General features: G+C 33.6%; 2 protein-coding genes across 2 annotated transcripts in view; one reads left to right on the forward strand and one right to left on the reverse strand.

Moving 5' to 3' along the window:
• The first annotated feature begins 18,661 nt into the window (after nt 1-18,661).
• Nucleotides 18,662-203,490, forward strand: VWC2 (von Willebrand factor C domain containing 2). Its single transcript, XM_074283591.1, has 4 exons — nt 18,662-19,247; nt 21,189-21,990; nt 69,452-69,581; nt 200,286-203,490. Exons 2-4 carry the CDS (start codon nt 21,280-21,282, stop codon nt 200,435-200,437), a joined length of 993 nt encoding a protein of 330 aa, XP_074139692.1. The 5' UTR covers nt 18,662-19,247; nt 21,189-21,279; the 3' UTR covers nt 200,438-203,490.
• Nucleotides 203,491-228,349: 24,859 nt separating this feature from the next.
• ZPBP (zona pellucida binding protein) overlaps nt 228,350-288,358 on the reverse strand; it is a 103,535-nt gene continuing 43,526 nt past the window's right edge. The window contains exons 7-9 of the mRNA XM_074282743.1: nt 275,381-275,460; nt 247,560-247,737; nt 228,350-228,537 (exon numbers count right to left, since the gene is read on the reverse strand). Of these exons, the coding sequence (XP_074138844.1) occupies nt 228,446-228,537; nt 247,560-247,737; nt 275,381-275,460 (350 nt within the window). The 3' untranslated portion in view covers nt 228,350-228,445. The remainder of the gene's footprint in view (nt 228,538-247,559; nt 247,738-275,380; nt 275,461-288,358) is intronic.

Genomic DNA, 288,358 nt, shown 5'->3' on the forward strand with positions numbered 1-288,358 from the left:
TACCCCAGTCTTTTAAGACTTTGCTAATGCTTCAAGCAGTTTTCAAGCTAGACAAAGATTCAAACTCGTTCCTCTAATCCACAGAATCTGTTGGCTTGAGCATCCGTTTCAGTAAACACCACCCATATAGGAAGCCAGAGTCAAAACAGTAAAGGGAGAATTTTTTTTTTTTTTTTTTTTTTTACTGAGCTCTTCCAACATTTCCCTTTAAACAACTTTTAAAAAGCACATCAAATTGAATTCTAAGCAGCATAACCAAAAACGTCAAGGTGAATTAGTTTTCCAGCAGGATATCTTAGAAGGATGGAAAGAAAAATATGTGACACTGAGGTTAAGGTTGTCCAGGAGCAAAGCATTCAGAAAGTAACACCAGCTATGGACCTTAGGACTGATGGTTTCAGTAGTAGCAGCAGCAGTGAGTATTTGGAGTACTTAGCATACAGAGATAAAATAGATCATTTTGTCAGAAAAATATTATAGAGAATCCTTTATCTTGCATCAGGTACAGAACCAAGTAGCAACTTCATTGCTGATTACCTAGTACTATGTTGCAGTTCCAGGGGAGGGACTAGGATGGAGGTAGTATTTGTAACCTCAAGGGAACAAGGGTCTAACCTGGATAAAGATCAGAGCTCAGACTACAACAACATGATGTTTTGTGATCTCCTTGAATCACATAACCTCAAAGCACAGAAAATTTATAGGCATGGGAATGATCAAAGTCTAAAGCTTGAAAAAGTCACACAGACCCACACAGTCACAGACACAGACACAGACATGCAGACACGGACCCTTCCACATACACACACACACACACACACACACACACACACACACACACACCAGACGCAAATACCACAATCCTACCATAAATGCAAAGTAAAACAACAGGCTGTGAAAATGAGTAAACAACAGCAACAAAAATAACCTGACCATAGAAATGTACTAGTTGTGAAAGAAAAGTTCAAAGCACACTCAGAAGTAGACAATGACTTGAAGACAAAACTTGAAAACATATAAGCAAAGCCTCAAAGAAAAAGCAACTTAAATACAAATCCAACAAGAATTACTACAAGAGCTAAAAAAGAGAAAGAGATTATTTAAAAGCAAAAAAAAATCAAAATCAAATAAGAACAGTAAAGGAAAAAGCTGAAAAATAAATGAGAGCAATGAAAAAAATTTTGAAAGAATTATTAGCTTGATAAAAGAGATACAAAAGATACTGAAGAGAATAACTCCTTAAAATTAGAAATGACCAAATGGTAAAAGAAGTACAGAATTCCTTAAAAATTAAAATTGGTTAAATGGTAGCTGATGATTGCATGAAATAACAAGGAACAATAAAACAAAATCAAATGAAGGGGGAAAATGAGGGGAAATGTGAAATATCTCAGAAAAATAAGAGATCTGTTAACTTGACAGAAATGAAAAATCACAAATGCTATAAATGTTTTGAAAAATAGGTATAATAATGCACTATTGGCGAAGCTGTAAATTTGTTCAATCATTTGGGAGAATAATTTGGAACTCTGACCAAAGGGCTATAAAACTGGGCATACCTTTTGTCCCAGAAATACTGGTACTAGGTCTTTATTCCAAAAGAAATCCAAGAAAAGGGTAAAAGGACTAATATGTCCAAAACTATTTATAGTCGTTCTTCTTCTGGTTACAAAGAACATAAAATTGAGGGGAAGCCTCCATCAAATGGGGAATGGTTGAATAAGTTGTGGTATATATTTGCAGTGGAATACTATACATACATACCATCAAAGGAGCTCTAAACATCTAGAAAAGCATTATGTTACATTCTATACAGTAATCAGTTGAATAATCAAATTTTTATGAGTTAAATTAATTATTATGTTTGGACATAGGTTGATCATATAAAGAGAACAGCATGTAACAGATGTTTGGCTTGAATGTTGCAGTACTAGCAAATAAATATTAAAAAAGGAAGATATCCTTCAAAATACTGTATAGCTTTTCAATGAAAGATTTACAGAATGAAATGGACAGAATTGTACATAACGAGTTGGCATAGATGGGTTATAATCAAGCAAGCAAGAAAGCATTTATTAACTGACTATTATGTGCAAGTCAAGTGATTATGCACAGTGATGAGCTCACATATCCATCAAAGTTTCTTCATATTCAAAGTTTCAGATCACAAGTAGAAAATAGTCATGTTGACCTTTTCATTAGCTACGTTGAACTATTACTATTTTTAAAAGATATGTAATTTGAATGGCATCTTGATAATTAATATTGTATTGTAGTATAGTGTTCAAGATGGCCCTTATTGATCTTGGATAATTGATATAACAAATGTCATAATTAAAGGTAGCCTTACTACCCACGTAGCTTAATCCTCAACTTAATATACTCAACAGCTAGGCTTCGTCTCTATTTAAACTTATCCAGACAGGGAACTATCTACCTTCCAAGGTAGCCCATTCTATTTATAGATAAGTTTAATTCTTAGGAAGTTAATTTTTTTTTCTGAAATCATATCTAAATTTCCCTCTTTGTAGCTTTTGCTCATAGCTCCAGATTCTGTTCTCTGGGTTCAAACAGAAAAAGTGAAATCATTCTTCTACATGATATATTTTTATAGACTTGATGAAATCTGTCATATACTACCCCATCTCACCCCATGAGTATTTTCTAAAGTAAATATTTTTAGTTACTTCAACAAAAAATCATATAGCATAGAATCAAAGATGCTTTATCATACTGGTTACTTTCTTTTTGAAATCGTGGTACACAAACCTAAATATAGTCCAATCAGAACTGTGCTTAGGGGAACGATCAGATTCCTGAAATTTATGCAACTCAATATAGTCCAAGATCACTTTAATTTTTGTTCTTCTACATTATTATATTAAACTCATATTAAAATTACAGCCTACTAAAAATCCAAACAAGAACAGGTGTTTTTTTTTTTTCAAATCATATAGTAATGATTTGTAATCTCTTAGCTGACTTTGATAAGTTTTGCTATAGAATAATGGCCAGTTCTTCTAGGGCAAAAAAATTCTGACCAATAACATTAGAAACAACTCTTTTCAGGAGAAATACAGAGAGGCTTGGAGAGACTTACAGCAACTGATGCTAAGTGAAACGAGCAGAACCAGAAGATCATTATACACTTCAACAATGATACTATACGAGGATGTATGCTGATGGAAGTGGATTTCTTCAACATAGAGAAGAGCTAATCCAATTCCAATTGATTAATGATGGACAGAATCAGCTACATCCAGAAAAGGAACACTGGAAAATGAGTGTAAACTGTTATTTTTACCTTCTGAATCCAATTCTTCCTGTGCAACAAAAAATTCGGTTCTACACACATATATTGTATCTAGAATATACTGTAATATATTTAACATATATAAGACTGCTTGCCATCTGGGGGAGGGGGTTGGGGGAGGAAGGGAAAAAATCTGAATAGAAGTGTAAGGGATAATGTTGTAAAAAATTACCCATGCATATGTACTGTCAAAAAAATGTTATAATTATAAAATAAAATAAAAATTAAAGAAAAAAAAAAAAAAAGAAACAACTCTTTTCTTTCTCCATTATCAAGAGTTGATAGACAACATAGCTCAGTGCACTCTCAGAACGTTTTGGGGCATATTTGACTACTTCAAAGTTTATTCTTTTAAGTTTAATAGCTTTAGTATTACATTAACAATGTTCTAAACATACATTTATGTTTATTTCATTTGCAGAACATCTACTTGTTCTGGGTTCAAAGAGTTAATTTCAGAGGTAGAGAAGTGCTTGGGTTCACATACACATTCACCTACAATTAATAAGTAAATGCTTTCTAAAGGATGACTACTTGACAAATGTAACTACAATGAGACTAAAGAACAAAAGCAGAATTCAATATTCATTAACGTGTAATGTTTGTGTATTCCTCAGCAACTCACGTAATCTTTCTGTTACCCAGGCAACTATCTATGTCATTGCCTCAGAACTCTTAAATTATAGAAAAGAAAAGAAAAAAAAAATACTCTTTGTCTTTAGTAGAAGGAAGTTCCTGCTCTAGGAGTTCCCTGCACCAATGAAATCACAGATCTAGATGTTAATAAAGAATGGAAGGGGAGCAAATCTCAAATCACATTGCCAAAAATCCCCTGCTCTTGTGGAACATCCTTCTAAAGATGAACAAGTGATAAAGATCATTGCTGCCAAGAAGCACTGTTTCTAAAGATTTGCTACTGTTAAAATTCGCGATTGTATTTTTTTCCTAAATGTGGAACCAGATGAAAAATGAAGACTTAGGATAGGCATGAAAGAAAACAACAGAAGCAGTTTCATATCCGAACATTTCTTCATTATCTAGAGACCCAGCCAACTTCCAAAAACATTACTTAATACTTGTAAATTATGGACTCTGCTTTCCCTTTCTTATTCATCTTGTGGCAACTCATGCCTTGAAACTTAGAAACTTGTCACCTCTTCAGGATGAAAATTAACTCCTTCAACTCAGAACAAATAGGTGTTTTCTGAAAATGAAATTAGCATTAAAATATCTTTGAAGATTTGTCAGTGTTATCTCAAGTATGTTCAATTGAAAGAACGAGTAAATTTTCAACCCAAGTTAAGTATATCAAGTAACTGCCCAACTAGCAACTTCACCAAAATCTTCATTTAAGTTGACACTGATTAGTCCCATTGCTAGAAGTAGGTCAGAGCTAAGGCATAGCCATAGGGCATTGTAGAGAATGGAATAGTTACTGCTCCCTGGGTTTGCTTTCTGTAAATAAAAAAGATGTGTTTCTAAAAATGTCCATAGGACAACTATTTTGAGTGTTGCCTTCCCATAAAGTAGTAGACTTGTTAATCACCTAGAAATACATTCTATTGTCTTGTCATGCTCTCTTTAGAAAGTACAGAAAAAAATATTGCTGAATATGAAACATATTTCTTATATCTCAATTGTTTGTCCAGATGGGATGCAATACACAGAGCTTCACTCCTACTACATTAATCACCATGATATGGCCTTTTTTTTCTTACAGGGAATAGAAACAATGTCAGAACAAAATCCATCATTTAAGGGCATTTCCTCATAAATCGGAATAAATATAGAGATTGCATTCTGCAGACCAATGTTTTGGCTAAAGTGCAAACTTGAGTTGTCATTTAGCTGAAACACTTCAATAGCAATAGAATGCAAAGATGCACTTATTATTTTTACTGCTGCTGCTGATGTGAGCAAAACAGTCGCTTCTTCTGCAATGGAGCTTATTTCCTCATCTTTCCATATTCAATTTCTTACACAGATCATTTGTTTTCACATCTCTTCTTTTGGTCTCATTCTTTCTTCATAGTGTATGATTTGATTGCATACATATATGTCCACAGGGCTAAAAGCATTTGACAATCTTTTGATTGGAGTGGGCTATGTGTTAGGCTGAGAATGAGAACAAGCAAGAGTGGTTGGCTATTGAGTTGTCTGTGTCAATCATCCTGAAGCAGAAAATGAGATGAGATATAAAAAAAGGCCTCACAGTCACATAATCTGAGAAGTGGGCAGGGAATAAGCATGAGGAAATATCCTCTACAAGAATGGTAGTGATAATGATCAAAGAACTATGACTGTAGGTGTATATAACCCAATAAATAATTCAATGAAGCTGTTTTGTGGTATTTAAGGAAGCATGACTTTGGTGTTATTTGCATAGGCAAATGTTAAAAGAAATTAAAGTTAGAAGGAAATCCAAAACTAGTATTCTTTTCTCCTATGGCACATAAAATAGAAGATTCACTCCAGGAAAATTTAAGCAAGTGAAGTTCATTATTAGTGACCCCTAGATTTCTTTTCAAAATATTTTCTTACCTCCTGGTTCCACACACAAGTACCCAAAGTCCTCATCCTACTATTAGCTCTTTCTCTGGGCTATCCTTCCTTTGGTGATTTCCTTTATTGTCAAGGGATACAAAATTGTTTCTCCTTTCTACCTGGTCATCAAAATTCCCATTTCCTCTAGCCACCTGTTACTTGTTCTTTCTCTGTTAGCTAAAGAGAAAAGGAACGTATCTGAGTTCAGTCATAATAATTCCCATGATTTTAATTTCAAAACAAAAACCTTGTTAATCCAAATGCCTTTTGATTTGGGAGAATTTCAAAAAGCAAGGGGGAAATATTGGAGGAAAGCAGCTTGCAGGAATTCATTCAGAGAAGTGGAAAAGACCCATAGAATCCAGATGCCTAAAGCACTCAGCTGTAAGTCATTCATGTCTGCAAAGAGACATGGTGCTAAGACTCCTTTTGTGAGAGAAGCCACTTTGAACATGGAGAACATAGAGAGCTAGAGAGCCCAGAGTGCTCAAAAACAAACTAGAAAAGTCTGGGTAGGATCACCTGCAGGTGCCTGTTGATTGCAATCCAAATTCAATGCTAAACTACTGAAGGGACAGAAGTACTAAAAGTAACCAGAATTGTCCAGTTACAGATTTTTAGTAACACATTACAAGATAGGTTACAATCATGGAGAGTAAACAAAGCCAGGACTCTTAGACCAGGTGGTGAAAGTGCTAAGGTGCTACCTTAGGTGGTCTGAAGTGCTAAGGAGACACTTTTCACTACTCAGCTCACATCATCTGGGGTGACAGCATAATGACTGAGTGCTTTAATCAGTACAAAAGGAAACTGTACTGATGACATGATTCCTCAACTGTGGATGCTTCATAGTCCTCACATTCCCCAGAACTATTGTAAAGTTTAGGTACCATCTGCACACTAGACTACAGCAGCCAAGCAAAGGGCAAGCAATGACAATTAAAGTCAGAGAAATACAAGAAAAGGCCATGAACCAGGTGAATGAAAGAAAAATTTTTCTATTTTTATAGGTAAAAACTCACTTAGCTAAAACAAAAGAATATGAAATCAAAAAATCATTTAGTTACAACAAAAAAGGAACCTGAAATTAGTCAGCAAATAGTTTTTAATTAAGCTATTCCCTGTCCTGCCACCCTCTGAGCCAGAATACCTTAGCCTTCTTTCATTCCAAAGACTCAAACAGAAAGAGAAAGAGCAGAAGATGGATGAAGAAAATTTCAGCAGAGAAGATGGAAGTACTGATAACATCCAGGGAAGGACCTTGATCTCAGAAAAGTAGGAGGATTTATTATTTGCTGAGCCTGAAAAAAAGGAGGGAATGAGGCTTTGTGAAGAGGAGAAAAGATTTGGAACAGCTGGTGTGGAAAATATGACAGGAACTCAACTAGAAACCAATAAATGCATTATTGAGCAGCATTGAGGGCACAGGTGAGCTTAGGCAGCAGAATTTGTAAGGAAACTAATCCCATAGTGATGTTACTTTTTCTGCAGCAATGCTTGGCCATCATAGGAGCTACCTGGGATTGGGCCTGGTGAATCAGGTATAATGGAGGGTCTGAGGAACAAGAAAGAGGATAGTTAAAATGCCCAGGAAGGGAAATTAGTGAAATTAGAAAGGAGATGATGAACAGGAAATATAGATAGGAGTCAAAATTAAGCTAGAGAACCACTTTTATAAGAAAATGAGAGTCATATAGATAGGATATAGGAGACTCTGCTTGGAGAGGAAAAGTTCAGATCTTAGATGCTGAGTTATTCACAGGAGTGTCAATGTCCAAAGTGTAGCTATGCTAGTGGTTCTTGAGGGAGAGTAGAGATAAGGGCCATTGGAACTGACTCAATAAAGGAATTATGAGGCTATAACATCTTTCATGTGGTCATTGAAGTCCCCAAGGCAGAATTAGATTCTGAAGACATTAAAGAAAATTTAGAAGTATGCTGAAAGTAGGTATATAACAGGAAAGAGTATAAACAAATGGTTTGTACAACTAAAGAGAAGTGGCCATCAGAACAACTCAGGTGTTCAAAGCATATTCCTTTCAACAACCTTGTGAGATAGATAGTACAAGAATTGTTGCCTCATTTTGCAGATGAGGAAACTGAAGTTTTAACATTTCAAGTGGCTTACCCTTCTCTCCAATCCCAAGCAGCTTAGTACAGTAGATAGACCCCTGGGCCTTGAGTCTGGAATATTCAAGTCCAAATCTGGCTTCAGACACTTAATAACTAGCTTACAATGGTCAAGATACTTATCCTTGGTCTGCCTCAGTTTCCTTTTCTGTAAAATGGGAATAATAGCATCTACCTCCCAGAATTATTGTGAGGATCAAATGAGATAATATTAGAGCACTTATAGTCCCTAGTACATAGTAGGTACTTAATAAATGTTTGCTTCCTTGCTTCTTATTATGCTCTGGGATCAAATCTTATTTCTTTTTGTATTTATCCTAAGTGGTTTAATTCAAAGAAGCCTGCTTTAGTGGACAGACCAGAGGATTTAGAGTCAAAGGAGCTGGATTCAAATGCTATTATCTATATAAGCTTGGAATTAGTATCTGATTTCAAGTTCTACATTCAGTCCTACCACCACAAGCTGGCCTCTTTGATTGCTGATGGAATGATAGTAAAATTTCTAATAAAAGAAAAAATAACCACCTATGTCTGGAGGAGTGAGAGGAGCATTCTTTGTTGGAAATGGAAGCACCAATTGAAAGGCAGGTTTCAGGTAAGACAATGAGGTAGGAAGGGTGAAAGCTTTAGGAAGAGGAGTTTTGTTTTTGTTTTTTTAATAATAGTGTCTTAGAGCAATACAATAATTTACAAAGTATTTGGATATATCAATTCTCCCAATCCTGATCAAAAGGCAGATCAGGTACTCTTATTTCCACTTTACTGTGTTGCCCCAAGTTAGATGTCAGGGATGTGAAATGAAATCTTCAAACCTAGAACTATTCCAGCATCCTTTTTATTCAAGCACACTGACACAGTGGAAAAACAGATAATTTGAAGTTTAAAGATAGGAGTAAGACAGAGCTATACAGAAAGCATGGGATGAAGTATCAACAAGGATGAAAAAACAATTATGGCTAACATCAATGATGAAGAAGGCAGGAAGACAGAAGCTAAGTGGTACAGTAGACAGAATGCTAGACTTGGAGTCAAAAAAACCTGAATTTAAGACTCCTGAGATACTTACTGACTCTTTGATATTAGGCAAGTCATTTAACCTCTTTCTGCTGCAATTTTCTTATCTATAAAATAGCAATAATAATAGCACCTTCCTCTCAGGTTTATATAAAAATAAAGTGTCATATCGACACAATGCTTTGCAAAGCTTAAAACATTATAAAAATTCTGGCTATTATTTTTATTATTATAATCATTATTAGGAAACTGAGAGCTGGTATGCTCTTGATAGTAGAAAAATGGGATAAAGAGAAGGAAGTATATTTAGTAAGCTAACATTTATCACTGGAATCATAGATAGAACCACCAATTAAGAGCCCAACTAAAATGTTTCAATATTGTGAGTAGAGGCAGACAGATGGTCCAGGTATACTTACTGCTTACAGTAACTTGGGAATGGTAGGGGAGTGTAATATGCCTTCCTGGCAGACTATTACCAGTCTGTCCTAGGCCCAACAGAGTACCTTTGACCACTGACCTTTGCAGTGTCACCTGGCTCGCCTCCTCTGAGGCCTTAAAAGGTCTCTGGCCATGATTTCTTGAATCTATAGTTTAATTACCAGTAGTGCACTTCAAGAACAGCCACGTGTAATCTTAAAAGCCTTTATTATACCTACTCACATAATGCCCTGACTTGTCAGCTCCCTAGTGAACACCTGGTCTGAAGACCCACGTGTTCACTACCAAACTCCTTACCTCTCTTGGCTATCCATCAGCTTGGCTTGGCTACCGAAGACTAGGGAGCCAGGTTAAAGAGAGCGACTGCTGTCTGCAGTAGGCTTATAAAGGGCCTGTGAGGTCACACACACAGCCAACCAGAGAGAGAGCCGTCACCCATTACGAAGCTATCTCAATATGGCCAGGATCCCATTTGCAGGGCAGTCCTATATCCACAGAGCTGGGCTACTCAATCTCCTGTTGTGCTGTGGCTGCCCATTTAAAGGACCCTAGGGGAGGTGGAATGGGAGTGTGATGATAGAATGGACTGCTGAAAAATTCATCACTTTGTCATCTGTTATTAGTTTTCTATGATATTATAGATCAGAACTATGGTCTTCACCTTTAGCACCAAAGCTGAGTTTAGCTTCTAAATAATTATTTATAGATTCACTCTCATGTGGACACTTGTCACCTTATATCAGCACAGCTGGTTCAAGGTGCTCTTGGGACTCCTGATAAAGCAAGTCTCCAAAGGCCTGTGCATACATACCTTCTGGTGCTTTTCAAGGCTTATCAGTGTCTTGGAAGCTGATAGCAGAGACCAAATTTTTATTCTTCTTTTATATCACCCTGAATGAGGTTGAGGTAAAGGTGACATGGTAGTGTAAAAAACAAAAATACATCAGCATTGAGATTGAAGATCTGAGTTCAAATCTCAATACCACTACTTCTTATCTAATTGGCCTTGATATGGAACTTCTCTAAACTTCAGTTTCCTTGTGAAAATGTATAGTATTAATTGCAATGATTTAAAATATTTTTTCAGTTCTATATATCTTTCTCTTCTATAGGATTCAGTTTTCTCATCTGAGAAAAAATATTTTGGACAACACAACCCCTCCTTTTATCTGGTGATGGAAATTTGTTCATTGATAATATTAAATAAATGTCTGCCAGAAGAATAAGTGTAAGAGGGGGCCATTCCCTCCCAAATCTATGTTTCATTAATATGTGATCATGTTTCCTTCTTGCCTCACTTATGCACTTTGCTCAGTATGTTTGCTTAATGTGTGTGCTCTATGTGATTTTAATATATCTGTGACAAAGATGTGTTTTCCAATTTTTCTTCCAACATCTATTTGAATTCCTATAGTCATAAAAATAGAGCTTCAGAGACTTTTATAGATCAATTAAGTCCAACCTCCTAATTGGCAGATGAGGAAACTAAGGCCTAAGGATGTAGGCTTGTCCAACTCACAAAGATATGAATCACTATAAGTGAGATTTGAACTTGGGTTTAGTTGAAATTCCCTATTTTATAAGTAAGGGACTGAGACTCAGAGAAGTTTAAAGATACAAAATTCATGCAAAAAGCAACATAGTCAGAATTTGAACTCATCTTCTAATTTCAGAAACTTTTCACTTTGCCAGACTGCCTCCTGTAACATTGGAGCTGAATAGAGACTTTGGATGATAGTAACTGAGGAACATCTGTTTTAATCACCCAAAGTTCTAAGCAATGTTCCCACGGGCAAAAAAAAAAAAAAAAAAAAAGAGAGAGAGAGAGAGAGTAAACTAAATAGAATATAAACTAAACCTATAATTCCTGGCTTTAGTCAAAACACTGTGAGATAGAGGCCCAGAGGGAATTCAATAATTTTTCTATAGACATAAAGGGTAATACTATAAGAAAATTAGAAGAGAAAGAAATAGTTTACCTGTCATATTTATGGAGAAGGGAAAAATGTATAACCAAACAGAAGAGAAAGAATATTGTGAAATTCCAGATGAGTAATTTTTATTACATTAGATTTAAAAGTTTTTGCACAAACAAAATAAATGCAACCAAGATTAGAAGGGAAGCAAAAATTTGTAACAAAGCACAAAAGGGTATAAAACTGGGTACATCCTTTGATCTAGGAGTCTTATTACTGAGTCTATATGCCAAAAAGATCATAAAAACAGCAAAAGGACCCACACATTTAAAAATGTTTGGAGTAATCCTTTTTTGTAATATCAAGGAATTGGAAATTGAGTAAATGCCCAACAACTGGGGAATGCCTGATTAAATTATACTATGTGAATGTAATAAAATATTATTGTTGCATAACAAATAATGAATATTCCAATTTCAGAAAAGCCTGGAAAGACTTACATGAATTGATGCTGAGAAAAGTGAGCAAAATCAAAAGAGCATTGTATATAGTAACAAAAAGATTATGTGATAGTCAACCGTAATGGACTTGGTTCTTCTCAACAATCTGATAATTGAAGGTAATTCCAATAGACTTGGGATAGAAAATGCAATTTTCAACCAAATAGAGAACTATGGAGACTGAATATGTATGAGAGCATACTATTTTCAACTTGTTTGTTTTTCATGTTTCCCCCCCATACTCTGATTTTCTTGTACAAATGACAAAAATGGAAATATGAGTACACATTTAACCTATCCAGATTACTTGCTGTCTTAGGGTGAAGAGAGGTAATGAAAGGAGAAGAAAAAAATTGGAAAATAAAGTCTTACAAAAGTGAGTGCTAAAAACCGTCTTTATATATATTTGAAAAAATAAAATACTATTGATTTTAAAATAGTAAGGGAAGCAGAAATCTGGAAGTCAATTTTTATAGCCAATGTTTCTCATAAAGGCCTCATTTCTAAAATATATAGAGAACTGAGTCAAAATTATAAGAATACAAGTCATTCCCCAATTAATAAATGGTCAAATGGTATAAACAGGCAATTTTCAGATGAAGAAATTAAAGTGGTCTATAGTGATGATAAAATGCTCTAAATCACTATTGATTAGAGAAATGCAAATTAAAACAACTCTGAGGTATTACCTTATACCTCTCAGCTTGGCTAATATGACAGAAAAGGAAAATGATAAATGTTGGAAAAGAAGTGGGAAAATTGGAACACTGATGCATTATTGGTGGAATTGTGGGCTGATTCAACCATTCTGGAGAGCAATTTGGAACTATGCCCCAAAAGCTATAATATTGTATATACCCTTTGACCTAGCAATACCTTTACTAGGTCTTTTCCAAAGAGATAATTTTAAAAAATAGAAAAGGATCCATAATAAGAAAAATGTTTATAGTAGCTCTCTTTGATGACAAAGAATTGGAAAGTAAAGAGACAGCTTCAATTGTAATGGAATACTATCGTTCTATAAGAAATGAGCAGTTGAATTTCGGAAAAAAACCTGCACTTAAATGAACTGATGCTGAGTAAAGTCAGGAGAACATTCTATACAGATAATAACAACATTGTGAAAATGATCAACATTGATATACTTTGGTCTTCTCAGCAATACAATGATTTAGGACAATTCTAAAAGACTAGTGTTGGAAAATCCTATTCATATTTAAAAGAAAGAACTATGGAGTCTAAATGTAGATTGAAGCATACTATTTTCACTTCTTTTTCTGTTTTTCTTTTCTTGTGTTTTTTTTTCCTTTTGTTCTGATTCTTTTTTCAAAACCTGACTAATGTGGAAATATATTTAATATGATTGTACATGGATAACCTATATCAGATTGATCTTGTGAAGGGATGAGGAGGAAGAAAAAAGGTAGAAATCAAAATCTTATAAAAAATAAAGGTCAAAAACTAATAAATAATTGTAAAAGTTTTCCAAAAATATTACAATCCAAATTTATTTTAATCTCAAAAATAAATATAATAAAAACTCTGAATGTTTTGTATTTTGAAGCAGACTAAGGCTGTTAAAAAAAAAAAAAAAAAAAAAAAAAAAAAAAAAGTCCTCATTGTGCTTAGGTAGCGAGCAGGAAGCCCAGTAATTTATATGAGAAAGACCAGGTGGATGAAAATGTTCATTGCCTGTATTATGACATATATTTGGATAGACAATTTATGAAACTCATCTGTCACTGTATATCTGAGGCAGATAGTACAAATGACTTGTAATTTGGACTCAGAGTTGATCAAGCCATAGGAGATAAACTATAGTGCCTTCAGGAAATTGTAAAAATCTTTCAATAATATCAAACTTTCTCTAGAAACAAAGACCCACTTAAAAAATATCACCATCTATCAGTGTTGCTACATAGTAATATTACTACATGAAATGTGACAGTCACTGAAAAATTTAAAATGACAATCACACAGAAAACAATGGAGAAGCTTACTGGGAATGTGAACAACCTGGAAAGACTTACATGAATTGATGCTGAGCAAAGTGAGTAAAACCAAGAGAACATTATACATAGTAACAAAAAGGTTATGTGATAATCAACTGTAAAGGACTTGGTTCTTCTCAACAATCTGACAATTGAAGGCAATTCCAATAGAAGTGGAATAGAAACTGCAGTTTTCATCCAGAAAGAGAACTATGGAGACTGAATATTTATCAAAGTGAAGAGGAAACCCCAAAACTCTGAAAAATCCTTAAAGGAGAAAATCTCCTTCCACTCTGGCTCAGGTAGGGGATTCCACCCCAAGCACAGTTTCATCTTTGTTATATGGGTGGGGACGGCTCAGTCCCAAAACCCATTGAATTCAATTCAAATTCTAACCCTGGCTGAAACCCAGCCAGGAGCCAACCTGGGACTTCACCCACAAGCCCCTTAAGCTTGTAGCCAAAGCCCCCTATTATAAAATAGCCAGACTGGAGCCCTCTCTTTGCAGAGGTCCCAAACATAGAAGCCTTATACCTGGCATGCCAAGGATCTCTATCCACTGGAACACTGTTTCCAGTGCCCTCTTGTCTCTACCTTCAACTTTACTAACTAGACTTTAACTTTATTTCCAAACCCCATAATAAACCTCTTTTATCAATCTAGTTTTTGGGTTCCTTTACAGGGGCCTCTTGTGCCTCCACTAGACCTCATTTAACTCCGTATCCTTGCGCCGAATCCAAAGGGGTTGCAGAGGAGCTCTATTTGGCTCCCTGTACCCTGAAACTGCCATTAGACTTCATTTAAATCCTAATTTCATTTAGATACCCCAATTCTAGGCCTCATCAAAAGCATACTATTTTAAACCCATGAAGAACTCAGAAGAAAGAGGTAAAAGAAGTCATGAGATGTATCAAAGGAAGAAAAGATGAACTGGCAAGTGGTAAAGTTGAGGAATGGAAGACTGATAGCTAGTCTTCCACTGATATTCTCATTAAAAAAAAAAAAAAAAAAAAATCTCTAACATATCCAAAGGACCTCAAAAGGTGAATTCATGAAAAAGAGTTGCACAGATTGGACAGATCTGGAGAAGTTTTAAGTTTCATTCTTAGATGAAATATCCAAATAGATTAGGTCATATATCCTTTTGAGAATATTACTAAGAGTCAGCTACTTATCTCATGTAACCAGAATGGTTTTTAGAAGTCCCGCTGCTGGCTCACAATGGCCTTCACCAACTTTGTAAATCTGAAAATGCTAATTAAATGCATTAGGCATTTTCTTTTGCATTCATTCATTCATCATTAAAGAGATATTTGAATGTCTATTAGTGCAGAGCACTGGATAGGGAGCTTCACAATCTCTGCCTTCATAGAGCTTATAGTTTAGAAGAATGGTGGAGACAGACCCGATTATTATTAATATGTCCTGTTAAATTCAATAACATTGATATTCCTAGACTTTCAAATTAATTTGCATTCAAATATGATCACATTCTTTCTATCTGAGGACAAGTCCATGAAAGAAAGAGAAAATACGAAGGGGTTAGAAGAAGTGTCTATTGGAACATAAAGCATTTTCTGGGAGACCCAGGGTAAAGTAATCTTAGAATTACTTTTGATAACCAAGCACCATCAAAGAGATTTGGATTTCAGGTGAGAGTGTCTCTAAATTTGATTATGGGGATGAAGTGGGATCCAATAGGTGGGAGAATGATGAGTGGGTAGGATAAATATAAGGCTTCAACAATCTGGATTCCAGGAATTTTCATTCCTTTCCTCACAAGAGCCCAACTCTTTGAAACAAGGAAGATGCCTCTCATTTCTTCCTTTCAGAATACCCAGAATTTAGCTTAGGGCCATGTTCATTGTAGGTAGGCACTTAATAAATAAATGCTTATCAAATTGAGTGAAGGTGGGGTGGTGGATGGAAAGACCTAAGATCACCTAAGGGAGAATGCTATTGATTTGTAGTTTTGCCTGGGGCTGCCTCTGGGCCTAACCACCTTCTAGCAGAATTTCAATGAACATATTTTCAGGTAATACTATGGCTAACAGATTTCTCCTATAAAGAAACTGTAATAAATTATATTATAATGGAGTTTGTAATGTAGATGTGCTATATACCACTAGTTAGAAGAAAGCTGAATTGTCATAAAAGGAAAGAAAATAATAAATATGTTGCCACAATGAGAAAGATATTAGAAATGATTTTACATTCAGTTCCACTAATGAATGCAAAAATTGCCTATTTCCCCCAAAATTTCTCAGATAATTATGGCTACATTAAGGCAATGTTTAACATTTATCTTCCAAGATAGAAATATTTCTGAAATGTCTTCCTGGGGTTTTTGCTATACTTTCCTCTCAATCTCTTCTTTTTCCAGTCATGTTGTCCCCAGTTGAATATCTTTCAGAATAAACCTATAGTTGAACATTTGGCAGCATAATTAGTTCCTAATCTTTTTAATTCCTCATTTGCCAGCTATGATACTGATCCATATACATGATTATCTACTGTGACCACTGGGTGGATGGAGCTAAGCATTATTTATTGTATTATTATGAAATACAATCAATAAAGGGGCATCATTTCTATTCTCCTAATTAGAAAATTTACAATTTTTTTTCACTCAAAATATAGCCATAACAAAAACTTGAAAACTTGTATGAACTAGGCTACATAAAGTGGTTTGTAATGATAAAGTGCTCTGTTAACTGTCAGCTCACCATGATAGGGAAGCCTTATGAGGCATTGGAAAACAAAAACCAAACCAAACCAAAAACAAACAAACAAACAAACAAAAAACCAGCAGACCAAGAATCTAAAGGCCAAGGCTAAGCCATGAGTAGGATGTTTAGGAGCTGTCCAACCATGGGTTAGCTATTCTTGGTTTCCTCATCAATAAAACAGAGAGAGCAAAATTTTTACTACTTATCTTACAAGGCTACTGTGAGGAAAACATTTTGTAAAGCTCTATAGAAAAGTGAGTTTTTACTACATAGTTCTTTCTGTTTTATAACATACTTCTCTGATATAATTCTGTGGAAGGGGTTGGGCAGTCTTATATCTTCATTTTACCACTGAGGTAAACAGACTGAGAAAAGTGAATTGACTTGTCCAGGATCACAAAATATGAAAGTGTCCATGTCAGGAATTGAACTAATTTACTGAGACCTCAAGATCCCTTTATAATCTTTTGTCCTTCATATTTTGCATAAGACATTTTGCTTTAATATATAATACTAAGATGAATAGAAATTATCTGTAATCAAAACCAATTGCCCTCCTGTCACCAAGCTCAACAAGTGTGTTTATTAACCTCCTACTATTTTAGGCACAGAGAATCGAAAAGAAAACAAAAGAGTTCCTGCCTTCTGAAAATTTATATTCTACTGCAATAAAGTGAAAGCTAACATTTGAAAATCATATTACAATTATAAACTTATTTGATACAACAACCCTACTGAATAAGTACCATAGGTACTTTTTACTGTTTAACAGATGAAAAAATAGAGTTACAAAGGTTATTTGATTTGCTCTTGGCTACACAAGTACTAGGTTAGTTCAAACCCAGATCTTTCCTGTTTGCCATACATAGTACCCTTATTTTCCTCCACCCCTTCCCTACCCAATGGGGAATGTGACTCAGCAAAGAGAGAGAAACAGAAGATAGTGCTGAAAGGGAGACTTGAAGATCATTTAAATTCTAGTTCATAATATTTTATCCTATCATGACAAAATTAAAATCGTGAAATCTGAATACATTTCTCAGGGAACTTGTTTTCAAAAATTTCTCATTCTAGTCATCTTAATGGAATTCATCTGTATAAAAAGATGTGGAATGCATGAGGAAGCCGCAGCCATAAGGGGTAACTAGCCCTGCTTGTAATAATTTAATTTTTATGAGTGTGTTTGTGCTAAATTGTTTATGCATGGTTGCTTCTTTCTAAGTTATGGAAGTCATGTGACAATCTGAATGAATGTACAACAGGTTCCAAAAACATCTCCAAAACACATTAATGTCAGCAAACAAACTACCCTGCCTACCAAAGTTAACAACAATAAATTAGTCGATTACATGGAATGCTGTGCACAGCTTCCTAAAATACGTCTATGTGTATAGTTTCCTTTCTACAAAGTTTCAGACTCTAACCATGGATCTATAGGAAGGGAGGGATTGGGTTGAGGGAAGGGGAAAGTGCGTAAAAAAAAAACATAAAAATTTAGCCTCCAATCCCATCCCCCACAAGCTCATGTAAGAAAGTCACAGGAACTTACAGATGGATGTAATTTGATCAGGCTTTCCCGCTAAATTGTGAAGGGAATATTAGTGGAAAGGGAAAAGAAGGGAGGGCATTAAGGAATGAGGAAATGAGAAAGAATACATGAGACAAAATTAAGAGAAAAGAAAGAGTAGGGAAAAAGTGATTGACAATAGGAGACAAAATACAAGCATCGGTAGGGATTGGGGGAGTGGGAAGGAGGGTTGTTGAAGAGCAAGAAGTAAAAAGGACAAACAGACGGAGCAACAGGAGAGATGAGGCAGGTGAGTTAAAGAGACACAGAATAAAAGGCAGACGTTAAAACGAAAACTGAAAATGAGAGTTAGTGAAGGGCAGACAGAGAGGAGTCAGACACGTACATACCGAGAAGGGGTGATGAAGGATCAAAGGAGGATGCAAAGAACGCATGAGGGAAGGCTGAGCAAGGATAAGGAGAACAGCTGGAGCGCGCGCATGTGAGGGGGAAGGAGCGACCAGTGTGGTGCAGCCAGATGTGTGGCTGCAGCCCCAGCTTCGGGGGAGAGAGGAGCGCTGCTTGCAGAAGGACTTCAGCTCCCCCTCTGGCCTCTCACTCTGACTTGGCAAGCCCGACTGGTAGCGTTTGCTCTCTGCTGTGCTCTGTCCTAAGCCGCTGAGTGGCTGGACTTGCATCTCCGAGCCTGGGCTTCTGAAGCCATCCCAGAGTCAGTCCGCATCCTGCACCAGGAAGAGTCGCCTAGGGGAGGGCAAGAAGACCACCGCCCAGAGGGAGGGGCTCCCACCGCCACACCAGACGAGGATGGGGCAGGCTGAGAGGCACCCCGCGTTCTGCGTTTAGCGTTGAAGACTCCGGGGACTCTTTCTATTTGGGGGAGGGGGTGTCTGCTACGAGTTTTAGCCAGGATGAAAAACAAATAGAAAGGGGAAGGAAAAAGCCTCCAGAGATGTTTTAGCCTAGCGGATGCTCCAAGAGCTGAGAGGTGGATGTGCTCCCTGTGTGTTTACTCTGCAGGTCCCTGGGGCTGTTGGTCCCCTCTCTGGCCGGAGTATGGGAGCCGAAGCTCGGTGGAAGCTGCTGCCACTTCATCCCAAGAGTCAACGGGGATAAAGGGATCTAGCCCGAGCTCGGAGCCCATGTATGTACGCATGTATGCATGCATGTGTGCATGTGCGCATGCATGCATGTAGAGCTTCGCTTGGTGGGAGAACAGGGAGTGGGTATAGGGACGGGGAAATGTTTTTCTGAGTTACCATTACATTGCACTCCTCTGACTTGGCAATACGTCCACGGCCCTCCCCCCACAGCTTGTAGGAAACTTTGTAAATAAGGGTAGCTTCTCCCAGGATAGACAAGCTTGTGGGGTAGAAAGAGCAGGGGTATAATGGTCTGGCTGGGAACAGAAAGCTAAAGGAAAGCTTCCTGGAAAATCTCAGGGTAGGCGCTTTGGGCTGAATGGGTTAACCAGGTAGACATTGGTTTCCTTCCCATATCCTTTGCCAGGGAGATCCATTTTCGTCGCTTTGTCCATCAAAAGTCACAAACTTTTAGAAGCCCAGGATGAAGTATGGGGAAGATCACAGTTGTTTGCTTTCCCCTCTCCTCTTACTTTTATTTTGTTTGTATGTCCCCTTTCCTCAGAAAGGTGGGGCTCGTGATGCTTTATTGGGTGTTTTTCTTCCCCCTTTTCCATCACCTAACCTTATCTTGCAAAAGATAAGAGAAGCTGATTGGGTTGCCATCAACTCCCTCCAAGCTGATGAGTCTACAGAGCCAGGTATAAAGGGAGGGGCAAGGTTCAGCTGTAGAGGTGGGTCATTTTAGTATTTTTGCCATGGGCTGTTCTAAAACATGAAAAAAGGTCCAGTGACTTCTTCCCAGGGTACTCCCCATTATGGAGGCCGAGTATTTTATTCTTTCCCCATTCCATCCTTCCCCATTCTCCCACAACTCCAATCAGCAACCTTAGTTTTGTTTTTGTTTTTTGTTTTTTTTTTTAATTATCATTTTTAAGTTACTGTATTCATCAAATTATTGGAAGGAGCTCTGCTTTCTATCAACCCCTAATATGATTTGGTTTCTCTGATTTATTCCATACCTAAGTGTGTGTAGCTTTAAATCACAACTACTGCACAATATTCTAAAACAGATAATTTTTGTGAGGAGGGCTGAGTGGTGACAGTATTACTATTGATTTTACTTTCATTTACATCTGACTAGCAACCTCAAATTACTTTTGGTCAGTCTTAGAAATTCAGGTAGGGATAGGGGTTAGGAACCTGGATTGCCATTGCTGCTTTCAATATACATTTTTACAAGTGCTTTCAAACCTACCTACTATCAGATAGTGCTTTTAAAAAAGAAGACCCTTTTTGGATTGCAAAAAAAGATTAATGGAATACATTCTAGACACAAGCCAAGGGAGGGGGAAAGAAAGGGGAGAGGGAGGGAGGAGGAAGAGTGGAAGGGATAGAGGGAGAAGAGAGAGAAAGAGATAAAGAAGAGACAGAGAGAGGGAGAGAGAGAAACAGGAAAGGGAGAGGAAGAAAGAGAGAAAGAGGGAAAGAAAGAGGAAAAGGGAGGAGAGGGAGATAGAAGAGACAGAGAAGAAAGAGCAAGAGGGAGAAAGAATAGTGAGAGGGAGGAGAAAGATTGAGAGAGGAAGAGGAAAGGAAGGAAGGAGAGAGAGAGAGAGAGAGAGAGAGAGAGAGAGAGAGAGAGAGAGAGAGAGAGAGAGAGAGAGAGAGAGAGAGAGAGAGAGAGAAACATCTATTGGCTGTTTACTCTGGACTTTGTTAGGATTTAAAGAGCCACACTTGATTGTAGGAACATTTATTTTGAAAGGCATTACAAGATGGGCTTTACATTCTGCAATAAGCCTATGCCTTATTATTATTATTATTATTATTATTATTATTATTATTATTATTATTATTATTATTATTTTGTCAGTGTTTGTCCTAATATTTAAAGTAATTAACTATGTAGGCAACAGCTTGGCCTTAAAGAGCCTCTGCCATCCTTTGAATGCAGAATGAAACATTGTAGGCTGAAGTGTTTCTAATTGTTTTCTTCCCAGGGACTGTGGATTTACATAGTGATTCCCTTTGATGTTGAATGCAGACGCTCTCCCTCCCTCCCCCCCATTCCCCTTTGGGATGCAGTAGGTGATGCCCAGTTCTACTGCAATGGCAATTGGAGCTCTCTCAAGTTCCCTCCTGGTAACATGCTGTCTAATGGTTGCCCTCTGTAGCCCGACCATACCTCTGGAAAAACTGGCCAAGACTCAGGACAAACAGGAGATTAAAACCAATCAAGAGAAGAGAGACCACGCAGCCCGGGACACTCAGAGCCAAACAGGCCCAGGGAAAATGAATGAAATCACTAGGAATGGGCGGGAGGAGGGCAGCTCCAGGGATGGGAAGAGCAAAGGAAGCCGGAATTATTCCAGCAAAGAGTCTTGGAGCAAACAGAAACAGACTTGGAATAGCCAAGGGATGAGCAGTAAGCCTGGGAATTTGCAAGCTCAAGAGCCAGAGGAGAGTGTTCAGGAAGCTCTGGCTGCAGAAGATGCGTCTCTTTCCGAAGCCCTGGCTACCCCGGAATCCCCGGAGGAGTATGCTTATCCAGACTACCGAGGGAAGGGCTGTGTTGATGAGAGTGGTTTTGTTTATGCTATCGGAGAGAAGTTTACTCCTGGCCCCTCAGCCTGTCCTTGCCTTTGCACTGAGGAGGGACCTCTGTGCATTCAGCCAGAGTGCCCAAGACTCCACCCTCGATGCATCCATGTAGATACCAGCCAGTGTTGTCCTCAGTGCAAAGAGAGGAAGAACTATTGTGAGTTCCGGGGGAAGACGTACCAAACTCTAGAAGAGTTCATGGTAAGAGTTAAAAATCAGTCATGCCGTTGCTAAATAATTTTTGAATTCTAGGATAGATTTAAAAATACAGGATCCTGCTTAATCTAGCATCTTGAAACTATTGAAGAAGATTTTCATAGATATTGCCATCTTTTAAAAAATATCTGTTTGATATGCATTAATTCCTTTACTCTGTGCTGACATTGAACTGAATTGTAAGATATAAACATGTCGATAGAATTAGTCAGATTTTCTACCTTAATCAACTGCTTTTCATTTAAAATTATTACTGCTTAAATGTATTACCCCTTTCTAATATAAGGTGATTTAGAAGGTTATTTGTGACACTTTCTTCAGCCAATAGCTAATGGGACAAAATTCATAAAAATAAATCATTGTGGATTTAGGCTAGAAAAGCAGAGCTTATAGGATAATAATAGCTCACATTTACACAAAGCTTTAGGGGTTGCAAAGTACTTTACATATTGAATCTCACTGGATCTTTACATCAGCTCTATAAGGTTACTATTTTCCATTATTCCTAACTTGGAAATGAGAGGATTGACACGATTGATAAGTGACATGTCCAAGGTAACTTAAGTAGCAAATATTTGAGACATTATTTAAACTTAGGTCTTTCTGATTCCAACACTAGGATGTTGCCCGATAAGTCAAACTGCCCCAGAGATTAAAAAGAAGTAAAACAGACAACTGATTGGATTAAATAACCATTTGCCAAAGTGTTTCAGTGATTTGAGTGATTCAGAATAATTATTTTTAGATGGGCTTAAAAAAAAAAGACAAGGATATTTGAAAAATGTTTTTTGCCTAATTTGATATATTATGTTATTATCTATAGTGAAGATAACCAGGAGATGTGTTATGTAGCCTGAATTACAGTCTGAGAAATTGAATTGTGCTAAATTGTGTGCAAAATTGACAAATCTCTCCTGACAATCTGGTTGACCGGTGTATGGATGAGTATTACACATTTGGGCTCTACTCTTTATTTTTCATGGTCTGGATCATGCAGACTAGCAGGTAACCTACTTTTCCACTTTCTTAGCACCATTGGCAATGGAGGAAAGAAACTGTAGGAACCTAAAGATAGGCAAAGGAAATAGCACTGATTCAACCTAGCTTAATGGCTGCTACCAACTATAGAATACCTCTGCTGGTAGGGGATAAAGTGCTCCTGAATAGTCCCTAGCACCACAGACCAACCAGAGGACTGTAGTGAAAGATACTGATTATTTATACCACAGATGAATACAGAATAGTGAGATACTACAAAAACACTTGGCTGTACTTAGAAACAAAATAGACTTGTCTACAACTTAAATGTTTGCATGCAGCTAGGTTGGTGGATAGAGTTCTGGGGCTAGAATCAAGAAGATCTGAGTTCAAATGTGGCCTCAGATACTTACTATCTGTGTGACCTTGTGCAAATTACTTAATCCTGTTTGCCTCAGTTTCCCCATCTGTAAGATGATCTGGAGAAGGAAATAGCAAACTACTTCAGTATTTTTGCAAAATTAACAACAACTAAAACCCAAATGGAATCATAAAGAGTTAAACGTGCCTGAACAACAACAGTGTAAGTATGGGTATTGTAAGATGTATATGGGGGCCTGTTGCACAAAAAAATCTTGATCATTAGGTTTGCCTAAGTATAACGGACCCAAATAGTATTTTTAATAAGCAGAAATGCCTTTATCTCTATGAAAATTCATAGTTATGATCAAAAAAGCTATTTGAAGAAGTGCAGTTAGGTGCTTAGTGGATAAAGCACCAACCCTGAAGTCAGGAGGACCTGAGTTCAAATATGACCTCAGACATTTCATACTTCCTAACTGTGGGACCCTGGGCAAGTCACTTAACCCCAATTGCCTCAGGGAAAAAAGCTATTTGATCAAAAAATAATATCAAAACACAGCACAGTAATTGTCATATGTTAATTTGGCTTATGGCACAAATGGGTAGTGCAATAGATAAAATGATCTGGAAGAACTGAGCTCAAATATAACCTGGGACAATTAATAGCTGTGTGACCATGACAAGTCATTTAACCCTGTTTGCTTCAGTTTTCTCATCTGTAAAATGAGCGAGAGAAGGAACTTGAAAACCATTCCAGTATCTTTCCCAAGAAAATCCTAAATAGGGCCATGAAGAGTTGAACATCTGAAAAAAACAAAATGATAACAAAATATGAATGTCACTAATCATAACAACAACAATAATAATAAAGCCAAGTGCATTAATTACTATTTAATTTATCCTCCCCAAACCTTGTGAAGTAGGGGGAAAAAAATCCCATTTTAAATATGAGGAAATTTAGAGAGAGATAATACGATAAATCCAAAGTCACATAGCTATGAAGCATTTGAGGTTGAATTGGAACTCCCATTATACAATGCACTGGCATTTGTATCAAAAGTATTAATAAGAAGCAACATTAAGATAGTGTTTTAAAACTTACAAAGGGCTTTATATGCATCATGTCTTTTGAACTTCACAATAACCCTATCAGGTTGGCACTATTAGTTCTATCCTCATTTTACAGATGAAGAAACCGAGGTTCAGTGAGGTCACACAGCTAATGTCAGAGGCAGAATTTGAAACCAGGTAATACTAACTCCAACACCATCACTCTATGTGTTGTCACACTTTTAATATTCATTTTGATATACCATTCTCTATAACATTCCCTTAAATTGGGCTAAGTAGTTTCCTAATCCAAAGAAGTGGCTGAGTAACCAAGTTGTTATATAATCTAAGATAAATAGTAACAGAAAGTGGAGAGAAGAATGGCTAACCCAGTGCTGCTAATCCATTCTTTAGCTAAAGGAACCATGATTAAGGCCTTTAGTGTGTGTGTGTGTGTGTGTGTGTGTGTGTGTGTGTGTGTGTGTATACATATCTATCTATCTATCTATCTATACATATATATGCATTATTGAATAATATTATACAATTTTATTTTTGTACAAAAATTAGTGGAATTTATTTTTTCTTAACCACTAAGATGGGTGTATATACATATACATATATACACATATATACATAGAAATATATATAGGAAGAACATCTCTATATTTTCTACTCCCAGATTATATACATTTGTATATGTTTATTTACATATTTTGGGATAAGGAGAGGGGAGAAAGAGAGAAAGACAGATATACACACAGAGAGAATATACAAGTAGGGAGGCAGATTATAGAACTTCTGAGTGGAAGTGGGAATAGAAATTCAGATAATAAACAAATATGTTGTAAAGGAAATTGATTGGGAGAAGATATAATCAAAAAGAAAATTAAAGATGGCAATATGGTTCTGTGCATGAGGGAATTCCATTGACATAATTATGGAAATCAGAAGGAAGAGCAATGTTAGGGGAAGGACAACAGATTGATCTTTGGATGTGTTTTGTATAAGAAGGCCAGAAAGCTGTTGGAAATGGAGGTTTGCAAGTGAAAGAAACAGGATTGTAGATTTGTAATGGGTAAGGACCTTAGCAATCCAGGTAGACCTTAGCCCAAATTCTTCCCACTCCATCATATTTTAGAGATGTGGAGGAAATTGAGGATCAGAAAAGTTAAATGATTTGCCTAGGACCACTTAGGTAGTAAATATCTGATGCAGGATTTTTCAAAGTCTTCCAGACTCCTAATTCAACAATATATATCCACTGTGCTATATTGCCTACTATATGGGCATTCCATATTCCAATATTACAAATACATTTCTTTTGTCAATCATCTCATTTATATACACTCTTGAATTTTCACATTTATCTTTATAACTTCCATGGGATGAGACTTGTATCATTATGCATAAATCATATATTATATGCATTCTATATTGTTCATATAGAAATACCTTTAATACATATATTTATTTGGGGCTACATATACATACATACATACATATATACATAAGTGGTATTTAAAGTACCTGGTATTTTAGGGCCTTCCAAAACATGCCACAAATTGATTTTCCCAATCAAATCTTACATTGTTCCCTTTTACACACTTGATGTTTAGCCAAACCCTATTACCAGTTTTTCCCTTCGTTTTATTGTCCATCTCTACCCTCCAGGCATTTGCTTGAAATGTACTCCCTTTTCATCTTTGCTTCTCAGAATCCTTCTCTTCCTTTGAGATTCAGCACAGATGAACTCAGCTTAGTTTACCATGCTATGAAACCTTCCTTTTTTTTTTTTTTTTTTTTTCTAATTCTTAGTGCTAACTGTGTCCTCAAATTAATTTCTGTTTACTTGTCTTCAGATGTTTGGTGCCCTCTCAGTAAAATGTGATTGCCTTAATGTCAGAGAACACTCCAGTTTAGTGTTTGTAGCTCTAGCACTCTAGGGTAGATCCTGCATCTGTGATTTCAGTAGGCTGGAGAATCCACAGGTGAACTGCTGGTCAACACCTGCTCTGTCACTTAGTCTTGTGAAGAATCTCATCTAAGATTAAGTGATGTTTGCGGCTCATGCAACCAGTATGTGTCAGAAACAGGACAGTCCTTTTGACTCTAAAGCTTTTTTTTTTTTTCTATTCATTCTGCTTACATCATTTATTACAACATTATAGTCACTATCAAAATGTTCACTTCATTAAATTGAAATATTTCATATTGTGGCCCTAGTAATCTTCCTTGTCTATACATCTCATTTCAGAGCCTTTCAAGAGTTTGGACCTACCTAAGAAATTTTTAAAGAATGGTACTGCCTAACAAATAAAATACAGATTCTTAATTTTACATTCAAAGCTCAATTTACCTTTTGAGTCTAATCTCAATCAAATTGCCTTCATGGATTTAACTCTAGTAAGAGTGAACTACTTATTGCTATTCATATATATCCATGCTTTTTGGTTTCTTTGCTTTTGTTCATGCAATTCTCTTTGTCTGGAATAGCCTTTCCCCATTCTACTTATCATTTTTACCTATTGAAAACTTATCTATTGCTTAAGATTCAGTTCAAATGCCACGTTTTCAATAACACTTTCCTTAATTCCACTGATTAGCAATAGTTCTTTCCTTCTAAGATCTTAAATATTTTTTGATTAGTACTTTGGCATTTATCAAAATTTTTTTTGCATTTAAGTTATATATATATATATTTGTGTTTCCTCCAACACCAGTCACCACTAACGTCTATCATAAATCCTGTTAGTCATTGTGGTATCCAACCATTATTGTCACTTAATAAGCTACTCTGTGCATAGGAGATGGTCAGTAATCTATTTTATTAGAACTGAACTAAGGAGATGAATTAAATATCATCATTTATAAGCAATACATGACTTAAAATATAGTTAAATCTGTGTAAATGAAGGTCTTTGAATGAGTGCTTTGTATCAAAATTGCTTGGGCTTTTGGGAATAATGATACTACATGTAAATGAAAGCATACACATATTGGAACTTTGCTAAAAATCCTCTTTTCTATAGAATATGGTGGAAAGTAAGTCTGTATTGGACCCTATCCAAATGGACTGTGCTATTTAAAATTGCAAAGAAGTTCATTATAAAGTGATCCTTTTATATAGGTTCTTGTTATACCATTTTAGTGAGAGTCCACAATGTTTTAATTGATGGAAGGAATTTCTTAAGCTATGGATTGAACTATTTAATCTTTAACTTCCCTTTCAACTCTTTGATCCTATAAGCTATATTTTTTAAAGACTGGCATAAATTCCAAAGGGGTGAATCTTTAAGGGTTAGATTTAATCTACTTTGGGGCAGAATAAAAACTCATTGTTCAAATTATACAAGTAAGCAGTCCACTGTAAGGCAGCTTTCCATATGGGCATCCATTTTGTGGGTTAATAAGAATATGTTTCTTAAATAGTATGCCAAACTCTATGATTTTCAGTGCATTTTCATTAATGCATCAATCACAGTGAATCAATAATCTTGACTTTTGAAATGATGATATTGAGTGTTTAAGTCTCCTAATAGGGTTGAAAGTTAGAGAATCAGTTTGGAGATTTGTAGCATACAATTTTTAGTAAAAAATAGCTGAAATTTATAATAGTATATTTTAATTACCTTAAAGTAACCTTAAAAAGTAGAGTTCTAACTTGATTACTTTAAAGAACTAAGGAGTTTTAGGAAAGAGCTGAGAAGTACTATAAATGAATGCAGTAGGAGACTTTTCTTTGTTGTAGTAGAATGTTTTGGTGATTGATAATATCCAAAAAGTGCGTTACCCTATGACCAGTCCACTAATGAGACTTGAAATTTAGCTAAACTGACTTTCAGCAGTAAACATTCAGTCTAACACCAGGCACACACTTGAGCCAAAAGGATACCTATGGTCTCCCAGAGCTTATACACACCCAACTAGGACATATCGAGGTAATCTTCCCATTATGATTACCTATCAGTGTAAGACTTTAGTGCAGAGTGTTATAAATATCACATTTTATACTTGGGGATGATATACTAAGCCTGATGATTCTTTGTTCTTCCCCCTGTTCTGAGCCCAGGCTTTTGCTATTCAGCAGTTGTCCAGAAATAAGAAAATGCCATAGCTGTAACATTGGGAAGTTTAAAGTTTGGTCTCACTTAAGTTAACTATTATGCATAGACTTCACATGTTCAGTGAACCTAAGATCTATGACTCTTTCAGCTAAGCATAACTCACCTAAATGTAAGTTGCTAAGCCAATGGCTAGTCTTTTATTGATACAGGCATTTGAAAGATACAGGCAAGTGTTATATTAAAGGAATTATAGCACTGCCATGTTGTGATGGTTCATTTTCTTTCAATTCCTTGATAGGGAATTAATTCATTCCCATCATCAGAAAGTAAACTTCATGAAAATGAACCAAAGACAGAGTTAATAAAAGGTATGAGAAAAGAAAAGAACTCAATACAAAAAAGGAGGGAAAATTGATTCAAATATGACAAAAATAAGGGACACATAATTCTATGAATGTAATATTTATACTAATTCAGGGTTGTATTTTAGGTAATTCTGTAGTGCCTTCTCTGGTCACCCTTTCCCTACTATCACAGTCATTGGCAGTATTTCAAAGGATAATTAACAACAGTTCTTCTTAGTGCTCTAGAAGGTTTGAAAGTTTCTAATGTTCTTGCTCAGGAACCCACATTAGCATTCTTTTTGTTTGTTTTTTTAATCTCATTTTAAAATTTATTTTAACTCACATTGTTTTATGAATCATGTTGGGAGAGAAAAATCAGAGTGAAAGGGGAAAACCATGGGAGAGATTAAAAAAAAAAAAAAAAACAGGAAAAAAAGTGAACATAGTATGTGTTGATTTACATTCAGTCTCCTTAGTTCTTTTCTGGATGCAGGTGGCATTTTCTGTCCAAAGTCTATTGGGATTGCTTTGAATCACTGAATTACTGAGAAGAATCAATCTTTTCATAATTGATCATCTCACATTCTTGCTGTTATTCTGTGCAATGTCCTAATTTGTTTATGATATCATCCTTTATGCCCAAATCATGTACACCTTTTGACCTTATTTTGGTATGCAGTATAAGATGTAGGTCTATGCCAATTTCTGACATATTATTTTATAGTTTTCCCGGTAATTTTTGTCAAATAGTGAGTTATTATTCCAGAAGCTAAAGTTTGGGGGGTTGTCAAGTACTAGATTGCTATAGGCCTTGATTATTGTGTTATGTGCATCTAGTCTATTCCACTGATCCACCACCCTTTTTCTTAGCCAGTACCAAATGGTTTTGGTGACTGATGCCTTATAATATAGTTTTAGGTTTGGTACCATTAAGCCACCATCTTTTGTGTTTTTATTTTCATTATTCCCTTGATATTCTTGACCTTTTCTTCTTCCGGATGAATTTTATATTTATATTATCATTTTTAAAAATGATAATATAAATAAAAATTTAAATTACAAAATATATAAAAATTTTAAAATCTATTTTATAATTTAAAATTATGATTTTAAATATTTTATATTTATTATTTGGGATTATATTTTCTAGGTCTATAAAATAATGTTTTGCCATTTTGATTGTCATGGCACTGAAAAAGTAGATCAATTTAGCTAGAATTGTCATTTTTATTATATTAGCTCAGCACTAATGTTCTTCTGATAAACAGATAACATTCACTTCACTATCAATTAACCTAATTATAGTAATTAGCTTTTACAGAAGGCTGTGTACTAAGAGGGTATTGCAAGGATCCAACTATAACATTCCCCCAAACGGGGAGGTATATTTCTTGTATTCAGTTCCTGAAAATGTATACTCAAACTTAAGATGACTGCTATAAAACATTCCCACTCAACCCAAGGATATGTTCATTAGTTTTTCTCCTTTATGGATTTCCTACCAATGTGTGTGACAATGCCTAAACATAAGTTAAGTCCTTTTATTCAACTGGACTGATTCCTTTGATGGACTGAATCAAGCAGGTCACTCCTTAGGCCTGAAGCATGGTGCCCTCACCTTATTTAGCTACTGCTGCCAAGAGTTTTGGGTTTCCAATTGTCATTGGGACCATGATTGATTTTGATAGCTCTATCAGTATCTTGTGTTGTTCACGGATTGCTCTGGAGTTTTGGAGTTACCTGAGTTTTCCCATCTCTGGCTATCACACTCCTAAGAGTGAGAAGAGAAAAACACAGAAATAGAAGATCTAAGGAAGCAAGGAGATAAAATATAAGCTGACAAAAAACAATCAAAGGGAAGAAAGACCCCTTGATTATGTAGAAGTACACTAGCTGGATCTCCACATGGGTTGGAACTTGGAAGAGGGTATATTGTTTATGTTTTAAGTATCTGTCCATATCCATAGTTCATATTATTGGCACAGATAATTGAAAGTAGATTTTTTTTAATTTTATTTATTTATTAATTTTTTGCTGAGGCAATTGGGGTTAAATGACTTGCCCAGGGTCACACATCAAGGAAGTGTCAAGTGTCTAAGACCAGATTCAAACTCAAGTCCTTTTGGCTTCAAGACTGGTGCTCTATCCACTATACCACCTAGCTGCCCCCTGAAATTAGATTTTAAATGATCCTTTAAAAAAACTAGACTTATAAGGTCATCAGTATTAGGAGCTCCTAGTGAGGAGTTTTTCTTTACACACGTGGATTTTTTGCTGCAATTTATAGGGTTAAGGATTTGTCTGAGGCACTGAGAAATCATGTGATTTGTCCAAATATTCAGCTAATATATGCTAAAAGCAGGAGTTGAATCCAGATCATACTGACTTTGAGGCCAGCCCTCTTTCCAGTACACCAAACTGCTCCTTTTATTTAGTTATGAATTTTAAATTTCTTCATCTTTAAAAAATGTTCTTTAGAGTTGTTGAGTTTAAAAGCAAATTTGTCCCTTGGCAGCTATGTTTTGGCTATCCAGCCTATACCACATTATGATCCAAATTCATTATGGAGGGATGTTTATCAGCATTTCAAAATGAAAAAAAAATTGCTTTTATAATTTGCTTAGTTAAATCTATCCCTCAGCTATCTATTATCTAGTTTGTATTAATCCTTTATAAACTCTCTCATCTCCTCAGATTTTATTAATGAAGAAATCCTTATGAGAACATTGGAATAAATGTACTGGGCAATTAGAAATAATATTATAGACCTTTAGAAGTAGACTGGTCTCTAGAGATAATTTAATCCAACCTCCTTATGTCTCAAATAAAGAAACTATGGTCCAGATAAGGGCCACAGGAAGGAATTTGCCCAAGGTCACCAATAAAAAGTTGAGCTGAGAAGAGACATTAATCCTCTTGCTGCTCAGGCCAGTGCCCTTTTAACTACAAGATGCTAATAATTACAATGATCAGAAAATACCTAGAAACATAAATGTATTATTTATTCATGTGCCCCTACCTAATAGTGCTCATATTTTTCTGGCTGATGTATCTTGCCTGAAAAGAATCAAATAACTGAAAAGAATTAAGGATGAGAGTCTTAAGAGATGCTGGAATGCCTCTCTCCTGAATAAAATGGTTGATTAAATGTTTTCTCATTGATATCTTTTGTTTTGAAGCCAATAAAATGGCAACAATAGAAAAGAATATCAGGGCATGCAAGTTTCCTTGATGGAGCCAGATTTGTGTTTGCCCTAGGATGGGGAAGCCTAGCTCTTTTGGCTGCTTGCTTGCATACTTCTGTGCTATGTTTGATTTACTAGTCTGACCAAATTTGCACCATAACATTTTACTCTTTCAGGAAATTCCTCCTGTTATGTAATGTGTTGACTTTTAAAATACTATCACTGCATACGAATGAGGTGAATTCCGTATGTGGCAGGGAGTGTGTGCCCAGGAACTTGGGGTCATGTCAGGAAAAGATGTTGTAAGCCACAACCTAGCAGTGATTGGTGTGTGTTTACTACACCTTTGGCCCAGATGATCCCGCAGCATTAAATTTGCATGTCCTTCAAATATGAGTGTATTGAGCTCAATAATAATGAGAGTGAATGTGGTTAGCAATAAGAGTTGAAATTCACTGGAGCTCTGCTTAAGTATATGGAATAAAATTATATGCAAAACTGAGAAGGAACTCTGAGGGCACCTAGTACAACAGCTTTCGTTTTAGAAATAAGGAAATTAAAGCCTCAGGAGGATAAATAACATTCCCAACATCACACAGACAATTAATGAGAAGCTGGGGACTTTAACCCAAATCCTCTGAGTCTAGGGTTAATGTTCTTCCTCTTCAGCATTCTTTCTCTGCTAGAAGAGAGGGACTTAGTTGTCAAAATATAGAATCCCGTGTCCTACTTGTTGAGGACAGCTTCCCAAGTTGGCACATGAGGAGGATCCTGGAATAACAATTACCTAAGGGAGGGAAGGATTAGTCTAGAGTACTGGTAATTAAGATGCCCTATAGACATAGCTGGAAATAATCCTTGTTATGGAAGAGCGCTCTTTCAACTCCCCCTCCTATAATGTACCAAATTACATGTTGGTTTCTGATTTTTGCCCCCAATGGATTATTCATTTTTAAGTGCATATCCCATTGGTGTATAATACAGGAGTATGACTTTGAGAAGAAGGGACAATTTCTGGGGCAGGTGTTTTAAGGAAAGAAGAGAAAACCCATCCCTATTACAGGTGTTTTGAATCCAGAAGGAAGTCTTTAATTACTCTTCTATGTCTTACATAGAGTGCCCATTTTTTAGTTTGCATTCCTGACCCTCTGGCTTGAAACACTTCCTTTGCTTATCAGCACCATTTAGGTCTGGCCAAGGTTGAGTTCCAGCCAGCTGGATTTCATTCTTCATTCTATTTCTGTTAGACGCTGGGGTACAGCCAGGACACAGCTTACACTTTCTCAGAGTCTGAGGGAAGGGATGATGTCAGCCACACACTGACTTCACTTTAAAGCCTCAGGTGCTCCTAAAATCACAGGATTTGAAAAAGAGAGATTCTGGATAGGTCCATTTGGGGATCAAAAAAGAATTGCTTTGAGCCCTTACTACAGTCAGAGTGAGTTGTAAGTAAAAGAATGAAATCTGTCTTGTCACTCTCCTGAAGCTTTTTCTTCCCTCTTCTCTCAATTGTCATGTTCCCTTCCTGCCCATGTCTGGTTTCTTAATTGGCCAAGAATCCTGTCTGTGGTATGCCTGCTCTTCTCCACTGCCAAGCACCACCCCTACACTCCAGACCTTTTTTCTCTTGTCTTCTTTACATCTAACTAAAACATATCTATCTATCTATCTATCTATCTATCTATCTATCTATATCTATATTTATCCCTCTAGATATCTATATCTATGTGTATACCCTCTACACATATAGAGATAACTATCTCTCTGTATGTATAGATATATACACATATAGATTTATTTATGTATATATCTTTATATATGTGTGTGTGTTTGTGTATGTAGCTATACATATAGATAGAGAGATCTGGTCAAGTTTATGCAAATGGACATTCTGCTTTATGAAATAAGAGATAACTGGTCTGATGAATTAATAATGCCTGTTAAAAACTAACTTTTGCCTCTAAAAGTAGCAGATAATGTAATCAGGAGCAAGTTTCTCAGCCTCCATTTCCACACCTTCAAAATGTAGATAATAATACCTACAATGAGAAGAAAATAAAATATATACTATAAAATATTTTGTAAGCCTCAGAGTTTTATATAAATACCAGCCAATAAAAGATGTTTATATTTTAAAGGAATCTTTTGGGCATTAAGAGAAAGAAGCTACTAAGATTAGAATTTAAATTCAGAAGGGACCTTAGAACCAAACCCTCATTTTTCAGAGATAGATAGATATAGATATATATGGAAAGGTCACATGATTTGTCTAAAGTCCCATGACTAGAAATTAACAGGAGAGAAGTGTGATGCCAGTTCTTCTGACTTCAGATAAAAGACTTTTTTCCTCTTTGTGGGGATTTAATGAACTTTGGCAGTAGATATGACTTGTTGGGATTCAAAAGTCTAAGATCCTTCTAATCACCTCAACTAGTCAGGACTTCAGTAATTCCATTCAGGTCCCATGATTAGGTTTGCAAGATTTTGTCTTGGAAAATGTCAAGGGTAGATAGATAAAAAATCCACAACAGATTCAGAGTATGTTACTTTTGCCCATAGGACTGCGAAGATCATGCAGAGAGCCATTGTTGCCTAAGGGGATAAGCAGTGTTTGAATTTCTCCAATTATTCAGACATGCACTGACAAGATGCTTCACCTCTTTGCCCTATCCTCTAGAAAACAAAGTAAACAGTAGGATCCTGCCTCTGAATTAAAAGGAAAAATAGTGAGTAAATATAATGGTCTAGTCTTCAAGGTCCAGGAGCAGCTTCATCTTATATTTGTGGGGAAATATACACATCCTCTTATGCTTGAGTAGAGAAATATAGAGAACTCTACATTTTATTTTATTTAACCCATTTAGGTCTCAGTTCAAGTGGACACTTGGCTATCCTTGGTCCTGAAGAGTTCAGTAAAAATGTAGAGTAGAATTGTCCAATTGCAACTTCTGCCTCTTAGAATCACAAGTTTCTTTCAAGGAGAAACTCAGTTGCTACTGCCTCCAAATGTTGGGTCTGCCTTTTCCCCAGTTATTAGAAATGTTTTCCTCTTGAAATTGCTTTGTATTTGTAATACGATACAAAATGCATTATTCCAATGATGTACAATTCTTCATGAGTTCATTTTGGGAAAGATACTGAGAGGGCTTGCCATTTCCTTCTCCAACTCATTTTGCAGATGAAGAAACTGAGACAAACCGGAGTAATTTTAGATAAGTCATAGAGTCACATGACTAGCAAATGTTTGAGGCCAGGTGTGAACTCTAGAGGGGCAAGTCTTTCTTACTCTAGATCTAGCTTTCTGTCTGTTAAGCCTATATTGAGATATAACTGACACTTAGCTGTCCTCAAAAAAAAACAAAACAAAACAAAACAAAAACAACTCCTTCATATTTACTTACTCATATACAAGTGAATGCTCCTCATTAAAATGTAAACTCTTTAATAATAAGGACTTATTTGTGTTTGTTTTTTGTATTCTCAGTTCCTAGTTTAAGGCTTTCAGTGTGATTCATTTACAAGGGAGAAAAACTGAAGAGAAGAGAAAGGGAAGAACTTGGCCAAAAATCACATTCTTCTTACCTCCCCTTACTTTGTTTACACTTCAAAATTTTTATTCATACACACACACACACACACACACACACACACACACACACACACACACACACATGCAAGCTTTCAGTCATGGAATCTAAACGTCTCTATAACTACCTGTTTGATGTTGAGCAAATCACTTAAGTAGTCAGAACCTCAGTTTCCTCATTTGCAAAATGAGATGATTGGATTTAGATGGTCTCTAAAATCCCCTTTGGCTCTAAATCTATTATCCTTCAAGTTTCTTTACCTAAATATTCAACTTTTGGGATAATGAAGGAAAAAAAGTAATTCAGTAAGATTATCGAAAACGGTTTCATTTGAAAGAAATATAATGTTTTATATGCATAGGCTTTTATATTCATACACTTCACTTTTGCAAAAAAAGAGTGAAAGTGCATTTTCTTGTCTTTGGATTCAAGCTCTACCATTATAATAATTCAGTATTCAATTTCTTTTTTATAGTCATCCTTTATATATCTGAAGTCGTGTATATTGTTTTCCTGTTTCTACTTAAATTGAAGTTTATATAACTTTATTTGTATCTCTGAATTCTTTATTTTCATTGTTTCTTATAGCGTATTATTCTATTATATTCATTTATATAATTTGTTATCATTTCTTGATCTATAGGCATCTACTTTGTTTCCAGTTCTTGGCAACTAAATTCAGACAAACTAGCTGACTTGACAATTTCTGTGAAGTGTTCATTTGAGCCCTCTGTGTTACTTCACATATCTTAAATTCTATCAGAAAAAAAAATTACTCAAAGAGTTAAGACTGTGAGAACAGACCCAGCAACTCAGAGAGTGCTAGCTATCAATGATGCTTTGCCCATAGGCATGTTTCAGCATTCTGACTAGGTGGCACCTGACCCACTGTGAAGGAAGCTTTCAGACAACACAAGTTTCTATGGCTAAATTACAACTTTATATCTAGTATTCAAGTTTTTGTCTTCTGATTTGAACATAGCTCTGATTTTCAATGACTCAAATAAAACACTGTGTGTGTGTGTGTGTGTGTGTGTGTGTGTGTGTATGCATGTTTACAGGTGCATATATCCCAGGCCACTAAGTAGAGCTAAGAATGTAAGATCATAAGTATAGTTTGTCTTTTATTATTTCCAACTTTTACTTTATGATTTTCTTTTCCCTTTTTGTTTCCTTCACTTGCACCTTCCCAAATTCTCAATAATATGTGATTTTTTTTCCCCCTTCATGCTCTGTCAAAGTGTAGTCTTTATAAAGATCTGGACAGACTGATTTTATAGTTTAAGGTTAATTTAATGTTTTAAATCTCCAAAAGGTATTTATATTGAAGGCTTCACTCTGAATGTAGAATGAAAAGCTTCTCTCTGTTTAAAGCATTTCAAGCATCAGTGGGAAGGTAGTATGGATAAATTCTGGGCATAGAATCTAGAATCTACCTCTATGCTCTTGTCTATTCTTTGTCCAGGTAAAAGGACTCTGGGTCCTACAAGACTTTGAATTCAATTTATTCCTTTCTTAGGAATAGTTAGTTGACTTTACTTCTGAAAGAGTAGGTAGATATGTTCTGATATGTCAGTCATTTCTCTGAAGTACAGAAAGTAAGTGGATGTGTGAGCATGTCAGGTCATTTAGTTGTTGCTGAAACACTCCCAAGGGCTTGACTGCTTCAGCTCAAAAGATGATAGCCCCCCTGGCTTTTATTTTAGCTGTTCGGAATCTTGATTCCCGTTGAGTAGTTCATCACTTGTCAATATTGCCAACAATTTTCTTTTTAAAATTGACTCTACAAGGGAGGACCATTTTCTCTTTTAAAATGATTCCATAAGCTATAAGTGAAACAGTGGGAAAGGACAGAGAAAGTTTTGAAGGTCCAGTGACTGAACGGCTAGCCTTAAATCATAGGCTTTGTTGTAAAGTGTTTTACAAAATCAAAAGTGACCTATGTTTTGTTTTGCTTATATGTGGTGTTACTTAAACTCTGTGTGTATGTATGTATTTGTGTTTGCATTTGAAGAAAACCATTTTAACTTTTAAAAAGTGGTATAATTTTGATATATGGAAAATAGTTCCGTGCTTTGTTTTCCTTAAAAAGAATCACTGTTTCTGTGCACTCAGATTATCTTCATGCAGGTAAATCGCATATCAGGCAGGAAAGACTAGTACTGGCAAAACTGAGGAAATTCTTTTGAAACAGTGAGTGCTCTTCATCGCCACCAAGTGGTCAAAATGAAAATAGGTCTGAATAACAGGAAATTTAGCATGCACTTTGTTCTTTATTGTTGTTATTATTTATAATCTACTGCAATGTTATAACATAAAACAACATCAGTACCTTTGTCCTTTTTTCCTTACTTCATTTGGACTCATTCAGTCTTCTTGTACACTCTTATCTTTGGGACAAACTAATCTAATTTTTTTTTCTTTTGTGCATAGGATATTTTTAGAAATATTCTTCCTGTGTTTGCAGAGTCCCATTCACAAGCACTGCAGTATCATCTCTCTTTTGAGCCTGATGCTGCCTTTTCCAAAAGTCAGAGAAGATGAGGGTGTTGGGACTGATACAAAAATCTCCTAACTGGTCCATTTGCATCTAGTTAACTCCAACAGTATTTGACAATTGAGGACAATAGTTTGAATCTTGGATCTCTCACATAGTATCTGTATGACCATGGGAAAATTGTCACTGAGCCTGAACCAGAAGATATTTTCCAACTCTGAATCTATAAATGTATTATCTTATGATCTTGTACTGGCCCAAGATCACTATCACCAAAATTCAAAATATGCTACTTTATTGTTTAAAAACTAAAAGATTGGGGCATCTAGATGGCACAATGGATAAAGCACTAGCCCTGAAGTCAGGAGGATATGAATTCAAATCTGGCCTCAGACATTTAACACTTCCTATTGTGTGGCCCTGGACAAGTTATTTAACCCCAATTACCTCAGCAAAAATAAAATAAAATAAAAGATTGCTGATGCTCTCAGGAATGAAAGCAATAACACCAAAACAATAATGACAGTAGCAATGCTAACAATAACACTATCAAAATCTGCCTATATTGTCCATTTTGGAAACTGGATCAGGAGGGAGCAAATGCAAAGTTAAAGTAATGCTAAAAAAAAAAAAGAAAGAAGGAAAGAAAGAAAGAAAGAAAGAAAGAAAGAAAGAAAGAAAGAAAGAAAGAAAGAAAGAAAGAAAGAAAGAAAGAAAGAAAGAAAGAGAAAGAAAGAAAGAAAGAAAGAAAGAAAGAAAGAAAGAAAGAAAGAAAGAAAGAAAGAAAGAAAGAAAGAAAGAAAGAAAGCAATGCAAAGCAGAGTATGATGAGGATTCTATATACAGGAGAGGGAACATAATACTTATAGAGTATATGAGGGCCTTACTGGGATCCTAGAATGCTAGCCAGCTGAGCTTTGGTAATACCACTAGTTGGATCAGCACAATGACCCAAGTGATCAAATTGTGCTTGGGAAGCTAAGTAACAAATGATAGAAAAGTTCTAAAAATTGGCTTCACACAAAATCACAAATGTTATCACTTTGACAAGGAAGACCACATAATATATGGTACCCCCTTCATCTTCCAGTTCCAAAAGAGAACAGGATATATCACAGCAAATCAGAAATACCAATGTAGTGAAGAGAGACTCTGAGCTCATTCTCACAACTCTAAATCTACTGGCAATGCCAGGTCCTGAAAGCAAAGATACTTCTCATCCCTTGAGTTTATAGGGGTGACCCCAGGAAATTACAGCTTGTCTTTTTATGATTGTTCTCAAGCTTCCATGTTCTGTGTTTCCTTCAAAATCATTGCCAGTTAATATTCCCCAATGTCATCTGATTGGTGATTATTGTCTTAGTATCAGTGAACAAATTTTCATATCTCCCAATATCAATTGCTGGTCAGTTTCTATTGAATATCAATAAACTAACATTTGCTGCAAAGATGTAGCTAGAACTGAAATATAAAAGCATTTCCCTGAACTTCAGAGGATGACCTCCCCAAAACTGTTTTTCCCTCTACCTTTATACCTTAATCCCTAGGTAGAATAGACACACATTTAAAGTGAAGATGTAACTGATGGGTGAATCATTCCTTTGTTTCAGGAAACAATGTCTTGGCTTCTAGTTTAATTCACTGTTGGTCCTAGTCACAAATTATTCTTTGGGGTTGTCTTCGCTCACTAGGCTTTACTGCTGCTGCTACTAGAAGATCCTTTATGGAGCCAAATTGTTCAATTACTGATGATTCTTCTAATTTTTGGAAGATTTTAAGTTCCTAACTGAGTCTATTTCATCTCTAAAACCCATTCTCTTCCATCAAAAAAAAAAAAAAAAAAAAACAAATAAAAACAAGGACAAAAGAAACAGGAGGGCTACATGTTCTCAGTCAGAAGAAAATATCCTGAAGCCCTTTCCCCACCTCTTAGAAGCCTATAGCATTTTTTAAAATTTGAAAACTGACAAGAAAAAGAACTTTCATTAATTTATGTCTTTTATATGCATATTCACTTCTGGATCAACAGCCAATTGAATAGATTTTCATCACAACACAGGAGGCTAACAGAACAAAAACACAGAATATTTGTATGTGCTCTGAATCGGGGACAAGCTCCCTCTATTACATGGAATTCCAGTTTCCAGAATCAGAATTTCCAAGTCTCAAATTGAATATATGGAAGACAGAGGAAGAATAGTGAAGATGATTCAAGGAATTGTTAAAATCTAAAGTGGTAAGAAAAGCTGGAGAAGTTGAGGGTGTTACAAATTTATACTTTATGCAGGGGGTCTCAAACTATGGCCCGTGGACCAGATGTGGCTTGTTGAGGATTTTTATGTGGCCCTCCAGGTTATGGTAAATAGGCTGAGGGGCAGAGACAAAGTGTGAGTTTTTGTTTTTACTATAGTCCGGCCCTGCAACAGTCTGAGGGACAGTGAACTGGCCCTCTATTTAAAAAGTTTGAGGACCACTGCTTTATAGTTTTCATAAGTGCTGTCTAATAATGAACGTAAGGAAAAAATAATGTTGGTGTTTCAAGCAAGTGTGGAAAGGAGAAAGGGCATACTTGGATAGAATTTTGAAAATTCCTTTTTGGGTCTATGATGAATGCAGCTAAGAAACTAACTATATCAAACAGAGTAATTAAAAAAGTGATTTCTAATTTCACAGACATTATTAATGAATATATTTTCCCACGATAACTGAAAAAAATAAAAAAGATGTTGTAGTTATTGGTAAGAGCCATGAGAAAGGTGAATCTATGCAAGAATAATTTTAGGGACAAGAATCAATACTGACATGAAAAAAATTACTTGAGAAAATAAATGACTTTTGCAAAGATCCTGGAAGATTATCACTTCAACTACTAACAACTTCAACAACAATTAACACATATGTGTACCAACACATAGTGGAATCAATTAATGGAAACCATTACTATGTGACAAATATTGGAAATAGAGAATGAAAACAAAACCAGTTTGAGTCTGTGTTCTCAAGAGACTTGCATTCTAATGAAAACGTGAACATCATACTCTTTCATAGAAGCCACAAAGTGATAGAATGGATGAGTATGTGTGTGTGTGTGTGTGTGTGTGTGTGTTTAAAGTATATCAGGAAAAATATCAGGAAGCAAAAAGAAAAAAGGAATCAGAGCAGTGCAAAGAACAAAATAAATAATTGATGTGAAATCAATCAAAAATTATTTTTAGAAAAATGTATGCAAGCTTGAAAAGCAAAGGAATTATAGAGGAGATAGAGATAGAAAAAAAGATAGAGATAAAGGCAGAGACAAGGAGATCAATGAAGATAAAGATTGAAACAAAAAGCTTTTGTACCATTAAATTAATAAATGACACCATGGGTTATGTTAAGATTATGTCAAAAGAAGTGACTGAAACTAGCAAATCTATAAAACTAAAAGGTCCAAATAAGATCCATAGTCATTGTCTCTTATATGTTACTACACGCATTAATATATGAACTATTATCAAAGTACCATCTTTTGCACTGATATAGTCCTGAACCCATCATTTTTAATAATATGTATCATACATATTTATATTGTGAACTTAATTATCATTTAAATAGTTCATTATTACAAAAACAAGATAGAGAGCTATATTTTTTAAAACATAAATTTCTATTAATGGATAGTTTATTAGTTCTTTAATATTACTAATAGTTTGATCCCAAGAAGGGAAGGGTCCCATATAGAAATGAATATTTAAAATAGTACTTTTCTTCGCTAGCAAAGAACTAGAAATAAAACAAGTATATCATTTGGGGAAACAAATTATTACATATGAATGAACACAGTCTTATCTCAAAAGATATTATATATATATATGTATATGTGCATCTATAGATACATACATATACATATATAAATATGTATATTTGTTGGACGTTTTTATAAATATATACAATGTATATATGTGTAGCGATACACACACAGAGAAAGATAGAGAGAAGTACATATAGATGTAGATATAGATATAATGTCTCAAATGATGAAAACAGAAATGAATCTCCAAATATAGGGCCATTGCAACTTAAATGACCCCTAAAAATCTATTAATACAAAAAAAAACCATAAATATTGCCCAAGGAATCAAAAATATTTACCAAAATGTCCCCAAGAGATTAAAGAACAATTAATTATTTATTTAATGATTAATGAACAAATTGTCCCAAAGCATCACCACATAAGGTTTTTAATGTACTTTACCATATTATCACATGTGTCTCTTACAACAATCCTGGAAGATTGGTGCTTTTATGATTCTCATTTTATAGATGAAGAAATTGGGGTTAAGTGACTTGCCCATGGTCATAAAGCTACTAAGTAACCAAGGATGGATTTGAACTCAGTCCTTCCTGGCTTATATAGTACTCTGCTTAAGCACCTTCTAAATAATTATCCCAAATTTTTTTTTACTAAATCCCACATTCAGAAATTCATTATATTTTGCAAATATACAAAAAAGATGGAAATATCCAAAGAAAACTAGAGGATTTCATGTCCATATGGAAAAGTCTCTGTAATATTCCAATATGCCAAAACAACAGTGTTGAGAGCAACTTTTATAAAATGGAACATCTTCTAGGAAGACAATTTAAGACCTCTTTGATTAGACCTAGCATTAAATCCATTACCACAATTCCTGAATAGAACTGACTATTGATTTCAAGTCAAAGAGGGTTTCATACCCAAACATCTTGGTAATCACCCGATATGCATGAATAATATCAAGTTGTGTCAGTCTGCTGGAAACCACATTAAACGACTCCTTCTTGTAGAATCTAACTCCAAAAACATTAAAATGTCAATTGGACTCAATAAGTGTAAAATTCTTAATGTGTCCCAAGGAAGAATAGAGACTTAAATCTTTGAGCTTTAATCTAGAGATAAATTGAATCAATCGGTGAAAGCTGTACTGGTCCTTTCTAAGCAAGTCACTGTAAGCATAAGTAAGTCTGCCAAGGAGAAATCCAAGGCTGAGTATGCTAAGAATCCCAAAGTCAAAGCTTAACAGAAAGACGAGATTTACAGCAATTTATATCTACATCATAGGAGGTTTCATGTATACCATTCCCAAAGGGAAATGGAGGACAGTGGTCTGTAGAAGGTATCCAAACACAGTTTTATTTCCTTAAGATGTAAACATATAAACTGAAAAATAACAACATAGATAAAATTTGTATCCATATAGACATAATATTGACCAATGAAAATATACATTTGGGTGGTTAAGGAAACACATTCATACTAAAATATATGTAAAAAGCTCAAAATTTCCTCATTTAAAAGGAAGAGCAATGACAGGTGTTCTCAGACCACATGATGAATAAACTAAAACTGTGGAGAATAATTTTGAAACAAACAGACTTAATTTCACAGAATAGCAAAGATAAGAGAATTTACTTACTGCTAAGCTCTGGCTGATAGAAGTGGCTACATGTTTAAACACTCTTTGAGCCATCTCTATATAAGAACTGATTTAGCTACTAAATATATTTAAGATTAGGAATTCAAGATTAACAAACTATCAGTTTAGCAAACTTCCTGCAATCTAGTTACATAAGGTTAGCAAACACTTCTAATCTCCAGTTTAGTTTAGAATTCCATTAATTGGCTGACCTCATATTTTAAGCAATCTTCATATAGATTCTTAAATTTCCTATGATAATACTAACAGTTGACATTCATTTCTTATTACAGCTCTTGCACCTTTTAGCATATTACTTCATTTGATTCTTAACCACTTACTGAATGAATACTCAGAATTCTTCTAGGCATATGTAAGAGATACTCTAAGGCCTTTAGAAACTTAAAGGTTAAAGATGTATTTTACATAAAATGAAACATATATGGGAATTTGAAAAGTAGAGCAGAAAATTAGCATTATAAAGAGTGAAAAAAAGAGACAAATCATTTTGACCTAATGTGGAAGACAGAAGGCTACATGGAGATCAATGGACTCAATTTAGGCCAATGAAAATACATAGGATTAGGAGATCAGGAAAGGAGTGGTGAATATACATTAGATTTAAATATTTTTTAAAATAATATTTTTTATTTACCAAATATTTGCATGGGTAATTTTACAACATTGACTATTGCCAAAACTTTTTTTTTTCCAATTTTTCCCCTCCTTCCTCCCCCTCTCCCCCGCCCAGATGGCAGGTCGACCAATACATGTTAAATATGTTAGAGTATAAATTAAATACAATATATGTATACATGACCAAACAGTTGTTTTGCTGAACAAAAAGAATCGGACTTTGAATTAGTGTGCATTTAGCCTGTGAAGGAAATCCAAAATGCAGGCAGACAAAATTAGAGGGATTGGGAATTCTATGTAGTGGTTCATAGTCATCTCCCAGAGTTCTTTTGCTGGGTGTAGCTGGTTCAGTTCATTACTGCTCTATTGGAACTGATTTGGTTCATCTCATTGTTGAAGATGTCCACGTCCATCAGAAATGATCATCATATAGTATTGTTGTTGAAGTATATAATGATCTCCTGGTAGGCTTTAATATTTGATGCATATTCTTAAGTTGATATAAATCTTTGTGGAATAGGAACCTACTGGATTTAATGTGGGTGTGGATTTTGAAAGCCTTCTCTAATGGAGTGGAAACTCTAACAGGCCCCAAGAACATAAATAGACTAAGTTGGTTTAGTGAGATGACAAATATAGTTTATGTGGTTTACTCTTTGAGGAGGAGCCTAAGCAAATAGAGAGAGGTTCATTATCAGAAGGTGAACTTCCAGGAAAGATTGATGTTCACAATGACCCATTTAATGGGGCAGAATTGTCATTAGGATAAAGTGACTGATATTTCTCCCTAGGCTACTGAAATTTAGAGGGTACTGATAACACTTACATTCCGCCTGCAGCTAGAAACACCTGAGTTTAGCACCTAATTAGGAAAAATAATGATTACAATGGAAAGATAACAGATAGACTGCTTCTCTTTAGCAATCCCATCACAGGTAAATTCTTTTTTTGAAAATTGCTTAGTCTCCTTTCCTCTCTATTTAGGAACAGTCCCTCCAGTGTGATAAACTATTTGTGATCTTAGAAACTCCAATAAACCACTAAGCATTTTTTTTTGTTGTTATTGTTTAATTTTTTTTATGTTAAACATTTACTAAGAGCCTACTATATACTAAGCAATTATCCCACAGAAGAACGTCCTTAGTCCTCTCCCACTTCCACCTCATATCAAATTTGTCTTAAATGGTAGATTTGGTGCAAGATCCAGATGGCTCATCCTGGAGTAAGTATTGTGAAATTTGCTCCAGGAACAAAAATTATCATTTATATCTCAGAATATACGTAAGAGACCTTGAAAAAGTAAAGAGTAAGTAGAAAGTTACAATGACTTAGAAGTATAGTCAGGAAATTTTATACCAGATTTTATAGATAAACATTTCCCTTCTATGTATATATTAAACATATCTACGAAAGTAACATATCTCATGTGATTTTTCACTATAGTAAATAATATGAAAGAAATCATTCCAATTATATGGGGAAATAATACGAAATTTTCTTAATTCCCCCCAATTTTCTTTTTCCAGCTAAGAAGCCTATGACCCAGCTAAGAGCCTAGCTCCCCAGATGCCAATTACTTGTGACTATGTTATTTGATTTTCATGGCATCCATTTAGCATCGTTTGCTTGGAGAAGCCCATCAGTAGTATGATGATACCTTCTCTACCAAGGAGATAGTGTTCCTGGTGAGAGGGTCAAGCAAGAAGCTCTGATAATTCTGTTCATTACTCAAGCAATCTTTGCAATTCACTATCATGATTATATTTGTCACTTAATCATAAGCATGCATTGGCCCCTAAATATTACTGTCTTGTTAAAGCTAAAATATCTGGTCTTGATATTCAAAATCCTCTTTAAGTTAGAGTCCTATCCACATTTCACTCTTAAGAGCTTCCATTCAAGGATTTGAATCACTTACATTAATCTCTATATGCTGTTCCATTTCTCTCTTCTACTGCTCTCCTTTGCTTCTTTCACATTCTACCACCTATTATATTTGTTTGAGTAATTTGTATTTCTTTTACATAGACTGTAAGTTCCTTGAAGACAGGGGCTTATGCCATGTTTCAGATTTATATTCCTGTCACCTGGATGCTGAGTAATCATTAATCATATGCATTATTAAAAATAATAGAAACAGCTAGGTAGTTCAATAGATAGAACACTGGTTTTGTAGGCAGGAGGATCTGAGTTCAAATTTGAATACAGACACTTACTAGCTTACTTGTTTGTATTTACTAGCTGTTTGACCGTAGGCAAGTCACTTAACTCCAGTTGCCTTGAAAAAACCAAAAACCAAAAAATAAAAATAATAGTAACAATATCTTCTTCCACTTATGTTTTATTTTAATAATCTCATTTAATCATCAAAAAAGCTCTGTGATGCCAGTTGGAAGATCATAGTTTTCCAATGAAAAGTCAGAATTCATGATTTGTCAAAGGGTTCCCCATTTGTAAAGTTTCATTTCTTGAAGAGAGGACTATCTCAGAAAATCTTATGCACGTGACAATTATTAATATCAGCCCAATTTTACCTCTTAGCAAAATGAGCCTAAATGATACTGCCTCATAGTTCCCTTGGACAGTGCAGAGTGGGTGCTTTAACCCTTGTCTTGGAGTTATGCCTGTGCTTTATTGGGGTGAAAGGGGCAAGAAGTGAATAAGGGATTTTGCTCTCCACTTCAAAAGACCAGGTAAAGAAATCAAGGCCATCAATTAATAATAATTAATTATTAGAGCCTTGGTAAAAGAAGCCTGGATCAAAACCAAAACCTTCTTGATTTAGCCATGATCCTCATTCTGGTTTTCAAAATCCAAAAAAATTTCCTTTAAGCATAAGGTGTTTGAATTTATCAGGAACCTTTTTTCCTTGTCCATTCCCACTTTCTCCTCTTCCGCCTCCTCTTCTTCCTCCTTCTTCTCCTTTTCCTCCTCCTCCTTCTCCTTCTTGTTCTTTGCTTCTTTTTCTTTTCTTCTTTGCTTCTTTTTTCTTCACTTCTTATTTCTTTTCTTTTTTCCTTCTTCTCTTCCTCCTCCTCCTTTTCCTCCTCCTCCTCTTCCTCCTGTTCTTCCTCTTCCTCTTCCTCCTCTTTCTTCTTCTTGCATTTAGCTGAGGAAATTTAAGGGAAGGATATTTTCTTTAAAATATAAATTTCACCCAGGAAATTTATAAAGGAACATAAGGGCAACAATAGAAAGACACTTGGAAAGCACCTACCTTCTCTACTGCTGCCACTCAACAACTCCCAATGCTGGGATTAACCTGTCCAAGCAGGTCAAAAGATGGGGTTAGGAAACTTTGGACATAATGACCCTCAGGCCATATCAGGAGGACATTATCTGTACTTGTCTTGCAAGTGATTTATTCCCAGGACTTATTGAACCCATTTCCCATGACTTACAGATATTCTGGGAGCTTAATTATCATGATCCATTTTTATAGGAGTGTCAGTCTGCAAATTGGCTAAGCATATCTGCCCAAGTGAGGAAATTAATTGTGAAAATGAGATATATCATCTGTTAATCAGGTTGCACAAATGCATATTTCTATGACCTTCTTTATATTCTTTCAATATTTCCTATACTGTTAAAAGTTTATATACATGCAGCTACTGTGTGTGTGTTCAGGGGGAGAGGGAAGTCTATTCTTAATCCTGACCATTGATATATTGCCTGATAATTGGTCTTTTTAAAGAGGCATCATAGTATAGTGGAAAGTGATCTAGTTGGGAGGAATAAGGCTTGGCTTTGCCCTTGATTAGCCATGTGCACTTGGGCAAGATACTTTATCTTGGAAAGCTTTCATCTGTAAATCAGCTATATTAATATCTGTTATCAACCTCACAGGGATGTTCATAGAAAAAAATTTTTCAAAATTTTAAATGCTGTAGAAATGTATACAGAGGGAGAGAGAAAAAGTAAATGGAAAATAACCTTATAAAGGTTGGCACTAACTCCTGGGATAAACAGGGAATGTTTTTTGAAGAAGGTGATTCTTGAGATGAGATTTTAAAGAAGCTGTATGTTCTTTTTTAAAAATGGATGTGAGAATGGAGAATATTCCACACATGAGATCCAGCCCATTTGGAAGATGGACGACTATGTGTGAGAAACAGCAGGAAGATTGGTCTGACCGGAGCACAAAGTCAATGGGAGAAAGTAAAATATAAGAAGGCTGGGAATGCATAAAGAATTCAGGTTGTGTAAAATATTTCCAATGCCAAACAATAGAGTTTATATTTGATACTAGAGATAAGGGGGAACCTCTATAGGTTCATGATTGAGGAGGTATGGGGTAAGTCATATGATCAGGTCTATGCTTTAGGAAAATTGCTTTGAGAAGTATATGGAAATGAGACTACATTGGGGAGAGACTTGCAGGAGGGAGAATAGTTAGGAAGCTGTTGCAGCAATTCAGGAAGAGGACAAAAGGAACTTGATGTAGGGTTAGGATTATATAAGTGGAGAGAAGGGGACATGGAGGAGAGGTATTATGAAAATGGAAATAAGACTTGGCAACTAATAGAATATGTGGGATGACAAAGTCAGGAGATAAAGTCAGTATTGAGGTGTTAAGCATATGTGTATGGAAAATGGGGGTACTCTTCAGAGTGATAGGGAAAGTTAGGACATATTTTAATTTGCATAAAACCATATTACATTTCCTTTGGAAAAATTGTGGACAGTAAATGTGTCGGAGGAGAAATGTGGGGAGGAAGAAGCAGGTAACTAGGAAGAATGAGCTCTTTTTCTATGCACCCAGATTCAAATAGGAAGTCATATAATGTTAGAGAACTTCTAAACAAACCCTCTCATTTCACTGATGAGGAAATAGTGACAAAATGGGGAATTTGACTTATCCAAGATCCAGAAAATTAGTAGCAAAGCCAATTTTTAAGCCATTTCTCTCACTTCAACAAATATTTATTAAGTGCTTACTGTGTACCAAGCACTATACTAGGCACTTGCCTCATTTCTTTTCTCTCCACCTATGAAGTCTCCTCAAGTCCTCCCTTATAACTTCTGTCTTTAAAATGTATCAGCTTTCAATTCAGATTTCTTTTTCAAAAGCTCTGCAAAAGAAGCATTCAAAATGGTAACTTGCAAAGGGCCATCTCAGGGACTTGAAAGTGAAGGTTTCTTCTACTTTCAGCTTCCATGATTAGATTACTGTAGCTACTTCCTTTACTGGTGCCATTTGTAATCCCTCCAATTTTTAGTAGACCACCTTCAAATCTTGAAATAGCTATAAATAAAGGAATTAAGTAGACCAGGGACTAGAGCTCTGAATTTAGTGGCAGGAAGAACAGAATTCAAATTTTACTTTTCAGTTAGCTAGATGACAAGAGCAAACTTAAGTTCTCTCCTTCAATATCCTCATCTCTAAAACAGGATAATGAAAGCACCTACTTTCTAGGCTTGTAAGAAGGATAAAATAAGGTACTATTTGTAATGTGCTTTATAAACTTCAAAGCACTATATAAATGCTTACTATTGTTAATAGTATTAAATATTGTAATCCTTTTCAGGCTAGCTGAACCAGCCAGGGCTTGTGTTGCCCTGATAAAGCTTTAGAGCACCCAACCTCCCATTTTAATCAGGGAGAATGCCTTGAATGGAAGACAGGTGCTAGTATATTTCATCAGAAGTAATCCCTACCTGGCTTCAGCTGCTGATAACTAGAGATTTGTATTGAAAAAAGAAAGGGTATTTTTTTTTCTTCTTTTCTTCTTTTTCCTTTTGGAAGAATGGAATATTTGTCATTTTGATTGGAGGCAGGGAAGGCAGACATATGGACTCATGCTGTCAGCATGAAGATGCAGTTGTGTCCTTGTATTGTCTCCTTTTGGGACACAGGGGCTTTAGATGGAATGACAGGTTATCCAAGCTGATGAGTAGACTGTCCTCCTTAATGGGATAAAGTCCATCTAAGTGGATATTCCATTTCCTCAGTGCATTCACACATGCCACTGTCCCTCAGATATGGAAAGCATTCCACTCCCACTTCCCAAAATATTTTTTTTCTTTAATACTCAGTTTTTTGCACTATCTCCTCCATAAAGCCCTCCCTGATACCCTCAATTGCTAATCTTTTTTTCTCTCAAATAATCTTGTATTATTATTATTATTATCATTATTATTATTATTATGCATAATATATACTCCTAAACAGAAAGTCAGCTCTATGAGTTTCTTAAACCAAGTCTGACTGTGTCAGCATCTCACATTCCCCCAAAACCATGGAGACAGGCTGTATATAGAGGGCTTGGTTTGAAGACAGGAAACCTAAGCTGAATTTGGCATCCGACACAACTTGTGTGATCATAGCCAAGTCACTTACTTGCTGTCTGCCTTAGTTTCCTCATCTCTAAAATGGGGGTAATAGTAGTGTCTAACTCCCTTGTTATGAAGAACATATGATATAATTATAAAATGCCTTCCACATAGTAGGTACTTAATAATGGCTTATTGCTTTCCTTTCATGCTCAATAAATTTAATTATTTCCTTATTACCTCCAGGATTAAATATAAAACCCTTTATTTGGTTTTTAAAATCCTTCACAACATGACTCTTTTCTAACTGTCTTGTGTTCTTTTCACTTGACTGTGTATTTTATGATCCAGAAACACTGGCTTTGCTGTTCCTCATATGTGAAACTTTTATCTCTTGATACAGCCTCTATCCACCTTTTCTTTCCCAAATTTCTGCCTTACAACTTCTCTGATTCCTTTTAAGACCTAGTTCATATCCTACCTACCTCAAGAAGCTTTTTCTTAGTTTTTGCACCTAAACTCCCTTTCTCCCCACTAGTAACTTTCCTCTGAGATAGCCTTCCAGTTACACTGTATATATCTTATATCTAAGTATATCTTATACTTGTATCCCTTATTAGCATGTGAGCTGCTTGAGAACATAGTTTTACCTTGTTGTGTATCATCTGTAATTAGTCAGTGAATGATATTAAAAATGAAAATCATGTAAAAATAAAAGCTATCTATAGAAATTATGTAAAATATAAATCCCAAATTCTAATTATTAAAAAGAACCTTAGGTGACATCAAGTTCAGTCTGTACCTCCAGCAATGATCAGCTAACCTCTGCATAAAAACCTCCCCAGGGGCCTGATATATAGTCTGTATTCCATTTTTGGAGAGATCTGATTTTCAGAAAGTGTTTTTTTTTTTTTTTTTTTTTTTTTGTGCATTAATCCTAAATCTGCCTCTGGAATTTCTTCCTATGGGTTATAGTTTTGCTTTCTGGGATTAAGGAAAACAAATATTTTAAACATTTTTTTAAAGTTTTGAGTTCTAAATGTTATCGTTTCTTCCCCTTCTGTGACAGTAATCAATCTGATACAGATTATGTGCAAACATGTAAAGGCCTGGAGTTTGATCAGACTACTAGCTCTATATATATGTGTTTATAGTGTGCTATGGGATAGCATTTTAGAACTAGTATGGTGTTATACAATATTATAAGAGAAATAATGTCCAGTACTAAAGGACTTAAGAGTCTTGCTATATTCTACCCTGGTTAGAGCACATCAATAGTACTTTCTTCAATTCTGGGTATAACATATTTTGAGGGGTATAACATTTTAAAAAGTGATATTGTTAAGTCAAAAAAGTTAAGAGGAAGCCAAATAGGATGATAAAAGCCCTACAGATGATAAGAGGCGGAATAATATCCTATCCCCTTCTGCTCATGCAAGTTAGGGAGTTTTTTCCCTAAAAAGTGTTGAAACTATCCTTGAGACTTTATTGGTTTAGGGGATTAAAGGCTTAGGCTGCTGTCATCCCTTCATGGTTTCTTGAGTGTAAAAAAGTCATGAGGAGCTCTGATACTTTGTCAATCGATCAATTTAACTAGAATTTAGTAATCAACACTCTGTATCCAGGGCACACAGGCCAAGTAATAGCCTGCTACACTACTTATTTAAGTGCCCCGAATCCATTTTTACCATAACCCCTCTGACTTTCATTGCACAATTTTGCATAGTATTAGTGATATTTAGGAACTCATATGTCACATTAAAGCAGAAATAAGGGTAGTGGCAGATGATGGAGGACTTTGAATCCTAAGTTAAGAATGTAAAATATTATTTAGTAAGTTGTGGGAAATCATTGATCAAACCTATGTATAAGGATGAATAATAGTATGACAGTTGAAGTCTTTTCATTCACTTTGACTCAGCATTATTAAAATTCTTACAACAGGTTAAGGACTATGCTAAAAACTGATACAAAGTCAAAAACAAAATAGTCCTTGATATAATTTTCTATTGTAAATATATTAAAACAGATAAACAAATAGAAATTGATTTGATTAGTGAATACATTTTAACAGTTAAGATCAGAAAAATTTTCATAGAACAGGCCCATCTTGAAGGAAGAGAAAGGTATTGGCAGCCAGAAGTAAGGAGAACATACATTTTAGGAATAGAAATCACAAAGAAAGGATGAAGATGAGATGGAATGTCAAGTTCAGAGAATATATTTAGTTGTAAACTTTGGCTGGAAAATAAAACATGAAAGGAAGAAGTAAGAAGAGGTAAGAAAGATAGGGAGCCTTCTATTGAGTGACTTAAGGAAAAATGAAAAAAAAAAACAATAGAAGGGAGTCTCTGAAGGTCTGTGATATGGACATGGTCATTACTGGGGAAAGCCATTTATGAAACTATTGCAATCCTTCTGGCAGATATGTAGTTATTCCCCAAAACAAAGAATGTGTCATGTGTGCCTCAAAGGCAATAACCTTTACCAGCAGGATGTGGAATGAAACCCAATATCAGCTCCTAAGAATACCCATGGGCCATGGAAATTAAGATATAGATTAGTTAGGTAATGATGGCAATAGAAATTTTAGAAAAATGCTAAAGATGTTTTAAAGCTAGAATTAATATGATTTGCCAAGTGATTGGATCTGAAAAAAAAAAACAAAGTTAAAAACAATGTCATAATTTCCAGCATGAGTGAATACCATTGAAATAACATGTGAAAATATGAAGGAAGAAGACATTCATGGAGGAAACATAATAAATCTAGTTTTGGTTGTGTTGAGTTTGGCATTGGGTGGCCAGTAGATAATATGCTGGACTTGGAACTAAGATTCCTTGATATCAAATCTAGCCTTCAGTACTTAATAACCATGTAGAGGCAAGTCATATAGCCTCTCTCTGTCTCTGTTACTTCATTTGTTAAATGGCCATAATTATATATATAGCACCTATTTCCTAGGATTGGCATGAAGTAATATTGTAAACAATATTAAAAACCTTAAGATACTATCTTATTATATTATTCCTGCTAGAATGTTTTATTGTACTGTATTTATTTTAATACACATTGCTTTATGAAAAATGTTGGGAGAGAAAAATCAGAGCAAAAGGGGAAAAACATAGGAGAGAGAAAAAAACAGAAAAAAAAGTGAACATAGTGTGTGTTGATTTACATTCATTCTCTTTTGTTTTGTTTTGTTTTTTCTTTCTGGATGCAGATGGCATTTTCTTTCCAGTCTATTGGAATTGCTTTGGATCACTGAATTATTGGAAACAACCAAGCCTTTCATAGTTGATCCTCACACATTCTTATTCTTAATGTATATAATGTATTCTTGATTCTGCTTGTTTCAGTCAGCATCAGTTTATCCAGGCCTTTCTATAATTAACTTGTTATATAATAACTTGTTCATCACTTTTTAAAGAACAATAATATTCTATTACTTTCATGTACCACAACTTGTTCAGCCATTCCCCAGTTGATGGGGATCCACTCCTTTTCCAATTCTTTGTTACCACAAACATTTTTGCACATGTGGATCCTTGTCTCTCCTTTTTGATTTTCTTGGGATACAGATCCAGTAATGACACTGCTGAGTCAAAAGGTATGCATAATTTGATAGTCCTTTGGACATAGTTCCAAATTGCTCTCCAGAATGGTTGGATTATTTCACAACACCAACAATTCATTAGTGTCCCAGTTTTCCCACATCCCCTTCAACATTTATCATTATCTTTTCCTAATTTTAGCTAATCTGAAATGTGTGAGGTGGTACCTCAGAATTGTTTTGATTTGCATTTCTCTAATCAATAGTGATTTAGAGCATTTTTTCATATAACTATAAATGGCTTTAATTTTATCATCTGAAATTGTCTGTTCATATCATTATCATATCAAATCAATCATATCAAATTTGACCATTTATCAATTGAGAAATGAGTTTTATTCTTATACATTTGACACAGTTCTTTATATATTTTAGAAATGAGACCTGAATCAGAAATACTGGCTGTAAAGATTTTTTCACAGCTTTGAACTTCCCTTTTAACCTTATTTCTGTTGGTTTTGTTTGTACAAAAACCTTTTAATTTAATATAATCAAACTGTCCATTTTACCTTTCATAATGTTCTATAGTTCTTTGGTCATAAATTCTTCCCTTTTCCAAAGATCTGATAAGTAAATTATTACTTGCTCTCCTAATTTATTTATGATGTCCTCCCTTATCCACAAATCATATATCCCTTTTGACCTTATTTTGGGATGGGGTATGAGATGTAGGTCTACTGCTAGAATTTGAGGAATTATTGAGACATTCTGTTGAAAATAAGTAGTGGGCAATTGAAAATGTGGATCTGTAACTCGAAAGAAATGGAAAAAAATATTTATGATATGATAAGTGAGTCCAGCATGACCTTTCCTTATCCATAAACTAAGACTCTTTCTTCATGGAATCAAAGCAAAATAAAAGTTAGTTGTGCCAGATGTTTGTGGACAATACAGTAAATTCAATTTATATTTTTCTTCTGGTCATTGTTTTGTTTAGAGTCAATTTGTAACTTGTAGGAACATAGATTGTATTGGGAATAGGTTAAGAAAGTTTGGATGCTGTCTACTATGTCAATAGTTCTCCAAATGTGGTACAAGGACCCAGGATTCCCGAAATGTCTTTAAGGCATAAAGAAGGCCAAAGCTATTTTCATAATAATATGCAGATTTTAAAATTTCTATTGTAGTGAATATCAATAAATCTAATCTATGTAATTGAAAGCTCTTCGGGAAGGGGTTCTAAGTATTTAAGAGTATAAAGGGGCCCTGACTTTTTCTCAATTCCCCAGTTATTCTTTCTCTTCTCTTGAAATCACTTTGTATTTGGTTATTATTTATGCCCACATTGTATCAAACCTTTTTAAAGGCAAGTTCCTTGAAGAAATGGACTGCTTAATTTTTGTCTTCACATTTTTAAGACCATTATGCTTAGTGCAGTCAACCTTAATTGAATTGAATTCATATTGGACTTAGTTGGATCTATGGACAAAGAAATGTGATCAAAGTAAATCCAAGGAACTAGGGTATTCTCACGTATCAGTGTTATATTGTTGGTTTAGAACCAGATGAGAATGAGAAGGAGCTGAAGTAAGAGGAAGAGGACAATTATTTGCATGTAGAAATTTACAGAGCTTTTCTCTTATAACCATATAAGCTAGATAAATAAGTATTATTTTTCCCATTTTGCATTTGAGAGAACTAGTACTAGAAATTATTAAGTGAGTTGTCTTAGGCCATAAAATATTAAACATCAGGGGTAGGATATAAATCCAGATCTCTATTTCTATCAGAGTTAAGAATGGCACACAAGGCTTGAAGAATTTGAATGGTATGCTATAGTCATAGTAAGCTCAGACTCCTTGGAAATAAAACCTTAGAGGAGCCCATATCAGGACCCTAAGCAATAAAGCTGGGCAATGATCATCAGGAACCCATGCAAAGTTAAGGAGCTATAGTGGTTCCTCTGGAGTAGATTAAAGTGAATTACATGACGGAGCATACTCCGGGGGGAGCATTTCCACTAATTTTTGCCCTGAAGAGATGGGGCAATTGCTTCTTCAGGGTATACTGGGCACACTGTATATGTGCCTCCTTTCTCAGCACCAGTTGCAAGTTCTAAATGCAAGTAATTCTTTGATACCAGATTTAACCTCTTATTTAAATCTTTAAGAACTAATCCTGGTGTGGCCTACAAAATGAATAGGTAATGCTAGAGAACAGATGGTATAGAGCAAGGGAGGGGAACTGGAAGAGGAAGAAGAGGAGGAGGGGAATTGGGGAAAGGAGAATGGAGGGAAAGATACTGGAGAGAGGGAGATGGGGGAGGAAAAGAATTAAAGGCTTTATATAGGCAGATCCTGCCTCATTCTTTGTCTGATTAAAAACAAAAATCTGCTTCAGAGAATCATGAACAATTTTCTGAGTGCATCCTGGCCATGGGAACATTTTAAAATTTTTTGGGTTATAATAACTGCAAAAGTGCTTTTGCAAACATTTTACAAGAGTCACAAAATCATGTGACAGGCTCTTGCCAGAAGAAAAGCTTGCAGCTGGAACATAAGTGGAATCCAGGAAGCCTTTGGACATGTGTAAATGTCTCCTGATTCCACAAACTCTCCAAGACTCACTTAAGGAGTTCATATAAGTGTTTTAAGTTTAGAAACATTTACTAGTCAGGAAAATTTTTTTGCTAAGGAAATGATGGTTTTCAACCTGTATGTGGCTAAGTAAAATCTTTGGCTTCATAAAAATATATTTTATTTATATCTTTCTATCTATCTATCTATCTATATACACACACATATATATAGAAATAAAAAACATGATTTTATTGCCACAGTTTATTCTCTGTACTTTGTTACATTTTTTTAAATTTACCTCTTTCCTTGATAATTGGGATAGTAATCTTTTTGCTATTTTGTTCCTATACCCCACACAACTTAATGTATTAATTTTTATCTGTTGTAATTTATGCAAATACTAAAAAATTATTTCATATATGTATATATATACATATATATATATATGTTATCTTTCCCACTGGGCTATAGATTGCTTGAGAGGAATCCTTTCCTATTCCATTGTAAATTCCTTATGATGTTTGTGTTCCTGAAATTGGATAGAATTAGCCAGGTACTGGCTAGAGGCTAGAGTGTTATATCTTATAACTTATGTCTACAGTAAAAGTAATTATGACCAGATGGTTTCAGTGTTTTGTTACTGAGTTCAAATCAGCAAGTAAATCTTGCTTAGATGCACACAATCATATATACATCAGAAATAAAGCATATTACATTGGAGGGGAAAAAAAACCAACCTTTAATGAATTAATCACCTGCATGATATAAGAATGGCATTTGTGAAACAAATATACACTGTTGTAAATTTTCAATTCAATCATTCCCCCAAAATATGATCCTTTCACAGTAACCAAGGTATCTTTTGCTTGTTTAATCCAATCTTTTTTCTAAAATTATGTAATATATATTATATATATATATGTACATATATATATATATATATGTTCTATATAATTTCTATAATTCTTTCTTTCCCATTATATGGAGTCTGTGTTCTGGTTTTGCAGGCTTTTATTTTTCATCTCCTTTATCCAGGTACTCTTGCCTTTGTTTGATTCATTCATGGTTAAAAAAAAAAACCAAACCAAACGTCATATGCTAAGTGTCCAGGTAAATTTACCTCATTAGCTAAGTTCCAAATGCAGTCCAAGACATGGGTTGTGCGTGTATTAACCAGATGAATTATCATTAAATGGCCAAATGGTAGTGATGGTTTAAAATAGTTTTGATTTTTCTTTTTGTTTTACCCAGAAACATCTTTTCCTCCTACGCTCAGAGCTTTTACCTACCCTAGTTTTTAATCATGGTGAGTTTGATAGTTAATTGTTTCCTATTTGGAACCATGCTCCTTTTCTTTCTGACAATAACTGATTTCATAAAAACCAAGATCTGATATAACTTTTATTTATTTGGTTAGGCCTATGAAAACTAGTCAGTTGAAATTGACAGATTGGGAGGTCTCAACCTTACTCTTCTACTTTCTTTCTTTTTCATTTTCTTTCAAGGCATTTAGGGTTTTTGACTTGCATGAGGTCACACAGCTAGTAAATGTTAAGTGTCTGAGGCCAGATTTGAAGCCTGGTCTTCCTGACTCCAGGGCTGGTGCTCTATCCACTGCACCATGAGCTGCTCCTTCACATTTTCTTGCCAAGCACTCTATCTACCACAAATAGTACTTGACTAAGATATTCTCTGAGGTTTTCTGAATTTTATTTTAAAACACAGGGGAAATAAAAAACAATGTAAGTATGTGGAAATGCATAGAAAATGTTATCAATTTCACAGTTCTTTGAATTAGTACTTTTGACATTTTAATTCCCATTTTATGAATAAAGAAGTAGAGGTTCATTCCCACACTATTAGGATCAGAGGTGAGATTCAGATCCAGATCTTAGAAGATTTCAAATCCAGTGAATTGTCCACTCATTTCATGATGAATATGTCTATGGCTTTGATAGATTATTAGCAAAACAAAACTTTTGATATTTCTTTTATCAATTTGCAAATTTGATTCGTTATTTAAAATCATTTCACATCTCTAGATTGTTCTGTAATGATGAATTATCTGTTTTGTTTCTTAGTCATTGTTCATTTAGTAAATGTTTAGAAGGTTCTTACACTTGTGAGGTACTATACTAGACTCTGGGCAGGCATACAAGGCTGCTCTCTGCTTGCTTACACTCTACTAAGGTGATGCAACACATATAACACATCAAGAACCCTATTAAGTGTGTGACCATAGGCAAGTCATGTGTTACCCTAGGCAAGTCATTTAACCCCAATTGCCTCAAAGAAAAAAAAAAAAAAAAAAAAAAAGAATACTCCTAGGGAGAAGACGAATGGCCTTGTTTAGGACCTAGAACTTAAATTGAGTCCTAATGGAATCTCAGAGGAAGAAGTAGTGTTCCAGATATGCAAGAGTACTTATACAGAGAAATAGAAATAAGAGAAAGTTTTTGAGTTCAGTGTCCTGTTGTTTGGCCTGTTTGAAAAAAAAAATGTGAAAAGTGGATTAATGTGAAATGTTTGGAAACTTATCTAGGAATCAGATTGGATTTTTTAAATTTTGGGTTGAGTAGTTTGTGCCTTTACTTTAGAAGTGATGGAGAGCTATTAATTTTTTTTTAATCAGGAAGGTAACAGTCTGATGAGTCTCATAAATATTAATATTAGCATATAAATTCCTAGAGAAGTTAAGAGAACTGCAAGAACAAATAAACAGCAAAACTATACTGGTAGGGAATCTCAGGACTAGAGAAATAGAATCACAAAATAAATAAAAAAGAATTTAAGAAGGTAAAGAGAATTTTAGAAGTTAGGTATGATAGACCATTAGGTTCTATTGAATGAGGATAGAAAGGAATATGCTTTTTTTTCAGTGGAACTAGGGCATTAAAAAATCAAATGCAAAAAGGTAGAAATAGTAAATGTACTTTTTTCAGATCTTGATGCAGTAAATATTACATGTAATAAAGGGCCAGAGAAAAATAGACTAAAATTACTTGGAAACTAAATAATTTAGTCTTAAAGAATAGATGGGATAAAAAAAATCATAGACACAGACAATAACTTCATCCAAGAAAATGACGGTAATGAGATAACATAAAAAACCTTATGGGGATGCAGCCAAAGCAGTTCTTAGGAGAAGTTTTATATCTTTGAATGCTTACTTGCATAAAATAGAGAAAGAGAAGATCAATGAAAAAGTGAGAAAAAGAACAAATTAAAATAAACAAATAATTTTAAATTCTAAAAATTAACAATTAATAAAATTGAAAGTAAGAAAGCTAGTGAACTAATAAACAAAATTGGTTTTATGAAAAAAACAACAAAATAAACTTTAAGTCAATTTGATTAGAAAAAGGAAAAAAGAAAATCAAATTGTTAGTAACAAAAATGAAAAGGGTGAACTTTCCACCAATGAAGAGGTAATTAGAGCAATAATAAGGTGCTATTTTGCCCAAGTGTCTGCCAATAAATCTGATAATTTAAGTGAAATAAATGAATACTTACAAAAATATACATTGCCCAGATTAACAGAGGAGGAAATAAATTACTTAAATAATGCTATTTTAGAAAAAGAAATTGAGCAAGCTATTAATTGATTTTCTAAGAAAAAAATCTCTAGGGCCAGATGGATTTACAAGTGAATTCAATCAAATATTTAAAGAACAATTAATCATAATATTCTGCAAAATGTTTGGAAAAATAGGAAAAGAAGGAGTCATGCCAAATTAGTTTTATGCAGTGCTGGTACCTAAACCAGTTAAGGTCAAAATGGAGAGAAAAAATATAGACCAATTACCTTAATGAATATTGATGCAAAAATCTTAAATAAAATATTAGCTGTTAGGATTACCAGATGAGTTCTCACCTTGTCACTGTCCAGACACAAGAACTCAGGTTGTCTGGACAGTGACAAGGTGAGAACTCATCTGGTAATCCTAACAATTAACAAAGATATTATATCAAGTTATCTCAAGGATAATATGCTATGACCAAGTAGGATTTATACCAGAAATGCAGAGCTGGTTCAATGTGAGAAAACCTATTAGCATAATTCACTATATCAATAACCAAACTAACAGAAACCATATGATAATCCTATGATTATTTCAATAAATGCAGAAAAAGCATTTGCCAAAATCCAACACCCATTTCTACTAAAAATACTAGAGAGCATAGGAATAAATGGAACTTTCCCCAAAATGATCAGTAGCATCTATTTAAAACCATCTGTAAACCTCATATATAATGGGGACAAACTATAACCATTCCCAATAAGATCAGGAGTAAAACAAGGTTGCCCACTATCACTATTACTATTCAATATTTTGTCAGAAATGTTAGCTTTAGCAATGCAAAGGAAAAGAAATTAAAGCAATTAGAGTAGATAATGAGGCAAAAATTTAGTACTCTTTCCAGATGATACAATGGTATACTTAGAGAATCCTAGAGAATAAGCCAAAAAACTATTATAATTAAGAACTTTAGTAAAATTGCAAGAAATAAAATAAATCCACATAAATTATCAGCATTTTTATATGTTGCCAACAAAGTCCAACAACAAGATATACAAAGAGAAAATACATTTAAAATAACTATAGATAATATAAAATACTTTGGATTCTTCGTAACAAGGCAAAGTCAGAAAATATATAAACACAATTACAAAGTACTTTGTACACAAATAAATTCAGATCTAAACAATTGGAAGAATACCAAGTCTTCATAAGTAGGCTGAGCTAATATAATAAAAATAACATTTCTACCTAAATTAATCTACTTAGTCGGTTCCATAATAATCAAACTGCCAAGAAATTACAGAGCTAGAAAAAATAATAATAAATTTCATCTGGAAGAAGAAAAGGTCAAGAATTCCAAGGGAATTAGTGGGAAAAAGTGCAAATGAAGGTCACCCAACTGTACCAGATCTAAACTACTTTATAAAGAAGTGGTCAACAGAACCATTTGGTAATGGCTAAGAAAAAGAGTAGTCAATCAGTGGAATAGATTATGTTCCCAAGACACAATAGTCAATGAGTATAGTAATGTAATGTTTGATAAAGCCAAAGACTCCAGCTTCTTGGATAAGAACTCATTATTTGAAAAAAAATTTCTGGACAATTTGGAAAATAGTATGACAGAAACTAGGCATTGACCCACATCTAACACCCTATATGAAGATAAATTCAAAATGGGTTCACAATTTAGACATAAAGAGTGATATTATAAGCAAAATAGAACAACAAAGGATAGTTTACCTCTGAGATCTGTGGAGAAAGAAGGAATTTGTGGCCAAAGAACTAGAATGCCTTATGGAATGCAGAATGGATAATTTTTTTATTATATTAAGTTGAAAAGGTTTTTTTAATTTATTTTTTATTAAAGCTTTTTTTATTGACAAAACATATGCTTGGGTAATTTTTCAACATTGACCCTTGCTAAACCTTCTGTTCCAAATTTTCCCCTCCTTCCCCCCACCCCCTTCCCTAGATGGCAGATAGTCTATGTTACAATATATGTTAAATCCAATATATCTATACATATTTATACAGTTATCTTGCTGCACAAGAAAAATCAGATCAAGAAGGAAGGAAAAAAACGGAGAAAGAAAACAAAATGCAACAAACAACAACAGAAAGAGTGAGAATACTATGTTGTAGTCCACACTCGGTTCCCACAGTCCTCTCCTTGGGTGTAGATGACTATCGCTAAAAAGTTGAAAATAGTTTGAATCATCTCATCGTTGAAGAGAGCCATGTCCATCAGAATTGATCATCATATAGTATTGTTGTTGAAGTGTATAATGGTCTCCTGGTTCTGTTTATTTCACTCAGCATCAGTCCATGTAAGTCTCTCCAGGCCTCTCTGAAATCATCCTGTTGGTTGTTTCTCACAGAAAAATAATATTCCATAACATTCATATACCATATTTATTCAGCATTCTCCACCTGATGAGCATCCTTCAGTTTCCAGTTTCTTGCCACTACAAAAAGGGCTGCCACAAACATTTTTGCACATGTGGGTCCCTTTCCCCCTTTAAGATCTCCCGGGGATATCAGCCCAGCAGAAACACTGCTAGATCAAAGGGCATGCACAGTTTGATAATTTTTTGAACTTAGTTTCAGATTGCTCTCTAGAATAATTATTCCAACAACAATGTATCAGTGTCCCTGGGATATTTTCTTTTCTTTTTTCATTTTTTGTTTTTGTTTTTGTTTGACTGATTCTTGAAGTCTTATTGAGTCATTCACTTCCATTTGTTCAATTGTAATTTTCAATGTATTATTTTCTTCAGTTATCTTTTTTTTTTTAGCTCCTTCTGCAATTGGTCAAAAAAGTTGATAGTTGTGGAGTTGATATTTGATAGGAGTGGAATCTGAAACCCTCATATGTTAAAATATTTCTAGTCCCTGGGCATGGACATCTGACTTTTATATAGAGTATTTAAGATCTTTATACATAGAACTCTATGGACCAGGGATGTCTCCTATACGTCAAAAAAAATCTCCTTATCTATCAAATGCCAGTAATAATGAATCAATAATCAATGGAACATCTGTTCTCTGGCTAATTTATTTCAAAACTATAACCCATCCTGAATCTCTTTCCTGTGCTCAATGTTTTGAGGTATTTTGCCTTTATAGTCATGAGGTGGCAACTTGAACTGGAAGCTACTCTTTCTATTTGGGAGTTCATTGTGACATAATGAAAAATATATTCTTTCTGTAATTAGGAGATACATGTTCAAGCACTGTTTCTAATACTACTTAGTTGGGTGAACATGGGCAATTCATTAATTCATCTAACTTCTCTGATCCTCAGATTATTTCCCCCCCTCTGGAAATACTTATATAAGCTACTTAATGTTTGTTGTGAGGAATATGCTTTGCAAAGTACTCTGTAATGTGAGCTTTTATTTATTTATTTTTGTCTAACTGTCTATCTACCCCATCAGTGCAGCTCACTGCTTTATAAAAGCTATGTAGTAAGAGATCTTAGCAACCATACCATGCTTAAAAATACTTTAAAATAAACAAACAAAAAAAAAACCTACAACATATCTAAGAAAAGTAGACATTGCACCTTAGATCTCTAGTAAGGGGAAGGGTACTACTTCTTGAAGGAAGTTGGTTCTACTTTGGAGCAACTCAACTTTTAGGAAATCTTTCCTCCTTTTTATAAATTGCTTTTAAAATTATGACCTAACTTAAACTTTACAACAACCTTAAATTTTCCTTTTTTTCAACTTTTATGCAGTGATCTCAATCAAGTAGAGTCAAGTAGAACAAATCGAACCATAGGAGAGCTCTTTAGATTTTTTAAAATGGCTTTTATGTCTCCCTAAACCTTCTCTTCTACAACCCAAGTATCTCCAGTTTCTTTTAATCAGTTCTTTCTTCCTTCATGATATAGCTCAAGCTTTATCTTCTTTATGAGTCTTTCCTGATTCATCTCTCCCTATCTGCTAGTGCCTTTGCTCCCAAACAGTTTTATATTGAACCACTATGTTGTATAGATATAAATATAGATAGGTAGATATGTAAGATATTCACACATATATTTGTATTTATTTATATTGTGTTAATATTTCATATATTAAGTAACATACTTCTTTCCATTATCTGACATTCTAAAGGAGAAGAAAAAAATTAGATTAGATATATAGATAGATAGATAGATAGATAGAAACTTAATAATTCTTATTGATTGATTAATTTCAACATCTTTCACAATCCTCATTTCACTCCTCTGGCTTTCTCCAGTTTACCAATTATATCCCTCATAAAATGGGGCTTTCAAAATGAAATAGAAGATTGCAGGTAGGATCTAACTAGGGTGAGAACAGAAAGATAATTTTTTCCATAGTTCAGGACACTACATTTCAGTGTCGCCTAAGAGCTCATTACCTTTATTAGGTGTTCTATAACACTATTAACTCACATTGATTTTTCAGTATACTAACCACTTCCCAAACTAGATCATTTTTTCAGTGCTGTCTAGCTTTGTCCTACCCATATTATACTTGCAAAGTTGAATTTTGAACCTGATTATCATTGTTTTCCCTATTACATATAATTTCATTAGACTGAGACTATTTTAAAGCCTTATTCTTCTTGTTTAGTATATTAATTATCTCTCCCATCTTTATAGGAGGAAGGGGAAAAATTTATATATCACCTATTATGTGTTGGGTACCATGCAGACATTTTACAAATATTATACTATTTGATCTTCACAACAATTCTGGAAGATAGGTCCTGTTATTATCTCCATTTTATGATTGAGGAAACTGGGGTACAGCTTAACTGACTAGTCTGGGGTCACACAGCTAGGAAGTGCTTGAGGCTAGATTTGAACTCATCTTCCTCACTTTAAGTACATTGTGGCTCTATTTACTATGTCACCTGTTTCCTTTGTCATATCTTTGAATTTGATGTGAGCTTTACTATATGACCTTTACTATATGACTAAATTTTTTCATAATGTTAAAGAGCACAATATGAAGAGCAGATCGCTGGATAATTCCTTGGAAGACAGTCTTCTTTGTTGACAGTGACTAAGTAATTGATAATTCTTCGGTTCTAGCCATATGGCCAGTGTGTAATCTGTTGAAATCTATCATTCTCCATTTTACATATCTCCTTCTCATCTTTTATTTCCATTTTATTATTTTTATTTTATTTTCTTGTTTTTAATTTATTTATTGTATTAAATACAAAATAAGAAAAAAACCAGAATGGAAAAAGACAGAAAAAGAAAAAGAAAAAAACAGAACACTGTCATGTGCCCAGCAGAACATCAAGGGAGATTCAAAATATATAACAATAAATTTCAAGAAAGCATATATAATAATAGAAAAAAAAAAATCATTTTCATGAGTATCTGATTTTTCTTTGCTTCTTTATACATTGTTCTTTTGTTCTCTGGGATGCACTTTTTTTACTTTATTCTCTTGTTTCCTTTTTTTTCTCTTTCTTCCCTCTCAAGCAGTCTACAATTAAGCATAGATAAACTTACATATACATAATGACATGTACACAAACCTACACATATATTCACACCCACACACATATGCATATATCTACATATACAATTCATAGAGCTACATGTATATATGTGTATATATATAGTCAGATATATACAAACGTACACACTCATTTATCCATTTGTAAATGTGCGTGTAAAATTAATAATATTTTGGTTTTCTTATAATGTAGATTTCTCACTTGATTGAATCTTTAAGTTTGACTTTAAGATAAAAGATTACTTTTTTTCTAATAAATTCTACTTTTGATCTTTGTTGTAGTATTTGTATATATCTCTTCTTCCTATGCCTGCTCTTGTACTTTAATTCTAATACTTAATTTGCCATATTATTACTAAACCTCCCCCCACCTATATATCTCTCCCTTATCTTTTCCCCCATCTTTTGCTTCTCCTTCTCCTCATGTCTTCTCCCTAACTACTTTACAGAATTTGAAGGGTACTATAACCTTCATGGTATATACATAGTGTTGCCTATTTAACCCATTCTTGGTGTAAGTAGGTTTTTACAAGTTTATTTTTTCCCTCTAATGCTTCTGGGTCTATTCTTCCTCGCACCTGATTTGTATTAGATTAATTATTATTTTTACTTTTTCTTAGATGATTTTGCTTTTTAAGAGTCAGATCATGCCCCAATCTTTTGAGCTATCCAATACTGATGTTTACATTAAATATATAGTTTATATTTCCATGAAAAAACAAATAATTTTTCCATGTTAAGTTCTTTGGAATTAATATTTGATATTACTCTAATGTATTATATTTTCTATTGAGTTTGGGTTTCATTGAAAGAAAATCCTTAAAATCTTTAGGATTTAGAAATCCTAAAAAGTTTGTCTAATGTCCATTTTTTTTCTTAATTTGCCATATTATTACTAAACCTCCCCCCACCTATATATCTCTCCCTTATCTTTTCCCCCATCTTTTGCTTCTCCTTCTCCTCATGTCTTCTCCCTAACTACTTTACAGAATTTGAAGGGTACTATAACCTTCATGGTATATACATAGTGTTGCCTATTTAACCCATTCTTGGTGTAAGTAGGTTTTTACAAGTTTATTTTTTCCCTCTAATGCTTCTGGGTCTATTCTTCCTCGCACCTGATTTGTATTAGATTAATTATTATTTTTACTTTTTCTTAGATGATTTTGCTTTTTAAGAGTCAGATCATGCCCCAATCTTTTGAGCTATCCAATACTGATGTTTACATTAAATATATAGTTTATATTTCCATGAAAAAACAAATAATTTTTCCATGTTAAGTTCTTTGGAATTAATATTTGATATTACTCTAATGTATTATATTTTCTATTGAGTTTGGGTTTCATTGAAAGAAAATCCTTAAAATCTTTAGGATTTAGAAATCCTAAAAAGTTTGTCTAATGTCCATTTTTTTTCATTAAACATTATAGATAATTTTGCTAGATATGATATTTTTGCCCACAGGCCTAGTTTTTGTTTGTTTGTTTGTTTGTTTGTTTTATTTCTGGTATATGAGATTCCAGTATTTATGGTCTTTTATTTTGGCTGTTGCTCGGTACTATTCAATTGTAGCACCAGCATATTTTAATTTTTTTCTTGTTTCTTGCAAAATGTTCTCTTTGATCTGGGAGTTTTGAAATTTGGCAATAATATTCCTTTGTGTTTTCCACAAAGGATTTCTTTGATGTGATGATTGGTGATCTTTTAAAAATATTTCTACTTTTGTTTGAATTTTTTTCTTTGCCTGTTTTTTTTTTTTTATTTTGAATGAGAAGTATTAGTGTAAGCATCTCTAATCCTAGGGTAAGAGGAATGGTACATCTAGTTTCATTGAGCTCTCCTCTCTGATCTAGAACCCCAAATCAAAAGTACAGGCAGCTTGCACCCTCCCTACCCTACTGCATCTGCACTCACCTGTGTGCTTGGCTTCCTCTCAGCAGCTCAGCTGGACCTGTTCCTAATCTGCAGACCCACTTGTCCCCAAGTAATCAAAGAGCTGAAAGTTTCTGTGATTCTTTTTGAGGCTCCAGCCAAACCCAGATAGCCCAAGGGTCACCACTTGGTTTCTGCAGAGCCAACTCAAAAGTTTTGCATTTCACTTTGGTTAAATCTTATTCTGGGATTTTTCTTCCTATCTTGGGCTGTCCCAAGAAACTCCCTTTTCAGCCCCAAGTCTTCTTGGTTTTTCACCAATCTATGTTAACTCTGAGACACAAATTTGTTCTGTTTATAGAGGAAATTTGGAGAGCTTGAAATTTACTGACTTAACTCTATTTTCCCAGAATTCTCCCTCTCCAGCTCATCTTTGAGAGTAGCATGAGAGATTTTCTCAAATGTCTTCCTAAAATTTTAGTGAATCATGTATTCCACATTCTCTTAATCTAATAGGCTAATAATCCTTTTTTCCTCCCTAGGCAATTGTGGTTAAGTGACTTACCCAGGGTCACATAGCTAGGAAATGTTACATGTCTGAGACCAGATTTGAACTCAGGTTCTCCTAACTTCAGGGCTGATGCTCAATCCACTGTGCCATCTAGCTGCCCCACTAAGAATCCTTTTAAAAGGAATTTTTAGATAGCCTGGCATTATCTGATATTGATGAATAGATTCTACCTCAAAGTTATGACTTCAGTTTCTAAATGGTCACTAACTATTCTTTAAAAACACATTCTAGATTTCTGCCAGAAACTAAATTCAAGCTCTCTGTTCTATAGTCTGCATACTTCAGAAAGAAAAAAGAATGCAGTACAGTGGAAAGCATATTGGACTTGGGATTGAGAGGGGCATGGGTCCAAATGTGTGCTGTCATCAATAGTCATTAGCTTTATTTTTGTTGCTCAGTTGTTCAGTTGTGTTCACTTCTCTGTGATCCCATGGGGTTTTCTTGGCAAAGATTTTGTAGTTGTTCAGGTTTTTTTTTTTCAGTTGGATCTGATCCTTTGGGGGATTTCTTGGCAAAAACAGTGAAGACGTTTGCCATTTTCTTCTCCAGCTCATTTTACAGATGAAGAAACTGAGGCAAATATAATTAAATTACTTGCTTAGGGTCACATATCTAGTGTAGGAAGTCCGATTTGAATTCAATAAAAGAAGTTTCTTCATCCCTCACCAGGTTCTCTATCTGTTGTGTCACCTAACTGCTCCCTTGGCAAAAAGTACTTTCTTTTGTGTGTTAATGCAAACAAATTAAGTGACTTACCCAGGATCACACAGTTAGTAAGGGTCTAAAGCAAAATTTCAACATATTTCTTATTGATTCCAAGCTCATGTCCATTGAGTCACTTTACTGCTTCTTAAGTCTATGTTATTATTAATTTGTTTCAGTCACGTCTGACTCTCTATGACCTCATTTCAGGTTTTCTTGGCAAAGATAATAAAGGGGTTTATCATTTTTCTCCCCAGGTCTTTTTACACATGAGAAAATTGAAACAAACAGAGTTCAATGTCTTGCCTAGGGTCACAGTGAAATTAAGATTTGGATTCATGTTTTCCTGACTCCAGGACTGGGGCTGTGTCCATGGTGCCACTTAGTTGCTCTATTAGCTTTATAGTCATGATTAAATTTAACTTTTTTCTAAGATTTGCTTTTCTCATATGCAAAAATAATTTGATTGCTATACTCACCTCCTAGAGTTATTGTGAGGAACAAATGAGACTAAATGAGCTTTGCAAACCTTAAAATGCATTAAAAAATACAGCTATTATTATTTTTGTTATTATTATTGTTATTAGGGCCCTGGCTTTTTCTGGAGGTTAACCACTTCATTGAATGAAGAATAAATCTGCAGAAAACATGGAGTCTAGGCTTATTCAGAATCAAACAGCATTTGTTGAAGGAGTAACTTGAATGAATGGGTTTGTGTTGCAGGTCTCTCCCTGTGAGAAATGCCACTGTGAAGCCAATGGTGAAGTACTGTGCACAGTGTCAGCTTGTCCTCAGACAGAATGTGTGGACCCTGTGTATGAGCCAGATCAGTGTTGTCCCATCTGCAAAAATGGTAAGTTCAACAATGATTTACAAATTCTCTTTTAGTGGACTAGTATAGCTTCTACATGTGTGCATATATGCACATGCTCATGGGTATGTGAATACAGTCATTTAGAAAAAAGATCTTTTACTTTTAATTAATCTGATGATATCCCATGGAAGACAAAACCTTCTATAAATTGGAGCAAGATTCTCCTGATCAAGGCTCTTTTCTTAACTGTGTTCTACCTTTAAATCCATTCCTGTAGATCAATCCTTCTTCTTCTGAGACAAATCAAACATGCTATTTGATCTCATTTCCTTTTCATTACTAAATGAATTAAACTTGGGATATAATTGAATATTTTTCATAACCAAATTATTCAGGATTCAAGCTTCTTTTTCCCCACTGAGACATCAGAGTAGAACAAAAGCCTTTTCCACTCTTCTAAAAAAGAAATGACAGCATATTCTTAATCTTAGCGTATAAGGGAAAAGTAATTATGGTCCTAAATCTCAGCTGACATTACTTTTGAATGAAAACTGAAACCCTCTTGGTTAGGCTTTGTGACCAGGCAACCAGAGACATTCTGATTTCTCCATAGGAAAGCATAAAACTACATGAAATAAACACACTGAACCTTCAAGAACTTCTCTCTCATCCCCCAATCAAAATACCATAATAAATAGTGCCATTATTGTGGGATTGTCACTAGAAAATATGGAGATTCTTCTAATGTAGATTTTCCATTTTATATGACATGCATTTACATACTTTTTTACTTAAGTAGGCAATCTACTCAGATCTGTGTCTTTCAAAAAATAATGTCTCATTCTTTCACTGTCCTTTCTGTGTACTGTTTGGCAAAAATGTGAGTGACTTGACCACTTTATAAGACGAGGAGGTGGTGATAATATATGTATGCAAGACATGAATGGAAGTGCTCTGAATTTAGACTCTCAATAATATGATTACAGATCTTATTATTCCTACAATCATTAGTGACCTCTTTGGGCCTTTCTTCATTTCTAAAATGAAGAAATTTGAACAGATGATAACTAAGATTTCTTCTAGCTCTAAATTTGTGACCTGAGAAATAAATGATAGCAGGAGGGAGAAGATTGTGAAATACATTAGATCAGGGTGAATTCTCATTTCAGTGTCTATAGAAGCTGAGAAGGCTTATTATTTTTCCAATATAGAGTAGCCTTAAGGACATAAGCTGTGTTTTCTATTTCAATTTTAATTTTTTTAATACTTCACAGTGCTTACTAAGCATGGTTCTGGGCACAGTATAAGTGCTCATTACTTCTCGACTGAAGTGGAAGGATCAAGTAAGCTCTTGAGTTGTATATTGACACATGGTGAGAAAACTCCATGTCGCTTGGTATGTCCATTAGAATTTTACCTCTTGTAATACTCATTATGCATGCTTTTCTGTAAACAGATCAGTCTCTTCATATTTGCTCCTTGGTGTGTTAATCATCAAGCAAAAAAAAAAAAAAAAAAAAAAAAAAGGAATTAAATGCCTTTCCTTTGAAACGAGGGGTAACTTTTATTTTCTAGAATTTTCTGTTTTCAAAAGTTTTTTGAAGTATATAGAGAAAATATACTTTGCATCAAACCAGTGATATGTCTTATCTTTGACATATACAAATTACTCTTTTAAATAAGTTCAGTCTAATTCAATAAGGATTCATTAAACACCTACTATGTTTGGCTGAGTTGACTCTTTTGTTAGCAATTATTTCCCACAAATGTTAATTATCCAGAGATGTTTCTTGTACATGTGTCAGCTGTCATTGTACTTAAGCCACAGAGGTTTACCCACCTGCTATTCCTGGGTATCATTACCACCAACATTTTATACACACACACACACACAAATACCATTAACTCACTTGCTCAATGTATATATTATTGATGGCCCTCTCAAAAAAGAATCACTGTCACTTTTCAATAGCTCACTCTATCCCCAAAGAACACTAAGTTACAACAAAAAGAATAGTGAAGCAAAATAACCAATACACTTAATAAGTAAAAAATGTATGTCTCACTCTGCATTCATAGTTTACCTCCTCTCTACCAAGAGATAAGAGACTCACTGCTCTAAAGTTAGATGGGCAGTTATCCTGAGGAGATTTCTTAAGTCTATAGGTATTACTAGAAAGAACTATTTAAACATAATTTATGTACATGTATAAATATATACATATATAGTGAAATTTTCTTCAAAGCTCATCATATAAAAGAAACCATAACTTTCTAGGTAAACTCATATACTTTGAAGGAAACATAAAATCATGAAATTCTCTAAAGATTTTTTGGAGAAGGGTTTGTTTATTTTTGCTTTGTTTTATACTGTAAGTTAATAGAAAAGAGTTTAAAAGACAAAGAAAAGAGGGAAATTACAAATGCCTTGTTCTTCCAGAGATAAACTGATGCAGCCTAATGATCAAGCAGACAGAGTCTAGGAGAGTCATTTTTCTCCCAGACAGAAGGATAGATCTGAATGGAAAGTCCAGCAAATATGAACTTAATGGCCAGGCCCAGTCAATAATGGAGTTGCTTCCAAACACTGATTTCTAAGGAGCTGAAAGGAAAGTGGGGAACTGTGGCAAGAGTGGAGATTCATGCAGAAACATCAAGAGGAAAGGAATGTATTAGAAATTGGCCGTCTGTATGATTCAATCTGTTTCTCTAAAGGTTTATTGTCATTGTTGTGTTTATGATTGTTTAAATGGTTTCTGTTTGGTTTCAATACCCGTATCTTCTCCTGAGATGTCATCAGATTTACAGGTGTGGCTAGTAGTTTTCTTTTTGTTTCATTCATATTTGTAACTAGTAGACCTCATTAACAAAATTACAAAGAAGTATTTAAAAGAGAACCCTTGTCTTCATTGAAATTTAAATGGAGTAAGGTATTAATTTTCTTAGCTCACTTTTTTCTTTAGTGGCTTACTTCTGCCTTCTTGTCTATGGAATTAATTTTCACTCAACCCTAATATTTAAAAAAAGTTCTTTCTAACAAATAATAAAAAGGCTTGAGAAATCTTTTCAAGTTAGCTACAAATCCAAACTTCAGAACACTGAGGGTAAAATAAGCCTCTTAGTTCTCAGTAGTGAGGAGGTGAACTATGAGTTCATACTTTTTTTTTTTATTTATTAAGTGTATTGGTTTGTTTTGCTATGCCATTCCTTGTTATAAGTTAGTGTTCTTTTGGAAGTGGAAGTGGGCTATTAGAGGGTAACAGTAATGTTTTTTGTTTTTTTTTTTTTTAAGGGCCATCAATAAAAACTTTTGTAAAAAAAAAAAAAAAAAAACCCTGCTACCAAAAATATTCCATTTCTATTGATTAGTAAATATTATAGAAACTTTTCAATAAAAATTTCATAACCCAATAACACTAAATATTTGACTGTTTCTAGATTAAACTATGCAGATTCTCTAAATTTGACTTGGAACACATCTACCTAACATGACTTAGCTTCAAATCTTGCATAGTATTTAGAAAATACAATTTTAACATATCAGAGCTGAAGAGATCATCTGGTCCAACTCCATCAATATACAGAAAATGAAGACCTGAGAGAATTTTCCAAAGCTCATGAAATTAATCCCTTTGTTCTAGTCAGGCTACTGAGCTAAATGTATCATGTGCATGACATTGCATCTCCCAGTGCCTGACTCAAGTGAAACCTCATTCTTGTAATGCTCTTCTTTCCAGTCCCTGCCCTAACATTTTTCAGAGCTCTTAAAAACCCATTTTTGAGACTTTTCATGATTACTCCTCAGCTATTAGTAATCTCCTTTGCTTTTACCTAATATGTATATTACCTAATTATCATATTATATATATATATATATATATATATATTACCTAATAATATATTCTCTAAAATGAAGGTAATTATCTCAGAAGTTGGGCTTGTTTTGATCTTTGTATCCTTCTTGGCCTTGTATGTAGTAGATATTTTAAAAATACATTAAATTGAATTGAAATGGAAGAACCAAAACTTGAACTCAGACCTTATGTCTCCAAATCTAGGATTCTATCTAATATTTTTTTTAACCTTGACAAAGTGAATATCATTTCAGAGTTTTTGTATATAAATCCCACTTGTCAAACAGCAGATTTGCCATTGTTGATGGATGTTCTGTTTTTAATTGGCTGAGTCTTAAATGTTTCATAATACTCAAATCCTCTCCTGATCCCAGAGGAAATATCAACATTTCAGTTAGGGGGAAAGACTATTAATGATCCATAGAAGATTTATTTGAGGACAAAAATGGTTCCTATGTAAGAAACAGCAAATCTAAGCTATATTTTTCATGTCTTTATAAGATTAACTTGAGTGTGTCTGAACTTTGGAAGTTTTTTTTAACTGGTGACCTTCATAACCTGCCTCCTTGCTCCTTAAATCCTCCACCTTGAGTCTCTATACTTAATATTTACTTCTTACACAGAGGGTAAAATTTGAGTTTCATCACTACTTGCCAAGTCAGTTACTTTCTATGAAGCATCATCAAAGAGGCAAAAGTATGAAGCTGAGTGTCTTGAATATAAATAAAAATGATCACAAATCAAATAAAACTTAATATATTCACTTTGTTGACTTGTATAGATCAATCACTATGGAGTGTTTTTTTGTTTTTTGTTTTAATAAGGTGGATCTGTTTGGAAATATTTTTCTATAGTACAATCTGTGTTATATTGGCTTCCAAGAGCATGGGCTTTCTTAAATGATGGACAGACTTCAAAGCTTCAGAAATTCTGTTTGGATATAGTCAGTCTCAAGCCTAAATGCATATCTGAATATTAAATGGGTTGTAGGACTCCAGGGTCTAGCTGCAAGAGGAGACAAAAGTCTTCTTTCTCCCCATCTGTGCCCGATCTTAATTTGGAGACATTAAGAAAGCAAACAGGTATCAATAGATCTGCTGCAGATTTCTGGCCTCTTTAGCCTCAAGGAATAGACATCCTGTTGTTTTTATGCATTCCATTGATAATTAAAGTTCATATTATTTACATAATCTCTTTGTGGAGGCTGCTTAGAAGCAATAAAAATAGTGAAAGTGGGCTATATTATAATGTATCAGTAGATCAAGAAGGAGATTTACAGTTTTGAACATGATATCTTATTGTTATTTTCTACTTAAAAAACCATCTGGGTTAGTATCCTAGCCCTAAACAAGTCAGTTAACATCTCTGCATTTCAGTTTCCTCATTTTTGTAAAATGAAGAGTTTGTATCAAATGATCTCTAAGTATCTTTTCTGGTATGAAATTCCAAAGCTCTACATTTGAACTCTCTTTATCTTTTGTTTTTGTTCAGTTATCTTGTTTCTATTTGACTCTTCGTGACTTCATTGAGGGTTTTCTTAGAAAAGATGAATGAGTTTGCCATTTCCTTCTCTTAGTTTCCTCATTTGTGAGCCTAATAGCAAAAATAGGAGAAAAATATGATTAGCAAGAAGAAGGGCAATCCTGAGTGAATGGATGAATGGATCAATGAGTAACTAAATGGAGAATGAACAAGTTGTAATATTAAGGAAAATATTTGAAGAATTTTAAAGCAGAAAAAGTCATATGAAAATAGTGAACAGTTTAATAACATTCTAGTGATGTTTTCTGAAGTGTTAAGAGAGGACTATTTGATGACTGACTACATGTGGGACCAAACTTGTAAGAAATACTCTGGCATTGTTATTTGTGGGGAAATATTCCTTAAAAATATCCCACATACCATAACTTTGACAGAAGCTATATCTGTGTCTGCCACATGAATATCAAAGGTACTTATGATAAAGTTTCTATTCCTGTTATAAAACAGGAGTCATAATACAAGGGAAACTGAGATTTTGGGGTTTTGAGGAAAACAGAATTTACAAAAAGCTCTGGGTTCATTCTTGAAGATGAACCAGATAACAGAACATAATAAAAATCTTGATAAAGAAGCAGGCATATATTTTGAAGCAATGTCAATAGAGGAATGAAATAATCTGGGGAAAATGCTTTATGTGTTAATAGTATTGCTATAGGATCATTGCATTAATTTGTTTACATGATATGAAGCTGGGGGTCCCCCAATTTGTCTCCTTTCAAACTTAGCTCTTTCAGGAAGCTGGAGCATGACAACATATCCATATTTTGTCCAGTATCACTTGGCCTGACTTTCACTGCTATCTGACCTCAGTGACAAAGAGGACATCTGTGTATATTTTGATACTTTAGAAAAGACCACCTCAAAAATGTTTCCAAAACAATTGAATGCCTATTTTGTTAAACAAGGCATTTATTTCACTTGAAATCTATGATTGTTAATGTTGGGTGTAATAATGATTTAATGCAAAAGACCATAATTAGAATATAAGCAGCATGGTTTTTAAAATGTAGCCATCCCCAAAAAATAATTCAACAAGCTAAAGAATGAATCAAAATGTGGAATTATATGGACTTAAGGATTGCACTATATAGAAATAATATACATCAAAGAAGAAAAATGTAGCAAAATAAGACTTCAGCTTTTATATTAATATGTGAGTTAATTCTTTTGATAATTATAAAATCACATGAGCCTCTTAAAGGGGATAAGTACCCAAAATGCTTTTTGTCTTCTCCAGTTTAGCATATTTCCCTTTCTTTTCTCTTGAAGAGTTCAAGCTCACCTGTTTCATTTACTGTAGCAATAATATTAGCTTATAAGCATTTTTCCCAGATTCCTCTGTTGACTTGTTCAACAGAAGTAGTCTTTATCGCTTCAAAATATTTGCCTGCTTCTTTTTCATATTTTCTATGATTTCCTATGCTATCTAGTTCATCTTCAAGAATAAACCAAGAACTGTTTCTAAATTGTATGTTCCTCAAAGCTACAAAGCTCTCAGATATGCTTGTATCATGACTCCTGTTATAACAGAAAAGTAAATTCTAACATCAGAGAATGATTATCATTATCCTTTCCTCTACTTGAATTCCTCTAATTTAATTCTACCTGTGGAAAGGACATAGGTTTCCAACTATAACCCTACTCTGATGAGTTTCAGATAAGCTTTTTTTTAATAAAGGTTTTTATTATAGTTACCATTTCTTCTTATTACCAACTAAAGAAGTTTAAAATGCCAAAGAAAAAGGAAAATTATAAAGAAATTATAGATGAGAATCTGGAACATGTTGGCGTTTGACTAGCTAATCTCTTAAGTTCCCTTCCAACTATAATCCTATCTGTTAACCATTAACTGAGGCAGAGCCAAGGTGGCAGAGAGAAGCCTGAGCTCTCCCCACTCACAATCAATGGTAAATCAAGTTTCTGAACAGATTCTGGAGTGACAGAACCAGCAAACATTATGAGTGAAACAATTTTCCAGGTTAAGGTGCTTTGGAAGGACCTTCAGGAAAAGTTATCATTTGTTCAGGGGAGAATGTGGCCCAGCATAGGAACAATGTGGGGAATGTAACTGGAAGTTCTTAGGCAAAATATAAACCAGAAGCATCCTGGCTTCTCCATCCTGGCTCAGATGTCCAGTGGCTCAGCAACTGTGACATCTAAAACCCAAGTACAGAGGGCAAATTGGAACAGGCAGGACTTGGCCAGGACAACCATGTGCAATGAGAAAGCCAGCAGCATTGCCATCCCTAGCAGGAAAAATCAGTGAGAAATTCCTCTAGCCCTGCAAAAGAAACATGGGACAACCTCCCCTATGCACTATGGAGCAGAGCTCAACATTTTAAAAGGAGCAAAAAGAGCCCTGATTTTTTTTAAGCTACTATGGCAACAGAGAAGATCAGAACACAAACCCAGAATAGGACAGCAGTGGTAAAATGCCTACATGTGAAACTTCAAAAGGGGATATGAACTGATTTCAAACTCTGAAGTTTCTCTTGGAAGATTTCTATAGGGATTTTAAAAACCAAGTAAGACAGATAGAAGTAAATTGGGAAAAGAAATGAGAGACATGCAGAAGAATTATGGGGGGAAAATTCAACAGCTTAGAAAAAGAAACAACAGAAATTGACTGAAGAAAACAACTCCTTAAAAATAGATTTGGCAAAATGGCAAGAAAATATACTGAAGAAAACAACTCCTTATAAACACATTTGGTGAAATGGGGAAAAATACACAGAAGATAACAACTCTTTACAAAATTGAATTGGTGAAATGGAACAAAAATCTACTGAACAAAATTGTTTCATTAAAAGTATAATTGGCCAAATAAAAAAGATAAAAGAAGAAAATAATCCATTAAAATTATAATAGGACAAATGAAAGCAAATGACTCAATAATACATTAAAAATAAAAACAAATATTAGTGGATTCTAATCATTTGGGGACTGGCTGAATAAGTTATGGTGAAAGAATATAATAGAATATTATTTTCTGTAACAAATGATTAGCATACTGATTTCAGAAAAGCCTGGAAGACTTAAATGAACTGATGCTGATTAAAGTGAACAGAACCAAGAGAACATTGTACACAGTAATAACAAGATTATGTAAGGATGGATTAGGTTCTTCTCAGAAATGCAATTATCCAAGACAATTTCAATAGATTGTGATAGAAAATGTCATCCTCATCTTGTAAGAGAAATATTGAGACTGAATGTGATTTAAAGCATACTATTTTCACCTTTGTTTTTCATTATTTCTCATGTTTTTGCCTTTTGGTCTGACTTTTCTTGCACAAAATGCTAAATATGGAAATACATTTCAAAATACTGTATAGGTATAACCTATATCAGATTGTTTGCTGTCATGGGGAGGGAAGAGTTAGGAATTGAAATTAAATATTTAGAACATAAAAATCTTACAAAAGTAAATGTTGAAAACTATCTTTACATGTATTTGGGAAAATAAAATATTATTGGGGGGAAGAGCTAACTAAAGTCTTTAATGTCATTTAATGGAGAAATAGTGCCTATCTCTCAGGCCTTCATAAAAGGGGGAATGAAAAGTAAACACTTATAAAGCATTTACTATGTTACAAGAAAAGTGCAAAAATTTTTACATTCAACTTCTCCCTTTAATCTTTCCTAATTCCTCTCTTTTGTAGACTCATTTTTTGTCTGTGCAGAGGGTCTGTATCTGGGGACTGAGAAGGCAAAATTAAAAGCAGTTAGGTCAGCTTTGTTGGATCATATAATATTTGAAGAGGAGCGATAAGTAATAAGTTTGTAATGATAAGCTTTAAATACCAAATAGTGTAATTTGCATTTTATCTTAGAAGTAATAGGGAGAAGTTGGATGTTTTTGAGCAGGAGACTGACTTGGTCAGATCTGTGCTTTAGAAATATCACTTTCATATCCATTTGGGAGATGCATTGAGAAAAAGAAGGTACTTTAGGCAAGAAGGTAAATTAGAATGTTATTGTAGTTACCAAGTGAATTTTGATAAGGGCCCAAACTAGTGTGGTAGGCAGAGGCATGATAGGATACAGATAATTGTGAGGAATATTGTAGAGGCAGAATTGATAAAACTTTACACTGATCAGATTTGGGTAAAAGACAGAAAAAAAAAAAAAAAAAGGCGAGGAGCGGAGCATGATTCCAAAGTTACTAACCTAGGTGACTAGAAGGTTGGTGTTGCCAACAATGGAAGTTTGAACAATAATATTTTTGAAAAACAAAGTTCACCAAAACATTGATGAAAGGATGGAGTAAAAAGAGAGAAGAGGTAAGTATGAATGGGGGGAAATACACAATTGGTAATCATAATTGTGAATGTGAATGGGATGAGGAAATGCACATCAGTCAGGGAATAACTGAACAAGTTGTGGTATATGAATGTAATATTATTGTGCTATTAAAAAAAGTGATGAGCAGACAGATTTCAGAAAAACCTGGAAAGAATTAGATGAACTGATACGGAGGGAAATGAGCAGAACCAGAAAATGTACACAGTAACGGCGAGATTATGATTGACAATTCCAAAAGACTCATAAGAGAAAATGCTATCCACATTCAGAGAAAGGATTATGTAGTCTGGATGCATATTATTTTTATTGTGTGTGTATATTTTTCCCAATTTGTTCTTTTTTTTACAACATGAATAATGTGGAAATATGTTTACATGATTGCAAATGTATAACCTATATCTGATTCCTTGTCATTTTAGGGAAGGAGCATAGGAGAAAGGGAGGGAAAAAAATTTTGAAACTCAAAATCTTATTTTAAAATGAATGTAATTTTTTACATGTAATTGGAAAAAATAAAATATTATTTACCCCGAAAATTAGTTTATTAATCCTATGAGCTAGTCAAACACTCTCATTATATAAAAGCACCATGGTCCATACATTTGTACAGTTATACAAGAATTGAATAGTAGAATTAGGATTTGAATCCAATTCTTTATAACTACAGAATCACAATTCTTGCCACTGCCCTAATTAATATCACAGACAGACTCAAGACGCAATGTGAAATAGTATTTTCTAATGATGAGAGCAGTCTGAAGATGCAATACTTTCCTTATTGAAGAGTGAATTCCTTTGCCAGGAATATTCTCGTATGAATTATTTTGGTAAATGAAAAATTGGATTAGATGACTTCCAAAATCACTTCCAACTAAGAGCATATTATTCTATGAGAAAGATCAAACTAGTTAAGAAATGAACATTAGAGATAGCAGAGAGATTTAAAAGCCTTTGGATTTAAGTTAAAGCTGAGTCTGTAAGATTTAAAGAGAATTTAAGAGTCTCTCCTTTTTTCACTTTTAGAGTTAAAAATCTTATTGTAACCTTTCTTTTCCCCACTAGCCACAAAAGTAGAACCCAAGGATATGTCCTCACTAGTCCATGGCCAAAACGGTTCTGCATTCCTTATTTTCTTATCAAGAATCTAAAAGTTTTTTCTCTTCATGCTTGCCTCCTGAATGGTGCTCAGGCACCAGTTATTAAATTAACTATTCTATACTGAATGACTTTGGTGATTGGAGGACAATTCAGTTTGTTGTGGGAATACAAAAAACAAAAGGACTTAAAATCTTGGCTTTTCCTTTGGAGAAGTTACTCCTTGTCAAAAATAATAATAATAATAATAATAATAATGTGAATTCTCAAATCAATACCCTTGTTACAATATACCAAAACATATGGGATGCAGCCAAAGCAATACTTAGGGAAATATTTATATATCTAAATATTTACATGAATAGAATAGAGAAAGAGGGCATTGATGAATTAGAAAAGCAATTTTAAAACCTAGAAAAAGAACAAATTAAAAATCCCAAATAAACCCCAATTTAGAAATTATGAAAATCAAATGAGAGATTAATAAAACTGAAAGTAAGAAAGCTATTGAACTAGTAAATAAAACTAAGAACTGGTTTTATGGGGAAAATGATACAAGAGAGAAAACTTTGGTTCATTTGTTTTTTTTTTTTTTTTTTTTTTTAAAGAAAGATAAAGGGGCAGCTAGGTTGCGCAGTGGATAGAGCACCAGCCTTGAATTCAGGAGTTCAAATCTGGTCTCAGACACTTAACACTTCCTAGCTGTGAGAGCCTGGGCAAGTCACTTAACCCCAGCCTCAGAAAAAAGAAAAAGAAAAAAAAGAAAGAAAGATAAAAACCAATATTAGAAATTTAAAGAGTATATTCACCACCAATGAAAAGGAAATTAAAGAAATAATTAGGAGCATTTTTGCCGATGAATATTTGCAAAAAATATAAATTGCTCAGATTAATAGAAAAAGATGGGCATTCCCTTTATTTCCAATTCTTTGTCCCAAAGAGAGCTATAATAAATATTTTTATACATTTGGGTCTTTTTCTTTTCCCGTGATTTCTTTGGGATACAGACCTAGTAGTGATATTGCTGGATCAAAGAGGATACACTGTTTTATACCCTTTGAGTATATTTCCAAACTGCTTTCCAGAACAGTTAGACCAGATCACAATTCCATTAATTTTGCTTTAGTGTCTCAATTTTCCCACATCTCCAACATTTATCATTTTCCTTTTCTATTGTGTTAGGTGATAAGTGTTGAGGTCGTACCTCAGAGATGTTTTAATGTACATTTCTCTAATCAACATTTTACTCCTTAAAAAAAAAATTCTGTGCCAGAACATTCTTTAGTAATAATTCATCCTCTTACTTAATAGGCCTACTGATTTCATTATTTGTTTGTTTTGGTTATTTTTGTTGTTGCTGTTGCTGTTTTTCCTTTAGCCTTCTATCTAGATCTCTTTTATTTCCTCCAGTTTTAGCAGGTTTCTACTAGCAAGAGCAGTGACCCATGGGATTTATACAAACAGAAAGACTGTAGATATAGATATATGTGTATAAAGTATATACATATATGTGTGTCTCTTTAGAGATAGATACACAGACACAAATTCACACATATGTATACAGAAATATAAAATATGTATAATATAATTTTTCCTTCAAAATCTTATGTATTTCTTTAATGCATTAAGAACATTACTCTATGGGGTATATAGAATTCATCAAATTGTCAAAGGAGTCAGTTACATTTTTTAAAGTTTAAGAAGCCTTGAATTTGAGGGATGAATGGTCTGATAGTAGAATGGATAATATACTTAAAGATAATCTGCTTAAGACACAAATGACTTAAACATGTTGCAAAGAGCTGGCATTCTGAAGAACTTCAGATCCCATAATGGTATTATCCTGAGGCTGAAATAAGCTTTTAGATATATAATAAGCTATATGAGATTTCTTGAACAACAAATGGAAGATGTGTTGCAAAAAAAGCAAGTTTGGGCTTAAAATAGGAGAAAAAAGTTCCCCAATAATTTCAGCCACACAAAAGCAGAATGTATTGTCTTAGTTCTCCTTCACTATAGGTCTTTGAGCAAAAACTAAATAATCAGTTGTTGGACATAATGGCATATGGTTTCAGTATACTTTGAACTAAATAACTACAAGAGGTCCCTTCCAAATCTGAAATCTTGTGAGTCTGTGAAATGTCGTTGAAAGCCATAGTCATGAAGAAAAACTGAGTTTTTATTTAAAGCCTGACAAAAGGCCATGGGATCATGTTATTAAGAATGAAAAATGTCATAATTCAGAGAGGGCACTGTGACTATAGATAACAATTGAATCTCGATTGATTAAGAAAGCTGTGTTCCTGCCTTCGAGTTCCTGTATCTTCATTGCTCTTTGAATAATGGAGCTTTCTCACCACTGTTCAGTACAGCACTCCTTTCTAGGATAACGAGATAGGCAGATGTCATAGAAACTACACGCTAATGAGAAATGCTAGATTCTTCCTTCAGGGGTTTCTGTGAATTGGCCTCAAGATGGGCTTTTAATGAGCTTTTATGTAACATTTACCTACGCAGTCTAGCAGTAGCTTGAAACCCTGATAGGGAGAAGAGGGTCTTTCTAAGGTAGGCTACTTACTGTATGTAATGAATGATCAGCATAATGAAGGGATAGAAGAGATAATTATAATGAAGACCAAGTACCAAATTAATCATATAGGATGTTATTTGCTCCTTATGCTTGATAGATACTGTGCTATCCCAGACAGAAAATTAATTTTTTACCTGAGATGGCAGCTCACCAGCCTGATAGCGTCCTAATGAACTAATCTGATAGCAGTTGGGCAGCACTATCACTTGGGAATAACTTCAGTAATTTCATGATTATCTTTCAATAAGGACAGAGCTTCAAGTTAGCTTGGACATGAAGGAAAAATGATTTTGCATGCTGAATTGGTAATTATCAGAGCCACTAGGAAAACAGATTAAGATAAAAAAATTTAAATGTCTATTGATTTAGCTCTTTTATTTTAAAATTAATATATATGTGGCTATCACGGAATTTAATCTAAGCTATCTATTTCCTCCTTTATTTTTCTTAGTAGGACTGGAGAAGACTATTTGAAGAGCATTGTGATATCACTTTTATACCATTTTATAAATTTTATAAAATACATTGATAAGACAGCATGACATCATAGATAGTAGTTACTGGACTCAAATACAAAAATACTTGAGAACAAATCTTACCTCTGACATATATAGTCTGTGTGTGTGACCCTGGTTTCTCAGTGATCTCTAGGTAACTCTCTAAAACTATTTAGTATGAGGGAAAATGTCAACCTCTATTAGTAGAGAAGCTTTCTACATTGGGAATTTCCTCACCATCATGAATGAAACTGTTGAGGGCGTAGCCCCTTTAAGATTCCTTGTCTGATCTACCTTTGGGACAAGATATTCCTAAGGGAAAAGATCCGTATCTGATCCAGTTTGGGCTGTACCCAACCCCCAATTGGTTTGGGTTTTCAGCCCCCTTTGATACAAGATGTAGTCAAACTAGTACCCAGCCCCCCCCACCAGATCTGAGCTGGCTTGGATAAAGCCCACCAAAAATCTGGCCTTCAAGGAATTAACCTGAGCTCCGCCGATTACTTCTTCAAGCAGATAAAAAGAGCAAAGCTAGAATCATCTTTGGTTCAGAGATTTGAAAGATGCCAGCTAAGATGCTTGCATCAGAGATTCTCTGTCCCCGCCGCTTTCGGAGTATATCTTCCTCTATCTAATGCCTTTAACTAACCAGACCTTAACCTTGCTTCCAAACCTAGCAATAAACATCTTTTTACCCATCTAGGTTTTCGGCCTGTAAATTCATTTACAGGGGACTCTCGCCGCCACTAGACCTGATTTAACTTTGTATCCTTGCACCGAATCCTAAGGGGGTTGCAGGGGAGCTCCATGTGACTCCCTGTACCCTGAATCCTGTCACTAGACCTCACTTAATCCTATTGAGGTATATACCTCATTATTAGGTATTTACCTCATGATTTGGCTCAAGTTACCTTATCATTTTGAGGTTCCCTATTACCTCATCAAAACCATAGATCCCAGATCTATATTTCTGTTTCTAAGGAGAGCCAGTAAAAGGCTATTTCCCTCCACTTATTTATGTTTGTAGTTTAAGCCAACTGCCAACATGTGGATGAGCAACACAGATTCATTTTTTATGCAAGGCTTCTTGAGAAACAAAAAGAGAATTCTTTTTTTTAAACCTCCTAAGCATAATATTGACTGGAATCACTAGTTTTAAATAGCATAATTAGAAAAAGATTTAAAGAAATACAAATTCTTTGTTACAACTGGGTACTGCATTCATTCCCTTCTATTAAATCCCAAATTTCTGATTTTCTCCAGAGTTCAAATGGCTATAACTCATCTGAATACTTTCATGACTTTTGACCCAAGCTCATCCATAGCTCCAAGATCCTCAGATAGGTTCCAGTAAGAAGGCCATGTGGCATCTATTTACCATAATTATTGTTCTTGTCATTTCTTCTCTCTGGCTTCTCTCCTCTTCTCTCATTTAATACAACACTTGAGCTTTTCCTCTATTTGACAGGAGTCTCATTGCACTTAGAGAGAAAGATCTTCCCATACACCCATTCTTTTTTCCATAATGAATCCCAGAAAATACCTGAAGCAATTCTGTCACATCTCTGTTCAGTCTATTGAAAAATAGGCATACTGGTTTTTTTAACTCCTGCAGAAAAAAAGAAAATATTATAGCCATTTATTTGCCATCCATATCATAGACTTTTTTATATTTGTAAAAAATGTCACATGTGATTTATTTTAGGCAGATATCATGAATTGTGTATGTTAGGTTTTCTTATCAGGGTTTTTTACAGGTTTCCAGTATCACCATAATCTTGGATAAGTTACTTCCTCTTAGGACTCCTGTAAAATGAGGTGGTTGGATTACATCAGTGATCCTTAACTTGAGTTCTCTCTCTCTCTCTCTCTCTCTCTCTCTCTCTCTCTCTCTCTCTCTCTCTCTCTCTCTCTCTCTCTCCTCCTCTCCCCTCTCTCTGTCAATCTTTCTTCTCTGTCTTTATTTCTCTGTCTCTGTCTACGTCTTCTTTGTTTCTGTCTTTGTCTCTCTTTTTGTCTCTCTCCATCTCTCTGTCCCTGTATGTGTTTGTTTTTCTCTGTCTATCTCTCTCTGGCCCTGTATTTGTGTTTCTCTTTATGTGCGTCTCTTTCTGTCTCTGTTTCTCTGTGTATCTCTCTCCCCCTCTGACTTTCTTCTCTCTGTCTGTCTTTGTTTCTCCATCTGTCTGTCTAGCTCTCTCTTCTCCTCCCTCTCTCCTTTTCATATAAATATATACATGTATATAAATATATGTGTGTATACATTTACATTTCAATATATTTACAATTGTATTTAAATATAATTGCTTTCCTTTGTAAACTTATATATTTTATTTTATGTATTTAAAATCATCCTTCTGAATAAGACTTATTATATTCCATTATTTTATTATTATGCTATTTATTTTACATTTATATCATTCATAGTTATGTCATTTTGAATAATAATGTAATACAATCTTGCCTGAAAAATGGATTTTTTTTTTCAATTAAATCTTGGAAAACTTGTATAAACTGATTCAGAATGAAGTAAACAAAATGTGGAGAAAGAATTCTATAAAAACACTGTTAACAACAACTTTGAAAAGACTTCAAGATTCTCATCAATATAATGACCAACCTTAATTCCATAGGTCTCATGATGAAACATCCCACCTATTTTTTAAGATGTGTGATGACATTTATAATTTTTAGACATTGACAAGTGAAGGGATTTGTTTTGCTTGACTATAAGGATAGTCAAACTGATTATAAAGGCTTTCCTTTTCTCTCCTTTTTTTTTTTTGTTAAATGGTAGTAGGAAAGTGAGAGAGAGAAAATTCATTTTTCCTCATTGAAAAGAATATATATATATATATATATATATAACTTAATTTAAAATGATAATATAAAAGAATATGTGGATTTTAACATACTTTCAAGGGGGCCCATAATACAAAAAAGCTAATAATTCCCATAATGATCCCAAAGTTCTCTTTCAGATATTAATTCTACAATCTTATGACGATAACAAGGGGGTCATCATCTTCTTTTTTATGCATTGAGCATTTTGTTTGCTCTTGTGTTGCAGAAATTATTTCATTAATCTTCATTAAACTAATGTGGGAAAAGGGAGCAGAGATTATTTATTCTTATTTATACAAGCAAAGAAAGGTTAAATGACTTGCCCTGAGAAACAGTGTAAGGCATTTACCATGCTACCCCTTAGACACTTCCCTAAGTAATATTAATGTCAGGTTCCCCATCATCCATTTTGGTTTGATTAGCCTAGAATTATCAGTGGATAGCTCTCAGCTCTAGGAGTTCTTTTAAATTCATGGTCTGGCAAAATGAACAGAAAGACCAAGTGGAAAGAGTCTGATTTAATAAATCCAGCAAGAGAATTGAATATAATCAATTCATTAAATCTCAGATACAGGAAATTTTCTTGGTGGATATAAGAATAGCTTAAAACTTTGTTTCAGTCTGGCAATAATAGATTGAGGTCCAATACCAGATTTCTATTTTTCTCTTACATTTTTTAACCATTGAAGTTCTAAATAAATAAAGTGGCTGAATGTCACATCAATGAATGATCAAGTTTTTAACAATTCACTCTTGTCAACCATTTCTATAGCATTTAAGCATTTTAGGCATGCATTTTCTTCCTTAATGAGCAGAATGATACATAAGAAGAGGAAAAGAATAGGGGATACTTTCTACATTTAGGGACCTAAGTTGTTGAGAAGTGAACTAAGAACAATAGTGGTCAAAATATGAACAAAAATCAGAAGATTAAACCACAATACTGTGTGCTTAAGGACTACCAAGGTCCCAAGAAGACAAAATTATACCTATGTGCAAATAATCAAGCTATCAACCAAGAAGCATTTGTTAAGCAATATAGAGAAGGACTATACTAGGTCTTAGGGATACAAGAGCAAAAATATGACATAGTCCCTGCCTTCAAGGAACTTATATTCAATCAAGTGAGATTATGGGTAGTTATAAAAATAAATACGAAGTAATTGTTTAGGGAGGAAAGTGTGGGAGAGTATAAAGGTTTTAGCATTTAAGGAATTCAAGAACCATATTTAGCAGGTGGAGCTGAACCTTGAAGGAGATTAGCAATTCTAAGAGGTAGAGAAAAAATGAGCAGGAAGTACACCACAGCATACAAAGGAACAGAGATAAACAAAGGAATGCCCTAGGAAAGGAAGCAAGAAAGCCCCTATGATTGAACTATTTGCCTTCATAGTAGAAAGTTATGTAGAAATCTAAAAAGGTAGATTGGAACCAGGCTGTGAAGGGCTTTAAATGCCAAACAGAGGATTTTGCATTTGAATCTAGAAACCTCCATCGAGGTTGCCAAAGGCAATAGAACCCATAGGTACCATATACAACTCCCCTAATTACTATGAGCTTTAGGGGGACATGTCAAAAGAAGATAGAAACTTGCCTGCATAAGGAAAGATTCCTGGGGAACCCAGGTAAGCTCTTCCCAAACTCCAGATATTTACTTATGTCTGAGTCTTTCTCTACAAATAAATGAATCTTTCACAAAGCTGCATTGGAGTATCCAATTATGCCACCACTGGCAGTAGACCATTTTCATTTTCCTCTTTAAAACATATTATTACACAACACCTTCATATGCCCACAGTGGTAGCATAACAGCTTTGCTAGGAGCAATTTGTTTCTCTTCCTTGCCATATTGATTGCTTATAGCTCCTAGCATCCTTTCTACTATTGAACATGTTGCTAAAATTCAGTGCTGCTGTGTTGTCACTTACCCCCATGACTATCTGCAAGTCTGAACTGAAGTTATTGTAGAATGTGCTATTGATTTAGAATATGAAATAGTGCTATCAAAGAGCGAGCATGACTTTATAAAGAAGCAGGCTTTTAAAATCATGGTTACTAGACTGATTGATCAGGAGAAGGGAAGAAGCCTTTATTTAAGCACCTTCTGTGTGCTAAGCTACACACTATTGTAAGCACATTACAGATATTATTTCATCCATCCTATAATAATCTTAGGAATTAGGTGCTATTATTATCACCATTTTACAGATGAAGCAATTTAGGCAGGCAAAATTAGCTGATTTGCTCAAGATCAAATAGTTTGGAAGTATGAGTTTTTAATTTTGGTCTAGCACTCTTATGTATTGTATCACCTAACTGCCTCTCTGCTGTGTATATGTTTTTACCTATATATATAAAGAAAGCCTGTGGACAGAGTTTCTCTTGGTTTTCTGATAGAAAACTTGGAGAAGTGTGGGCTAGTATACAGGAATAAGAAGGTGATCTATTCAGACCGTATTCTGAAGTAATGTGGTCCATCCTAGAAAGTGTCAAAAGGGGTTCAACTGGAAGATAAAGAGTTTCTAGTATATTCAGTATAAAATCTGTGGAAAGATGTAGGAATTTTAGAGTAGAGGGGGGAAAGACTACTGAGGTGGGGGAAAGTATATATGATAGTTTTTTTGTTGTTTTGGGTTTTTTTTTGAGCCATTTGGATCAGGGTCACACAGGTAGTAAGTATCTGAGGCTAGATTTGAACTCAGGAGCCAATGTTTTATTCACTTTGTCACCCCCCTGCCCCAGTAGATGTCTTAAGAGACTGACTCACCTGTGTTTATTGAGCATCTATTCCTTGGAGGTGCTAAAACCACCAATTGATTTTCTCTTCTCCAAAACTCCCACACTCCAGGAATACTGAAACTATTCCCAACTTCTATTATTCCTAGCACTGCTGTGCATTTCTAGGGTTTCTCATCCCATTTTAACAATACCATATTTTCCCTGTTACTCCTTGGCTGAGATATGCACAATCAGTCATTTCTCATTCTTAGGAGCCTTTGGACACAAAGCTAAGGAAAAAGTGAAAACAGAAGGTGGTCAACTTAGCTTGGAGGCAGGAGTGTGTATACGAAAAGGATGTCAGAGGAAGGCCAAAAAATGAACATTAAAAACACAGAAACTCACAAAGACCATCTACTAAGACACAGAGAAGTTATGATCTGTGTTGGTAGAGGGAATCCTCAGAGTGATAAAGATCATAGTTCTCTGAAATATTTATGTGTGTGTACATATATATACATATATTTAAACACACAAACACACATATATTTAAACATACATGTATATGTGTGTATAAACATATAATTTGTTGCTCCTTGTCTTTCACCCACAAAAAAGGAATTAGAAGCAACATTTTGGAATCAGAAGATCTAAATCAGATCTTAGTGAGCTCCAAATGGCAAGGGCATTGAACAATGTAGGTAAATCTAGAATAGCTCAGCCCAAGTCTAGAGCAGATTGAAGACATTTATAGTCAGTCCATCTGAGGCTAATTGTCCCCTTTCCTGCAGTTGATATCACCAAGCAATTAAAGATCCATGATTTTTAGAATCTTTGATGGGACTCAAGTTCTTAGGCTGGGTGAATTGATGTCCTTACAGACCATAAAGTGACTTTCAAGGTCCTTTTAGGATTCCCTGTATACTTCAGGGAGTGAGATAGTTCAGAATCTTTTTCTGAGCCAGTGAGGGGAGCTCAAGGTCATTTTCTATTTTTGAATACCTTGTTCATGATGGAAGACAAAATTCCAAAATAGATGAGTTTTGTCACCATAGAATGGTATAGGATCTTGTACTCCCCATAGGGTAAACATTAGTTTTAGGAAGAGACCAGTTGTTTTGGTAAAAAGCATTTATTTCTTCAGTTATCTATTTCAAAGAACAAATTGCTTGATTTTGTCTCTTCCCTCCAAGCACAGGGAGATTTTAATTCTATACCTTTGGGTTTGACTACTTTCATACACCTTACACATGATGGAAAAACAACAACAAAACAACAACAAATAACCAGCAAAATAAATGGAAAAGAGTGGCTGCCTGAAAGTAGTGGCTTATTCAGCACTGACAATTTATTTTAGATGTCTTTATTGATTCTGAGAAAAAAAGGAGAAGTGGTTAGAGGTAAAAGAGAGGTGACTCAAAATGTGGCCCATGAGCAAGAAATTCTATTGTGCTTTAAGAAATTTCCCATTAGAAGAACACAAAGATATATGGAGTAAATCATATGAAGAAACAGAGAGTATGGAAAGAATGAAAGCAGTAATACATACAGTGACTTTAAGTATATAAGCAATCAATCAAAGAGCATTTGAATGCCTACTAAAATAATAACACCAACACAAATAGGAAGGATACATTTAAAAGACATTCAGAAGGGGACCCAGATGAAAGATCATATTTTTGTTATGATTTTGTTAAAGTTAATGTTCCTTTCCTTAACAGTTGAAATTTTTTAAGTATGCTTTTTGTTCTTTTTTATAATGATAAGTTTTCATTTTTCATAATGTGTAGGAATGTTTTTTCCTGTGTTTTTCTCTTCAATTGAGCAAGTAGACTGTGCAGTGGATAGAAAGTCAGACCTGGAATCAGGAAGATTCATCTTATTGAGTTCAATTCTGGCCTTAAACATTTACTAGCTATGTGACTCTGGACAAAACATTTAACCTTGCTTGCCTCAGTTTCCTCATCTGTAAAATGAGCCGGGGAAGGAACAGACAAACAACTGCATTATCTTTGCCAAGAAAACCACAAATGGAGTCACAAAGAGTTGAATATGACTGAAAAGATTGAGCAATAACAATTCTCCTAAAATGGCATTGTATTTTTTCTATCAGTATTTTTTGTTAGTCTGTTTTATTTATTTTTTTATTTCCATGTGAACTATAAGTTCCTCGAGAACTAATTACTTTTTTGTTTGGTTTTGTATTTTCAGAGACTACAACATTCATGGCATGTCATAGGTTTTATATACATATATATATATATACTTTTCTTACATTAAATGAAATTAATGTATCTGAAAATGGAAAAGAAGGAAGTTGCAAGAAGGGTAGGGTCTTGTAGGCATTCCCACCAAGAGGTACAAATATGTCCTAATTAAATACAGGCTGAATCTTAGAGCTAAAACAGAAGCTTTGTCCAGATTCTCACTCTTCAGTTTCTTACTTTTCCTGACTCTTTTTTTTAAAAAACATAGTAGGGATTGTTGAGTTAACCTCACTTATCAAGTCCTCCAACTGTATGGTGCTGATATTCCAATAATTGACCTAGCTTTTTAGAAAAAGGAAATTTTTCTTCCAATGTCTCAGACCAACAAGACAATAGAGTTAACATTTCCTTTATCTGGAACTTTTAAAGAAATCAATGTTCTAGGTAACTAAATTTTCCAGATAAAGTAACAGAATCCCAGGGACTTTATAAGAATCTTGCCACACAATGCAGGAACCTCCTTGAAAGGTGGTTATTAAGCCCTAGTTTGAACACTTCTGGGATCAAGGAGCTCACTACCTAAGGTGACAGCTAATTCCATTGTCAGGAAGCTCTGGTTGTTTTGCTATTGAGCTGAATTCAATGTTTCTTTATATAAATTTCACCTACTGGTCAAAGCTCCCCATTGTAAAGACACAGAAAGCTAAATTTAATCCTTCTTCCACATGACAGTCCCACACGTATTTGAACACAGCTGTCCTAATTCATCTGGATCTTGTCTTTTCTAGACTAAGCTTCTTTATTTCCTTCAACTTCTCCTCATCAGTGTGTTTTTTGGGATACTTACTTTAAAAAAAAAGTACCTTAAAAAACTGATGTTTAAAAAATAGAAGAAAACCAAGACTGTATTTCAAACATCCTAGTCTTCATAAGCAGAGTGTATGTAACATGATTTATTCTTAATGATTCATCATGGTTCTGAAAAGAAATAATTGTACCTTATAATCAAGTGATACTTTTGAAGACTATGAGTATCTTTAGCTTTGTTTGCTCTTGCATTAAAAGATCCCTATCTCCTATGCCTTTTGTTCCTAATTTTTATCATTTTTCCTTCCTGCCTGTCAGATGTCACTGTTCACTGCTTCAGTATGCATACCAATAACAGTCTCTCTCTAACCTTTTTATAGTTTGCTGCTTCTACTCCACTCTGTAGACTTGGAAATTAGCTATCACTGCTTATTCAAATTGTCTAAAAAATAACAATATATTGTCTCTGAGTTGAGGGTATAATATTTTTTCATGAGAATGAAGTACTGGACCTTTAGGGCATGGATCCTTCTTTTTCTTTTTTAACATCAGTGTTGTCTGCTTATAATTCATTTTTGTTTGATTATTTCCTTGTTTTTAGCTATATACATCTTGAGGACATTCCTTGGTATGCTGTGTTGTTGTTATGTTTACCAGCTTGTCATTATGATTAGAGTATTAGACTCAAAACCAGGAACACTTGAGTTAAAATCTGACTCAGATATTTAAAATTTGTGTAGATCATAGATAAGTCATTTAACTTTTCGATGCCTCTATTTCCTCATCTGTAAAAGGGGATAAGAATAGCAGCAATCAGGATGTTGTCAAATGAAATCAACCAACATCTATTAATTGCATACTGTGCATTAAACACCTTGCTAAATGATATGAGCATCAAATGCTATGTAAAGTATTTGCAAACTATAAAGTACTATTAAAAGTAAAATCTTTATAAGTTGAATTTTAATAGGCGAAATATAAGCAAAGATATAGAGATGGAAAGAATTGTAGAGATAACATAACTTATTCCATTTTACTAATGGGAAAACAGATCTAAAATGCAAAACTGCTCTACTCAAGGTTCATAGAAGTAGCAGATCAGGGAAGTGAACCAAGGTCCTCTCTGTCTATGAATCCAGTGTTGTTAGGATCGTGATGTTGGTTATGATTTTAGTTGTGTTTTTCCGTTATTTCCTCTTAGAAAAAAGCCACTTCATTTCAGGGTTTGAAAGGAACTTTTCAAACTTAACAGAATGTTGCAAAGGCCCTTTAGTACAAACAGCAGTGTGCTTAGATATATGTGCTTTATGTAGAAAGATTTAAATGGAACCCTAAACTTGTAGGGATTTTTTGTACTGTTACTTTATTTTGTAAGAAGCTAGAATATCCCATCTCTCATCTTCAGGCATTTTTACTGGCTTTCTCTCATATTCACCTTTCTGTCTTTCCTAGCTTCCTTCAATTCTCACCTAATATCCCACAATTTGCAAGAGACCTCACTTGATTTCTCTTAAGCCAGTGCCTTCCTCATGAATCTATTTCCAATTTATCCTGTATATATCTTGTTTGTGCATAGCAATTTTATGTCATTTTCCCTATTAATCTCTCCTTGAGAGTATGGATTGCCTTTTAACTTTAATTGTTATCCTAAGTGCTTAGTACACAGTAGGAACGTAATAAATACTAGTGGACTGATAGAATGACTCCTGCTGTTGAGAAAATGCCTGCATGGTTAGCACTTAACTGGTGAGATCTGTCCCTACATCTTTTCCCAATATCTGTGGAAACCCCAGAGATCTACTGTATGTTTATAACACATCATATCTAGCTGCAGCAGGTTTACTTATATGGCCAGAGATCAGGCTAATGGTCCAGCTGTATTTAGAATTCTAGACCCTTTATCTTTCAGCCATGCTCCATCCCCAACAGTCAGTTGTTAATTATGGCTTGATACCCAACAAATGGTCTGGGACAGATCCCAAATGCATCCCCAGCAAATCAGAAATTACTTTCTACAAAGTAAGACTATCCATCCAGATACAGAGGGTTTTAAAATAATACCTACATAATCAATAACAAAATCAGTAGTGTAACGCTGAATTGTATCTCAAACCTTTTCTTGTAAAGTATGGAAGAGAAATTCTCTCCAACCTTTGCTGGTGTTGCTAAGACTAATGGCAGCCTGAAAACCATGCTCCTCTCCATTTCCTCTGCCATGGAGCTTTTCAATAAATATTCTATGCACAGAGTTTCTGGCAGTGCTTAGCATGAATGTAAAATATGCAATAGAAAACCTCTGTAGCAATCCAGGGACAAATTCTACTCTTCTATCAGTAGCAAAAACCGAGACCCTTCATTTCCCTTTCAGGAATATAAACTTCAGTTATAAAAGAGTCCATTACACCAGGAAGGAACCATAAACCTCTAATTCTGTGAATTACATCTCATCTTTACTAAAACAAATGCCATCACTTAAGCAGAGATGCAGTTGTCTGATCCTATCAGCTGTGAATAGCATTCCTCTTCAATAATATGTTTGCTGAACCATATATTGAAAGGACATCAGTTAACATTGGTCAGAGTATTAATTCAAGAAAGAGAAATCACAAAATAGTTGTTTCCTAATATAGGCCCGTATAAATCTTGTGATAGCAATATTTTCTGTTTGGCTTAAAATGCAATCTCTTATCCCCTCATATCTATTTTGTTCTAATTTAATATTCACTCAACAACCAATCCTGTCCAATCCAAGTAGCATTTATTAAGTCCTTATTGTATGCAGGGCACTACACAGAAATATCTGGGGAGGTAATGACAAAACCAAAAATCATACTCTTGTCAAGGAACATATTGTCTTTTTAGGTGGTGGGGAGAGGGGATTGGAACATGTCAACTAAGGAGTCTAATTTGAGAGGAGACAGAGAACATTAGAAACTAAAGGGTTCAGAAGAGGTTTCCCATGAGAAATGGTACATGTGCTATGTGAAGGACATTGTGGCTTTTTGGAGGGAGGGATACAATCGGTATTAAGTGACTTGTCCAGGGTCATGCAGCTATTAAAGATTTAACTTAGGTCCTCCTAATTCCATGGCTGGTACTCTATTCACTGTGCCACCTAACTGCCTCTGAAATTATTGATTTTAAAAGACAGAAGGGAGAATTGAGTTCATTACAAAACATGGGTGACAGCCTGTGAAAAGACAGAAAAGTAGGTAATAAAAGGCAAAGTTTGGGAAGGACAAAATAACGCAGTCTACCTGAGACATAATGTGCCTAAAAGAAAATAATGTTTGCCAAAAGTAGTCTTCCTACAATACAGGTTTAAATGTATTACCCCAAGAAACTTCAACAGATTCCCAACACCTCTGGATAAAATACAAACTCCTCAATTGAATAAATATAGAACATGGAAGGAATTAAGGCATTGACTCTATTCTTCATAATCTTAGTTTTAAAATACACTAAAGTAACAGACAATAATCATTATTAAAGTCAAATGGATCAAGAGCATGGTCATAAGAAGGTGAGAAGTCAGAAAATCATTTCATGTTAGTAATACTTCACATGAAGAAACTGGCATTTTTTTAGCCCAAAGAAACATTATCTGATCCAAACTAATACAATAATTGATTTCCCTGTGTTGATCAGCATGTACACTGATGGCAAAAGTAATCTTCCTTATGCACAGAATCAAACCATGTGACTCTCCTCATCAAAAACCTTCAGTGGCTCCCCATTGCTTCTATAAATTATTTAGTCTAGCATCTCTGATGTGGTTCCATTCTTGTATTTTCCATATAAATTCATATTATCCTCTTTCGTGCACTCTACAATCCAGACAAACTGGACTACTATTTATTGCTTGAATTCAGCGTGCCATCTTCCATTTCCTTGCATTAGCTCAAATCATCCCTAATGCTTAATATGCACTCCTTTCTTATCACTATCATTTAGAAACCATGACTTCCTTTGAGATAAAACTTAGGGATAATCTCTGTAAAGCCATCACAGATCTCAGTTCTTGATGCTATTTTCTACTTCAAATTAATTCATTGACTTTTTAATTTATATGTTATGTCTCTAAGTAGAATGTAAACTCCTTTGGGGTTATGACTATTTTATATTTGCTTTTACTTTACATACCAGTGCATAGCACATAGAAGATGCTTATTAAATTTTTGTGTTTCTCCTATTATTAGAGAGTTGGAGCATAGTTTCCTATGATTGATCATAGTTTTCTACTCTTATTTTGAGAAGTGTTTGTTCATATCTTTTATGGAACTTATCTGTGCCCAAACTTAATGACTTTGGACAGAATAGCAGAAATAGGACAAATGGCTACAGAGAGACTCTTTGATATAAGGCAGAATGTTCTAATAATTAGACCTACCTGACAATGAATCAGGCTTCTTTTTAAAAGTATGGACTTCTGGTAACTGGATATTTTCAAATAGGAACAGGATGATTTCCTTATTTCCTCCAAGGGCTGTGGTACTACTGCTTGGTACAGGAGGTATGAGGTTGGACTAAATAATCTTTAAGATCCCTCCCAATTCTGAAATTATTATATTTGTGTCTTAGAAATAACACTGTGGAGTTCTACTTTTCATTCATATAAAGTCACATTTTTCTTCTATGTACCTAGCTAGTTTTTTTTTTTTTGCTTTAATCTTATTAGTAAATCACTCCATAAATTAGCAAGAATAAATTTCCCTGAGCTTTAAACTTTAAAGAACAAGTTAAAGAATCTTCACATCATTTTTCTTCAAAGAGAAAAATAAATGTGGTTGTTAGGGAGTCATTGTGAGCTCATGAAAAGAGCATATTGATGAGAGACAAAAGGCCTGGATTTTAAAATAGGTCCTGGCACTAACTCTGTGATCTTGGCAAATCATTTAATATCCTCATGCCTTAATTTCCTTATCTGTAAAATAAAGACTAATGCTTTCTTTCCCTCACAGAGCTTTTAGGAGAATAAAATGAAATAACAGAAGAGACTTAGAAAAAAATTTAAGTATATAAAAGGAAAGGAAATAGCTTGGGGAATAAAATTTTTTCTGACAATAGATTATCTTGTTGGAACAGAGGAAAAAGGGGTCCCTCTCCCAACAAAAGTCCTAGGTGCTTGACCTACATAGAGACCTAGGTTGAGTCCTGGTGACACCTGACCTCTAAAGAAGGGATCATTCATTTCATTTTGTTTCAGGCTCTTTATTCAAATGCTTAGAAGGATTGAGGGAGAGATAGAGAAACAAAGCAGAAGAGATATCTTAGGACCTGAGGATGGGGTTCTCCTGGTTGCGTATGCAAGAACTCACCAGAGCTTCTGAGAAAGGAATCCCTCTCTCTATCTCCCCATGTAAGTTCCAGAAAGATTTCTATACCAGAGGTTCAAGAAAGAGAAAGAAGAAAAGAAGAGCAGAAATAGTCTCTTTTTCATGTTTACTGAGTGGGAAACTTTCTGACCAAAAGAATCATTTTCTGAGGTATCTCCTTCCCACTGATTGCTATCACAAGAACTATGCAATCGTCACATCTATCCCAAAGTACCAATTGCTTTGATACCAATCTAAAATTAATTTTAAAAACCAAATAGTGTTCTGACAAAGGTCTCATTTCCAAAATATATAGAGAACTGACCCAAATTTATAAGAAACCGAACCATTCTCCAATTGATAAATGGTCAAAGGATATAAACAGACAATTCTCAGAGGAAGAAATTGAAACTATATCCACTCACATGAAAGAGTGTTCCAAATCACTACTGATCAGAGAAATGCAAATTAAGACCACTCTGAGATACCACTACACACCTGTCAGATTGGCTAAGATGACAGGAACAAATAATGACAAATGTTGGAGGGGATGTGGGGAAACTGGGACACTAATACATTGCTGGTGGAGTTGTGAAAGAATCCAGCCATTCTGGAGAGCAATCTGGAATTATGCCCAAAAAGTTATCAAACTGTGCATACCCTTTGACCCAGCAGCGCTACTACTGGGCTTATATCCCAAAGAAATACTAAAGAGCGGAAAGAGACATATATGTGCCAAAATGTTTGTGGCAGCTCTTTTTGTTGTAGCTAGAAACTGGAGGATGAATGGATGTCCATCAGTTGGAGAATGGTTGGGTAAATTGTGGTATATGAAGGTTATGGAATATTATTGCTCGGTAAGAAATGACCAGCAGGAGGAATATAGAGAGGCCTGGAGAGACTTAAATCAACTGATGCTGAGTGAAATGAGCAGAACCAGAAGATCACTGTACACTTCAACAACAATGCTGTATGAGGATGTATTCTGATGGAAGTGGAAATCTTCAACATAAAGAAGATCCAACTCACTTCCAGTTGATCAATGATGGACAGAGGTAGCTGCACCCAGAGAAGAAACACTGGGAGGGGAATGAAAATTGTTAGCACTAATATCTGTCTGCCCAGGTTGCATGTACCTTCGGATTCTAATGTTTATTGTGCAACAAGAAAGTGATATTCGCACACATGTATTGTACCTAGACTATATTGTAACACATGTAAAATGTATGGTATTGCCTGTCGTCGGGGGGAGGGAATAGAGGGAGGGGGGGTAAATTGGAAAAATGAATACAAGGGATAATATTATAAAATATATATATATATATATAATAAAAAAAAAAAACCAAATAGTAAAGAATTTTTAAATGTCATTTTTCTAAATCTTCAAAATTCATTAATTCCCAATGAATAGAATTAACTATATAACCATGCTGTTGCTCATGATACTCTCTAATAAGTTAACAAACATTATGTCTCTGTTTTCAATACACTGTGCTGAATGAACATTAGTAATATGAAAAGCAAAAACAAAACAATCACTAGTCTCAAGGATCTTACATTCTACTAAGAATGTAATCTTTGAGACCTCAAAGTTCCATTCTCAACACTGAACATGAGATGATATTAGAGAATTCAGAGAGTATATAGAAGAGAAAATAGAAAAGGAAAATAAATACAGGGTTGTTGATTTTTGTCCTTTATTCTCTAAGAGGACTGACATCAGGAAGGTGATGCCATAACTTAAAAATTAATGGAACTTTAGTGAGGGAAGGCTATACAAAGTCACTGGTGTCACTCTCTTCTCCAGAGGCATCTAGGTCTAATGACCAACTATAGATCAGGAAAACTAGAAATGATCTTTTAAAATTAAATTCTTTAGCAGTTCTTAGTTTTATTGAGGCAGCTCCCATTTAGTGGTTAAAGTTTTGTAAGAAATGAGGCAAAGATGATGTGTGCATTTGTGGGAAACTTCCTAAGGTTTATAGATATTTTATTGAAATTTTTGTATCTTTCTATTTCATTTTTTAAAAGTTTGCTATGAAAATTTTTAAAAAGAATGACTCTTTTATCTAGTTAAAAAAAATCAACCTGGGAGAGGAAGACCTTCAGGATTTCTGATCAACATAGTAATAATAGCTATTTACACTCACTATGAACCATCAGGTCCCAAGCAATGACTGCAACTTGGGTAGGGATCTATTATTGGCCAATTATTGAGAACCAGAATGTGGCATTGGAGTAGTGGGAAGCCTATTGAAGTAGAGTTTACTTTACTATTAACTCTATGACTCTGGTTAATTTTAACTTCCATAGAACTCTTTTTTAAAAAATCAGCTCAGAAATGAGGAGACAGGGATAGGTGATTTTCAAACACTCTAATTCTTTTTTTTTCTTTTTTTAATTTATAATTTTTTTGACAGTATATATGCATGAGTAATTTTTTAAAACATTATCCCTTGTATTCATTTTTCCAAATTATCCCCTCCCTCCCTCTACTCCCTCCCCCCGATGACAGGCAATCCCATACATTTTATATATGTTACAGTATAACCTAGATACAATATATGTGTGTAAATACCATTTTCTTGTTGCGCATTAAGTATTAGATTCCAAATGTATAAGTAACCTGGGTAGATAGACAGTAGTGCTAACAATTTACATTCACTTCCCAGTGTTCCTTCTCTGGGTGTAGCTGTTTCTGTCCATCATTGATCAACTGGCAGTGAGTTGGATCTTTTTTATGTTGAAGATATCCACTTCCATCAGAATACATCTTCATACTGCATTGAAGTGTACAACGATCTTCTGGTTCTGTTCATTTCACTCAGCATCAGTTGATGTAAGTCTCTCCAAGCCTCTCTGTATTCCTCCTGCTGGTCATTTCTTATAGAACAATAATATTCCATAACATTCATATACCATAATTTATCCAACCATTCTCCAATTGATGGACATCCATTCATCTTCCAGCTTCTACCCACTATGAAAAGGGCTGCCACAAACATTTTGGCACATACAGGTCCCTTTCCCCTTCTCAGTATTTCTTTGGGATATAAGCCCAATAGCAGCAATGCTGGATCAAAGGGTATGCACAGTCAAACACTCTAATTCTAAGGCTGTTCTTTTTCTCTTCACATTGTTACTTTCCATCCTCATGTGAGAAGTACATAGACACAACCAATCATCAATATGCATGTTGAACACCCACAATGTGCCTGACACTGAGCTAAGTGCTAGAGAAAGAAAGAAAGAAAGGAATAAAATAGTCCTTGCTCTTGAAATGCTCACAGTTTAATTAGGGATACAACATGCAAACAAGTTATGTAGGAGATAAATTAGAGATAATGAATAGAGAAAAGGGCCAGCATTAAAGGGGAATAGGTAGGAAAGACTTCTCTTTGATGTTGAGATTTTAGCTGGGACCTGAAGGACAACAGAATGGCAGATTATAAATTACTCACGCCCTGGGTTGCCTTGCTGCCCTGTAGTAGTCATCTAGATGAATCAAATTGTCCAGGTAGAGGTATTTACAGATACTACATCAGTATTAGCACTCACAAAGGCCAATTATCCGCTGTCTACCCTGCTTCAGGCTAAATGTAAAAAAAATAATAATAATAAATCTAAAATCTTTTCTTCACATGCCATTATTGCATATAAGATAATAATTCAAAGTTTATTTTGATTGCCTTAGGGAAATTACACAGTTCTTTTAAGACTCTCAAGCACCTTCCTCCAGCTATGGCCCATCTCTTTAATGTCAGTGTTGTTCCAGCAATATATGACTGCAAGCTATCGACACTAACTCTGTAAGGAATTGAAGTTGAAAATCACCGAAAGGGCAATGGAGAGATGCATGGTGGATAGGAGCTAGCTGCAATCTATCACTAACCAAGAGAAGCTGTGTAAAAGATGCCATCGGTGGAATAAATTATCATACAGGAATATGGGCTGGTGATATATTCATCATGATGTCAAGAGAATTCAAGGAAAGTCCCCTTTGGAAAAACTTATGGGACAACAAGGAACAAAAAAGTGGTTTGAGATGAAATGTGAACTGTACCACTGGTGAAAATACCTGTCTAAGGGAGATTACAGACTCAGACGAATATTAAAATAGCTGAAATCACGATTAATGGGTATATTTGGCCAAAGGAAACAAAATGAGGCTCTGTCACACCTTTGATATATTCCTCTCATTCACTCATTGGAGGGGTCATGTCTTCCAAGAGGCGATATGAAGGTATAAGCAGAATCCCATATTCCATAGGGCTTTGCTATCCAGATATCCTACCACTGTGCTGAATGCCATGCCTGAAACATAAATACATTATAAATGCTTATTGATTGATTTACTATTATTTTACCAAATCACCCAGATTGAAATTAAATACCTGGGACAGCTAGATGGAGCAGTGGATGGAGTTCTGGCCCTGAAGTCAGGAGGACCTGAGTTCAAATATGGTCTTAGACACAATACTTCCTAGCTGTGTGACCCTGGGCAAGTCACTTAACCCCAAATACCTCTGCAAAAAATAAACAAATACCCCATATTTTCCCCTTACTTATGACACATTTTGCCTAGTGATCCACAATAATTCACTCTTCTTTACTCCAGATGAGCCTTAATCACAGTATCTTGAGCAGAGAGGATCACCTTGACAAAAAAAAAAAAAAAAAAAAAAAAAAGTGTCTTCAGAAATCAGGAATAAATCATGAATATAAAAATGATTTAGACTTGGGAATGTTGAAAAATAGAACATCAAAATATTAAAAATCTTGGGGAACAATACTGCATTCCTGATTTCCTACACATAATACACTGAGAAAATATAATATTAAATTTTAAATCTAAGACTACTGTTCTGCCATTCTTTACTAGAGAAAGTAGACTACTTAGAACATAACCTTGGAAGTTCAGTCCTGTTGACACTCAGTATAGTTGAGAGTTTTTGTTTTGTTTTGTTGGTGGTGGTTGGTTGGTTGGTTTTATTTTTAACTGAGGGGATACCATAGGAAATTAAGCAGTAAAAATTAGAGCTGGAATCCTGCTCTCCAAAACATTGATTCCTCTTCCTGCCCACTTCTGCTGGTGACTATGTACAGCCATGATCAAGGTACCCATGACATATCCTGACCTTTGTTATACATTACCTACCTTTCCTATCTTCTGAGGTCCAGCCATACTGACTATCTTGCTGTTCCCCATAGACAACATTCTGCTTTTTTCAGTAGCTATCTATCTCCCTTACCTGGAATGAATAATTGCCTTCTTGCTTTTTAGGATCCCATTTTTTTTTCAAAACTTAGCTCATATACTGTCTTTAACATGAAGTACTTTCTCCCCTACCATTTTTTACTTCTCCCCACATCCAAAAATTCCCTTTTATTTATTTTCTATATTTTTGCATACTTAATGTTTCTTTCAGTAGAAACTAGATCTTTAAGGGAAAAAACTGTTTGATTTTTAGCTTTGTTTCTCTAGCACCCAGAAAAATGTCTAGGCATGCTTAATTAGTACTTGTCACAATAGATTGATGGTTCCCTTCAGTTGGCATAAGCACAGAACATTGGAAGATTTTGGGAAAAGAAAGAATCAATTTGAGAGACATGAAGATTCTAGTTTTCTTTTTTTTTTTTCTAGAGCAGATGAATTTTGCACTAAAAAAATTTATAGTCAATTTTGATAAAGATTCTATGCTGATTCTCTCTGCTCAATACATTAGAGTACCATCTGGGACTTTTCTTAAGTAAATGAGAAACAATGGTGTGTAGTTGTGGTACCAACACTCAGTGATGCTGGCAGTAATATACAGCATCTTTATTGTGCAGTTACACTAGGAAATGTAATAGTGTGCATGTGTGTGCATGTGTGTTTCATGCATTGCATATGAATTCAGTGGCTAATGTAATATATCCAGAAAGTCCATCTATTTTTAGAGAAAACTTAATGTGTCAAGCCAATATGAGAAGAGATGCCATCTTCTCAGGATAAATGGCCTTGGGAATGGGTTAGAAAGATCAATATATAAAAATTCAGTAAGTAGAAGGGTCAAAACTATTTGAATATGTAAACTATGAACTTTGATTTTGGATTCAGCTAATCTATGAATTATTACTCTACTGAGATTGAATTTTTGTGTGAGAGGAGGTTTCTGAATGCAGAAAAAAAATGTCTTGAACCCACATTATGGAAACAGAGAAATTCTCACCTATTAATTTATAAAATCCAAAGGCTTAAACCTGTTTAACAAAATCAGCCATTTTAATTCATTAGCAGACTTGTGGTTCTATCTTCTTGAGCCAAGGACACAACTAATAAGAACTACTTTTAATAATTGATATAGAACATTATCTTTTTGCAAGTATTTGCAATTGTCTATAAATTAGCCCTTACCTAATTTCCCAGAGAAAGAACAGCAGGATAATCCTTATTTACAAATGAAAAACTTGGACACAGAAAAATCACTTCCTCCAGATAACAGTGTTAAAAAAGACAGCTAGTATTTAAACCCTTCTGCTCATGTTTTGAGAGAGTGTTAACCCCATTCTTTCTGCAGTATGGAATCAGGAGAAGCAGATGCTATGGGAACCTTGGTGCATTTCTAATAGTCTGCTTAGCAATGTTTTGGTAATCCCCAAATAGCACTTGAGTCCATTCTGAAGAAATGGAAGATAAGGGAAAGAAAATTTTGTGTGTGTGTCTATCTGTCTGTCTCTCCCTCTCTCTTTCCTCCTTTTCCCTTTCTCTCTTTCTCCCTCTTATTCTCTCCCTCTCCCTCTTCACCAAAATTACCCCCCAAAAAAAAAAAGAGAGAGAGAGACTATAACCATGCTGGCTCTCTTTATATCAGAGGTTCTGGGGGATTAGCTCAGCATTCTTCCTAGGTTTCTCTCTTCTTTTCTTTTTTCTTTTTTGTTTGTTTGTGTGTGTATGTGTATAAAATAGCCTTATTTTACTGCAGTTCTTGGAAAATAAAAAAATTTGGATAACTCACTGATGTCATCAAATCTGAATGAGTGTCACTGAAGATACATTCTGGTGGTCTAGCTAGTGCTTCCATTAATACCTGTCACTGAATAAATTCTGCTGCAGGTTCTGGAAACACCCAGAATGACACTGCTTGAAGCCATAGATACCAGGAGAATGCTGACTGAAGCCCTGCATTCATTACCATTAATATGGAGTGAGAATAATAAAGATGTTAAGACTTCTCCCTCTAGGTTCTCAGAGAAATTAAAAGCCTCAAGGAAGTGCTCCTTCATTAAGACTTCATGGGCAGGGTGATGAAGATATTTTGTTTTAAAGCACTGCATTTCCCATCTAATCTTAGAATCTTTGAATAGAATGTGTAATTTTTTTCCAGAAAAAAATGACTGAAAGAAGTTACAAAATTCAGTGCCCACAGAAGGTCCTTTATCTGACACAAAAACAATTTATTACAAATTTTGCATTTAAAGCAAAATGGTAACCCAACTGACAAAAATCTGATTTTTCTTTTCTCTCCAATCAGTGCACACAGGTTTGTATTCGTGTAAAGTACATGCAGAAGAAAGGACATATTGATTTAAAGTGACATTGCATTTTCCCCCTTTCTTAAAGGACAATAGCAAACAACCACTTCTCATCATTATTTTTTGAAGCAGATTGAGGAGAAAGGGGTGCAGACCAAGAAGATGAAAATTGTCCTGAATTCAGGTTGAGAAGAGCAAATTTGCAAGTATGTGAACAGTTAGACTTGCCAGTAGATCTATATTATAACATAGATGGAAATAACTCCATAAGACAAATAGACACAGATAAAATGCCTGGAGAAGTTTGGGCTTTGCATATCCCTCCCCTTGGTGGAGAATGTATAGCATCACATATGATGTCAGATGTAGCAATGGTTGTTTTATTGCTTAATTAGCTTAACTTTGTTATGATATGGAGGGAAAAGACAAAATATTTCAGAAAACAATGCAAAAATGACATCACTGAACATTTGAAAAATAGAAAAGTTTTAGCTGATCACAGTTTGAGTCAGCAGCCTTCTTTTAATAATAATCTTTTTTTAAGATTATTAAGATTTTAATAAAAATACTTTAATAATAAAAATAGGCAAAGTGGTAATAATGGGAATAAAGCTAGCTTAGAAGCCAGATGGATAAGGGGTTCAAGGCTAGCCCCTGATATATACTGATTGTGTGACTAGAGAATTAGTCATCTTATCTTTTAGTGGTCTATGCAGATGTGAAACAAAATATGGACTGGGGTGTAAAGGGAGTCTGCAAGAACTTTCAGGGGATCCCTGAGGTCAAAGTATTTTCATAATAATGCTAAGACATTTTAGTTTGCAATTGATGGCAATAGATACGGTTATTGGTGGTTGTCCTTCATTTTCTTATGTCCATTTATTCTCTATGTTCATTCATCACTATGTGGGGATCAAAGTGTAGCACATTTGACTATGGCTGATCAAACCAATATGAGCTTGGAAGGCCCTGCCACAGGTGGAGTATAAATAGCCCATAAGAACATTAGGAGTGGAGATGGCTCCTAAATTTGCACATCTCATGTTCCCTTTGAACTGTTGCAATTCAGCTTTGCTCATAGCATACAGTTCCTTCTTTGATACAGGAATGCCATACTGAGATGCCAGTTTCTCCCTCATTTCCCAGTCAATTGCAAAGTTTTTCAGACCTTTAGAGTGTCCTTGTATCACTTTTTCTGACTTCCGTGTGAGTGCTTACTTTGTATGAGTTCACCATAAAAAAATCTTTTAAACAAACATATGTTTGGCATTCTAATAATGTGGCCATCACATTAGACTTAAATTCTTTACAGTAGAATTTGAATTCTTAGTAATTCTGCTTAACAAAAGACTTCAATAGTTATAGCCCATAAAACAAAAGTTCTTTTTGTTTCTTGGAGTGGGATGAGGTGTTCCTCAATAATAATAAGGAGTATAAAAGAGTCTTACGACCAATAAGTTTGAAAACTTATGGTCTAAGAATTTTTCTAAGACTATAACTTTCTAGGTGAAAAGGAATAACTAATAAACATTAAAATTTAAATTACTTACATTATTTCAGTCATATTTTATCTACTTAAAATTGCTGTGAATGTACTAGCTTGGGTACTATATTTTTAATTTAATATGATTCTGTTAAGATAAAATAGTACATTAAGGTTCATAGAGCTTTTTATTTCCCTCTATGATCCTGTAAGGTAGACAGTGCTGATATTTTTATACCCATTATGTAGACAACAACATGAAACTCAGAGGGGTTAAGTACCCAGAAACATAGTTATAATATGTCAGTGAGATTTCCATCTGAATCTTTCCTGATTCCCAAGCTTATGCTCTTTCTATGAAAACAAATGACATTCCTCACTTTAATGGTTTATATAATATTCCATCATATGAAATGTCATCCCACCATAAGAGAATTATTGTGAATATCAAATGAGAAAAAATATGTAAAGTGCTTTACAAATCTTAAAATTTTACAAAAATGCTAGCTTATTTCACTGGGAAAGGAGGTGGTTCAGTGGTCAGAACACTGGGCCTGGAGGTGGGTATTTTATTATTCAAGTTTAGTTCTTTCTATCCTGTCTGACTCTTCATGACTTCCTTTTGGGTATTCTTGGTGAAGAAATTGAAATGGTTTGACATTTCTTTCTGCAGCTCATTTTACAGATAAAGAAACTGAGGCAAACAGGATTAAGTGACTTGCCCAGCATCACACAACTTCAAATCCTGCCTCAGACTCTTAAGAACAGCATGACACTGGGCAAGTCACTTAGCCTCTATTTATATCAATTTCCTCATCTTTAAAATAGGGATAAAAACAGGAAAATAGCATACACCTCCTAGGATTATTCTGAGTATCAAATAGCATATATAAAGAGTTTTGTAGATCTTAAAGCTGTATATAGATTGTTTGTTGTCATCATTTAGTCCCTGTATTTAGATCCCAATATAGGTTTTTATGGCAAAGGCCCTGGAGTGATTTATTATTTCCTTCTTGAGTGAATTAAGGTAGAGATTAAATACTTTACCCCAGGGTCACATAGCTAGTGAATTCAGGTTTTCCTGACCCCAGATTCAGCTCTGTATCCACTGAGCCATCTACTTGCCACCAACAAAATGCTACATTTATTACATTCTATAAATATCATTTCTTATTCTTTTGGCCACAGACACAAATAAATCAATCAGCAAGCATTTTTAAGCACTTACCACCTGCCATGCACTAGATTGGGTATTGGGCATACAAAAATAAAAATAAAATAGTACTTGCCTTCACAAAGCTTATATTATAATGGGAAAACTGGCTAATAAGAGAGGGAAGAGATGCAATGAACATTAATTGAAGGAACCTTGAATTTTTGAAGTAAGCAAATGTAATACAGTGTACCTACTGATTCCATGCCTGTTGGGCATTCAGATGATTTCCAATTTTTTTTGTTATAAGTAATGTTGCTACAAACATTTTCTTATAAATGACTTTTTTTTTCTTTTTAGCTTATTTCCTTGGGGTATAGTTGCAAAAGTAGAATTACTGGGTCAAAGGGTGTGAATAGCTTTATAGTTCTTGTTACATATTGCTGAATAGCTCTCTAGAGATTCCGAACCAATTTACAGGGCAATATGCAGTGTATAAATGTGTCTGTTTCTTCACTAACCTGCAGAACCTGGATTTGATCATTTATATTCATTTTCGTTACTTTAATAGGTGTATAATAGTGCCTTAGAGTGGTTTTAATTGCATTTTGCCATGTGATGATTTACCGTCTGTATTTCCTTGTGTGTAAATTGTTCATCTCTTTGCCCATTTATCAATTGAAGTCTGGGCACTGACTTTATGCAATCTTTATTACTTATTTATGTGTTTTGAATAGAGGACTTTTATTAGCTAAAAGCTCCCAATCCATTCCCTTGAATTTCTTGTGAATTTTTTTGGATGATATTATGTATTGATTCACATTCACATTAAAGCTACTTTTCCACCTTTATCAACAGTTTTAGCTTAAAATGTTCTTCACCACACACACATACCCAGCTTTGTTCCTGTCCCCTGGTACAGAACTCTATGATAATTTAACTGGAGCATTGTCCTAAGTTGCTGAGGTCTTGAGATTGGTGGAACAAGATTTTCTCCTCAGCACATCTCCAGAAAGGCATACCCACGCCTTGGGTCCTTCAGCAGCTTTGTCCTATATGGCTGAGGATTCTATCCCCTTCTCCTGGTGCCTGTTTTTCCCACCTTCACTTTCTATCTCAGTTCTTTGGTCTAGTCTAGGAAAGACAGACACAATAAGATAGTTAAAGGTAAAATTTTGATGAGGCACCTCTATTAGTAATGAAAAAAATAAACTAATATTTCCAATATGTACACATGCTTGGAGTTGTTTACTGGTTGTCCGAGCCTTTGTGACCCTATTTGGTGTTTTCTTGACAAAGATTCTGAAGTAGTTTGCCATTTCCTTCTCCAGCTTTTTTTTTTTACAGATGAGGAACTGAGGCAAATAGGGTTAAATGACTTGTCCAGGACCACATAACCAGTAAATGTCTGAGACTGAATTTGAATTCAAGTCTTTCTGACTCTACACCCATGCTATCTAGCTGTCCCATGTATATATCTATTTTTATTTATATATGCAGGCATACATACATGCACACACAAATAAATAAACACATGTATAGGAGAAGTAAATGGTAAATTACACCAGAGTTTTTGCTAAGAAAACTCTAAATGGAGTTACAAAGAATTGAACATGATTTTAAAACAACTAAACAACAACAGGACACATAAAACAATATGCTAATAGTTATAAAGAACAAAAAATAGGATTAAAAAACTGGGATAAACATTATTCTATTTAAACCTGGAGATAATAGAGAACTTCCAGAATTTACAGAACAATAGAATGATGTACTTTAAGACAATTACTTTGTCTGGATTGAAGAGAGGAGAGAATATATGCAAAAAGAAGGTGACTAAAAGGCTATTGTGATCATCCAGATAAGCATTGAGAGCTTGAACCAGCATGATCACTATAAGAATAGACAGAAGGAAATGGATGCAAGAGATGATATAGTGGAAGAAATGATCATAATTGGCAACAAGTTGGATATATAGGATAAAAACAAAGAATTATGGATGAGCAAATGGATGGATGGATGAAAAATCATTTATTAAATTCCTCCTTTGTGTGAAGTATTGTGCTAAATATGAAGCTCTCTCTTCTCAAGAAACTCAGTCTAGCATGTGGAGAAGACATATAGTGGATTTCCACTAAAAATCGAATAGAAAGGTCCACATTCCTAATGTTTTTTTTAATATCATTTCAAAACATAATATCACATCTCTTTCTAATGTTGACCACTTGATAGTGTCAAGGACTTCTCTTAGGTCTTCAGTACTTAGGGCTGAGGAGACTAGGTCTATAGAAAGTTGCTAGGCTGTATCTGTACAAGAATTGTTTACCTAGGCTTGCTAGGGGTAAAGAGGAAGAAAGGTAGATAGGCTGGAAGAAGAATCAATATTGTGAGAGAAGAAGGAGAAGGAGTTGTTGATGTTCTCAGGTCTCTTATGACGGCTGATAATTAGTGTTCTGTATTAGGAGTAGCAAGTTTTTTCTTGACAAAGATTGTTCCTCTAAAAGATGGCTGCAAAGACCAAGTTGGAAGAAGGACTGATGGTCTATGGAGCAATGCCTTTCCTGGGGTCCCTGGGCTCAGAGTTCTTGGATGTCTCTACCTAGAATTGAGGGAAAGTGGTAATCAAGATGATTTGACCTGCCATTGAGAGTAATAGGAAAAAGTGGAAGAATGGCAAGTTTGCAGAGAAAAATAATGTAATGTTGCGTCTCTTTACACACTGATTACTGCCATAGCATGTTCTGCTGAGTGCATCTGTTGCAGTCCTAAATGATGCAATGGAGTAAGATAAGGGATGCTAAGAGAAGCAGAATTGAACCTATACAGTTGCTACTATGTAGCTCAGAAAAGAGGAATTTGGAAGTTTGCAGTAGAAGGATAGGGAGCGCAAAGAATATAAAGGTAGCTATGGTTGTATTGGATAGAAGATCTGGGATTGATTTTTTGGGGAAGGTGAATGAGATCCACTTTCCCATCTTCTCGATAATTGGTCACCCACTTGGAATCAGACCATTGTTCCAAACTTGAAGATCACTACTGTACTGAAAAGGCTGGTGTGACCTTACCCAGATGACTGGAGCTATCTTCTCATGTCCTTATTTGAATCATGTATCAGAATTCCTAATTGTAGCTTTTCCTTAGACATATTAGTAACACCCTGATGTCATAATTTTGTAATTCCATACAGATGAAGTTAACCACTACTTTTCTAAGAGCAGAATTTTATCCTTAAGTCCATTAACTCTCAAAGATACAATCTCCTATCATTTTATCTCTCTAATTTTCTCACTCACATTAATTTTTTAATTATTTAATAGTTTTTATTTACCAGATATATGCATGGGTAATTTTACAACATTGACAATTACCAAACCTTTTGTTCTAATTTTTTCCCTCCTTTCCCCCCCATATGGCAGGTCGACCAATACATGTTAAATATGTTAGAGTATAAATTAAATACAATATATTTATACATGTCCAAACAGTTGTTTTGCTGTACAAAAAGAATCGGACTTTGAAATAATGTACATTTAACCTGATTCACATTAAATTTATTCATAGTCTGTCTCCACAACCATGGCATCATTGACTTTCTTTGCCAGTCTTGACTCCATACTCAGCCACTTTGTTGATTAATTTGCTGCTATTCTAAAACCTTTGCACATTTGATTTTCTGTGTCATTCCTGCTATTGTCTTGTCTTGATCATACTCAACTTTATTCTACCTGCACCATTCTTTCTCTACTTCCTGGATGCTAGATGCTACTAGAAGAAACATTAAATGAGCAAGGAATTGTGAATATTGCAATATAATGCTAGGCATATAGGAAGTGCTTAATAAATGCTTCCTAGTTTTTTCATTCATTCATGGACTTGGAGTCAGGAAATCTTGGGTTCAGATCCTGGCTCTGATATTTACTAGCTATGTGACAATGGGTATGTAACAACTTAACTTAAGAGAGGGGACAAACATTTATTAAGCACCAATTATTTGTCAAGGTAAGCTAAGTGCCTTACAAATATTATTTCATTTGATCCTCATAACAATTCTGTGAATAGATGCCATTGTTATCCCCACTTTACAATTGAAGAAAGTGAGGAAAACACTGATTAAGTGACTCATCCAGGATCACATAATTAGCCAATGTCTGAGACCAGTTTGGAACTGCAGGCACAATGCTCTATCCACTTTGCCAAGTAGCTGAACCCCAGTTTCCTCATCAGCAAAAGGAGGATAATAATAACTGTAATCCCTACCTCATGGGGTTGCTGTTAGGTTCAAATAACATAATGTATTTAATAAAGTGTTTTTCAAACTTTAAATCACTCCATAAATTTTAAATGCAATATATAATAATGATTTTAGTCATTAAACATTTATATTGCATAACTTTGTATGAACCATCACTGGTACTTGACAATCTTTGTACTAAATTATTGATACTATCTTTTTTCTTCTATAGAAACTGTTACAAGCCTTTTCCTCTTTTCTGAAGTCCTTAAGCCCAACTTTCCTGGGAATTTAACTCACCGAGAAGATAGATCATTAGATATAAGCATCTTCAAATCTTCTGTTCCACAATTCAAAAGATTAGTGTTCCCACTATTTTCTGTTTTTGCTTCTTGTGGAGGCTAATCTCTCTATGCATGACTTTGATCTGATCCCCTTCCTGCTTCTTTATTCCAACAAATTCACGAGTTTTCACTCTCTCATCAGTGTCTCCCCATCTGACTTCAAACATGCTGTTCAGATTGCTTTATCTTAAAAATTATTTCCCTTGACCATTATATTCTCTCTCCCTTTCTTTTATTCCCAAAATTCTTGATTCTAATATATACTTTTTAAAAGCTTTCATTTTATAACAATCCACTCACTCATCTTTTTGAAAGCTGTCTTCTATCCCTAAAATTGTGCTGGAATTTATCATTCAGCAGTGACTAATAACTTTATTTACAAATCCAATCCCCTTCTTTCATTCTTCATTTTCCTTAACCTGTCAACAGCATTTCATGTGATTAACCATCTCTTCCTTATTGATACTCTACTTACCCTTGGCTTTTTTTTTCTGTCAGTGTTCCTTTTTTTCTTTTGTGAAACTCATTGTAGTTTTATTGGCATCTCTTGGTTTTACATTAACTCCATTTCCCAAAAAATATGCCCTATCCAGAGTCATGACTTGTAAAAAAAAAAAAAAAAAAAAAAAAAAAAAAAAAAAGACAAAAATAAAGAGAGAAGAAACATTCAGCAATGCTAAACAGCGTATCAACTAAAATAGACTCTATTTATTATATCATATCATCAATCAAAATTTATTAAGTACCAACTAAATTCCAGACATTGTGCTAAGCTCTCTCTCCCTCTCATCAATCAATCAAAATTTATTAACTACCAAGTTCCAGACATTGTGCTAATCTGTGTGTGTGTGTTTGTATGTGTGTGTGTGTATGTGTATTTCAATCTCTATTTCTCTCTATTTCTTCCTTCATTTATCCCACTTGGTTTTATGATTTTCATTAAACAAATCTCTTGTGTCCTGAATTAGGTTATTACCCAGATAATTCATATTTTTGTCATTGCTGTAAATGTAATTTTTCTGTTCATCATATTTTTTAGCTATGTGCCACTAATAGGAATAAAATTAAATTTTGTGAATTTATATTATATCCTGCAATTTCCCTGAATTTATATATTACCTCTAATATTTTCTTAATATCATTATTTTTCTAAGTATGCAGCCATTATCCAAAAAACTGATATTTTTATTTCTTATTTTTCTACATTCTTTTCTGTGATGCTTTTTCCTATTTGGTGACTATTATAACTATTTCCCATATTATATAGAATATGATTAATAGCATGATTTTTTTCCCTTTTTATTAAAAAAAATAACCAGGGATTATCCTGAAATATAGCATTTTGGTTTTAAATATATATTTTGAATCATGTAAAGAAAGTATAATGTAATTAGATTGTAAGAGGTTCTTTTAGAAATTTAATCAAAATGAATGATTTTATCAAATGTCTACCTGGCATTGATTTCCATATCCATAGTCATATTAATTGAGCTAATATTTGATACAGAGAAACAATATAATAATTGGAATTAGGATAGCTGTTTGCAAGTCTTGCTTATGATTCATATTCCTTGTGTGACTCTGGGTAAAATACTTAATTTCTCAGTTCCCATGTGACTCTGAAATTAATTTTCAGTGCTAGTTTGCATTGGTGAAGGAAATTTCCTCATCAAAGTTTCTTATATCTATAAAGTCATAGTTCTTATCTAAAAATAAAGTTTTGACACATTTAGCTTATTTTTCCAAAACATCTGCTATTTGTACATTTATATGTTTTTGTGTTTTATTTTGTTCTTCCATTTTTCTTATTCCTGCATTTAGTTTTATTATGGCCATTTCCTTTCTTTTAATTTCTACCTTGCAAAGATCCTCATGGACCACCATCCCAGTATTATTTCCCCACCCTCCATTCCTGCCATCAAAACCTGATCCCAGTCTGATGTTGATCATCTATCTATCCCTCTGACTGAAGTAACCAAAACCCTGTTCCACTCCAGTATTTGGGAATACCATCTCTTTTCTCATAGTCCTTGTTTGGGAAATATAACAGTCCATTCTCCTGAAATAAGAAGGGAGTTACCGTAGTGGCAAGATTCCCAATTAGCTGGTCAACTTCTGGAGTTTTTTTTCCTATTTTGCCACTATATCCCTTAAATAGGAGTTCATAAACTTTCTTGTCTCATAGCCCCTTCTTAAGCCAAAAAAAATTTACATGAATCCAAGTATATAAGTATATAACACAGTCATACAAATCAAACTTTTACTGATAAGAAATCATAATTTCACAACCCCCACATTCAATTAAAAGAACCCATATGGGGTGCTGAAACACCGTTGAAGAAGCTGGACCATCAGATATTGACATTTGATCTGCCATCATACCCTAATGGCTTCTGGGATTTGTCATGTACCTACCTGGTCAGTTCACTCTACGAACTACTGGACCTTTCCAGCTACCCCAAAATGCCTTCTTGCCTTATTAGAATGAGAATATTTTGAAAAAAAAGTGTCTGTCTTGCTTTTTTGTATAGATCCTTAACACTCACCATAATGCTTGACTTATGGTAAAACCTAATAAATATCTCCCCATTCCTTTCCATTGCCACCTGCTATAAGACTTATGGCACACTGAGTAAAAAATGGGAAGGGAATGTTTGGGTCCTTACCGTCAGCTCAAAAGGCAGCCCCCTCAAGCCAAAAAGCTGAGAGAAACATAAGCCCTAAAGTCCCTGTTCTTTGATCATGAAGCATATACATATGTATGTATTTGACCTGTTTCTTCAAAGTTAGCCTAACCATTACAAATATTTATTAAAGGCATCACTATATTGCAATGTATGATGTAACTTTGTGGGGGAAAAAAAAAGTGTATTCTCTCATCCAAAGTTGTAATTTGATTTGCCTTGGAGGGGAGGTACACTCCAGGATACCATAGTTTCTACTGATGTCTTTGAATTTATTGCATTGTGATAAAATTCTAATTACCCTCATTGAAGTTATGGCCCACAGTTTCCTTTCTGTGTTAGTTCATTCTACTTTTGTCAGCTCTGTTGTTCTTGATGTTGTTATAGGGTTATTTCAGTTATGTCTTACTCTCTGTGACTACATTTGAAATTTTCTTGGCGAACATATTGATTTGCCATTTCCTCCTCCAAGAGATGAGGAAACTGAGGCAAGCAAAGTTTTGACTTGCCCAGGACTACAATGCTAGTAAGTTTCCGAGGACTTATTTGAAGTCAGGTCCTTCTGACTCCAGAGTTGGTGCTCTGTCTACTATACTACCAACCTAGCTTTATTCAGCTCTATACTTTCTTTCTTTATTCTTTGGCTATTTAATCTTTTCATTTTCTCATAGTTGGATCTTAAATTTTCCTAATTAAAATTTCATCTGTTTCCTACATATTGATTTGGCTTTCTTGCTTGTATCTCAGTGGAATGTTGTTTGAGCCACAGAGATTAAGAATTATTCAGGATTCATTGCTTAATGTCCTTTTTACTAATATATAAGAAACTTGTTTATTCCCCTGAATTTGATTTTCTCCAAATCCCCCATTTATGATACAATGATAGTAACCCATGCTTTTCTTATTTTTACATGACTAACCTTAAATGATCTCTCCATGCTTAATCTATTTGTGATGTTGGGTTTTAAATGTGCTCCTTATAACCAAAGGGTTGTTGGAGTTCGGGTTTTTGGTTGTTATTGTTTTTTTTAATTTTCCCAGAATCCGTTTTATCAGGGATTTCACCACACTCACATTTAAAATTCTAATTGATACTCATGTGTTATATTCTCCAATTCTTGTATGTGTATTTTGATCATTGATATTCTTTCCTTATTCCCCTCTCTATTGAGTTTTTATATTTAGGATTTAAATTTATTGGTTTATTAACCTATTTATTTTAGATTTAGAATTATACTATTTCTTTTTATGGATTAGAAATGACATCATCTAGCTTGTCTATTTTTAAACTTTTCAAATCATATTAAAACAATGTTATATATATATGTATGTATATGTATATATATATGATTATTTATTTTATTCTTCTTTTGAGGACTTTTCTAGCATGATTCATCTCTGTTCACTTTTGTAATTAGGCACAGCTGATCTGACATTCTTTACATAATACTCTGTAAACGGTTTGTAGTTCTGATAATTCTGTTTAATATTTGGGTTGATTCTTGATATCTTTATATTATTAACTATGACTTTTATCATTGCTTTAAAAATTCATTCTTTTAGATGTGTCTGGTTCTTTTTTTAATACTTTCTGTAGTTCATGTTCTTTTAGACCATGTATTTTGTGTAGTGATCCATGCAGTTGAGGACCTATATCGACAAATGGCTTCAGATCCTCTCACCTTTGAAATGCTCTTCAGGCTTCAGAGAGTAGCTTGGCACAGGCACTGTCTTGTTGGGAAAATTTATTTTCATCCTTTGTAGAGTTTTTGTTTCCCCCTAGCCCATTCCTCTTACAAATCTGAGAGGTAAAGCAGGTGCAAATGCCATTTTTATCTTGATATCTTTCCTTTTCTTCTGGACAAATTTTAAAATCCCATATCCTTGTCTTCAGAGTTTGAAACTTGATGAGTGGGTGGGTGTCTGGGAATCATTCTTAGAGGACTGCTCTTGAAATCCCCTGTTGCTTTGTTGCTGTAGATTGCCTTTCCTTTCAGTTCAGGAAATTGTCCTTAATTACTTCCCTGATTATAGCTTCGATATTACTGGCCTTTTGTCTCAATTTCCTTCCTATTTTCCACTTTACAGATCAGCAAATTGAGTCTCCCAAAAGTAGAGTGATTTGCCAAAGGTCATACAACTGGTGTCACAACCAGAATCTTTGTCTCACTCCTACTGACTAATCACTCTCTTATGTTAGATGTGAAGCAGTGACAAAGTAGGAGAGAATAGCACTAAGCTTCCTTTATTCTCTCTAGTATCACTGTTGGCAAGTTGAATACTTTTTTCATATGTCAGTTCTTCATTTGTAATTATCATTTACTTCAGTATTTACCTGTGATTTCAGTTTGTGGAGCCAGTGTATCCTCAGCATCCTTGAATCTTTGTTCAAATGTGCTCTTTACATCCTCTGGTGATTTTAATTTCCCTACAGTTTCAGAAGTTTAACATCTGTTCACATTTTGATGTCTTTTACCAAAAAAAAAAGCAAACTTTGAAAATAGTAAGAGAAGATTTATTTGCCCTTGTTTGTGAATCTCTCACAGGAGTTCCTTCAGCCACTGTCGGCAACTTCTCCAGATTCCACTTAGTTTGTTTCTTCCTTTAGGTATTAATAAGTCCCTTCATCTTAGAGTTTTTCTTTTTACATGGATTCCATTCTGGTCTGTTCAATTTAACAAGCATGCATTAAAGTACTTACTATATAAAGCACAAAGTATTTTGAGGATACAAAAGTCAAAAATCATCATCATCATCATCATCATCTCTACTTTCAGAGAACTTATCATCTACTGGAGAGTTGTAACTGTGATCTTCATAACTATTTTCCTGAGCCATCCCAATCACCCTATAGACTTCACCACTACAGACTTTCAATTCCAAGTTCTTATATTCTGAGAAATTCTCTTCTCTGCTATCTCTTGCCCTCCCCCTCTCCAGTTGTCTCACTTCTATATTGGTTTTTGAACTCACTATAAACTTTTAACCTTCAGTAATTATTTTCTCAGTCCATTTTCTCAGTTCTGGTCTCCTACTTACATAACAGCAATCTAGTTGACCAAGATGGTGCTGCTCTATATGTTCCTTTCAGTCCATTACCTTATTTCTTATTGATATCCCTCTCTCCTGATATGTAAACCTGAAGTACTATCTGCCTTCTTTTTACTCCTCTAACTATTGAATGCATTAGAAGGAAGGAGGGGAGCCATCGTAACAATTTTCATTCTACAAATTCAAATCCTCAAATCTAGTTTCTCTTCTCTCATTAAACTCAAACTATCCTCTGACTCTCACTCCTTCAATAAATAATAGAATGATAAAAATGAATATATAGATAAGACAGGCCAGATAGATAATTCCATGGATTAAATAAAAAGATAAGAGAGTAGATAGATAAAGATTAGGAAGAAAGGAACAAAGAAGATAGGAAGAAAGGAAGGGAGGGGTGAAAGGAAGGAAAGAAGAAAGAGAGAGAAGAAAGGAGGAAGGAAAGAAAGAGGGAAGAAAGAATAAAGAAGGGAAGATGGAAGGAAGAAGCTAAAGAAGGAAGGAAAAGAGAAAGTGACTATTTATTAAGCACTTACAATGTACCAAACACTTGCTTTCAGAAAAATCATGAGATCGTGTAATAAGAATACCTTGGAGAGGATATGGAGTTTTAGATATTCTATAACAGATTCTGGTGGGTTAGCCAAATGGTGTAAAAGAGTGACCTATCCTAGCTGTAGCTGAGGCAAGGATTCATCCTGCAGAAATGTCACATATGGAAGTGAATCTATTCTCCATGTTTCCTTCCTCCTTACCAAGCTAACATAAGGAAGTGTATATCTCAGAGTTATTGGGGGAATTATTTATAATTTCCTTCTGCTATATTTTCTATATAAATAACCTTTTATAAAAGTTAACTGATGTTAAGGAATTGAATAGAATTGACCCCTTACAATGGAAGATACAACCACTGGGACAATGAGCTTAGATACTTCAATTTCTCATGGTTATTCTCTTGGGACTCTGAGGGGCAGATGTAAAAGTGGCTCTCAGAGTGTTTCTATCAAATTCAACATCTCACATGATGAAAACTCATTTTTATAATATATTTAATATAAAATTATCTAGACACTCAATATGTCCTGTATGGAATTATGTAAATAACACCCAAGGTTACAAATTTTATTTTAATAGTTGTTAAAAAGCTGAAATATGCATCATAGACAACAATTTACCTAGTTTACTGCTTTCAAACACTGGTCCTAATTCTACATTTCAAAGCTGGATAGCATGATTCTAGCTTTAAGTAATGTCATGCAGCATCAGCCCACAAAATTCTTAGCTCTGCACTTTTGAAGGAGCTCAGAGACTCCTTCTCTCCTGGTAGCCAATAAACAGAATGGAATCATGAGGACGTTCTATATTATAGGCCCTCTAAAGAAAATTGCCATTCCCTTATCCACTTTCCTCATGAGACATAATTATAGACCCCTCATAATCCTAGCCACCCTCTTTTTGAGAGCCATTAAGAAATGTTTTTTTTTTTTTAAATGTGGTAACCAGAAAATAATTTGGAATTATGTGAATGGAAGCAAATGTCCATACCCATTGATCCAGAGATTGAACTCCTTGGAATATTGAGCACTGGGCCTGGAATCAAAAGTATAAAGCTGGCTTCAAAGACTTACTAGATAGATATGTGACTCTGGGTAAGTCACTTAACTTTTGTTTAGTTCAGTTTCCTCAAATATAAAATAGAGATAATATGTTTCTGCTTCTCATAGTTGGTATAAGGATTAAACGAGGGAAATATATATATATATATATATATATTTTTTTTTTTTAAATGTTTAACACAGAGCTTGGTACATATTAGGTGCTACATAAATGCTTATTCCCTTCCACCTTCCTTTTCTATGTCCCAATAAAGGTCAATAATAAGAAGGTACTAAAGATATCCAAACATTTATAGGAACACTTTTCATAGTAGCCAAGAATTATAAACAAAGTAGATGTCCATTGACTGATATAAGGCTAAGAACAAGTTGAAATAAGTACCTATAATGGGACACTACTTCACTACATTAAATAATATAATAAATACAGAGAAGTATGGGGAAACATATGAATAGATTCAAGAAGTAAACATAACATTAACATAATAATTACAACAGTGTAAATGGAAAGAACAACAATCAAAATAAGAAAAACCAGGTGAAATTGAATTCTGTGAAATTATTTCGACCATCTGTCCCCAAAGAGAGAATATAAGAATATAAGGAGATATGAGAATTATCCCTCCATTTATGTGGATGATGATTATATAGAGATTATCAGACTTTTTCATGTATTGATTAGTTTTGCTGAACTTTTTTAAATACCTTTTTAGAGCTTTGTTATAAAAATTGCTTCCCTACATTAGGAAATATAGACACAAAACCAAAAACTAGTACAAAACATTTAAATACAACACATGCCTTTCAGGTACCTCTCAGATTGGCTAAGATGACAGAAAAAAAAAATAATGACAAATGCTGGAAGAGATGTAAGAAACTGGGACACTAATGCATTGTTGGTGGAGTTGTAAAATGAACCAACCATTCCAGAGAACAATCTGGAAATATGCCCAAAGGACTATAAAACTGTGCATAATTTTTGACCCAGCAGTGCCATTACTGAGTCTGTATTTCAAGGAAATCATAAAGAAGAGAAAAATACTCACATGTGCAAAAATATTTGTAGCAGCTTTTTTTTGTAGAAGCAAAGAATTTGAAAATAACTAGATGCCCCTCAATTGGGGAACGGCTGAACAAGTTGTGGTATATGAAGATAATGGAATATTATTGTTCTATAAAAAATAATGAACAAGTTGATTTTAGAAAGACCTGTAAAGATTTACATGAACTGATGCTGAGTGAAGCAAGCAGAACCAGGAATACATTGTACACAATAACAACAAGAATGCGCGACTAATTATGAAAGGCTTGCTTCTTCTCAGTGGTTCAGTGATCCAAAGCAATCTCAATAGACTTGACAGAAAAAGCCATCTACATCCATTAAAAGAATTATGGAGATTGACTTTAAATCAGTACATGCTATATTCACTTCTTTTTTCTGTTTTTTTATCTTCCATGGTTTTCCTCTTTTGTTCTGATTTTTCTTGCCTAACATGATTCATAAAGCAATATGTATTAAAATAAATGAATAAATTTTAAAAGAAAAAAAAACAAAACAAAACATGATATTCTTCCAAAAGATAATACTGTAAAGATGGTCTGAATATGGAGAGTATCATGGGCCTCTTACCTTCTTTGCCGAGAGACAAAGAAAATATAATTCTGTTATTAGAGCCTGATTACATTCCTTTACTGGATTAATAATGAGCATGCACATATCTAAAATCAATTGCAATTAAGACAGGTAGGTCCCCATATCCTGCAACTGGACAATGGATTTTTTTTAAATTTTCGGACGTTTTCTCTGAATTTTCATCTTTTTTCTAGCTGCTTATCATCCATGCATGCCAATATCTTTTTATTTTATTATAAAATAGATTCATGCTAGCTTTATTAGTTATTCATCTGATAAGAGTATCTACTATATCATTTTCTAGATCACTACCACACATGTTGAACCAAGAATAACCATTTTTTGGATAAACTTATTAAATTAAAGATGAAATATGCTTAAACATTGTAATCTGTTCAACAGTCCTCTATTTTCTCCATTGGGGATACAAAGAAAAAGGGCAAAAAATAGTGTTTAATGTCAAGGATCTTATTTTCTAATGAAAGAAAAAAATATGAGCATAAATCAGTACATAACAGAAAAACAAGGAGTTTATAGAAAGGAAAGACTCTTGCAATAGTCATATTGGTGCTCTAAGATTAATAGTTACTTTGCATTATCTGAAAAATATTGGCATCCCCATAAAAAGGGGAAATGGCTTGATAAATAAAATGTAATATTGTAGGTATCTTCTTCCTGTTTGATTTTAGAATTTTGTTGGGATTAGCCTCAATCATACCTTAATCTGAGATTTCCTGTATAAATTTTTTTCTGAGCTTTTAAAAAGTAATAATTTTTTTAAAGATTCATGAAAAATAAAGTATATCAATAAACATTAAAATTAAAAAAAAAAAACTTTTAAAAAGGTAATTAGGCATCCATTTCAAATCATCTGATACATCTCTTCTTCTCCATGATTGTCCATGCTAACTGACAAGAGTTTCAAAGTTTTCATCTTCACATTATTTCATTATTTTTGAGATGTCATTAAAATGGGACAATTATAATAGCTATGCCTCTCTCCCTTCCTTTCTCTTTGTCTCTCTCTTTGTGTGTGTCTCTCTCTCCCTCTGTCTCTTTCTCTGTTTCTCTCTGTCTCTCCCTCTTTGCATATATATTATGTATACATATACATATAACATTCATATATAGATACATAGATACTTGCCTGGATATCTATACATATATACTTCCATATATTTTATATATATATATATACTTACACATATATGCATACATATATACATATCATATAATTTTAAGGTTCAGAAAGTGCTTTATGTGCATTATCTTATTAGATTTCCACAACAACCCTTTGAGGTAGGTGGTACGAATGTTATTTCCACTTTACAGATGAGGAAATTAGGATTAAGAGATTATGATTTGCCAATGATTAAAAAACTGGTAAGTTTTGAAAGGAGGATTTGGACTTTCTGACTCCCAGGTTTAGCATTCTCTCCACTATGTTCTGCTTCTCTTTGAATGTATCCGAACAATATATATAAAAGCACATTTTATATTGTGAAATCCTATAAAATACAATACATTATTATTATTATTATCACTAATTTTTGTGTAGAACAGACCTGTGATTTTATTAATATAGGTAATTATATAAAAAGATCAGTGCCTGCTCTGGAATGTATAGTCTCAGATTTTTTTTTGGAGCATTATAGTCTTAGAAAGAAAGTCACTTGAAAGCTTGCTAGTTTGTCCATAACCAGTGTGTATCTGGAGCAGGATTTAAATTTTTATCTTCTTGGATTCAAGACCAGCTCTGGATACATCACACTGCAATGCCTTTCCCATTAAAGACTCATTAATATAAATAAAAAGTTACCAGGATCTAATGTAATTTACAACAATACCAATACTAATATTTGTATAGTTCTTTAAGTGTCAAAAAGCACATTCCTTGCATTATCCTACTTTATCACTGCAATTATGCAAGTTGGTGATATTACTCACAGTCTGAAAAAGGAATCAGACTCAAGTCTCCCTTATGTCAGGTCCAGCTCTCTATCTACTAGGCCACCAAGCTACATTTAAAGCACCTAATTACCCTAAGTTTCTCACCGAAGTCAGATTCTATTTCCCTTATAAAAGTCTTTGTCATGTTGTGCCTCAGCTCTCTTTTAATGTCCTGACCCAGTTTCCCTAATTGTCCTATTCAGTTACTCTGCCTCAGGTTATAACCATTCCCCTTTAATGTTAGGATAAAGGTTTTATATCTTAGACCTTAGGCTATACTTATTCCCTCTTAATATTTGATGGGATAAAGGTCTTTATCCATTTTAGACATCATTAGAATATCAGGAGCCTCTCCAGTACCTCCTATTATGTCATCCTAAGTTCCTCCCCCCATTAGGTCATTGTTCTTGTTACTTTATAAAAGAATCTTGTATCTGGATTCACCTGGGACCAAACCATAGATCCATTTGGTCCCAGTAAATCTCTCTATTTAATAAATTCTTTATTGGATACTCACTAATCTCTATCTTGCTCAGTTTCTTTGGCATTACAGTCATATCATTTCTAATTTGGAAACCATTGTCTTACCAAGAATTCAGCAGTAGCAAAAATGAGAAGTGTTGTTTCTATTTATACATCTCTAGAGTAAGTTCAGTTTTCTAACTTCAGGCCCTTTCAGAAAGCACTGTTGCATCTGAAAATTGAGTGTCTAATCCCCTGCTTAATGGCTGACAAATGGCTGACAAAGGGCCATTCTATGAGAATAATTAACTTCTGGCTTCAACGGATAAGGTATAAAGATCAACCAAGAGAAGAAAATATGTTTCCTGTATATTATTTGGACGTTTTTTCCCTTTTTCTTTTGAATTCTACAACAGCAGGGGAAACTTACATTGTACTAATTTTGAATGATAGAATGTCACCTCAACCTGTCCATTTAGTTTGAAAATACTGCAAGAACTTAGAAAGTTTAAACCCTTTCAATGATGAAGGTAGAGGTCTAGTCGTACTTTTACTAGCATATGTACCTTATGAGATTTCTTCCACTTTTGTAATCTTGACTATTTTCATTATAAATCACAATTATATATACATATATATTATACATATATCATAATTACATGTAAATCATAATTATAAGAAAGTATTCATTTGATGATTAGTTTTGCTCTGGAAAAGAGCCTTGTTATATTTATGTTGCCAAGTCATTTAATCTCTCTTGGTTTTGATAGTTTAATCAATTAATAAGTATTTACTAAGGGTATACTATAAACCATGTACTGTGCTAGGTACTAGGAATATAGAGTCAAAAAAGGAAACCATCCTTGTTTTCTCAGAGCTAATATTCTAACAAGATAGATACAGGAATGCAGGGGACTTAATATGCACTTTGGCCTCTTATTTCTTTAAAAAAAGTGTTTATTATTAACATTTAAATTCAATAAATTTAATTTTAATGATGTTAAATGTTAAAACATTTATTTTCTAATTTTCTTTCTTCCTCTTCTACTCCACCCAACCCACTGAAAAAGCAGGCACCATGATATCAATAATACATGTGAAATCATGTAAACATAGTTCCATATCAGCAATGTAAGAGAAAGAAAGGAGAAACAGACAAATAGACAGAGAGAAAGAGAAAGGGAGGGAAGGTGAGAGAGAAAGAGAGATAGAAAAAAAAGAAGGAAGAAACAGAAACAAAGAAAGGAGGGATGTAGGGAGGAAGGAAGGATGGTTCCTCATGTTTTCTCTCTGGAAGTACATAGCATTTTTCATCATGAATCCTTTGGAATTGTCTTGGATCATTTTCTTGATCAAAGTAGCTAAATCTTTTATATTTGATCATCCTTATAATACTCTGTATGATGATCTCCTGGTTCTGCTCACTTTACTCTGTATCACTTTTATCCCAGGTTTTTCTGAAACCATCCAGCTTCTCATTTCTTATAGCACAATAGTATTCCATCATGATCATATACCACAACTTGTATAGCAATTTTGTGGTTGGGTTATTGCTGTTCAATAGTTATGTCTTTCTCTTCATGATCACATTTGGGGTTTTCTTGGCAAAGATACCCATTTTACAGATGAGGAAACTGAGGAAAACCAGGTTAAATGATTTGCTCAGGGTCACACAGGTAGAAAGTGTCTCAGACTGAATTTGAACTCAGGTCCAACTGTGTCAATTAGTTGCCCTGCTCTTTGCCACTTTAAAAAGAACTGTAAATATTTTTGTACATATAGGTCCTTTCCCTTTCTCTTTAGACTAAGTTATATTTCTGAGTTAAAGTGCATGCACTGTTTTACAGCCCTTTGGACATAGTTCCAAATTGTCATCTAAGATAGTTGTACCAATTCACAATTCCATCAACAATTCCTTTTCTTCCACATCCCCTTCAACATTTGTCATTTTATTTTTTGTCATATTACCCAATCTGATAAATGTGATTATAACACTCAGGGATGTTTTAATTTATATTTCTTTCATCAATAGTGAATATTAAAAAATCTTCTTTAAGCTGCTTATTCATATAATTTGATAATTTGTCTATTAGGGATTTCTCTCTTTTTACGTGTGTGTGTGTGTGTGTGTATAAAAATCTGATTCAGTTCCCTATGTATTTGAAAAATGAGGCCTTTATCAGTGAAGTTAGCTATAAAAATTATTTTCCAGTTTTCTGCTTTCTTTCTAATTTTGCCTTACATTGGTTTTGTTTGTGCAAAACCCTTTTAATTTCATGTAATCAAATTTATCCATTATATTTCCCACAATTCTCTTTATTACTTGTTTGGTCACAAACTCTTCCCCTATCCATATAGCTAGGAGGTAATATTTTCAATGCTTCTTTATTTGCTTGTGATATCATACTTTATATATAATTTTGACTTTATCTTGGTAGATGAGACGTTGATCTGTGACAAGTTTCTGCCGAACTGCTTTCTAGTTTTCCTAGCTTAGAGCTTTGGTTTTATCAAACACTAGATTACTATAATCATTTCTAACTAGTATTGTGTACTTAATCTATTTGTTCTAGACTCTTCTGGTGGGCATATGTTTTAGTACCTTCACTCTAGTTAGAAAAGTGCTGTATTTTTTTCATAATAAGAGTTTGTTGCTTTAGAATTTTGGATAGGAGTAAAGGAACAGATGAAACACCATAGGTGCCTCAGTGAGGTGTTCCATGTGAATCTTTATTAAATGTATAAATTTTAGCATTTTTTAAAATAATAGGGATCTGAATTTAAATGAAAGATTTTCTTTTATCTATACCCCTAAGGGAACAATCTCTGGCTTTAAGAGCATTATCAACATCTTTTTTTAAAAATATAACAGTTAAGCCTGCCTTTGAAAGTTTTGGTAACTTTGTGATCTTACTGATAAAATAAGAAAAGCTTAAATGAATTATTCATGTGTTCTTTCACCAGAATTTCTCACCTCCAACAAGCATTCCATACTGTCCCTTTATATGAGAAACATGAAAGACTGTAAAACAAGCGTGAAGGCATTTTAGAACTAGCAAGGCCCTTGCAGGGCATGTGGTTTAATAAACTTGATTTACAAATAGATGCACAGATTGTGGCCTATGTGTGGGCCATGCTTCCTCATGGCTTCTATAGTTATAAATAAGTTTCAACTTAAGTGTTGTATCCAGTAGGAAACCTTTCCTTATCCCCCTGTTGATGATGATTCTTTTCTCTAACCAATATTTAAAATTTGTTCTTTAGGATTTTAATGTTTACTTAACTATATAAATCTTGATTCCCCAACCTTTCCCGCTTTCCCCCATAAATACACACATATACTTATCCAGCAATAGAATATAATAGGACAGGGGCTATTTTAATTTGATTTTTGCATCCTCAAGAATTAGCATGTTGCTTGTGCTTAATAAATGCTTATTTAAGTTTTAACTTAATTCAAGTGACTCTTACAATCCCAAACTAGTCACTGTCAGAGTTAGTCAGGGCTCCTGACTGCTAATCTAGTGTTTTTTAACCACATATCTTACAAAAGAGTTTTAAATATGGAAAGAAAAGTACAGATTAAGAGAAAAAAATTCCATTGGTTTTTAATTAATTAATTAAATTAATTTTTACAAAAAATTTATACATAGGTAATTTTCCAGCATTGCCAATTGCAAAACCTTTTGTTTCAACTTTTCCCCTCCTTCCCCCCCACCCCTTTCCCCAGATGGCAGGTTGACCAATACTTGTTAAATATGTTAAAGTATAAGTCAAATACAATATATGTATACATGTTCAAACAGTTATTTTGCTGTACAAAAAGAATCGGACTTTGAAACAGTGTACAATTAGCCTGTGGAGGAAATAAAAAAATGTAGGCAGACAAAAATATAGGGATTGGGAATTCTATGTAGTGGTTCATAGTCATCTCCCAGAGTTCTTTCACTGGGTGTAGCTGGTTCAGTTCATTACTGCTCTATTGGAACTGATTTGGTTCATCTCATTGTTGGAGAAGGCCACATCCATCAGAATTGACCATGATATAGTATTGCTGTTGAAATATATAATGATCTCCTTGTCCTGATCATTTCACTCAGCAGCAGTTCATATAAGTCTCTCCAGGCCTTTCTGAAATCATCCTGTTGGTCATTTCTTACAGAACAATAATACTCATATACCACAATTTATTCAGCCATTCTCCAATTGATGGGCATCCACTCAGTTTCCAGTTTCTGGACACTACAAAGAGGGCTGCCACAAACATTCTTGCACATACAGGTCCCTTTCCCTTCTTTAAGATCTCTTTGGGATATAAGCCCAGTAGTAACACTGCTGGGTCAAAGAGTATGCACAGTTTGATAACTTTTTGAGCATAGTTCCAAATTGCTCTCCAGAATGGCTGGATGGATTCACAATTCCACCAACAATGTATGGTGTCCCAGTTTTCCCACATCCCCTCCAACATTGCACATTATCTTTCTCTGTCATTCTAGCCAATCTGACAGGTGTGTAGTGGTATTTCAAAGTTGTCTTAATTTGCATTTCTCTGATTAATAATGACTTGAAGCATCTTTTCATATAGTTAGAAACCGTTTCAATTTCTTTGTCTGAGAATTGTCTGTTCATATTCTTTGACCATTTATCAATTGGAGAATGGCTTGATTTCTTATAAATTAGAGTCAATTCTCTATATATTTTGAAAATGAGGCCTTTATCAGAACCTTTGATTGTAAAAATCTTTTCCCAGTTTATTGCTTCCCTTCTAATCTTGTCTGCATTATTTTTGTTTATACAAAAACTTTAATTTGATATAATCAAACTTTTCTATTTTGTGATCAATAATGACCCTTAGTTCTTCTTTGGTCATAAATTCCTTCCTTTTCCACAGGTCTGAGAGGTAACCTACCCTATGTTCTTCTAATTTATTTATAATCTCATTCTTTATGCCTAGGTCATGAACCCATTTTGACCTGATCTTAGTGTATTGTGTTAAGTGTGGGTCAATGCCTAGTTTTCTGCCATATTAATTTCCAATTTTCCCAGCAATTTTTGTCAAACAGTGAGTTCTTATCCCAAAAGCTGGGGTCCTTGGGTTTGTCAAACACTAGATTATTAAAGTTATTGGCTGTTTTTTCCTTTGAACTTAACCTATTCCACTGATCAACTAGTCTATTTCTTAGCTAATACCAAATGGTTTTGGTAGTCACTGCTTTATAATATAATTTTAGATCTGCTACAGCTAGGCCACCTTCATTTGATTAAAAAATTCCATTGTTTTAGGTAAACTCTAAAAGGGATCCCACTTACATTCTCAATTATAATTTGTTATGGGCCAGAACTCTGAACTTGAAACAAGGTGCTAAGTCAGTGGAATTGATAGAGATAATAGGTATCTAATTTAGCATGGTGCTTAACAGTTCTCTAGTTTAGTACATGTACTTAGTACTTTAGTTCTATAAGATTCACACTTTTAAGAGAGCATATATAATCTAGGAGCCTCAACCAGGATTCAGTCTGGGAGATTCAGAAGCCACAGAAGGCAGGCGGGAGCTCAAGCTCTGGGTACCAAGACTACATAAGGGCTCTAAGAAAACTAACTGAGCCACAGGAAAGGAGACAATAAAGGATTTAGACTTTAACTCCTGGCTGCACTTGTGATTACTGAACTGAAACTAAGGCTGCCTCCAGATAACCCAAGGAAACCTCAACAGAGAATATTACATTTTAAAGAGAATATTACAATAATTAAATTTCCATACTGTGTTCATGTGATTTATTCAACTATGGGATATATTTATCACTAAACTTCATTTCTTATTAAGATTATCTGAAAATGACTAGATCCATGCAAGGATGGTGTTCTAGAGTTGAAAGGAATCAAGAGGTTGAAACACTGAGGGGCTGAGAAGTAGAAAGTAAGTAAAAGTTATTGTCATATGAGTTGAGCAACTTTAGGGAAGAGGTCAAAGGGAAGGAACATCTACCACTATTTTCCCGCTATCAGATCTGGGAGGGAAGAAATGGAGAGAAACAAGCATCTATTAACTGCTTACTATGTTACTAGACACTATGCTAAATAAGCAAAAAGAAAGTCACTACCCTCAAAAGGCTTATATTCTTAGCTATTTGTTTGTTTTTTCCCCAATTACATTCAAAATAATTTTTTATTTTTTTTTTTATTTTAAAATTTCTGGGTTCTTTCCCTTATTGCCACCCACAATTAAGAAACCCACATGTGAAGTTATGTGAAACATTTCCATAAAACTGGGACACTAATACATTGTTGGTGGAATTATGAACGGGTCTAATCATTCTGGAAAGCTCAAAAGGTTATCAAACTGTGCATACCCTTTGATCCAGCAGTGTTTCTACCAGGCTTATATCCCAAAGAGATATTAAAGAAAGGAAAGGAACCTGTATGTGCCATAATGTTTATAACAGCCCATTTTGTAGTGGCTAGAAACTGGAAATTGAATGGATGCCCATCAATTGGAGAACGGCTGAATAAATTGTGGTATATGAATGTTATGGAATATTATTGTTCTGTAAGAAATGACCAACAGGATGAATTCAGAGAGGCTTGGAGAGACTTACACAAACTGATGCTGAGTGAAATGAGCAGAACCAGATCATTATACACTTCAAAAATAATACAATATGAGGATCAATTCTGATGGACATGGCTCTCTTCAACAATGAGATAATTCAGGCCAGTTCCAATGATCTTGTGATGAAGAGAGACATCTGCACCAAGAGAGACGACTGTGAGAACTGAATGTGGATTACAGCATAGCATTCTCACTCTTTTTGTTGTTGTCTGCTTGCATTTTGTTTTCTTATTCATTTACTTTCCTTTTTGATTTTTCTTGTGCAACAAGAGAATTATATAAAAATGTTTACACATATTTGATTTAACATGGATAACATTTATTGGATTACTTGCCTTATAGGGGAGGGGGTAGAAGGAAGGAGGATAAAATCTGAAACACAAGGTTATGCAAGGGTCAATATTGAAAAATTATTTGTGCATATATTTTGAAAATAAAAAGCTTAAAAAAACATTTCTATAAAAGTCAAGTTATAAAAGAACATAGATCTCCCACCCTAATGAAAATGAAAACCCTCAAGAAAAATTATATGTTTTTTTAAATAGAAGGAGAGAGAGAGAGACAGAGAGAGAGAGAGAGAGAGAGAGAGAGAGAGAGAGAGAGAATGCTTCAATCTGTATCTGTTTCTTCTCGGAGTATGGAGAGGATCCTTCATCATTAAGTCCATCATAAGTCATGGATGATTGTACTACTGAGAATAGCAAAATCATTTATAGCTGACCATCCCAGAACAGTGCTATTACTTTGTATAGTGAGATGTATACATTTCACTTTGCTTGAGTTCATGGAGGACTTTCCAAGTTGTTGTTTGTTTATTTGTTTTTCTGAGTGCATCCTGCTGTCATTTCCCATAGAACAATAATAATCTATCACAAATATATATCACAGTTTATTGTCATTTCCCAATTCATGGTCATTCCTCTCAATTTCCAATTTTTTTTAACTCTGAACAAAGATCTGCTTTGAATATTTTTGTACATATAGGTCATTTTCCTTTTCTTTTAAATCTCTTGATATTTATGTTTAATAATGATGTTGTTAGGCGATCAAAGGATATGCATGAATTTATAGTCTTTGGGCACAGATCAAAAATTGTGATTATTTATCAATTGGAACATGGCTCTTATTTTTTATAATTTTGACTCAGTTCCCTCCATGTTTGAGAAATGACGTCTTATCAGAGAAACTTGCTTTGAAATTCTTTTTTACAATTATTATTGCTAACTATATTCCCCCCATTTATTCTTTCTCTCCTTTCACCCTGTCTCTCTTCAATAATGTTTTGGTACTGTCCATTCTGTCCTCCAATATGCCCTTTCTTTTATCTTTTTATCTTTTATAACACCCTCCTTCCCTTTTCATATCCCATCTTTCTCTCCTATTTTTCTCCAGGGTAAAACAGATTTCTGTACCCATATTGAATTTGCATGTTATTTCTTCTTTGAACCAATTCTAATGAAAGTTAGGTTCATTCACTCATCCTCAAGAAGCTTATATTCTAATGGGGGAAGATAATACACAAAAAAGGGCTAAAATAGAAGAGGGGCATGAAGGTACTCAACATGGGGACATGGTTTGAAATTCAGAAAGTCAAGAACAGGAGCCAGAGGAGAATGAACGCAGACTGAGGCCTTCCACAAAATGGAAGATCCAGGAAGAACTCACCAATGGGACAAAAATGGGTAGGGCTGGGGATGAGCTTTGCAGAGCAATATTAGGGATACTCCAGGCAAAGCAGGCCACATGAACAGTAAGCTGTTCCATAGCCAGAAGATCCTAGGCTCTAAAAGAAGGTATAGAATGGAGGTATAGTAGTAGACAGAGACACAGTTTTGAAGTCCAGAAAATCAAGAACAGAGATGGGAGAAGAAACCTGTCACAGTATTCACAGGTACCAGATGATGGAAAATAAACTGGTAGGTGAGTGATTTGTGAATTCAAAGAGTGGCCATCATAAAGTAGTATACTTCAAATAATGCATTATTTTGTATCCAGGGAATTAGGAGAGGATGCTTGCTGGGTGAGTAACCCAGGACATTGAAAAGTACAAATAGGTGGTATGATATTTTGACTTATTATAGTCAGCATATATTGGTTTAGATCTCAATAATGGTTAGGGACTGTAAAATGGCAAATTATTACCTTTTTTGGCTTCAATTTCCTCAGCTAAAAAAATGGGGAAAATAATATCTTTTAGGACTCATGTCACTGCATTGTGAGAAAAATTCTCAATAATTCTTAAACCCTTCCGCCATCGTGATACCCAGAGTATGGTAATCAGGATGAAGGACCTTAAAATCAACCCCTACAAGAATGAGTTAAAGGAACTGAGTATGAGAAGGAATGAGAAAAGACTAGATAATAGTTCTCTTAAGAGAAGGCTGTGAAGAGATATCACATGATAGGGATTTATTTGTTCTTCTGGGCATCAGGGAGTGGAACCAGAAACAATGGGGAGAAGTTACAAACAGACAGATTAGGTTTGATGTGAGGAGAAATTATCTGTCCTGACCTGAAGTGAACTGAAATAATTGGGGAGGAAAGAATTACCCTTAAAGTAGTCCTTAAGCAAAGACATTATATTATGACTTGCTAATATGTGGTAGAGTGGATTCTGACAGGCTACAAATCAAATTTTGTGATACTTTACAACACTGGCTGAAACTCCAATATCCTTTTGGGTCCAAAACACTTTCTCCAGCATTTGATGGACCATATCCTGAAACTCCCAATTTATTTTTAGGGTTTGGCACTTATTCCTCTTATGCTCCATCAATAACTTGTGTGAAAACTAAAAAAGCAAGGAGTACTAAGAGTTATGATCAGCTCCAGTCTACTCCTGCCTACCCAAACTAGACTAAATGAGCTTCCTTTTCATTTCTTGTCCCAAAAGAAGAAGAATTGGACAACTAAAAGGAGGAGTTTCAAGGCTTTGACTGAAACACAAATCTGTAATTCTCAAACCACTTTCTTGAAATTAATTTCTCTTTTAATGATGCATAAATGGCAGAATATCCACATCAGAAAGGAGAAGGTAATAGTTATTTCATTTTTAAAAATAAGAATAAATGAGAAGACTATGACTTTGGGAAACTCATTCATCTCACAAATGTTATTTGAAAGCCTACTATGTCTTATGCATTGATGACATTTGGAATTGGCAGTAGCAGATGAATAAATGTCAATTCATTACTAACAAAAGAAAGGATTATTCCTCAGACTTACCCTTGATCTCTTCTGACAACTCCCATCTGAGATTCATGTGATTTACAGAAAGATTTCACAAAATGTTTTTATTTATCCTATTCTCCTGCCCAGTTAAGTCAGAATTCTTCCTCCAAATTGGTATCAATATAGTTATTACTAAATTGACATGTGTTTAGATAATTGTAACGATGAGTAATTTCAGTATGGTCTACCCCTTCTTAGTGAGAGCACAGCATCACGATGCTATGAAAGCACCTGGCCTCTTCAGGTCTTATTTATAGCAACATTTATTTGCCTGCAGTTCACAGATCCTCAAGTGTTTCTTTGAATAGATTTCAGGGGACCATGAACTCATATAAGGTAAAACTATATTTATATTTCAGTGTAATTCTTTTCCTTCATAATTCTCTGTACTTCATCTTATATATTTAGGAATATTATTCAGAGAGATGGTCCACATGTTTCACTAGACTGCCAGATCTCTCAATATCTCATTTTCTTCATCAGCAAAAGGAGGACATTGTATTTATGACTTCCTAGATCCCTTTTGGGTCTAAATCCATGATTTTATGACTAAAAGACTTCTATTAGTCTTTCCAGTTCTATATTTATATTACTACTAAACAAACCATACCAATGTTGATTTACTTTAAATAATGTCAGTAGGACCCTTAACCTCATTGATTCCATTTCATCATATTATAAAATAAGAGATTTGAAATACATGGCCTATACATCTGTTCTAATGCAAAAATCTAGGATCCTGGGCTCCTCGGTTTCCCTACCTATAAATGAGGCGTTTCATTAATTCAATAATTATTTATAAGATATTTGGTGTTAATGTGCCAATGATAGGGAAGTTACAAAGATGAAAGACATTCTCAGATCTCCAAGGTCCTTTCTTGCTCTATAAACCTGTAAATTGTGAATACTTATTGAATGCCTCCAGGCAACTGATCACAGTCTATGCACACATGGCTTTAATGGGGAGAGATAAAAGAAAAGCAAGTGATACAGTTAAGCAGTGGTATAAGATAGCTGATAATTAAGAATTAAAATGTAAGTAATTTTAGGAAAGGGAGAAATAAATGTGGTTTGGTATAGTTGCAGAAGACAATGAGAAAGCAGTGAGCTTTGCTGGGCCTTGCAGGAGGGATGATGGACTTGGGTAGGATAGTAGGTCTCCCAGCCAAAAATAATCAGAATTTAAGTTGCTCTATAATCAGGGAGGATCTAAATGCAGTATGCCATGCAGGGTCGAATGAGTTATCAAGGCCATGGAACTAGCTTCAAGGTCGGCATGACACAGTTCATTGTACATGAGCACTTTGAGAATCCCTGAAGCCTAATTCAATCCCTAGGGAACTCTGTGGGAAACCCTTCATCAAACTGTTCAATTACATGGGGAGTGAATCTGGGAAATAAGTAGTTTTACTATACTAAAAATGCGATGCTAGTTTACATAATCTCAGAACACAATGAAGTAAAATTAAACTGCAATCGAAAAAAACAGTCCACATAGCATAAGGAAAAAGATCTAGATTCAAATATCAGTTCTGTTGGATTCAACTTATACAGGTCTCTGTTTCCTCATTTGTAAAGTAAGAAACTTATCCTAGCTGATCTTTATAGGCTCCTAATAAACTGAAAATTGATGAGCTTATGGTTTTATACTTATGACAGAGCTTTGAAGTTGGAAAACAGTAAACTAGTATGAAGTACTTTTCAAATTGACAATGTAGATGTCATATTTCTTGAAATAGGATGGCTTGATTTCCTTCACTGTCTAAATTAAAGCAATCAAGTCAAATTAAGATAGAGTTACTTATCCTTATGGACACATTGATGGTGTTTGCTTTTCAAAAGACAAACCTGGTCAAATGTTTCTTATAAATAATTAATTCAACAAAATTCAAAGGTTTAAAAACTTCATTATTATGACTTATATCTGAACTCGAAGATTAATTTTAAATTTCAGTGACTTTTCTGTTAAACAAATTTTAAAATTCAATTAGCTGTTCAAAAGTGAAGAAACAAATTTTAGAAAAACTCCTTCACGATAAGGGTGAATAAAATACTGAAATGAGATTATAGGATTTTAGGTGTGGTGACTAATTAGGTATAATTTAGTTCACATTTTTCCAACTAATTTTGATAATGTAAGACTGAGGTCCAATAAAAAAAGATATGATCTATCCAAGATCACACAGCTGGTGAGCTGGTCAGGGAAGTCAGGACTCAAACCCAATTCTTCTCCAGAGCATTACTGGTAGCAAAATATTCCACTAATTGAAGATGATTAAATCCCTAGAAGACTTTAAAAAGAAAGCAACCAGTTCATATTAGTGGACACAAGGGGATTAGGCTATGTAATCTTTGAAAACTCTTGTAGCTTTTGGATTTTCCTATTAATGAGGGAATTCATGTAGTATAGGTCTGACCATTTCATCTTTTCAATTGTTTCCATTCATGCCTGACTCTTCATGAACATGGGGATGGATAACAATGAGGTTCTGATTTAAATAATCCAAATCTATCTGCTTTTTCAGTTTTATTATTTCCTAAGAAATAGAGACTGAAGGGCATAGTGATGACATCATAAGGCATTTTAATGAAGTATATTTTGAAAACTGATTGGTATTTAAAATATATATATACACATATGTATATGTGTATATATATATGTATGTATAGATGTACTTGTGTGTGCATATATATATGCACACATATATGTGCAAAAGGTAGACACACAAATATTAGCTTAAATGGTGATCCCAAAAGTAGGGACTCTTTTTTGCCTTTTTATTTATCCTCCATGCTTAACTCAGTGCTTGGCATACAGTGGATACTTGATAGATATTTATTGACTGACTGACAAAGCGCCATACCCATTTTTACAGTCCATTTCCAGTGGACAAATGATCTGCCAATGCTGACTTTTCTTAGGACTTTATTGATGATAGTCAGCCGAAGCTTTTTTGTTATATTTCTATGATGAATTCCCTAACAACTAAAAAAAAAATCTGCCTATAACTGGCTAGAAAACTTGAAAGTCTAGAACTGGAAAGGATGCTAAATGTCACCTGTATCTAAACCAAAATTTCAAAACCAATCGTTCATTCAATACTTAGTTTAGTTAATATTTATTGAATGACTAACAAAACATCGTGTTGAATCAAATGGAAGATACCAAGAAGAATGAAGCATGTTTTTCTATCCTCAATCAATTTAGAAGGAAATTAAGTAGACAAAAGTTGATCTTTGGCTTTCTCTAACCCATCTCTTCTGTTAGACCTTTCTATAATCTTGTGCTCCAAAATTGTCTTTTCCTTCTTCCCTGAAAACTCCTACTCCTTTAGAAGTAATTCCTCTTAACCACTCCTTATTCCTTTAATTAGAAATTATTTTTCTTTTTATGGATATTGTATAGTACTTTTGGAGTTCTTGTAAGTTAATGAATGAAAGAGCATTTATTTAGACTTAATAGGAGCAAAGGATTATAGTAATAAATACAGGGAATTTGTTGTTCACTTGCTTCTGTCATTTGACTTTTCTTGGCAGATACTGAAGTGATTTGCCATTTCCTTCTCCAGCTCATTTTACATATGAGAAAACTGAGGCAAATAAGGTTAATATAGGGTCATACAAGTAAGTGTCTGAGGCTGTATTCAAACTCAGGAAGGGGAGTCTTCCTGATTCCAGACCAACAGGTCACAAAAGGAGCGAAAGCACTAAACTAACTACAAGTGATACAAATAAAAAACCAAGACAGTCTGTTCTTAAGGAGCTTGTATACTAACAGGGGAGATATATCAAGTAACTTTCTATTGCAAATCAGATGGAAAAGCCTAATGGTCCTTTGGGTCCAGCAACAAAGCAGATGGTAATTAATCTTCTTTAGTGTCATATCCAATGACAAAAACATAGCTATTTTGGTATTGAATCATTTGACACATAGTCAAGGATCTGATCTATTTTTCATTGTAATTGTTGCTTAGCTATAGTAAAAATCATTGCATATTTATGCATGTCATAAGCCTCTTGCTGGATTGTAAGCCTGTTTAGAAAATGTTCTTTATCTTATATACTGTTGTGGCTCCTCCAGCATCAAACATGAAACTTTACAAATAGTAAGTACTTAAATGCTTGATTATTTAACGAAGGAATAAGTGTAGTTATGTGTCAAACATCACTTCAGTGCTAACTTTTACATTGTTTTTTTTGCATGTGATCTGTCATTAATAATTGTAAATTATCATAGCCATATCATATCCATTATCCTTTGGGTGTTTAACTCCTGAGAATATGGTAATCTGTGATTCACAGTAAAATAACATCACTGGAAAAATGCTAGTTTTAATATTTGGGGTTTGGGGAAGCTTCAAGGGGGATGGTTTTTTCTTTGGTTTTGTTTTTGGTCTCAAGTTAGAGCTTTGGGGTATTAAAAGTACTGCACAATTTCCCAAATGTAGACAGCCTAGTTTTACCAATTTATGCAATATGGGGCCCTTTTCATTATCCATTTGTCTATCTTCCTCAGATATTAATGATCTCTGTAGACATTTATCCAACTGCCTGTTTGGACACTAGGCAATCTTCATCTACATTTTTATTTTATGGATAGTTAGAATTATTTCCAGTGATTAAGGATCTCATTTAGAAGATTCTGCATTTTGAGGATCTTGATACAGTCAGCATAGTGTTATCTTTAAAAATAATATCTAAAAGATCTCTATACAGAATTCTATACAGAATTACCCCATATACATACCCCTAATACACTATTTATTGCAACTAATTCTTCCTATCTTCTTGCTTAGGGTAAAAGTGCAGTGACCACTAACAGATCCAATTCCAATAGTGATGGTCATGGAAGCTTTGACCTACTTTATTTCTGACATGAGCTAATTCATTCCTCCTTAAGAAACTTGTTTTATTACCTTCCCTGCTAACCAGGAACTCACCATATTAGTGTCAGATTTAGTGCAGACTCCAGGTCTATTTCAACCTATTGAAACTTTGACTTTCTAAGCTCAAGTGATTCATCAGTCTCAGTTTCCTCACTATCAAGGATTTCAGGCATGTGCCACTGTACTTAGCTCAAGAAGCCCTTTTTATTTTGGACTTTTTTATGCATTTTTCATAACAAACAACAAATAGTTTTGGTGAGCATAACCCCTCCTGATTTTTGCCTGGCTCTTAGCCTAAGTAGCTTTATGACCCAATTTCAAATTTCCTTGGGGGTTAAATAAATATAGAAAATGAAGAAGGACTTTAATCAGTAAACCTTTCTTTGTTCTTCTGGTAGACTTGTATATCATAGATTGAGAATAATTTTGAAAGGATCTAATTCATAGAGAGAGAACAAAAGAAAGAAAAGCACTTGGGAAGACTAGAAACAATATCACCCACACAAATCATGTTCCTGATATTCATCATTTTAATTAAATCAATCCCTTTGTTGAATTAAGTGCTTGGCTCATATTCTTGTTCTTTCTTTTACTTCTGCATCTTTTTCTATTTTTTCCCTAATTTTAACTTTGTTTTTATTTTCACAACCCGCATTTTCAAAATAGGCAAAATAAACAGACAATAAATATACCGATGGCACAGTCTTAGTAACAAAGTTGTTGTTGACAAGGCTCTTAAGACAGCCACACAAATTATCAGTATTTTTTTTTCTTTTGGATCCTGTTAAACACTGGAAATTTTAAATATTTAAAATAGATGGTGTGAGGAACTATAAAATGAATACTATATGAGCAGTCAAGAAACTTGCATTCCAAATCTCTCACTGCTACTTCTTAATCATGAGACCATGAGCAAATCAAGATCTTTATGAATCTTAGTTTTCTCCTTTGGAAAATAGGATTGAAATAGTGAGGATGAAATGAAATAAAAGATATGAAAAAAATTTATATCATTTAAGTACCAAATATAAAACATGATTACTATTATTACTATGACCACTGAGAAATATTATTATTTTTCTTGTTATTAACAGTGATCTTTCTGATCTGCAAATTGAAATGAATAATGGGAAAAATAGTATTCCTTATTGCAAGGGCACCTTTTTAACAAAATATCTTAAATCTCTAACTTACTTATGCCATATTTCACACATATGCCTTGCACACTCTAGTCTCTTCTGCTTTTCTTGTAGCATGACATTCTTTAAATTGCCCTATTCCCGCTTTCCTGTTCAATTCTTGCACTAAAAATTCAATCAAAATCTAGCTCAATTCCCATTCCCTCCATTAAGCCAAAGAAAACTTCCTACTTTTTTCCCTGAAAAGGTGTGTAATATTCAATCCTAAAGAGAAAATCAGTCCAAAAAGGAGAACCTATCAGGAATAAAATTCTGAATTGTGCACATTGTAGGCACTTAATACATTTTTTTGACAGTCTGATATGAATACACAAAATTCTGAATAAACTGAGAAATTGTCTAAAGAAACCAATGTAGATGCATAGAAAACTTGTAGACTAGTGGCATTTTTTAGTAGAGAAGGTGGAGGAAAAAAGCAGGAAGTTAATAATGTTTATATAAGAAAGGAAAGTACCTGTAAGTTTGTGCTGAAAGTGACACAAATCATAATAATAAAAGTCTGGTAATAGAGGTTAAGGAAAGGAATTTTTTTTCCCGAGGCAATTGGGGTTAAATGACTTGTCCTGGGTCATACAGCTAGGAAATGTTAAGCATCTGAGGACATATTTGAACTCAGGTCCTCCTGACTTCAGGGCTGGTGTTCTATCCACTGAAGCACATAGCTGCCCCAAGGACTTTTTTTAAAAATAAAAAAATTTAAAAATAAAAATTGGATGAAGATAAAAAAAAAGGGAATGAATGATAATAGTTGAATAAAGTGAGAAGATAGAAATACCCAATTATTTAACTTATCTCTGTTACCTCTTAAAGAATAAAATAAAAATAATTAATAGGAAGAGGAAACCAAAGAAAAGTGAAGAAATTCATAAGAGAGCACCTAATTGTCCCAGTGAATCCAAATCAATGCACCAGGTGAATCATAGAATAAAGTACTGAAAGAACTGGCTTATGTGATTGCTGATTGCTGCTTTGTCTGATTTTTGAAAAATCATATAGCATCTATCTTTGTGTGGCAAAAAACCTGGAAATAGCAGGGATGCCCATCAGTTGAGGAATGGCTGAACAAGTTGTAATATACAGTCACGACAGAACACTACTATGTTGTAAAAAATGATGAATTTGATGATTTTAGAGAATCCTGACAGACTTACATGAAATAATGAAGAGTGAAATGAGTAGAACCAAGAGAATGTTAATTGTAGTAGCAGTAATATTGTTTTAAGAACAACATTAAATAAGTAATTTCAACTCTTATAAATGCCAAAACTAACTACAAAGGACCTGTGAAGACATCTGCTTCCAGAGAAAGAACTATTAAATAGAAATATGTTTCACATACATATTTGTGTCTTATGACAGCCATCTCTAGAGAAAGGAGGGAAGGAATTAAAAAAGGGGGACAACTTTTCATGAAAACTTTATTATGTATTTAAAAGAAGTAGCAAGTTGTACATAATAGATTTGGAGTTTCTGATACAATCTTTTTTTTCTTTTCTAATGTTATGGAAATGTTTATTTCATTTCTTAATCAGAATAGAACAAATATTTTAAAATATAGAGGGAAGATCATAGAGTCTGGAAGAAGTACTATAAGTATAGAGATGAATAAATATTGGCTACATTTTTTTTCTAAAAAGGAACAAGTTGATTTCTTCAAATTATAGGATAATGGAATTGATTTCCATTGCTAGAAAATTCAGCAACCTATTTTTAAAGGGACAATTTGTGAATGGAAAGATAGTGATCACTAAAAGCCAGAATGATTTAATCAAGAAAAGATCAAACCATTTCTTGTATGCTTTTAAGAAGATTATGTCAGCATATATTATTATCAGGATATATGTTGTATAACAGGATAATGATATTGATCTAGTAGTTCTAGATTGTAGGAAATCATTTCACAAGGTTTCAGAGATTATTTTTGTAGAAGAGATGGCCTGGATGATAATATATTTATTTAGATGTAGAATTAGTTGAATAATTGAACCCAGAGTCATTAATGTCATCTTGGAAGGAACATGGCTTACAAGATAGAATTCTAGGCTGAGACCTAGCTTCAGATTTGGCCTCTGACCCTTACACAACCTATTTAATCCTGAGTATTTAATACATGTTACTTACATATTTGAACTTATTTACTAATATATAAACTGCCATCTACATGGGTGGAAGGAATTCTTACAAAAGAATTCTCCCTGCACTCATAAAATTATAAATCTTTTGTATTTTTGCACATTATCTTGAAGGAAGGGTTGATTTGGAATGATCTAGGGATTGATGCAATCCAATATTTTTTATCAGACTGGATGAAAATCTATACAATAGGCTTAGTAGGTACACAGATAATATACAAATCTGGGAGGGACAATTAAGTAAGTGAAGAATTCATGTTGTGAATCATTATAGATTGTCAGTAGATTATTATTGCTTTGTGTTGGCAGAAATTATTTCAGTGATTTCTCTTCATTTTCACTATGAGAAGGAGTCAAAGGCAATTTTCAAAAACTAATTCATTCCATAAATCATTTCTGATAAAAGTAGGATAAAAGAAAAAAAAGTTAATTTATTTATTTAGCAATTAAAAAATATAAAGGGAAAAAAGGGGAAAGATTACCATGTGTAGAGCAGATTATAAGAGAGAAATTTCTATAATTCAAAAAATTTCCATTTCAAGAAAACCTATATAATAAGTATTACACATTTTCTTTTGTTCTCTGCTGTATACTTTTTACTTTATTTTTCCCCTTCTCTCCTTTACCCACCTTAAAAAAGGTTATAATTAAGTATGAATAGGTAGAGATATGGATAGATAGATACCTAGGTAGATAGACAGAAAGGTAGATAGATAGAAATATGTATATATGTATGTATATATACACTCATCTACATTTCCTTTTATCACCTGTTTAATTTGAAAGTGGACAGCCTCTTCTTTCATTAATCCAAGTCTTTACTTGTTTTTTCTAAGTCAGCCAATTTATCATTTCCTACATAAAAGTGAATGTAATTTTTTTCAAAAAGAGCAAATGTATTGAAAAATATATATATTTGCTTATGTCCTCTAACTTGTTTTCCTGAAATTTCTAGTTTAAGAAAAGATTAATAACAAAAAGGAGATGCAAACAAGGACATATGAAGTCTTTTCTCTGATTTGACCAAGGTCCCCGAGTGTTTATTTCATATATATATATATATATACATATATATGTGTATATATATACATATATATATATATATATATATATATATACACACACACACACATATACATGTTGCTGAGGCAATTGGGGTTAAGTGACTTGCTTAGGGTCACACAGCTAGGAAATGTTAAGTGTCTGAGGCCAGATTTGAATTCAGGTCCTCCTTTCTTCAGGGCCCCATGCTCTATCCACTGCACCACCTAGCTGCCCTATACATATATGTGTGTGTATGTGTGTGTGTGTGTGTGTGTGTGTGTATGTGTGTGTATGTATGTATATATGTATAATTTTTTAATTTTAATTTTTTGTCTGTGTTATTTCAATGTAATTAATATGCAGTGTTCACTGATATTAGCTATTATTGAGACTTTAAAGGTCACTTAGAGCTGGAAAAGAACCCAAAAGATCATCTTTTCTAATATATTCATTTTTAAAATAAGGAAACTGAGGAGCAAATAATTTAAGCTACTTGCACAGTCAACAATAGAGCCAAGATTTGAAATAAGGTTCTTTAACATTCATATTGTTTTTCAGGAATTAAAGGGCTGTATATATATTTTGTTTAGTCATAAAAGAGAGACCAAAGAAGATTGATTAAAGGTAAACTTGAATAAAAGAAAACCTTAGGCTTTCTGTCAGAAAAAAAAAATAGAGATTAAAAAAGGGAATCAAATGCCTTGGGAAGTAGAGGGTTCTCTCTCATTGCATATATTCAAGCAAAGGTTTGATAATGAGATTAGCTTAGATAAGGACATTTTATAAGAATGTGTTGATCTAGATAATTCTAAATCTGAAATTTGGTTAGTAATTTCCATCATGGTGCTCAGCTCCTTGTGAGAACTGAGTGTCTTTGAAAAGCAAAAAATTTTAATATAGGATTATCTTTAACTTTGCTTTCATATAAGACTAGAGAAAGGGTGTCAAATGAAACAGTAAATCACCCCACTCTATATAATAATAAAGTAATTTTTAAAATAATCTAGCCCTAATCTCTCATTTGACAGCATCTGTTGAATCTCCCCTTCAGTCAAGGGCATTGAGCTAAATGTGAACAACCTAGATCATCAAATAGTCAAGGAATGGCATGCTTTTAGCAATGGGATAAAATAGAATGATACAATCCAAAAAGTGTTTTGGCATTGCCTAAAGATACAGTTGCTCTTTGTGGATTTTGGATTTTTAAAAAAATAAACCAGTTCAGAATCTGAGAGTTAGGTCCGCAGTTCTAGCCAAGCCTCTGCAACTAAATCACTTGGGGTCAGGAGAAGAACTTCCCTCTCCTCCCTTTCCTTGACCCTAACATGAATTTAGAAACTTCAGGAGATCAGCAGATCTGAATTTTGAATTCTAACAATGTATCTATAACAGTCTAGAGCAATGTCTGCATTAGGAGCTAAGGATAAAGTAGCAAACTGAGGAAATGCATCTTTAAGACTCTTCAAAAAAAAAAAAAAAAAAAAAAGTAGGGTTTTCCCAGCATATGGGAAACTTCATGGAGATTTCATAAAAGAAAAGGACTTTGAGCAAATAGGAGCTCTATTACCTGGTTTGCTAGATCATGTGTTCTAAAAGCTTAAACCCACTTACACATGGACTCTAATTTATTCAGACTGGTTGACTGTTAATCATTGGTAAGCATACTGATGGGGGCTCATAAGCTATAGTATTATAAAATACTATCCTCAGCCTCTCATAGTTCCCAGAATTTTAAAGGAAGAAGTAACAGCCACACTTTGAGTACCTAATATTTAAGTGCAAATAGTAGATAGATAGAATTAGCCCAAGAACATGTGTTATAATCACTCTTTTTAATGAAAAAAAATGTACCAGTGAAAATACTAGACTTTGTTTATATTAATGCTCTTTTTTTATTATAGCTTTTTATTGACAGAACATATGCATGGGTAATTTTTCAACATTAACCCTTGCAAACACTTCTATTCCAGCTTTTCTCTTCCTTCCCTCCACCCCTCCCCTAGATAGCAGGCAGTCTTATACATGTTAAACATGTTAAAGTATATCTTAAATACAACATATGTGTACATATTTATACAGTTCTCTTGTTGCACAAGAAAAGTCAGATTTAGAAAGATAAAAATAACCTGGGAAGAAAACAAAAATGTAAGCAAACAACAACAGAAAGAGTGTAAATGCTATGTGGTCCACATTCATTTCCCAGTGTTCTTTCACTGGGTGTAGCTGCTCTGTTCATCACTGATCAATTGGAATTGAATTGGATCCTCTCATTGTTGAAAATAGCCACTTCCATCTGAATTGATCCTGATACAGTATTGTTGTTGAAGTGTATAATGATCTCCTGGTTCTACTCATTTCACTTAGAATCAATTCATGGAAGTCTCTCTAAGCCTCTCTATTCATCCTGCTGGTCATTTCTTACAGAACAATAATATTTGTATACTATAATTTACTTAGCCATTCTCTATTTGATGATCCATTCAATTTCCAGTTTCTAGCCATTACAAAAAGGGCTGCCACAAACATTTTGGCACATACAGGTCCCTTTCCCTTTCTCAATATCTCTTTGGCATATAAGCCCAGTAGTAACATTTCTGGATCAAAGGGTATGCACCGTTTGGTAACTTTTTGAACAAAGTTCCAAATTGCTCTCCAGAATGGTTGGATCCATTCACAACTCCACCAACAATGTATTAGTGTCCCAGTTTTCCCACATCCCCTCCAAAATTCATCATTATCTTTTCCTGTCATCTTAGCCAATCTGACAGGTGTGTAGTGGTATCTCAGAGTTGTCTTAATTTGCATTTCTCTGACCAATAATGATTTGGAGCATCTTTTCATATGAGTAGAAATAGTTTAAATTTCATCATCTGAAAATTGTCTGTTCATATCCTTTGACCATTTATCAATTGGAGAATGGCTTGATTCTTATAAATTAAAGTCAATTCTCTATATATTTTGGAAATAAGGACTTTATCAAAACCTTTAACTGTAAAAATGTTTTCCCAGTTCACTGCTTCCCTTCTAATCTTGTCTGCATTAGTTTTGTTTGTACAAAAGCTTTTTAACTTGATATAATAAAAATTTTTCACTTTGTGATCAATAATGATCTCTAATTCTTCTTTGGTCACAAATTCCTTCTTCCTCCACATGTCTGAGAGGTAAATCATCCTATGTTCTAATTTATTTGTAATCTCGTTCTTTATTCCTAAATCATGAACCCCTTTTGATTTTATCTTGGTGTATGGTGTTAAATATGGATCAATGCCTAGTTTCTGCCATACTAATTTCAAATTTTCTCAGCAGTTTTTGTCAAATAGTGAATTCTTATCCCAAAAATTGGGGTCTTTGGGTTTGTCAAATACTAGATTGCTATAGTTGTTGACTGTTTTGTCCTGTGAACCTAACCTATTCCACTGATCAACTAGTCTATTTCTTAGCCAATACCAACCAAATGGTTTTGGTGACTGCTGCTTTATAATATAGTTTTAGATCAAGTTGCTATTTATGATCTTAAAGAAATAGGAAGGAGTGAAACGAGCAGGATCAGGAGATCATTATATACTTCAACAGTACTATATAATGATCAATTCTGATGGACGTGGCCATCTTTAACAATAAGATGAACCAAATCAATTCCAATAGAGCAGTAATGAATTGAACCAGCTACACCCAGCGAACGAACTCTGGGAGATGACTATGAATCACTACATAGAATTCCCAATCTCTCTAATTTTGCCCGCCTGCATTTTGGATTTCCTTCACAGGCTAAATGTACACTATTTCAAAGTCCAATTCTTTTTGTACAGCAAAACAACTGTTTGGACATGTATACATATATTGTATTTAATTTATACTTTAACATATTTAACATGTATTGGTCAACCTGCCATGGGGTGGAGGGGAAGGAGGGAAAAAATTAGAACTAAAGGTTTAGCAATTGTCAATGCTGTAAAATTACCTACGCATATATCAGGTAAATAAAATATATATATATATATATATATATATATATATATATATATATATATATATATATACACATATATATAAAGAAATAGCAAGTATACAGTATATATTCTCTGGGAGAATCCTCATATGATGACATTTTGACAATAGGGTGACAATAGATGATTCTTTGTCCCTAAATTAAATTTCTAATAATATGGAGAGTGTTTGCAAAATAAACTCGTAATTCATCCAATCACTGACTTGAAAAGCCACTGAGTAGAAAATTTTAGCCTTTTATGGCATTTTTTTTTAATGCTGTCACTTCTTTAAAGAGATTCTTTAAAAAGTCAATTTTCTAATTCATTTATCTACTAGTACCAGCACTTTCCAACCAAAGTCAGTAACAAAAGCTCTAATGATAATAACCCAATTATTTTCAAGACTTTGTTGTAAACATATTCCATAGAGATCTGAAGTGTTTTAAATGAAAGATTTCAGCTTTTAAATTCAGTAAAAAGCCACTGTAAGTAATGTAAGTACTATAAAATTCCATTGACCAGACAGTCACACTTTAATCATACTTTATTCTGACTTTAACAAGATGAGTTAATTAAATTTCTGGAATCTGGGAATAATTGCTCTCTTATTTTTGCATTCTGCTGACAACTATCAAATTCAAATCCCCACAAAATACTATTGTTAAAGTACATTTTGTCATTTTAAAAAAATCATTTCCTGTTCATTGTTATTAGCATGTACCCTTTAAAATCTATAGCTAGTCTGGTGCTTCCAGTTTGAATAGACTAGATTTTTTATGTTTAAAAGGCAACTAGCAAATGAGGATATTTTTTATTTATTAAAAAGCCTGGGGGCAGCTAGTTGATGTAGAGGATAGAGCATCAGCCCTGAAGTCAGGAGAACCTGAGTTCAAATCTAGTCTCAGGCATTCAACATATCCTGGCCGTGTGATCATAGGCATTTTAAGGAAATGGAGGTTCTAATAAGGTTTGACTAATCAGGGAAAAGGACTATAGGGGAAGAGAGTTCTTTCAAGAGGAGAAGGTTATTAGGGAATGATGGCAAAGAGAAATGTTTCTGGCTGTGATAGGTTGCCCATACTTAATCATTTTCTACCATGATTGTTAGTATAATAAAAAATGAACTCTGGAAAATCAAGAGAGTGAAAAATAAAGAAGAATGAATGAGTGGATCAAAATCATTATTCCTCTCTACAATTGAGGGCTAGTTAATTGTTGTTCAGTCATATCCGACTCTACAAGAATCCATGGACTTAACCCAGTTTCCTTATTTTACAAATAAAGAAACTGAGATTCTGAGAGATTACATGATTTATATATATAAGATACGTGATTTATATATATAAGAAAGTAATGGGGATATTTGAATCTAGGCTTTCTGACCCCTTAAACATAGTGCTCTTTTATTTATACCATAGTTTGGTTACTATCATTTTATATTTCCCTAATTAAATAACATCCACTTCAAATCAATGAAATGAATTTTGCTTGTATTGTCTTTCAGCACATTGATAACTGTTACATAGCTGATTCATTGGTTGTATTCAAGAAATTTGAATAAAAACTCCTCGCAGACCTTTAAGTTTTCAGATATAGAAGATCTTTTATAGTTTTCAATTAAGATAGAACACTTGGATGACTTTACAGTTTTTGTTTCATTTTCTACCATTTAGCCTAGATGCTATATCCTGATTTAAAAGTCAGAGCACAAAAGGAATGTCCCATCTACTTTGACTGAATCAGTTAGAAATTTGTGAATATGGTTGATTTTTGCATAAAATTTCAATTCTTGTACAACACTAATATGGGCACAAGTAAATAAAAAGCATGGTTTTTTTTTTTCTGAAAATGCAGCTGAAAAAATGTGATCTTAATGACAAAAAGTATGTGACTTTTTGCTCACTGGGGCTCATGTTCTTGCTTATTATTGGCAAGAATACAGAAAGGAGATTAATTCTCCATTTCTTATTTTGTCCTATTGTAGGAACAATGTTGATTGTAGCAGAGAGAGTGAAATCCATTAAGTCTTGATATCCCTTGATTGCTATAGAGGCAGAGTGGTAGGTAATAGCAGAAAGAGCATTAGATTTGGAGTTTAAAGGCCTTGGTTCAAATATTATCTCTGCTACTTCTGAATTGTGTGACTTTGGGACAGTCCTTTCACTTTCCCAGATCATGGCTAAGTTATTTAAAAAATAAGGGATGACCTTTTCTATCTCGAAAATCCTATCCTATGAAACCCAATTTCCAAGTCTTCAATTTGTCACGCTTTCTGACAATTTGTTTCTGAGAAAAAAGAAAGTTATTCCTTGTCTCCATTCTGTGTTAGTTGCATAAGATTAACTGTGGATAAGGGAAATAGACAATGAATGTAAAGTTCTGGGATCCTTGAGCTACTATGCAAGCAATATGCTAAAGCAAAGAGAGGTTTGGTATTTTTAGCTGAGAGTCATTACATAAGAACTAAGAGGAAGGGGTGAAACATTGGACTCCAGGGAGAGATAGCAGTAAAATGAATCTATATTCCGTGTTCTATAAAATGAAAAGCCACAGAAAAAAATGAGGAGATGCCAGCCAAGTCTTATGACCATGGCTCAGAGAGCAGGAGTCATGAATACTGTCATGCCCACAATCGAGTAGGGTTGCCAAGCTAGATTCTAGGACTGCAAGAGCCAGGCGCAGATTCCATGGATGGATGCAATGAATCACCCTCCTCTGTCTTTTTTTGTTGTTGTTTCTCTTTTGGGGTGAGAGAAAAAAGTGATATCCATGCTTTTTTTGTTTCAAGACTTATCACCATCACAATTGGTAGTAGTAGTATCAGCTCATCATAATTGGTTCCTTCTTTAAACACCCACCTATACCATACCCCGACTCCCCCCCTCTGTATCTCTCTCTTTTTTTTTCCTATCTCTTTTTGTCTCTCTCTGTCTCTGTCTCTGTCTGTCTGTCTTGCTCTCATATAAGTTCAGTTCTATGCTTACATGGATCTTATTAAGTATATTACCTTAAATAAACAGATAATTGTATAGAATGGGGTGATATAGAGTGAACATTTTTTATTAAACTTAGACATATTATGGGCAAAAATAATTTTACATTATAGTTTTTGTATCAATATGCAAATTTGCCTGCATTTATGTAGAGTCTCTAGTACAGGAACTTGAATTTATAATTGCATCATTAGAATATAAACTCCTAGAGGGCAAGACTTATCTTCTTGTTTATATTTACATCTCATTTACTTAGAAAAGTGCATAACACATAGTAAGTGCTTAATAGGTACTTCTTTCTATAAAATTATGGATCTGTCTATGCATGCATCACTCTGTCTCTTAGTAGTAAGTTAATTGGATAGACCTGGAGTTAAGAAAACCTGCATTCAAATCTAGCTCCAGACATTGACTAGCTGTATCACCCTGGGCAAGTTCATTAATCCCTGTTTGCCTCAGTCTCTTCATCTGCAAAATATAGTCCTAATAGCACTTACCTGCAAGTATGTTATGAGAATCAGCCTTGGGTCACTCTTGCTCTTCCATTACCTTTGCTTCTATACATGTAGTACCAAACAAAGATGGAGAAAACTATTCAGTCTTTCTGACTGGAACCATTCTAGTGTTTGACACTTTTCTTTTTCTGTTTGTCACCTTTACCAGACTAATGAATGTGAAGTAGAATTAGATTTGCTTTGATTTTAATTTCTTTAATTATTGGTACTTTAGAGAATTTTTATATAGTTACTAATAACGTGTTTTATTTGGAAATTGCCCTTTGTTGTTGTTGAGCCATTCAATTGTGTCCAACTCTTTGTAACCCCATATACCCAAAATCACCAGATTCTTCTAATATTCATTATCTCAAGAAATGTGTCCAAGCTCATGTTTATTGCTTCCATAACATTATCTACCTTTCTCTGTCGATATTCTGCCATCCCTTTGTCCTTTAATCTTTCTCAGCATCAGGGTCTTTTCTAATGTGACTTGTAGTCTCATTATATGGTCAAAATATTTAAACTTCTCACAATTCCAATTAACAGTCAGAATTAATTTATTTAAATATTGATTGATTTGATCTCCTTGCTGTACAAAGGACTCTCCATAGTCTTCTCCAGCCCACAATTCAAAAGCCTCAGTTCTGCAACATTCAACGTTCCTTATGACCATAGGATCACAACCATACATTACTATCGGAAACACCGTATGGATCTCTGTTGACAAGACTATGTCTGCTTTTTAGTATGCTGTTCAGATTTGCCGTAGCTTTCCTTCCAAGGAACAAGCATCTTTTAATTTCATGGCTGTAGTCACTGTCTGCAGTGAACTTTGAGCCCAAGAATATAAAATCTGACAATGTTTCATACAGCTAGAAGTCTGAGGCCAGATTTGAACTAGGAAGATGAGACTTCTTGACTCCAATTCCAAACTACTAGCCACTTAACTGCCCCTTTCATATTAGCAGATGGTTTATGTATTAGAAAGTGGCTTTTATTCTTATAAACTTACATCAACTACACACATACACACACAAACAAACAAACATATATATGATAGGGCCTTTATCATAGAAACCTGTTGCAATAGTTTTTTGTTTTTTGTTGTTGTTTGTTTTGTTGTTTTGTTTTGGGGGTTTTTTGCCACTAAACTATTTCCCTTGTTATTTTAAATATATTTGCATTGTTTTTGCAAAATATTTTAAATTTTGTGAGATGAAAATTGTCCACTTTATTTTCTGTAATCCTTTGTTTGGTAATGACTCAGCCCCCATTTTAGAGACATTAGGGGTAGACTTATCTGGGAATACTGGGAAATTAATTCATTCACTCAGAATTATAAGCCAGTATCTGTCAAAATAGGAATTGAACCTGTTTCTTTTTGGCTCCAATGACAGTTCTTTATTTATATATCTTAGCTACTTTTCTTATTTAGTTGTTGATTAGTAAAGACAATAAATTATCAGTACCTAGGTGATCTACTGAAGGGGGTGCTTAAGTTTTGTAACATATCAATATATTTCTTACAGTGAATGTTTACTTAATTTATGCTATGATTTTCACAAAGTATGTAGCATCTTTATTAAAAGGATTCATTCAAATTAATGAATTTAATATTAAAAACAATAAAGTACCATGTAGATATTAATTGTCATTATCTTGTTCTCATTTTTGATGGGATACAAATAGAAATAGGTTTGAGACAAGCACTATTCTGCTGTTTTATATTTAATGCCCTATGTTATGTTATTCACACAGGTGAATAAAATGGTTTTTTTTATTAGAATTACACTAATAGGTTCCTCTCCTAGACTAATGACAAAAGAGTATGAGGTATGAGGGGAAAATTCAAAGAGAGAGCAAATAACCATTTATTAAGAGCCTACTCTGTGTCAGCTACTGGCCTAAGTGCTTTACAAATATTGCATTACAAATATTACATTTGATACAATTTTAGCATCCAATGAGATAACTAGATCATATATATTTCATCATGTTCCCATATAATTTTGATCTCATTTACTGAGGAAATTGAGAGTTTTTCATTCTATTTGGCTTGTAGATGATAAACATTATGTATGAAGACATCTATTAAATTATTATTCTTAAGTAATTTTATACATCGCTGTTATAGCTGTGCAATTGTGGATGAGTTTAGTTTGAAATAATGACGTAGTTTCAATATAGTTTATTGATTTAGTTCTTCAGGATATGCTGACCCATTTATATTTGTAGCACAGGGACTTGTCATTTCATAGTCGATGAAAAGCAGTGAGCTTCTGAAAAAAATTCTAGCCATCAATCCATGACATATTATTTATTGGGAAGTTGTTTAAGATTGGGTTATTTTTTAAAATCTTAAAATGACTTGTTGCATATTTCCTACAGTTTTCTTGAATAATATGCACTGTTCATTAAGTTTGGTCTCTTTAAAGATAACTTTTTTGTAATTTTGGACAGAAATTACTTGTTCCTGAATTATTATTCTAAAGCCCTTCATTACTAAAAAGAAGCTTGTATGACTGACTCAGTCATTTGTTTGACACTTTCTTGTTAATATTATTGGTTTATTTCATATGACACCCATGGAAGGGATTTTGGTTCCATTCTTAAGATCTCAGTCATTTCATAGCCTTGATCCAATGTTAAAAGTTTTGTATTGTATTCAACAAATCCAATAGTGTATACTTTCCAGTCTTTACTATTGCTTAATGACATTAGTTTGTCCCAGAAAATAGTGTCAAGTCAAGATGCATTTATTGAGTACTTAGTATCTGGTACTATGTTAAGCACCCAGGATACAAATAGGGACAAAATTAAAAGACAATTCCTGCCCTCATGGAGTATAATGCTAACCAGACAAGATACCACATAAAAGGAAGCTTAAAAGCAAGGGGATGAGGGAGAAGTTCAGAGAGAAAGGATGAAGGAGTAAAATTGAGGGCCTTTTCTTAAAAAGGATTTTCTGAGATCTTTGGACCTTTGAGAGGAAGGGGGAAACAGGGGCTCAAAGGGTAGAATAGTTTTCTAGGATGAGAAGCTGCTATAGAATGATGGCAAAGGCAGCTCCTGGAAAGGGAGAACTGCTGGGAGATAGTAGAAGTCAAGAGAGACAGGAATGAGATCCATTGTGGAATGAAATTGTTTTTGTTGATGATGATATTGTAGTCAAGCCTATTGTATTAATCCTAGGGAATGAACAGAGACGGATGAGACACAGTACTCTGCCATCAAAAAGCCTGAAATCTAGCAAGTAATTATAGAATGTGTGACATGCATTCTCCCTAAGTTATTCATTTCTGAGGAGCATCAATCTACTGGGCCTTTTCTCATAAATGGATGTCAAAATCTATGACAGCTAATAAAATAATGTGCATAATGACCAAGACAAAACAAGCTGTCCCTACAAGGTTTGTTTCTCAAATCTAACCCTAAGGAGTGATAGAAAATAATATACAAATATTGTTGTTTTGTTGATCATCCATACTAGATCATTTGAAATCATTCTTAACAACTAAAAGTCTGACCATTTCTAAAATGAAATAAATCAGGCCAAGATCATCTTGGCCTTATTCTCTTATTCAACATCATTGTGATAGAGTCCTTAACTTGGAATCAGGGAGATGACTTCAAATCTAACTTGTTCTACAAATAGCTGTATACATGGGCAAAATATTTGGCAAAATATTGTTTCTCTCAGTTTCACTCAGGATTCTTAAGACGATAAATTTTAAGTAAATTATATAATCTATATTGCTCTAAAGATTTTTCACATCCATTAAATTCCAGATCCTTGATTTATTAACTCAGCAACATAAAAATTATGCCCTTTTGTCTGTTTTTAAGAGAATTAAGACTAGTATTGATAATAGTAAAAAAAATTTTCATCTAAGTTCTTTGATTTTATCATTTTGTGAACATGGAATGGTAATGAGTATGACACTCATAAAATCATCATTATAGGATTTTTAAATGGATGGATCATTTAATCTAATCGTTGACTCTATACTTATGTTTTTAGGAGTGTGATTAATAAATAGATGGCCAGTAAAAATCTATTGAATACTAAAATGTAAAGATCAACTTTGAAAAGGGCATTAGGTTCAGGAAGGACTACCCTCTGAGATTGAACTCACTGGAATATATACATAACAGATAAAATTACACCTTTATAAAAGACTATTCCCATGACCCATACTACTGGATGATTTTACTAAGATCATTGTCTCAGTATATAGGTTACCAGGAAACAGTACCTCTAAAATCTGCGATTTCAAAACATGGAACTCAAGTTAAGGAAAAACATAGAAGTTCTATGTTTATTGATAGAAGTTCTATGTTTATTGTCAGGATTTCTTAGAAAAGGAAAAATAGAGTAAAAATGTGTCAGGATATTGTCAAGACTATCCAAGAAAGAGAATTATCTGAACGGTGGACATTTGTATAATCTAGGTAGAGACAATTTGAATTATCAAGATTCAACACTTTAATTTTTAAAAAGCCTTTTAAATATATGTCTCATTTGGAAGGCCATCTTTTTTAAAGAAAATGTATTTTCCTTGGAGGTCAGACCTGAGTTTGTGCCCTTCACCACTGTTTTTCATCTATACAAATATAGGTAAGTCACTTTAACTTCTCTGAATCTCAGTATCCTCATCTTTAAAATGGGAATAACAAGGCTACAATTATTAATTTCAATTTCTCTTTGCATCTCTGGCATCTAGGATTGTGCCTGTCACAAAGTTGTCACTGAAATGCTTACTGAGATGAATTTAATTGGTTTTTGTGACCATAAAAGGTTATCTGACTAATTTCTTCCTTTATAGTTAAATTTGCCTAAATCAGCAATGACAATCCTAATGCTTCTGAATGTTCTTGAGCAGGGGTTTTCAAAAGTCACCTCTAAATGGCTTTTGAAAGTGTTAATAATGCAGATTAAACTTAATGCTGCAGATACAAATTTTCCCAAAAAAAAAAAAGCTACTAATATTCCTCTGTATTGTTTTTCAAGGATTTTTGAATCCTTGTGTGAGCACATTTGAGATTCTCTTGGCAAAGATACTGAAGTTGTTTTCCATTTACTTCTCTAGCTCATTTTACAAATGAGGAAACTAAGACAAAAAGGGCTAAGCAACTTGTCTAGGGTTATACTGTAAGTGTCTGAGGCCAGATTAGTCCCACACTATATCTCCTTTACCACCTTTATATTGCTTTATAAAGCAATGCTGGAAAATAAGCTAAAGAAGGAAATGGCAAATGACTCCAGTATTTTTGCCAAGAAAACCCCAAATAGGGTCATGAAGAGTTGAACATGAATGAAAAACCACTGAATAATAACAGCTTAAACATTGGTTGAGCTCAATAGGACTATAGTACAAAGATCAGAGAATTAAATCTCCCATCTATATGGGAGTCATCAGACTCTAGGCTAATAAGAATAACAATAAATTCTATCCTTTATATAACACTTTAAGGTTTGCAAAATGGTTTACAACCATTATCTCATTAGAGCCCTTACTGTTGGATAGTGTTCTTCATAACAGCCTCAAAATCTACACAAAAATTTATTACCTACAGGAAACAAACAGACCTATTGTGAATACCTTTAGCATGGATATTTGACTTTCTGGGAAGTTAGAGTTTTCAGTTTTTTATTTCTTATTTCCAAATACTCTTGCACTTTTTGAGATAATTAAATGTGACATGAATACTGTATAAAAATATCCTGACATTTAGAACTGGTTGAGATCACCCACTCTTTTCTAGCAAAAGAAATAAAAATATGAGTGACCCATTTTTATTATAGAGATAACAAAACATGTGGTAATGGATAGGTAGAAAGAATGGTAGAATAGTAGCATCAAATTCAATCTGACATTTAGGTCACTAAATCATACTTACAAAATAGTTTTTAAATATAATGTTATTTAGGTTTTCTTGAATTTTTATTTATTTAATTAAACATTTTCCAATTACAACTTAATCTGCCTTGGATTACCCTTGAGAGAGTGTTTTAGGTTATATATTTGACACCTCTGATGTAGAGGAAAGGACATCTTATATATTTTATTTTCACTCATCTGAATATATGTTGTTTATACCAGTAAAACATAAGCTCTTTGAGGTCTAGGGCTAGTTTTTGTTGTTGTTTTTTATATCCTAATCATCTAACACAAAATTAGTGATTAATCAATATAGATCAGATTGGATTGGGTCCTTGAGATTATAAATATAACCAAAAGCTTCACTAATGAATAGACTTTTCTGTATCTTATATTCTATGTATCTTCTCTATTTAAACTTCCTAAGAATTCCTTTTCTTTTCTTCTCTTATTTGAGGACCTTGCCTTCTACTGGACTAAAATCATAGATGTCTTTCATAATCAATTCTCTCTGTTCACATACCAACTTTTGTCTCCATTATCCTCAGTTTTCCTTTTTTTTTCCTTCAATACATGCCAAAGAAGTGGTCCTGTACTTTCCAAGCATGACTCCTTTATTTTTGTCCTTGATCTCATTCCTATTGTATTCCTCTGAAATTTGCTCATTCGGTAACCCCTATATCTCTCCACCACATATCTCTATATCTACTAGATTTTTTTGTCTTGTTGTATATAAGCATGAACAAGTCTCTTCAATAAAAAAAAAGAAACAACTTTTTTTGTGACTCCACAATTCCATAAAGCTTTTTTCCCTTTGTGATTTGTGATTTAATCTATCTGGATTCCAGTTTCATCATATGTAAAACATGAAGAATGTAGACTGAATGGTCTATGAAAAACCTTCCAAACTCAATATCTTACTTTACAGGATAATAGATTTATAGCTAGAAAGGGCCTGGAAGCCATATTATTTTTAAAATGAGGAAACTGAGGTCAAAAAAAGTGAAATGATTTATTCATGGTTACACAGACTACAAATAGCAGAGTTTGGCTTCAAATTCAGATGCTAGTTTCAGCTATCATACTCTTTCCATCATTCCATGGAATTACATATATATATATATATATATATATACACAGAGAGAAAGAAAGAGCTATGTAGTAAAGCATTCTGTTTATTTCTTGTGATAAATAAAAAACCCCAAGAGACAGAGTTTGAATAACTAATCATCAATTTTGATTATACTAACTAATAATAAATTGATGTTCAGTGATTTCTCTCCTATAAAAGACAAAACCATGGAGAGGCTGAAAATCTTAAATACTTTCATAGAATGGAATGCCCCTGACAAGTGAAAGCCAATTCTGATCAGGGAACATTTAATGAAGAAATAGACTAAGAATCTTCACATCCTCCTGCTAAGAATATGGCTTGATCCCAAGATTCTTCCCCCTAGAAAATCATCCCAAAACCTACTTGAAACAATTAATAGCTTTAGCAAAATTATGGGATATAAAATAAACACACACAAATCATCAGCATTTCTATATGTTACTGACAAAACACAGCACCAAGAGATAGAGAAATTTCATTTAAAATAACTGTAGATAATTTTTGGGAATCTGCCTGCCAAGACAGTCAGGAACTACATGAACACAATTACAAAACACACCTCACACAAATAAATTCAAATCTAGACAATTGGAAAAAATCAATTCTTCATGGCTAAGCCAAGCTAATATAATAAAAATGACAATTCTGCCTAAATTAGTCTACTTGTTCAGTGCCATAACAATCAAATTACCAAAAAAAATTATTTTGTAGAACTAGAAAAAATAATAGTGAAAATTCATCTGGAAGAACAAAAGGGAATTAATGAACAAAATACAAAGGATAGTGGCTTAGCAATACCAGATCTAAAACTATATTACAAAGCAGCAGTCATCAAAACTATTTGATACTGACTAAAAAATAGAGTGGTAGATCAATGGAATAGATTGGATAACCAAGACACAATCTAGTATTTGATAAAATCCCAAACTCCAGCTTCTAGATTAAAACTCATTATTTGACAAAAATTACTGAAAAAAACTGGAAACTAATATGTCAGAAATTCAGCATGGACCTACATCTCACATTCCATACTAAAATAAGGTCAAAATTGGTATATGATTTGAGCATAAAGAGTAATATCATAAGCAAATTGAGAGAGCAAGGGAAAAGTTACCTATCAGATCTTTGGAGAAGGGAGGAATTTATGATCAAATAAGAACTAGAGAACATTTTGAAAGGCAAAATGGACAACTTTGGTCATGTTAAATTAAAAAGATTTGCATAAATAAAACAGAAAGAAGATTAAAAGGGAACTACAAAGCTGGCAAAAAAATTTTTCAGCCAGTGTTTCTGATAAAGGCCTCATTTCTAAAATATATAAAGAATTGTGGCAAATGTATAAGAATACAAGTCATTCCCGTATTGATAAATGTTCAAAAGATTTTCAGATGATGAAATTAAAGCCATTTATGGTCATATGAAAAATGCTCTAAATCACTATTAATTAGAAAAATGCAAATTAAAGTAACTCTGAGGTACTACTTAACACCTCTCAGAATTGCTAAGCTGACAGAAAAAGGTAATGATAAATGTTGGAGGGGATGTGGGAAAACTAGGACACTGATGTTGGGTGAAGTTGTGAAATGATCCAACTATTCTGGAGAGCAATATGGAACTATGCCCAAAGGACTATTAGACTATGCATATTCTTTGACCCGGCAGTGCTGCTACTTAGTTTGTATCTCAAGGAAATCATAAAGAAAATAAAAGGACTCACATGTGAAAAAAAAATGGTTGTTGCACTTTTTTTGTGGTAACAAAGAATTGGAAAATGAGTAGATTCCCATCAATTTGGAAATGTCTGAACAAGTTGTGGTATATGAAGGTAATGGAATATTTGTTCTACAAAAAATAAACAAGCTGACTTTAGAAAGTCCTGAAAAGATTTACACGAACTGATGCTGAGGAAACAAGCAAAACCAGAAATACATTGTTCATAACAACAGCAAGAATGTGTGATGATCAACAATGAAAGATTTGGTTCTTCTCAGTGGTTCAAGTGGTTCAGGCAATACTAATAGACTGGATAGAAAATGCCATCTAAATCCAGAAAAAAGAACTGTGGAAATTAATTATGGAAATTTAATGTAAATCAACACATGCTGTGTTCACTTTTTTTTTCTGTTTTTTTTTCCTTTCATGTTTTTTTCTGTTTTGCTCTGATTTTTCTCTCCCAATGTGATCCATAACGCAATGTGTGTTATAAATAAATAGATTTAATAGGCGGGGGGAGGGGAAGAAGAATTCTTCTTCAGCATTCTGGACAGGGAAATCTGACTCTATCCAAACTACTCGGGTTGGTTTTCTCCTTCCTGGGCTATATGATCCTAAATTCTAATAGAGAGATAGAAGAACAGGGGCTGTTCTGTTCTTCTTGAGGCAAGAATTCATGCAAACAAATAAGGTCTCCTAGTTAGATGGGATTTGGCCTAAGATTGAGGAGCATATTGGCAAAGAGTTAAGGCAATCTCATCAATCTGTCTTATCTTTCAGAGGCCAACTGACCTTCTTTGGGGGCTGGGGCCTAAAATGAGGAAATAAAGTTTATTACCTTGAATACTAATTTAATTATTGGTTGTTAATATAATAGAAGATAATTTCTCTCCTTCTAAAGTTTCCATAATAGAAATAAGTTCTCTAAGACAAGATGGAAAGGCTTCCTTTCTTGGATTTGCTTCTGTCATTATAGAATTTACCACAAGTCTTAGTTGCCTATGTCCTTGGAATTTCACTCATTCTCTGGGATCACCTCACTTCTGAACCATAGCAGCCCTCTTCTTCCTTCCAGGGGCCTCTATTTTGTTTTGGGTTTTTTATATTCTTTTGTAATAGCTTTTTATTTTTCAAAAATACATGCAAAGATAAATCTTCAACATTCATTGTCACAAACTTTGTATTCCATATTTTTCTCTTTCTCTTCTTTCCTCCCTGCTCCCCTAAACAGGAAACAATCCAATATATGTCCAATTCTTTTAAACATATTTCCATATTTATCATGTTGCACAAAAAATCAGATGAAAAAGAAAAAAAATGAGAGAAAAAACAACCAACAAGCAAACAAAAGCAAAAAGATGAAAATACTATGTTGTGATTCACATTCAGGCCCCATAATCCTCTCTTTAGATGCAGATGGCTCTCTCCATCCCAAGTCTGTTGAAATTGGCTTGAATTACCTCATTGTTGAAAAGAGCCGACTCCATTAAAGTTGACCATCATCACATAATCTTGTTGCTGTGTAAAAGGTTCTTTTGGTTCTACTCACATCACTTACCATCAGTTCATATAAATCTCTGCAGGACTTTCTGAAATGATCCGGCCCATCCTTTTTTACAGAAAAATAATATTCCATAATATTAATATACTATAATTTATTCAGCCATTCTCCCACTAATGGCATCCACTTAATTTCCAGTTCCTTGCCCCAGGGGCCTCCGTTTTGGAGAGAGGTCCAAAATGTCTCTGCTTCTAACTTTGTGGGCTTTAGATCCTCCCTCCTCTCCCACCACCACTTACATCTGTTAATTTTTTTATGTTGCTCCCTTCATAAGAATATAAGGTCTTGAAAGTATAGACTATTTCTTTGCTTGTATTTCTATCCCAAGTACTAGAATTGGTCCCTGATGCATAAAAATTTATTAAGAAATGTTTGCTGCCTTGTTTTTTTAACTTCTATCCAAGCCAAAGCATCCTAAGGACTCTTGGATTTGCCATCAACCTTGCAGCTAATTCCTTTAGGCCTTTCTAACCATGATAGAACTGAAGTCTACTGGCATATTTTAAAGTATATATCTCATATTCATCCATCAGAAGCTAAATGGTCCATTGAATACCTGACCTGAAGTCAGAAAGACTCAAATCTGCCCTCAGATATTTCCTAACTGTATAACTCTGGACAAACCATTTAACTTTGTTTACCTTAGTTTTCTCACTTGTAAAATGATTTTGAGAAGAAAATGTCAAACTATACCATTATCATTGCCCAAAAAATGGAGAAATTAAGAGTCAAACATGACTGAAAAAAGTGAACAACTAAAACAAAATTTTCCATTTACCTGTCTTTACCACAAGGGAAAGACTAGTATAAAAATGCTCAAGAATAAATATTATAAAATAAACTTTTGTAAACAAGTACAAAAAGATTGATAATATTGTTGGTCACTTACATTGAGGAAAAGTCTTGATAGAGAGGAACAGGTTCTCTTTTGGCACACAGGAGATGGATATTAAATAGTTCTGTCAACTTGATCAGTTGTGACCTCTTTGGACCTGTCTTCACAGTTATAAAATCAATCAAACAATTTCTTTGCTGCATAAATTTCCTTTATGTGGTAAAACTATGGCCTTTTTCATCTTTTTGAACCTTAAGTTTCCTCTTTTGTTTGAGCTAACTCATGCTTTGCCTATCTCACAGGATTGGTGGCTGTGCCAATGAGAGAATATTATAGAAGAACTGTGTTTGAAGTGCCACTTCCCTTTCTATTTCAATCAATCTTGATTATTATTTTCCTCATTCACTAAAAAATAATTATTGCACTACTGCAGTGGAACAAGAGCTGGCTGGCCCTTTATTCAGTTCTCCAGGTATTGAAAAGAAGTCTTTTCATGGTGTGACTATGCCATCAAATGAAACAGTAAACTTTGGGGAATCACCATTATAACAAGATCCTTTTGTTGTCTTTTCTCTCTAGCAGGACTGGCAATCTTACAGAGATATGATATGTTCTAACAATGCAATCTTTTAAAAGCTTGTCAGGAGCAATACCGACAAGCCTTGAAAGAAGGAGGAGGGAGTCCCCTAGCTCCAACAGTATGGTTGAAAAAGCACCAAATCTGAAATCAGAGGATCTCCATTCAATTCTGCCTCCGATGCTTACTATCTATGTAGAACCTATGGGCAAATCACTTAGTTTCCCTAGGATTCCATTTTTCTTATCTATAAAATGAGGAAGTCAGGGGGGGAAATGGCCTTTGTAGTCTTTTCCAGGTGAATATCAATTATCTTTTAATTTGCCTGCTCTCAATCAATAACTTGCTCAATGTGAATTTGCTGTCCTCTGAATCTCCGGCTACAAAGCCTACAATGTTTACATGGATTTAAATGTTTCTTACTTCATCTTGGTTTGTTTTATATGGATCTATGATTTCACTTTAGTAGAGAGCTCCCAATGTAGAAATTCCTTACACTAATACAAATTAGCGATTCCTCTAGAGTCTATAATTAAGGAGAATTACTTGGGTACATTAAGAATTTAAGTGATTTTTCCATGGTCCCACTGTTAATATGTGTCAGGAGTGGAATTTGAGTCCAGTTTTTTTTCCTACAAAGTTGCCTCCGTTAATCTTGGTAAGAAACTTTTATTCATCTATCCTTCTATCCATCTATTATCCATCCATCCATCCATTCATCATTCATTGTTCCTCCATGAATATTTATAAGTCTTATTTCTGCAAACACAAACTTATTGCTGTGCTGTATATTCATAAGTATGATGTGATTGTTGTGATAAAGTAATTTGACAGGAAGAAGAAGGGATTGCCTAATCACTGTGGCAGCTTGGCAATTTCTAATGATAGAAGGTAAAATATTATGATATGAATAAGTATGTGGTTTTCTCTGGAAGAATAACAAACTATTTGATAGATGCCACAAGATACTCTGTGTTTTAAATTCAGGGTGTAACTCTGATTTGTTGTAACTTGGGATGATTCTGTATCATTAAAATTCATTGGTATAGGTGAATCTTAGATACTTTGGGAACAAAAATATAAGGGCTAAATTATACATAGTGGTGATCTCTCCCCCAGGAAAATTCCATTATGAGTCCAACACACAGCTCTTTTCCTCAAGATGCTAACATCTAATTATGGAGATCAGACGAAAATATGTGAATTATTACATAAGTGGAAATAAAAAAGTCCTTGGACACTCTTAATGGAAATTGTCAGTATTCTTACTAAATGAGTAAGTTTTTCTATAGTCAAACAGTAATGATAAAACTATGGGGTTCTAATCCACTAGAAGTGCCTGAGTACCAGCTTATCAAAGAGAATTTAGAAAGTGGACAGGGGTTGCTCCCTCATGGAGCTTAAGGCATGTCAATTTTGCAAACTGAAGACTAGTATTGTCTCTTAGACAGGAAATAGGAACTTAGCACTTCTTGACTTCTTAGTTGATATAATTTTAATTTTTTTTATTTCTCCCATTTAAATTGGAAAGTATTTTTGAGGAGAGGTGGTGTGTTTTATACCTTTTTTCCATCCCTTATGGCATCTATAATAATCCCTTTCAGATAGTAGAGGCTCAATGAATATTTACTTATCAGTTAGGATCATGATGTAGTTAATAAAAGGATATTACACAGAGATTAAAGCAATGGGAAATAAAAAAATATATATATATCCCCAATTAAAGAGAATTTACAGAGAAGGGAGGGATTATAATGAAGGACTAAAGCTTGGGGAAATAAACAAAGTTGGTGAGGAGGCAAAAAGGAAAAGAGGAACGAAGGGAAAGACTATCTTCATTTTCTTGGATTCCAATGGAGAAAAAAGTTTTAAAAATGAGAAAACTTCAAATGTAGATAGAATAATCTTTGAAATTGATAAGAAAAAACTGTCAACTTTTGAGAGCAGTTTCTTTAGAATGATGAGGATAGGGACTAGATTGGATAAAAAACAAATACAAGTTATGATCATGGAAGCAATGTGTATAAACCACTTAGTTGAGATGTTTGGCAGCTAATAGGATAAGAAACTGATTATGGAATTGAGGTTCTATCAGATTTTCATAATTTAATAAATGGTATTTCTAGAAGCATATTCCTAACAAATTTCTACCCTAATTATAGATTATTATATTTGGCCATAACATTGTAATGACACTGTGTTGGATTTGCATAAGCTTAAAATAATAATGGCAACAATAAAAAATGCCCTTGTAATGCATGTTCATTCAATCATTTGATAGTTTTACCTCCTGGCATATGACTAATTAGGAAGCCCTGGGACAGCAGTAGCATATGTGGTTCAGTTAGCTGAATGGGGGTTGGAGTGTGGGGAGATATGGGATCATATTATTAACATTAGATCAGCAGATTTAAAAAAGTGGTTCCCGGAAACAGCGTTTTTTGAAGCCTGTTGCAGCCCAGACTCAGTTAATTGTCCTTTGCTCATTTTATTTAGTTACTGACTTGTTAATTTTCACCTGAATTCTTACTTAGCTTAACTATGCCTCCGTCAAAGGTTCTTAACTTATGGGTTAAATAAATTGATATAATATTCCATAACCATTTTTTTTAAAAAAGCATATAAAACTTTAGAACTCTTCTACCACATAGGCTTCAAAGAGACTCCCTTTTTTAAGTTTTGGCTAATTCTAGAACTTACTGACCTGTTGGTTCTGAAGATGCCAGAGATGTGTTTCTTAATTATCAGTACTTCAGCAAATCTGTGATCTTATCACTGGAGATACTCTGGCCAATGAAAGCTCACAATCCATCATCCATTCATGTAATGTTTCTGGAACACCACTTGCCAAATCATTTATGTTCCTGGCTCTTTAGGAGACATTCATTGATTAGCACAGCTCTGAAATCAGCCTGGGTGTTTGGCAACATCATCAATGGCACCAGAGTGCTCTGAAAAAATAGTTTCACAGCCACAATTGAAGCCAGAAATCTGAAATGGTGCATTCCATGCAAATGGAACAAGGTTAGCTATGAATATGGAGGAGGATGCTTGCCAACATCATTTCAGTCAGCCTCACTGTCACAGATGGTGAGTAGCAGACCAAGTACGAACCAATCACCATGCTTGGCCAACCCCTTAGCCAAGAGTATATATGAGCCTCTTAGGACATTTCTTCCAGCTGTTGTATGTCAGTAAGCCAGATAAGAGTAGCTCCCACTAATTCACAAAATTGTTACAAGCTTTCAGGGCAGGATTAGCCAAATGCTTTCTCCTTCCTAAAGCATTTGCTTCATTGTATGTGACAGTTTAAACTGTGAAGAACCAGGGTAGTAAGTAAAGAAAGCTGCGGGGTGGTGTCTTATCAAATCCAGAGGGAAGATTGAAACTCCAAAGTTCATAAATTATGAAGAACTACAAATGAAATTTAAATCTAGAATCACAGCAGACTAGCTTCAGAAGTGGCTTTGGTGGTATCTGGTCTTGTCCTTTCATTGTACAGATAAGAAAACCAAGGTCCTCAGTCCTAAAGTTGTGATTTGTCCACAGTCACATAGGTAGTTAAAGGCAGCGCCAGGGTTAGAATTCATATTTCCTGACCTTTAGAACAGTGATATGACCATTAAGTAATATTGTCTTCCTTTCAAATTAGATTTAATAAGCCATTATCACCTTCTTATTCCCTAAAAATCCCTTCTAATACTTTGAGGATATATTGAACTTTCATTCTAAAGAATCATTTCAAATGGTAAAGTTCAGTTATGTATTAATCAGGCAATATGAAACTCCTCTGAAAGGAGTTTCCTATTATGGAAAACTATATTAGAAAAATAGACTTCTCTCTCTTCCCCTGGAGAGAACCAGAATTACTGGGTAAGACTACTTCCAAGGTCTAAGCATATGGATTTTATTGAAATTAGGTCTTACATAATGATGCCAAAGAATGATAGTTTATGACATTAAAACAAGTAGGTTAATATCTCTTTGTAATACCCATTAAAAGTTTTCAGATAATTTTTAAAGAACTCCATGGAAGTCATTTTTTTGCAGAGGTGACTTTAGGTTCTGAAAGACTTTACCAGTGACATTTTGCCAAATCCCAAACTAGTATAATACTCCCCCAAAGACTTGATATCCATTGTGAAAGGCAACTAAATTCAGAGATATTCAACAACAGAGGGTTGCTCAGCAAGTGATGATTTTTTTTTCATCCACAGCAGTTCATGAAGACCATTTATTAAGGCATAGAAACTGTGTACTCTTACCAATGAAAGATTGGTAAGATATCTCAAAGTAATTATTTAAAGTATAGTGTCTACAGAAGAGCAAGAAAAAAAATCTTTTTTTATAATTAATTTATGTTTATTTAAATTGCCTAATCCCTCTACAAGCACCCATAATTTTGGAGGCATCATTTTTGTTACTCTTTCTTTAGCAAGCTATGCTACCAATTGTATGTGTTTATGTATATGCAAGATATATGTTTCTATGTGTACATAAAGACATACAAAGACATAGAGACATGAACAAAAGGCAGTTTTAAAAAGACTAGGCTTGAAGAAAGGAAGAGCTGGGTTCAGGTCTCACCCCATGCAACTATGAGTATAAATTTTAAAAATAATAATAATAATTTTATTTTTTCAGTTCCAAATTCTTTCTCTCTTAATTCTCTGAGAAGGCTAGAAAAACAAAGCTCCTTACAAAATATATAGTCAGGCAAAACAAATTTCTGCTTTAGCCATGTCTGAGACTGAATTGCAGACAAATTGCCAATCTGCATAGGTGGAAGGAATTTACACACTAGAACTTCCTTATTTTGATGAAATCATGGGAGAGAAAAGACAAGGGTTCAGTTGGGTAAAGAAATGGATGGAAACTGGAAATAAAAAGGTAGTGAAAGGGAAGAAAGGTAAAGTGAAACAACCTGATATGTGACAAGGAATATACAAGGCTTTAACAGCTTTGTTTTGAATATATTTACATTCCATAGTCTCAGCATTGTAAAAATTCCACAGCGGATCAACATCTTCTTAACTATTTTTTGCAAACTTAAATTCAGCCTTTTTTTCAAAAGGCTTACATTCATTTAAGGGTTTATACTTAGCTGAAAAGATAGTCTTGGAGCACAGAAAAAAAGGACGATGCTCCACTTTAACTAGAATGTGCTGCAAGGGACCAGAATTTGGTAATTTTCTAAAAGGCAATAATACAAAGCTCTGAGCAAAGTAGGATCCCTGCAGTGGTTGAACAATTTAAAGGTTCTTCTCTTCCCAGGTGGCATTTTTGGGGCACTTATCAAAATAGATAATGTGTGGGAAGCCTAAGTCTGTGCAGATCTAAGGTATTATGATAAGGTAAGCTATTTCTTAAAGGATGATTAACTCTTTGGACCAACTATCTGAACTTGGTAAATGAAAGCATAGTTCTTGTTATTTTGGTAGCTTTATTGTGATTTTACCTTATATCCAGCTAATAATAAAACCTAAATGTGACATATGTCTATAGTTTTGTTTTGTTTTTTCTTGAAAGGAGATCTTACTCTAGGGGTTCAGCTTACATGCCTTAAAATCAAACCAAATAAAGCATTTTCACTTCCTTCTGTTTGTCATGGTAGTGGTCCTCCCAAGTTCTTCTCTCCTTTTTTCCTCCTTTTCTTTTCCCTCCCTCCTCCTTGTACTTTCAAAGCCCAACAGAACTGAAAGCAATGCATACTGTCTAAGTAGTTTAAGAATGAAGAGAGCCAGAAAGGGACAAATGGAAATTTACAATACTACTTTTTTTCTACCTAGTTCCCAGTCATTCACTAGGATTTTGGGTTTAATTTCAGTCAAATCCATGTAAATCTTTACTGAAATAAACTCAATTTCATCCATGTTTTTAATTTTTTTAAAGTTGCATTCTTGTTCTCTGAAACCTCAATACACGGTTTTCACAACAAAAACATTGATATAATTTAATTCTTCACAGAATTTCAAAATTAAAAGGGACATAAGTTATCCAGTCCACCCAAAGCTAAACACTTATAAAATACAAAGCCAAGATTTACTTCAGAATTATTTAAAGTGATTTTTTTTTACTTAAAGAAAAATACTTAATTATGACATGGTTATTTTACTTACCAAAACTAAATGAAGGAGAAACTTGGGTGGCATAAGGAATTAGAGTACTAAACCTAGAATAAGGAATATCTGAGTTCAAAACTGGGCTTAGATATATTAGGTGTGTGACCCTGGGAAAATCATGTTAACCTATGTTTGCCTCAGTTTCCCCAACTGTAAAATAGAAATACTAATAGCATTTATCTTTCAGGGTTGTTATGATAATTAAATGAGATATTTGTAAAGTGCTTATAATAAAACTAGAACATTAATAAATGCTTGTTTCCTTTGTATTCCTCTGTATATATTTTATGCACTTAAGAGTATTATTGTAAAAAAGGGTCCATGGGTTTCACCAGAGTGCTAAACTGGTCCATGACAAAAAATTGATTAAGGACCCTTTATTTAGATGGTACTTGAAACTACTTGAACATATCAACCATTATATGTTTATAAAGATTTAAGGTTTTGTGTTTTTTTTTAAGTTCTTTACAAATATCTCATTTGATTCTCACAATGTCCTTGAGAGGTAGGTGCTGTTGTTATTCTCATTTTACAGGTTAGGGAATAGACTAAAAACAAGTTTTGGTGGTATCTCCACTACTGCTAGTTCACAAATGAAGTAATGGTGTGGCGGGAGATAAAGCTTATCTAGCCTTGGATATTGTCCACAGCTAATACCTTGATGTATTTAATTTCAGTCAAATTCACATATTATCTATAAATTTATTTCCTTCATTCTATTTTTGCTGTTGTTTAAACAACAGTTCATTTTTCTTGTTTGATATAATGTTAATATGACTTCTTCATCACTAAAACACAAATGTAGATTTCATTGTTCACAAAATCTCAGACTAACAAGGAACCTCATGATTCACCTAGTCCAACTCAAAAATACATGATTATGCAATTCATAGTCAAGATTTACGTTAGAATTTTTCAAATTACTTTTGCACCTACATCAGAATCCAGACTTAGTTATTTTTTGTTAATGAAGCTAAGTGAAGACACTTAGGAAGTTGCAGATACTGGAAATGGAATTCACTTTAGTTTAATGTATTGAAGAATAGATTTTTGGAAGTATATTTTTGCTAATATACATAAACAACTTTTTTTTTATATTTTTGTCTTAGTCAGAAGTAGCAGGATTTCCTGAAGATAGTTCTTACCTCTTCTATGCATATTATGAATGACCTTGAAATTCTGTATTTCTGAGGAATATCAAGGACTTGACTGAGATCACAAATCTACTGTCAAAAAGTCTATCATTTTTTAAGAAACAAATTTTTAGGAACTAAACATCTGTTCTAAATTTACTCAACACTGATTGTTCCATGGACAACAAAAAATAATGTGTAATCTTATAGAGTATAAGAAGACACCTGGGAATTAATAATGTGTAGAGGGATAGACAATCAGACAAAACACTAGATGTTTAATTAGGCATGGATTTTGAGTAATTCATTGACAGCAGTTTTTAAAAGCAAATTTTCAGTTAGTTTGGGGGTCATTTTCTGATTATAAGTTGGAAGGGGGACAGGAAATGAAAGCAACCCGTAAAAACAACATTGTCATGGAAGCAGAAATGGGACGGCTAGAATTAGTCTTATCAAAATATTAAGAAATATTTATATGAGCTTTTACAATTCCAAGTTCTTTCCTCACAACAACCCTGTAAGGTACAGATGCAGATATTTCTCCTATTTTAAATGTGAGGAAATTGAAACCCAGAAAGATTAATATATTTTAGAAATGAGTAGGCCTTAAAAAGCTAGTAAATGCATGGCATTCACTTATACTTATCACTTCTGTTGGGGAGAGATTTTTACTAAGTGCCAGCCAAGTATCATTATACCTCCTGCAGGTGCTATTGTAAATCTAATGAAGATCCCATAATATTTATAATTTTTCATTTATTTCTCTAATTCATCCTTGGTTCTTTGATCCTTTTTTTTTCATAGAATGAGATTAAATTCCAAGAAAGGCATGCTCTAACTCCAAGATCTAATATCCATGTAATCATGATATACTTATGAATCGATGCAGAATACAAATATTCATCATTGTGAATTTCTGATTGATGAACACATCTGTTGGTCTAATCATAAGAATTGGTTTAAACACATAAGAAAAGTTGCTGGAGTCTTTTTTATGATCTTAGGTGAGAGTCAATCATGTCAGAGGTAATTTGGAGCTCCAATTAAATGCCTTTTTGTAGAAGTAAATGATTGTGCATTAACTGTTGAAAACAGCCCATGGAAGAGAAATTAAAAAGGAGATAAAAGGAGGGTTTTTATTTGTTTTGTTCTTTAAAGGAGAGTTTTTACTGTTGCTTTCAGTAAGCCTTGACATTTTATACTATTTTAAGATTTCCCCTTTTTCTGACAGTCAGTATCTGCATTCAATCATTACCTGTCAACACAGTTTTATTTGGTATGAATAAATATGGCATAATGAGCTAGAAAATGGTCGTCTTAATTATAGTTGTAGAGTGGTTTTATTTGCTCAGGCTTCATATTTAAAGAATATGACACAACATGCCAAGTTGACTTAAAATATAAAATCTAAATTTAACAGTGGGATCATTTAGAGGTGATCAGAGTATGGTGGTTTTGTCCAATTTCCTTTGACAATTTTAGTTCATGTAACACTAGCCAGAGACTCGGATGCCTTGTCATCATGCTTGGTAAGCATAATACTGTAAGCCAACTTTGTTTGCTATTTTGATATAAGGTTTTTCAAAGACTATGCTTATACTTGGAGTTAAACAGAATACCTATGATTTTTCTGGGTTGTGATGAAGAGCTCTTTGAGGACTGTTAAACCAAAAAAGTACCACCTGTTCTGAGCCATTCAAGTAAGAACAAATGAGACCCCCAAAGAATTATGAAGCCTTAGGCAAGAGAAGACTTCAATAGGGCTACGGGCAGTATTTTTTATCACTACTGCCAAATGAAATTTGGGGCTACAGGAAGGCAGAATGCAGATTTTGGAAATAAAAGGTGGTTCAGTAGATGATACATGAGAATAGGGCTTGGATTTTTGGAGAGCCTGCCCAGACCCAGATCTACCATCTCAGAACTGGGCCACTTCCAAGACATACTGTTACACATATGCCATCCTTCTCTACTCCTATCAGTTTTACAACTCTAGCTCTGAGAATAAAATCAGATCAATTCTGTGACATCATCTGCAGTTAATTTCCTGTCTGTGTTGACTTCACCTACTATATTGTAAACTTCGTGAGTGAAATGACTATTTTCCTGTATATGTAGCATCAGCTCTAAACATAGTGCCTAGCACATAAAAAGTACTTAATATATCTTATTTTTTAATCCTCGTCTTTCATTCATTCATTTTTGTATTATAGCTTAAAGTATGGGAATGTAGTCTTGGCAAGGGATAGGCTACACTTAACAAAGATCAACAAAAATATATTTCCATGAAGCATAAGTCCAATTCAAAGGATTTTAAATTGAATTCTGAAGAGAAAACTTTCCACCTAATCAGATACTACAGAAAGTAACAGACATTGCATGGAACATAATTAATAGATGTTACCCAAGAATAAAACTATCCATAAAACCACAAATATAAGTAAAATATATAAAAAGCATAAATAAAACTGTACAAAGTGTGGAAATTAAATATAAAGGGCAACATTCTCCAATCTCTCAGGCTTACAAGTAGGTTCCTCTTTATTTCTCACTTTTATATCCAAGCTACTGCCTGCAGATTTCACCTTTGCAACATCTCCCAAATATGACCTTTTCTCTCTCCTGATACTGTCACCCCTCTGGTGTCCTTATCATTTCACACTGAATCATTGCAATAATCTGTTAGTGGATCTTCGTAACTCAAGCCTCTACTCTTCCCAATTTATTTTTAATTCAACCACTGTAGTGAACTTTTCTCCCTTTAATAAAATCTAGTGGCTTCTTATTGCCTTCAGGATCAAATACAAATGCTATTTGCCATTCAAAACCCATTCTAACCTAGTTCCATTCTGTATTTTTAGTCTTAAGCTTTGCCCCCCCAACATATACTTTTTAATACAGTGATACTGGCTTCCTGGGTGGTCCAAGAACAAGACACTTCATCTCTCAGCTCCAGGCATTTTCTCTGACTGTCCTATATTCTTGGAACATTATCCCTCCTCTGTCCTGACTACTGATCTCTCTAGCTTCCTTAAGTCCCAACTAAAATCCTATCTGTTACAAGAAATCTTTCCTAATCCTTCTTAATTCCAGTGATTTCCTTTTTTTGGTTATTTCCTATTTATCCTATATATAGCTTGCTTTGTATATATTTGTTTGCATGTTGCTTCCCCCATTAGAGTGTAAGCTCCTTTAGAGCAGGGCTGGTCTTTTGCCTCTTTCGTAACCCTAGTACTTAGCACAGTATCTGGTACATAGGAGATGCTTGATAAATATTTATTGACTGGTTTAATGAAAAGTCAAATGCAATCCAGTTGATATTGCTGAGACTCGATGGATTGGGATTTAAATCTGTAACAAAACTATAAAGCAGAAAACTTCTATAGACCCGTGATTTCACTGGTATTAGTATTGCTTCCATTAATGCAAATAATAATCTACCCATAACTTTCCATCCAGTACAATTATGATTCATATTCTTTTGTAGATCTTCACTGACCAATAGTCAGACCAATAGTCTGGGGAAAATTTTACATTTTTTGTGAGTACTCTTCTAGGAATCTGAACATCTACTGGTTTTTCCTTAATCTGGCTAACTCCTTTTCCCCCAACATTCATCAATGATTTGCCATTTCTTGAGTCTAAAACATCTTTGCAAAAATGTGTCAGTTTATTTGTATTGATTGTATGTCTCCAATGCCCACCAGATTACATGTAATTTTATTTCCTTAAGATTGTGGAGTTCCATGATTCATAGTCCTAGAGTATCATGTGGGACAGTGATTTTAAAAAAAGATGATTCTTTTCACTGAGAAAGCTCAGGATCATTAACAGCATCGTATCATCTCACAAAAACAATATACCCCACTCTTTTCTGCCTATTCAATTCTGGTCCCAGTTCACTCTCTGCAGAATACCTGCTGGTCTATACTGACTCAGTGGAGTCACCATTAAACTGTATGTCATAAAGGAGAGATAATTGGGAGGACCCTGAAATAAACTCATCATCATCTGCAAATAGAAACATTTGAAGGAGTTTACTATTTAAAAGGAATCACTCTTTCATTTAAATTTTATTTAATAAACCTTTATGATAATGGTAAATACCTTTGGTAAATCCATAACTCTTTTTTTAGGTCTTAGTTGATAATAATGCTAATATTACTAATAAAGTAATGATGATTTGGATAATACCTAGCATTTATATAGCATCTACTATGTTCCAGGCACTGTGCTGAGTGCTTTAGAAATATTTCATTTCTTTGTCACAAGAAAACTGAGAGGTAGATGCTGACATTATCATCTTTTCATGGTTAAGGAAACTGAGGCAAAAGGTTAACGGAATTGCCCAGTCACATGACTCTTTAAGTATCAGAGGCTGGATTTGAACTCACTGACTTCAGGCTCGGCACTCTTATCTACTTAGTTACTTGCAGGCCTATGGTCAATAAAAAGAAAATGACAAAAAAAAAAAAAAAAAATCTCATGTAATCATAATATGTCAGTAAAATGTTCTTTTGGGGGGCTCCCTGTTGAACAAAAGTCTGCATTTTCTTCTACTGAATCAGTTCTGTAGTTCTTGTATTCTCTTCATCTTTCAGTAAATTGTGTGATTATAAATATGAAAGCTTGTTCATTTTCCTGTCATATATTAATCAAGTAAGCCTTTCTATTACTATAGAGCATTCTCTCTGTCTCTCTCTCTCTCTTTTTTTTTTTTTTTTTCTGAAGCAATTGGGGTTAAGTGACTTGCCCAGAGTCACACAGCTAGGAAGTGTTAAGTGTCTGAGACCAGATTTGAACTCGGGTCCTCCTGATGTCAGGGCTGGCGCTCTATCTACTGCGCCACTTCACTGCTCCACTATAGACCATTCTCAAACATTTTCCAAAGATAATAAATCATATATATGGGTCATTAGTGATGCTCTCAATCTTCTTTTTGTAGTATTAGAAATATCCATTATTCTTCTTTTGATCATTTGGATTTTTTCTTTCTTTCTCTTTCTTCCTTCCCACCCCCAAAAACTGGGACTCTTCAATTCTGTGATCTCTTCTGTACTTCAAGATCTTTTAAAGGGCACTCATAGTGAGTCAAGAATTATATTGATCACTTCTGTTAGTATCTGAATGAGTGTGGTGGCCTGAATTCATCAAAGGTAGCTAATGCATCAAAGGAAGGTGTTTTTTGTTGTTGTTGTTGTTGTTGTTGTTGTTGTTGTTGTTGTTGTTGTTGTTTTTAAAACTTCTATAATTGTTTTGGGTAAATAATTCGTTATTAGCCATTTTTCTTCTATACTTTCCAGACCAAAATACATTCTCCTTTATAGGTAAAATAAAAAGATTAGTTCAACAGCTATATCTTCTCATTGTCCCACATACCCGTCAAATCAATCCTATCCTTTCTTTGATATTCTCATCTACATATTTTCTTATATTAATTTTTCCCTTAAATTTATATATTATGTATTTTTAATTATTCTAAATTAAGATCTGCTTTTTCTCTCTCCTATCCTGCTCCTTTCCATATTGCATTACTTGGAGGCAGCATGATTAAGTATAAATTATGTTTCTTATTGCCTTTGAGCACAAAATGAAGTCAACTCTACCAAGACTATTTCTTTAAAGAAAATCTGTAAGTCATCTTTTCTTGAAATGAAACTTTTGTCTTTTTTTTCATTTCTTATGAAACTATCAGGTTTGATGTGGTTACTTTTCCAATAGTATTCAATCCAGTCCAACTCAACAAGTATTAAATTCCTGCTGTATACTAAGCAATATACTAGGTAGTGGGACAAAGACACAATGAAAAATATTTCATTAGAGGTACTAACATTCAGCTATGGGAATACTTAATGTAGGTAGTTAAATATATGCATGATAATTGAAGAAAGAGCACTGAAGCTTAAGGGAATCAGGAAAGGCTTTCTGTGGGATGTAGCCTTTGAGCAGAACCTTTAATGGACCTAAAAATTCTAAAAGGTAAGTAGTAGAGAAAGGAGATTATTTATCCGGGATAGTCTGTGCTAAGATATAATGACCGAGGGGGCAGTTAGGTGGTGCAGTGGATAGAGCACCAGCCCTGAATTTAGGAGGACCCGAGTTCAAATCTGGTCTCAGACACTTAACACTTCCTAGCTGTGTGATCCTGGCCAAGTCACTTAACCCCAGCCTCAGGGGGAGGGGGGGGAAGATATAATGACAGAGAATAGAATGATAAATATGGATAAGAGAAGTATGCCAGTTGGGTTATTGCACATTAAAGGGAGTAGGTCTTTCAACAGAAACATGGGCATCATATTTAATACTTCTAAGAACAAACTTAACTTTGGGAGAGAAATTTTAGTTGAATGTTGAAGTAGAAGACAGATTAGAATAGAATGGGAAGTGAATGGGTGAGAGGAAGTAGAATAAATAAGTGTAGACAAAATTTTCCCATATTTTGACATGAAAATGGTTGAGATATACAAACAGTAGGGAAGAAGAAAAAATGAAGGGGAGGGATAGGGGAAATAGGGAAAGCAAGAAGAGATAGAAATGATAGGGTCATGTGAACAAAGAACTTGGCAAAGGGAAGGCTTCCTCTTCATTCAAAGTGGAATAAAGGAGAAAATAAGAGTTTTCAACCAAATTTCAAAGAAAGGAGATGAGGGAGCTCATGTTGAATGGCCTCTATTTTCTTAGAAAAGGAAAAAGGAAAAGAAAACTCAACCTGACTTAGATGATCTAATCCCAGCTTACATTGGCTATTAGTAGATGATTCCCTCAACTGTGGGTGAATCTTATTTCAGAATAATAGAAAAGCCAACATCCAAAGACCAATGTCCTTTTTAGAATGTGGTCACTAATTCTAATTGTCCTTTTGATAACCTTTCTGAAAGTTCCCAAGCATGACTCCAAAGATCCCAGAGAGGCTGTAGGCTTCCTTTTATAATCCATATTCCTCATGAAAATCAAAATAATTTGAGTGATTATTGTTGTTATTGTTCAGTTATATATATATTGTTCAGACCACATCTGGGATTTTCTTGACAAAGACACTGGAGTAGTTTCAAATTTCCTTCTCTAGCTCATTTTACAGATTAGCAAACTGAGGCAAACAAAACTATGTGATTTGCCCTGGTAACATAGCTAGCGTCTGAGGCCAAATTTGAACTCAGGAAAATGAATTACTATGAATCCAAGTTCAATACTCTATTCAGTATACCACTAAGCTGTCACAAGTATGTAGTTTCAATCAGTATCCTAGTTGATGCTGTCCCTGGAGCAATTTGGACCCAGCATCTCACCAGATGCCTGGCACTTGGAGTATTTCTCCTTCCCTGGAGAAGGACATGGGCAGAAATGTCTCCAACTAAATCATATTTTCTTATGTCTAATTTCTCTTTACTAGAACCATATTTTTCAAGACTGCAATTGCAAAAGTAAGCAAGGGAGCAGTCCTTTCCATAAACATTCTTTATCAATTAGGGCATCACACATCCTGCCTTTTAAAGTGTCACTACCATTAACATACCATAAACAAAAGAAAAGAGTATTGTACATGGGACCAAGGTGGGGAAGAACTTATCCTGTCACATATGCCTACTAACATAAATAAAGCATCTGTCCAGTGTCTGATGGAAACCATTTATAATTTGATTCTGAAGGGCTATTGTCTCCATTCATGCAGGAAATGGACAGAGTTAGAGTTCACTTCAGCTAAAGAAGCCCTATACTACTTCAAAGTATAATGGAGTCCCTTCCCATATTGTCTTCTTGAGGTCTTTGAATTGATGTAAGAAGGAAATCATATAAAATTAGATGTGTTAAAATATCAAAATTGAAAACCAAAACTAAAAGATCTGAATCACAATACATTTGCAAATTCAAGTGTTCAATATACACAGATAGATAATAGGCTAAATTAAGCTCCTTTTAAATACCTCTAAATATGTATTACAGTAGAAGAAAAGTATGATTGAAATCTATTTAACTTAGCAGTTTTTATTGTAATACAAAAGTATCTTTTTCTTTAGAAATACTGATTTTTAAAAAGACAACTAATTTTTAAATGTTTGACTTGTGTAATTGAACTCAATTCTAAATTTCTGGTTTTTGTATGGGAAGGAAAAAAGCAAAGATGCTAGTCACCAAAGTATTTTGATGGAACACTAGCATTCTCATTTGGCTTTCTGTCTTGAGTGGATTGTAAGTAAGCAAACAACAATCTATTGCTTTTTCTTAGAGGTAACCAGATATCTCAGTGACTAGAGTTCTAAAACTAGTTTGGCATCAGACACTTACTAGCTGTGTGACCTTTAGTGAGTGACTTAACTTTTGCCTATCTCAGTTTCCTAAACTTTAAAATAAGAATAGTAATAGCTAGCACCCACTTTCCATGGTTGTTGTGAATTAAAATAAAATACTTGTAAAAAGCTTTATAAACATTTAAGTACTATTAATGTTTTTATTATTATTATTAGCATTTGTCAAGTAAATTTAATGATTTTCTTTATGCTTTTGACACATAATTGAAGTTATTGTATTTCAAGTATGAATGCTGAAAAGACAAATGCCTTGAAGATGAATTTCCTTGTTTGTTTTTTTTTAAAGCTAATGATAAACAGAAATCTAACTTAATTATTTTTCTCTCAAATATCTTATAGTGTTAATTTGAGTTCATTAAAAGAATAACATTTGCCCTTTTGGTAATACTACTCCATCACAGTATAAGATATGCCCTTTCCACAAGTTGATGCTTTATCAATATTTGTGTAGTGTCTTGAAAGCCATTTGTATTTCCATATGGTTTTCATGTAGCCTACGAGAAAGTAAAAACAGATTTGAGATAAGACTAAGTGCCATCTGTTTTCTTCACAGGGTACCCAGATTCAATATTGCATAGTAGTTCATTTTATGTAGAAAAAAATCTATACTGTATAAATATTTAAGAATATGTTTATAATAATGCTCTAAAATATGGAAACAAACTATTTCACCAAAACATCTGTTCTCTGTCCCTATTATATTGAAGGAAGGGGAGGAGAGAGCAGGTGGCCTTCTTTTCCTGTCACATGGATAACAGCCCAGAATTTGCATCCCTGTAGACTAGTTTCTTGATGTTTTTTTTTTTCAATCATATCTTGGTGGTAAAGAGTTTCAAATGGATTCTATAGGAAGAAACAATCTGAGGGAGAAGAAGACAAGGTCTCAAAGTTATGAGATTACAATTCAAAAAATAATTTAATAATTTTATTTCTTAAGGAAGGAGCAAGTTATTTGAATGACCACACACTATTCTCTTATACAAGGATCCATTTTAAAATACCAATATTCTTCAAGTGAAATCGTACTGAAGTTGAAGATTACCCAAAATGCAATGGGAGGGGTTCATGGCAGCCATGGCTAGGCTATAATTTAGGAATAAAAAATTCTGAAAGAGATGTGTTGTAAAGATTATCTTGAAAGAAATGTATGACTGAAAAAGATGAGATAATCTTATGTCAGGAATGAAGGAAAAATAATAAAGAACCTTTATATTTCATTGGTATCTGAGTGATATAAAGAAAATTCAAGAAATCCTCCTAGCATAGTAGACCCCTTATTATGATAATAATAAAGGATACAATCAGGATTCACATAGAATGGGCAGCCAACATTAAGACAATTATAATCTGTATTGTTGAAGAAATCAATACCCCCCATCAATGAGAGCACAGAACTATCTGAATATTGGACTGCCCTAAGACCCTATCATAGTGCCTTACATGCAATAGACATTTGTAAATGCTTTTTTGAATGAAATTGAATTTCTATCTTTTCAAGTTTTCCTAGAGGACTTTCTGGCTCTCTTTTGCTTCATCATACTCTACTTTTGATCATCCTTGCTTTTATTGCATTTATTTTATCTTCCTACTGTAATGACATAATAGATAGAGAGCTGGCTTTGAAGTTTGGTTCAAATCTCATCTCTGATATATACTGACTAAGTGACCCTGGACAAACTTCAATTCTCTAGGCAACTCTTCAAAAATTTAAATTGCAGAGAAAGTGCAACCTTCTATTGCTAGAGGAAGTTTCATTACCTGTAAAGGATTTCTCCATTGCAATACATTAATAGGGCTATCCTTGTCATATGAGAATGTGAACTTCACAAGAACAAGAATCATTTCTCCTTTTTTCATCTTGACACTGAGATTTAAGGTTCAGATTTAATGTCACAGTTGAAGCTATTTGCAGGTTACAGCACTGGAGGCTGGATGTTCACTTGTGAGGTCTACTGTAAAGGGGATTCCTTCAGTTATACTTTGACCAGATGAAATCCAAGTTTCCTTGCAAATTTGATTATATTATGCTGTTCTGTACTCTCTGCCAACCTAGTGTCCTCATTGTCACTCACTGCTTCTCTACTAGGCAACCAATTACTGGTCAGAGAATAAAGACCTGCAAAAGAGACAACTCTTTATCAACCTGGATTACATTGTCTGACATATTAGGGTGAGTCAGTTGTTTGCAATGTAAGCTGTGCATTTGGCAGATTATGAGTTTTCTCAAAACTGTGGCTCCAGGGAATTTCTATTAACTCTCTGTTAGTTCTTTTTCAGTTACCCATTTTTGAGAGATTTACAGAGGCAAGGAATGTTAGAACTGAAAAAAACTCCAAAAACCATCTCTACTAGAGATTCTGAAATATTCTGGTTTTGGTTTTGATTTGGGGTTGTTTGTTTTTTCAGTGGACAGTCGTTTTGGGGTTTTTTTTATGTGTTTGTTTGTATCATAGACTCTTTTAGCAGTCTAGTAAAAACTATGAACCTCTTCTCAGAATAATGTTTTAAAACGCATCAACTAAAATATATAGGATTACAATGGCAATCAACTATTTAAAATATTATCAGAAATTTCTTAAAACAAGTTACAGATTCCAAGTTAAGGACCTTTGTTCTATTCCAATGCCTTATTCCAAGTCTGGGGTTCTTTCCATTTAAATAGGGGGCTTTTGCACATGGATTATTTAAGAAAATTATGAAGGAAATATCAAAAGAACAAGTTGTTTGAAGGTCAAGTATAAGGGGGAGACTGTTTTTAAGGATTGAGAAGATTATAGTGTCATTCATAGAAAGAACAAATTCAGGAGATCTAAGTTTTAAGAGAATTAGAATAATCTATCATTTAGTTAGAAATATAGGACTAAAACTCAGGAGAAAGCCTTAGAATGTTTGTATCCTGAACTCCAAAGAACCATAGATTCCTAGAAAGCATAGAGAAGAGCAATCTAAATTAACGAGTAATGGCCAGTAAAAATAGAAAGAAGGAAAACAAAAAATTAAAACAAAAAACCATGAACTTCTTGATATATAAAAAGTCAATGATTTTATCAGCCTGGTAAATTCCCAATTTAGGGATCCTCTCCAATAGTGCAGATTGCAACCTGTCTGTAATTTAGTAGAGTAGTCCTAGGAATTCCACCTGGAACAGACCAGGGATCATCCAACTGCTAAGTGTCTCAGGTAAGATTAGAAGGCAGGTCTTCCTGACTGAGCACACTAACAAATTGTTGTTTGTCCTTCATTCTCGAAGATTACCATGAAGTCAGAATGGTGATATCATGACATGCAAGTGAATTGGATTTAAATGAGGGAATTCTGTGCAAAGGCCAGAAGTGTCAGACACAGAGTCTATGGGCCATATTTAGCCCACAACACTCCTGAGTACAGCCCAAACTACATTAACATATAGTTCCTAATTGATTTTAATAAGTTCATATATTCATAAAACAAATATATAAATGTGTTTTGTTTTTGTTTTTAAGTCAGCATACATCCCTTAGGTATCTTTATGTATGATTTAGTGGTCCCTGTTTTTGTTTGAGTTTGATAACACTGCAATAGGCCATACTGTATTTCATCTTGTTTTCTCTTTGTTTTCCTAATACAAAGACTTTGCTCTTTCATGTTTATGATATAATTCAAAACAAACTTCACTCTGCATGTTGATTAATAGCACAGTGAATAATATTTTTAAATAATTTTAAATTCTCTTTGGGTTGAAAAATAAAAGTACATGAAGTTAAAAATCTTTGCACAGGGAAATAGAATTTATGTATTTTTTAGACAGAGTTCCTAATTAATGCAGTTGTTAAAAGCATTCCAAGTTAAAAAAGAGATAATAATCATTCTAGTGTCAAAAGGTTCTGACATTCTGCTCTGCCTCTTATGTCATTTTGTTATCCCTCACGGTGGTTTTTCCATAAGCATCAGTCACAATTAAAATAATCATTCCCGACCTCTTGACTTTCACAGTAAGAAACATAATAGGTCAATGTGATTTTCTACAGACCAACCTCAAGTTGTAAAGGCATTAAGAGAACAGAAGTAGATTTCTACATCAGTGGTGGCTTCCACATTGCAACTAATGTACAGACACAATAAAATTTGGTTTACCTAATAGTCTAATTTATTATTCAATGCCAAATCCAAGCATTACAAATGCAGTTTGTGGTAGAGAGAGTTGAAAATGTAGGGAGGTTATTCAAAGCCAATAATATAGAGAGAAAAAGAGACCTGAAGAATCAATGTTCTGACATCCTAATAAGTGCTTTTGTCAGGAGTCTAAAATAGATTGAGTTCAACTCTTAAAAGATAGCTGAGTTCATATCAGCTTCAGTGGCCAATCTTTCTACTGGAAAACAGATGATGAAACAAACTTTCCCCCAGTTGGTAAAGATGTGGCAGAAAACTGATATAGCATATGGTACATGTTCTTATATACTCTGATGCAAGGTGATTTAGCTTAGCTGCTTTTCTTTGTTCAGAGGTTTGTTTCAGGTGGAATTATGTGTAATTCCACCTGAAACAAACCTCTGAACATGAACCATGATGTGAAGGGCATCATGTTTATGCCATGTGAGATTGTATGAATGTACTAAGCATGCTTAGCATGGACATTAAAAATCTTGTGAGGGGAATGACCAGTATCTTCAAGTAACTTCAAGTAACTAAAGACTAAAACCTGGTATAAAAAACAAATGGTCTTAATAAAACTTCAAAGATATAAAATGAAATAGAGGAAGATTACTGCATACCTAATCAATAAAGTTATATTTATACCATTAGCAGGTCAGGATTTCAGATAGTGGTATGCAAAGGACAAAAGAGAGGAAGTCTAATTGGGCCATTAATTAGCATTGTGATTTTGTGCATGTTATTTAATCATTTTAATGAGTGTTTCATTAACTTTAAATACCTTTAAAATTCTAGTAGCATGTTACAACCTCTCTGACCTTTAGTTTTTTGTCTGTAAAATTAAAGAATTAGGCTATATGATCTTCAAGGACTTTCCAGGTCTAAAAAAAATTGTATTTTTTTAGTCCAAAATATTATATTCTCTTTCCATGTTACTTTAAGCTTTCTGCATCTCATATTCATTCTCTACTGCTAGAAAGGTTGGATAAAGAAGAAAGGAAAGGAAAAAAAAATATTGCTTCCCATTTGGCAAGGGCATTTTGGAACACATTGCTTGTGAATACAGAAGGTATTTTAATAATTCAAGTAGTTGAATAATCTCTGGCCAAGAATCCATCATTTCCATATTTTAGACTACCATACAGAAATACAAATCCCATTATCAGACATAATCTTCTTGACCTGATGTTTTTTTTCCTAAATCTGCCTCTTTCCCAAGCTCTTGCTATTCTTGTTCAATTTTGTTGTTTAGTTTAATTTCAGTTGGTCCAATTTTTGTGATCTCCTTTGAGAGATTTTCTTGGCAAAAATACAAAAATGATTTGCCATTTCCTTCTCCAAATCACTTAACAAATAAGGAAATAGAGACAAGTAGGATTAAAAACCAATCCCAAGATCACACAGCTAGTAATTATCTGAGGTTATATTTGAGCTCAGGTCTTCCTAACTCCAGGTTTAGTATTCTATCCACTGTACCACCTAAAGTGATAAAAATCTGGTTCCATAAGTCTTCATCATCTTACCTAAAACTTTAGAATCCTTATCAATGTTTTCTATATTCCTTTGATTGGTATGCTTAGTCCCCAGATACATCAATAGTAGATAATTCACCATAGCATCCTAAATATATGCTCCAGGAAGACATCAGACTTCTTCTTTGTTAATTGTAGATTAACATTAATGGTCTCTGTATTCATCAATTGGATGTAAGAACAATGACTACTTATCTCAGGATCTGAGCTGGAAAGGCTAAAAAGGCTCTTTGGTCCAACCAGTATCTGAACAAGAATCCCTTCTACAATGTAATGGAAGTATGGTCTTCAAGTTTATGATGGAAAAGTTTCAAGGAAGAGGAGAGTACCTTCTAAAGTAAGCCATTTTACTTTATGTTATCTCTAATCATAGAGAAAGATTTTCAAAAGTTGCCAAAATTTGCCTCCACCCATTGCTCTGATTTCTTCTCTTTAGGGCCAATTAGAAAAATTCTAATCCTTCTTTTACACTAATCCTTCAGTTACTTGAAGATCAATATTATGACCACCACCTCCTTACCCCTGGGGTAAATTTTTTTCTCCATGCTAACCATCCTCATTTCTTTTAAATGAATCTTATATGACATGCTCTCTAGATTCTGCATTCCGATGGTCCTATTGTTGTTCTACAGCTGTTCAATGATACTTCTGAAATGTTGCACACAATGTTGAACCTACTATTTCACATTCAATCCAAATAAGGCAAGGTAAAAGAGGATTCTCATCTTTCTCATGCTGAGATCTACCAGACTCTTGGATTGGGCATTGAATTGAATCCTAACTTGACTTTAGGAACTTAACACACACACTGCCATAGAGTCCAAGTACATCTGTTGAGCCCAGAAGTGAAACATTCTTTAAAATATTTTTATTTCTCCCCACCAACATTTAAATCATGTTTGTATATTTCTTTTTAAAACTTTGAGTTCCAGATTCTCTCCCTTATCCCCACTGCCAGTATAATATAAAGCTATGAAAAACAATTCCTAAGTTATGTTGTAAAATAAAATATAGGTGTCCCCCTAAAAAAAATAAAGTAAAATAAGAAAGAAGCCAGAAGGGGAGGAGGAGGAAGAAGAAGAAAGAAGAAGAAGAAGAAGAAGAAGAAGAAGAAGAAGAAGAAGAAGAAGAAGAAGAAGAAGAAGAAGAAGAAGAAGAAGAAGAAGAAGAAGAAGAAGAAGAAGAAGAAGAAGAAGAAGAAGAAGAAGAAGAAGAAGAAGAAGAAGAAGAAGAAGAAGAAGAAAGAAAGAAAGAATGATTCAGTCTGTTTTCAGAAACAATCAGTTCTTTCTTTGGTTTTAGATAGGAGTCTTCATCATAAGTTCTTCAAGGTAGTCTTGAATTATTGTATTGCTAAGAGTAGCAAAGTTATTCACAAGTGATCACCTCATAACATTTTTATTACTTTGTACAAAGTACATTTCAATTTGCTTGAGTTCATGGAGCACTTTCCAGGTTTTTCTAAGAGCATCCTGCTCATCATTTCCCAGAAAATAATATTCCATCATAATCCTATACTATTTATTTAGCCATTTGCTAATTGATGAGCATCCTCTCAGTTTCCAATTTTTGGAGATTCATGCCTAGTTGTATTGTTAAGTCAAAGAATAAGCATTAGTTTATAGCTCTTTGGACATAATTCATGTCTTGATCATTTATCAACTGAGGAATGGTTCTTTTATGTGTTTTGACACTTTAAAATTTGTTTCGAGTCATTATTTAAAGAAATTTGGGATGGTTTGGAGAAGATAACAACAAATTCCTGACTTTATTCTGTTACCTTAGAAGTGAAACATTCTAGTGATTATATAACATCTCACATTCACATTTTAATGGTTTACAAAATGTTTTATGCATAACTTTATGAAGTAGGAAGAAAAAATGTTTTTTATAATGTGGTAAATTAAGAATGAGTCTTCTCTTTGGGCCTACTGGATGACTCCTCATATGATGGTGCCTTTGGATTCACATGACCCTTCCTTTGAGTGCAAACAGCTGTTTCCTCTTCAGAGGATTCCTTACTGTTCATTATCCTTTCTCCTTCTCCCTACTGTAACACATTCTTCTATCCTATATCTTCAACTCAGTATTCCCCTCTCTGCTTTTTCAGATATCAGGAAATATTATGTTAAAAAAGCATATCCCTCTCCTCAGTAGGGAAAAAAAAAAAAAAAAGAACTAGGAAGCAAGGTGGTACAGCAACAGAGCAATGGTTTGGAGGCAGGAAGCCCTGAAGGCAGCTCCTTCCTCAGAAACTTACTAGCTATGATAGTACAAATCTTGTACCTGGGCAAATCTTGAACCTCTGCTACTTTGAAAATAAAAATCACCCATTATAACAAATTGAACTAAACAAATTCACACGTTGTTTGTATCTAAAAATGCATTCTCATCTCACATGGATAGTCCAGCAATGGTATATATTTGGAGAATGATGAAACTTTTAAATTATACTTTTAACATTTGCTTCTTAAGTAAAAGAGAAACTATTAAATTGCTTAATGTGTTTACATTGAAAATAAATTGTAAAAATATTTTTTAAGGAAGAACTGCAATCATCATCATCATCATTATCATCATCATCATCATCATCATCAAGGAATGGCAAGAATCTCAAATGTAAAGCCCATTTTAAATTGCCCATTGACATTTAAGTGATTGCTTGATAATTTTACAATTACTTATATACCCTTCAACTTAGCATTAGTTGATTGATATATTTTAATTTAGGGAAAAAAAACATTTACAGAGAAATGTTAGTAATAGTTGTCATTTTAATATATGGTTATAAAACATATGATGAGTGCCTAATGCCAAAGCAATATTTAACCTCTTTTTGTCAATAGTCTTCAGTATCGTTCTTCTCTAATACCCCATCATAGCACAAGTAATTTCAGGCACTGCTGAGCTGAAAATAGTTCAAGGTTGTATCTATTGATGGACCCTCCAGTTGTCATGACAAAGTCTGGCATAGCTAAGAGGCTGATAATCATTTGTGGCCATAGCAAGTTATGACAACCAAAACAGGAAATGGTACAATATCGATGAGTGGAAAGAATGCTCATAACAATGAGTTCATCAGTCTTTTGAAGTATTGAAGTGCAGACCCTAAGAAAAACCAAAGAATTGGGGCAGCTAAGTAGATAGAGTACCAGCCCTGAAGTCAGGAGGACCTCAGTGCAAATCTGGTCTCACACACTTAACACTTCCTAGCTGTATGACATTGGGCAAATCACTTAACCCCAGTTGCCTCAAGCAAGAAAAAAAAGAAAACTAAAGAATCTCAGAGATCATTGTATTCAACCCAAACATGGACAAAAATTCACTTTATAACTTCTCTTACAAGTGTTCTTCCAGGATGTTTGAAGACCACCAGTGAGGAGTAACACTACTTTTCAAGACAACCTTTTCCAACTTTGGACAGCTCTTATTGTAAGAAAATATTACTAATATGAAGTTGAAACCTGTCATTCTATAAACTGATATATTCTACCAATTCTGACAATTGGAGCAAAGAGAAAGGACCTGTATTTAGTCTTCTATGTATCAGTGCTTCAAATGCTTGTGGTCAACTATCATCTCCTCCTTCTCCCATCATGCCAAAATCTCCACCTCTCCCAAAAGCTATCTTTTTCTCTAGGTTTACCCATCCCCATTTTCTTCATATAATCCTTCTGGAGCATGATTTAGAATTCTATTACGCCTTTCACTCTGCTTTGGCCACATTTCACCTTGTTAATGTTTTACCTTAAAGAGGGTTCTGAGGATTTAACTCAATGTACTATCTGTGATTTCATTAATACAGAACAAAGTATAACTAAAAGTTCCCTTTTCTGGATCTTAAACTTCTATTAATGCAATCAAAATTATTTTAGCTTTTTTAGCTGGCACTAATAACATGCTGAAATTGTCATCTAAAAGTTTTAACTTATCCTAATATTTAGGTATATATTGACTATATTATACATTTTACAATTGATTTTTTGAATCTAAAAGCAGAATTTTACATTTCTTACTATCATATTTCATCTTGTTAGATTTGTCCTATTGTTCTATTTTGTTGAAATCTTTACTTGGATCTCGATTCTGACATCCACTTCAGTAACTACTTCTAGTTCTGTGTTATCAACAGAATCAATAAATTTATTATTCATCCCTTCATTCAAGCATGGATAAAATATTTAATAGAATGTGTCCAAGAACAGAGCCCTTAGGTATTACACTAAAGAGTTTCCTCTAGGTGTGGCAACCACGTTATCACCCTGGGTATCTTAGAATCAGCCTGAGTCAGGATAAGCAAAAGTCTTAATTCTTGGTCTTTAGCAGTAGAGTGGAGGTGTAGGATCCCTGTGACCTCACCTCCTAGTCTCTCTTGCAGAAGTGACCCTGGCTAGTCTCACTGCACCTCCTAGTCCCTCCCACAATTATCTGTATACACCAAATGATAGGGCCTGGGAAGGACCATTTTCCAAGCATATTCCTAGAGAGTATTGTCCAATCAGTAATTAGCCTGAAGTGCTCTATTGTCTTACCCCAATGCATTGACTCAAGAGTTTCAGCCCTTTACATCTAGGTTGATCTTAATCCATATGTTACCACTTTCTAAGTATGGCCATGCATTTTCCAAGTACACCTAAATTATTATCATTTATCTCACTCTCTATCTTGTCTATAGTCACATCTCCAGCTCATCTATAAAGACATGACAAAAGAAATAAATATGTGAAAATTAATAAATGCTCTGCTGAATTCCAATAATATTATAACTACAGCATTCCCTTGATTTAGTAGTCTAGTAATTCATCAAAAAAGAAATAAAGTTGGTCTGGCATAGCTTACTCTTAATTTCTCTTAAACTCATACTACCTCAGTGCTGTTATTATTTCCATTGCAAAGGGCTTATAAACTATTCATCAATATTTATTTTTTAGCAATGCTTTAAGAAATAGAATCCCATGTTTTGGTGAATCTACCTTTTCCTAAGTCAATATTTATTCAACTCTTAATCCAAAAACGCTTCTGTTCTTTATTTTTTATGGATTTTTGAGTTCTTTCAATATCCTGGGATTCAAATCACCCAGTTCTGTTAATTTGAACTTTTTAAAGAGAGAACAGGAATCAATTCCCTATTAATCATCCAGTCTGCAATATATTTCTTACAAGCCAAACTAGAACCAAACTAAGAGTTAAGTAGCTCTGTCTCCCCTACATCACTTATTATTATCTCAAGTGTTGATCCATCCTTTCTTTGATATTCCTTTACCACTCAAACAACCTTTTGATCATGGATAGGAGCTGAGGACCTGAGTTCAAATCTAGCCTCAGACACTTACTTACTATGTGCCTTATTATCTGTGTGACCCTTGGAAAGTTACTCAAACACTCCCTGCCTCAATTTCCCCAAATGTAAAATGGGGATGATAACTAATCTCATGAGTTATTGAGAAGCAAATGAAATAATATTTATAAAGCACTTTATAAAGCTTTACCACAAAAGCATATTATTATTGTTAATCTCATTTTTAACTTTAGGCTTATTGACATATATTCTTACCTGTCCTTTAAAAATAAAACAACCGGGGGGGGGGGGGGCAGCTAGGTGGCGTAGTGGATAGAGCACCAGCCTTGAATTCAGGAGGACCAGAGTTCAAATCTAGTCTCAGACACTTAACACTTCTTAGCTGTGTGACCTTGGGCAAGTCACTTAACCCCAGCTTCAGGGGGGAAAAAAAATAAAAAATAAAAGAACCTTAATTACCTGTCATTACTTCAATCATTTGTATATGACTTCTAAAAATCTTATATCGATAAATGAGCTGCTCTTTGAGCCATAATGTTGTCTTCTAGGAGTTTTCTTTTTACTTCACTGTAAATTTGTTTGAGAGCATCTCATCTCCCTTGAGCTAACTTCCCCTGCAATCTGAAGCCATGGTATCTTACCTATTCTTTCCTAAAATATTTGAAATCTGGGGCAGCTAGATGGCACAATAGATTCAGCAGTAGCTGTGGAGTCAGTTCAAATCTGGCTGGACAGTTACTATATCTCTGTGACTCTGGGCAAGTCACTCAATCCCAATTGCCCCCCAAAAAAATAATAAAAAGAAACCTTGAGGGGAGTTTGGGGGGAAACTAGAGAGTGAATGGGGAAGAATAAATGTAAGATATGTTTGACTTTCTCCACCTCTGTCATGAAATCAAAAGTAATTACCTTCAAAACCTTTAAGTTGGAGTTTGTTTGTTTTAAGAGGCATTTCTACTTTAATAATCATCTCCTCTTCATTGATCTGAACAAAATAAATTAGTCGTTCTTGTAAGTCATATTAATTCTTTCATACCTCCAAAAGAGTTAGTTAATATTATAAAATCTAGAGCTTTATAGAACCCAAAAGCACTTTTTTGGGTCTTTTCAAAATCTTGTGCAGAATTTGAAAATTGAAAGGGACTTTAGTAGCCATCTAGTCCCACCCAACTACAAAATTATAAAAACAGACCTGGACAAGTAATTTGAAGCAGCTCATTCCACTTTTAGGATGACTCTGGTTGTTAGCAAGGTTTTTTTTTTGTTGTTTTTTTTTTCCCTGACATCAATGTAAATTTCATTTCTTGCAAATTCTATCCATAGCTCTGGGTTCTTCCATCTGGCATCCTCCTCTTCCTGAATGTTTTTCAAATATTTGGTCAATCATCCTGCCCCCCTTGAGTCTTCCAGTTCTTCATTTCAAAGATGTCCAGATGCTAACTACTCAAATCATTCACTCTGTTATAAACACTCCAGGTTATCAATGTCATCCATCCAGAGTGGCACTCAGAATATGAGCACTGTATTCCGGAGGAGATCTGAAGGGAACATCATACAGTGGAACTATTATCTTCCTGTCCCTGGATGCTCTGCTTTTCTCAGTAAAGCCCCAAAATTGTATTAGCTTCTTTGGCTGCTAAATCATATTGCTGATTTATATGGGGTCTACCATTCACTAAAACTCCCAGATCTTTGCAGAGCAACTGACATCTAACCATGCTTTTTCTGCTTTGTTTTTGTGAAGTGGATCTTTTGTACTCAAAATTTAGACATTATATTTATCCCTGTTTATTTCATCTTATTAGCTCCAGTTTATTTTTCTCATATCTCTCAAAGTCCTCTGGGAATCTGTAGTTATCTTGTGTGCTAGTCATTTCACTCAGTATTGTCTGCAGCCCTTATAAAGTATTTTATGTGTTCCATTTAGAAATGATATATGATAGAAGAAAAAGATTACTTTTCCAATTTTTTTCTTATAGTCCTCAATACTACTAATGGAGCATCTGAACTATCCACTATCTATATCTATCTATATGTATATCTCTGTAGCTCTATATAGGTATGCATGTATACACTCACACAGTATCTACACATATTTACATATACCTGTGTATATGTGGTATGTGTGATATATACATTCCTATATTTGGACTGAGCCACATTAAATCCATATTCTGAATATTTATGATGTAATAATGGAAGTTCATAATAGTAATGAAGATTACATCTAAAAGATTATGAATTGGCCTCTGACTCACTATTATTTTTAATACTAAATAAACTTAATTGTAGTCTCATTGTTTATAAACTGGTAATTGATATATGGTATGTGTATTGGTGTAAATAATGTATATGTGTGCATGTATATATGCAGCTAGGTGGCACAGTAGAGTTATAGGCCTGGAGCAAAAGACATTCTCCTAAATTCAAATCAAACCTCAGACACTTACCAGCTGTGTGATCCTGAACAAATCACTTAACCTTTTTTGCCTCAGTTCCTCATCTATGAAATGAGCTGGAGAAGGAAATGGCAAATCACTGTAGTATCTTTGCCAAGAAAACTCTAAAATGGGGTCACAAAGAGTCAAATACAACTGAAAGACAATAACAACAACAACAGAGTAGGAAATGCATGTCCATGTGCGTATATGTATGCACATACATATAAATAACTATTGAGAAAGAGATAGAGAGAAAGGAGGAGGAAGAGGAGAAGGAGGAAGAAGAGGAGAAAGGGAGGGTGAGAGAGAGAGAGAGAGAGAGAGAGAGAGAGAGAGAGAGAGAGAGAGAGAGAGAGAGAGAGAGAGAGAGAAGAAAAAAATTTTTCTTTGTGAGCCATAAATGTTGCTTGACTGGAAGATCAATTTCTGGATGAAGACTTTTTGTAGTAGACAAGGCACTGGTCTTAGCTTGGACTTGGATCCTGGAGGTAGCAAATTTGGATTAAAAAAACTAGTTCTGATACTTTCTACCTATGCAGTCATAAAGAAGTCAACCACTGCCTACTAAGTGACATAACCTTTTTCTAAATCTGTTTTCTTCTCTTTAAAAATCACATAGTCTGTTCAATCTTTGTATGCTCTGTAAACAGAATTTCAATCTTCATAAGATGATGCTCATAAAAGAATAACTACTATAATATGGAATATATATGGGACACAAAATATTTGCTAAATCTTATGGTCTCCCAAAAAAGGTTAAATTTAGTCCATCAAGGTAACCTGATTTATTAATTTCAAAGAACTATACTGTAGTAAAATTAAAGGCATTTTTTATTAAGAAAGATACATTATTGTTGATGGGGAGGATAAATGGAAATCTCTATGGTTGCCAGTATTACCAGAAATTCTTTTCATAAAGGGAGAACCTTAGATAGTTTTTCTTGATAATTGGAAATCAGCTGTTTTCTACTGTGGATAACAAATTTACATTTTAATTAAATCTCTTTGCATTTATCTATATTGGAACATATACTAATCATAATTTACTAGAAGGTTTTTGTGATATCCCCTCAAAATGGAACTCATAAGATACCTTATAAGAGGAATATATTTCATTAACAAAATTATCACTAAGTATCTGAAGCAGCAATAAAAACCATCCAGAACAAGTTAATTCTACTTCAAAGCTTTCCAATGTGATTTCTGGGTCTGAATAAAATAATTTTTGGAGACGAAGTGCTTATTGGTTAAAAACGCAATCATTGTAAATATATAAGCATACACATTACATTTACATAAGTTCATATTATATATGTGTGTGTTTGTACAGTTACATATATATGATAAATATGTGTGCATATATGCATTTAATATATGTTGAACATACGATTACATGCATGTATAATATATATATACATACACTCAATTTTTATTGGAAAACAAAAGTGTCTCCCTAACCAGTGTTAAGACCTGGAATCCATAAGAAACCCATATGGTTCTATAATTAAAGAAGAAATTATTAAGAAACCAGGGCTTTGTTGAAAACATTTCTTCCCCATTTGAAAAATACGTAATGGAAATTGGTAACATACTTCTACTTGTTGTTAGACAGAAAACGGTATTTCATCTTCATTTATAGCTATCATGTTGAGCTCCAAATAATCTTAAGATACAAGTTAACTCTTGGTAAGTTTAACTGAGTTATAGTAACTTAAGATAATTAACATGCATAATTTTCTTTTTCCTTCTGAATGCATACACAATTCATTTATAGTATAGATGATTCAAAATATATCAAAATGCATTTAAAAGTAAGCTTTTCAAGCACTTACCTTGACAAATATATTCTCCTTTTCTGTAATTTAGATTTAGTCTCTTTCCCTTTACTCTCTCTAGTAGTGTTTAAAATAATTCCTATTCATTCTTGCCACTTCAGCTTTTATCTTTTCCTATGGAATGAGCAATTCAATGGAACTGCTCATGATATTCAATTCAACAAACATTTAATAAAGTCAATTTTTTTTATTTATAAGGCAAAATGAAACACAGTTGATTAAGACCTAGATACTGCCCTCAAGAAGCTTGTAGTCTGGTAGGAAAGATGATGTAGACTGGGATAGCTACAATGCAAACTATATCATGTGATACTATACTTGAATAACAGATGATCTAATTCTGTGATGAAAAAATGCTATTGATCTTTTAGTTAAAATTCCTCAAAGTGACATTTATCTTCAAAAAAAAAAAAAAAAGTTAGGAAAAAAAGGGGGGGTGGTTTGAGAGAAGACCAAAATAATTGTCAATTAGAAAACTTTCAGGGCAGAAAGAAAAGTCATTTTATATAACATTCTTTAAAATGCATAAAGAAATTAAAGGACTTATCAATTCTATATTGTTTGATAATATTGTGAATATATATTTGTGCCAAAATAAATTCCAGAATATTTCAGAATACTGTAGAAGAATCATTCCAAATTCAGTTAAACAAAACTAGTCTTTTATATTATGGTTGTTAATACAATATAACCCTTCATTTTTAGGAGTTGTTAGGGAATAAAACATTCTGAATAACTTAATTTTCCAGATTTCTCAAGGTCAGCCCCATTTAATATGTTGAAGTGGTTTTTAAGATCTGTACTTTAGATTATTACACACTTTCCTACCTTAGTAATACAATAGACTTAATACAATTTTACTTTTTGTGTTCAGATGTTCTACTAACTATAAAGATACCACATTGTATCCAGGATATGGTCTGGAAGTTAGCAATTTGACTAATACCTTCAAAGTTTGTTTTCCTATGATTTCCACAATAAAAGTGGAATGAAGAATATGTGTCCATAAAATATTTTAACAAGGGAAATGGACAGTCCTTTATAGGAATAATTGGCTCAAAAGCCAAAACATTGCTGTAATTTTTTATCTTGCTCACTGTCTTCATCATTGTATTTTAACTTTTCAGCAATATTTAAGGGTGTTTTTTTGGGGGTAATGATTTCTGCATCTTTGTCGACTTCAATACATTCTTTGGCTCCTTTTCATCAACTTCCTGCTCTGGAAATTATTACATCATTTTTTTTGAGAGCCAAAATCTTCTTTCATTGGGAAATATCTCCTCCTTGTGAATTTTTAGTAAATTACCACTAGAACATTAAACCACGAATTTTCACAACTCCAAAGAGACAAAAATGAATTTTAAGTAGTAATGCACTGTGGGAAAAGGAGTAAGTTGGTGCCACTGGAGTAAGATGCAAAAGATCATGCATTTGGGTGTAATGGAAAATTGTTATACAGCTGTTCAATGCTCTTGCAACTGTATCCTACCTTTGTTTCTCTTCTTCCCCTTTTGTGACCAGTATGGCCTAGACATGTTTTTTGGGGATTTGCAGAACTGGGGAATGGGAAAAATGAAAGAAGACAGTATATCTTGTATGTCCCCACACCCCATCATCTTTATCTTTCCCTCCTGCCTTCCCTGTTTATATGGAGACTGGTAGATCTGCTTTTCAAGGAGCAAGGATCATTTCAGAGCTTCACTCTCAGGGAAAGCTAAATGGGATATATACCCTACAGTTCCAGAAAGTTGGTTGGGAAATGTTGGGAATTGTCATGGGCTTTTGTTAGTCAAACTGGCCAAGGAGGAGAAAATATTTCCTGAGGCCCAAGGAGCAAGGGAGGCTGGAACCAATAGGAAGGAACTAGAACAAATTCAGCCCAAAGCTCTAAAGGAAAAGGACACTGCTATTATGTTTTTCTATTCTGACAACATATTCTGGCCCTAATTAAGGACCAACATCAAAATGAACTGATCAAAGAACCAGACCTACAAATCACTGTATCACAAAATGTTTTCAAGCATTTAAAAAATAATAGAATTGTGCCCTCAAAATACTATAACTGTATTTCAATGAGAAAAAGTTTTTGTACCATTTATAAATAAAATAAAATTTATTTTAAAATGTTTTTAACTCTTAGTTTTGTGAAAATTCCTGGTATAGTCATATTAAAATTTATAATATAAATATAATACATATAATATAAAATTTATAATATATGTGTGTATGTATGTATATATATATATACATATATACACATATATACTTATTGGGAACATATGCTCAATTTTTTTCTACTAATGGAGTATGTGATCAAAAAATTTTAGAGGACACTGAGACAGGCTGTCAGAAGACTTGGATTTAAGTCTTTGCTTTGCCAGAGGACCTAGGTCCAAATCCTAGCTCTGTTCCTTATTACCACTTATAACCTTGAGCAAGGAATTTCACTTCTCCAACCTTTCTTTTCCTCATTCAATCAACTTCAGTGAAGCAAAATATAATAAATTTCTACTGTGTGAAAGACAGCATTGTTTTGGCAATTCAAGCTGGCCCCTTTCTACCTTTCCAGTCTTTTTTATACTTTGTTCTCTTCACAACCTCCTTAGTCTGGTTATACTGCCCTGCTTGCTCTTCCCCAAATATAACATTACATCTCTTGCTTCTTTGCCTTTGTACTAGGAATTGTCCCCCAATCCCAACTGGGCAATACTGCTATTTCTTCTCATCCTCCTTCTCCTTCCCTTCACTACCTGTCCACATGGGGAGTGATATCCTTACAAGTGGGTGTTCTGTCCAAATGAATATAAATTTGGATCATTTTTGGTATCTTGGGTTTCAGGGCTAGATTTTTTTCTTCCCTACTTATTCTGTCATTGTTTTGTGTTGAGGTTCTTTTTGGGGATGGGGTTCAGAATAACTGGGAAAATTAACTCTTTTGTTTCATTTGTTTTTCATTTTTGATTTCTTACAAAATAATTCTGGAAAACTAGTCTTTTGCTAAAACCCATTGACATTCAAATGGAGCTGTCTTTAATTCTATGTCTGTAAACCCAAATCACCCTGACTTCCACAGGTTGGACAATAATAGTTCCCAAATCAAGCTCACTTGCTCATTTTTTAGGTTTTGATGGCTCAGAGTGAGTGTAAATAAATGGCAATTATTTCTTTTTTGGCTAGAAACTCCGAGGCTCTTCTACTCCCAGATTTATTCTTTTGCAAAGGCAGAGTAGATCACCTTTTGTCTCTATTCTTATCTAACCCTTTAACCCTATTGACTGAGTGTTGCCTCTGACAAACTGAAACCTGAGAAAAGCCTAGATTATAAAGGCCTTCATCAAGGTTTCCCACTTTATCTTAGACCTTCTCCAGTCATTGTAGGATATGTCTTGCTACTGGACTTAGAGACTCAGATGACTCTGGAGGAGAGAGGGAGACTGATGACTTTACACAGATCTGCCTCAATCAAATCCATTTCACCTGCAAGTTGAGACATCACCCTCCTGATAGCATTGGTCCTCTTAAAGGTCAACCATGTAGCTGTCCCCAAGCTCCAAACTGCAATGAACTTGTTCCTCTCCTCCTCTTAGAATCTTGTCTTCAAGACTCAACTCAAAGCCTACTTTCTGAAAAGCTTTTTTCTTGTCTCTGTACTTACTAATGCAGACTATTCTCTGAAATGAAATAAAAATATTCAATATTATGGGAAGAAAAGTTTTTCTTCTTGTGCTCTTTGAACACAATCATTCAGAACAATATAATAAAAATAATTTATATTTACTTAGCAAATATTAAGGTTGGCAACATAATTATTTTACTGCCTTAATAAATATGTGAAAACAGAAATTTTATGTTTTGCATTTGTAATAGGTTACATTTAACAGAATTCACTTTAAGAGTTAAAAAAGTACAGTGTAAGATTAGGAAATATGGCAATAATAATTTAAATTTAAATGATTCAAAAGTAATAATGATAATGATGATAAAAGAGTATATCAATGCTTCATCATGCCTAGAGGTAAGCCTGGACTTTGAATTTGTACCAGTAGAAACCAATCTTTAGCAGGTCCCAGGAAACTGTAAAAAAAAATTTTTAGCTTAAATACTTAGTAAAGACTACATACAATCCTATTGTTTAAGCATTCCCTTTTTCCTACTAAATATACCTGGTTCTTTTAATCTGTTCTTCTATGCTTTGTTTTCCAGTGCCCATGTCCTTCTTCTAAATATGTTCCAGCTAATTTCTGTCCATACTCAAGTATACTGACCTGAATCAAACAGAATCCTCTAGGTCCTGCCTTGAATCTTGTTTCCAATCTCTCTGATAAACTAATCTCTCTGAATTTATGTTAGCCTATCCCCATAAGCATTAATAATTATATTTATGTTACAATATAATTATAGTTAATACAATATAATTACCATAAATAATTATAGAAATAATTTTGTATAGTTCTATAATTATACTTAATTAAAACCATTATAAGTATTATAATAAATCATGATTTTAATCTTAATAATTATTATAATAGCTAGTATTTACATGGCTCTTTAAAACTGGCAATACACTTTACATATGTTATCTCAGTTAATCTCACAATGATTTCTTAGCTAGAAAAGTTCAATACTTTTGGTCATCAGTGTTTCAGATATACAATCTTCTAAAGACTATCTACCATTAGTGATTTCAAAGATAAACTCTGATTCTTGAAACCATGGTGCAACATCATACTACTTTTATGGTATTTGTATTAAAGTTGACATAGATTTTTCCCATATATTATTAAATTTGATCTGTGACTTGTATATTTGGGTTTACAAAATCAAACTACACATATTCCAATTATTTGACACAGAAAACTACAATCTAACAAATTGTTTAGCAGATTTACATGAAGACTCTTGGGGAGAAAGTATAATAAAAGTGAATTTATTTTTGCAATTGTCAGTAGGGAAATCAATGGTTAAGATACTGGTGCTTTGGTTACAAATGAAGTGATATGCCTCCATCTACCTTTCTCATTATGAGAATATTGTGTTATTGAAGAAATCATACTTAGAAGACAGATACACTTGATTTGTCTTCTTTAAATTTCTATCAGGAAGTAAAGGGTTTACTTAGTTTTTCTTCTCCTGACAAAACAGAAAGTATTAAGGTTCAAAGGCAAGATGAACCACATCCTGTACAGGGACCAATGATAAAACTGAAGCAAAGGTAGAGCCACTTCTATGCTAAACTATTCATGCTGAGCTTTTCTTTCTCTTTGATTCCTTTGATTCCTCATCCATGAGTTGACTTACAGTGATATATTGATTTGTTTGAATTCACAAAGAAAAGCTGAATGAAAACAGTTTACCTGAACAAGCTTGAAATGGCAAATTATGGTTAAGGTATCAATGATCTAGATCTGGAAGACATCTCCGAGATCATTAAGATCAATCCCCTCTTTTTACAGATAAGGAAAGAGAAACTCCAGAATGAAAATTACTTTCTCAATGTTAAATAGATAGTATTGAAAACTGGATTTTATGTTTGTGGCAGCTCTTTTCGTAGTGGCTAGAAACTGGAAGATGAATAGATGTCCATCAATTGGAGAATGGTTGGGTAAATTATGGTATATGAAAGTTATGGAATACTATTGCTCTGTAAGAAATGACCAGCAGGAGGAATACAGAGAGGCTTGGAGAGACTTAAATCAACTGATGCTGAGTGAAACGAGCAGAACCAGAAGATCGCTGTACACTTCAATGTTGTATGAAGAGGTATTCTGATGGAAGTGGATATCTTCAACATAAAGAAGATCCAACTCACTTCCAGTTGATCAATGATGGACAGAAACAATTACACCCAGAGAAGGAACACTGGGAAGTGAATGTAAATTGTTAGCATTACTGTCTATCTACCCAGGTTACTTATACCTTCGGAAACTAATAATGTGCAACAAGAAAATGGTATTTACACACATATATTGTATCTAGGTTATATTGTAACACATGTAAAATGTATGGGATTGCCTGTCATCTAGGGGAGGGTGTAGAGAGAGGAGGGGATAATTTGGAAAAATGAATACAAGGGATAATGTTATAAAAAATTACTCATGCATATATACTGTCAAAAAAATTATAATTATAAAAAAATATAGTTAATTAATTAATTAATTTTTTTTTAAAAGAAAGAAAGAAAACTGGATTTTAATCAAGGTGTTCTGAATCAATCAATAAGCATGTACTAAACACTTAAGTCAGGTACTTGGGATTCAAATATATTCCTTACACTAAATAAAATAATCCCTATACTGACTTCATGGCCAGGTGTTTGCCCTGTTGTATCTTGGTGACTCTGCAACTACTAGGCTTGACTTTTTTTTAATGAACTTTTTGCATAGCCCTAAATAGTCCCAAAATAAGTAAACATATTATAATAGATTTTTAAGGGGAGAAAGATTAAAACAATATGAGAAACAGTGTCTCCAGTTTTGAAATTTGGAAATACTGTATGATGTAGAATCCTGAAATTTAGGCTTCCATTCTTCCCTCAAAATTCATCAATTATATGACATCACATTTTATTTTTATGTGTATTAGATCCGTATTTGAACTTCCAGGCCTATCTTGTATTCTTGCCCAATACTTTCAACCCCCAATATGATATCTTCATGGAAGGCAAAGTTATTATGTCCAGTTTTTAATTTAGCATCTTCTTTTCATCTCCTAGCTATGTGTTTTCTTTTTGTGTTAGCATCATTCTATTAATCTCCTAACCTAGACATCATATAATTATCTTAATTCCTTTTCCTAACTAATCCATTTCCAAGTTGTTCCTTAAAAATCACTCTTCAATTTAGAATAAATTGATTAGCAATTCATACTTACCATACTATGGAAGACCCTTAGCTTTATATTTCTTTGTCTTCAACTCTGCCTCCTCTCCATAATCCATCTTTCATGTTGCTGCTAGATGAGTTTCCTTAAAATAACATGCCTATTGTGTCATTCCCCAACTTTGTAATATATGGTGATTCAGATTTCTTCATATCTAGACATATCCACTATCAAAGTTTTTCTATAATCTGGCCCAATCATACCTATTGATTTCTTCATTTTTCCCTCATAAATATCCTCCACTTCAGTCAGATTAGCAGTTTTAATCATAACATGATAAGTTCATTCTGATTAATTTGCTTTAATGAGTATAATTAAATGTTATTAATAACAATTGATTATTATAACTAGTGTACATGTGCATATATATGTACATATATATATGTGTGTGTGTATATATATATATATACATATATATATACGTATATATATATATATATATATATATATAAAATCAAGGTCAGTTTTTCTTATTGTAAAGAAATTATCTACTCATGCAGACTATTAACTATTCTTTATCACCCTCTTCATTTTTGAGCCTGTACTTGATCCATTATCCTAGCAAGAGGCTGTACAGTTTTAGAATGAAGGTTTATAAAGACTTTTTAATGGGTTTAAATCCCACTTTGGCCACTTGATTTGGACAAGTCATTTCAACTCTTCTGTCCTCATTTTTCCTCATCTGAAAAATGAAGGATTTTCACTAGATAATTGCTGAGGTTCATTATAATTATTGTAAAAAACAACTTTTCTCATGTTTCCATAGTGTAGGGACTCCCCCTGCCTACAGCAAAACACTTCTGCATTTATGTGCTCCACTGAATCCTCCAGAAGGGATAGTAGATATTACATATAAATGTGTATGCTGCATCACTATAACCTATAATTGCTTTGCTGTATTTCAGGCCCAAACTGTTTTGCAGAAACTACTGTCATCCCTGCTGGAAGAGAAGTGAAGACAGATGAGTGCACTATTTGTCACTGTACTTATGAAGAAGGCACTTGGAGAATTGAACGGCAAGCAATGTGTACTAGACATGAATGCAAGCAAATGTAGAAAATCTACAAATTCAAGTACTCTAATGTTTTGGAGTTTGATATTTGTTTTGTTTTGTTTTGTTTTTTTACCAAAAATTTCATTTCCGATGACCCTGGGAAATATGAATAAAAATGAGAAGATTTTTGATGAGAAATAATGGAAAAACACTGGTACTTTGGTTTACATAGTAACATAATTACTGCAGATCAAAGAAATGAAGATATTTAAAAGGAAAAAAAAACTTTTGACATATAATTCCTGTCTAAATAAATGTGCTATTTTCACAGTGAGTACACTGAAGTACACTATTAAATATTAATGTATTTCTATAATCCCATTAGAGAGCTTATATTAAATGTTTTCTATATATACAGATTAAAAAGCGGTATTGTCAACTGTCCCTACTGTGCATCTGCATAGATGTTTCTGTTCTGATTTGATCAAATGGACATCTTTGTTACTGATAACATTCCAACACCTGTGGTGATTTGGGAATCAGAAAATGACAATTTATCAGTACTTTGAATTAATCAGTTGCAAATCTATTCTAAAATAAGCAACTACATCCTTTGTTTTAACATTCATATTTCTAATGTTTATCTTCTAAAGAGCAATTTTCAATCACATACATGAAACATTTCCCTCTTAAAATATTTCACTGCTTTTAATATGTTTTTTCTCTATTTTTTGGAAAATTGAGGTACAGAAATTACAAAATGCTATTCAAGTTCAAGACATCTGAAAACTTTCACAGTCTCAGAACTCTTAAAGGGACTTTTAATCTCGAGAACACATTTTATTTTTAAGCATAAACAGAATTTCTATTAACTTAAAAGCATCAACTAAGATTGAACAAGTGGGGCTCGAATCCTTTTATTACAGATTTATAGTGCCAAGACTTGCAGAATCACAGGGGAGAAATCAACAGTCTTTAATTCAATGACAGGCATTTATTAAACACTTACTATATGCTAGGTCCTGTGCCAGGTACAGCTATATAAAATAAAAATTAAACTATCCTTGTCATCTTCTTTTAATATTTAAATTAAGTTACTCATATGAAATAATTTTATTGAATAAAAGAAAAATAATAATCCTTCCTTACTTGATTTATAGCTTAGTTGAAAGCAAAACATAGCCTAATTATGCCTTGTTATAAAAAATAAGGAGAATTAGACCACGTCTTCCAAAAATACTTACAAACTGACATAATTATATCTTATAACATAAATATTAATCTTGTCCATCAACATTCATTACAAAGCTGTTCTACTGTTCCCTTGGCTCAATTATGCTAAACTCAATTTTTAAAAGAGCTGTAAAATAAGTTCACTCTAAAAGTTACAGTTGAATCCAAGTATCAGTTGTAATTTTGTCCCATAACACTCCCTATGGAGAAAGGAGCCAATGTACAAATTCATTCCAAAATAAGAAACATTTATTAAGTGCCTCCTATGCTAAAGGCACTATGGTAAATGAACGACAAAGAAAAACAACAATAAAAAACAAATAGCCCTGTTTTGAGAAAACTTGCATTTCCCTGAAACACATGGAAAGGGACCAAAGTGTATTTTAGGAGAAAATTCCATACTATGTAGACTCATGTTAATCCTACTGAGAGTTGGGAATAGATTATCTCTAAGTTATTTTTCAACTGAGTGTTTCTACAAGATTTTCAAAATGGTTACAAAATCTATGACCCTAGGACAGAGCAGATCAGATTGGAGCGACTTTTCATGCTTTTCATCAATTTTTCTAGAGCACATAATTTTTGGAATAAGAAACTCCCCTGATGAAATTTCAAGTGGGATTTTAAGTTGATTCATGGTCAGAGGTTGTTAAGTGTAAGCCAGATTGATGCTCACACCTGACTCCTGCAGGAGAGGAAGTTGGACAGATCTGATTAAACCACAGAAGAATTTTCCCTTTCCCCTTTAGAATTTAACATTGGATTTTCTTCTTCCTTTTTTTCTTAAATATCCTCAAGCTGCAGAGTTCTCCTTTTTAGTTACAGAGGAGCTATATGTAAACCAGAATTGAAGGTAGGGCTTGGATTAAAGTTTGAGAATACTTGCCTTAATGTAAAATAGTATTGTTTGCATTTGTACAGTTAAAGCCTCTGTTATTTTTTGATGGTTAATTCTTGATATTGGCTTGAATATTTCTATATAAAATAAATACACATGCAAACATAGGCAGTATATGCACTGATCACTCAGTAATTTTGTTTTTTAAAAAGCTATAGTTGCTTCAACAGTGAAATTTATTCTTTTTTCCAAAGGTATTACACTTATCAAACACATTCAGAAACTAGAAGTTTAGGTTGGTTTTTATTGGATTTGAAGCTACCTGACTCCATAAACTGATTTAAGCTAGCTCTTGATCTTCATGACTAAGATGTAGAATTTCTAGATTTCAGAAAAAAATCTTATTTCTTGAAGAGTTCTTCATATCTCAAAAAACTCCTAAAAGCTCTACTTTTGAAAAAAAATCTTAAATTTCAAATGGCCCTATAGATAAGTGCCTTTTTAATAATATCTGAAATTATGTTCAATGAATTTATTTCATTTTGATAAATATGAAAAGAGTTGAAGGCTTTAAACAATTTATTTGAATGATTAATTGCCTTCTTGATCCATACCCAACAAGAATGCCTTAGTTGGATAAAAATTTGCAAGTTTTGAAAGTTTACTTATGAATGAGCACAGAAGCTTTCAGTATTAAATTTTTTAAATTCTCATCAGAGTTTACACCTTCATTTCTGAGATGCTGTAAAGAACAATGGTTTGCTATTTTATCATTAACAATTTGAAAAGTATTTATTAAGTACTTATTATGCTCAAGGCACTGTGCCATTATGAACATACTACATAGACTTTGTACTTTATAGTTGAATCATATTCTCTTGACATTTCCAAGTATCCCAAGGACTTCCTTGCCAAGATTTCATATTGAGCTGTGAACCACCTGCAAATCCCTAACCTTGACATGTCACACTCATTTTTCTTTTAACATTAAAACAACTTGTAACTTCACTAAAAACTTCCATTAAAACTGAGGATTTATGTGTAGACTAAATAACTGTTAAAATAAAGTTTTCACTTTTTTAACCAATTTTTAAAATTTTTCACTTTTTAACCAATTATTTTAGTATCTTGCAGAGAAAGTGCAAGACTAATAATAACTGAACTCATATTTAAGTTTCATTACTTCTGCCATGATTTTTTAAAAAATAAATAAATAATTTAAATCATCAGCTTTTACCCATGGGGAAACAGCTTTACAGAAGGAAATGGCAAGATCATGTATTGGTAGAAGAGCTGGAAGGTAGAAGAAGGCTTTGCAACTTTATGATTTGATCTTCTTATATATATTTTACTCTTTTCTCAATTGGCAATAATATCTAACATCTTTCTGCTTCCTAAAAAGGGCATAGATAATCACATTTCTATAAATTACAAATGAACAATTAGATCTATAACTAGATGGTAGATGGATAGATAGAAAGATACATGATAGCTAATAAGATATATGTACATATGTACATATACATATATTTACCACAATGATAGACAAATTTCCATAGCTGAAGAATGTCTCTCCTCCCCTCTCTCCTCTCCCTCTCCCTCTTCATGTTTCTCTCCCTCTTTCTCATTTTTTCTCTGTTTCTGTGTGTGTGTGTGTCTGTCTGTCTGTTTCTTTCTCTCTCTCTGAACAGATTCCTTCTATCTCTTTCTATACATATACAAGATAGATCTTATTATTTTACATACATATATAGAAGGAGAAGAGATATATTTTCCACAGGGAATTTAGATAGAAAATTCTTGAGTGGGGATTGGGAGAGAGATAAATCCTGGTATATAGAAATTCTCTCTCTCTCTCACTCTCTCTCTCTCTCTCTCTCTCTCTCTCTCTGTATATATATGTATTCATACATACATATATTTATACATACATACATACATACACATGTGTATATGTATATGATTTATAAATCACTATATATTAAATAATTATATGATATATTATTTGATAAGTAACATACAATCCAGCATATAATTACATAATATATAATTAGACATATTATAATCATATGTAATTTTTTATATAATCACATATATTTGTGTGTATATGTATTATATAAATTTTTAGAATTGATTATATGACATGGAAGAAACTGGCATAGAACCCCCATCATGGCATGCCCTCAGCAGAAAAGGTGCTGTGTTCTATGAGCAAAGCATAATTGAATTAGCCAAAAGGGAAACACGAAATATTCAGAATTATAGAAGCCACCCCAAATGTTTATATGTTCTATTTGTGTTCAACTTGTGGCAGAGAACTCCGAGCTCATATTGGTCTGATCATCCATGGGAGGACACACTGTAACTTGACTTTAAAATAATGGTGTTATTTTGGTCATCTTTTAAAAAAAAAAAAATATATATATATATATATATATATATATATATATATATATATATATATGTAGAGAGACAGAGAGACAGAGAGAGACAGAGACAGAGAGGGAGAGAGAGACTCTATTATTCTCAGGGTAGGTCAGCAAGAGGGTGTTGCCAGGATGGAAGCTACTACTAATAATGCAGATTCACAAATCATCTAATTTAATTTCCTACTGAGTTTCATGAGAATACTGAGAGGATGAGTTCCTACTCCTAATAATATAGGTGGAATATATCAAAGCCAGGATTTGAAAACAAAGTCTTCATAACTTCAAAGTGAACATTCTATCCACTCTGTTGGATGGCCTCTCATCTATATAGATACAGAAAGGAATAAGGAATCATCACTAGATGTGTGATTTCACTGATGGAGAACACTTGAATTAGTAAATTGATCCCTAACAATGAAAATCATCATCTCTGTAACATGCAGATTAGTGATGTTCTAGAATATTTTGAATTTAAATGACTTATCTAGATCTATACAGCATTTATGTGTACATGATAATATTTATGTATGTTTATATGAAATTAGTGAAGGTATTTATTTATAAGTATATCCCATAATTTCAAATGAAATTATTGAAAATTGCTTGCTTCATGCCCTGATGACCACTTAATCTACAATGAAACCATCTAATAAATGTTTATAAGGGAAGAGATACAGATTAACATCATTAAAATATTTACAGTAGCATCTATTTTTAATTTTTAGTTTAGTTTATTTAGAGAACATGAGATAGATATTAATCCTCTGAGAACCTATATTTTAAAATACTGATATGTAAACAAATTTAACTATGAATCAATTGCTGATAATTTCTTGAACATGCAGATGAAGAATTTGGGGTTTTGTTTTGTTTTTCTTTATGTAAGCTTTTAAAGTTTAAAAAAAGGCTTATTGTAGTGATAAATATAGCTAGGAGGTATCATTGATAATAGCACAATGTTCAGTGTATTCTCTTTCTTTTGTCATTCTGTTCCCCCTCACAAAAAAAAAAAAAAAAATTTGTCCAAATTTGAAACAATATAATCTATAATCTAGATATGTTGACAAAATTAATTTTCAGTATTGTAATAACTTTAAGTTTCATCTATATTTTACCATAAACATATTAGTAAATATCTAATGAATTAATCTAATAACATGAAATTATTAGATATAAAATCCTATACTTGGGTTACAAAAAAACAACTGCACAAGCTTGAATCAAAGAGGCATAATCATTTCTACAAGAGTATTGCGGAAAAAAATCAGGGATCTTAATGAACTGAAAGTTAGATAGGATACAGTAACCAAAAACACTAACTGTATAAGTTAGACTGTATTAATTGAAGCATAATATGCCAAATGAGAGCCATAATCAGGAAACTGTATTTCAGCCTGGTCAGACTACATTCGTTTAATGTGTTTAATTCTAGGCATCATATTTTAAGAAGGATATCTGTAAATTGGATCGTATCAAAAGAAGGGTAACCAGAATGGCTAAAGAACTGGACAGCCTGTCCTTTGAGGATTGAAGGACCTGGAGATGTTTACCCTTGAAAAGAGAAAAACTTAATGGTAAAACAATAATTATCTTCAAGCATAAGAAGGCTTTCACCTCCAAACAAGATTATAATTTAGATGTAATGAGGGAAAGGTAGATTTCAACACAATAAAAAGAAATCTTAATAACTAGTTGAGAACTGAAATGGGCTGTTGCCTCATAAAGGATTGAATTCTCCATTAATAAATGTCTTCAAGTGGCTCCAAGATGACAACTGGCTATGAATTTGAAAGCAAGGAAGAAGAGCTTCCTGACTGAATACCTAAATCAAACTGAGGGCTCTACCAAATCAAAGAATCAGTGATTCTGTAAACAAGTTAATGAACTGAAAAGTTTCAAAGAATACTGTTTCACAATTTCTATTTTGAATTATGTTAAAATTTATGGTTTTACAAATTTCACCACTGTAGTATTATAGTCCTTTTTGAATAAAAAATATCACTTGCTGTTAAACCTATGCACAAAAACATAGACATAAAATCCAAATGCATAGCTTTTCAATGAATGAAGCTCAGAGTATGTTCTGCTCTACAGACTCTAATATTGAGAAGAAGTGCTTATCCAAGGTTTCAATAAAATTAAGAAAACTAACAAAATGGAAACATCTTTAAAATATTTCACAAATACAAAGTTTTATGAATTGTAAAAGGTCTACTATTTAATGTTTTCCAGTTAGTAAGTTCAAAAGAGAAAATCACAAATTTATAGCTGAAAAATTACATGGATACCAATAATCTAAAGTCAGCAACATACAATTCAACTACAAAATCTTATCTTCAACATTTAATGTACATAATTAAAAATGACAATATGCCATTAGCAGGAAGCTGTTCCAATAATTACAGATCACCTTCTTCCATGTATTTAAATTTTCCAGAAAATGTAAACATTTCTTGCTTTTTAAGTCATAATATTTAAACACTTGCTTATCCTCAAATTTTAAACACAACTGTTTCAGAATAAATATTTTCAAGATTTCTATTAATCCATTTTCATTATTTGTGACATAAACATGAGATCATTTTGTCATTTTTTTAAACTTGAGTCATAAACTTTAAAGATGATTTTTCTTTTAAATATAGTGGATTAATTTCTTTAAAATGCAGTACAAAATATTCTATATAATTCCAGATTTTTTTGTATGGTCAAAAGTTTCAAAAGATGTCCACTGCACATTTCTTACATGTCTCTACAGAATGAAGTTTCCTTTGTGAATTTGGTATATCAATTAGATGTTAAGTTTGTTGTTGCTGTTCTTGTTATTATTGTTGTTTTCAAGGATGACAGTAAGTAGGTAAAAATGCAATAATATATATTTATGAGTTATTTTTCCAAACCCATCAGAGATATGTAGGCAGCAATTAAGTAGAAATCAGGATAGGACAACAAAAGTCCAGGACCCATCAAGAGGCTTGTTAATTGATCAAAAGTTACTAATTAACTTGGTCCAGAACATTAGGAGAAATCCCAAATCTTCTAGGAGGTATTCTGATACAAAACATGCCATTCATTGTCAAACCACAATAAGAACACTGCATATGTTATTACACAGACACAAGACTAAAAATCATGGTGGCAGTCTGAACACAGACAACTTTAGCTAGAAAACAATCTAATAATTTAGGTTATCAATATAAAACAATAAATTTACATTACAAGAAAACCTATGTAATAAATAATTACCCATTGTTTTCAAAGCTGCCAGCTTTTCCTGGTTTTCTTTTGTTCTCTGCTGTGCACTTCTTACTATACTTTTTCCTCTCCTTCCTCCCCTCCTAAAGAAATCTGCAATTAAGTATGGATACTAACACATATGCATATGTAAATAGATATCTATGAACACACATATATATACACATATATGCATACTCTCATACACATATATGTAAGAGCATATTATGTTTATTTCCTCCTATCTTCAGTTTCTTTGAAGTTGGATAACATCTTCTTCCATAAGTTCAAGTATTTCTATTTCTCTAAGTCAACCAACTTATTGTTCACAAGAATATTCCTTTTTGTATTCAAATAGAATTTTTCTACATAGAAAAATGTAGACCCTACATAGGGTCTTTTGAAGTTAATTTGGGTATTAATAATAGCCATAATGATTTGGTTGCTCAAAATTGTTCTTAAAACAAATCTTCTCATGATCTGCTGTGTAAATAGAATTTTTTCTAATTTTGTATTTAAGTGTAAATTTTTTTTTAATTACCAAAAAAAAATTTTTTAAACTACAGTGACCTCTGGGGGAAAAAGTAATTTAAGAGTATCACTCCCTCAAATAAGAAATATTTTATTGTATGCACACATTCAATTATCTACAAACTTATTTCTGATATTTCTTTATGCTATTCATTCTCTTGTGAATAAAACCTAAAAAGTACAATCTTAGAGTCCAGAATGTGTGAGAGGATAAGAGACTGCTAGAAATGGACATTAAAATACTGTTGCAGTGGCAGTAAGAAGAGAAAAGGGTGGTCAGTGAAAAGGTACAGATTATCTCAGAACCATTCAAGCTTAGGAAACAATGCTAGAAGATTTGGTAGTCTTTGCTGGAGATTAGAGATCAGTGAAGTTTGGAAGTTTGAGGGAAGAAAACATCTAAGGTAAGGGTAGAGGTCTTCTGAGATGTTGCTGAGTCTAACAGGCACCTGTAGTCAAAAGGGATTTTAGGCTATTGTTTTAGAGCATCCTTCTCAGTTATCCAAATGGTCCATATTAACATTCTGAATTTTTTTATTTTTAAATATTCTTAAATTAAAATTTCCCAATAATTAGAAGATAGTTGTGTTTTTTACCTTGCTTTTGCATTTTTGCACATAGGCAGTGACTCTTATAGGGTTGTATCTTTGCCCTCAAGGAACTTATGTTCTACTAGAGCAAGGGTTCTTTTTTGTGATACTTATAACTCTTTTTGATATTAATAGGTTTTTGTTGTTATTTAATCATTTCAGTCATGTCCAACTCTTCATGACCCTTTTGAGGACTTTTTTTTGACAGATACTAGAATGGTTACCATTTCCTTCTCTAGTTCATTTCATAGATAAGGAAATGGGGCCAAATGAGGTAAGTGACTTGTCAGGGGTCTGAAACTAGATTTGTAACTCAACTGAATACCAGGTCTGGCACTCCATCCAATGTCCCTCCTAATGTTTTTAAATAAATAATCTTACCTGTATTCTTACCTGTATAATATTACCTGAGAGGATCAGTCTGACAGCTGAGTGGAATGTGAACATGCAGTGACTGGAGACTTGTGGGCAAGTATGAGATAATGAGGCTTAGAAAAAGGATACTAGCCGTGGGAAAGAAAAAAAGGGAATCTATATGAGAACTTTTATAAGGGAAAATCAAGAGACCAATAGATTGAATAAAGAAGATGAAAGGGAGTGAGTTGACAACATTTAGATTGTGAGCATGGATGACTGGTGATACCCTCAACAAAAATACAAAGAAAGAAAGAAGGAAGGATTTGAGTGAAAATTTATGTTTAGCATTGGATAAGTTGAATTTGAAATGTCATAATAGATAATTGGAAATTTGAGACCTAAGGTCAGCAGAGGTTAGGTTTAGACTAGTAGGTTTGATAATCATCAGTGTAGAAATCATAATTGAATCCATCAAATGAAATAGTATATAAAGGAAGAAAAGAATGCATCCCAGGAAAAAGGACTCATGGGTAGCAAATGTGCTCTAGATGAAGATTCAGCAAAGGAGACTGAGAGGTAGTGGTCAGAAAGACTGAAGGGTCAGGAGCAAGCAGTGTCATAAAAAATTTAAAGAGAAGAAATTATTAAAAGGGGTATGACTGACAGTGTCAAAGGACATATTTTAAAAAGAAGAGAATGGAGGCTAGAAGACCCATTAAGAAACTATTGCAATAACCCAGGTAAGAAGTTTTGAGATACTAAACTCAATGTAGACACCATGGATGGATAAAAGGGAACCAAGGTGAGAAATGTAGGAGAATAAGCATGTCAAATAAATAAGCATTTCTCAAACACAGATTCCAGAAATGGTGAAAAACAGCAAATTATAGCTCTCTCAAAGAGACTGTAGTCTAATTGGAAGGGTTTTTAGCTGAATGTATTTGGGGTATAAAAAGGAAAAAATACTCAGAAATTATAATTTCATTGATATGGGCAACTACTGAGTAATGAAACTCTTAACAATGCAAGTTGATACCTTCTCTGCAATTTATAGTCTTACAAAATTATCTAGGTCACTGAGAGATTAATTAATTTATCCAGAATCACATAGCCAGTATGTTTGAAAAGTGACTTGAACCCAGATCTTCTTGATTTGGTGACAGCTCTATCCATGAAAAAGAAAAGTCAACATTTATATGTTTGTATAAATTTATATGATGATTTAAGGTTTTCAAAATAATTTACAAATATATTTGAAAAGTTATGCATAATTTCTTAGAGATTAAAAAAAATCTGGAAGACTGGTAGAATGATAGAAACCTCAAAAGAAATATAAGTGATTAGAAAAAGGTTAGGCTGGGGAGGGAGGAAAGCTGTACTCTTTTGGACTACGTATCTTGTCTATCCTAATTATATGTTGAATGTTAATACTAGATAGTATTTAGAACTTTGGCAATAGGAAGAACCCAAATGCAGCAGTTCAAAAGAGATACCTTCTAAGAATGTGTACATATAGGGAAATTGCATAGTTCTTTAAAATTTTACCTTATATTTAAGAATGAATTAAAACATGTCCATGTTAGCGAGGAAAGAGTGTGTGACTAAATTACTATAATAAATAACATCTTCCCCTAAAATCTAATCTAGTGCTTTTCTGTAGCATGAAAGTAACCTGGTCATTAACCTGGATCAAAGTCTATGCACAGTAACATAAGCTCTCATAAGTCCTATCAGAGCAAAAAGACTTTGATGATAGGTTTTAACAGAATGCATGTCAGTTGTTTGAGGATCTGTCCTACTAAATTTGGGAATACTCATTACAGGATCATTAGCTGCAGAAACTGTTGAACCCATCTATCTTCTAAGATATGAAAACAAAAACAATCTTCACTGAAGACCTTGAAACGATGGAGGAAAAAGGTTTAAGTAGACTTATAGTTACAAAGGACTAGGAATCATAAGAGGGGTTCATTCTCCAAAAGATAGAGATAATATAAAGTCTATTTAGCTTGGGACTTATAAATATTCCAAAGGGACCCAGAGCCTTCTGACCTCAGAGCTTAGATACATGCTTCACATGAGAAGTGTTTTCTGGATATGTGTCATTCTCTAATATCCTGGGAGGAAATTATGGCACTGGTTCTACATGTGGGTTTAGTCCTGCCCTGGAGATCCCATCACCAGGTATTTATTGCCCTATATCCAAGACTCAAGATTTATGCCATACCCAGCCCTAGATCAACACTATTTAGAGTATTTCCTATTAGCAAACTCCCTTTTATTCAAAATCTCTTCATACCACATTCTTCATCTTGTTTCTGGAGTATTCTTCAAGAAAAAAAGCATCCCTGGTCAGCATCCCATATCCCCTCATACTAACAGTTGGCGGTCTTACTACTTCCACACTTACCTCCTGTCCCAGCAGAACTGCTGTTCATGGAAAATCATTGAATTTTTCTATATCATCATGTCCATATTTATGTTGTGGCAACCTTTCAGACTCCACATCACTTAATAAGTTTTGTACTTGGTACACAGACTCCTTTTATATCATCCTTACAATTGCACTCATATTAAGAACTTTTATATACATGTAATCTTCTTGAATACCCTGACCGTCCAGTTCATCAGTCTCAACTCCTATGACATGACCTATCACTTCAGTTATCCATGGAGTGGTAATAGCTAGTTTCTGGGGTACTTAATAATCAATTTATTAATTAAACTTGTCATCAATAAATTGATCAATGATTTCTCTGTTACCAAAAATACCAAAAGAGACACTAAAATACCTTAAATCCCTTGTAAAAGGGAATTTCCTTGACAAATTAAAACCAACTCTGATTGGTGGACATTTAATGAGGAAGTGGAATAAAAGTCTTCAGTTCCTGCTAAGAATGTGGTTTGATCTGAGTCTCAGTAGCCTCGGGGCATCTGGGCAGGAGAAGCCATTTCCATCTGGATTTCTCAGATGGACTTCTTCATGAACTGAGTTGGCCTACTCTCTAATGGAGGGAATCAAGGACAGGGGCTTCTTCCCCAGGCAAAGACTCATTCTAACTGTATTCTGTTTATTCTCTAAACAGAAAACTAGGTCTGCCAGTTGGGCAGGGTCCTGCCCAGTTCCTTAAGGGCTCATAAAATTTCATCAATCAGCCATGCCCTTCAGAGGCTAACTGACTTTCAGAAGTTGGGCCTTAACAAAAATTAGGAAGAAAAGAGGTGAATCACAAATTTAAAATTAGTTATTAATATGATAGTATAATATAAATCTTTCAGCATTATTCATGTTCTTTCAATCTTTAGCCATAAGCTAACTGCCCTCCTCAAGTATTTTTTTGTCTTATTCTTTTTTCCTTCTGTCTGTTAAATAACGTTGTGAGAAACTCTGGGACTGGTATATTCTTACAAATGCTTGATGACTTGTTAACTAGAAAATACTTAGATAATATTTTACCTCCTTATTTAAATTTTATTTAAATTTTTTTATTTAAATTATTTAAATTTTACCTCCTTAAGCCTTTGATTTTGTTCCTCTTTTCTCCACTCATAAGGCTAATATCCTGTTCATGCTCTCATAAATTTCAACCTGAATTATTGTAATAGACTCCTAATTAGTCTTCCTGTTTCTTGATCTTTCCTGACCATATCCATCATCTGATGTTAATGCTGTCTCTTTTTAAATTATCCTGAATTTACTTATTGGTATGACTGGGACTAGAACTGGAGATAGAAGGGACCCCTAGAGTCATCAGATTATATTCCTTCATTTTGTCCCAAAAGAAATGGAGGGATAGAAAGGGATCACTCTCCATTTTTTGTTTATCTCTGGCATCTAGCAAAATGCCTTGTAACTTATGTAAGTTGAAATGAGTTGAAATCAGAGGAAGAAGTGCCCACACTAATGAAGGCATCAATTTCATATTATAAACAAGATAGCATGGTCAAAAACTATTAACTCTCTTATTTATGCTATGATTATATTTCTTAAAATAGCTCAAATTTATAGTAATCACTCACATTAACATTGTCATAACTAACATTCTTACCTCTTCATTATTACTGTATTTTTCTTGTTATTGCCATAGAAATTATATTGATACTACATAAATTACATTCTAATTATAAATGCAAAAACTGGTCAAAGCCTGATGTTGCCTCATTTTCACAGACAAAATAAAGAGAACAATTATTAACTGAATTTAAGAAAAGCCACAGTCAAAAAAAGGAAGACAAAAAATTGATTGATTTTTTTTTTTTCTGAACTATCCAGAATGGAGTCCAAACATATTATGTAACTGTTTTCCTACAAGAACTATGATGATATTAGAAATAGGAAGATCATATATTCCAATAAATATTTGAATAGTTCATATCGTCACCATCTGTAGAGGCATAATTCAATATAAACACATTATAGCTATCCCCTGATAAAGAATTTCATAAGTGGAGTATTCAGGTGGGTTGAATGGAAATATAAAAATTGCTTTAAAAATCATATATTTGCTGCTATATTTACAGCACTGATACCTATAGTAGGAATGTTGCTAGGAACTCAGGAGGTTGGTACAACTTCAAAAAATGACATCGGTTATAAGTAATTTACATCTTTCTGTCTTTTTCTGTGTCTTTCTGTCTCCCTCTTTCCATCTCTCTCTCTGTGTCTCTCAGTCTTTCTTCCCCCTCCTCCCTCCCTTTCTCTCTCTCTTTCTCTCTCTCTCTCTTTCTCTCTCTCTCTCTTATTCTCTCTCTCTTTCTCTCTCTCTCTCTCTCTCTCTCTCTCTCTCTCTCTCTCTCTCTCTCTCTCTCTCTCTCTCTCTCTCTCCTCTCTCTGTCTTTCAAGCTGTCTCCCTAAGTCTCCTTTCTATCTCTGTTTTTCCATCTCTATCAGTCTCTATCTATCTCAGTCTCTCAGTCTCTCTCTGTCTCTGTCTCCTCTCTGTGTCTCTGTCTCAGTTTCTGTCTCTGTCTCTGTCTGTCTCTTCCTCTCTCTCTCTCCCCTGCTTCTTTCAGAGGCTCTTACAGAAGCAGAAAACTTCCAACTAGTCCAAGACCCTCTTTTAAATTGGAAGATAGAGAGATGCTGTGACTTGTCTAATGTCAGAAATTGAATCTGTGAGTATTAAGCACCCACTTTGTGCTAGTCATTTGTCCTGGTGTGCCAAAGATGCAAATACAAAAGAATCAAACTAACCCTTCTTATTATATCAGGCTCCTTCATGAATTCTCAATAAAATAGGAATCTTTGAGGAAAAAAAATTTTTACGTGAAATTCCCCTTCCTAAGTCCATCTGCTTAATATATTCAGCCTGCCAATGATGCTTATGCTATTTATCTTGTTCATAATAATAATTATTATCATTATGTTATAAATAGAAATGAGGAAATAAGAATCACCGAACTGGTATTCACTGTGTAGATGAAAAATCAACTTTTTTTAAAAAGAAAGATTGTTTATTCACAGAAAATATATCATTCTATAACTTTGAGAGAAGTTAACACTTAAATAACACATATTTGTAAACCAAATCTTACTTCTCTTAATCTCTCAAATCATCGCTCTTTTCTCCTCCATTCACAAGGCCAGTACCTAGTTTATACTTTCCTAAAAATTTTACCTAGATTATTATAATAAACTTTTAATTAATTTTCCTGTTTCCCAAAAGCTTTACTGACCAGCTCCACACTCCTCCAAGGTAATGCTGTCTCTCTTTAATTATCTTGTATCTACTTATTTGTGTAACTGGAATCAGGGAAGGTGTATTTCTTTAAGCAAGTTGCCTTTCTGAGGTAGAGATCCTCATCTATAGAATGGAGATAACTTATATTATCTACCTCATGTATGGGTCTATGGATCAAATAAGATAATGTCTGCCAAGCACTTTGTACACCATAAAGTGCTATGCAAAGCTAAGATATTGTAATGGAAGCTATCATACATTCTCAGTAGATGCATGCAAAAACAGCCAATATAGAAAAACCCTAGGTAAGAGCTTCAAGGTTACATAGAGTGATAAGGAAAGGGATTATAATTCAATAGGGCTACTGACAACCCATCTTATAGTTAGCCTGTAATTTTGTTACTGCCATCACTGCTGAAATTCTGGAAATAGATCTTCTTCACTGCACCTATCTTTTTCATGCTGCATCAGATCAGAATTATGAAGAAAATATTAAAATATTAGAATAGGATGGGAAAGTAAATTCAGCATGACTGCAATATTTAATTAACTTGGACATAGGAAGAAAAATTCATCAGAGGAAAATTTGCAATTGAGTCAATAAAGAACCCAAAATAGCACATTAAAAGGTTTTAAAATATTAAGAAATATGACCATAAGTAGACTTAATAAATTAGATTATGAATCAGAGAGCCCTTTTAGAAGAAATCTGACAAGATGACAAAATACAGAGGCAGTTATTAATAAGAAAAAGCCTTCTGAATTAACAAACTTCATAGAAAAGTTATTTATAGTATGCCAGCCAGAGAATTCTGTCTATAAGATGCAAGCATATTGTACATATATTCAAGGCTATAACTACATTTGTTTAAAAATAAGAGGGGAAGATTAATGAATATAATAAATTCACTTATCTCTGTAACATCTATTGTGTCTATCCTTTCTTCTCCATTCACATAGTGAAGACCTCAACTCAAACTCTCCTCAAGTCTTCCTGAATGATTTCAATAATCTCAAACAGGAATTCCTGACAACTCTTTTCACTGCCTAATCCATGGTCCACAAATTGCCAAAGTAATATTATTCATGAAGCACAAATCTGACCATGTTACTCTCCTGCTCAATAAACTTCCATAACTTTCTATTCTTAGGACCAAATACAGACTTCTCAATTGGGCATTTATAACCCTTCACAACCTACTTTCTCTAGTTTCCCATACAATATTTATCTTCAGTCAAATGAGCCTTGCTATTGTTCACACACAACAATCTTCCTCTTGGCTAATTCATGTTTATTAGCAGAATCATCTATGAAATCATACACTCACATAAAACCTATACATATAACATATCCACATATAAACATATTATAGGTGTGCACACTCACATATAAAGGCAATAATCACTATATTTATGTAATACATTAACCACTGGTAAGTCAAATTAATATTATTCAGTGTAGGTCTGATTGATTGGATATTTATGGCAAACATGTATTTATATTCAATGATCCAAACCACTGGAACATTTTTATGTGCATACACAGTATTAGTTTTTCAGTTATTCCTTTCTGCATGGAAACCAGTAATAACTCAAATCTGATCAATTCATATTTAAACTACTATGTGAAAGTATCCTTATTTTGAAATTGGAGTCCCTTTTAAAATAAACAAAAAAATCATTAATATTCTATCATCCAGTTAATATTCTATTATCCATGTTTATATGCGCATAGACATACATGCATATATACATATATAAGTGTATATATATATATAAGCAAATGAAAATTCTGAAAATTTCCAATAAGTTTATGCAGTGATTTCTCTCAATGATCAAAGATATTGAAACATCTTAAATTAGATGTGTACCTTCTGAAAGTGAACTTTCCTGACAAGTGAAACTCAAACCTGATTGGTGGGCACTTAATGAAGACATGGACTAAAAGTCTTCAGCTTCTCCTGCTGAGAACTTTGTTTGACTATGAAACTCAGCAGGCCCAAGGCAACTGGACTTGAGAAGTCATTTCCATCAGGCTATTCTCCTTCATGAGCCAGGTAGTTCTAAACCCAAATGCAGGGGACTGAAGATAAGGAGATACTTCCAAAACTGGCTGATCTTTACAGGAATTGGGTCTTAAACAAAAATAGAAGGGAAAAGGTGGACCACAAATTAATAATTAGCTATAAATGTGATAGTATATTAGTTTCTCCCATTATTATGTAATTACAAATATATGTATATATTATTGGAGTATGTATGTGTATGTGTGCATGCACATGCATGCATGATTCAGCAACAGAGAGTAGCAAGGCATAGGGTAAAAGTACTAGACATGGAGACCTAGGTTTCTATGAAACTGTACAAATCACTTCATTGTTCCAATTTGCATATAAAATAAGGGGATTGAACCAGATAATTACTAAAATTCCTTCAGTTCAAACGTTGTATGAATCAACAAGCCATACTGCTCAAAGATGCAAATACTAGTCTATGTACAGCTGCTAAATGCTTACAATATAGAATTACCTGTTTGATAAAAAGAAATTGGAAGAAAATTAGGAAGTTAGATGAAAATTTTTTTGCATTGAACTATTTAAGAAATAGTCACTTATTTATATTTTCAATTGAATGTTTTTTATTTACCAGAAAAATTATATTCAGTAATTTTTTAAAGATGAAAACATAATGTCTATTAAAATTGAAATGAACTGCTAACTTTCTTTCTTTTAAAATGAAACAAACATAGCTGACATCCTATTGTAGTAAGGGAGTGTAGAATACCAAGAGTATATTAGGATTTCAAGCTAGTGTCATGTCTCAAAAAACTTTAGAGGTTTCTCTTTCTCCAAACCAAGCAGGCAAAGATTGTATTATTACATCATTGATTTGCATGGAAAATCTTACCCATTAACAAAGTAAAAGATATAGATAAGTTTCTTAACAATTAATCAGTGGGAAAACATCATTAATCAAACTAAGTCCAAATAAACTTGATGCCATAAAGCAGGAAATTCCTAATAAACCAGCAAAGAACTGGAGGATTATGCCCCTAACTGGTGGGCTAACAAGTTAGCAATAATAAAGAGAGAGATGCCATAAGGCATGTTAAGTTCTTAGACAATTCAAGATATATATCATAAGGTGGGCTAACTTTCTTTTTTTCCCAAAAAAAAAAAAAAAAAAAAAAAAGAATTTACCAGGCAGTTGAGATACAAGTAGGTTCTTTTACAGGAGAAAAATAACCTCAAGGGTTGACATCATAACTTAGCCTTCTGATTGAATATTGTAACTGTAGTGTCAGTGCAAGGAATTGAACAAGGAATTCAGCCTACTGCAGTAAAGACCTACTTAGAATAACAAAAAAGTCTAATTAAAATCAAAAGATCCACTTATAATTCTATCAGTGCTCCTATCTGCTTGCCTCTGAGAGCAGCTTGGCTTCTAGATTGTGTACAGTAATTCTCTCTCTCTCTCTCTCTCTCTCTCTCTCTCTCTCTCTCTCTCTCTCTCTCTCTCTTTCTCTCTCTCCCCCCCCACTTAGTTACCAAATTCCCCATTGCTATATATCTCAAAGTAATATATATATATATATATATATATGATATATCACTATTCTTTGCTCTTTGTTTTTCTTCATTTTTAAAATTTATACTTTGGATTTACAGAAATCTAATACTGCTGAGTTACCTACCTAAGTAGTCTTGTTGTTAGGACAAGATAAAAACTGTCCCAAATTCAGGTTTCTTTTTTTCTTTTCTTTTTTAAATAGAAACTGAATAGGTAAAAAGGGCTTAAGGATTCCATCCAAATTAGAACTACATTCACTTCCTTCTAAACTCTATTCTGGCTCTGAGATTCTATGAAATGCTGCCTTTATGAAAATGAAGATTAAAAATTACATAATTTTATTTTATATATTCTACCAAGCTCTGAAAATGTTAAAAAGAACATGGGACATATCTGTTGGTGTTTTTTTGTTTTGTTTTGTTTTAAAGGACAATCCCAGAATAGGTACAACACCATATTACAAAAATACCATTCAATTGCATACCATAACAAAGAAGAAAGAAAGTGCATAAATGTATACAGACTAAAATTAATTTCATTCAGATAATATATCATAGGACATGATTCCATGTTAGTTGCATTAATATATGCATTAACTTGTTCAGATCTGTGTTCTTTAATATTACTGCTAAATGATTGATAACTATTGATAACACCAATAACCCAATTCCTATTTAAAGGAGAAAGTAAATTTATAGATTGGGAAATTTTTTAAAATGATGTTCAATTCAGTTTATATTTAAAGTGCCTATAATGACTGAGGCCTCTTCCTGTAAAACAATTTGCATCTTTTTAGTCTCATTGAGACCCACCTTCCCCCAGATAATAATGCACTCCCAGCTATCATCTCCAGTACTGGTTACACCATCATTCATACTCTCATAGCCTCATTCTGGAAGGAAAGCTGAAATATTCTTTGTTCCTCACAACCACTTTCAAACTCTTAATTTGCTTCCATCATTCAATATCTTTTTCTTTGAAATTCACTCTCTTAATTACTTTATACTATTTGGAACACCATGATTATTGCACATGGATCCCCCAGATCATTATTCTTCCTTTCTTTGCCTGTTTCTCTTCTTCAACTCTTGCCCTTACACTAGCGGACTTCAACATTCATGCTAATACTCACTCAAAATCCCCAAAATCACAATTATCTTAATCTCCATAAATCTTCTATCCTGCTCCTCCATTCAACCTCAGCCATACACAAAAATGTCACAAGCTTGAGTTTTATCATTGCCCCAAGTTTCTCATTTGATTAAAAGCTTTGATGTTCCTTTCTCTGATTATCATTATCATCATGATCATCTTCAACCAATCGCATCTACTATTTTCTCCTAATACTTCCAAACATGCTCAAGTCTCCCTCATTCAAATATAGCTGACAAAGATCAGCTAGTAAAAGGAATATTAATCTGGACCATTTGAGAATATCCATGTGAACAAAATTGTGAATTCTTGAATACTGAATTATATATTACAATCTACAGGGTAAATTTTAATCTATGAATACTATTTTGGGCATTAATATTTGAGACTAGAATAATGGTACAGTACAACAAAAAACACTTATTTGGGGTTGGGAGGAGGCAAAGTATTAAAATCCCAATGAAAGCCAAACTTTTCACTAAGATAATCTGTCACTCATTTGTTTTAGTAAAAGTATCCAATTCAATTTATAGTATCCAAAGAAGGAAAAATATTATGCAATAACAAGGAAAAAGTGTTACTAAAAGAAATTGTGTTTCCTTACCTACCACAGTGCTACTCCAATGGCTTGGAGACAATGAAATGTGAATGTTCACTATATTATCTCAGCACTATTTTCTTTGGCATCAATGTTTATTATGACATAGATGGTGGTTTCAGGCATACTCTTACATTAAGTAACTTGATAGCTTAACAAAATAATGTTATTTTTCTAATTTTATTTTAATTAAATACTTTGGGATAAAAGAATGGAGTAGGGCTGGTGAATTATACTATTCCATCTTCCATCAGAATAGTCATGAAAACCAAAATCATTTGAGATCCATTGATCTGTTTCCTGTTGTTTAGTAAAAAAAAAAAAAAAAAAAAAAAAAAGTACTTTTATTTGCTCTATCAGTAGTGTTCTGAGATAAGAGACACAAGTGACCTTTCTTCACATTTTTAAGGTTATATCCCACAGAAATACGTAAACAAACTTGAGGGAAAATGCCAAAATGATTGATTTATTGAAGAAATTTAGGCTACTTTTTAGACATTCTGCAATGCTTTTCAGGACTCATCACACATCAATCATCCTAGCACAATGTACAATTAAAGATATCAAGTTCTTTCTCTATATGAACTTTGAAGCAATGCATTTTGCATATTTTCTCCAATTTCTATCAAAGTATCATAGTTAAAACTATTCCTCAACAAAATTATTTGTTAATATCTTATTATCATGCTTAGAAAATGAGCTTCTGCCAAAGGAACTAGAATGGTTTATAGATTGTAATAAAGTTGCTTATTACAATAGAGCAGACCACTCGTTTTTAATATAAGGGAAATATAGTTCTATTCAACAAATATTCATCCTACAACTTTTATATGGAATGTAAAATCCAAAAAAAGTTCCTATCCTAAAAGAAATTATAGTTTACTTACCATGTATATGAATATGTAAATGCAGGGTATTATAGTAGAATTGAGAAAGTGTACTACTGAAAAATTTATGGGAAACAAGAAAGCCCTTATATTTTTAAAGGTATGAGTTCTAGAAGGAAGAGATAATATGGAAGTATGTGGGGGCAGGGAGTCACTTAGACAGAAGAGATAGTTATAATCTAATTACATGTAATAGCTAGTTAAACAGAAAACAGAACTGCTCGATTCCTATTTGTTTCTGCTTTTCCTTAAATTATATTACGATCTTCAGATTAAAACTCAAATTCAAGATAAGAAGAGAACACCTGATCACCAAATTAACTCAAGATACCCTAGCACACTGAAAAAAATTTATATATTTGACTAAAGAATCTACTCTCAGTACTCTTTAAGGAATCTTGGAAATGAGCTACAAGATTGGATAAAAAAAAAAAGTGGATAAAGATAAATAATACATTTTGTCTACAGTGCGGTAATATAGAAAGAATGATGGATTTAGGGCCAGAGGGTCTGGTTCTAACTTCTGGTTATACCACTGTAGTTCTACCCTTACTCTCCCATACCTTCTTCTACTACATCTCCGCCTAAGAATTCTAGGGTACCTCTGAAGAACTTAGATGTTTTTCTCTAATGCTATTGACTCGATCTACATGGTCTTTATCAATCTATGTGGTCCTTATACTATTACTCAGCAGTTAGTAGTGCCTTAATTCCATTTAGCCAAATAATGTTCAATTAGCTTTTACATATAAATATTTATTTCAAAGATATTATAGCACTTCAGCAAAGTTGCAGCATGTAAAATAAATCTACATGAATTATCAGCATTTCTATATATTACAAAGTCCAACAGGAAGAGATAGAAGAAAAAATTCCATTTAAAAAATAACAGCAGACAATATTAAAATACTTGAAAGTCTACCTTCCAAGACAATCCCAGGAATTTTATGAACACAATTGGTAAACATATTTCACACAAATAAAATCAGATCAAAACAAGTGAAAAAAAAAAAAAACAAAACCCATTACCAAGTAGTTCACAACTCCATTTTTAGCTAGAGTGTTTTTATGATTACCACAGTTTGAGGTCTGGAACTTTTATGCCAACTTCCTTCACATTTCTGCCTCTCCCCCCCCATCCCATTTTTCCCCTTTATATTCTTGACCTTTTGTATTTACTGATTAATTTTGTATTATTTTTTAACTTTATAAAACAATTCTGGTAGCTTGAGTATTATGTCAATGTTTAAGTAAGGTAATTTTTAAGGTAGATTTTCAAAATTTTGTCTCAACTAAACCTGAATTCAACAGAAAATTTGCTATATAAGAGCCAATATTAATGATTTTAAGGGTCTCAACAAGGACATGAAAATGTATACCATGTGTTTAAAGTTGACATAAGTAATTGGGTAGTTCAAAAGAAATATAGGGGGCAGAGCTAAACTCTAAAAAGCTACAATTAGATTCTAAAAACATACATCCATGATTAACTATCACCTGGGGGAGATAAGAGAATGAAAGGGGAAAAATTAAAGTAAAAAGTGCACACAAGAGAACAAACAAGGAAGCAAAGAAAAGATAGATAGTTACGAATATATAATCTCTTCTATTATCAGATGTGCTTTCTTAGAATGGAAATCTATCTAATTCTCCCTGATGTTCTGCTGGGCACATGACAATGTTTTGTCTTTTGTTTGTTTTTTTTGCCTTGTCCTTTTCTTTCTTTTTTTTATTTTGTTTTTTCTGATCTTGTATTGTTTTAAATAAATCAAAAAATTAAATATAAAATAATAAGGAAACTGTAGAAAAAAATGTACAGGAAATTTCTCTGACAAAAGCTTCATTTTTTTCAAATATATAGAGAATAGCCAAATTTATAAGAATATAACTCATTGCCCAAATGATAAAAGGTCAAAGGACATAAAGTTTTTAGATGAAAACAATCAAAGCTATCTATAACCATTTGAGTAAAATGCTCTAAATTATTGGTAAGAGAGAAAATTAAAATAACTTTGAGATATCTTTCCCATTTATCATATTGGTTAATGTGATAGAAAAGGAAAATTATAAATATTGGAGAGGATTTGGAAAATTTATATACTAAATAAAGCATCACATTTTAAAATAAATTTTATTTTATTTTTCTTTAATAGTTTTTTTTTTATTTTCAAAGTACATGCAAAGATAGTTTTCAACATTCACCCTTACAAAACTTTGTGTTCCAAATTTTTCTCCCTCCCTTTCTCTCACTTCCTCCCCTAGACGACAAATAATCCAGTATAGGTTAAACATGTGCAATTCTTATATACATATTTCACATTTATCATGCTGCACAAGAAAAATCAGATCAAAAAGGAAAAAATAAAGAAAAAAAGCAACAAACAGCAGCAACAAAATGAAAATACTATGTTGTGATCTCCATTCATTTTCCATGGTTCTCTTTCTGGATGCAGATGGCTCTCTCCATCACAATTTATTGTTTATTGGAGTTTATTGAAATTGGTTTAATCACCTCATTGTTGAAAAGAGCCAAGTCTATCACAGTTGATCAACATTTAATCTTGTTGCTGTGTACAATGTTCTCTTGATTAAGCTCACTTTAGTTAACATCAGTTCATGTTATGTCTCTCCAGGCCTTTCTGAAATTATCTTTAAAGCAGCACTTCTTAAATTTTTTCCATTCAGAATCCTGTTCAGCCAGAGAAATTTTTATACAGCCCCAGGTAATTAGCATACAAAATAGGTATACAAATCAAATATTTACTGATAATAAATCTTAATTTCATGACTCCCTACATTCAGTTACGTGAGTCTATGGGATGACAACCCACATTTAAGAAGCTTTTCACTAAAGCATTATTGGTGGTGGTGTGAACTGATCTAACCATTTTGGAGAGCAATTTGGAATTATGTCAAAAGGACTATAAATCTGTGCATATCCTTTGACCCAACAATACCACTTCCAAAAGAGATTATTTTTAAAAAAGAAAAAGAACCTATATGTACAAAAAAATATTTATATCAGCTCTTTCTGTAGTGGGAAAGGATTGAATATTAAGGGGATGTCCATTAATTGAGGTATGACTGAACAAGTTGTTGTATATGATTGAAAAGGAATCCTATTGTGCTATAAGAAATGTTTTTATGAAATGAAAACAAGGATGTTTTCAGAAAAATCTAGGTTTACATGAACTGAGCCAACTGAAGCGAGCAGAAACAGGTGAATATTAAAGACTGGTATTCCTCCCTAAAATCAAACATCTGACTTCTCAAGGACTTCCAGAACCTAAAATGATCTAGAATCAGAGTTAAATGGAACAGGTTATAAGAAGAGCAAGACACTATGGTTTAATGATCATTAATAAAAAAAGAATATTTGATGTAGAAGAATTTTAGAATTGAGAAACAAGTGGGGCTGAAACCTGAGTCCTTAGTTTCTTGGAAGTCTGCCTTTATAAGGATGAATAGGTATAGTTTAGCTAGTGGAAATTAGAAAGTCATATTTATTGTCTAAACTAAGAGAAGAGATAGACAAAGAGACAGACAGTGAGAGGAAAGAGAAAAAAAAGAAGATGAGGAAGAGAAAGAGAGAAAGGAGAGAGAGAGAGAGAGAGAGAGAGAGAGAGAGAGAGAGAGAGAGAGAGAGAGAGAGAGAGAGACAGAGACAGAGACAGAGACAGAGACAGAGAGACATAGAGATAGAGGATGGGGTGAGATGAAATGAGAGGAGAGGAGAGGAGAGGAGAGGAGAGGAGATGAGATGAGATGAGATGAGATGGTAAAATGAGATGAACCAGGAGAATAATGGTGATCAATACCACATGACACCAACAAGCAGGAATGTCTGGCAGGGAATATACATCCCTCATCTAGCTTATGTATCACTTGCAGATGTCCGATGGCAATTGCATACTATACAAGATCAATGGGAAAAGACCTAGTATGAGCAGTATTATTAGAATGTCAGAAAGTATCAACTGCTCTGTAGCATCAAAAGTGTGAGTTGCCAATCTACCATGCAACCTGTCCATACATGTTTTTTACATGTCTTCCTTTCCATACATCTATCTCTACATACCTACTTAGTATATACTGATGGCATGTGTTTCGTGGGAAAATTATACTGCAGGTTACAAGACGAAATGGTTTGTTGATACTTTTCTCATTTCTCAATGTCTTGAAATACTTTCCTTTACCTATATGTGGTCTCTGGACTGTGAAGCTGAGTTAAACTCATCAGTGGAAATTTGTGAGCTTTGATTTTTAAGTAAATTCAGACCCATAAAAGTATCTTCAACCTGGGGTAGCCTTGTTTGTGGAAGCATATATGCAAGTTGGTAGTTCCCCCACAAATTACAGATCTAAGATGCTTCAAAAAATATAAAATCAGAATAACTTTGTTCAATCTGTCTTTGTTTATAATTGTTAAGTGAGCCATAAACTATGAAGATATATTCTTATTAAAGGTCTTTGTCACCATTATGAAGGATGCCTAGTATAGAGTTCAATAAAAACAGGCATTCCTCACAGATGGTAGTATTCCAGCTGTTCCTATTTAAAGATGGCATTTACTATGTCTACTATTTACTATTGCCAGCATCTTATCTCCTGGCAAGCAAAAAGAAATTTGGTAACCAAAAGCAATACCAATTTGAAATATAAAATATTTAATCAATCTTAATGAAGAAGATAGCAGTAGATAAGCAGTATAATAATTATAATTACACAAGTATAATAATTTAAAAGATTATTTACACCATTTGTTACTCAACTGAAGCAGAAGTTCAGTCCTCAGACTTCCACGATGCCTTTAATCTCTACTCTTTCTGAAAGTCTGGATTTTACCTAAATTTACCCAACTGTCATTTTCAATTTCACATTTCCTGATTTCTCACTATTATCTAGCCTTACCTCTTTCTTTTATCTTCCTTCTATTATGGGTACCCCTGATTCTTGTTTGCCTACCTGACATCTGACACATTGCAAGCCCAAACCTTATTCTTCATGACTGCCTTGATTCCACCTTCCCTTCCTAAGGAAATTTCTTATTTGTTTAGATCTCTCCCATCACCTGAGCTATTTACATTCTCTAAGTCCTCATTTAGTACTTCATATCTGCTGTCACCTACATCCTGGTGTGACATGGATAAGTCATTTTTTATGAAAATATTTTCTTAAGAACAAACTTAACACGTTTAAAGAAATTAAATATATCAGTGACACAAATGGCCATACTATTAATATCTGAAACTAAAATAATTTATAGGGATCTAAGAATAGAGTAACTTAATATATTATTTATTAAGAGCTGCTCCTCAAAAAAATGAGTTCTACATATTGAAGAAGGACTTATTACTCAACCATGCAGAATATCATTTACTATGTAACTGCTTACCTATGAATAAGAAAAACTGGGGAAAAAAACATGATATATGAATACAATTAATGCTTTTCTATGAGTCTAAAGAACTTTGAGAGAAATTAGAGTGTACTTAAAATTTAATACAAACTCTATTTCATATCTATTCCTTTTTGATTTGTTGTTATTCATAGAAATTACATATTTGCATAAGAATCCCAAAATAATTTTTACACAACACATAAGTCTAGTTAATTCTATCAAAAAAAAATTCATTTGAAATTAGTGTTTGGTAGATTTATTTAATTGAATTTTTATTTTTAAACTACTTGTGGTTCAGACTCAATTTGTTTGTTTTTAAGGCAAATGCTTGTATATTATGTCTAGTATTATGAGGATAAGAAGCTGGAGGAAAAGGAAATAACTAACAGAACAAAGAGCACAATTGGTAAATGCAGACATGAATCAATACATATTTTGTTGGACACAAAAATTTTTGGAACTAATGTTTTTTTAATCTATAAATTTATTTTTCATAGCATATATCATAGAGAAAATATAACATTCTGGCATGCATAAATAAACTACATATACCAATCCTATGAAATAAATCATTAATCATTGATTTTTAACAATGGAAGGAATGAGACTACAAAGAAGTTAGATGATTTTTTTCCAAAAAAGACAACTCCTAAAGATAGAAATGAAATTAAAATTCTTGGATTCATTCTATATTATTAAAATGGGAACATGTTATTCCGTTCTATCAATAGGGACTACTTAAAGGATGTTAAACACAAAGGTACATTAAAATCACTGCCACACTTTATTTGTTGCACTAAGGCCTGCAATGAATATACAAAAATTGTCCCCCAGTAAAATCCACTGACTACAGTGCATATGGTTCCTTACTAGGTAGGATTAGATTAATATAAATAACTCCCTGGGGTGTCTTTTGAAGCAAAAAATAAATCTGTAAAAAGTAGCTACATAAAAAAATGAAATAACATAGGACTACCTGATAGAGTAACTGTAAGCAGTAATCTGACTAATTGGAGTTCCAGAAATAAAGCTGAAAAGTATGAACTCTTCCAATTTAACCCCTTCATTTCACAAAAAAAAAAAAAAAAAAAGATTGAAAGTCCAGAAACATGTAATAATTTGCCCAAAGTCACATAGCTTAGTAAGTGGTTGTGCAAGGATTAGCATTAGAAATGCTGCTAAGAATTCAGATCTTCTGAATTCAAATTCATTATTCATTCCACAATATTTTTGTACCAAGAATTTTAAAATTCTTTTGATCTACTTACATGTACAGTATACATAGAAAATATGGGATACTATAGCATATTTCTAAAACACCATGATGCAGGTCATAATGTACAGATATATTTCACACTGTGAGTCTAAAATAAATGAATTTTATTAATAAATTAGGAACTTTGGAGTCCAGTATTTTCAGTCTTGGTAAAACATTTTCACATTGTAATACTTGATTAAAAAGATGAGTCACCATAATTTCTTTTTAATAAATGTATTTTACTTTTGCAAAATGCTAAAGTTATTAACTTTTTTAATTTATTAAGTTGCCAAAAAGCATAAAATAATGGTACTTTAGCATTTAGTTGATCCATATGCCATGCTGCTGTTGCACTGAAGGCAGTGAATTCCACTGTGGGGGTTATAAGTTCCAGGGTTACAGATCACTGTAAATAAAGAAAAAGTTAATAAATAAAGTGTCTCTAAAAGGCATATATGATACAAATGACTTAATAAAGTGATATATTCTTCAACATTTTAATCCAGTGATAAATAAAAGAGTTCACATTAGTTTCATATTTATACAAACTCTCAATATTTTTTTCCTACAGATTAGAAGATAGCTTAATGGTTAATGAGTTAAACACTATTTGAACATTACTTTGCAGAACAAATGTATATAAACCATAACCTACCAAGGAAAGTTATACTGAAATTTGGAGGAGGATGATAAATTATAAATTGCTTAAACTAGGAAAATCGCTGATATCGACAGGAATAATTCATGGACTCTTTGAAATTAAGTTGTAAATAACTTGTGTTATCTTGGAAGAGGAATATGAAATCATCCTAAGTACATCAGTAAATACAAATACTTAGTATTTGTATAGATCCTTTTACATATGTTCCTCCTAGCATAGTAATACAAAAATATTACCCAAAGCAAAAAATATATAAAATAAATAAAGATTAAGTCCAGCAATGAGGAAATTATCTTGATTCATTTTATAAGTTTCTTTTTTGTTTTTTTCTTTTTTTAATTAAATGTTTTTATTTTCAATATATATACGTGAATAATTTTCAACATTCATCATTACAAAAGCTTGTATTCTATTTTTCCCTTCCTTCCTCCCACTCCCTTCCCTAGATAGCAAATGATCCAATACATGTTAAATATGTACAATTCTTCTGCACATATTTCCTCAAATATCATGCTTCACAAGAAAAATCAAATAAAAAGGAAAAAATGAGAAAGAAAATAAAATGCAAGTAAACCACAACAAAAAAGTGAAAATGCTATATTGTGAACCACACTCAGTTCCCATAGTCCTCTCTCTGAGTGTAGATGGCTCTCTTTATCACAAGATTATTGGAACTGCTCTGAATCATCCCATTGTTGAAGAGAGCCACATCCGTCAGAATTAATTATTGTATAATCTTGTTGCCATGTACAATAATTTCCTGGTTCTGCTCATTTCACTTAGCAACAAGCCTCTCCAGGCCTCTATGAAATCATCCTGCTGATCATTTCTTACAGAAAGATAATATTCTATAACATTTATATGCCATAACTTATTCAGCCATTCCCCAACTGATAAGCATCCTCTCAATTTCCAGTTTCTTGCCACTACAAAAAGGGCTGCTACAATGTGAGTCCCTTTCCCTTCTTTAAGATCTCTTTGGGATATAAGCCATTTTGCTGGATCAAAGGGCATTCACACTTTGATAACTTTTTGAGCATAGTTCCAAATTGCTCTCCAGAATGGTTGGATCCATTCATAATTCCACCAATTAGTGTCCCAGTTTTCCAACATCTCCTCCAACATTTATCATTATCTTTTCCTGTCACTTTTGCCAATCTTTGAAGTATGTAGTAGAACTTCAGAGTTATCTTAATTTGCCTTTTTCTGATAGTGATTTGAATCACCTTTTCATATTACTAAAAATGGTTTCATTTTTTTACCTGAAAATTGCCTGTTCATATCCTTTGACCATTTATCAATTGGAAAATGGCTTGAATTCTTGTAAATTTGAGTCAAATTCCTATATATTTTACAAATTGTTTTTATCATAATCCTTGAGTGTAAAAATGTTTTTCCTAGTTTATTGCTTCCTTTCTAATCTTGTATAAAACCTTTTTTAACTTAATATAATCAAAATTATCTATTTTATATTCAATAATGTACTCAAGTTCTTCTTTGACCACAAATTTCTTCCTTCTTCACAGATCTGAGAGGTAAACTATCCTTTGTTCTTCTAACTTGCTTATATCATTCTTTATATCTAAATCATGACCCCATTTTGATCTTATCTTGGTATAGGGCGTTAAGTATAGGCCAATGCCTAGTTTCTGCCATACTAATTTCCAATTTTTCCCAGTAGTTTTTGTCAAATAGTAAGTTCTCATCCCCAAAGCTGGGGTCTTTGGGTTTGTCAAACACTAGATTACAATAGTTATTGACTATTTTGTCCTATGAACCTAATCTTTTCCACTGATCAAGTACTCTATTTCTTAACCAGTACCAAATGGTTTTAATAACTGCTGCTTTATAATATAGCTTTAGTGCTGGTACACCTTCATTTGCATTTTTTTCATTAATTTCCTTGAAATTTTTGATCTTTTGTTTTTTTTTTCCAGATGTGTAGAGGGCCAGAACCCTGGAGAAGTATACTTGAAACAAGGATACTTACAATAAGGTGTTAGCTCAATGGAATTGATGACATGAAGATTCTCTAGTTTACACATATACTTAGTATTTAGTATGGTGATGTAATGGTTCTCTAGTTCATACATTCAGTATGCTATAATAATGTAATCATACTAAGGTATATAAGGGCTGAGAGGACTAGAAACATATCCAAATGCTTAAAGAAAACATTAAATGAGCTACAAGAAAACATAAACAGTAACACTTTAGGGACTGGAGGTTTCAAAGTCTCTTTTCAGTTTTGGATAAGACAAGCAGAACTATAAACACAATGGAAAATATGGAACTGAACAGATTACTTGAGAAATTAGTCCTAAAAGATTTATGGTATCTTCTAAATGGAACAGCAAAAACATACAGATGATAGATTGAAAAAAAAGACAAAAAATGTGTCTCTCATCTCTATCCTTTTTATTGATAATAATATTGTTAATATTATTACTGTCATTGGCTCAAGTCCATTATTTATTTTGCTGAGGCAATTTGGGCTTAAGTGACTTGCCCAGGGTCACACAGCCAGGAAGTGTTAAGTATCTTGAGATCAAATTTGAACTCAGGTCCTCCTGACTTCAGGGCTAGGTCCTCTATCCACTACACCAATTAGCTACCCCTCTTCCTCTAATTTAAAGGGTGAAGGATTAGCACTCTAATTTTATTTCATTTAATCATTTAATGGAGTTTGGCTTCTACAATGGAATATTTGATTCATAAAAATACAATAAGAAAACATATAGATACACCACCTTGGGAGAATACTATATGAAACATCCTACAGGATTGAAACTTAGTTCAATTTCTACATAATGTCAGTTCTATTGTGTTCACATACAAAAGTTATCATTAATGAATGATTTCTTCCCCAAAGGAACTCCAATGCTTGTTCCTTTAGGTATTGATGTCAGAGCTCTCTGTAAAACCTGGCCTGACTACCAGACTACTCTGATGTCCAAGGTTAGAGATACTACTTCTTTCACTCAGGACCTAAATAAAGGACATACTGAGATCCTCCAAAAGAAGTACAGCAAAAATACTCAAACTTACAGGCCCTTTAGAATGTCCCTGGAGCCCATCAGGGAGGTCTCCCTTCAATATTCCTTTGGTTAGTCAAGCATTTCCAAAATATCTACACATATTCTATAATCTGTCTTTCTGAAGAACTTTCACTACAATTTGCAGTTTCCCCATTGTTAAGAAACATTGTTTTCCATCTAATTTCCTTTATACGGAAACCATTTGAGGCACCCTGGACTCCATATACATCAAATTTCAATTACCGTAAAAACCAGTTTGATGTTATGCATGTAGTCACAGACATAGATACACTCTTTTCTTTGATTCCTTAAATTCCTTAATTACTATCACAACAACATAATTGTTTGAAATGTGTAAAGAATATTTACATCATTGTTATTATTGGGTTTTGATTACCAAAACAAGAAATGACTAAGCAGATTAAAAACAAAATCTTACGGTTCTCCTCCAACAAAATTTCTCCCAAGTAAATTATAAAAGTGCACTAGATTCCTTAATATAGGGAAACACTGAAATACTTTTGTTCAACAATTATCTTAGTATTAATATTATCCAAAAAACAAAAAAGAAGAAATGTTCATCAAAAGTATTCATTGTTCTCATGGAGGCTGTATACACAAAAGTTAGAAGAATTCTTCATAAGTAATAAAATTATCTAGAGGCTCTTGCCTGTTGAAGACACTTGTCTTGATTTTGCAGAAATCCTGAAAAATACAGGGCATTTCCAATGAGATCCAAAGCCATCTGAAAATTGGCCAAACCATTCATATACACTTAAAGAATATAGTATATTATGTATATCTACATGAGTCTGTCTAGACATGGCTCACAGGAAATCAGGAATAATTATCCCTAGAAACTCTTATCTCCACCTTTCCCCAAGGAAGACTTTAATTCCTGCTAAAAGGATGACAGAAGGTTGAAGTAAGTGGCTAGCTACTTTACTCTCCTCAGAGAGAAGGGATATGGGGTAAGAATTAGATCCATTTGCTTTCTTAAATATTGTTAGTCTAGAGGAAATAATTTTTAAGATCAAACTGCATTCCTGATCTCTGGTTCTTAACAGGAAATGGGTAACCCAAACTATATTTCCAAGGCTTGGTACTCTATCTACTAGAAGTCAATTCCACAATCAACACAAGTATATACCAAACAATACATAGTGAATGAATAAGCTCTGCTGCTGGGAACATGATAACTCAATTTAACTTAATGTTTCACCCAAGGGGGAAAAATCCCCAAAGTCCCAAGTTGTGAATAGGGAAACAAAAAAGATTACTGATTCATCTATATGTTGACTTCTTCCCACAGTCTTTCTTTCAGGGTCTGTGATGTTCTGTTTCTCTAAAATGTAATCATTCTCTGGGAGGAGGTTTCTTTGGGGGCTTCTGGAGGCAGCCTTGGCTTTAGTTCCAGTTCAATAATCCCAAAATGCAGCCAGGAGATAAAGTCCAGATCCTATATTGTGTCCTTCAAAATCCTGAATCTTTTCCTGGGGTCCGGCTAGTTTTACTAGAGGCCTAATTCTCTCCTTGGTTCTCCAATGAGCTCTTGTCAGAATGTCTCCAGCCACCTTCAGCCCCTAGCTCCCTCTGAATCCAAAGCCTCCAGCCAGCATGAAGGTTGAAATGGGAATGAAATCTTGACTCCACCTCCAAGAGTATGGGATTGTGGGTTTCCCAGAAGTCAATCCTAGTTGTGAATCTCCCGGAAGTCCATGAGCGTGCTTTTCCTTTAGACTTGTGAATCTCCTGTGAATCCACTGAATCCTGGCTCTGAATTTCCTCGAGCTTCCCTGAAGTTCTCCCCTTGACTCACTCCTGACTCCCAGAGAGTGGGCTTTTATATCCTCCCAGAGAATGGGCTTGTGGGTACTCCCTGGGCTTGTGGGAGCTCTTTAAAAGTATGCTTTCTTGAAGGTGTAAAAGGTGTGAACTCTGAACTAGAGAATTGTTAAGTACCATGCTAAATTAGATAATTATATCCATTCCAGTGACTTAACACCTTGTAAGAATCCTAACAAAGGTCTATAATACAAGTTAGAACCTCAAGATTTCTATCTTGATGCTAGAAGACAAAAGACTAGATTTCTCTTCTCTCTAGCTTTCAATCCTTAAGCATACTCTACATCCCATTTATGCAGTTAAAATAAGGTAGTTCTTCCTAAAATTATCAGCTGACTAATTAGGAATTGAAGAGTCATTAAAGTCTAACTTCTCTTGATTTATCCTGCTTTTCCAAGACAGAGTTAATTATTCTATTTCTTCTTTTACTAATCTGGGCAATTTATATTTTGTAAATATTCTTCTATTTCATTTAAATTATTAGTTTCATTGAAATAATTGGGCAAAATTGCTTTAATTTCATCTTCACTGGTTGTGCATTCACTCTTTTCATTTTTTGATATTGGTAAAAGAGTTTTCTTTTTTTAAAATCAAATTAACTAATGGTTTATCTATTTTACTGGGTTTTTTTCCCATAAAAGCAGCTCAGGTTGATTAATTTTTTTTAAACTTTCAATTTCACCATTCTCTGCTTTGATTATTCAAGATTTTTTATTTTTTATTTCAGAATTCCTATTCACAATTTTTTACTTTTTGTTAGCCTGTTTTTTAAAGTTGTATGCCCAATTCATTGATCTGTTCTTTCCTTTACTGATGATGAGATTTAGAGATGTAAAGTTTCTGCTAAATGCTGCTATGGTTGTAACTCATAAATTTTGGTGTTTTGTCTTGCTGCTGTCATCTTTAATAAAATTATTGTTTTAATGATTTGTGTTTTCACCTACTAATTATTAGGGATTAGTAGCTAAGTAAAAAATCATTAGTCTATGCTTCAAAGAAATTTTATTGAAGTTAATTTTAATACATTATGATCCAAAAAATGCATTTAATATTTTTGTTTTCTTACATTTATAAGTTTTTATGCCTAATTAATAGAAGTTTTTTAAAGCTATCATACACAACAAACATTTAGTTATATTCTTTTCTAACTTCTATCTATTTCCATTCAATATACTCCAGAAGTTTATTATATTTAACTTTTTAAAAATTCTATTTTCTTTTTAACTTCTTTCTTATTTTATGGTGAAAATTAACTAGATCTATGAGGGTTAAATTGCAGTTCCCCACTAATACAATTTATCTGTTTCATGCAATAATTAATTTTTTTCCTTTAAGCATTTATATGTTACATCCTTTGATGTATATATATTTAGTAGTGATATTGTCTATGTAATTTTTAACAAAATTTCAACTCTGTCATTCTTTTAGATTTGTTTTTTTTCTTTTATTTGAAATAATGATTACTTGTCATCTTTCACCAGTTTTCCCACTTTTAAAAGATCATTTTCTTTTACTCTTCAAGGAATTCTTGTCTTTTTTTTTTTTTTTTTTTTTTTTGAAGTTTTGTTTGTATACATTTTCAAGCCATGGCCTTCTAATTTTGTCTTGAGCTTCCCTATCACCATGGTACTTTTTTATATTTGGGTTTTTTATTCTTTACTCATTTATCTAACATATTTCTTAACTTTGGATTTTATGTTAAAGTTGAACTCAACTTTAAACAGAGGAAGATAATCTATCTTAAGCTTTCATCTTTTTTTTTTTTTTTTTTGTCCTTTTGCTGCTTTCATAGCTCAGTGGGAGTCTATAAGTTTTTGGTACCTCCAAATTGGTATGATCCAAGGAGAGGTTTGGTCACCAACTTTCTGATCTGCACTCTGGCCTTTATCTATGTAGGAGTCTGCTCCCATTTATCTACAACTCCTCTTTTCTTCCCCGGAACCATGACTCAGAATTGTGTGTAACAGAATTTCAAGATGGCATCTATTCCTGCTCTCAGTGCTATTACAGGGATCTGCAAACAGTCTGTAACTTAAAATTTTAAAGAAATATTTAAGGTACAGAGAGGTTAAGGTACTTGTAAATTGCAAGCTAGTATGTATAAGTGACAAGATTTAAACACAAGTAGTTCTTCCAAACTTCATAAATGGTCCTCTATCACCATGCTACATTTAGAAGACTATTAGTACTTAGAATAGTATGTGCAAGAAATAAGATTTAAACATAATTAGTTCTTCCAAACTTCATAGATGGTCATCTATCACCATGCTACTTTCAAAAGATTATTAGTATTTAGAATATAGGCTTTTAAAATAAAGAGCAGACCCATTTAATTCTGAGCCCACATCAACATCCATCTGCAATTCCTGTTCAAGTTAGATAATTAATAATTAATTCACTTTCCATTCAACTGCACATGAAAATCTAAGAAATATGCATTGTTCATCTATTCTTATATGGGGAATCCTGTTTAATACTTGTAGATCTAAATAAAGAGAAAATATCCTGGAGAATGATGCACTGAACACTGTCATCTCTCTGGATAACAGCATTTATCAAGGTATCATATATGACCTTAATATATGCTTGGAAAACACCTCATGTTGAAGAAGTTTTAAAGCTAAATTTTGCTCTAAAAGGATAATCCATTATTTTGTTATTAAAAAAAAGAAGAAGAAATTTTGCAAAGACAATTGTAATGTTCTTTTTCTTTAAGTTACAATCGTTCTCTGTGAGCAGGTTTCTTGGGGAGCTTCTGGAGTCAGCCTTAGTTTCAGTTCAGTTCAATAATCCCAAAATAAAGCCATGAGTTACTGTCTCTTTCCAAATCTTATTTCCAGATCCTTTATTTTTTCCTTCAAGTCTTGTCTCCTTCACTTGGGGCTTGGCTAGCTTTCTGGAAGCCTTCCTCTCTCTTTGGTTCCTGAGAGCTCTTGTCCAAATGTTTCCAGCCTCTCATCTTCCCAATGTCTCCAGCCAGCATAGAAGTCGAAGTAGGAAAATGAATCTGACTGTGCCTCCAAGAGTGTGGGATTGTGGGTTTCCCAGAAGTCAATCCTAGTTGTGAATCTCCTCCCAGAGAGTGGGCTTGTGGGAGCTCCTTAAAAGTATGCTCTCTTAAAGATGTGAATCTCATGGAATTCTAGTAAATACATTACTGAACTACAGAATTGTTAAGTACCATGCTAAATTAGTTAGCACCTTAGTAAGAATCCTAACAGAAAATAAGGACAAAATGTTTACAAATCTACAATATATCTACATACCTGCCACTGCAGGCATCCTGGAGAAAAGTAGTCAAATTGGTATCAATATATTTCAGCATAAAGGACAATCATTGTCTACAAGCACTATAAGAAAACTACATGTCTTTCAAATGAATATTCAAAAATTATAGTTAGAATGCTACAGTAATAGTTAATTGTGAATATAGATTAAAATTTATGATTATGTATGTTAACAGTTTCTAAGATAGAAAACTACTCCATTCCTTATTGTGGTGAAAGTGAACCAAACAGTGTTTCCAAATTTTATATACAAAATTAAGTCAAAACTATCACTATCAATGGGCTAGGGATATTTATTAATTCTGGTAGGAAGCAAAAGTGGAAATAAACCAAGATGTTAATATAACAACTTTAGGAAATAATAGTACAGAATACAGAAATGTAAAAAGAATACAGAATATATAAAGTTAAAAAGTACAGAAATGATTACTTGTACTCACTAAAATCAAGTGAATTCATCAAATTATGAATCAAGTTAAAATATAAAAGATAGGATCTAAAATTAACTGGGAATTGTTAGGATATAACTATAGTAATCACTTCTATAATAATCAAAGAAAGTTAGATATTCTGTCACTTGAACATTTGAATCCTAATCTGCCAAAAACCTTACTTAATAAAAAGCTTTCCCCCAAAGTTTCAAAGCAATTGGTGGCAAAAGTAATTAAAACATAAATTTCTTTTTTTCTTTTCATAATTCCTAACTAAGAGAGGAAAATCTTTAAATTTTCCTTTTATAACAATGAGATTGAAGTGAATAAACTTGTACATCACCAGAGGAAAACATATACATTAAATATTTCTTTTTCTTTAAAATGTTATACTTTGGGTGTGTATGTTTGGTTCAATGAAAGAAAATTACTAGTCTCAACTAATTGCTCATTGCTCAGATTGTGGCTGTGTGGATAAGTAGACTAACCTTTATTGTGAGGCTTAAACAACATTGTATTTTGTAAAGGGCTTTGCAAAGCTTACATCTCTACCTTTTGTTGTTATTCATCTGTTTCAGTGTGTCCAACTCTTTATGATCCCATATAGCATTTTCTTGACAAAGATATAGGAATGGTTTGCCATTTCCCTTTTCAACTCATTTTTTAGATAAGGAAACTGAAGCAAACAGGGTGAAATGATATAAACTAGGACCACATAGCTATTATCTGTCCAAGGCCAGTATTGAATTCATGAAGATGAGTGTTTCTGACTACAGGACCAAAACTATATCCACTGTGCCATATAGCTACTGAGCAAATGCTAGCTATTAGTAAATTTTTTATATTTTGGTATTATTCTATGTAAGTATAGCATACACTAAGGTCTTAGGAGAAACCTTTTCAAAATAGAAATAAAGATAATGAACATTAATGAAGAAAATATTTTTTCTCTTTTAATCAAATGTCAGCACTAAATATAAAAAGAAGAAATATATGAATATTTGTAAAATAGAAAAGAGAAAGTCTGATGAATTTTTCGTTGCTGTTGATAAGCAACTTGTAAAATAAGTATTTTTATAATACAGTGCTGTAGAACCTGAGTTTGTAGAGAAACCTACTGGAAACAACAATCCATGATTGGCAGGTCTCTAGTGGTTATGGTATTATGTTTTGAATGTAGGAAAAAGATTGAATATGTATATAATACAAAAGTTACTTCTGCTACAGTGACTACATGATAACATAAGAAGTAAAGTTGTTTCCATTTAATACTTCTAAAATTATGGAGAAAGGTTTAACATTTCTAAATATAAGAAAAATTATATGTAGCAATGTGTGTAGAATTTTTCATATGCTGGTAACCTTTTAGCAATCAATCCTGGTCTGCCATCTAGGGGAAAGTTTAAAAACCGTAAAGTAAATGGAAAATCCAGTGTTTACTTAACCTACTGCTGAGAAAGTAAATATTCTTTACTCAATAAACATCAGTTGTCTCAGTCTTCTTTATTGAGCATAAACTCCCAATGCTATACCTTCATTCTACAAATAAAGTTATATTCACAAAACTTTCCCTCATATATTTTATGTGCTTCTATCCAGAATGCCATTTCACACCTCAGTGGATTTTAAATGCACTTTGTATGTTAATTTGTTCTTGTATCCAGTGTTATTATGGTCATATTTTCCACTGTGTTCCAATTTAGAAGATTACTTAAATATCTTCTTGAGTAGTGTATTCTCTTTTGAATATTTAGACCACCACTATTGTGTACAAGAGATAATAATGAAGTACTCAGTAAGATCTGGTTCCAAAAGGGAATTCCATGATACCTTAGCATTTTGTGAAATGAGAACTAATCAATAAAGGAAAATGCAAGCTCTATGAAATTATTTATATTAATTGAACAAACATTTATTAAGTGCTTACTCTGAGAGATACTGTGTTAGGTGTTAGGGATATAAGACTTGGTCCAGATAATGCTTTCAAAGAACTTATAAGATAAAAAGAGAAGACAACTGGCACAAAAATAATTATGATATATGAGTAAGAAAAAAAAATAGGAAAGAAGAGGTCCAGGTAAAATGCTTTGACAGTAAGAATTGGGGGAGGGCTCAAGGTTTCATGCAAGAGATCTCAGCAAACCTTGAAAAAAGAGAGAGACTTTAAAAGATAAAGTTGGTTTTGCTCATTTTAGATACAAAGTATGGAATATCACAAGGCATGGAAGTGGAAGAAGACAGAACAAGAAAAGAAAGAATAGTCCAATATGTGGGGAAGGAGAGATACATGAAAGAGATCAGCATGAGAGAATATTTGCAAGATAAACTCTATAATGAGCCAAAACTCTGTACTTGAAACAAGGATTCTTACAAGGTGTTAATTCAGTGGAACTGAGAAGAGAATGGTTATCTAGTTTAGCGTGGTGATTAATAGTTCTCTAGTTCAGTATATTACTTAGTACTTAATATAGTTCGACAAGACTCACAACTATGATAATGTAATTATAATAGAATATATAAGCTGGAACAAAGTCAGCCAGAGACATCCATTCCATTTCCCCCCTTTGTGGTGGCTGGAGGCTGGAGCATAAGCCCTCAGACTCAAACATTCATTCCATCTTCCACCACCTTGGGGAACTGGAACAGACCTAGGAAAGACAGAGGACTGGAGGCTGGAGCACAAGCTCCTGGACTCAGGGAGACTTCAAGACAGAGACCGTTGTGTTGGTTCTCCTGTCTCCCCTGCAGAAATCAAGACACATTCTGGAGGACCTCCAGAAAGCTGGTCCCAGGCCCCAGGCAAGGAGACAAGACTGTGAAGGAGACAATAAAGATTTTTGGATTTTATCTCTAGCTATTCTCATGGTGATTACTCTGCTGAAATGAAGGCTTCCAGAAAACCAACCAGAAGATTACAAAACTCCATTTTTGGGGAGGTCTTGGATGCCAAAGTGAAAATTATATATTCTGAAGAAACTAGGGGAAAATTGAATATTTCTGAGAGGATAATGATGATGATCTAGAAATAACTGACATTCATTTGACACTTTTAGACCATGCAATGTGACAAATTGGACACAGACAATCAAAGCCCTTTACATCTAATTCTCACAACAACACTGTGAAGTAGGTATTACTAGTTTCCCCATTTTAAAGTGAGGCTAAAAGCAATCAAATGACTTGCTCAGGGTCGCATGACCTGTCCAATGAGCTACCTATTTATCTCTCACTAAAAGGATTTATTAGAAAGAGTATGCTAAGATACAAGTAAGACAAGAACAGATTAGGTTTGAATGCAGCTATTTAAAAGTACAAATAACTTTATAAACATAGAATAGCATTTATTGTCTGTTTACCATACCAGACCCAGCTTCTATATCTACATTTAAAGTTCTACATAAATCCAATTTATTAATCTCTCATGGTCCATATAATCAAATTGCTTCATTTCTATTGCCATGTCTCATATCTTTCATGTTCATTCTTTCTTCTGCTAATGTCAACTCCATTTTTTTTCAACTTAGTATATGTTACCACTCCCTATAGCCTAGCTCACTTCAATTTATAGATGTCATTTTTTGACAATTTCAACACACATTGATTTTTCTCTTCCTTTTGAAAGATGTTACTTAAGTTATCATAGTCTTCTTATAAAATATCATTTTTAAATTTTAGACATAATTGGGGCATTTAAAAATATATTGTTTTTTTATTTTCAATTATTTCTTATATAATTACCATCACTTCAACCTGATAAACTTCTTGTGGGCAGGAACTATATCTTAAGAAAAGAATCATATTTTTTTGGAGCTGAAAAAGACCTTAACAATTTACATAGTTCTTCATTTATATTCACTATGGCATATAATTGCATATGCACTGCTACATATTGAAACAATAAAATTAAATGTTATCATTCTACGATGAAGAGGACAAACTATGATCCATAAATTTCATTTGTATTTGTAAAATAAAGAAGACATATAGTTTTACTTCTTTATTTTTATATCACAAAATAAAAAAAAAGAAAATATAGAAAAAAAAAGGAATTATTTATATATTTTAGATGTGGTTTAATTTCAAAGAGTTATATTTCACATCATTTCAAATTGTACTAAACTTTGCTTAGCCCTAAGAGGCCAAGAAGCATGAGATAATATGAATCTTATAAATTTTCATTATGTTTCAAGGATTTTAAATATTTCTGACTGACATACTCATGACCATGCAATGTGACAAATATATAGAGGCAAGGAAATACTGATGTATCCTATATTTTTATGTGTTTTTATCTTACTTCTTGACCTTAATTCAATTTTTTTAAACATAAATTTTTATTTTCAAAATATATGCAGAGGGGCAGCTAAGCTAGGTGGTGCAATGGATAGAGCACCAGCCCTGAAATCAGGAGGCCCTGAGTTCAAATATGGCCTCACACACATAAGGCATCTGAGTTGTGTAACCCTAGGCAAGTCACTTAACCCATTGCTTCAGCAAATATGTGTGTGTGTGTGTATGTGTTTGTGTGTATGTGTATGTGTATGCAGAGATAGTTTTCAACATTCACCCTTGCAAAATCTTGTATTCCAAATTTTTCTCCCAACATCCCCCTACCCCCTTCCTTAGCCAGCAAGCAATTAATACATGTCAAACATATATAATTCTTCTATACATATTTCCACATGCTGCACAAGAAAAATCTGATCAAAAAGGAAAAAAATGAGAAAGAAAACAAAAAGCAAGTAAACAAAACAAAAAAGGTGAAAATACTATGATCCACATTCAGTATTAATTCAATTTTAAGTAGCAGATTTAGCATTAACACATGAAGAAAACAAGTTGAGTAAAAGGCACAGTATAATGTAACAAAAAGTAGAAAAATCTATCTAATAGGATAATATTATTGTAATGTCCTGTTGTCTCCAGAAACTGCCGATTGCTCTCTGGGAGGAGATCTGCTGTCTCAACTCAATCTCTTGGCCAACAACTGTAACCTAGAGTTGAGACTACTTCCTCCAGAGAGCCGCCCCAACTCTGGCCCAGACAAGACTTTCCCCTTGCTCAATGGTGTCGTCTTTTATCCTCCCAGAGAATGGGAGTGGAATAACTGAGGGGCTTCTGGGAAAAATTATTTCAACCAATGAATTTGCTCCTCCTAAGCGTGCAAGTTCACAAGCATGAGTTCACAGGGGTAAAACTACCCTAAAGGCCAGAATTAGAGAATTGTTAAGTACCGAATTAGCACTTAGTAAGAACCTAACATATTATAAAGGATAAACAGAGAAGTTTAATCAGCAATTGCCCTAACATGGGCGGGGAGGGGAGGGGGGAAATCACACAAAAGTGCTAATAATTACTATTTTCTAATGGTAATAATTTATTCAACAGATTAAAATTCAGAGAAAAGTAAATTTTAGAATAATCTGACATATACTAATGACATGGGAAAACTTTCAGAGAAAAAAATGGGATCCCATGAACTAAAATGCTTCAGAGAAGTTTAGCTCAGAGGGATCAAAGATGCTCAGGAACAAAATTATGAAAACAAAACAAAAAACTAAAAGAAATTATTTCAATCAGGATTAATATTTCAATCAGGAGTAAAAGTCTGAAGAGAACAATGCGGATTTATATGAAACTTACCAACTAACTATGATTTTTTGAAAGAAGTATACAGAAGATGAAAGGAAAGAAATGTAAAAGAAGATAAATATAAGGCTAGGCCCATTCCTCCTCTGCACATTGCTGGGCTCACTGAACAAAGAAATAAACCCACTGCAGCCTGGCTCCCGGGTCTGGCCCCCATGGGGGAGGGGCCGTGAGGGTTTGGGACCTTCCTTCAAAGGGAGAGGCCAATGCTTCAGCTGCTGTCACTGCTACCTTCACTGTCTCTGTAGGCCCCCAGCTGGCTCAGGGATGAGGCTCTGGGGGTCCTGGGTGATGAGCTGGTCTCCTACAAACTCTGTGGTACACCTGTGTGTACCACAAGGCAAGGAGGGCAAGACTATGTGTCCATTGCTGCTGCTGGATCTCTGGGCAGCTGCCTTCTTTGCCACCATCAGACTTTCCAGCTTTGACTTGCTGTCCAGGGTACCTACGGTTTGTTCCCAGCTCTCTAACTTTTGCTCTTTTAGTTGAGATACCTCCTTTAAACTGGTTGTAGGAGCAGCTCAAATGGACAGCTGGGAAGGCTCAAGGGTGGGCTCCTCATCAGGGTCCGATTCTTCGATGAGTCCCTGTATCCAGGCGTGCTCCATCATGGTCTCCATTTCCCTCTAGTCCTTTTTCTGCTCCAGCTGACACTTCTCCTCCGACATGTGGTGCTGCTGTAACAGTCCATATTGGCCTCAAAGTCCATATTGGCCTAGAGCTGGTTGAATTCCTTCAGCTCCTGGCCTGGTCCTTAAAAAAAAGACTATCAGGAATGCCAAAGCTCAGAATGAAGGGATTAAAGAAGGAAACCAGTCCAAGAAGGATTTTAGTTTAGATGTACTGAGAGAAAGGAAGATCAATGATTAGGTAAGATCTTAGCTTAGGGGTGTATAGGAAAATGACAACTGACAAGAGGGGGAAATTCCAGATAGAACTGCTCCATTCCTATTGTATTTTTTTTTTTTTTTACTGAAGAAGAGAATGACCTTTACATGGGAAATGATAGAATAGAAATGACAAACAAGGAGTTGATACCCAAGATAATAGATGGTCATGAAACATCTAACTGCCCTTTTGTGAGTTTAAGTCATCCAACCCAGATGAACTACATCCTAGAGAAATAAAAAAATCTGACAGGTGTTGATTAATATGTCACTGTGACATTTGAAATATAGAAAAGAGGAGAGTTATCACAAGATTAGATAAAAACAAAATATCCTAGTTTTCTAAGAACAAATGATCTACAAACTCGCATTCAGCGAATTTGACTTCCACTCCTGGGGAATTCTAGTATTAAAGATATTAAAGGTATAGTTGGGCAACATCTAGAAAGTGAAGAGGCAATTACAAAGAAAGTAGCTTTATTAAGAAGAGATCAGGTCAAAATAACCTCATTTCCATTTTGGACTAGAACATGTGAACAAAATAATCCATAATATAAAATTTTGTACATAGTGTGACAATTTGTTAAATTTGGCTGTATATAGTTGTTGAAAGGTTTTTCTTTTTTTTTTTCTTTTGCCAATATAGAGGGAACATGAGAAGGAGAGATAATAATGCTTGCTAATTTAAAATATAAAATAACAATTAAAATGTAAGGAAAAAAGATGAATCATTTCGTTATTCTTGTGAAGAAAATGGAGAGATGTGGCTTAGACAATAACAATGACTGATTCAAAACTAGCTCTAAAAGTATGGACTCAAAAAGTAGTTATCTACTAAATGCTATAGAAATATTCTAGGGTAGCACCCTAAAGACTGTGCTTTGTACTATTTAACATTTTATTAATAATTTTTTCATTGTAGGAAGTTTATTTTTAATACACATTGCTTATAAATCATGTTGGGAGAGAAAAATCAAAGCAAAAGGGAAAAAACATGGAAGGAATTTTAAAAATGGAAAAAAAGAAATGAATATAGCCTATGTTGAGTTACATTCAGTGTCCTTACTACTTTTTCTGGATGCAGAAGGCATTTTCTATACAAAGTCTATTGGGATTGCTTTGGATCACTGAACTACTGAGAACCAAACCTTTCATAGTTGATTATCACACATTTTTGCTGTTATCATATGCAATGTATTCCTGGTTCTGCTTATTTTGCTCAGCATCAGTTCATATAAATCTTTCCAGAACTTTTTAATCAGCTTGTTCATCATTTTTATAGAACAAATAATATTCCATTTTTCCATGTACTACAACTTAGCCATTCCCCAACTAATGGGCATCTACTCATTTTCCAATTCTTTGCTATCACAAAAATAGTTGCTATAGACATTTTTGCACATGTGGGTCCTTTTCCCTTCTTTATGATTTTCTTGGGATACAGATACAGACCTAGTAATAGCACTGCTGGGTCAAAGGGTATGCACAGTTTTATAGGCCATTGTCAAAGAATCTAATACATTGAGCTGAATAAAATTAAATTCATTAGGGATATATTTGTATATAGGGAAATTTTATATATATATATATATATATATATATATACATATATATATATATATATATATATATATATATATATATATATATATATATATATATATATATATATATATATATATATGTATGTATGTATAAGTCTTACATTTGAAAACCAAAAAAGTCATGTTTACAAGAACAAGATGGCAGAGGCATAATTAGACAACAGTTGTTCTGAAAAAGATCTAAGAATTTAGTAGACTGCAAGATCAATATGAATCTACAATAAAATATGGCAGCTAAAAAATATAAACTTAATATGAGTTTGGGTTGCATTAAGAGAAGTATAATTTTTAAGAATGGCAATAATACTCCCACCATACTCTGCCCTTGTCAGACTTCATTTGGAGTGTTGTGTTAATTTCTAGCTGCCAAAATTTATGAAAGATTATTCATCTGAAGCATGTCTAAAGGAGATGGTGGAAGGTCTTGACTCAATGTCATATGAGGATTAGTTGAAGGAATTAGACATGGTTAATATGGAGAAAAAAAACTTTATGGGGGGATATGAGAGACATCTTCAAATATGTGAACTGGAGAGTTGTGATGTAGAGGAAAGACTAGTAGATTTAGAGTTCAAACTCAACAATAATAGAAAGAAGGAAAAAATAATGGGTAGATACTGTAATTTAGGCTCAATGTCAGGAATACTTTCCCAACAATTAGAGGAGTCTAAAAGTGAAAATTAGTTGTCAGAAAAAAGTGGTGCATTCTGTCTCTTTAAGCAAGCACTATTTTATAGTGGGGAATCTTTTTGTGTATGGGTTTTAAAGAAGATAGTTACTGAACTCCCTTCCAGTTCTCAACTTCTGTGATTCTAAGTATAAATAGCTACCATTTTGTTAGTGGATTCTTGATTCTGCAATTTGCCATATCTATTTTCCCATGACTACCAATAACAATCTGATATCAATTCCATTCTTTTCTTTCTTAAGTCTTCTCTTTTATGTCAAAATGCCTAACTGTACTTAAGTTAAATATATGATTAAATAGCAAATTTTAAAAACCCTACAACTCTGAGGTACCACTTCATACCTATCAGTTTGACTAAGATGACAGGAAAAAATAATGATGAATGTTGGAGAAGATGAGAGAAAACTGGGACACTAATGCATTGTTGGTGGAGTTGTGAAATGATCTAACCATTATGGCGAACAAATTGGAACTATGCCCAACGGACTATAAAACTATGCATACCTTTAGATCTAGCAACGCCTCTATTGGGAATATATCACAAAGAGATCATAAAGGAGGGGAAAGAACCCACTTGTGCAAAAATGTTTGTAGCAGCCTCTTTTATGGTGCTAAGGAATTGGAAATTGAGTAGAGCCCATCGGCTGGGCAATGGCTGAATAAGATATGGTATATGAATGTAATGGAATATCATTGCTCTTTGAGAAATGATGAGCAGACTGATTTCAGAAAAACCTAGAAAGACTTACATGAACTAATGCTAAATGAAATGAGCAGAACCAGGAGAAAATTGTACATAGTAACAAAATTATGTGATGATTAACTGTGAAGACTTGGCTGTTTTCAACAATGAAGTGATTCAAGACAATTCCAATAGACTTGGGATGGAAGGTGCTATTCATATTCAGAGAGAGAACTATAAGACTGAATGTGGATTAAAGCAAGTTATTTTCATCTTTTTGTTGTTGTGATTGGTTTCCTTATTTTTTCCCTTCCTCATGTTTTTCCCTTTTGATCTGATTTTTCTTGCACAGCATGATGAAAAAAAGAGAGAGAAAAAAACTTGGAACACAAGGTTTTGCAATTCTTTTTGCATGTATTTAAACAAATAAAATACTTAAAACTTAAAAAAAAAAGAATTAAAACAACTCTTAATTCTTTGGACTGAAACTTGAACATGCTCCTAATTAATCCATTAATTTATGTAAGATAAAAAATCATTTTAGTTTAATAAAATTGTTAGTATGTATTTGAAAAAAGAATACTAATGTCAATATAATCTTTAATAAATTAAAAATATGCTAATTTATCAATGTGACTTGATAACTAATTACATACCACAACAATCCGGGCAATTTGGATGTATTAGAGCATTCATTCCATATCCTGGTCTGCAAAGATTAATCCACACTATTTGCAGGGTACCTTGAATATAGTATATCTCAGGAAGTGGCTCTGATCGTTTTTCCAGAATGTCTACTTGTTGAGTAAAAAATCTCTCTATAAGATTTTTAGCCTAAAAATCAACAATATAGATTGAAAAAATAGTTAGTTATATATTACATTTAAAATAGAATCTTGGGATAATTGTTTATTTGTTTGCAGTTGGGAAAAAAGAGAAAAAGTCAGAGTCCAATTTGTTTTTTATTTCCATAAAATACTAAACATTCAATCATTACATTTTAAACATTTATACTACACAATCTCAGTATCCTCAACATTCTTTTATTATCAATTTCATTCCTATTTTATATAGCAACTATACCAAACCTCCTCTTTTCTTAATTTGCAGCTCCAACCTTCATCTGAGCCCTCCTCTATTTCCTACTTTTTTGAGATAGAGATGATCCAATCTATTCAACTACAACCTTTAAAAAAATCATATAAAATATACATCTATGTATAATTGACATTTTAACATCACTGAAATTTCTCCCAATCTCTCTTCTTCCAGAAAACCATCCTATATTCACAAAGTTTTATTTGGGAGAGGGTAAAGAAAGAAAAAGGAGGAGGGGGAAAATCAACATATTTTAAAATCTGACAATATATTGATCAATACCCACTAAAGACTTCACCCCAGCAGCCCCTGCCAATCTTCTAAAGAAATTAAGAGAATTGTCTTGTCATCTCTTTTTTGAGATCAATCTTGTTCTTTACAATTCTAACACATTTATTTCTATGCTGTGTCATTTTTAAAATCTATATTGTTGTAATCAATGTGAATATTTTTTTCTTGGCTGTATTTACTTTGTTTTGAGTCAATTTAAATTGTACTATACTTTTTTGTACTCATCATGTTCATTATTTATTAGAGCATAGCAATATTCTATTACATTCATGTACCACAATTTTAAGCCATTTCTTAGATAATGGATATCTATGTGTGTAAAGGGCTAGAACTGAGCAAATGCACTTGGATAATGGAGCACGCAAGACTAATTGCCAATTGGACAATTCTCTATTAACATGTTTGAAAGTTGACCCTCCCCAACTATTCTATGCTAACTTGATTGGTGGGACAAAAAGGGGGAAGTGATGTGTGTAGGTGGAGTAGGAGGAGGAAATTGAGGCATTCTCCTGGCTGTGGGGAGAGAGGAAGGAGATGTGGAGATTACTAGATCTAATCCCCTGACAGCGAGCTCAAGAGACCAAGAATAAAGACTTTTGATTAGCCTGACTCTGGCTGATTTCTGGGAAAATAGAGTTCCAGCATATGTGTTTACAATTCCTGGAAGAGTTTTTGGTTTTACATATTTGCTATTTGTCTATACATTTGAAGGCAAATATGTAGATATATAAGAAATTTGATATAAATTTTTTTGTCTACTTTTCTAGTTATCTTAGATCCATTAATTCAGTTTGTTCCAAAGCTTTTTTGATTTCACCTGATCAAAGCTATCTATTATATCTTTTATAATTGCTTCTACTCCTTTTTTGGTTAAGAATAAATCTGTCTATATCTGGGAAAGCTATATTATTCTTTGCTTCTATTGTTTTTTAATGACATGGTCTTTAATATTGGGATTCTATATTCATTTTGAATATATTGTGGTGTATGGTTTAAGGTATTAATCTAGGACTAATTTCTGACAGGCTGCTTTCAAGTTTTACCAACATTTTTTAATCAAGTAAGAAGTAAGAAATAAATAATTTATGTTTTTTTTTTCAGTTTATCAAACATAGTTATTGAGCTCTATTATTTCTTATTCTTCTTCCTTGTCTGATCTGCTCTATTGATTTACTTTTCTTTAAATAGTTTTTACTAATTTTATTATCATCATAAAGCATCTAGGTGGCACAGTGGATTAGAGTACCAGCCCTGAAGTCAGGAGGACCTCAAATCTGGTCTCATACAATTAATGCTTCCTAACTGTATGATTCTAGGCAAGTCACTTAACCCCAATTGCCTCAGTAAATAAATAAACAAACTAACAAATAAATAAATAAATGATGATAATTATGATGATGATGATGATAGATAAATAAATAAAAAATAAAATGCCATCATAGTTCTCCCCAATATCCTTTTCTCTCCTCTTCCTAAAAGGTCCATACAAGGAGGAGCTAAGTGGAGTGGTGGTTAGAGCAACAGCCCTGAAGTCAGGAGGACCTGAATTCAAATCTGGCCTCAGACACTTAATATTCTCTAGCTGTGTGACCCTAGGCAAGTCATTTAACCCCAATTGCCTTAGCAAAAAAAAATCCATAAAATGAACGTATTTTTTAAAGAAAATAAGATGAAAAAAAAGCACAATTAATATTCTGAAAAAGTCTGGAAACACATGGAACAACCACTTTTTTGCTTGTTATTTACAATGTTGTAATACTGTTTTCTTGGCTCTTTCTTGGCTCTTTTTACTTCATTCCTCATCACTTCATATAGATTATTTCATGATTATGTGTATTTATCAAATTTATTACTCTTTTAGCATAGTAATTTCAAATTACATTCACATACAAAATTTTGTTTAGTCATTTCCTAATCAATGTACATATACTTTGTTACCATTTGTTATCATAAAAGGTGCTACTTTAAGAATATATTTCTTCTTTTAAAAGGCTTTGTTGGAGGACAAGCTTAATCAATAGCTCCCTGGGTCAAATAGTAGGAATATTTTAGTCACTTAATTTGCATAATTTCAAATTGCTTTCCAAAATCATTACACTAACAACTCCACCAATAGTTAGATAATCCTTACAACACTATTGATATCTTTTTTCATTTCTATCATTCTGCAAAATGTGAAATATAACCTCAAGATTGTTTTGGTTTGTATTTCTATCATTAATAGCATCTTAGAGAATTTTTAAGTATATTTGTTAACAATTTGCCATTCCTTTTTTGAGAATTATTTGTTTATATTCCTAGACCACTTGTCTTGGAGAATGGCTATTGGTCATATATATGTACATTGTTTATAAAAGACTGGATGCCAAACCCTTATCGTGGCAATTTGACACAAAGATTTTTTTTTCCTAGTTGACTACTTTTTCTTCTTATCTTTCATGTATCGTCTGTACAAAAGCTTTTCAATTTCATTTAATCAAAGTTATGATTATATCTTTTGTAATTACTTGCATCTACCTCATTTAGTTAAAAATGCATCTCTGTCCATAGTTATGAGAAATATCTTAAATGATTTGCTTCTCTAATTGGTTTTTGTAATGTGATCATTCATCTTAGGTCTCTTGGGCACATAAAAAGTATTACAAAAGAGGATACAAGATGCTGGTCTAAGCTATTAGAAATAATCCACAACTTTAGCAAAGTTGCAGGATACAAAATAAATCTGCCTAAATCCTCAGCATTTTTACACATCACTAACAAAATACAACAGCAAGAGATACAAAGAGAAATTCCATTTAAAATAACTGTCTATAGTATAAAATATTTGCGAATCTATATGCCAAGGAAAAGTCAGGAACTATATGAGCAAAACTTCAAAACACTTTCCACACAAATAAAGTCAGATCTAACCAACTGGAAAATTTTTAACTGCTCTTGGATCGGTCTATCGAATATAATAAAGATGGCAATACTACCTAAACTAATCTATTTATTTGATGCTATATTAATCAGACTCCCAAAAAACTATTTTAATGACCTAGAAACAATAACAATAAAAATCATCTGGAAGAACAAAAGGTCAAGAATGTCAAGAGAACTAATGGAAAAAAAAATCAAATGAAGGTGGTCTAGCTGTACCTGATCTAAAACTATATTATAAAACAGCAGTCACCAAAACCATTTGGTATTGGCTAAGACATTGACTAGTTGATAAGTTGAATAGAATTAGGTTCACAGAACAAAATAGTGAATAACTATAGTAATCTAGTGTTTGACAAACCCCAAAACCCCAATCTGGGGATAAGAATTCACTACTTGACAAAAACTGCTGAGAAAATTGGAAATTAGTATGGCAAAAACTAGGCATTGACCCACACTTAACACTGTACACCCAAGATAAGATCAAATGGGTTCATGATTTAGGCATAAATATTGAGATCATAAATAAATTAGAAGAACATTAGGATAGTTTAACCTCTCAGACCTGTGGAGAAGGAAGGAATTTGTGACCAAAGAAGAACTAGAGATCATCATTGATCATAAAATAGAAAATTTTGATTATATTACGTTAAAAAGCTTTTGTACAAACAAAACTAATGCAGATAAGATTAGAAGGGAAGCAATAAATTGGGAAAACATATATAGAAAATTGACTCTAATTTATAAGAATTTATAAGAAATCAAGCCATTCTCCAATTGATAAATGGTCAAAGGATATGAATAGATAATTTTCAGATGATGAAATTGAAACTATTTCCACTCATATGAAAGAGTGTTCCACATTACTATTGATCAGAGAAATGCAAATTAAGATAATTCTTGAGATATCGCTACACACCTGTCAGACTGGCTGAGATAACAGGAAAAAATAGTGATGAATGTTGAAGGGGATGTGGGAAAACTGGGACACTAATGCATTGTTGATGGAGTTATGAACGAATCCAGCCATTTTGAAGAGCAATCTGGAATTATGCCCAAAAAGTTATCAAACTGTGCATACCCTTTGATCGAGCAGTGCTATTATTGGGCTTATATTCCAAAGAAATACTAAAGAAGGGAAAGGGACCTGTATGTGCCAAAATGTTTGTGGCAGCCCTTTTTGTAGTGGCTAGAAACTGGAAAGTGAATCAATGCCCATTAATTAGAGAATGGTTGGGTAAATTGTGGTATATGAATGTTATGGAATATTATTGTTCTGTAAGAAATGACCAGCAGGAAGAATACAGAGAAGCTTGGAAAGACTTACATGAACTGTAAATGGTAAGGAGTAATGAGATGGTAAATGAAATGAGCAGAACCAGAAGAACATTATACACTTCAACAACAATACTATATGAGGATCAATTCTGATGGAAGTGGCTATCTTCAGCAATAAGGGGATCCAAATCAGTTCCAATTGATCAGTAATGAACAGAACCAGCTATACCCAGTAAAAGAACACTGGGAAATGAGTATGGACCACAACATAGCATTTACACTCTTTTCTGTTATTGTTTGCTTGTAATTTTTCAAGTTATTTTTATCTTCTTTCTAAATCCAATGTTTCTTGTGTAACAAGATAACTATAAATATGTATATATGTATTGTATTTTAACATATACTTTAACATATTTAACATGTATGGGACTACCTGCAATCTAGAGGAGGGGGGTGGAGGGAAAGAAGGGAAAAATTGGAACAAAAGTTTTTACAAGGATCAATACTGAAAAATTTTCCTTGCATATGTTTTGTCAATAAAAAGCTATAATTTTTAAAAAAGACGCTGGTCTTAACCTAATTTCTGCCAAACTGCTTTCTAGTTTTCCCAGTAGTTTTTAAACAAATAATCTTTTTCCCCCTAAATAATTTATGTTTTCTGCTTTTTCAAACACCGGATTGCTGAGTTTCATTGGTGTTGATTATCCTTTGTCTAGTCTATACCACTGATTTTTTTAACCCTTGCCAGATTTTTTTAAAAGATTACTTCTTTTCATCACTTTCCATTATTCTATTGTATTTTTTACAAATTAATTTTTATTATTTATCAACTTCTATGAAATATTCCTCTGATAATTTGATTTTTATGGCATTAAAAGTACAAATTAACTTTAGTAGTATTGCCATTTTTTATTATATTGGCATAGTCTAGTCACAAGCACTAAATCCTTTCAGCAATTTAAATTATTTTTTATTTCTTTAAGGACCACTTTATAATTGAATCTATACAAATCTTTCTCGTGCTTTAGAAAATTGAGGCCCAGAAACTTTATGAATTTTGTAGTAATTTGAAATGAGATTTCCACATCTATTACTGCCTCTTAGATATGTATGTGTATGTATATATAGATATAGATATAGATATAGATATATAGATAAAATGAAGTGATTTTAGAAGATGTTGTAGTCTACAACTTTGCTAAAAATATTACTTATCTTGATTTGTATCTTTACTGATTACCTAGGATTTTGCATCATATTTTAGCATGAAGGATAGTTTTTTGTATTATATATATTTATTCTTTTAATTTCTTTCTCATCATATTGCTATGCTATCATGTCCAGAACTATATTAAATAATAATGAGTGGAAGAGAGGAAAAAAACACAACAAGAACGAGAGAGAGAGAGAGAGAGAGAGAGAAAGAGAGAGAGAGAGAGAGAGAGAGAGAGAGAGAGAAAGAGAGAGAGAGAGAGAGAAAGAGAGAGAGAGAGAGAGAGAGAGAGAGAGAGAGAGAGAGAGAGAGAGAGAGAGAGAGAGAGAGAGAGAGAGAGAGAGAGAGAGAGAATGGGTGTTAGAAGAAGAGAGAAGGACAAGGAAAGACCGAATAATGTTCCAGGATTGGAGGAGGTGAGTGGATGAAGGGAGAGCAACTGGTACCCTACTACAATATTCCAGGGAAGAGGTGACAAGACCTAAATAAGGTAGTTGTGTTGTGACTGAAAAGAAAGAGATGTGGGAAATTTCAAACTTAGAAAATGAATATAAAGTAAATAATGTGAAGATTCATGAGGATTGAAGCATTAAAAATTTTGAATTTTTATGACTAGAATAATGGTGGTGTTGCTGATAAAAAAAAAAAAAAGAAAATTAGTAGGATGGGTGTATTTTTAAAAAGTAATAAGGTGTTTTAGTTTGCAGTAATCATGGGCCATATGAGGAGAGTTGGCAATTAGTGATGTAAGACTAGAGCTTAGGAAAGAGAGAGAGGCTAGATATATAGATGTGGGTAGAATGTGCATTCAGGTTATAATTGAATATATGGAAAATAATGATATTACCAAGAGAGGGAATATAAAGAAAGAAGGGCCCAGATTAGAATTATCAATAGCACAGATGTATACAACTCTACAACACTACCAGGTGAGTCTTGGTGGTGCAAAAATATTAACATGACACTGTCCATTGCTTTAAAACTTGTGTTCAGGGAAGACTAGGACCTCCAGTGTGAAAGCTGCTGAGCCCTTTATAGGGCTGCTTTCTACTTTCCACCTTTGGTATCCACCTGATCCATCAAACTCTCACCTGTAGCTGCATTGGCCACATTCTCAGTAAACCATTTTGGCAGGTGGGCTAAACCAGGTTGATGGTAATCAAAGGGCCTCAACAATGCTTTAGGAAGTTGTCTATCCCAAGCATGTAAAGTTTTCCCCTAGTGGAATGGGTAGATGAGTACAATTTGTTCCAACAGCCATGAAGATGGGTGATGCAGGTGTTGTGGAATGCTTAGAGCTTGGTTAAACATTGAAGACACCAAGGTCATCCACTGCATCTTGAATCATTGCCAGTTGTCTTGACTCTGTGATGCCACTGGACAGTGATGGTTTTAGAAGAGTGAGTGAGTCTGATGACCATGAAACTCTGCCTCACTTAAATCCATTTTACACAAGAATCAAAAAGGCTTTTCACAACCTAAAAAATAAATCTAACATCCTTAGCTTTCCATTTAATGTTGACTATAACCTGGTTCTATCTACTACCCTTCATAACACTATAATCTAGAAATACTGGATTATCAGCTATCTTCCTCATGTAGCAAAAACTCATTACTCTGTTTCTGTTCACCTATATCCCTATATCTTCACTACTTGTCTCCTTCACCATCATCTTTCCCTGTGCTTCTCATTAGTTTCCTAATTATCTAAAATTCATTTTATACATCATTACTTTATTGATACCTTCCTTAATCTTCCCAAGTGGAAGTGACTTCTATCTTATCTAATCTTATAGCATTTTATATTCCTCATGCAATCACGCTATAATTTGTTATATTTACCTCTTATTTCCCTGCTCATCATCCCTAGTTTCTTGATGCTTGAAGAATAAACACCAAAGCTACCTTACTATCATTAGTAGATTCTGAAATGGAAGACCCCATAAACTAATACAATCTAGGTTTATGGCTAAAAAAAATCATGACTTCTACTTTCAAATGTTGAAGTTTCAGTCACTGTTTCCCAGAACAGAAGGACCTTTCCCAAGATATTTAACTCTTTATTCTAATTCTCATTCAAACAAAATTAATTCTCAGACCTTTTCTTCCTCTTTTAATTACATACTTAGGATGCCCTAAAAGATGCCTACCCCTATCTACCCCTATCTTCACACAAGAGGTCGTAGTCTTCCCTGAACACAAGTTTTAAACTAATGACCAGTGTCACATTAACATTTTTTGCACCAACAAGGCTTTTTTCATCTTTGGGCTTTCCTTTTTACAATTTTTATTTCTTCCTGCTCTGAAGGAAACTGGCTTTCTCTGAAAGAAAAGACATGGACATCCTCTTCCATTCTGATAGATCCAAATTGATTTCAAAACACAAGATACTTCTTGGCATAGTTCTTGTCCCCGAGGAGTCACTTTCTAATTGTCCTGCAGTCTCTGTCACTCAACAAGTTCTCATTTTTAACACAAGAAAACTGCATAAAATGTGAGTTTCTTTAAAATGTTTAGCAGTTTCACTGATTTTTTCTTCCCCATTTCCTTACTTATTTAAAAATTATTATAAAGGATGGTTCTTTGGAGGTGGAATAATAAAAAGAGAAAAAAACTAGATAATATAAACACAAAATATTTCAATAAAAATCTATTTTAAAATATTTCATTGTTGATGTTCTTTCTTTATACCAACCGATCCTCCTCTGAACTTCTATGTTCCAACTAACTATATCTTTTTTATGAAGTTCAATATATGACTTAGAGACTCTCTGAAAGTTTCAAAATTGTGCTCATACTGAAGGATTCAATATACATGATGATGTTCCCTTAATTTTCTTGAGCTCAGGATTCCTTGACCTCAAACCCATAAACTATAGCTTTACTCTAGTTAGAGTATCTTATAGGGGATCTCAATGATATCTGTAAGTTTAAGTGTGACTCCTGATTTAGGATCTCTAATTTACCTTGCTTATTAACTACACTTTGCAAATTTGTATGTAAACATGAGGTTATGGGTTTGTGGGATTTTTTCTTAGAATTTATTTTGTAAATTTTAGTGTTCCATTCTGCTAATTTTCTTTCTAAATTTTAATTATTCTGTCTAGTATCCAGCTTGATGGATAGGCATATAACAGCTGGCTTTTATCCACTTTTTTCAGATTGAAAAAAAAAAAACTTTTGCTTTGATTTGCCAGTCAAATACATTTTTATCAAGTCTTGTTATGTGCATTTCAAATGTGTCCTGGAATCTGCCCATCCTTTATCTTAAGCAATGATGTAGAAATCTATTCCTATTTTCAGACACCATTTTCTAAAACAGCCCTTTTTTTGAAGAAGGCATAAAATTATCACCTGTGATCCTAAGGTCACATTCAGACTTTTGTCCAAAATCTCAAAATCCTTAGCAATGCCTTCCAGATGCTTTCTGGAAATATCATTTTTTGCCAAATTGCTAGAAATGACTAATAGTAATCATAATTAATATTTCTTTGGAAATTCTCAAGTCACATCCTAGAAAACTAGCCCTCAAGAATATAGCACATATCTTTGTCAATATCATCATTTTGCCAGCAAATGTTTCTTTAGCATCCTATAACAAAAGACAACCACACCATTCTTCTTCCTTTGATGCTTACTTGGTAGTCTCTTCTCTGATGGCATCTATCAACTCATATCAATCAACCAACGGGTTTTTTATATCTCCTCTACATGCCAGATGGGCAATGTGCCAAATTGGTTTGTTAGCTGTTGTTCTTTGTTCTCAAAGAGAACCAATATAACATCCATCATTATGTTAGGGTCAAGCAACAATGTGTCCAACTGTGACTGATCAAACAAATATGAGATTGGAAGACTTTACCACAGGTTGGACAAAATAGTCTACATGAATATTTGGAGAGGACATATCTAAATTTGTGCATTTCATGTCACTTTTAAGCTACTGCAATTCTGCTTTGCTCATAGAGTACAGTGCCTTCTCTGATACAATAAAACCATCCTGGGCAGTCCTGTGCCTATAGGAGACATGGGAGACATGTCTCACAATCAATTCTAAAATTCTTCAGAGAGACCTTGAGAGTGTCCCTGTAGCACTTCTTTTGACCCTGACGTTGCACTTGTCTTGTGAGAGTTCTCCATCAAAGTCTTTTTAGGCAAATATACTTGTGGCATTTAAATAACATGGTCAGTCCATCAGAGTTGTATTCTCTGCAGTAGAGTTTGAATGTTTGGCAATTCAGCTTGAGAAAGGAACTCAATGACTATATCTTACCTTGTCAGGTAATCTTCAGAATCCTCCAAAGACAATCCAAATGGCAATAATTGAATTTTTTGACATGGCATTGGTAGAATGTTCAAATTTTTTAAAATTTGTGTCTGTAGACACAACACCTCTATGGACTTTCAGTTTGGTAAGTCATCTAATATCCCTACCCTCCTACATTTTCCTTCTCCTTCCCAAACATAAACTACCTTTGCCAATATGTAAATCAATCTCATTGTTTACGTGTATATCTCTAGAAATTGCACTGCCAAGATAAATTTATCCACAGCATTCAAAATTTCCTTATTTTATAGAATTGATGGTTCCATATGTGGATGGTATAGTGCTGGCTACTGGTGAGTTTTTTTTTTTCATAGTATTAATTTGTTGCAACTCAGCCTTAGAAGCTTCCCTAAGTGTACAATCATATGTGAACCAGAAATAATGTATCAACTTTCCTTTTTCACTTTAGTCTTGGATTATAGCCTTATCAAGTTAAATAATTTGTTGAGATGTACCATAAGTCTTTGACCTGTAAATATCTTTCAGAGCATTATAAAAGCACTTTGGATTGTTGCTATCAGCATAAAATTGAACTTCATTGGCTTTCTTATTAAGCCAAAAATCCTGCATCTCTGTAAGCTTAGCTTGCACTTTTTAAATAGCCTTTATTTTTACAATACTTATAAAGACAGTTGTCAATATTCATCTTTGCAAATTTTTTTCTCTCTCCATCTCCACCTATGTTTTAAACATATCTCCACATTTATCATTACATAAGAAAAAACAGATTAAAGGGGAAAAATAAGTAAGCTATAAATAAAAAAATTGAAATGTTGTATTCTCTCTGGATTCAGATGGCTCTCTCCATCACAAGTCTATTGGAACTGGCCTGAATCACCTCAATGTTAAAAAGAGTCATATCCATCAGAGGTGATCATCTTATATCTTCTTGTTGCTGTGTACAATGTTCTCTTGGTTCTGCTCACTTCACTTAATATCAGTCCATGTTAAGTCTCTCCAGACCTTTCTGAAGTGATTCTTCTGGTAGTTTTTTTTAATAGAACAATAATCATTCATATACTATAACTTATTCAGGCAGTCTCCAATTGATGGCCATCCATTCTGTTTCCAGTTCCTTGCCACTACAAAAAGGGCTGCTACTAACATTTTTTCACAGGTAGATCCTTTTCCCTTTTTTGTGATCTCTTTGGAATACAGATCTAGTAGACACAATGTTGAACCAAAGGGTATTGCACTTTGCCTTTGATGGAGTTAAACTCTGCCTTGTTTTTCATTTAGCAGCTTCAGAATTTCCCCAGCATTTTCATTGAATCAATCCTGATGTTTGCAAGTGTTCTGATCCCAATAAGTAATTATGGTGCAATACACCAATTTTTTTTAATTGCCTACTTTTTATCTACTCTACTGTTGCCAAACTATGTGTTGGTTCGGCTTCCCCTCCAAATTAGAAATGATCTGTTCACCCATGAAGAACCACTCATTTTTTGACAATAAGTCTTCTGGTAATTGTCTTGCTTTGGAATAGCTCCTTTTGTTGAATACAAATATTTTACTTGGAGAGGATAAATCTATTATCAGTACAGCACATCACCTTAATCACTCTCACATCCTATCTATCTCTTCTCATTACAGTGACATATTAAATGCCAATGTTTGCTTCAAGGGTACATCTGTAAAGTTCTGTTATATTTAGGTAAATAGAAAACATGCAAGTCTTCAGTAATAAGTAAAAGTTTTTGTGGTTTTCAACTCCATTCCTCCCAAAGATTCCCAGCCTGTCTGATAGGTTTTGCCTACTATTAGTTTTGATTGCAAAACCAATGCCAGTTCCCTGGTACTCTCTATCACAATTATTCAATTTTATCTTCAGAAAGCTGACCTTAATTAGCCAACCTAGCTTCACTCAAGGGTACTATTTGGATGGAATACCTGTTGAGTTCTTTCACAACAAAACCTTTTTGTCATTGAATTCTACCAGATTTTATGTTGTCCTTAAGAGTAAACATGTTACATATCAATGATGAGTGGAATTATCTTTGTAGAATTTTTTGTGTTTTGATCACAGGTTGGAATATTCCCCTGCCATGGGAGGCAGGTCAGGGTTGAGTGAAGCAAACAATTTATAGGGGCTCCTTTCTAGCCCATTCTTCATGTCAGGAGGTAAGCAGTGTGGTGCTTTAAAAAAACTGTTCAGTCTACTGGGTCTTTGGTCCACAGCTATTTTGGTCCAAAGAAAAGATGATTCCATGACCTGGGACACCTGTGTGTAAGGTTATAACTATAGCTTCCAATGTTTCTACACAGGCTACAAAGTCCATTGCCATAGGACTTTGAGCTAGATAGAAATGTTATGGGTGATGTTTTTTGATTCATGTATAAATTAGATTTAAATGAAACAGAATTGCACAAAATCACTGGTCTCCTCTCGTCCAGTTAATGACGTCCAATGACGAGATAAAATCAAGATGATTGAGAATGGCTTGGGACACAATGATTGATCTTGGCTTCTTTGATGACTGACCCAAGCTCTAAAAGTCCCCAGCATCTATTTTATTCACTCTTGTGTCCACTGAAACAAATTATTGTAATCTGCTCATTCCAATAGAAAAAGCGATCACTGATGGATTTGAAAATCCTAGGTTACTTTCAACCTGGTTTAACCCATCTGCTGGAATGGTTTAGCAAAGGTGTAACCTCTGCATATGCACAGCTTCTTGGAGCCATAAGTGAAAATTGAGTGAATCAGGTAGCACAAGTGGAAAGCACATGCTGAAAACAGCCTCAACACTAGAGGTTCAAATATTCCTGAATATCATACACACCAAAAGACAAAAGTGGAATAGTCTCTTCCTTCAAGGAGCTTTAATGCTTCATCATCATTCTCTAGAATGAAAGCAGCTGTTTAATCTTAAAAAGCATTCTACACCTTGAAAAGTATTTGATATTTGTTATATAGTTATATAGTGTTCAATATCTTTCCTCCTTTATTCTTCTGTGTTACATCTTCCCTCCCTTCAATGTTTTCTTTGTTTCCATATTTCATTGTTTTAAAAAAAACATTTTCCCTTACATTAAAATATGTGGAGAAACATCAAGCGTGTTACATTCACTTTAAGGAGAAAATCAACATGACTTCTGACAAAGAAAACAATGGCTTGATCACAATAGACAAATTGTACATCTACATCATGCAGAACACTTTTCTCCAAAGTTTCTGGAATTTATATGCTCAACTTTTTCTAATTCTTGTTACTACCATTTCCTAAAAGTAGATAACTTTCTAAGTTATCACCTCAATAACCATGTTCCAGTTTCTCCTCCTCCTTGTATTCTCCATCATAGGTCCTCTTCCTTGTTTTCCATGTATCTTCCTTAAATTCTCATTCTCTTCTCCCCCTTTTAAAATCCTCATTTCTGCTCATGAAAACCTTCCCTTTTCACTAAAATTGATAAATCAATTAACAAACATTTTTTAAGTACTGGAAATTCAAAGGCAAAAATACAACAAACAGTCCCTGCCCTCAAAGAGATTTCATTCTTTCCAGAGACAACAATTAAACATAGGAATATACACAAAATAAATACAAGATACTAGTGGGAACTGAGAGAAGGAATTAGTAGCTGGAAAGATAAGGAAAGACCTTATATAAGATCTGGACTCTGATCTGAGCAATACTAGGATTCTAAGATATGCAATTGGGGCATAGCTCATATAAAGCACAGAGATTCGAAGGGAAGAGTGTATGTTACCAATGCAAAGAAGGGAAGCTTGGAAAGTTATAAAAGGGAAAAGAGGCTATAAAAAGAAAATAACATACAACATAGCTAGAAAGCTAGGTTGAAATAAGGTTGTAAAAATATTCAGTTACCAAATAGAGGAATCTGAATTTGATTATACACATGATAAAGAACATGCTGAACAGGAAAATATTATGGTCAAATCTGTCCATTAAGAATATCACTTTGGAAGATAAATTTGAGTAGCTGGAATCTAGAGTCTGAGACATCAATTAGTGGACTACTGAAAAATATCCAAGCAAAAGATGAGAAGCGTGGTGAGCCAGCCTAACTTCACTTAAGGGTACTATTTGGATGCAATGTTAGTCACTCTTGTCTCCACTCAAACAAATTTTTCTCCTCTGCCTATTCCAATAGAGAAAGCCATCACTGATGGGTTTGAAAATCCTAGGTTACTTTCAGCCTGTTTTAACCCATCTGCTGGAATAGTTTAGCAAAAAAGGAACAAATGAGAGAGATGTAAAAGAGAGAGAACTTGGCAACTGATCAGATATGGCAGATGGGGGCAGGGAAGGAAAATGACAAGTCTTCATTTCTGTTCTCATTGTAACAGTCTCCATAATTTCATTAAACAGGGGTTCTTGATATATTTTGAGTCATGGAGTCCTCTGGAAGGCTAGGAAAGTCTATGATTCCCTACTTCAAGAGTGATATTTTTGTTATCTACATTTAAATAGAAAAGAATAGTCTGGACTACATTTGGAAAGCACCCAAATCTGAAATCTAACAGAGAAAATCCTCTTTTTAGCTTTTCTGTTGATTTTTTTTTTCAACAGAAAATTTTATTTCTGTTGATTATACTAGAAAATCATGATATACCACAATATCTGAAGAACCAAGATTATAGGCTACTCAACAAAAAGGAAGGCAGATAGGTAACTCAGGCTATAGAATTTGGGATTTTGAGAAAAGATATGATTTCAAATCTTGCCTTAGACACCTACTAATAGTGTAACCATAAATCACCTAACCTCTCTCAGCCTTAGTTTCCTCATTTATAAAATAGGGATAATAACAACGCCTACTTTTCGAGGTTATTGTAAATATCAAATAAGTTAACACAAAAGTGAGTTTGTAAACATAAGTTATAGCTCTATCTGCAACATTATCATAATTCTTCAGAGACAATGAAACCTATATATAACAGGTAAATTTAAAACAGCATAATACCAACAACAATAAAAATAATAATGAAATAATAACCATAATAAAGTACCATAGACTTTACTTTTTTCTTGTAGATAAGAAAACTGAAGCTATGAGAAGGTAAGCATTATCTCCTTTGTTACATTGAATTTAAAGCTGTATCTGAAGCCAGGTCTTTCCAGTTAGAAGCCTATCCCTCTAGATTCTAGACTCAAAGAATTATATGCAAAAAGTAACATCAAATATATCATCCAATAAATGCATAATTGGAAAAGATGGATAAGTCAAGTCATGAAAGCCATGAACCTGCTACCATACTGCTACCCACAAATTGTTAAAAGACTCAAGAGAAGGAATGCTTTTTCAGCAATTTGGTAGATCCCATATGAAGAATTAGAGAAGCCATGTACAAAAACAAAACCTACACATGATGATAAAGGGTCAATGGGTTTGCATCTACAACTTTGGAAGCTGTTACCTTGATACAGTATATATCTAAAAGTAATATATTCTGATTTCATGTTATGAAAGGCAATGTGGTATTATAGATGAAGAATCACATAGGAATAGTAACATGTTTTCAAATCCTGCCTCTCATACAAAATTATTTACCAAAAATTTAATTGAAGTCAATTCAACATACATTTTTATTAAACAACTCCTGTGTATGTAGTACTCTGCTAAGTGCTATAAAAACTGAAATAATATGAAAAATCGCCCTTTGTTAGAAAGAATTTCAGCAAAGATACAGCATTTAAAGAGAGAAGTAAATGCAAGAGAGAGAACAGTTTAAAACTAAAAATAATTATTATTCTATAACAATGACCACCTCTATACATTTAACCTAACTCTTGCCTGAGCTTCCATCTCATATCATTGACTCTTGGGCATCTTGATCTGGATGTCCCATAGACATCTTAAAACACCACTCCTATATCTTGCTTCTGAAATTCTATATTACGGTCAAGTTCAACATCATCCAAGCTCAAAACTCAGTGTCAATTTTGATTCCACACTTACACTCACCCCACATAGCCAACTGATTACCAAGTCTTATTTCTTTCCTACAAATCTTTCCGATATATCTCCTTCTTTCCATTTCATCTCCCCCTTGGTTCGGGTTTATCACCACTTTACACTTCAAATATTAACACTGGCCTTCCATTTGATATTCTTGTCTCAACTCTGTCCCCATTTCAGTCCATCAAATATAAAATTCTTTGCTTTTAAAGTGCTTTATAACTTGTCCCATTCTTACTTCTCAGTCTTCTTATAGTTTCCTTACCTCTATATTCTCTGTATTCCAAAACCACTCACCCTTTATCATCTTCATACATGACACTCCAAATTTAGATTCTCCCATCTTTTCGTTTTCTGTCCCCTAGGAACCTGAAATGCTCTCCTTCCTCTTATGTTTGCTTCCTCAATTTCCTGGCCCAATTTGAAGAACTCCTAGAGGTGACTTTTCCTGACTTCCCTTTCTCCCTCTCCCTACTGCAACTATCCCCCTTCTGAGATTAACTTCTATTTACATTACAAATATTCTATTTGTCTAATTCTTGCATGTTGTCTTCTCCATTAAAATGTGTGCTCCCTAAAGGTTTTTTTCCCCTTTTCTTTTTATCTTTAGGGGATTATTTGCTTTTTCTTTGTGTCTAAAGACACAAAGAAAAAATTTTACCATACACAATGCCTGGTGCATAGTAAGCACTTAATAAATGCTTGTTGACAACTTGAGAAAACACTTCCCAAAGGCCAACATCTGTCAGTTACACTTGGAATGAAGATAAGAGCCTTTAAGAGTAGAAGTGAGGAGGGAAGTATTCAACACATAAGGAAGAGTTTGTGTGGGAGAATGTGGAAACAGGAGGTACAAATGCCAGTATTTGTCTGGAACACAAAGTGTGGGAAAATCAGCCATGAAGACTAAAGAGTTGAAATTTTATCCTAGAAGCAACAGGAAACCACTGGAAATTAATGGACAACAAAGAGATGGATTGAGATCTGTGATTTTAAAATAATTTTGGTATCAGTAGGAAGGATCTAACTGTTCACATCTGAAGGGCAGAGCAAAATGAATAATACTAAGTAATTCATAATGTTTTGTCAAATAATTATTTTCCTGTGTTCAAAACAAGTTGGTGTCAGCAGACCTGGGTCTGAATTCTAGTTCAAATTCTTAGTATCTATGTGACCTTAGGCAGGTCACTTAACTGCTCACTTGGCTTTAACTTCTAATTCCTTTGATCCAATCACACTATTTTTTCATAAAGCTCTCATATTGAGTTCTAAAATTATGTATATCAAGAAGTCTGCTAAATAAACCTTGAATTTCCCAGATTTCAGGGCAGCTAGGTGGCACAGTGGATAGAGCACCAGCCTTGAATTCAGGAGGACCTGAATTCAAATCTGGTCTCAGACACTTAACACTTCCTGGGCAAGTCACTTAACCCCAGCCTCAGGGGAAAAAAAAAAAAAAAAAAAAAAAAAAAAGAATTTCCCAGATTTCATAATATCATCTAGTCATAAGCTATCTTAGAAGAAAAACACCAGGAAAACAATAAATTTACTCTCTGAAAAATTTATATATGAGATATAACTAAAAGAAAATGTTGTAAGACATATACATTTCTTCTAAGGTATATGTAAAAGGGATCCTCATAGTATAAGTGCTATTTACTCATAAAGAATAAAGGATGCAGGAGTAGATTAGTAACCTCCTCCACTTCTGACTGCCTGTCCCTAATCTAACATCATAGGGGATCGCTAAGCCAAGAATGTGTCCAGAATCTGTAAATGCTTCCAGGATTTCTCTAAGTTGTACAGGAGTAATTCTAACAAAGAAAAATCAGCCTTACCTAAAGAAATATAAATCCAGAATTCATATCTATGCTAAATTCCTCTTAATACCTCAAAATAAAACAAATAAATGATAGAGCTTGTTGACTTTTTCAAATATTTTCTCTTATTTCCTACATTTATATTTATACTACTAAAATAATACTATTTTTATTTTGGTGTAAAGGGAGATGTTGAGTAATAATTTAAATTTTTTTATTAATGTTTAAGATGATACATAAAAAATATGTTGCTGACAAGCTGAGTTGGAAAAACTACTCATCTTAATAGCTAATATTTATATAATGCTTACTATGTGCCAGACATTATGTCAAGTGCTTTACAGCTATCCTATTTGATCCTCACAAAAATCCTGGAAGTAAGAGCTACTATTATCCCATTTTCCATATAAGGAAGTTGAGACAAGTGACTTGCCATAGCTAGTACACATACATACACAATACATTCAGCTTATAAGTGTATGGACTCAAATTTGAATTTAGGTAGATTCTAAGTCCAGCATTTTATCCACTATGCCACTTAGAATTTTAATTAATTGGTATCGATATGAAAGTAAAGGGATCCAGAGGAAGTCCTTCCCTACTAGCACAGTTAGTTAAAACCCCTATGACAGATCTGAAAGATGACATAGCCATAGATTCTCTCATAAGTGGCTTTGCCCTGAACCTTCTTCTTTGTTGATAACCATTCTCTTGGTAATTTCATCAATTCCCATGGATTGAATTAATTATCATCTCTGTGCAAATGACTACCAGAACTCTAAATTCAAATCTCATCTATCTTCTGAGGCCTGGATGTCTGCTGGACATCTTCAATTATTTCCCTAATATGTATGTAACTTTAACAACAAAAACAAAACTCATTATCCACGTCGACTCTACACCTTCTCTTCCAAGACTATTACCATAGTCTCCTAATATGTCTGCTACCTCAATACATACTCCATAGAACTGCTAAAGGCATTTTCCTAAAAAAAATCTGATCATATCACTCTCCTGCTCAAAAAACATTAGTTGCTCCCTATTTTACTTTGAGGATCAAATATAAACTCTTCTTCACAACAATCATAAGTTCTTTACAATTCTTACCGACATTCTTTACCTCCTTGTATGCTATGGCTCCCATAAAGACCTTGAATTCCTTTTATATCTAGCATGTATGTATTTATTTTATCAAGCTTTTTATTTTCAAAACATATGCATAGTTTTTAACATTCATCCTCACAACATCTTATGTTCCAAATTTTTCTCCCTCCCTTCCTTTCTTCTACCTCCTCCCCTAGACAGCACATAATTCAATATATGTTAAACATGTGCAATTCTTCTATACACGTTTCCACAATTATCATGCAGAACAAGAAAAATCAGATCAAAAAGGAAAAAATTGTGAAAGAAAACAAAATGCAAGCAAACAACAAGTGAAAACACTGTGCTGTGACCCATACTCAGTCCCCCCCCCCATAGTCTTCTCTCTGGTGCAGATGGGTCTCTCCATCACAAGACTATTGGAACTGGTCTGAATTACCTTGCTGTTGAAAAGAGCCATGTCCATCAGAATTGATCATCATCTAATATTGCTGTTGCTATGTACAATGTTCTCTTGGTTCTACTCACTTTACTTAGCAACAGTTCAGGTAAGTCTTTTGAGGGCAATGATGGTTCAATTAAATGGTAAAGAGCAAACTTCCAAAAGGAGGTCACCACCAAATGGTATTCACAGTTAGGTAAAAATATCCTTACTTGTCACCTCACAGTCTCTTTTTGCCATGACATACTGGCCAACTACCAGTGTTGAAATGATGGAGTGAAGAAGGAAACCTCTGAAGTCCTCCCAAATTCCCCTCCAAATGACTAGAAAACTGATTCAGAATTCATCTAGGAGCAGAGAAGCAGATTAGCAGCCTCCAAACCTGGGGCAATTCACCATTGAAGTTCTACCTTTATATAAGAAGTGCACCCCTGGGAAGATGAGTGATCTGTCCTATTCAGCAAGGGTCTACCCTAATAAGCAGAGCACCAGCTTTAGGCAACAAGATCCCTCCTCCAGGGCCAGACAAAATAAAGATGCTCTTATCATAGTAATGTAACAAACAGCAAGGTCCCATATCTGAAGCAGATTAGCAGCTAAATCCCCAATAGGGAGACCAACAGGAAAAATCTACTCCCAATACAAGCCATAAGGGAAGCCTACTCTCTTAAAAAGACAAGCAGCTAAGCCCCCAGTGAAAGCCAGAAGAATCCTAGCACAAAAAATGCTTGGGATAGTGAAGGACAAGAGTCCAACTCTAACATAAAAACACCAAGTCATATACACAAATATACATACAAACACAGAAATACACAAACATAAAAAATGAGCAAAAAGGCCAAAAAAATAGCATGACTATAGAAAGTTACTATGGTAATTGAGAGGATCAAGCCATAAGTTTAGAAGAATGTCAAAATATGAAATCTCAAAGAAAAATGTAATTTGGTCTCAAGCCCTAAAAGAATCCCTTGGATAGCTTTAAAAGGCTTTTAAAAAGCAAATGAGAGCAGAAGAAAAAAATAGGGAAAGAAATGAGAACAATGCAAGAGAATCATGAAAAAAGAGCCATCAGTATAGAGAAAAAATAGACAAAAAAAACCACTGAGGAAAATAACTCTCCATAAAGTAGAAGGGGTCAAATGGAAAAGGAAGTACAAAAGCTCACTGAAGAAAAAATTCCTTAAAAAATTAGAATTGTGCTGAGTGAAATGAACAGAATCAGGAGATCGTTGTACACTTCAACAACGATATCGTATGAGGATGTATTCTGATGGAAATGGATATCTTTAACAAAGAGAAGACCTAATTCACTTCCAGTTGATCAATAATGGACAGAATCAGCTACACCCAGAGAAGGAATACTGGGAGATGAGTGGAAATTGTTTGCATTTTTGTTTTTCTTCCCAGGTTATTTTTGCCTTCTATACAACAAGAAATTTGGTTCTGCACACATATATTGTATCTAGGATATACTATAACACATTTAACATGTACAGGACTGCCTGCCATCTAGGGGAGGAGGTGGAGGAAAGGAGGGAAAATTCGGAATAGAAGGGAGTACAAGGGATAATGTTGTAAAAGAATTACCCATGCATATTTACTGTGAAAAAAAGTTATAAAATTAATTAAAAAATTAGAATTGAACATGTGGAAACTGATGATAGTACAAGACCTCAAGATATAACAAAACAAAAATCAAAAAAAAAATTTTAAAAGAAATAAGAGAAAATGTGAGATTTCTCATTGGAAAAACAACTGACCTAGAAAATAGATCTAGAAGAGATAATAAAAGAATTATTGAACCAACTGAAAGCCATGATCAAAAAAGAAAGAAAGTCACAAAAACACCTGGACATCTTTCAAGTAATTATCAAAGCAAACTGTCCTATTATATTAGAACCAGAGGGCAAATCAGAAATTGAATGAAATGAATTTCATTGCCTGAGATACCAAAATAAAAACTCTCAGGAAAAACATAGTCAGATCCCAGAGCTTACAGATCAAGGAGAAAGTATGACATAGATCCTAAAAGAAACAATGTAAATAATATGGAGTTATAGTCAGGATTATATAGAATTTGACAGTTTCTGCATTAAAAAACTGGAAGGAATAGAATATGATAAACTGGAAGGCAAAGGAGTTAGGTTTACAATTGTGAATCAACTGCCCAGCAAAATTTTCAGAAGGGGAATTGGGCATATTTAAGAAAATAGAGGATTTTTAAGTGTTGCTTATTAAAAGACCAGAAATGAATAAAAAAATCTGACCTCAAATACTAGACTCAAGGGAAATATAAAAAGAGAAAAAGAGAAACAAGAGAGAAAGAACATAAGAAATCCATTAAGGTTAAATTGTTTATTTTTCTATATGTCAAGATAATATTTGTATTTAAAACTTTATTATCATAAAAGCAATTAAGAGGAAGATATGTAAACAGAGAGTATGTGTATAAGGTGACTTTGATGGGGATAATACTCAAAAAAAAAAGAAAAGAATGAAAAAGAAAATTGTACTGGGAGGAGGAAGGAAGAGATTGAATGAGGTAAATTATCCCATATAAAAGAGGCATGAAAAAGCTATAAAAATGGAGGAAAGATGGAAGGAGGAAATCAAAGTTTAAGCTTTACTCTCATCAAAATTAGCTCAAAGAGGGAGTAATGTACATACTCAGTTGGATTTAGAAATCTGTCTTATCCTAGAAGGAAGTAAAAAGAGATGAAGATAATAGAAGGGAAGGGAGGACTGATAAAAGGAAGGGTATATTGGGAAAGGCAGTGATCAGAAGAAAAACACTCTTGAGAAAAGGAAGGCAAGTGGGAAAGAAGATAAAAGAGTGAAAAATTCCATAGAGAAAATACACAGTTTTCATTACTATATAATGTGAATGTGATGAACTCACTCATAAAACAGAAGCAGATAGCAGAATGGATTAAAAACCAGAATTCTACAATGTTATTTACCAAAAAACACATTTGAAGCAGAGAGATACACACAGAGTAAAGATAAGGGGCTAGGCTAAAATCTATTATACTTCAGCTTAAGTAAAGAAAGAAGACATAGCAATCATAATCTAAGACAAAGCAAAAAAGCAAACATAGATCTAATAAAAGTGAAAGAAAGAAACTACATCTTACTAAAAGAAACCATAGACAAATTAAACAAAGCAATACTAAACATATATGCACCAAATGGTGTAACATCTAATTTCTGAAGGAGAATTTGAATGAACTTTAGAAATCGTTAATAAAACTATACTAGTGGGAGACGTCAACTTTCTCCTCTCAGAACTAGATATATCTAACTTAAAAATAAACAAGGAAAAAAAAGTTAAGGAAGTGATAAAATGTTATACTTAAAAAATCCTAAAAAATAAATTTAAAAATTATTTGAAATAATAACTCTAGCAAAGCACAAGATATAAATTAAACTCCTATACATAGTCAGCATTTCTATATATTACCAACAAAGGTCAGCAGCAAAAGATAGGGAAAGTTTCATTTCAAATAACTGTAGACAATATAAAATACTTAAAGTTTATTTGTTAACACAAACCCAAAAACTATATGAACAGAACTAAAAAGCACTTTTCACAGAAATACAGTCAAATCAAAACAACTTGAAAAAATTAATTGTTCATGGGTATTCCAAGCCAAAGTAATGGAAATTATAATTCTACCTAAATTAAATAAATTTAGTCAGTACCATGCCGATCAAACTTCAAAAAAATTACAGAGATAGAAAAAATAACAACAAAATTCATCTGAAAGACAAAAATCAAGAATATCAAGGGAATCAATGAAAAAATAATGTGAAGATGTAGTTACAGATCTCAAATTGTCTTACAAAATGTTAATCATCAAAACAATCTGGCATTAGCTAAGAAACAGAGTGGTGGATCAGTAAAACAGATTAAGTACACATTACATTATGGAAAATGACCATAGTAATCCACTATATGATAAACCCAAAGATTCAAACTTTTAAAACAAAAACTCATTATTTGAGAAAAACTGCTGGGAAAATTATGAAACAGTGTGGCAGAAACTAGATTACCAACTCACACCATATACTACTAGTAAGATCAAAAAGAATATATGATTTAGACATAAAGAGCAATAGTATAACAAATTAAGAGAGAATGATTTATGAATAAGGAAAAAATTAGGACTTAAGATATAGAAAACATTACAAAATGTAAAGGAGATAATTTTGATTATATAAATTAAAAAGGTTTTCCACAAACAAAACCAATGCAATCAAAATGATAAGAAAAACAGAAAACTGAGGGGGAAATGTTTTGCATGTGTTCTGATAAAGGCCTCACTTCCAAAATATTTAGAGAACTGAGTCAAATTTATAAAAATATAAGTCATTCCCCGATTGATAACTAATCAAAGGATTTGAAAAGGCAGTTTTCAAAGATCCATAATCATATGAAAAAATATTCTAAATTACTATAGATCAGTGGTCCTCAAACTTTTTAAACAGGGGGCCAGTTCACTGTCCCTCAGACTGTTGAAGGGCCAGACTATAGTAAAACCAAAAGCTCACACTCTGTCTCCACTCCTCAGTCCATTTGCCATAACCCGGTGGGCCGCATAAACGTCCTCAGTGGGGGCATCTGGTTGGTGGGCCTAGTTTGAGAACCCCTGCTATAGATCAAAAAAATGCAAATGAAAATAACTCTGAAGTACCATTTCCCACCTATCAGAGTGGCTAATATAATAGAAAAATGATAAATGTTGAAAGGAGATGTGTGGGGGAGAAGGAAAAAAAACCCTATTTGTACAAAAAATATTTATGGCAGCTCTTTTTTGGTGGCTAAAAATTGGAAGTCAAAGGGATGGCCATCAATTGGTAAATAAATGATAAAATAAGCTTTGGTTTATGATTGTGATGGAATATTATTGTGCTATAATAAATGACAAGAATAATTTCAGAAAAACTTGGAGTGACTTACATAAACTGAGGCACAGTAAAGTCAACAGAATCAGGAAAATGTTGTGCAAAGTTACAGCAATATTATTTTATGAAGAAATATGAATTATTTAGCTATTGTCATCAATAAGATGATCCAAGACAATCCCAAAGGACTAATGATGAATCATACTACCCACCTACAGAGAGAGAATTGATATTGATTGAATACAAATAGAAACATGTTATTTTTGTATTGGTCAACCTGCCATCTGGGGGAGGTGGGGGTGGAAAGGAGGGGGAAAATTGGAACAAAAGACTTGGCAATTGTCAGTGTTGTGAAAGTACCCATGCATATATCATGTAATTTAAAAAAATGCTATTTTTCACTTTCCTTTTTTTTATTTGTTTTCTTGTACAAAATGACCAATATACATAGCTGCACATATAGAATCTATATCTGATTGCTTACCCTCCCTGTCAGGGAAAAGGGAAGGATAAAATTTAGAACTCAAAACTTTAAATAAAAATGTTTTTCAAAAATTGTGTGGAAAAATAACATAATGGGCAACTCTGCCTGTCAAAAAAGAAAGCATTTTGAACAGAGAAGACTAATAATCAAATCCTAGAAAATTCTGCCTTCTATTTACCTTTCATTCCCCATAAGATCTATTAACTGCTGTCCCCAAAGCTTCTATATCATACTCTAATAACCTTGTCCTACCCTCAAGTTACTAGTAGAAGTTTTTTTAAAAAGCTTTTTCACCCTGCCTCTAAAGGACTATTTTTAAAAGAAAAACAAAAACCATTTTTATTGGTATTACTACCTTTATAAGAGATTCCTTTTCCCACTTTAACATATAAGAAAATTAATGAAAAAAGGAAAATTAAACATAGGAAAACAAGCACACATTCTGCTAACAAAAGAAATTTCTGTGTTTTATTCAACAACATTATAACCACTTGTTTTTCACTTATCCTTTTAGCTTTTGATATTAGATGAGTAGCTTAGTAGTTAATGTTACTTACAACTGGCCTACATTTGATTTCTGTCTATGACAGTCTTTCAATTGCATTGCTATTTTGATACTATCTCATTTGTTTTCAGATCTTCTTGTCAGAATAATTTGTATAAAGCCATACTCATAATGGGTATTCAACTATTTGTTAAAGATGTTTCTCATCTAAATCAAAGTCTATACACGTAAGTGAAAAGGCTAAGAGAAGTCTTTGTTTATGTTGTGATTAGTGATATGGTAAAGTGGGAAAAGTACTTAGGCATAATAAAATGAAAAAAAATGAAATAAAAAAGGCAAAATTAAAAAGTACTTATGCATAATAAAGTGAAAAATCAAATAAACACCCTGTACAATTAATGTAGTATTAGAAAACAATAATAATACTTCTTAAATTCCTAAAATTCACCAAAATAATTGCTTAGCATTTAGTAGATTGGTACAATCTATTATTTTTAAATCACCATTAGTTTTTCATTAAATGTTTTGCAAAATTATGTAGAACAAATAAGTATCTAGACATGATATTTAGTAACCAAGGAATGTATTTAAACCTCTATAATTCATTTGAAAAGATTCACAACAATCAAAACAAATGCTTTCATTTACAAATAGTATATGATCTCTTTCTTAACTCAGAATAGTAAGAATTATAGATTTTAAATCATTTTACTTATCCATTTAAGTGATAAAGATTTCATATTGAAAATATATTTAAAATTTTTAAATGTATATTATTTTATATAGTGCCCTAAAATTTGAGGCTTTATTGTGTGTGTCATTCATATAACATTGTATGCATATAACAAATATATATATATATATATATATAATTATATGTATAAAACATCACACATATACAGATATATTAAGATAACATAAAAAAGTAGTAAACTACAGCAAGTAACCAAGTTCAAGTAACTGAGAAAAAAATGAGAGGAAACCAGCAAAGATCCAACAGAACATCAAGAGCTGAAATGGAGGCAGAAAACAGCACTTTTCCACTGATGTTTATATTTTAATTATTAAAATAGAGGGGCAAAAACAGTTTTTCCACTGTTTAAATTCCATTACTGAGCTCAAAATATAAATTACACTTTTGTATCAGTGACAGCTATTATACAACAGCTAAAAGAGAATTTTCAAGAACAAAAAAGTGGATTTTTTCCTTCTTCCTGATTTGTTTTGTTGCCTCTTGGTGATCTAGATTTTCTTAGGTTCTTTCTGGATTATTAACAGAGTGAAAGATAAATATTAGTAATATGACAGAAAAATTAGGAACATTCATTCAAATTGTCACGTGTAAACTAAAGACATACAAAAAAAAAGGATCAAATGAATGAGTGAATAGTCATTTCATAGGATAAAGAGTGAAGGAGTCATAAAAAGAAATTACCTACTCATTGAGTTATGTTACAAATATTTCACATAAGAGATAATATCAGCTAGATGCCATTATATTATTTTGTTTAGCACCTAAAAATTGGTGTTATATTTTAAAATAGTATGAAAATAGTTTCTTTTCACATATATTGAACTGTTACTTTCCCAATTCCTCTTTCTTTTGAATTAGTAATATTTTTCCTCAAGACATATGCTAAAAAAATTGGCATTACTAAACTACGGTCTCCAGGGGAAATGTTAAGAGAGAGTGGAAGGTTTTGCCATCATATTGAACTAGGGAGATAGTGTAAAAGACTGAAGAATGCTAGGTCTGTCTTTGCTTGGAAGACCATAGAGAAATCATGAAGAAATATATTAAGAGTCAATTTAAAAAAAAATACTACCATAAACACTGAACAGATTTTGGGTGTTTGAGGGTATAGGTAGATTTTACCAGAGAAATTCATTTTGAGTAGTGTAAGTTACTCTATTGATTTATATATATATTTTTGGAACTAATGACTGTTCAGTCAGGGATATCATCTATTTTTCTTCTAAAACCCGGCTATTTAAGAATTTATAAATGAAGAGTTGATTTTGGTATGGGGCCCAAGGGAGTCCCATACAAACATAACATATCCTCAAATGTCCTATAATGGTTTAATGACCCCCCAAAAAGCCTACTCTTGATGTTATACATGTCTCTAATATTAGAATTATACATCTGTTTTTCACATATCATACCTTATTTAGTCTGTCAACAGGATCACAAGGAGATTTTGTGCATGCATCAGGTCCTTTTGTCCCATTTTCCATGGGGATAACTGAAAGAATGTGTAACATTTATATCAAGGGTCTAAACCACTACTAATATTCATTAAAAGGGCATCAAATTTTTTTTTAATGTAGCAGGCCTATCATCGTCCTTCCTTAACAACAACGATAACTATAACAGGTTTTATTGCCACACTACTGCCTTCATGAACAAGCATAATTAGGAATTTTTATGAGATAAATGTTACATTACTCAAATTAAATACATTTAAAAATTAATCAACTTCAAAGTGTGAATTGCTTGTAGCAAGCTGCTGATTTGAATAATTCAGGTGCAAGAGAAAAACTTCTTTGCTTAAATACAGGATTTTCAGATTTCATCTTACAAAATATTTCAAGTTTCTGCTTCCCATTTCCTTTATGAAATTGTTTTATTAACTTCCTTTCAGATCTGTAAAGATCCACTTGTTTCCCTAATTGCGATTTAGTTATTTTTTACAGAACAATTGTTTGGCCCTTTCTGCTGCATGTAAATGGATTTTTCTTTAGGGGTTCCACTTAAAATTCTTGTTCGTCATGCTTGCATGTTTATCTTTTACATTTTCAGTCAGCATCCACTATGCCAAAACATAAAAACTCTACTGTTAAACAGGAATGTCTTAATTTCATGTGGATTGGTTATCTACATTAAACAATTTCACAGGATTATTGCTCAAGTCTATTCTTCCTGTAAAGACCTTATAAAAATCAATTACAAGAAAATCTCTCTCAGGTAACAAAATTATTTTCCTACAATTCTTACTAATTGAACTTTAGTTTGGGACCTGGTAGGTTAATCAGTCAACAAAAAATATATATTGAGTTCTTAGCATTAATACATTAATATTCATAATTAATAATTTCTTTAAAGAATCACAAGGAAATATTACTTTAAGTTAAAATTGACGAGGAAGCCAGAACATAGAAAGTATGATCATAAAACTACAAAACCAATTCCAAAAAGTAAAAACAAAAAGAGAAATCCCATAACTGTCATACTTGGAAATCATAAAAGATCTAAAACATCTAAACATTAATACATAAACTCATGTAAACTACTACAGTGTAAACTAAGTGCTAAAGATTCCTTCAGGAGATTTACATAATATATTTCTGACACATGGTAATATTTACATTAGTATTTTCCCTGTGCCCATTTCCCTACAAAAGCCTATCCAGGGAAAACAGGCCACACAAATGTCAAGTCTGAGATTCCTGCCCTGATCATTCAAAACAGACTTTAACTTAGGCTGAAGACTAAAAATTAGTCTCTGTTCTGCTCCCAAAATCAGAAAACCACACAGCTATAATATTTGCTTTTCTATACTTTGTTATTTCCTCAGTATAGCCCTGCTACTGCCACCCTCTAAGTACATATACCTTCTTCAGTCAACCCTGGATCTGTAACCAAGAACTGGATAGTGGGTGACAGAGCTACCAAATGGCATTCCTTCCTTCCTATACCATGCTTCAGTGATCCCCTGAAATCGCTTGCTATCCTAATATTTGCTTCCAGTCTTAGTCCTGGGTGCTAGAATACTTTGTGTTTAGCACACTCTTGGCCAGATCTCTGTCCCTCTAATCTAATTTGGGCTGGAAATATGACTCACTGTGTCTTTTTCTTTAGATTTCCCTATCAACATTTAGTCTGATATTTTTCCTAGGTTTATTCTTTAGACCAAAGATATTAGGGAGTGGCAAGAAGTTATACTTCTAAGTCAATATGCCACTAGAAGAATGGAAGATTGCACATCCTCAGCTATACCAGAACTTGTCTGTTCCTTTTCCCAATTACCATGTAGGTATGATCCTTGCTTCTCTGTAGAAGTGGGACAGAACTATATATACATTCTACCTTTGGGTTACAAATATTAAACCAATGTAAACACAGTCTTACATGATGACACATATCTTACAAAGGATAAACTAAATATACATTATTCTTTTGTTTTATTAATTTAGTACCCAACCCAAAAAAAAGGAAATGATGCTCAGAAACTGCACCATGAAGCAGTAATCATCAAAATGATTTGTACTGGTTCAGAGAAAAGGTTGCTTATGGTGGAGTATGAATGCAGATTGAAGCATATTTTTCAACTTTATTTTGTTAAATTTAGGGGTGGATTCTTTTGGTCTATATTTTCTTTCATAACAAGACCAATATTGAAATGTTTTGCATGACTACACATGTATAACCTATATCAAATTGCTTGTCTTCTCAGGAATGGGTAAGAATTGGAAGGACAAAAAGAATTTGGAATTCAATTTTTAAAATTATTATTAAAATTGTTTTGGTATTTATTTCATAGGTTTTCTTGAAATGGAAATGTATTGGTTTATGTTGAATCCTCTCTTATGTTTTGCTGTGTACATGACAATTGTTTTTCTTTTCACATTTTGCATTTAAGTTTAAAATGAATAAAATATTTATAAAAAAATTATTTTCACATGTAATTATTTTGAATTATGGCAGGCACTGTGCTAAGCATTTTTCACAAATATCATTTAATTTGATCTTCATAACCAGGCATGCATTATTATTTTCCTCATTATATGATTAAGGAAATTGAGGCAGAGATTAAATGATTTGCCCAAGATCCCACATCTAATAAGTATCTGTGGCCATATTTGAATTCACGTTTTTCTGACTCTAGTCTCAGCATTTTATCCATTGTGCCACCAGTTATCTCAATAAATTATATTAGATATACAAATATAGAAGGAAAAGAGAACAATAACCTAGAGTCTGAGAAATCTAAATATTCTAGGTGTTGGAATAAGAATCCCTTATTCCAGAAAGACTGTTGAGAAAAATACAAAGAAAATCTTGCAGAAATTAGGTATACACCAACATTTCAAGCTCTATACAAGGATAAGTTATAAATGGGTATATTATTTAGACATAAATGATGACATTTTAAAAACTGGAAGATAAATGAAGAAATTACCTTTTAGGTATAAAGACAGGAAAAGAATTTTTGACTAAAGAAAAGATCACAGGAGATAAAATGGGCTATATTGATTATATAAAATTAAATGGGTTTTGTATAGACAAAACTAATGCAGCTAAAATTAGAAGAATAGCAGGTAACTAGGACATATAGGAAACTGATTCAAATTTATAAAAATGAAATTCATTTCCTAATTGATAAATGTCAAAGATTATAAAAAGGTAAGATTCAAAGGAAGAAATATATACTTATTGTAGTTATATGAAAAAGCATCTAAATAACTAATAGAAAAATCCATATTAAAACAAATCTGAAGTTTTACCTCATAGTCATCAGGTAAGGTTGATAAAAAGGAAAAATGACAAAAATGACTAAGGGGGGGGGAAGCATGTATTAATATACTGCTGATGGAGTTGTGAATTGGTCCAGACATTCTGGGAAGCAATATAGAACTGTAACATCAAAAGTTACAAAACTGGATGTACCCTTTGATCCAGCAATACCACTCAAGTCTAAATCTCAAGAAACCAAAGAAAGGGGAAAAGGATCTCTATATACAAAAATATTTAAAACAATTCTTTTGTATGGAAGTGAAGAGCTGGAACCTAGTGGGGGACCATCAATGGGGAATATGAATTAAAGGTACTGTGCTGTAAGAAAAATCAAGGAGATGGTTTCAAAAAAAATGTGGAGGGATTTATACAAGCTGATACAGAGTGAAGTTAAGAGAATCAGGAGAATAATTTATTTAACAACAACACTGTAAAGACAAATAATTTTGAAATACTTAAGAATTCTGATCAATACATGACCAACAATGCCATTGGGCCCATGATACAACATGCTACCCACCTTCCCAGTGAGAGGGTGATGATAGTAAGTGGTTAATAGTGGAAATTGTGTTTTGTTTGACTATTCATATGTGTTGTGAGGATTTTGTTTTGATTTTCCAAAGGGGTAGAGGAATATAGGTACAAGAGTAAATATATTGTTTTTCATTTTTAAAAAATTTAAGGGAAATAAAATTAGTCTGATATGACCTGTTTTTCAGTTTTGTTTTGTTTTTATAAAGTCAAGCTAGCTCTTCATAAGTAGCATTTAAATCTGGGACAGCTAGGTGGTTCAAGACAAGGAGTACTAGCTCAGGAGTCAGGAAGACCTGGGTTCTAATCCATCCTCAGATACTTACTAGCTATGTGATCCTAGGCAAGTCATTTAACCCAATTTGCCTCCAAAAAAAAAGTAATTATCATTTTAAGTACTTTTCTAAATATTCACCAATCATATGTTAAATTTATTCTAGAATTTTCCTTGATATATAGTTCAAGTTCATTGGACTATAATTTATAAGCTCGAATCTTTCTTTTTTTGAAAATTAGAAAATTAGTCTTTCAATTTTATAGTACCACACTCTCACTTTCCATAACCCATCAAATATTACTGTCAGTTTTTCAGCAATCACATCTGTTGGTTCTTTCAGAACCCAAGAACTTAAGTTTTTTAGGGGCAACTAGTGCTGTAAGAACTGAAAATATAGTTTAAAAAAGCCTTAAATTAGAAAAGAAATTGCCCTACATAAAGTCAAAAGCTAGAAATCATAGAAAGTAGTGATAATATAGGAAAAGGAAGAGCAGTTGAAATACCCAGAAGTGCACAAGAAAATAACTCAGTCTCAAACAATCCATGTACAAATGCACATATTATAAGCAACAATCCTGATAAACTAGGGAAAAAATTGACTTCAAAGACATCACTAAAATTTGGTAGATTAATGAACAAAATATGACTCTGGTGAACATAATATTTATAGAAACAGAAAAGGTAAAAGATGGAAAATGTGGTATATTAAGAAGATAAATTCATGCAAGCAAAAGCAGAAACAGAGGGAAAAGAACAAAATATAGTATAAAGAATCTGAATAGATATCAATCAAAATAAAAACAATTTTTTACCTATGACAGGTCACCTGAAAAGACAAAAGGAATAGATGGGAAGGTTGGGAAATACATCAAAAGCTTAGCCCAGAGAGATCTTAATTATCCAGACACTTGCTGGAATTCTCTGCCTAAAGTAGAATTAAATGTTTATCTTACCTAAAGGATCATTGCCTTGTTCAAAAGTTGGAGGAACCAAGAGAAACTCCATTCTGAATGAGAGTGTCACAAAGGAGGAAATGGTTCCTAGAAAGCAAAGCATCAGGAACTTTGCAATAATGTGACTATTCCATCTTAGAATTGGGGATAAAAGAAAAAGATTTGTCATGTACCTGAGATTTGGGGAGAGAAAATTTCAAACAATTTACAGAAAGAAGAATTTAAAAGTCTTTGGCTTAAAATTATATAGGGGAAATTACTCCAGGTTATTATGTATTATGTTCTAAAGACTCAAAAAAATAACCCGACAAGATGAAAAAATAAATTATCAAAAGGTCAATGTGGATGCGTTTATCAGTTGGTAGATCTCCTCTTAGAAGTATCTTGACTTATTTTTATATATAAAAGGCATGCACAGGGGATGAAGTTAAGATGGCAGAATAAAGGGACTTCCTTGAGCTCTCTCAAATTCCTCTCCAAATAACTTTAAAATAATGCCTCAAAAAAAATTCTAGAGTAGCAACAAAAGGAGAGGACAAAACAATTTTCTAACCCAAGACAACTTAGAAAGTAAACAGGAAAGGTTTATCTTACTGAGGTAAGAGTGGAGTATAGACCAAAATAGTCCATGCTTTAGCAAGCCATCAGCAGCCTTCACATTGGCAAGCCAGCCCTAATACACACTCTGGCATGCAAGTTAGCAGCAAGGTCATCCTGAGCAAGCCAGGAGCAGGACTTAGGGACAATTAATTGTGTGACAGTGACTTCTGGAACTTCTGGTCTACAGATAATAAGGAGGTTGAACAACTATCAAAAAAGAGATTATAGAAGACCCTTTCTGGTACTCAGGGCAAGAGTCTATGCATTGGTCATGCAGAAATCAGCATACAGACTCAGACTGCAGTCCTAGAATGATGGGAACTATGACACTATAGCTCATAGCTACAGGAGATTACATGGTCACAGTTTCAAGGTAGAAAAGAGTACTTGAGATTGATCACAGACAATCCCACAGACCAGAAAGTCAGTGACAGCACCTCTCCTTAGATCATATTCCCTTGGAACAACTAAAAACCTACAAAATCCCAAAACAAGATCTGAAAACATCACAAAAAATTGGAGGCTGGGAACAGAATTCAATTTTAATATCAAGTTAGAGGTAAAGAAATGGTTTGGGAAAAATGAGTAAGTACCAGAAAAGTACCTTACCATATAAAGTTTCTATGATGATAGGAAACATCAAAATATAAACTCAGAAGAGGACAACAATGTCAAATACGTTACATGCAAAACCTGAAAAAATGTAAACTGGTTTCAGGACCAAATATTGATTTAATAGAAGACCCCAAAAAGAATTTTAAAAATCAGAGACACAAAAAGGGGGGGGGAACAAATTATGCAAAATGTAGAGAATCATGGAAAAAAAGAGTGAACAGCTTGGTTTTTAAAAAAAAATCTAAAAAATGGGAAAATAAGTACAAAAATTCACTGAAGTGAACAATCCTTAAAAAGTAAAATTGGCCATATAGAAAAGAAGGCACAAAAGCTCACTGAAGAAATAATTCCTTCAAAAGTAGGTCTACTCAAGTGGAAGCTAATGATTCTTTGAGATAACAAAAAACAATAAAACAAAATCAAAAAAATTGTGGAGGGAGAAAATGTGGAATATTTCATTGGAAAAACAAAATTACCTGGAAAACAAATACAGAAGGGATAATTTAAGAATCACTGGACTACCTGAAAACCATGATCACAAAAAAGACCATGGACACCATATTTCAAGAAATATCAAATATGTACTGTCAAAAAATGTTATAATTATAAAATAAAATTAAAAATTAAAAAAAAAAAAGAAATATCAAGGAAAATTGTTCTAATATCCTAGAACCAGTAGATAAAATAGAAATTAAAAGAATTCACTGATCACTACCTGAAAGCAAAGGCAAAATGAAAATTCCCAAAAATACTATATCCAAATTCCAGAGCTTCCCAGTTAAGGAGAAGATACTACAAGCAGCCAAGAAAAAAAAATACAATTCAAATGTCATGGAGTTACATTTAAAATAATAGAATCTAGCAGTTTCTGCATTAAAGGATCAAAAGATTTAGAATATAATATTCAACAAGGCAAAGAAACTAGGATTAAAAGAATTACCTAACCAGAAACACTGAGTATAATCCTTCTGAGGGGAATATGAATACTTTTTAAAATGGAGAGCTTTTAAGCATTCCTGATGAAAAAAATAGAGCTAAAAAGAAAACCCAATTTTCAAATATAAGACTCAAAAGAAGCATTAAAAATGCAAACAGGAAAGAAAAATCATAAGGGATTCAAGAAAGTTAAACTGCGTACATTCCTACATTAGAAAATGATACTTGTAATTTCTAAGAACTTTATTATTACTAGGGTAATAAAAAGTAGTATACATAAAGGGCATGGGTGTGAATTGACTATGAAGGGATAACATCTAAAACTAATTAAATGGTTAAAAAAAAAAGAATGCAGTTGGAGAAGGTATAAGGGAAAGTAGAATAGGGTAAATTATTACACATTAAAGAGATATGAAAGAGTTTTTATAATAAAAGGAAAAATGGAGGTGGGGTAGCAAGCAAAGCTTGAACTTTACTTTCATCAGAATTGGCTGAAAAATGGAATAATTTGCACACTCAGCTGGATATATCTCATACAAAGTAAGAGGTGAGTCAAGTAAGTGAAGAGAGGGCATGCTAATGGAGAGAAAATATTGGGGGAAGTAGTGGTTGGAAGCAAACACTTTTATGAAGGGACAAAATGAAAGCAGACAAAGAAGGATAATCTGAAGGAAATATAATGGAAAGAAAAACACAGTTAATAAACATAATTGTGAATATGAATTGGATGAATGTATCCATAAACCAGAAATAGAGAGCAGAATGGATTAAAAAATAAGATGTTATAATATATTATTTATAGAAACACACTTGAAGCACAGAGACACACACAGAATAAAAATAAAAAAATAAAGACTAAGTTGGAAGAGAAACTATTATGTTTCAGTTGAAGTAAAAAAAAAAAAAAAACCCAGATAAAAATAATTATCTCAGACAAAACAAGTGCAAAGATAATCTAATTAAAATAGATAAGCAAGAAAATTTTATTTTAAAAGGTACCATACACCAAGGCTTCTTAAACTTTTTCCATTTGTGATCTCTTTTTACTGAAGTAATTTTTAAATGCTCTCAAGTATGTAGATATATAAAACAGGTATGTAAATCAATTATTTGTTGATGATAAATCCCCCACATTCAGTTATAAGATTCCATATGGGGTCACAAACCAAAGTTTAAGAAGCCAGGCCATAGATCAGTACCAAATGATATAGCATCCAAATTTTTAAAGGAAAAGTTAAATAAGCTACAGAATGAAACAGGTAGTAAACCTATACAAATGGACAATCTCAACTTTCTCTTCTCAAAACTAGATAAAGCTAATAAAAATATAAGAAAAAAATTAAAGAGATGAATAGAATTTTGGAAAAGATAGAGCTCTGAAGAAAAATGAATGGGGAACAGAAAGAATAAACTTCTTTCTAGTGGTGACTCTTACACAAAAACGGACCATGTATTTATTAGGGCATTAAAAACTTCACATCCGGGGGGCGGAGTCAAGATGGCAGACAAGATACACGCAAATTTCTAAGTTCCCTCTTACCCTCAATACCAACTATTTAACTCAGCCTCAAAAATAGCACTGGAGTGGTAAAAACCACAAATATTAGAAGCACAACTTACCAGCCTGAAGAGAATCTGGAATTTCGTCAGAAAAGGTCGGTCCTGAGGGGTGGAAAAAAAACCTCTATAATAGAGAAAAATAACTCATTTAAAAACTCAATTGGACATATCCAAAATGAAGTAAAAAAAGCAAACAAAGAAAATAACTCATTAAAAATCAGGACTGAACAAATAGAAATGAATGATTCATTGAGATACCAAGAATCAGCCAAGCAAAACTAAAAAAATGCAAACTGGAGATTAACATCAAATATTTACTGAGAAAATCGACAGACCTGGAAAATAGGAGAGATAATCTGAGGATTATAGACTTCCCAAAAATTATGATGAAAAAAAGAGCCTAGATTCTATTTTACAAGAAATCATCAAAGAGAACTGTCCATAGATAATAGAACCAGAAGGTAAAATAGGCATTGAAAGAATTCATTGAACACCTTCTGAAAAAGACCCTAAAAAAAAAAAAAAAAAAAAAAAAAAAAAAAAAAAAAAACTCCAAAGAACATTGTGGCTAAGCTGCAGAACTATCAGACTAAGGAAAAAATATTGCAAGCAGACAGGGAAAAACAATTCAAATATCGAGGTGCCACAACAAGGGTCACTCAAGATCTAGCTGCCTTCACATTAAAGGATCAAAGGGCCTGGAACATGATATTCCAAAAGGCAAAAGAACTTAGAATGCAGCCAAGAATAAACTACCCAGCTAAGTTTAGCATTTTCTTCCATGGAAGAAGATGGACATTTAATGAAACAGATGAATTCCATTTGTTTCTAAGAAAAAAATCAGATCTAAACAAAAAATTTGATCTCCAACCACAAGACTCAAGAGAAGCAGAAAAAAGGTAAAAGGAACTCTTGAGAACTGTATTTATGTTGTGGATATACAGAAAGTCCACATGTATAATTTGATTTTACTGATATAACATTAAAAAAAAGGGAAGTAGAAAGGGAAAGGGGATAGTATCAGAAAATGGGAAAAGGGGAGATAAAAAGAGGGAAACCACATCTTACTCTCATCAGAGTAGGCTCAAAGAGTAAATAATTGACATATTTGTTTTTCAGAGAATTCTCTCTCACCTCATTAAAAGGGGGCAGAGGAAAAAGGAAAAAGAAAAGAGTAATAAGTGAAGAGTATAAGAAAGGGAAAGGGACTTAAAAGGAGGGGGGGAGGGATACTAAAAAGGGAGGGCTGCATGACTCAAGTGGAGTCCATAAGATTAATACTGGGGAAGGGGTTCAAAGGGGACAAGGGGAAAAAAGCATAATCTGGGGATAATATGATGGCAGGAAATACAGAATTAGTAATTTTAACTGTAAATGTGAATGGGATGAACTCTCCCATTAAATGGAGGTGAATAGCAAACTGGATCAAAAGTCAGAACCCTACAATATATTGCTTACAGGAAACACATTTAAAGCAGGGAGATACTTACAGAGTAAAAGTAAAAGGCTGGAGCAGAATCTATTATGCTTCAAGTGAAGTCAAAAAAGCAGGGGTGGCCATCCTTATCTCAGATCAAGCAAAAGCAGAAATTGATCTAATTAAAAGAGATAAGGAAGAAAACTATATCCTGCTATTGGGTAGCATAGACAATGAAGCTATAGCAATACTAAACACATATGCACCAAGTGGTATAGCATCTAACTTCCTAAAGAAGAAGTTAAGAGAGTTGCAAGGAATAGACAGCAAAACAATAATAGTGGGAGTCAGCAGTTCATGGAACCTTTACAAAAACTGACCATATATTGGGACTTAAAAATCTCAAAATTAAATGCAGGAAGGCAGAAATAGTAAATGCCTTGTTCTCAGATCACAATGCAATAAAAATTACATTCAACAAGAAGTTAGGGGTAAATAGACCAAAAAGTAATTGGAAACTAAATAATCTCATCTTAAAGAATGATTGAGTGAAACAGCAAATTATAGAAACAATAATTTCACCCAAGATAATGACAACGATGAGACATCATACTAAAATTTGTGGGATGCAGGTAAAGCAGTAATAAGGGGAAATTTTATATCTTTAGAGACTTGCTTGAATAAAACAGAGAAAGAGAAGATCAATGAATTGGGCCTGCAACTTAAAAATCTAGAAAAAGACCAAATTAAAAACCCCCAACCAAATATTAAAAATCCAACAGCAAGAGATACAAAGAGAAATTCCATTCAAAATAACGGTCAATAGTATAAAATATTTGGAAATATATTTACCAAAGGAAAGTCAGGAATTATATGAGCAAAATTACAAAACACTTGCCACAAAAATAAAGTCAGATTTAAATAATTGGAAAGACATTAAATGCTCTTGGATAGGCCGAGCGAATATAATCAAGATGACAATATTCCCTAAACTAATCTATTTATTTAGTACTATGCCAATGAGACTCCCAAGAAACTATTTTAATGACCTAGGAAAAAACAACAACAAAATTCATATGGAAGAACAAAAGGTCGAGAATTTCAAGGGAATTAATGGGAAAAAAAAAATCAAATGAAGGTGGCTTAGCTGTACCTGATCTAAAACTATACTATAAAGCAGCAGTTACCAAAACCATTTGGTATTGGCTAAGAAATAAGACTAGTTGATCAGTGGAATAGGTTACAAAATAGTGTACAACTATAGCAATCTAGTGTTTTACAAACCCAAAGATCCCAACTTTGGGCTAAGAATTCATTATTTGATAAAAACTGTTGATAAAAACTGGAAATTAGTATGGCAGAAATTAGATATGGACCCACACCTAACACCATATACAAAGATAAGATCAAAATGGATCCATGATTTAGGCATAAAGAATGAGATCATAAATAGATTAGAGGAACATAGGATAGTTTACCTCTCACACTTGTGAAGGAGGAAGGAATTTGTGACCAAAAGAGATCATTATTGATCACAAAATAGAAAAATTTGATTACACCAAATTAAAAAGCTTTTGTACAAACAAAACTAATGCAAACAAGATTAGAAGGGAAGTAACAAATTGGGAAAATATTTTTACATTAAAGGTTCTGACAAAGGTCTCATTTCCAAAATATATAGAGAACTGACTCTAATTTATAAGAAATCAAACCATTCTCCAATCGATAAATGGTCAAAGGATATGAACAGACAATTTTCAGATGATGAAATTGAAACTATTTCCACTCATATGAAAGAGTGTTCCAAATCACTACTAATCAGAGAAATGTAAATTAATACAACTCTGAGACACCACTACACACTTGTCAGATTGGCTAAGATGACAGGAAAAAACTGATGCATTGTTGGTGGAGTTGTGAAAGAATACAACCATTCCAGAGAGCAATCTGGAACTATGCCCAAATAGTTATCAAACTGTGCATACCCTTTGATCCAGCAGTGCTAGTACTGGGCTTATAGCCCAAAGAAATACTAAAGAAGGGAAAGGGACCTGTATGTGCCAAAATGTTTGTGGCAGCCCTTTATGTAGTGGCTAGAAACTGGAAAATGAATGGATGTCCATCAATTGGAGAATGGTTGGGTAAATTATGGTATATGAATGTTATGGAATATTATTGTTCTGTAAGAAATGACCAGCAGGATGAATACAGAGAGGCTTGGAGAGACTTATATCAACTGATGCTGAGTGAAATGAGCAGAACCAGCAGATCATTATACACTTCAACAATGAGACTGTATGAAGATGTATTCTGATTGAAGTGGATATCTTCAACATAGAGAAGATCTAATTCAGCTCCAGTTGATCAATGATAGACAGAATCAGCTACACCCAGAGAAAGAACACTGGAATTGAGTGTAAACTGTTTGCACTATTGTCTTTCTACCCAGGTTACTTTTACCTTCTGAATCCAATTCTTGCTAGGCAACAAGAAATTCAGTTTTACACACATATATGGTATCTAGGATATACTGTAACACATTTAACATGTATGTGATTGCCTGTCATATAGGGGAGGGGGTAAAGGGAGGGAGGGGAAAATTTGGAAAAGAAGTGAGTACAAGGGATAATGCTGTAAAAAAAAATTACCCATGCATATGTACTGTCAAAAAATTATTATAATTATAAAATTAAAAAAAAAACCTCACATCCAAGTGCAATAAAAGTAGAAATATTAA

The sequence above is a fragment of the Sminthopsis crassicaudata genome, chromosome 1 (assembly GCF_048593235.1).
Source record: "Sminthopsis crassicaudata isolate SCR6 chromosome 1, ASM4859323v1, whole genome shotgun sequence".
In the NCBI taxonomy this organism is placed as follows: Eukaryota; Metazoa; Chordata; class Mammalia; order Dasyuromorphia; family Dasyuridae; genus Sminthopsis; species Sminthopsis crassicaudata.

What these genes read in the sequence shown, in the direction of transcription:
- VWC2 (XM_074283591.1), top strand. Translation starts at nt 21,280, where the DNA reads ATGCCCAGTTCTACTGCAATGGCAATTGGAGCTCTCTCAAGTTCCCTC. An exon ending in AAACTCTAGAAGAGTTCATG is followed by an intron (nt 21,991 to 69,451) that starts GTAAGAGTTAAA and finishes TTTGTGTTGCAG; the next exon opens with GTCTCTCCCTGTGAGAAATG. An exon ending in TTGTCCCATCTGCAAAAATG is followed by an intron (nt 69,582 to 200,285) that starts GTAAGTTCAACA and finishes GCTGTATTTCAG; the next exon opens with GCCCAAACTGTTTTGCAGAA.